The sequence below is a fragment of the Leopardus geoffroyi genome, chromosome B1, assembly GCF_018350155.1.
Source record: "Leopardus geoffroyi isolate Oge1 chromosome B1, O.geoffroyi_Oge1_pat1.0, whole genome shotgun sequence".
In the NCBI taxonomy this organism is placed as follows: domain Eukaryota; kingdom Metazoa; phylum Chordata; class Mammalia; order Carnivora; family Felidae; genus Leopardus; species Leopardus geoffroyi.
The window spans coordinates 198304751-198593108 of NC_059327.1; the positions used below are offsets into that span (position 1 = coordinate 198304751).

General features: G+C 45.2%; 2 protein-coding genes and 2 long non-coding RNA genes across 10 annotated transcripts; 2 read left to right on the forward strand and 2 right to left on the reverse strand.

Moving 5' to 3' along the window:
* Positions 1-12586: 12586 nt before the first annotated feature.
* Positions 12587-16695, reverse strand: LOC123583714. Of its 2 annotated transcripts, XR_006704989.1 has the most exons (4): positions 16403-16695; positions 16140-16302; positions 15868-16023; positions 12587-14734 (listed from the first exon to the last, which is right to left on the reverse strand). It is a non-coding gene; the product is annotated as an uncharacterized LOC123583714 (long non-coding RNA). The 2 variants fall into 2 exon arrangements; XR_006704988.1 differs by having other exon boundaries at positions 12587-16023.
* Positions 16696-31514: 14819 nt separating this feature from the next.
* Positions 31515-195673, forward strand: CLNK (cytokine dependent hematopoietic cell linker). Its single transcript, XM_045474547.1, has 19 exons — positions 31515-31706; positions 45848-45900; positions 110803-110874; positions 119627-119655; positions 128372-128406; positions 133481-133625; positions 134834-134940; positions 140921-140966; positions 156425-156450; positions 156664-156683; positions 157703-157813; positions 165382-165409; positions 168386-168404; positions 171002-171083; positions 172639-172679; positions 178926-179059; positions 183062-183139; positions 186983-187138; positions 195527-195673. Exons 2-19 carry the CDS (start codon positions 45890-45892, stop codon positions 195671-195673), a joined length of 1287 nt encoding a protein of 428 aa, XP_045330503.1. The 5' UTR covers positions 31515-31706; positions 45848-45889.
* Positions 195517-222128, reverse strand: LOC123596173. Of its 3 annotated transcripts, XR_006711579.1 has the most exons (4): positions 220875-222128; positions 219495-219560; positions 215775-215847; positions 195517-195779 (listed from the first exon to the last, which is right to left on the reverse strand). It is a non-coding gene; the product is annotated as an uncharacterized LOC123596173 (long non-coding RNA). The 3 variants fall into 3 exon arrangements; XR_006711578.1 differs by having other exon boundaries at positions 219495-222102; XR_006711577.1 differs by lacking the exons at positions 219495-219560; positions 220875-222128 and adding an exon at positions 217888-218346.
* Positions 221385-237991, forward strand: ZNF518B (zinc finger protein 518B). Of its 4 annotated transcripts, XM_045474546.1 has the most exons (3): positions 222075-222182; positions 231361-234457; positions 236848-237991. In XM_045474546.1, the coding sequence occupies exons 2-3, from the start codon at positions 231554-231556 to the stop codon at positions 236929-236931; spliced, it is 2988 nt and encodes a 995-aa protein (XP_045330502.1). In that variant the 5' UTR covers positions 222075-222182; positions 231361-231553; the 3' UTR covers positions 236932-237991. The 4 variants fall into 4 exon arrangements, with proteins under 4 accessions (XP_045330501.1, XP_045330502.1, XP_045330499.1 ...); XM_045474545.1 differs by lacking the exon at positions 222075-222182 and adding an exon at positions 221385-221477 and having other exon boundaries at positions 231361-237991; XM_045474543.1 differs by having other exon boundaries at positions 231361-237991.
* The last annotated feature ends 50367 nt before the right edge of the window (positions 237992-288358 follow it).

Here is a 288358-nt window from a genome sequence, read left to right on the forward strand (position 1 = left end):
CTTTCTGTTTAGAGAACTTGTTGAGCCATTTGTTAGCATAAGTATGCTAGTGACAAATTCTCTCCATTTTTCCTCAGCTAAGTATGTCTTAATTTCCCCTGCATTCCCAAAAGGTATGTTTACTATATATAGTATTCTGGCTGTATAGTTCTTTTTAATTTTTTTCAACATTTGAAAATGTTGTGCCATTTCCTTCTGGTCTCCATGATTTCTGATGATAAATCCACTCCCATTCAAATACCACCCCCCCCCCAAGAGGTCAAATACTATTTCTCTCTTGCTACTTCTAAGATATTTTGTCTTTAATTTTTAGAAATTTGACTATGATGTGTCTTGGTGTGGATTTCTTTGGACTTACCTTGTTTGGGTTCACTCAGCTTCTGGAACATGTAGGTTTATGTCTTCACAAAATTGGGAATTTGTGAGTAAGTATTCCTTTAGGTATTTTTTCAACTCTGCCCTCTTTCTCCTCTTCTTGTGGGAACACTCATGACAGCAGTATTAGACTTTTTGTTATAGTCCCACAGGCCTCTGTGGCTCCCTTTGTTTGCTTGTTCCAGCCCATTTTCTTCGTGCTGTTCAAATTGGATCATTTCTATTGTTGTCCTTCCAGTTCATTGATTCTTTCCTCCTCCCCTTTCCATCCTGCTTTTGAGCTCACCCATTCAGGTTCTCATTACAGCAATTGTATTTTCACTTCTAAAATTTCTATTTGGTTCTTCTTTATACCCTCTATTTCTCTGCTGAGAATTTGCATTTCTTTGCTAAGATTCTTATTTTTCATTTGTGTCAAGCATGTTCTTCATTGCCCACTGAAGCCTTTTTGTGATAACACTTTAAAATCCTTGTCAGATAACTCTGGTATCTCTGGCATCTCTGGCATCTCACTATTGGATCTATAGATTGCCTTTTTCTCATCAATCAGAACTTTCTGGTTCTTGGTATGATGAGTGATTTTAAATTCAAACTTTACAACCTGGGTATTATGTTACAGGACTCTGGATCTTATTTAAACCTTGTGTTTTCACTGGCATCCTCTGACACTACTCTGAAAAGGGAAAGGGAGGTGCTGCCTCAGTAGTCCCAGAAATAGTTTGAGCGTGGAAGTCCAGATTCCCCACAGTACCCATTGGAAGGTGCACCTTGTTACTGCTAAGTGGAGGTTGGAGTTCTCCTCCTGACTGGGCCTCACTCATACCCCCTTGTTTGGGGGTTGGGAGGTAGGAGAGCCTCATTACAACTCCCACAAGGCATCCTTTGGCACACTCAATGTGTGGAAGTGTGATGACCACCTCATTACTGCCCAGTGACATTAGAAATCAAGTAACTCTACATGGTCTTTATAGACACTATGATGGGGAAGGGGCTCATTACTGCCTGTCAGGAATGAAAGTTCCAGCTCCTTCCTCAGCCCCCTCTGACATTACTCCAGCAGGAGGTTGGGACCCCCTCCTTACAATCTGGGAGGATGAAAGTCTAGCTCCTCATTCAGTCTTTCTGGCTTGGGTGGGTCACAGGTTGTGTGTGTGTGTGTGTGTGTGTGTGTGTGTGTGTGTGTGTGGTTTTTGGCTCTAATAAAGTGGTTATTTTCTAGATGTTTTCTGTCTTACTAGGCTGCCCCTTTCCTGTTCCTCTGGGTAGTGAGGTTAGGCATTTGTTGAGGCTATTCTTGTCTGTGCCTGTTAGCATTTCTGAGTCGTTGGCTTCTTCAGCTTCAAGTCTGGGACATGAAGCAAAAAGAAAAGTCAGGACTCATCATCTTGTTCCTTTTGGTGGTCTAGAGGTCCTCAGCCAGTCTATCATCTCCTCACATTTCAGTTTCCCTATGCTTTTGTTAACATAACATCTCAAGTGCTTAGCTACACTTGGCAGAAGAACAGGTCGAAGTGCATTTCCACCAGCTTCCCAGAAGGAGGAGTCTCAAGACATTTTCCAAGGTTCCTATAGAAATATTAAATTGCTCACACATTTGGCCTCAACTGAGACATTTATGTGTTTCTAAACCCATTTACTTGATTTTGCCAGAATTTCAAATCTCAGAGCAAACAAAAAGTCAGCAGGAGGGGAGGGGACAAAGTCATGGAAGTTTTCCTGAGCCAGGAGAGTGTTAATGTTGCCGCTGATAAAAAAAAGAAACCACTTGAGAATTAATTCAGATAGAAACTGCTTATTTTTTGATTTAATATTGCTGAAACCTCGATTCTGTGGCATTCACTCAGAAATCCCAATTTTAAAAATAATCTTGCATGCTCAACTTTTGGTTAGATATCATTAAAAAACTTCCCTACCTTTTCAAACAGTAGAGACTCAGGAAAAGGAATTCACTTCTTGATGACTCAGATCCTAATTCTAAGCTGCTAGGGCAGTTTTGCTTTCTCTCTGCCAGGCAACTGCAAGCTCTCAGTACTCTTTTCCACAGATGCCGTTCCTACATCCCTAACCCGTGCTCATAATGTTCTGGGGAATTGGAAATGAGACGACCATACCTGGCAGAATTGCGGGCAGATCAAGAGACAAATGCTTGAGCTGAGGACACAGGGTCTCTCCTACCATGCGACAGGCAGGGAATTTGACTCATAGTGGGTTTGACAATAATTTTAGTGTCACTAAATAATTTAAACTTGATGCAATATTCTTAGTTATACTCTGGGTGGCTGAGATTGCCAAACAAGCAGAAGTGGAAGGAGGAGGAGGAAGAGGAGAAAAAAAAGAAAGTGAAATTAAGTGTTATTTTTACAATAGTGGGTATACTGCTATCCTGTTGGAAATATATTTGTACATGCTTGGTATGAACTGGATGATATACAAGATCCATTATGGATGCTATTATTTTGAATATGTCCTACTTTGTGGAGTCAAGGTAAAGAACATTATCCACATTTTTAACCTGAGAAAGCCAGGTTGAGGAAGCTAAGTGAATTGCCTGAGGTCACACCCTTTGCAAACAAAGTAGCCAAATTAAACCCAGTTCTGCATTTATCTTTCCCAAGATGATGGTGCGGGGTGGGGACCACAAAATCTAGTTAAGCTCACAGACAATATATCCCATGCTCCATGTAATATGGCTCTCTACAAGAGTGCTTTTCAAACTAATGGGTGTAGGGATTCTAGTGCAGTGGGTTTCAGACAGGTGCTTGTGGTGTATATTTGTGCCAAGGTCCTGGATTTTTCTGCTGCTGATGGTGCACCATCTACATTTAAATAGCAAGGATTTAAAAGATCCACTTTGATAACATGTAAAGGGCAGGAATATGGGTTTGATCTTTAATTGAAGGTATTTCAGGCAATTCATTGTTTTAGGGTGTTTTTTTTTTTTTTGCCTTTAAAAAATGCAACACAGTCATAAAAATTACATGGCTGCTTCATTACGGATACTGAAACTGAATAGGAATGTTGATATAAGGCAGAGAAAAAATCTTAGGGCATATAAATGAATTAAAAGGAAAATGTTTGAACATTAAAAAGAAAACTAGTCCCTTACCTATTACCAGTAGTTTTCAATATTCTTTAGCTGCATTGAGCATAATTACTAAATCAAAAGTCAGAATACATGATTTGATGACTTGACAAAAGATTAAAAAATGAAATTTTGGTAATTTGGGTGACTTTTCAATTGAGATCTGGAATATTTTACTGTTAAAGACATGGAATAAATATGAAAATAAGCCACACACACACACACACACACACACACCTCACTACAAATGTGTTATCTATAATATTTTAGATTAAAAGAGATCTAAGGGCCTAAGGATGTTTATATACCAACTGCTATCCTGATATTTGAATCTGCAATTTGTGTAAGTCAAAACAATAACCCTCTGTATATGGATATGAAAAAATATATTTAGCCCTTTGAACAAAGTATATCTAAGTACATTCTGGATGATTCTATTTTCCATGGCCCTGCCTCCAATTTCTCTTAAGTAACACAAAACATTCCAGTCTAACTTAAGTCTCAAGTACAATCTTGCTTTACTATTTAAAAAGTGTATTTCCAATTGAGAAAACAAAATTTCAACTTTGATTTAGAGTCTCAGCTCCTCCCCCGCCCCCGGTGGGGAGGCTGCAGTCAAGGAAGGGGCTCTGGGTGGCCTTTGCTCTTTCCCCTCCTTAGCATTTTCTCCTATCACTTCCCTCAGTGTCTGCCTGTCTAGGTTTAAAGCATGTGGAAAAAGAAGAAAAATAGAGGATGACAGGGAAGTTCTTGTTTGCCCGATAATGGTGTGAGCTCATAGTCTAGGTTTAGCCCATGAGGTATCCAAAAGAGGGTCAGTCTCAGAGACACCACTTACCCTTGTGACTGTTGTTGGCCGTCTCTCCCTATAGTTCTCTGATGTCGATGATGCCCTCATTTTCCTCTGGCTTTTCATCTACCTTCTGTACCTTCTTTTTGCAGAAGGCATTCGTCCCTCTGAACGCCATCTTGGTCATGAGCTAAAATGGCTCCACACCAACTATCTCTTACTCATGACACACCTTTGTCCAGGAAAATACTCATTGAACCATCTTTTTCACAGAGATATTCTTGAGGCTGGTTTCCGTAATGTAGTGGTTATCACGTTCTCCTGACACAGAGGTATTCTTGGAGTACAGGATATCTAGCACAGCCAACTCCCCTTTCCAGCACCTCCCCTTGCCCCCATTTCATCCATGTCCAGCTCATCAGCTTGTCTCTTACACTTCAGATTTGTCAAAGTGGACTAAAATTCCAGAATATTCTGACCTCTACAGGGGACTTACCCAAAATTCTCTGAGCGGTCCTGCCAAAGACCACCCTCCACCAGATGTGAGGTGACGAGCACCTGCCTCCTCCCTTTCCTCTTTGTGAGGTGTAAGGGTCTCACAGCTCAGCAATGTATTTTCCAAAATTACATATTCAAAATTTTTTTCTCACTCTCCGCTGCTACCCTTTTGATACCCTTATGTGGCATGACATCCAACTAGCTTTTGATCATCTACTTTGAACTTTCTGCATAGGATCTAGTACCTCCTTTGAAACGCAATATCCATTGTCTCCTGGTGCCTCGGCCAACATTCTGTTAAATATGCTAATGGACCTCCAGAATCCCCAAGAGTGTTTCTGAAACTTCTTCCAGCTTCAAATCTTTTCGTGGGGCAGATCACAGAACTGGTTTGGAGCACTTTGTGTAAATACTTCAGTAGGACGCTGGCATTGGAAAGGACTTTAGAAATATCTCACTTCAATTCCTTCCTTTAGTAACGATTATCTAGGGCTCAGAATATGTACTGATGAAGTGAAGTCACCCAGGTTCTGAGCAGGAGAGCTGGAACGAGGCCAGCTGCCCGACTGGCAGACTCCTCCATTGTGCAAGGGCCAGGAAAGGGACAGAGGTTTCAATGTTTGAAATTTTTTTAAATTGAAGGAGAATAAAAATAGCGTACCTTTTTAAAGTGGAATTAAACCAGCCTTTCAAAACAAAAAAGAGTTGGTGAGAAAAATATGAGCAGTATGTGTTTCTAAGACTCTCTGTTGCAGGATCTCTGAGACAAAATCTTGTTTAATTCATTAAAAAAATCTTCTTTTCTGGATTAATATATACTTTTTACGTTTCAAAGTTACCTGGCAGCCATTCTTTGGGAGAGATGTGACTCAGCAGTGTTAGCCTAGAAGATATTCTGTAAGATTAAGGACCAGAGTCAGAGAGCAATTTTTCCCCCTAAGAAAAACCAGTGGTTCTTGTGTTTGTGTTAGAAATCAGGTCCAGCACTGCATTTAAGAAGCTCAGTGCTCTCACTGCCCCTAAAGCCCACAACATCAGATCCACGAAGCAGTTAAGAGCGAGGATGCTTTAGGGTTTCAGACATAGGTTTGACCACCACTAGCTCATGGCTTTAGAGAGAGGAAAGTATGTTGCCCACAAATTCAGAATCTATTGCATTGGTCTTATAGAATTTCCTCTTTACTAAGGGGCTAAGATCTTTACATCTTGAGCTGGAAACCACCCATGAGGCCAAGCCAGACCCTTGGGCTATAAATACCACTCACCCTATACTAATGGTCAGAGACTTCAAGCCCAGAAGGAAACATCAGATGTCACATTCAAAGCAAATTGTCTCTCCTACCCAACTGTTCTATGATGCCCGCTCATCAACTCATTCACTGAGCTTTTATCCAGCAGGGAATATGTGAAAAGGACCATATAAAAGTTAATAAGACAGTCCAGGAGCTTGAAGAGATGACAAGTGTAAAGAGGGGCACCTACCCTAAGTGTCAGGGAGGCCCCGGATGGTTCAAGACCAAGACGAGCACCTTGACTACCTTGACTTTGGGGTTGAACACATCACAGCTCTGTTTCCAGGATGCAGTGACTTCACTTCCTCACTCAAGATCCTTTATCTCCAAAGCCACAGTGTCTTCGGCCATAAAATGGGGATGGGGCAGTGCCTGCCTCAAGGAGGTATTGGAAGGATGAACAATTGAGTTAATGCCTTCAAACCAGCTAGAACGGTGCTTGTCACACAATCAGTGCCCAACACGCATTATCTATTGTCATTGGAAGGACTAAGCTAGGGTGCATGTGCCAAATAAACACACAGGAAAATCTGGTGTTCTTTCACCTCTTGATGAGTATTTCTGTGGCTCACCATTTCCCCCTCTCCATTGTCATTCTGACCAGCTTCACTTTCATTCTCTTCCCGGGAAGCTGGACAGCCACCCAAGCATGAGCCAGTCTCTTATACCTGTCCATCCTGATCACTCATTGCCCTCAGACTGAGGAGCACAGAAAACCACCCATTTTTAAGGGTTCATGCCTCTGCTCAGAAATCCAAGGGGCAGCTACTACCCAGACCCTCAATCTCTGCACTTTCCTGACTTACAATCCTCAGAGAGAGGGAGACCTGGAGTTGCTCTCTTTTGCTTATTACCTTTCAGAAATCCTCCAGTCTAGATAATACACCAAATGGTCATCATATCAGTTTTCAGTAATACTACCTAACAAACTCCAAACCCAAGGGCTTAATAAACATTTGGTGAGCTTGTGAGTTGGAGGGTTGGCTGGGCAGTTCTGGCCTGGTCCAGGATGCACTGATATGACCCGGGTTCATGCCTGAATCAGTGACATCAGCAGGAAAGTATGATGATGACTTGTTGACATCGAATGGCCCTCACAAGTCTGCAGTGTCAGCTGGAGGGGGGGCACAGCTACCAAGCCATGTGTCTCCCATCTTCCACAATATAGGATGGTACTATTTACTTGAGTGCTTACAGCCTGAATGTCTATGTCCCTCCACCCCAATTCATATGCTGAAGCCCAAATCCCCCAGTGTGATGTTATTAGGAGGTGGGACTCCATGATTGAGACTAGTGTCCTTCTAAGAGGAGGAAGAGACACCAGACCCCTCTACCTTTGCCATGTCATGTGTCATCTGCAAGCCAGGAAGAGGGCCCTGACCAAGAACCACATTAGTCAGCACCTTTATCTCAGACTCCCCATCTCCAGAACTGTGAGAAATAAATGCCTGTTGTTTAACATCCTCCTGCCACCCTGCCTGCCCGCCCTTGGTATTTTTGGTTACAGCAACCTAAGCTGACTGAGCCCGTCGGCTACTTGACAGCATTCAGAGAGAGTTGAGGAATGTCTGCAAGTTTTCTTGAGACCTAGGCTTGAAACTGGCACAATGTCACTTCCAGTACGTTCTACTGGCAGAGTGAGTCTTGACGCAGCCCAGATTTGGGCGGCAAGGAAATAGATTTTGCTACTTGATGGGAAATTATGTTGCAAGGGACCTGCTAAAGAAAAGGGGATGAGAATTATGGCCTCTTTTGCTATCAGTTTACCCATGTCATCAAACTCAGAAGTAGGAGTTTTAGAGTCAGAAAGATTCCAGTGTGAAATTAGCTGTGAGGTCTTGGGAAAATGACTGAATCTCCTGAAGACTCCCATTTCGTCACCTATAAGGTAGGAATAGTAATCAGGCCAACTTCACATGACAGTTGTAATAGTTAAACAAGAAAAGAACCATGAGTGTGGTGTCTAGACATATTTATCTATTAGGTATTATAGTGGTACTCAATAAACATCAGCTACATAGATACTTTATGTAAACTATCTTCCAGTGAACAAAATCTTTGAGTCTCCCAAGTATTATCTATTTTACAAATGGGGATACAAAGTGATTATAAGACTTCAACTCAAAACTCCTGATTCCTATATGGTACCATATCACTATCCATGATTAATGGAATCTTATCAATATGAAGCTTACTTACTAAAACTGTTAATTGAACATCTTTGCTTAAGCAGAGTAGTTGAATGCTATTTTCTGTGTCAACAGACGTGTTAAGCCAGGATTTTCAATAGACCTGTTTGTTGCATAGAAAACTCTGGAAAGACAGCTTTATGACATAATCACAGAAGTGGTCTCCATGGCATTTTGGCAGTCCCAAGTAGAAGCTTGGTCTCTCTTCCTTTAAACTGTGACACTGTAACTTCTTTCTGTGACACTTTAAAGTCTAGGGATAAAGGTTCTTGACTCTCTTTCAAAAAACTGAAAATTTCCTTCAATGTCTTGCAAAGACAATGTTCTATCTTATCTCCTGTCGGCCATCCTATATGTGGCCACCAGAGTGATCATCTTAAAATGACTATCTGACAAGTCATGACCAACCTTCCTTGAGCTCTTAATGGCCTATAGGATAAAAGACAAGCAGAACCCTTCACGATCTGGCCTCTGCCCACCTCCTCTGCTCAACAACACCTCCTCTGCCTGCCATGCACTTACTGTATATTGGTGCTCTGTGTATATTTTCTATACACGTTGGTTAAAAGCATGGCTGGCTCTGCAATTCTGGTTCTTCTACTGAATCGCATGTAACCTTGGACACGTTACTTATTTTTCTCTGGTCCCTTATCTATAGAACAGGGAAAATTGTGGTGTATAAAACAAAAATTTGAGGGGGCGCCTGGGTGGCTCAGTTGGTTAAGCGTCTGACTTCGGCTCAGGTCATGATCTCGCGGTCCATGGGTTCGAGCCCCGCGTCAGGCTCTGTGCTGACAGCTCAGAGCCCGGAGCCTATTTCAGATTCTGTGTCTCCCTCCCTCTCTGACCCTCCCCTGTTCATGCTCTCTGGCTCAAAAATAAATAAATGTGAAAAAAAATAAAAATAAAAAAATAAAACAAAAATTTGAGAAGCTTCAAGAATTAATCGGTATAAACCACTTAGACTAGTGTCTGTAAATAACAAATATTAGGTTAGCTATTCTTACTATTATCCAACATAATCATAATGAAATGAGGCAGAATCATATTTCTACTTCCAGATGTGAAATTCTGGTGCACAGAAAGATTAAATGGCAGCAATAAATGACACAGATGGTATTTGGGCCCAGGCCTCTCTGACCTCAGCACTGGATGCTGTCCACTGTGCCAAGCTCCCTCCTGCCACCCCTCCTGTCTGAGGGAGCCACCTACTCTTCTCTGATGGTACCAAGGCATCTCTCTTCTCTGTTCCACTTGCCTGGAAACCTTGCATCCCATCTTGGTCCTCCCATGTTCAAGTCAAGTATCATTTCCTCCCTGGGAAACTGCTAACCCTCTCCACACGGGCTCAGGCAACTTCCTCGGGTCTAAACACACCCTGCACTTTCCTCCATGGGGACACATACTGCCCTGTGCTGCCATTACTTCCTTACCAATTTTCTATAAGATGCTTGAGGATAAAAACCAGGTCTAATTTATTCCCTTATTTCCTGAATGAATGGGTGAACCTTAGCTGTGTCCCAAGGAAGACACTAGAAATGATAGCTCAGAGACTTCTGTAGGTAAAGGAGATGTATGGTGCCTTGGTCTGATCAATGGCCAAAGGGGTAATGTAGGCTTCACTTGTTTATCTGTATGAAGGTAATAACAACACCCCTCCTGTATAATTTAATGACTTGGAGGAGGGATCAAATGAAGAAAATGAACAGGACAGCCCATGACGTCCATAGGAGATGTACACAAATGCCATGTACTCTTTTCTCCACCTCCAGTCCTCATAGCTGATCCCAGACTCTGAATATTTTCAGATGCTTCATAAAGGATTGAAATGGAGTCTGCCCCTTGCCTACCAAAGCCATAGTGTTTATGTTGGCATCCTGCTTATAAACCAGGGAGTCCTGGCATGTTGCCCTTGACTGGGAACTTCAGTGTGGAATCAGCTCAACACAGAAACAAATCCTGGGATGGTCTCTAAGTTTCCCCCAAGTAGGCCCCTTTAGCCTTGGATTTACAGTAATAGAAGCACAGCCCTCGGGAGGGCACTGGAGGTCCAGGAGTTCAGACTGTGCGTGACTTTGCTTTCTTTCTTTCTTTTTTTCCTTCTTTCTTTCTTTCTTTTTAATGTTTATTTATTTTTGAGAGAGCACAAGTGGGGCAGGGGCAGAGAGATGGGGAAAGAGGATCCAAAAGGGCCTGTGCACTGACAGCATCGACAGCAACTAGCCCAATGTAGGGCATGAACTAACCAACCACAAGATCATGACCTGAACCGAAGTCAGACATTCAAACGACTGAGCCACCCAGGTGCCCCTCTACATGACTTTTCTACAGAAGGGCCCAGATGAGAAGCAGAAAGGAGGTGACTTGCTTCAAGACACACTTGGGCTGGTACTCTTTGATCCTGAGGCAAGCAGGCATCCCACTATACCTGCTTCCCTCATTCTTCCCTCTTGGCAGGTAATGTCTGCAATTTCTTTATAAATGTGCAAATGCGTTAACCCATCTAGAGAATAGACCAAGACATTAACCCAGATCCACCCCATTCCTGCTGCCTCCTCTTCCTACACTTGCTCTGTCTCTGGACAGGGCTGCCGATCCACAGGTGATGAAACAGGGAACCATCCAACAAAATGGCTCGCTGCATCACACAGGTCATCAACAGTTATGCCAAAACCAGAGCCCATGGCTTCTGACACTAGTCCGGTCCCCCCTCACCCAACATAAACAGCACACATTTGATTTTGTGGCAGTGCCGAAGACATCCATGCCCTAATTCCCAGGGACTGTAAATGTGTTATTGTACGTGGCAAAGGGGAATTAATGTAGCAGATGGAATTGAGGTGGTTCATCAGCTGACCTTCAAATTGCGAGATTATCCAGGATTATCTGGGTGGGCCCAATGTAAGAACAGAGTCATTTAATGTGGAAGAGGGAGACGGGAGAGAGGGTCAGAGGGATGTGACCTGAGAAAACGCGACCACATGCTGCTGACTCTAAAGATGAAAGAGACGCCACCAGCCAATGAACAGAGTTGACCTCTAGGAGCTGACAAGGCAAGGACACAGATTCTCCCATAGAACCTCCAGAAGGGAACACAGCCCTGCCCTCGCCTGAATTTCAGCCCAGTGAAACCCATTCTGGACTTCCAACCTCCAGAACTATTAAATTTTTTTTTTTAAATGTGTTTAAGCCACTGAGTTTCTGGCAATTTGTTATAGCTGCAAATAAAAATGTAATACGGCGTCTAGGTGTAACCAGACATTTCCCAAGGCCATACCCACTGAGGAAGGACAAATGGGTCCTAACATGGAAGTGTGTGTTGGGTTCAATTCTTTCTCTACACTTACAACAGAAGGAGGCTCAGCCTCCAGACCCCATTCCCTCCACCCTATTATTATTGGTGGTTCTTTGCTTTATGAAGGTGCTTCCTTTGCACCTGCTTCCCACACTGGAGCCAAAGCATCCTGTTCTCTCTACACTTAGATGCCACACCGACCACCTTGGTCTCATTGAGACACCGGAGCCCTTGATGCACCAAGGAAAATGTTCCGTCGAGTCTTCCATTCACTAGAGTTTAGCCCCTCTTCCCAAAGACTCTCCTCCAGCCCCCCACGGACTCATATTGAAGAATAAATCTGCGTGGCAAATACCATCTGATTGAGGATGCTCTCAATTTCTGACCCCAGAAGCGTTTCCATTGATCAAGTATATAATACCTGGCGCCCGTGTCCATCCAGATAAGTTTATAGGGAGTTCCCTTCATTCTTCATGGGACTATGGAGTCTCAAATCCAGATGGATACATTTAGAGATGAATTTAAGACAGGTAAGAAAACCAGCAGGGACTAGGTCTGTTTTTGTTCATACACGCTGCAAACCAACTGTGTGCCAGATAGTTTACCTGGCACTATGCAATCATGTCATTTACGTTTTCCAGTTCAGGCTCTGAGCTTCAGAGAGTTAACTCTTCCCCAACCCCACAGCCAGGAAGTAGAGTGTCTGGAATGTCAGGAACAGGGAGCCTAGACTCCATGTGTACCGAGGCTCTGACTGCCTCTCAGCTGCCCTGAGCAGATATGTCCTCTCTGGAGTCAGGAGTGGCTGTGCTGTCCTGGCAGATCCTCCCTGCCCAACCTGGGAGATAAACACAGATCTCCTCCAGAATATGACTGATCAGGTGAGGGAGGGAACAGACCCGAAGGCAGCACCATCCCCAGGGGTTCAGGGTAGGCAGCTGACATCAGCCAGCAAGAAGAAAAAAAATCCATTTGTAAAACAGCAGAAGAAAAATTAAACTTGCAGTTCCATCATTTTATATAAAAACTCAAGAATGAAAATAAACATGGTTCCAAGTTATTTTATTCTGAATTTATTTTTAATGCCAATGACAACAAAATAGCTCTTTTATGAGTCATTTTACAAAACAGAACACATGATTTCCTGAAATGGCATTTTACAGAAGCTTAAAGGAAACCACTGTGTGAAATGAGACAGAGTGCAGCTAACTCTGTTCACTTGGGGATCTTCCCCCACCCCACTCCCTCAAAGGCCCTCCCCTCTTTTCTCTAGCTACCTCCCCCCCTTCTTCTTGCAACTCTCACTCTAGCTGTCATTTCCTCACGGAATTTTTCTCTGGTCTGAATACCCCCTCATTTAAATAAGATCCCCCCAGTTACCTACTCTCAAAGGACGTTGTACCATTTCTTCATTGCACTTCCTGAAATTGTGATCATTATTCCGTACGTGTTTATGTGCCAGGCTCTTAGACACGTGGATGTGCAGGCCCAGACAACCCTGCTATCTTGGAGCTTACAGTCTCCTTGGAGGAGCCATATAGTGTCATTGTCTCTCTCCATCAATTATACTAAGAAGTGCAGGATTGCAGAAAACAAATGGACTTCAGGCAAGAACCATGAGGGCACATAGCAGGGAGCACAGGCTACACATGTTTCGACATTAAACATACACATAAACATCTGTCTCTCCTGTAAGACATTGTCTGTTTTGTTTGGCAGGCATCAGGCACTCATTAAATGATTATTGAAACACCTCATGAAATGGAAAGTAGCCACTTAAGACATGTGGGCTAGTGGCTTAGTTGACGCCTGTGGCTCCTGGTTCCAAATTGAATGCAGCAGGTCTAAAAGATAAACATTGAGACTATTACCATTAATCCCACAAGGCACATGCCAACTTTCATCTCTGAGATGGATTCCAGACCTAATAAAACACTTGCCATCTTTCACTTAATCGTGCTGCTGCCTGGGTTCCGCCCTGTGGACACCACCTTCTTGAAGAAATGAGCCTGGTGTGACACGAGCTTTCGCTGATGTTCTGCTTAGTCTTTGGATGGCCCTTCTTGTAGTCTTCTTCAGCCTATTTCTAAGATGCTGGTCCTCCTCAGGCATCTCTATTTCCTGCCCAAAGCCCTATGTGTATCAAGCAAGAAGAAAGACCTCAAGCTGCTATCTAAGTGGGAGTTCCTTCACCTGTTTTGCTTAATAAGCACTTGCACAGCAGACTATGTGCAGTAATGACTACATTCCAGGCACTATTCTAGATGTTTTATTAAATAATAATTCAATTAGGGTTGATACCTTCCACAACTCAAGAGTAAAGGCATGGCTGGAAACAGAATTCCAGACTCAGATCCAAGAAATGGTGGTGGGAGTGGATAACACTGAGGACGTTGGCTGCCCCCAGAAGCTCCTACAGCACCTCCTTCCTTGAGAAGTAGCCAGCTGCCCATATCACTAAACACTGCTGTGAGAAGCCCCCAGTCACTTCTACCCACAGTGCTACTTGTCAGCCCCTCTCTCCAGGTGCTGATCCCCACCCTATTAATCCATAACGTGCATGCAGCATCCCAAGCATACATCCCAAGTACCTCGAGCCTTCAACATCCAAAACAGGGCTACCTTCCTTCTCCCTGCGCCATCTCATACATTCCTGTAGACACATCCAACCTGGCCACAGTCCTCGGCACCTTTCTCTTCACCTGTCCAGCCTATCAATTAAAAGCCTTCCGGTTCATCTTTCTCTCCCTCCGTACGTAGACAATCGTGAGAGGCTCCCCTCTGGTAGCTTTGCTTTGGGTCCCCTCTCCCTTCTCAAAATATATGCTTTCCTAGACACTAGATACTCCAGATACTCTACTAGATGTTCTAGATACTCTCCTTCACACTTCCCCCAGATGACCTCACAGAAAATGGGTATCAGGTCATGACGTGTCCATACCTAAGATGCTTCAACAGCTTCCTTGTGTCTCCAGAACAAAACAGGGAAGTCTTCACCTGGAAGGGGCAAGATGAATATGCTCATATGTCTAGCCTTACCTTTGGCATATGCGTCTTCATACCTGTGTGCCACAGGCATCCCAAGCTGCAGGCCTTCATCTCGGCCTCATCTTCCCAGTCTCCTATGCCTCTGAATAGGCAATTCCGTCTGCATCGAATGTGTTTCCCACATCCTCCGACTGGTTCACAGCTCCTCCTGCCCCTGACCACAGGCTGAGACAGTATAGGATAGCAGCTAAGTGGATGAGCCAATCTACCTGGATTCAACTCTCAGCTCACACACCTCTATGCTCCCTCACCTTTTCCATGCCTCAGTGTCCCCATCTATAAAATGAAGACTATAGTAATCTACTAGAGATAGGCTAACTCGCAGAGTTATTGTGAGGACCAAAAGAGCTAATATAGGCAAAGCCCTAATTATGGTGGCCCATGGCAAGCAAGGTGTGAGCTTTTATTATGATCAACTCCTGCATATTACCAGCTTTACCCCAACCCCTTGTGCGTATCTCTTGTTTGTTCATTCGCCAAACAATTTGTTTATTTTCGGTCTTTCACCTCACTGTAAGTTCCTTGAGAGGCAGGGATGGGTTTTGATTCATCCTGCTGACATCTAGCATAGAACATGGCAAGGGCAAGCAGCCTTTGGAAATTTACAGTACTAACAAGTAATGACAGTTTTTGTTTTTGTTTTTGTTTTTGTTTTTTTAAGTAATGACAGTTTTTATCTGTGCCCTTGCACACCCAACCTGGTACAGAGGGGCCAGGACACGTCATTTAATGTAGGACATTCAACCGCACTGGCAAAGAAAAGGCAAGTTTTAAGGAGAGGATTGAAGTTTATGTCTACTGACAATAGATGCCACCGAGCCTGAAACAGACAATGTCTGCTTGCAAAATCTGTAGCGTGATTTTAAGCATTTCCTGGTCAAAGTATTGACAAAAAGATAAAACAAATATATCTTATTCATGTCCAGAAAAGTTGGATGGTGATAGCCCCATGGTATCTTCATGTTACAAATGGAAGAATTAATCGAGGGCTTAGAGAAATGTGAACTAGGGAAAGGGGAGAGCTGCTAAGACCTCTTACATGTGCGAAAGATGATCACCATTTTCCACCAGGTTGAAATCATCTCAATCTGCTGAAGCGTTTTAGGCAGTAAAACAGTTGAATGATACGATTTCTAAATGCAAAGCCTCTGTGTAATTATAGATACACCATGCATACATTCTGCCATGACACTTGCATATTCCTGTTTGCATTGCTTACACAAAACCATGTTTCTTTTACTTTATGAAAGACAGAGATTTTTCAGGTAACTGTCCTCAATCCATGCTTGTTGTCTCACCAGCTCCAGTAAGAGTCTAAATTCCTTTTTGCACCCCTGGATATGGAGCAATATACATGACTTGGAGTCAGGAGGTCTGAGCTCCAGCATGGTCACGGCATTCAAGCTGCATGATTAACAGGTCTCTTCACTTCGCTGAGTCTCGAGGTTTCTTATCTGTAAAATTAAAAATAGCACCTACATCACAAGTCAGGTTCTGAGGTTTGAATGAGATAAAAAGTGTTAAATTTTGGGAGACTGTGAAGCACTGTGGATGTATAATAGGAACCCACCTATGTGTCTCAGGCAAAATAATGGATAATTCCAGGGTCTCTGTAAAATCACCATGAACATTTCTTTGGCTTTGGAGTTGGACAGGCTTGGATTCCTTTCCAGATTTCCTAGATATCTTTAACCACAGTGAGTTCTGTTTCCTGTAGAATGACCTGCAGTGTCCTGTAGCATAATCATATCAATCCCAAAGTTTTTACTGAGCATTTATGATGTTGGATGTGTTACATCAACTATCTCAGTTAATTGTCACTGCAATTCTCACCTTCTTTACCCACAAAGGCAACACCTTCACCTCCACCTCAGTCCTTTGTCAAATCTGTTGCTTCTCTAATTCCTATCGACATGCAAATATTTGATACATAAATGCATTAGTCGGGGTTCTCCAAAGATAGATAGATAGATAGATAGATGATAAGAAATTGGTTTGTGTGGTTACAGAGGCTAAGAAAACTCTCAAGAGACAGACCCAGAGGAGTCAAGGTGGAGTTCAAGACTGAATCTAAAGGCCTGAAGACCAGGAGAGCATATGGCTTAAGTTCCAGTTTGAAAGTTGGCAGGCTTGAGATGAAAGAACAGCCAATGTTTCAGTCCGTGTCCAAAGGCTGGAAAAGACCAATGTCCCAGATCAAACAGTCAAGCCAAAAGAGTTCCCTCTCACTCAGCCTTTCTGTTCTATTCAGGTCTTCAAGTGATTAGATGAGGCCCACCCACTTTGGGAAGAACAACCTGCTTTAGTCAGTCTACTGATTTCCACATTAATCTCATCCAGAAACACCCTCATAGATACACCCAAAATAATGTTTGGTCAAATATCTGGGCACTTCATGCCCCATTCAAATTGACATATAAAATTAACTATCTCATCACAACTTATGTTGAATAATGCTCCCTGACCTTTCCTTGCAGATTTTAGTTAGAAGGTGGAAATAACTGAGAAATAGGAGGATTTGAGAAGGTGCTCCATCAAGGGACAGGTGGGTCTAAGCATGGGAGGAAAAAGCAGGGAATACCAAGTACAAAATTAGCTTAACAGATTTTCAGAAATACAACCAAACCTGTCATATATATTGTCACGCTTTATTTTTCCATTAGTAATCTATTCATATATTTATATATTCACTTTTCAACTAACATTTACTGAGGGCATAATATAGTCTAGGTATTATACAGGTACAAGGGCCCAAACAATCAACTAAAGTATGAAGCTTTCCCTCAAAGCACCTCTGGAAGCTGAACCCATGTTTTCAAATTTCTTCAGAATGATATGTTCATGAAACTCTGGACCTGTTGGTTTAGAATTTGCCTTAAATCTTATGTAGTTCACCCACCACCACAAGTGACACCCCCATCTTCACCATGGAATTACAACTTCTAGTCCTATCTGCACAGTCTGGGGTCTCACAAGCCACCAACCAAGTCAATTTTCCTTTCTTTTTCTGCTCTGCTAAAGGTATTATTCTGAGTGGGGGGGGGGGAAATGCCTATTTCAGCTTTTATCCCCACAGTCCTATTGATATCACACAAATCAACACAAAACCATCAATAATTCCATAGATGCATATCCTGTTGCTGGCTTCTTGTCCCAGTTTAATCACCATGATGATGAGCTGACGATGACAACTTAATGACAATTTCTTAAATTCCTATCCTGTGCTATGCCCTTTTATAATTAGCCTCATGTTATTCTTGCAACCCACAAAGGCTAAAACAAAGTGTCCAGTGTCCAAATAAGTGGACCAAAACTTAGGCACAATGAATAGTTTGCTTAATGTTCCCAAGATAGTGAAGAGCCAAGTTGGGTTTGGAAGCCATTTCTGTATGACATCCTAGTCCATTCTTCACCTGCCACAGTAGGTAGTTTTGATGAAAAGGAAGCTAGAAAAGAGAAAATTGAAAGCAAATGTACCCTGTACATACCCAGTTGCCTTGCTTGCTACGTGAAGAATGTGTTCAAGTATGAAAAGCCACTCCTGTTGGACCCTTGAACTTTGAGGGTGAATTATTTGGGAGAAGTAGGTAATAATTATTTTCTCCCTCACAAGTTCATTCATGGCTGAAATTTTGTTTTCACGACCCTAACACTTGCAAAGACTATCAGTAGTTTCTTTTGCTCACAAAGAGAAATTTCCTGGCCACTCCCACACTAACTCTGTAGGGACTTTCTTAATTCAGTTGTGTGGACCTTTAGAAGATTGTCTTAGTTTTGCCCAAACCTCCACCTCCCCAGATTTTAGATGTTAAATAAATCATACTAAGACACAGCAATTCCTCATGGGTAACTTTGGGATGGAATCAGGCACAAGGCCAATCCAATGTCACTGAGATTACTGCCCTGAACCTATGTGGTAGCCTCTGGTGACTTCAGGTACGTACCTGACCTTTCTTGAATGGGCTTTAAGATTTCTTTTGCAGTCATGTGTGTCTGGAATTGTTCACCTGTGGCAGGAAATGTATCATAGTTTGGAAGATGAGAGGTGGGTTTGCAAGCCATAGCTGTACATTTCTTAGTTGTTCCAAGCAAATAAAATGTTGAGGGCACATACCCCATCCTTCTTCCTCATTTTACCCTAGACTGGAACACTGGAACATCACAGTTCTGAGACTGAGAATCACCAGTGGAACCTTTTTGGAATGCACAGCACTAGATCTAAAACCCAGAGATTTTAATCATAGATCTGGAATGGGTCCCTGGAATCTGTATTTTTAACAAGTGTCCCAGGTGATTCAGAGAAAATCCTATAAAACCAACCATAGGAGAAACTTGTCTTAACCTGGCTCCCCCAGAAAAACAGAGTTTAAAGCATTACTAGAAAATTTGATCTTAGGGAAACTGGGAGGAAGGCAAATGGGAACGTGAGGTTAGGAAGGAGACCCAATGTGATATGATGGCACTGAGCGGGCTCAGCATTTTGTACCATGCCCAAGTAAGTGTTCCATCCCACTATCACACGGTGCTATCTTCCTAAGGTCCTCAAAAACTATTGAGTCTTTGACAGTCCTCTGGAGGGGCATGAAAGGGAAAAGCTTATCTGCCAGCTTATATTTCCCAATATTCCCAATGGGATTTAACTCTCTTGTGCTTCCATTTGGGTTCTGCATAGGCTCAAGTGAGTACTGCAGTACTACATGCTTCAGAGGCAAGTGAGGTGCTCAGAATTGGAGGTGAGAGGCTCAAGGGGGTGAATATCAGGTTACGTGCTGGCAGACCATGAAGTAGATACAGAGTAAGTGCAGTAGAGGTGGCCGATGAAGCTCAGGTAGAATGTGACTGTAGCCAGAGTTGGGTCCTGACAGATGGCCTAAAGGACCTGTGGTGGCACATAAAAACCATCCAATACAGAGACCAGGGTCAACTTCCACCTTACTCCACCTACCTGGAGGACAAAGTCAATGAACCAGGACAAAATGGAGTCCTCAAAGATAACTAAGAGAACTGAGCTCCGTATGAGCTATTAAATGAAATGCTGAGCTGAAAACTCCCCTCTTCTCTCCTCACCACACTCATCTCCACTTTGGACAAGATGGACTGGAGAACCACATGCATGGAAAGTGGCCCTGGACCAGGCTTGGAAGAAGAAGGAAAAGAGCCTTGAGAGTGTGACTTGGGGAGAGGGCTTTATTGCCCCCTTTTATTTCCTACCTCTGTCACAATAAAATCCAGAAGGCCCCACAGAGCTGGTATGAGTACAAAGAGAGGTAGGCAGGGAACAGGACGTGTAGTTTAGTCTGGGAGGAAAAGCAGAGCAAGGAATGGTTTTGGGTTGGCCAGGTGTGAGTTAGGTCAAGCCTGGACCCATCTGCTTTCTGGTTTTGTAATACTGAAACTCTCAGAGATTCAATATCCTTCTTTTTAAAATGGGGATGATGGGGAGCCTGGGTGGCTCAGTCAGTTGAGTGTCTGACTTGGGCTCAGGTCGTGGTCTCGCAGTTTGTGAGTTCGAGCCCCACGTCGGGCTTGATGCTGTCAGCACAGAGCCCACTTCAGATCCTTTGTGCCCCTCTGTCTGCCCCTCCCCTCTTTGTGCTCTCTCTCTGTCTCTCTCTCTCAAAAATAAATAAATATTTTAAAAATTTTTAAATAATAACAATAAAAAAATAAAACAGGGGTGATGCCCACCTTGAGAAACAGTGCAAGTGCTTACCCAATTCAACATGAGTATAGTACCTGGGACTATACAGGTATCCAAACAGTGTGAGTGAATTTATTCCTTACCTTCTTCTCCAAGGTGCAGACCAGCAGTGTGAATGTAGGCTGAAGGCTCGCACTCGGTCCCACCTACTTGGATAAAAATCCAATGGACTCTGGCAATCTCGCACAGTCAGCAAAAGAAGGTTTATTGCACTGTGTTTATGTTGTCGGTGCTTGTGCTCCTCGAAAGGCTGATGTAGCAATTGTAGGGTCCTGGAAGATGACTCCTGGATGGTTTCCCCACATCCCCTGTAACCAAGAGCAAAGGCTGAAGGAGCTGGTACACCATGTCATGAAGACCGGGCAGTCTTTCTGTTGGAAGGCCTAGAAGAGTTGAATACATTATCTCAAAGGCTAACTAAAGAGAAATTATAGCTGCCGGTCATAAGATCGAGGACCACTAGCATTTAAAGCCATGGTTTATCTCTCTCTACAACACATGAAAATGGCCTATCATATTTGTATTCCTGAAAAACCTCAGATCATTTCTTTATTTACTTATGTATTATATAATTTGTTGTCAAATTGGTTTCCATACAACACCCAGTGCTCATCCCAACAAGTGCCCTCCTCCATGCCCATCACCCACTTTCTTCTCTCCCCCACCCCCCATCCACCCTCAGTTTGTTCTCAGTATTTAAGAGTCTCTTATGGTTTGCCTCCCTCCCTCTCTATAACATTTTCCCCCCTTCCCCTCCCCCTGGTCTTCTGTTAAGTTTCTCAGGATCCACATATGAGTGAAAACATATGGTAGCTGTCTTTCTCTGCCTGACTTATGTCACTTACCATAATATTCTCCAGTTCCATCAGATAATTTATTTAGAATCACATTATGGGGGCACCTGAGTGGCTCAGTCAATTAAGCGTTCAACTTCGGCTCAGGTCATGATCTCACGGTTCATGAGTTTGAGCCCTGCGTCAGGCTCTGTGCTAACAGCTCAGAACCTGAAGCCTGCTTTGGATTCTCTGTCTCCCTCGCTCTCTCTCTCTCTCTGCCTCTCCCTCACACATGCTCTGTCTCTTTCAAAAGTAAATAAACATTAAAAAGAAAGAAAGAAAGAAAGAAAGAAAGAAAGAAAGAAAGAAAGAAAGAAAATCATATTATGAAAACTTTGTTTCAACGAGGATAAAAAGGGGTTTGGAACTCGGTCTTACAGTAGGAAAATTGTTTTTCTATAGAAATTTCCAAAATAATGGTGTTTCAAAGTTATAAATGTTAAGTCTCTGTGTTAGTTTCTGAGGGCTGCTGTAACATGTGCCAAAAACTAGGTGGCTTAAAACCACAGAAACGTCTTCTCTTACGGTTCTGGAGGCCAGCTGTCCTCCATCAATGTGTCAGCAGGACTGTGTGCCCTCAAAGAAAAACAAAAACAAAAAAGAGGTTAGAGAGGGAGGGAGCCAAAACATAAAAGACTCTTAAAAACTGAGAACAAACTGAGGGTGGATGGGGGGTGAGGGAGAGGGGAAAGTGGGTGATGGGTATGGAGGAGGGCACCTGTTGGGATGAGCACTGGGTGTTGCATGGAAACCAATTTGACAATAAATTTCATATTAAAAAAAAAAAAAAAACCTATAGCACAGGATCCTTCCTTGCTTCTGCCAGCTTCTACCAGCCCAGGGATTCCTTGGCTCGTGGTCGCATCAGTCGGATCTCTGCTCTCATCTTCACGTGGCCATCTTCTCCCCGTGCATGGCTGTGTCTTCACAGGGTATTCTCTTTTCTGTGTGTCTCTCCTCTTGTTACAAGAACCCCCTTCACCTTGGCTTGGGCCACCCAAACCACCTCATCTTAAATTGGTTACATCTGCAAAGACCCCATTTCTTAAAAAAAACTTGCATCCTGATGTGCTTGGGTTATAATTTCAACACGTCTCTAGGGGGACACAGTTCAACCCAAAACAGGCTCTAAAATCAAAACATCGCTGAACAACTTCACTCTTTTTTTTTTTTCAACGTTTATTTATTTTTTGGGGGGACAGAGAGAGACAGAGCATGAATGGGGGAGGGGCAGAGAGAGAGGGAGACACAGAATCGGAAACAGGCTCCAGGCTCTGAGCCATCAGCCCAGAGCCTGACGCGGGGCTCGAACTCACGGACCGCGAGATCGTGACCTGGCTGAAGTCGGACGCTTAACCGACTGCGCCACCCAGGCGCCCCACAACTTCACTCTTTAATCACACCTCACTTTTACTCCTGAGCCTTGTCTCCCATCAACACCATCAGAATCACCATCACATTGCTTCTTACACATTCTCCTCCCTGTCACACCTGTTGCTATGAGAGACCAGGCTCAAAAAGAACCAAATAGAGTGGCCGTCTCACAAACTGTTCCAACAGCTTCCCTGACGCCCCAGAATGGGTTCTACTTCCCAGTTGAAATTCTATTACACATACACTCACAGGCCTATAATGAAAACCCTGTCTCCTCATTAATTTATTAGAATATATTCAATCCATATTGGGCAATTGTTCAGAACAGGGACCATGCCTTCATCTAAGACCTCGTACTGACCCTACGGAGGCTCAGTATTCAAGTTATTTGGCATCAATTGAAAAGCCTATTTAACCCTTTCTTTTCTCTTTTCCATCTGCTAATCTGCAAGGTTGAATACATCCTGTCCCAGGTGCCAGAACAGAGCATGAACAACAAAGATTAAAAGTCCAGGCCCCAACGAGGTGGTATCATTCCTTTGTTAATATTCATTGAGTACAACTCCGTGCCCAGGGATGCTCCACATGATAGATTCCAACAGGGACAAGCCTCACCCTCATGGAGCATGTATTTCAAAAAACTTTTCCTTGTTCTCTTTCACCTCTTTCATTTTTACACCCTTCTTCTTAGGATTGTAGTTGTTCTGGACTGAATGTTTACATCCCCTCAAAATTCATATGTTGAAATCCCACCCCTCAATGCAGTGGTGCAAGCAGGTTGCACCTTTGAGAGGTGACGATGATGAGATGAGGTCATGCAGGTGGGGAGCCCCAGGAATGCATTAGTGCTCTCTTACCGGTCACTAGACTAGTCACTTGCCCTCTCTCTCTGCTTTGAGGATACAACCGGAAGTTGGCAGCCTACAACCGGAAGAGGGCTCTCACCAGAACCTACCTGTGCTGACACCCTGAGCTAGGACTTCCAGCCTCTAAAACTATGAAGAACAAGTTTCCATTGTCAATAAGCTCCCCAGTCTATGGCACTTCGTTACAGCATCCCGAATTAACAGACACTAACCTTCCTCTGGCCGCTATAAATACCTTTAGGAGTTTTAATGTGTGATCATTAAGGAACCATGCTCCCACTGCCTCTTAGAAAACCCCAGAGCCATAGAAGTCTCCTGGCACAGGGATAGCATCATGGACTATATGAAGAGCGCCAGCCTTCAAATCCAAGCCACAGAACTGCCAGCTTCACAAGTGCTAACCGTGAACTCAGTTCTTACTTTTAACTTCACTGAGCCTCTGTTTCCTCCTTTAAAAAAAAAAAAAAAAAAAAAAAAAAAGGAAAGCTATTGGCTAGGGAAAGTTTCTCCTTGTCCAGTGGTTTCCCAGCTGCAGGATCCAGTCAAGACTTGTAACTTCACTGCTTTGAGTCCCAAAAATAAAAATTATGAGTGATAGATGCATTATAGACTGAAAGGCCAATGAAGAAAAGCAAAGTTCAAGGAAAGAGTCTGAAAAGTGTAGTTACTCTACTTATACCAGCTATGGTTTTTCCTATTTGCTTTAAAGACAGAAAAGCAATTTTACTTTCCTTCTCCTTCCTCCTAGAAAAGAAAATTTAAAAAAGGAAAAAGTCAGAGAGAGAGAGTGCATGCGTGCATGAGAGGTTAAAAGCCCTGTCTCCACTTAAAAGCCAAAGGTCCGACTCCATTTTTGGTGTTAGGCATGGCCTCCTTCCTCTCTTTTTGAGTCCCACCTTGTTCCACTGCTTCCCCTACTGATGGCTCATCCCACGTGTCAAGAGAAACCTATCAAGATTCCTCCGTGATGTTCATGCCATTTTCTTTTTTCTTAATCCAATTCTCACTTCAAGACCTAAATTCAGCCAATGTGAGGACAGATGGTGTGGGGCCCTTTGCCCTGCCAATTTAGCAACCCTGGCAATGGTTCAGCTCCTGCGTGGAGAGGGAGTGATTTTGCCTGCATGGTTTAAAAATACCACAGTGTTTTAACCTCCGGCAAAAGTGTTTGGCAAACAACCCATGGCAGATTTGGATGTGTGTGGATGATGTCACACTCCTCACCAGATTTGTCTAAACAAGTGTCTGCTCAAGATAAATGGCTGACTGTGGCTGCCATTTAAATGTAGCATTAGAGGCATAGCCTTGCCAGTCTTTAAAGAGATTTAGCTGAGAGGCTGAAATGGGTGCCATTGTCTTCATTCTTCCCCTGACTCGCCTTGGTGGTTGGTCAGGCTCCCTCCACTTTATCATTTGAAAATGAGAGGTGTAGTCTACAGCCAATTCCATTCACCCAACTGCTGGGTGATACTCATACACAGTGGGTTCTTGGTGTTGTCAAGGGTTCCAAGATGAAAAGCAACAATGGCCCCCTCAAGGAATTTGTGATTTAATAAGACATATGAAGCTCACCCCCAAAAGCTCATCATTTCCTTAACAACCTCTTATGGGATCACCTCCACTCAGAAATCCCTTCCCTCCAGAGCTGCATCTAACTGGGTCCTTTTCTTCACTCAGGCCTCAGCTCAAATGTCACTTCTGCAGAGACTCAACCTCACACTGCCTTATATGAAGAAACACCCTACCCCAGCCATCCCAGGCCACTCTCCGTCCTGCTAGCCTGTATCATCCCCTCAATGTGCTGCACTTTCTCTTACATATTCCTTTCTCACTGGCATTTCTCTAAGTAACGTAGCCTCTGCCATTTCTTGTTCCCATAGCCTTGGCAGGACAGACACACCAGCATTGTGGAGCCCTCATGATGCCAAAGCGGGGAGGGAATTTATGGAGACAGTGGGGACAAATAACTCTATCACCAGTGTGGTGAGAACTTGGTGGTGCTGAGACTCTGCTTTTTCACGTGGGTAACAGTAACAATGATGCCAACATGGAGGCGTTATTGTGATGATTAAATTATGCATTTATGCAAAGTGCCTAGAACAAGGAGGTCTTACTTAATGTTAGTCCCATGAGGCTCTTCTGGGAGAAAAGTAGTGTGAACTAAGCACTGAATTTATATTTAATGGATATTCATTAATTGATAAACCACCTAGCATTTCTATGAAGGCAGAGATTTAAGGCAAAAGCTCTTTCTGAATTTAGTTGTCACTTCCATGCTGTGAATGCAACAAAACTCGGCTAGAAAATAAATCCAAAAAGGTCAGAAACCTTGTTATGTTCACAATGGCCTTTCACCTCTGGCCCGTGATCTCTTACACTGAGCTCTGGGTCTACCTACATTGGGGTTTGCCTTGCTATAGGATGTTATTAGGAAGCCAGGGATTTCTGAAGGTCCTTTCTGGAGAGAATGGACCTTCTATGGGAACAAGCCCACCTGCTACAGTTCCCCAGACACCAGAGGAGCTTGAATATTCACTCTGTTTATATGTTGGGTTCTCCCTAGGGAGCTACTTCTCAGTAGTCATGAAAATTGCCAGGCTGAGGGCATAGACCCAGTTGATATGGAGCACATCTGAAACCCAGCACAGAACTCAACTCATGCTCACACCAAGATTCCCCTTTCCAGAGTGCTAGTGAGGCATGTGAGAGAGACCACAGCTAACTGAGAGGCTCATAATGTTCCTGGAGGAGATAGGATGTAGGATGTAAGGCAATTAGCATGAGGTGAGCCCCATTCAGGGGTCCTGGAATCAAACTGCCTGAGGCCCTGACATAAACAGGTGTGAAGCTATAAAAAAAAAAAAAAAAAAATGCTGGTGCCAATTAACCTAGGTTCTCACACAGGAGCTCTCACATAACTTATAAAAAGTACATGGATTTTGATCCGTTACAGGAGACAGTACCCTCAACTAGGAATTTATAAAACAAACACACCTACCATGATCGTGTTGAACAGTCCCTCTTGTGTTTGGGGGCTTGTATGTGTATGCAAGCTGTACATACAGCTTTCGGGGTTGACGTCAGGCCTTGACATGATCCTGAGACCAGGGGTGTGACAGGAGTCTGAACTTGGCAGTCACCACCCACAAAAGGAAAAAAACAAACACCAAACACCAGGATGTTTAGGATGCTTACCCAGGACCAGCAATTTTTTCTTAACCACCTGAAGTTATTTTTTTTTTTATTTTTTTATTTTTTAAAACTTACATCCAAATTAGTTAGCATATAGTGCAACGATGATTTCAGGAGTAGATTCCTTAGTTGTCCTTACCCATTTAGCCCATCCCCCCTCCCACTACCCTTCCCGTAACCTTCAGTTTGTTCTCCATATTTATGAGTCTTTTGTGTTTTGTCCCCCTCCCTGTTTTTATATTATTTTTGTTTCCCCTCCCTTACGTTCATCTGTTTTGTCTCTTAAAGTCCTCATATGATTGAAGTCATATGATTTTTGTCTTTCTCTGACTAATTTCACTTAGCATAATACCCTCCAGTTCCATCCACATAGTTGTGAAAGGCAAGATTTCATTCTTTTTGATTGCTGAGTAATACACCATTGTGTGTGTGTGTGTGTGTGTATATATATATATATATATATATATATACCACATCTTCTCTATCCATTCATCCATCAATGGACATTTGGGCTCTTTCCACACTTGGGCTATTGTCGATAGTGCTGCTATAAACATGGGTGTGCATGTGTCCCTTTGAAACAGCACACCTGTATCCCTTGGATAAATACCTAGTATTGCAATTGCTGGGTCGTAAGGTAGTTCTATTTTTAGCTTTTTGAGGAACCTCCATACTGTTTTCCAGAGTAGCTGCACCAGCTTGCATTCCCATGAAATTATTTTGTTCATAAAATTGCAAAAGAAAACCAACGAGAGAGCAAGAACAGCAGGAAAGTGGTGAGGCCAGGCTTTATGATTTTTTTGTTTTTGTTTTTGTTTTTGCCTCTCCAACACATCGTCTCCACTTTAGAGAAAAGCGAATTGAGAATTAAGCCTGTTTCGGTGTGGAATGTTTACTCACAAGAAGCCAGTTTCTCTGGGGAAAAGCGAGTAATGGGTACTCCATGGGATCTCTCTACATGATTTTGGCAATTGCTTGTGCGTCTATAATTGTTCCAAAATAACATTTTTTTTAAATCAGAAAATAATTTTTTAAAGTATAGATACAAATTTCCATTTCTCCTTATGTGCATTAAATTCATAGAAGTTGAAAAAATATCTAGTGAACTGTTTGAATGGGTTCCAGGTGGTTGACATGTGGTTACACCTTTCTTCTACCTATATTTATGTGATAAACTTATCATTTCATGCACGGAAAATGCCATGAGGTTACGCGTATCATGCTCCATTTTTTTGAGGGTGAGCAATGAGAGAAATCAGTTAAGTTACATAACTTGCTGAAAGTAATTCAATTAGTGGAGCCAGGAGGGATTTGAACAAAGCCAGAGTAACTCCAAAGCCTGACAGTCTTGCAGTCTGCCTCCCGGCAGGGCCTGCAAAAGCCAATAAAAGCTTTCTTTCCCTCCATCCCAGGAACCGTGGTCCTACTTGAGCATAATTAGGTCTTAAAAGTCTTGCTTTCTGGTTTTTTGTAGGGGGTTTTGGGGGGGGAGTTGGTTTTTCCTGTAATTCTTCCACACAATCTACCCAAGGTCTCCATACCCTGGGTGGACTGGCCAGAGAGTGAAATCTCAACAAACTCACTGTGTCAAGCATTGACAGAAATGTCCCATTTGGACCCACAGGCAACTCGGCACATAGCCTGCATCCTTTGTTCATAGGTGGGGTGGTTCACTTACCTATCCACCAGGTACTATTTCTGGTGGCCTCATATTATGCTGTAGTGGCACTGTACGAGGGCCCCAGGGAAAACCAAGGGACTGATACTAATTAGATGCCAGGCATAGTACAAGACACTTTGCAGGAGGTAATGTAATGCTCATAGTAAATATCATCATCCCCAATTTACATATGAGACAGAACGGCCAAGTCTTTTGCCCAAATCCAGGTAGACTCTCAGTGATAAATCTTATGACTTTTGATCTGGCCACTAAAACCCAAACTCCTCTAGGATTTCCCAATACCCCCTAGTATGACGCAGGGTCCATGGACCCCATAAACTATGCAGGTGGGGTATGGAATGTGGTGGGCAAGAGATAAGAACTCATGAAGCAACTAACACAGAATGAATTGTCACCCAAACCAAAGATGACTATCAGGGGGTCCTCCAGCCGAGGAATGTAGAATGGACAGCAAGAAAGAGGGAAGACATGAATGGGAGCCTGTGGGTGGCTGGCTCAGACTCAGAGAACGCAGCCAGTTTCTCAGGCTGTTTCTGTGCCACATTCGCCCTGTTGTTCTGCCTTTCAGTCATCTCTGCTTTTTTACATTCCACCAATGAGCTACAGATGCTGTCCCTTCCACCCAGGCATTTAGACAATCACTTTGGCCCTGAATGTTCTCCTTGACCTTTTGTTGCTCCCTCCTTCTCTCTTTCTTTCTGCTCCATTCCTTACTTCTTTCATTCTTCCTCCCTCCCTTCTTTTCTTTTTCTCCTTCTTTCTTTCCTTCCCTTGCTCTCCCTCCCCCCTTTCCCCTCTTTAGTTCTAGCAAATTCCAGCTCATCATTAAAGACCTTAATATCACCCCGTCCCAAAGGGAGTCTTCCCTGAGTCCCCAGAGTAGAATAAAAGCCACCTACACTATTAACAACTCTCTACTATACCAAACTGTCTTCAATTCTTCTTTGGTAAAAAGGAGGGACTTTTTTTTTTTTAATAATTTACATCCAAATTAGTTAGCATGTAGTACAACAATGATTTCAGGAGTAGATTCCTTAGTGCTCCTGACCCATTTGGCCCATCCCCCCTCCCACCACCCCTCCAGTAACCCTGTTTGCTCTCCATATTTATAAGTCTCTTATGCTTTGTCTCCCTCCCTGTTTTTATATTATTTTTGTTTCCCTTCCCTTACATTCATCTGTTTGTCTCTTAAAGTCCTCATATGATTGAAGTCATATGATATTTGTCTTTCTCTAATTTCACTTACCATAATACCCTTCAATTCCATCCACATCACAAATGGCAAGATTTCATTCTTTTTGATTGCCGAGTGATACTCCATTGTATGTATATATACCCCATCTTCTTTGTCCATTCATCCATCAATGGACATTTGGGCTCTTTCCATACTTTGGCTATTGTTGATAGTGCTGTTATAAACATGGGGGTGCATGTGTAAGGAGGGACTTTTCATATCATCAAGACTTACAATCCTGTTGTAGTCCAACTACTAACTAGATTCCAACATGAGCATTAGATTTTTTTTCCCAAAGGCGGCCACAGTAGCTCCCTGTATCTCCCCCTTGGGTGATGTTCTCCCACGTTCATTCTGGACTTGATCTTGTGATTTACTTTGGCCAAGGGGACCATGGCAAACAGGATGCAAGCAGAGACTTGGAAAAGACTTGAGCTTGAGACTTTTCCTTTCTGTTGCACTTGGAACCCTGAGGCTACCATATCAATGAGCCTGGGCTAGCCTGCTGGATGGTGAGAAGCCACTTGGAGGAGAACTGGGGCACCTGGCTAACTTCCTGCCAACCAACGGAAACATGAAGGTAAGGAGCCCACGTCCTCCAGCTGCATGCCAGCCAACAAGTAGAGACCAGATGATCAGGTCCTGCTGTGGGTTAAATTGTGCCCCCCACAGTCAAATTCATATGTTAAAATCCTATCCTCTAGTGCCTCAGAATGTGACCTGACTTGGAGACAGGGTCCTCAAAAAGTAGTCAAGTTAAAATGAGGTCATTAGGGTGGGCTGTACTCCTATGTGACTGGTATCCTTATAAGAAGGGGAAATGTGGACACAGGCATGGGAAGAACACAATGCGAAGATGAAAACCTCCATCTACAAGCCAAAAACAGAGGCCTGGAATAGGCCTTATTTCACAGCCTCAGAAGGAGCCAATCCTGCGGACACCTGGATTCAGACTTCCGGCCTCTAGAACTGAGAAGCAGACAATACGGTTGTGTTGCTTTAACCACCGATTTGGTAGAACTTTGCTACGGCAGCCCCAGGAAACCAACACAGGCCCAGAGCAAATGAGCTCTGGGCTCATTTGAGCCCAAGTGAGCCGCACAATAGTGAGCTAAATAAAATGGCTACTGTTTTAAGTCCCTGGTGCATCAAAAGCTAATTGATAAAGTGGGTAAACGTCTTGGATTTTCGTAGGCTTCAGTTCTCACAATTACAACTTGGGTTTAAGTGCCTTTTCCTCCCAAGATTATCAGTAAGATTTAGTAAGATAATGCCTGCAAATTGGTCAGCACAGTTCTTGGCACATAACCAACATTTAATGAGTGCCTACTTTAGTGTTACCTTGAGGGTATAAGTTAGGTCAACACCAGATTTATCTACCCAAGAAAAGATAAACTTCCACCTGTGAATTTATTTTCAATGATCTTGGGATTTATTGTGGAATTCAACATCGATGCATATAAAACCAGAGGGTCAAATGGTGAGAGCCAGATTACACCAGCCATTTGCAACGACTTACTGCCCGTTTAAATGAACCAGAAGCAAGGCAGAGAGAAATTAAATATGCTGAGCGCCAAATATGTTCCCCAAATCTCGCTACAGGTCTTTATTTGCATTATTTTGCTCATTTCTTGGGACAGCTCTAAAATATAAATATTATTGTCCCTCAATCACAGGAATGGAAGCTAGTTGAGAAACTGAAACTTGTCCGAAATCACACAGTTAAGAAGAAGCAGCTAGGCATTTCTCATGCCAGACCCGTGTTCTCACCATAGCACTTGACGGATCCGGTCCGCAGGTCTCGTGTGGCCTCAGGAAGCCACTGCAACATGAGGTCACAAGTTCATCAGTGTGCATGTGAAACAAGACTGGCAAGACCCACTTTTTATGGTCGAGTGTTGCTCAGCAATCCGTGTAGGTGTGTTCTGGTAATTGTGAAGGGACTCCGTGTATCTTTAAGGACATCCTTTTGGGTTGAGAGACCTTCACATACTGCACTTTGACCAAAGAGGAAGTCCTACCCACACACAGGTCCCACCACTCTAGTCTGTGGCTGCATTTCACAGGAAACACAACCTCAAACGGACCTAGCAGGGGCTTTCTGCTGAAGGACACTGCTTAGCATTGAGAACAGTTCACCCCACTGCCTTACGGATTACCAGCTGTCAGACGTCTCTGCAATGCCGCCTCGGGAACCCCTCGCAGGACACCAGCATCTCAGCACGGGACCTTGTGCACGGCCGCACTCTTCAGGTAAACTAAGTAGGCCAGCTCCCTCTGAATGGGCATCTCACTGGCATAAATGATCGTTAGGAAAGAGCTGAGACACCAAGCCAAAAAAAAAAATTTTTTTTATAACATTGAATGCTGGGCCTTCTATAAAGCATCGAGCGGCATAAAGAAAGCCAGCTCCCTTAACTCAGTTTCTAAAGATCTCTTCATTCTGCTGGAAGAAAGAATCAAGATACTTACCCATTAAAAATTAAAAGACTAGATGTTTTCAGTCTTCTCATCCCGGAGCTCGGACCCCCTGACTGTTTGCTCCTAAAATCCAAAGGCCAGGCTGGTTGCTGGCTTTCTTGGCTGACCTTCATTAGGACAGCCCCCTAGAAAGGCAGCCTCAATTCAAAGTAGGTCATTGAAAGTAGAAGTTAACTTAACTCCTGGAGCCCCTGTGGATACATATATATATATATATATATATATATATATATATATATTTAATGTTCTAAATTGAAATCGTTTCCTTTCCGGTTTGGTGTGACTTTGGAATCATGCCAACCATCCTTCCGCTCACAGGGATGAGGAGCCCAAGAATAAGAGTGAAGGTGGGTACAATCCTCACCCTCCAAGGTGCTGGGGAGGCATCTCTGCCGGGCTTTTCTTAGAAAGAAGAGACAAAACATAAATGTCACAGAAAAGGGAGTTAAGGGTCATCAACGTCTGTCCGCTTTACAAGCTACGGTCATGGAGGAAATTTATCAACACTGATGTTTTTCTTGTGTGCCAATGTTACTTATCCGAGCATACCCTTTGTGTCTCTTGTAGCATACCCCTCGGTGCTATCGCTCCCTTGGACTCCCAGGGGGCCCCTCAAACCACAGGGAATGGTTATTTCAAAACCTAGGAAGGCAGTGGTAGGACAGGCCAGTTGGAGGTCTGCCAGAGAAATGACAAAACTTCAGAAAGCCTCTGAGAAACTGAAGATAAAACATACCCCCAGAGAAACAGGAAAGGCGACTGGCATTTACAGCTCTATCTCTCGACGGCCAGTCTGTGTGCATTAACTCGCCTGATCCTCATACCCGACCTTGAGAGTTGGGTAGTATTTTCCCTGGTTTACAGGGGAACTCAAGGGGTCCAAGTAAATGTTCAAAGTTGTCCAGCCACTGATGTCCTAACAGAATTCGAAAGTACCCTGATTGCACCTGAGCTGACCGAGAGGAACAGTATTTCCTGGCAGCTTCCCAGAGTTCATCTTGCAGCCATTCCTGGAGCGGTGTTAGACACCGGCCCTCTATAGGCCATATTTCTCTTTCTTCTCTCCAAGGAGCCCTCGCAGATGACTCCACGAACAAGACCATTCTAAAACCAAAGATTATTCTTTTCTGTACCATCTGGCCAGCGCTGGCCTTCACATCAGGAGACCCTATTTCTAGCTCACTTTGCCTTGAGTCAGGTGCTGTCCTGGAAAGACTGTGGGGTTTCACATCTGACAAGTTGGTCGAGATCCAAACTCTGCCACTTGGACCAGACATGTTACTTTATCTCCTCCGATCCTCGATTCCCACATCTTTATGTTGGAGCGGCATCACGTAGCACTTGCACAGACAACTACTTAGCCTCGATAATATAATATTTACGTTAAATGAAACGTGGTACATATTTAACACTTGGTATGTACTCAATAAAGGTCGGCTCGCTCACCATTACTTTCTTCACCCCAGATCAGTGCTGGCCTCATTCCTAAAACATGCCATGAAATTTTGAATACAGATAAATTTATGAATGTTTTATTTTAATAATCTCATTAGAGAATAGTAATATACCACAGTTTCATGGCCTGTGCAAGCAGCCTCAACTAAGTAGAGAAGGCGACTTCAGGTCATTTAAAAGATGTTGCCGCAGAGGCTCAGGAGAGTTGATGAGGGCTTACAGCACGGTGCAAGAGAAAGAGAAGGAACTTTGAAGGCAGTCAAAGCTGTGTACGAATGTGAAGTGTGACTTCTGTGTCTTTGGGTAAGTGGCTTAGCTTCTCCGAGCTTCAGTTAGATGTTGTTGGCATCTTGTAATTTGAAAGTGGGTAAAATGATACACTTTGTGTGTTGCTGTGAAGATGAGAGCAGATGTACCTACAGCATCTGACACAGAGATGATATTCAGGGAATGGACAAGTGGTGGCTGGGCAGTGTCATTGCCAAGGTCACACAGTCAGTAGCAGAGCTAGATAGAAGGATCTTTTTTCTGAACACCACTACATAAAGCAGTTATGTTCATATGTCGACTATACTTCAATAATTTTTAAAAAGCAGTTATATGCACTAGTGCAGACAACTGCCGAGGTCCACCAAGACCTGAGTTCTGGAGAGTTCCTCCAGGCTATGTCTACCCATTCTAGCATGAGAAAGATGCAATGCTCAAAGGGGCTACATCTTTAAACAGAGATAACTATTCGAGTCTAAATTAGATTTATTTTTACAGATTGAAACAAAATCTCCAGTGATATCGTGAAGTGAATTATCAATAAGTTTGAGAAAGATCCAGTTAAATAAGTTCAATATCAGTAACTTAAGAAAGAAAAATTACCATGAAAAACAGAACAGTGAAAAAAAAAGTCATTATGGGAATATCCTTTGTGCGTTTTGTTTCATTTGTTACTTTTGTGGACAGAATACATTGGGAATCATCATCATGGTTCACTCTTTTTTTTTTTTTAGTGAGTATATTTATTCTTACTTGGTACGAGAGAATGCTGAGGTTCACAGCGATTCCCTACATTGTCCATTTTACACAGTGAATAAGAGGGGAAGTCAGAAATGGGACCCAGGTCTCCCTGAGTCCCAAGCTCCTGCTTTGTGCACGATGCTTCATCAGTGCTCTGATGGATGTATTCAGGGTTATGATCATAGCATCGCTTTCCTTCAAACTAACCAATAACATGTTAGGACTCCCAGATATACCACAAGCAATAGCAAAACAGGTGTATGAGTTTGGTTATTTTATTTCATTGGTGATGCTAATCGAGAGACTCCCAAAAACCCAAGCATTAGAAAGGGAAGTCCGTGGTGCACTGCTGTTGGCTATATAAACTGAGAGGATCCAAAAAATCTGGAAATTCAATATCCATGTGTTTCAAGGCACAGCCTTCCATGGTGGTGGGTTCTCTGTTGAATTTAGTGTGAGATAAATATAGGGGGTGGCTAATAGCCCAGGCCCAACCTCTAAGAGTCCCTGTGGACCCAAATTTAGTCATCAGCTTTGCAGATTCCATCCAAGGTATCCAAAGTTGATGAGACTCAGGGTGTTGTCTCTGGCATTCTGGCCCATACCTCTGTCTTTTGTGACTCTGCTTAAGTGTTAAAAGTGTACTTGGGTTATAAGTTCCTTTCCAGTAGGCAAATCTATGCAGGAAACCAAATTACTGCCAGGAGGCAGCCTCCTGAAAACAAAGTCAGAACTGGGTCATCATGGTCGTTCAATTCACTGAGCTATGGATGGTCTGATGTCTTGATAGAAACCTGAAGCTAGTCTGCCCCATGTCTACCTATGGATGGATGTTCATAGGTCAGTTTCCCCTTACTCCTGGGCATGGCTGGGGATCTCCTGACCAGCTCTACTTCTCTTGATATTCCCCGTAAGAACACTTCCCTACCCCAAACTCCTACTTCTCTTCTCAAACTCTACTCACTACACCACCCCACCCACTCTTTGAGAAATAAATAGCCTGTGTTTGGATTCAGACTGTCACTTCCTAGCAGAATGATTTTAGCATTATTTAACCTCTCAGGACCTCCAGTTATCCTTTATAAAATGGAATTGCAATACCCACCTTTCAGATTTGTGGGGAGAAAGGAGATGCAGTATATAAACATTATGTATTATGCTGCGTGGCAATTATTAAGTGCCAAGTAAAGGATAGTGGCTATAAAATCATTTTTAGCACAGTTATCTGAGTTTATTTGCTATTCAGGCAAACGTTGATTAGATTCTTTGGGCTTTTTTTCCTGCTTTTTAAGAGTCTTGACCTGGACGTCTGGGTGGCTCAGTCAGTCGAGCATCCCACTTTGGCTCAGGTCATGGTTTCGTGGTTCATGAGTTCGAGCCACGCAGTAGGTTCTGTGCTGACAGCTCAGAGCCTGGAGCCTACACTGGATTCTGCGTCTCCCTCTCCCTGACCCTCCACTGCTCGTACTCTCTCTTTCTCTCTCAAGAATAAATACACATTAAAAAAAAAAAAAAAAAAGAGTCTTGACCTAAAGTCCTATTTTAAGGTGATTTCTCCAGGAGGCTAATCTCATCATTTTCCTATTTATTTTAATCATTCATCTATCAGGGCCTTGGTAGTATCTTACAACTCCCCAAATGTACTGATCCTCTGAAAATATTAAGACTTAATGAAAAATGATAGAAATTCCTTTAGAACACTGTCCTTGCCAATTTCAAATCCTCAGTGTCCTTGAAAATGCTCAACAGTTGCCTGTTGAACTATACTGCATAACTGCTTATAGTTGACAAAATATTTTCACTTCCACCATCCCACTTGGTCTTCAAACCTATCCTATCAGTAAAGGGCAGGCAGTGTTTATATCCCCTTTTCGGGGGGCTGGAGAAACAGACTCAAGTCACATGGCACACCGTATAGTTCAGCACACCAGGGCTTAGGGATTTGCCAGGTGAGTGATCCTGAATAAAAGAAAGGGCAAAGAAAGAGTTAATTATACGGAGGAAGCTCAATTCAGGAGTTAAGTCCTAAATGCACTTGAAGTTACAAAGGAAGCAATGACCTCATCTGAATCCATACTGTGCATTTGTTCACTAGACAGATTTGGCTCAAGAGAAGTCTTGCTGAACAAAATGACAGGATTGCTCAATATTGAAAAATCTGGGTCATTTGGATTGTTGCTGTATGAGGGAATCTAAAGTAAACAGGGTGTCCTACATAGGGTTCTGGAATTCAGCAGATGGCATTACTATTATTGTTGCTGCCATCATTGTTGTTGTTATAGATTATATTACTCTCAGTCCAGTCTCTATTAGATTACCTGGCTTTTCATGCCCCATCTTTGGATTTAAAGATGCTCTCAAACTTCTTTGAGACCTACCTTACTGTGAAACAGCTCATCATAAAACAACCAGCATATAGCAGGTGCTTAATAAATGACTAGTTCAAGAATGACAGTGCTTTCACCAGCAGTCTTTAGATGTCCATGGGGGAGGTGGGTCACCAGGCCTATCTCCACCCCAAGGCCAGCCTATAAATTGTGGCAGATGATGACAGATAGATGGACAGATAAATAGATGGATGGATAGATAGATAGATAGATAGATAGATAGACAGACAGGGGTCTGGCAGTATTGGCCCCAATCAGTGAAATTCTGCCATGACTTATGAGAGCCAAATGAAAATGGGGTGAGGCAAACAGGCAAGCCTTTTTAAAAAATGATAAGGAAACATCTAATGAGGCTCTTGATCATCTACATTTTAGTTTTGCTACAGTCTAGTTTTATCTGAGCAGTAAAACAATTTCAATGATAAGAAAGCAAGAAGAAGGAATGATGGAGAGAAGGAGAAGAGGAATGGAGGAAAAGGAAGGAAGGGAGAACAGAAGGAAGAAAAGGGATATGATAAAACAACAGGAGTGAAAGAGAAAAAGGATAAAGGGAGAGACTATTTACTATAACATGGAAAAAAGGGGGGGAAGAGAAAAAGCTTACCATGGAAGGAAAGTAACCCTTTCTGCAAAAGAGAAAAGAATATGGCTCTTAAAAACAAAATGCACCAGGAGGAATAAGTTCCAAAGTCTAGAGTTTGCATCAGATCATTAAGGGTGTTTTCAAGATCATTTAAAATAAAAAATGGATTCACATGCACATTGCCTTGAGATACTTAAGGGAAGTTACTTGTTACCAAGACAGTTGCAAAATCTTTTTTAAAAATATGCCCATACTTAATAGCAGAAAAACTAGGAAAGCAGTTTCCCATATTCCTCCAAAAAAAATCTATACTAACAATCCATTTGACTCCAAAGGCTTCCATTTGTTGGAAATCCAATAAAATTAAATGTTATACTTAATTAAATGTAGCTGATTGCTCTGACCAGGGTACAGAAATAGAAATCCAATCAGCATACAGCTTCCTCTAAGTCTGAGCATCTCAAAGATGTCACTTTCTCATTTTTTATGTGAAAATAGAAGAAAATTGCATATAGTTGTGACCGAATTAATAAACATCTGAGTCTGAGAAATCAGATTTTCAACACACTTACTCAAAGCATGTGCAGGTGTGCCCACACACAGACACGTATGCACACACATGCACACACACACACACACACACACACACACACACACATTCCCTGGCCCTTTTCCCCAAACACACACCCAGTATCCCCTCCTTCCCTCCCTCGACTCCAAGTAACGTCCACCATTTTGGATCTGTTGGATATGACGGTATAGAGAATCAGATGTGTGTTGTATGACTTCTCCTGTTTTTGTGTTTTAATGAGAAAAAGAATCAAGCCTTCATTTTGACCCTCCCCTCCAGCCTTGACCCAGTCTTAGCCGCAGAGCTATGTCGTACCTTCTTGACTTTCTCTAATATTCTCCTCATGGTTTGCTTTCAGCCATTTCCTCTAGCTCTGCTCACGTGCACGGTCATTACGAGAATGCTGTTTCTTAAACTTTGAAATAAAGAGGCTAGCATTTTTATAAGCCTTATCTTCCAGGAATAAATGAGAAATATTTAAGAGCAAAAAAAACCCAAAAAAAACAAAAAAACAAAACAAAACAAAAGATTCCTCACTGTAAAAGCATTGTTTTTCCTTCATAAAATATTAATTTTGGATCAGGTGAAATGCAGCAGAAATATTTATGATAACATGGCTCTTTGCAAGCTTGGTTTGGTAGCACCAGCGAATTCCCAGTGGAGAACACGATTTCTCCAGGATAACAAGGAAACGTGATTTGTTGCTTTACATATTTCCAATTGTGTAAACTGCTTATGATACCATAAGGGTATTAATTATTTTTGGATTAAGATCCGCACCAAAATCCAATCCATTTATAAAACAAATCTTTTCTTCCTAACACATTCACTGAGACCCCAGGCGGGTTTCCAGCTCCGAAGCAGCCATACCGGTTTTAAGGCCCAGATCTAATGTATGTTCCTTGGAAATCTTATGCACCCTCCTATCTATAGGACCTTGCTTCCTTTTAGTTTTCTGAAATATTTATGTGTTTTAACCATCAAATCCATTACTTAAAAAGAAAAATTCTTTTCAGGGGTGCCTGGGAGGCTCAGTATGTTAAGTGTCTTACTCTTGATTTCAACTCAGGTCACGATCTCAGGATTCATGAGATCAAGCCCCGCTTCTGGCTCCATGCTTATAGAGTAGTGACTGCTTAGGGTTCTGTCTGTGTGTGTGTGTGTGTGTGTGTCCATCCCCTGCTCTGTGTCTGTGGGCCTCTCTCTTTCTCAAAATAAATAAATAAACATTTTTTTTTTAATTTTTTTTTTCAACGTTTATTTATTTTTGGGACAGAGAGAGACAGAGCATGAACGGGGGAGGGGCAGAGAGAAAGGGAGACACAGAATCGGAAACAGGCTCCAGGCTCTGAGCCATCAGCCCAGAGCCCGACGCGGGGTTCGAACTCACGGACCGCGAGATCGTGACCTGGCTGAAGTCGGACGCTTAACCGACTGCGCCACCCAGGCGCCCCAATAAACATTTTTAAAACAAACAAAAAGAATGCTTTTCAGTGCACAAAGTACTTAGTAAGATAACCAAATATAATAATTGGGACCATCCCCTCCAAAACTGTGGGGTTACTTGGTCAAAAAGGATGGTTAGGGCAGGGATTCCTCTACTCCCAGGACCCCAGCCACACTGTGCCCCTCTCTTTGGCAAGGCCCTCTTTATACCTTGAGAGCAGTGGATTACGTTTTAATGGGAGGCATCATAGGCTAGAGCAGTGTTTTTCAAACTGGGCTTCCTTCTGGACCCCAAAGATCTCCAGAGTCTTAGGTATCTGTAATTCCCATGAGAACTCTATCCCTGAAATGAAAGCACAGAATTCTAAGCCAAAATTAATTAAGAGTGTATTTTGTTTCTTTTGCCTAGGCTTTGAAAGCTGGTACATAGGCAATTATAGTGCCCAGGTTGGCATTTAGGATTAGATTTGCATTGGCATCCAATGCAGTTGATATCTCTCCTTGTTGAAGAAATAAACAGTCATCATGAAAAGAGGCGGTCTCTCCCTGTGACTCCCCAGGGCCCCAAGATCTCCTACCCCGTCCTTCCCTGACTGTGGGCCCTGCAGGCAGAGTGTGGTCTCTTCTGGAGACCCCCACTTGCTTCTGCCAGGATCCCCACCACCGACCCGGCTCTGGACATATTAGTGACATTTGCACTAGGTGCCCTGCTGTGACTGACTGATGGCACCAGAACATCACTTCTCTCTGATCACAGAAGCCACGCTTAGGCTTTGCTTCTGTGGCTAATGAGGAAGAGAAACTGAAATGAATGATTCCTATGAAAAGTAAGGGTACAAATACATGGTATTCTCTCCCTGGCTGGCCACAGCAGCCTCTCCATGTTGCTGAGTGAAGGCAAGAAAAGCAATCATCCATGATGCCCTTTTATCTTGGACAGTCCCTAGCCCCTGAAGCCCATCCTTCCATCATCAGGCACCAAGTAGAGGTCAGAGCTACCTGTAAGGAGCAGTAGAGGGTAAGGAAATCTGCTGACCTCCTAGGGAGCTGCGTGGACCCCTCTGGGCACACCTTCCCATGCGTTCCAACACCGGCTTACGTTCCTCTATTATTTACAGACACATATTTAATTTCACTCTGTACAGTTGCTTACAGCATCATGGAGAACACAGGCCAGGGTTATGAGGCAGGACCTTGCTCTGTGATCTCCAATTACTAGTATCTGGACGGTGCCCGGCGCGTAGCAGAACCTCAAAAAATGTTCGCAGGATACATGAACAAATTCCACCCGGAACAACAGCTGTGTGCGCCTGGATTTTGACTCAGTCATTGCTTATAAATAAGACCTGAGAGAGGAACGCTGCCTGGTGAGATTGGAAGCCTTCCCCGCTCGGATCTGTGGCATCCGTGTTTGGACGTGGTGGGTTTTCTCTACACGGTTCCCTGAAAATTAACTCAGAAACGACTCTAAGCAGATTAAATATTCTTTCTGAGCAGCGGTGTGCCTGCGTTTCCGTTTATGATGAGCCCGGGACAGCAAGGCAGATGGAAGTGTGGTACTTCGCCCGGGAACGGGAAGACACCAGTGAGCGGCACCGGGGGGCGGACAGAGCGGAGAAGGGGACAGAGTGGCTCTCATGTCCACTTCCTTCGCCTCCCTGCCCCTTAAAATCCCTGGGGCATTCTTAAAATATCAATACTTGGGCTCCACCCCAGAACAGCTGGATCAAACTTTCTGGAGCATTAGTATTTGTTAAAGCTCCCCAGGTAGTCCTGAAGGGCAGACAGATGTGAGAACCCGTCCTTACCCCCCTGGTCATCGTGAACGGCAGGGAAGAGCTTCTCATTCCTGGAAACTAAAACCTAAGTCATACAGGACATTTAGGGGCGCCTGAGTGGCTCGGTGGGTACAGCGTCCCGCTCTTGATTTCGGCTCAGGTCATGATCTCATGGCTTCATAGGTCCTACCCATGCATTGGGCTCTGCGTTGGCAGCGTGGAGCCTGCCTGGGATTCTCTCTGACCCCCCCCCACCTCTCTCTCCCTCTCTCTGTCTCTGCCCCTCCCCCACTCATGCTGTATCTGTCTCTCTCAAAATAAATAAGTAAACTTTAAAAATTTGGGGCACCTGGGTGGCTCAGTCGGTTGAGCGTCCGACTTCGGCTCGGGTCATGATCCCATAGCTCTTGATCTCAAGCCCCACATCAGACTCTGTGCTGACAGCTCAGAGCCTAGAACCTGCTTCGGATTCTGTGTCTCCCTCTCTCTCTGCCCCTCCCCCCGCTCGCACTCTGTCTCTCTCTCAAAAATAAACATTCAAAAAAAAACAAAAACAAAACAAAAATAAATAAATAAATAAAAGTCATACAGGACATTTCATCTTAAAGTTCAAGTTGACGGCAATCACTATCTTTCCACATCTTAGACGTCTTGTGCTCCCATGAGCCCTACCATAGCTGTTGTGTCACCCCCACTTTGTGGATAAGCAAACTGAGGCTCAGAGCAAGGAGATTATTGTCCCAACCGAAAACTAAAAGCATCGAGGGCAGTGGTTTGCAATACCCGCTTACTGTGCGTGCAATATAGGGCACGCTACTTACTGTCTGTGAATGTCCGTTTGGTTTCGTATAAAATAAGGCTGAGAATCCAGATCACACAGGGCTACTGTGGCAGGGCAGGGACACATATCAGGGCTTTCGATGTTCATTACATTCCTTCCGAAAACACGCCTGTCAGGAAGGGAAGGGCCTTGTCTTTCTTATAATATATTACCTTCCTAAAACCAATGGACATGAAATTCTTTGCATCTGACTCACCACACCTCATTCTCACCACATCCTTTATTAAGGGACCGAGATCAGTTAGAACCACAGCCTTCTCCGATGGGTCTTAGACACCCTGAAGAAAGCGAAGAGCTCTTTGCTTTGTGGAGCGCCATCTAATATGTCATGCTGATGCCACTGCCTGGTTGGCTCAGACTCTGCTGTGGCTCACTAAGACCCCAAAGTTTGCTTTTTAAATGCCAGAAAGTTTGGACTCCCTTCAGGACCATTTAAAATTCTTTTTGTACAACAGATTATTCACATCTCTCAAAAGCTGCTTTTCTGAACCCTTATTAAGTGTTATGCTAAGTGAAATAAGTCATACAGAGAAAGGCAGATACCATATGTTTTCACTGTTATGCGGATCCTGAGAAACTTAACAGAAGACCGTGGGGGAGGGAGAGGGAAAAAAAGAGAGAGGGAGGGAGGCAAACCATAAGAGACTCTTAAAAACTGAGAACAAACTGGGGGTTGATGGGGGGTGGGGGGGATGGGCATTGAGGAGGGCACCTGTGGGGGTGAGCACTGGGTGTTGTATGGAAACCACTTTGACAATAAATTTCATATATTAAAATAAATAAATAAATAAATAAATAAATAAATAAATGCCTTGTTCAAGGCCACATAGCGGATGGCAGGTGGAGCTGGAAAACAGCTTCCCTGGCCACCTCCCCAGACCTCTGATCCAAGGCGGTAAGCCTTGGAGGGGACTGTCCCGCACCCTGTGATTCCTTCACTGTGTCCCCGAGAGCTGGCCAACAGCCAGGCACAGAAGGAACCCCCTCATGGGAACTGTCTTCCTTTATCCCATCTCAACACTGCTAACCGATGCCTTCCAAGAAATGAAGTGACTGTGTAAGCAACACATTTTAACTGGTGGGTGGTCCCAAAGTGGGGAAGGCAGTGCAAATGTGTCCCACGTGACCATAATCACGTAATTTAATTCTTCTAAATATTAATACCCAATCATCGATGCCAATATAACCCCAAATATAACACAGCTGATGTCAAAGCAACCTGCAGACTTTACTTTGTTATACAAGCAATGTCCATGCTTCCATAACGTTTTACAGATGGACGTTTCAACTCATTTCATACTCACAATACAGTAAGAGAAAACTATGGGCATTAGTTAGCATCTATAAATCAGGAGACACCAAGTGCTCCTGAAAAGTCACACAATTAATGACAGTGCAGGGACAGAGCAGTGTTCTTTGACATCTAGAGTAGCACTCTTCCAGTATTTGATGGGGGGTTATTTGCGTTATACTGACGAAGGTTCAAGCCCTCTTCCCCACCTCCATGGAGGAGACAACTTTCAAAGAGACCAAGCACTAGATATGCCACACCACATCCAGAGAGGGCGGTCTGGGAACGAGAGCCTCGCAGCTGCCTCTGCTTTCCCTGCTGTCACTCACAGACTAGATGCAGCTGTGAAGTCACACACAGGGTGTCTGAGCAGCTGGAGCTTAGTCTGGCCCTTTGGTAACTTCCGTGCCGTTACTGGTCCCAGATCACACAGCTCCAGTCCAAAGCCCATCCGTTGTCATTCATGGTCCCTGACAACCAGAATCCAGTATCACCAACATCCAAGCTGCTGAGCCCTGTGGCCCCACCAAGCCGTGCCAAGCCTCTCTGGCCACCCTACGTATTCTAGCGCCTTCACCTCTCTGCACACGAGACTGAATTTTCCCAGCACACCTTTCCTAATTCTGCACCAGGAAGTTCTAGACGTGCTCTGCAAGACTCAGCTCCAGTATTATCTCCTTTTTTAAAAAATGCTTATTTACTTATCTTTGAGAGAGAGAGAGAGAGAGAGAGCACAGGGGAGGAGCAGAGAGAGAGGAAGACAGAGCATCCAGAGCAAGCTCTGTGCTGACAGCGGAGAGCCTGCGGCGGGCCTCAAACTCACAAACTGTGACATCAGGACCTGAGCTGAAACCAAGACTCAGACGCTTAACACTGAGCCACCCAGGCACCCCTCAAATATTACCTCCTTTATCAAGATTCCCCTGGGGAGCACCTGGGTGGTTCAGTCCGTTTGACTTTGGCTCAGGTCACGATCTCACGGTTCACAGGTTCAAGCTACATGTGGGGCTCTGTGCTGACAGCTCAGAGCCTGGAGCCTGCTTCAGATTCTGTGTTTCTCTCCCTCTCTGCCCCTCCCCGTCTCACTCTCTGTCTCTCTCACTCTTTGAAAAATAGACAGTTTTAAAAAATAAAAATAAATAAAGGTTCCCCTGGCCTCCAAAGCACAGAGGATTTGTTTTGTTTTGTTTTCTATGCATCTGGTTTTACAAAGCACTTTGATAACAGCCATCATGGAAAGATGCAGAATCCATATTATACTGAGTTTTAGGAGTGCCTTGAGAACAGAGACCGTGTCTTACTGGGCACAACATTTGCACAAAGTTCTCGGTAAATGGAAGATGGATAGATGGATGGTTAAACGATGAAAGACGGGTGGTAGAATGATCTAGAAGTGCATAACGCTCAGTGGGGTGTGATGTGGTGACGGGCCAGGAAATGGCATTTTTGAGTCCTGTGCACTTTTATGGCAGACGGATGATCGTGGGCACATAAGTTAACCTCCCTGAGCCTCATTCTTTTTAACACTGAAGTCCATTCCCAACCCTGCTCCACTCACAAGGATCCCTGGGAGGCTGGTGGATAGAGACCACATCCACGGCTCCTCACCCTTGGCTTCCTGTTGAGTTTGGCCAATGGGAAGCAGCAACATGAGACTGTGGCCAGAAGTGTGAGATGGGGATTTCTACTGCACCCCCCAAATCCCCCCTCTGGGTCCCTCGCACTGTGGGAGCCACAGTTCCCTTCCCACCAGCCCCATGTCTGGGTCCCAGTGACCCTTGGCTCCCCTGAACCCCCAAGCATGATAACAGCACCCCTACATCTCTCACTTTCCTTTGTGGATTCCCCACGCCCCGTCCACACCTTTTGAACTGTTTGTTAAACTGTTCTCAAGTTACCAATTTGAGGGTGCCATCTGTTTCTTGCTAGAACCCAACTGGTACCAGTATCCTTCATACCCCCCGGAGTCTTTGTGTAGATGAAATGTAATTATTGCCGTGAAGCCCCTACCGAATACTCCCAGGGTCTCTGCTGCTAATGTATTTGGGAAATGGAGTTAATAATCTCTCCTGTGTGGGTGAATACAAGCCACAAATAAAAAAAAAAAAAAAAAAAATGGTTGTGTCCTAGGTGACGCGGTAGAGAAATGTCGCTCCCAATAAATATTTCATGGCAGAGCCACACTTGGAAAGGAAGAGCACCCCTTCTCCTGCACGTGCAGGGGCGCCCTGCACAGAGCCAGCCGAGCAGGTGCCCAGGGGAAGTACACAATTGCACGCCAGGGAAAACCAGGCTCGGGGTGTGTGTGCTCAGCTCCCCAGGGCAGACGGGATGGATCCTGACAGAAAGAGGACAGCCTGTCAGGGCAACGGCCCCTCCCCCGCCCAGCTCCAGAAATAAACCAATTATCAACCCGGATTGATTCCCTTCCCGTCATTTCCTCTGAGCCGGCACCTGTACCCCATTCTAACAAGGAGCGACAGGCGCGTGTTCGCCGGAATTAAAACACGAAGTGTCGGGCTCGGTAACGGGTTTTACTTTTTGTTTCCACAGGCTGAATTCAAGATCCCACTTATTCGTGAGGCACCAAGAACTATGAACAGACAGTAAGTACCCGGGCGTCACTCTGAGTCCCAGTCTCCCCTCTCCCGCTGGGAACCGGAATGTAAGCCAAGGAAGGGCGTCAGCGTGCCCCCAGAAGGGCATTGCCAGCGTCAGGGCCGAGGCCCAGAGGCGGGGGCCGAGGATGTGCACGTCGGGGCTCAGCGAAGCATATTTCCCACCGGGACAGTGTTTTTGCGGGCTGGCTGCTTGTTCTCGCCCAGCATGGGTGTGTGGCCGGGACGGGGACGGGATACCCCAGCCCCAGAATGCCAGCTGAGCACCATGAAATACCATCCATCACTTCACACCCCGGTGTGCAAAGGCAGAACCGAAACAACAGTGGTTCCCACGCGTGCTGCCCCAGCAAAGACCCTGGAGTCCAATTCTGGGTTCGTGGAGCAGCCCGGGGAGGGGGGGGGGGTGATGCAGTCAGTTTAGGATATCCTAATGTGTGTCTGATTCAGCACAACATCATCCCTTTCTTGACGTCTAGGACTATGGTTAAAACAAAACAAAAAAAAAAAAAATGCAGGCCTCCAAGTCATAAGAAATATTTATAATGAGAAACAAGCAAACAAAACTTTTAAGTTGAGAGAATGTGGTGTATTCATGTTAACATCCGTCTACCTACCCATTTATTTGTTTTAGTTTGCCCATTGGAAAGGTAGCACACTTACCCTCCCCGTCACGGTGTACGTAAGAACATGAGCTTCAGACTCAGGCAGACCGGGTGTAAAAATCCCTTGTTTTTTGGTCCCATCATTTTATGGCTGTATGACACGTGGGGACTGACCTGACCTTCCCTCCAGAGAGCAGGATCCGGCCTCGAGAAGGAGGGCTGCCTGGTTTCTGGTGGATTCCTGGTCTTAGGGGGAGCCTGGGGGACAGTCCAGGGTAACCAAGTGATGCCTGAGTCTCACAGGCAGGTGCTGGAGGCAGGGCCGGTGTCCAGAGTGACAGGAGGCCGCAGTCCCAGCATCACCGTGGTCCCGGATGCCTACAGGCGTCACAGTGGCGTGATGTGACACACAGCCAGACCCAGGCCCATGGGACACAGGAGCTGGGGCTCCTGGCTTATCGAGCATCTCCTCCGTGTGAGATGCCAGGATGCCCTCCGCCTCTGACCCTGTAGCGAGTGGGGCCAGACAGCGGGCAGGCCCCGCTGACTTCTCTGGGCGTCGGCTTCCTCCTCTAAGTGACTCATCCGAGGCAGCACAGAAAGTGGGGAAGGAGTCGGAGCTCCAAATCAAGTCTGTCTGGCTCCAAATCCAGGGCTCCGTCTGTTTATCCCACCTCTGCAGGAAACTGAGGCAGGCAGTGAGCTGGGCAGGTGAGGCAGGAGGGGGGCAGAGAGCGGCCTGATCCAGGGTCGCGGGACAAAGGGGACGAATTCTCAGATTGCGGGTTACAACCAGGGATGAGTGTGGCAGACAGCAGCTCCATTGTCAGACCAGTAAATGCTCTGTGGCAGCGGAATGAATGGGAAGGCAGGTGCATCCGCTTCCCACCAGACTGGGTGGCTTAAAACAACCAAAAAAGTATTCTCTCGCACTTTGTGGGGCTAGAAGTCCAAAATCAAGGTGTGGGCAGGCCCCTGCTCACTTTGAAGCCGGGAGGGAGGATCCGCCCTTGCCACCACCGCCCGGTCTGGGCAGCAGCCCCAGGGGCTCCCTGGCTTGTGGCCGCATCACTCTGCTGTCTGCCTCCGCCCCCACTCACTTTCCGCTCTGGGCCTGTGCCTTCCTTCTTCTTCCTCAGATCTCCCTCACCTTTCTCTTATAAGGACATTTGTCCTTGGGCTTAGGGCTCCACCCCCTCTGGTTAATCCAGGATGCTTTCATCTCAAAATCCTTAATCACTTCTACAAAGACCCTTTTCCTTCATAAGGTCACATTCACAAGTGCCCAGGATTTGGACCTGGAAATATTTTAGGGCTGCCGTTCAACCCACTACAGCAGAGCTTGATTTTTCAGACCCACGCCCCTCCTCGCGGGTAATGTGGGCTTACTTTGACAATCTCAACAGAAATGTGCTCTGAGTCTCCACCTGGCTGTGCGGTGGAGAGCCCCTAGCCTGCAGCCCTGCTTCTGTTTGTCCCTGTGATTCCAGCCTGTGCCAAGGGTCTCCTCCATAAAGAAGACAGGTGTTGCCCCTTCAGGAGGACTTCGGGTTGCTTTCGTCTTTAGCCAGACAGTTGGCCTCTTGGCAATTACATTTCATCAAGCTTCCAAAGGGTGGCTTTAAGAGTTCAGCATTAGAGTCGTGTCAGATATAGAGCTCCCGGAGGACAGAACCGAATCACCATAACTCCATAAATGTTAGTTTTCTCCTCTCAGGGTGCCGGATCAGAATCTGTATTTCCGCAAGACCCCGGTTGATTTCTAGCCACGTTAAAGTATGAGATGCACCCGATTAGAACAGCGGCCCCGGAGCCGTCTCCCTCCTGGCACGCTCGAGAGGCAGCTATAATATTCGCCAACACAGGACTCGGAGAAGGCGGTCACATATGGGACACTGTGTGAGAATAGTTTGGAAATTTGTGGCCCTCCCTCTCCACACACACACACACACACACACACACACACACACAGGTTTTGTCCTGCGATGCCTTGGGGGAGCACTCCTTCCTCCGTGAAAATCACAAACCCACTTAATTCATGGAAATAGATTTTACACCTGACTGAAGAATAGGATCATCAAGGAGGCTCAAGATGAGAAGCAAGTTCACTGTCGTCCCCCAGACCAAAGAAATCAGAATCCCCAGACACGGACTTTACTTATAACGCTCATCTCAGTCCAGTCTGCAGCTAAGGTTGTGAGATGCTGGTCTAAAAGGACTTACAACTCTGGAACCTGAAATCCCTTGCTTTTTTATAACCCGGAATTCTAAATGGCCTTTGTAGCTATGGCTAATTCCTTGCATTAGCTGTAGGTTGGGCAGGTCATTTTAGTCTTACGCAGCAAGTGACAGCAAAGTGCCACCAATGTTTTTTCTTTTTTTTTATTCATCCAGATGTCGTAACAAACATCGTTATTATTGGTCTTTTGTTTAATTCAAATGCAACTGACTACCGTAAACGTTCTGCAGAATGGCACAAATTAAAGACCAAACGTGTACATATATATCAGAGACTTGAACTTGAAAAACCAAAGACTGCTCTAAGTACATTAGCGAGGATAAACAACTCTCCACAGTGGTTGTGAGAGAAGAAAACCAGGAAAGAAAGAACAAAGATGTTCCAAGACAGTAAGGACGGATGTCCCAGTTCTAAACTGCTTCTGAAATTAGCAGGCTACCTCACATTTATTCTCCCTGCAACAAAGCTTTCAGCTTCTCTAACAATCAATCCAACTGCTTAAATCCCTACTCCTTGAAGCACGTCCTCACTGTTAGGGGAGAGTAGACAGACCGGTTTACTCCATCAGGGCTGAATAAAAGGGTCTTGGGGTTTGTTTCCAGGATCTCTTCATCATTCTAGACAGAACTGATAAGAACTTGGTCTGCAGTTCTGAGCGTTTTGAAAGAGGCGGAGGTCACTAGAGTGATGGCTTCTAGCCCCTTCCAGTAAGCAAGCTCCCTGTGCTGACCAGGCTGCTTCCAGCACTCAAGAGGGAGACGCCCTCACACATCCCAGACTGGGGACTAATGGGAGGGGAAAAGTGTCCCTGCGGTGTCCCCACAGGCTGAAAAGTTGCTACGGCAAGCTGGCTTTGTCTGTCGTTAAAATTACTCATAGTCCTCTTGGAAATTTTAGAAAAGGTACAAAATTACAAAGAAGAAAACAAAAGTCACCATTTTTTCCTGGCGTCCAAAAATACCACTATCTTGCTGCGGGTTTCTGACGTCATTTTTCTGTATCTTTGTGTAATATTTTAAAATGTCAGGAAACCTACTTTCAGAGCGTCTACTGTTTTCATTCATTCCATAATACTGTTTTGTGTTCTGAGCCCACATTAGGGTCTTCTTCAAAATCACGGTGTTTGGGGGCTAGGGCTTAAATCAGGTTCATAATCCTTTATCCACAATTCCAAAGCCAAAGGCTTCAAACTACTGAAAACTGTTTGTAACCAATTTGGCAGCAAAACTTGACCTGCAGTGAAGTGATGTATGTTCTTCATTTTTCCCACTTACTGTGAATATATCTATATGTTTCACGATAGAAATAGGAGTATCTTTAATGACTGGCCATTGCTCCAAAACGTAGAGGGGAAATTACTAACATTTACTACATGTATAATATTACTTTCCTAAATTCCAAAATATTCTGAATCCCTAGCCCTAAGGAATTTGGATAAGGAATGGTGGCTGTGTATTTTATCCGGTGGTTTATTTTATCTTGACCTTGGTGTTGGACATTTCGGTTGTTACCCATAAAGTTTTATGAGGCAGTTTTATTGCCAAGATTAAACTTTATACTCTAGGAGTATTAGAGAAGGCTGTGTCACTATGGCCCCTAGCATGCAATGCTGTGTGTCCTGTCACATGGAAAACAAACTGTGACAGTCTATGATTAAACAGGGACACGGGTTCAATCAAATTATCTGACAATAACCTATTATCTCTTTTCTTGCTTCAGGAAACTTGTCTTTCATATTCATTTATTTCGGCAAGAGTTTTGGTGGTAGACAAAACAAAACAATAAAGTAGCTTGAGAGCTAGAAAGAGTCTCAGGGATATGGAATTCAGTTCTACCCGCGGCTGTAACCCCAGACTTGAGAGTCTTCTAGAATATTCTAGGATAAGGGCTCACTACCTTCTGAGACACTGAGCTTCAAAACTGGAAGAAAGATCCTCTTTATACTGACACCAACAAAGCCAACTTGAAGGCATGTTATTCATTGACCCTGTACATTCTGATAAGCAAGTAACAACGCTCCCCTGTCATATTTTTGCCACCTAAGTTCGGCATCTGGTTGTGAGAAAGGATAAAGAGAATAAAAGTTCTGCAGACCAGGAGTGCCTATGGCCAGCACACAGTCATTTGCACAAGGATCTGTGCCATGCTGTGCCTACCTACCACGAAACCCCATGCCCCCATCCCCACATAAGACCACCACCCTAGGTAACAGGTTTTCCCAATTCAGCGGCAGCTAGAGCCGCGCTTCTTGGATTCCAACATCCATGATCTTTGTGCCGAGTGGAACTGCTTCGCGATGATTAAGAATGTCATCATTACGTATTTCTCATCAGGGACACACCCCCAAACTGGATGACTGTTTTGCTTACGAGAGGCATATTGTCTCTTCGAGACCTCACATGATAAAAGCCAGTCTATCACTGGGTGGGGATACACATCAGCTCCACTTCAAAGAGCCAGCTCTGTGTCTGGTATGCAAGAGGTGCCTGATAAATGCCACCTCCCTCTGTACGTATGCCTGATAAAACTCCCTGTGTATGCCAGGTCATTATTTTCTTCCATGGTATATGCGAACAATGCCTGCCTTTGACCTCGGGGGACGACGTCGTTTTGATTTGCGGGAATTAATAAGTGTAAATCCCACTGAATCTTGGGGAAAGGAGAAGCAGCAATTTTAGCATCCTGAGATCACAGTCTTGTACCCAGCAGAGTAGTCAGTGTGGCTGGCTTCCTAGTTACCCAGGAGTAATTACGAATCCACTCTCGGGCCAACCAGGCCCATTCACTGGTGCTCTCAGAGTCACGTAGCTGGCATTCAGCATCGTGGTTGGCTGGTAATTAAAAAGCTGCACGCTGTGAGAGAACACAGCTGAGCCACAGGGCGAGCGTCGGCCACAGGTTGTAGACATGGCCAATGGATTCCGTGCAGGAACAGCAGGTGCGGTTGGCCCCAAGACTCATGGAGATGGCTGGGGATGGGGCGATGCAGGATTTCGAGATAGCCTTCCTTCCCTCTTAATGGCAAGATTGCCAGCTGGTGAAGGAACTCCCTGACTTAACTCACCTGCCATCACACGGGAGGTTTCCAGCTGAACAAACTGAAGTCTCCTGCTGACTCGCCACAAGTTTGGACCTTTCATGCCTGTGGCCTTTAAAAACATCACAAAGAATAGAGAAGGCTGTGACTTATTTTCATATCGGGCCTACCGTTATCACACAAGTCATGTATTGTCATTGTAGAAAAGTTTAAGATACAAAAACGTACAAAGAAAAAAGTACCATAATGGAACCACTGAAAAAGTGGTCAACATTATTGGGTATTTTTTAGGCTTTCGGGGTTGTTTTTCTTTTTTTTTTTTTTTTTTTTTTTAATTTTTTTTTTCAACGTTTATTTATTTTTGGGACAGAGAGAGACAGAGCATGAACGGGGGAGGGGCAGAGAGAGAGGGAGACACAGAATCGGAAACAGGCTCCAGGCTCTGAGCCATCAGCCCAGAGCCCGACGCGGGGTTCGAACTCACGGACCGCGAGATCGTGACCTGGCTGAAGTCGGACGCTTAACCGACTGCGCCACCCAGGTGCCCCTGTTTTTCTTTTTTTAATGTTTATTTTGAGGGAGAAAGACAGAGAGCACACACACACTCACATGAGCAGAGGAGAGGCAGAGAGAGAGGAAGAGAGAGAGAGAGAGAGAGAGAGAGAGTCCCAAGAAGGCTCCATGCTGTCTGCCCAGGGCTCAGTGTGGAGCTCGATCTCATGAACCGTGAGATCATGACCTGAGCCAATACTAAGAGTTGGACACTTAACCAACTGAGCCACTCAGACGTCCCTAAGACTTTCTTATAAAACTATGCATCCTATTTTGATTTTAATGTTAATGTATCACAACAATTGTCCAGCATTACTAAACTTATTTCCATAGCTATACAATCTTCCATCATTTAGGCAGGTCATATTTTATATTCTCCCACTGGTAGAAAACAATACATCTCATGAACTAATTTGACAAGGTCTATTAATACCTCCACGTCCTAAGACACCGTGTTTCACTACTTAGCAATAAGTAAAACCAGTGACCGTGGGGAGTCTCATGAGTCCGGCCAGTGTTTGGAGAACCTGACCCATAATGACAATTTATAATATTCACGTAGTGTTTGATTGTGTAAATGTGCAGAGAAATTGAAAGTAAGGTCCAGGATTTCTGGTTGGGGATTCCACGAAGGCCAAACCACCAGTCACCAGCTTATGTCCTACTTTCCATATATCCAACGTTCCCCCACCAATAAGATACAGGAAGAGAGCAAAGTTGACTTCGTGCAAACCTTTGGTCATGTCCAAATGCACCCGATACCAAAAAGCTGAAGAGCGTTTCAAAAGTTGTGGGTGGATATGATTTGGGGCCAAAATCAGGAAGTCCTAGAAAAAGGTACCCATTAGAAAGAGCAAAAGGAATTTCCCAGAGGCCAGGCTACCTGGAATTTCAGAATTCCTGGTGAAGAGAGGCCAAGTCACAAACAAGAGCTCAGGAGTTCTATCACAGACCAGACATCAAGTAGAAGAGTAGGAGGACCTATCGAATGGTTCTCTGTTCTCGCTCTCCATTCTTCTCTATTGTTTCTTTGGGGAGCACGGGAGATATTTTTTAAGGGGCCTATTTTAAGAGCTTAAAAATGAATCTGTTGGGTTAGTCAGAGAAAAGAAGTATTAATGTCAACTATTTATTCATCTTTCACAGTGAGGAAGCCAAATACTTCTGTGATGAAGAGAATGGATTCTGGGGGCACCTGGGTCATGCAATAGGTTAATAGGTTAAGTGCCCGACTGTTGATCTCAGCTCAGGTCACGATCTCACGATTCATGGGTTCGAGCCCCTCATCGGGCTCTGTGCTGATGATGTGGCACCTGCTTGGGATTCTGTCTCTCCTCTCTGCTGCCCCTCTTCCTACTTGTTCTCTCTCTCTCTCTCTCTCTCTCTCTCTCTCTCTCTCAAAACAAATAAACTTAAAAAGGTTGTAAAAGCCGGGGCGGGGGGGATCTGGAGTGATCTCACAGGAATATCAGCTCTACCATTTACTGGTTGTGACATTTAAAGCAATTAATTAGCCTCTCTGAGCCTCATTTTCTTTATCTATTAAATGGAAACAGTAGCTATCTCAAAGCATCGTTGAGAAGGTTAAGTGACTTCATATGTGCAGGATGTTTAGCGCTATGTCTGACGCAGAGGGCGTATTCCATAGATGTTGTAGCAGATTGTACTCCCGGATCGTGGCCACCTGCTCTGGTGCAGTGTGACCTGGGTGCTTCCCATTCAGAAGTGAATCTTTTTCTTCGCCTTCAACAACTTGTGTGGGCCTGTGACCGCACAGACCAGTGGAATATGACAGCAGGGACACTGTGCCAAGTCTGGGTAGAGGCTTCCTGCCCACTTCCTGCCTTTGGGAGCTGGTGTCCGCCAGTCACATGCTATGGCCGCCATGCTGTGAGAAGTAGAAGCCATGTGGAGAAGCTATGGAGAAGCATAAGCCAGGCAGGGGAAGCCCTCGTGGAGAGACAGGGAGGCCAGGGAACCAGGCACCAGACGTAAGAGTCAGGAAACCATCACGGGCATTCAGCCTGGTCCAGCTTTGAGACAACCATCTGAATGCAACAGCATGACAGAACCTCAGAGGAACTCACCCAGCTGAGAACCAGGAGAGATAAAAAGAAATCCCGGTTTCTAAGCCCCTGCTTTGGAGTGATGAGTTATGCAACAGCAGATGACTAGAAGAGATACTGCCTACTATTTTTATGATCACCACAATTATTACTTCATGCAAGACCCTTTGCTGTTGAACATCCAGAATATAATTTAGAGATTCTTATGATTTGATATCCCACCTTAAAGAACATCCGTTCTAGACGAGAATGACACTAAATAACTAATAGTAGGCAAGCAGAATGCTAATCAGGGGTTCTTTGCTCCAAGCGTGTGCAAAGTGCTAAGGGTTACTCTGGGAGCAAATCTTGGAAAAGGGGCACACTGGGGGTAGAGAAGACAACCTCACAGAGAAGCAATCAGTGGAGCTGAGCTTGGGAGACGATGGGATGTAACTGAGAATGGGGAGGGAGCGGGGATAGACTTCAAGTAACTACCACAGCTGGAAAAACTACAAGGATTTAATATGAGAGGTAACGTTAACTTGATAATTTGAATTTTGTTCCTTAAAAACTGATTCTAAGTCATTGGGCAGAGAATTTCTTGATGGAGGGTGGAATCCTGTTTCCTACACCTCTTTATTGGAGGGAGAAAGAAGGAGCCACAGTCTATCATCAGAAGGAGGATAAAGGCCTGGGTTTGAGTTGCAACGTTGAAAAACCCCGTATTGAAGGGATGGATTTTGCTGTTCCGCCATGTTGCTTTTTGGACAGGCTGTGATCATAGGCATTCACGCCGTTCTTCGTTGTCATTGTGGTTTGTCTGAACAGAAATTCTTTAAATAATGAAAATTCTACATCCAGATCCACTTCTGTGGATTTTTCTAAGGATTCATCCAAGATGCAAGAAATGTTATGAGGAAAAAATACGAGAACTTCCTCTGCCATCTTCGGCAAGGTCTTATTTTTTCCTTTAGTTTTTTTCAATCACTTTAAATATTGATTAGAAACAATACAATAGTCATAAACTATGCATAAGGTATAAGGAACAAGAAAACAATTCATATATGGGTGCTTATTCCGTTTTTAAAAATGACCACTGCTTTTGAAGTTTTCATCCGCTTCTCCGTGATCACAAACCCTCACTCCCCACAGGGAGCAACTGTCCTGAATTCTGGGTTCATCCTTCACTTGCTTTTATTTTTCATTTTGCCACATGGGTTTGTATCATTAAAAATAATTTGTTTGCTTTTGCTTGTTTTTGAACTTTAGGCTCCCCACAAATCATACCACACAGTATATTTTGTGCCCAGACTACCTGGGTTTTGACACCTGGTTCCACCAGTCATGAGTTGTGAGATCTTGAGCAAGTTAGTAAATATCACTGTGCCTGTTTTCTCAACTGCAAAATGGAAATAATATGAGGGCCTACTTCTCACGAAGAGAAACTCATTTGTGTACGACCTTGAAAATAGTGCCTGGAACACACAGTGTGGGCTCCATAAGTGCTAGCCATTATTCCACAATCTGTTTTACGACTGGCCCAGTTTACATTCCGAAGATAATCCGTGCTATTGTGGATAGCCATAAATCCTTTGATTTCATGGCTGTATAATATTTCCTTATGTGCATAAAATACTATTTAATTATCCACTGTCTACTCAGTAGACATCGGGCTGTTTTCCAGATTTTGCTCACCCCGGTGCTGCTAAGAACATTCTAGTTCATTGGAGCATATCTTCTAGTCTGGGGGCACATATTCAAGAGTTATCTGTACATAGGGCTCCATTCTCAGGATTAAAATCGCTGAGGCACAGAGTAGGTACACCTCCAACTTTACTAGACAATGTCACAGTTTCCAAACTCGCCAGGCCATTTTATATTCCCACAAATGTGTGTATGTGACTCATTCGCTTTACAGCCTCATCAACCCTCCATACTGGCAGCTTTCATTTTTACCCAACCGGTGGCTAATTTTAATTTACCTTTGTTGATGACAGATGCAGTTAAGCTCTTTTCAAATATTTATTGGCAATTGCTTTTTCTCGAATACACAGAGTGCTTGCTTCAATCTTTTGCCCACCTTTCTGTCAGGCATTTTGTCTTTTCCGCATTGATTTGTAGGAGTTATTTATTTATTCGGAACATTTTTCCCGGTTTGATATTTGAGTTTTCGTTCTCCTCGGATGTTTTCTTTTGGTGCAGTTGAGCAGAACAAACTTTTCTTTATGATTTCTTGAGTTTGTGTATTGTTTACAGAAACTTTCTTTCATTAAGTTAGTCTCCTATATTAAATTCCAAACATCATAAAATTCATCTTTCTTTTTTGGGCTTTTCATCAGCCTGGAGTTGGTTCATTTGTACATAATATGAAGTAAGGGGGATGAGTTGTTTGTTTGTTTGTTTGTTTGTTTGTTTGTTTATTTCTCACACAGCTGCACAGTCTTCTCAGTATCATATATTAGAAAGTCTATCCCTTCTACACTAGTCTACAATGCCAGCTCTGTCATAATTACCTGTGATACATGGGCTTTCTCTTCTTGGGCCAATATTAAAATATCTGTCCCATGTCAATTACACAAGTTGTAATTAACATAACTTTATAGTAATCAATGGTATCTGGAAATTTATGTTCCCCACATGAACTTTGTCAATGAATTGGCTCTTAAATGTTTACTTTTTAACCTAAACATTAGGATCAGCTTGTCAGTAAACATACACACCCACACACACACACACACACACACACACACACACACTTTTTGGGATTTAGATTGGAATTATGTTGATTCTATAGGTAACTTTAAAGAGAAACAGCATCTTTAAGACACTGAATTTCCAGCTCTTTAATATATTATATATCTTCCAAGAGAGGCAGAGATGGAGGGAAAACTTCTTCAACACTAACTATTCAATAATGTTTTATAATCTTCTCCCTAAAAGACTGGACCTTACCATCTTTTGAGAGATTCGGGGAAGAGGGGAGCAATTTACATATTTTAAAGGTATTGTAAATGTTGAAATAACAAAATTCCATGTTTTCATGTTTGTCATTAACAATACATTTCTAGAGATGATGTATGGTATAGCAGGCTTGCTCGTGTTTTATCAATTCTAGTATCGGTCCATTTATTCTTTAGGGTTTGCTATGTAGGTGACAATATAATCTGAAAATTGAATTTTATTTCTTCCTTTTTGTTTCTTATACTTTTTTTCTTTTCTTGCCAGACAGCACTGGCCAAGACTTCCAGAACAAGGCTAAATTAAAGTACAGATAGGGAGCACCCTTGTTCTTCATCTTAAAGGGAATGTTTTTAATGTTTCAGCATGAGACTTGTTTCCAGATTTCGGTAGGCTTCAAATACTAGAGTAAAGACTCTTGATTGCCAGGAGTCTTTTTATTCTTATAAGTATTAAATTTAATCAGTTTTTTCTGTTGCGATGGTTATGTATATGTTCCCTTCCCCTTCCATTAGTGCAATGATTTATACCAATAGATTTTCTAATGCTCAACAAAACCAGAATTTCTGGGATAAACACAAGTCGGTCATGATGTATTATTATTTTTAAGCATGGTGGTCCAATGAGTCATTAATGAGCACTAGTGAGAATGGCCTATAATTTTCTTTTCTCTTACTCTCCTTGCTGGATATTGGCATTGGGTTTGTACTAGCTTCATCAAATGAGTTAGAGTATTTACCAATTTCTATTCTCGACAAGAAATTGTGTAGTAGAGAATAATTTATTCCTTTAGCAATGAAACAGTCTTGGACTGGTATTTCCTTGGGGTAAGATTTTTCAACTATTGATTCAGTGTCATTGTCAGTTATCATTGTTGGTAAATAGTCCTTCATGGGTAATTTTTGTTCTTATATGTATGTTATATGTATGTATATATTATATGTTTCTAAATATATGCTCGTCACTGATATTCTTTTAGCATTTTAATGTCTGTTATACCCATAGATATGTCTCTTTTTTCACTTCCCATTTTTTTCTGGGGTGTCTTCCCTTTTATTTCTGATCAAACTTGCTACATGGTGTAGGTTTTATTAGTTCTCTCTGTTGTAATTCCTTACTCGATTTTGGTAACTTCTGTTCTTCACTACTTCTGCGTTCTTGGCATCATGCTTTTATTGTACCACAGATCTGCTAAGTTAGCGCTTCAGTAATTAAATTTTAGCTTTTCTCCTTTTCTAATATAAATAGTTCAGTTCTGTATTTCTATATTATTGCTCTGTTTTAAATCTTTTTATTCCCATTATCATTTATTCTTTGACTCATGACTTCCTAATTTCTGAATAAATTTGGATTTGTTCAATTGTCTTTTTTGTCACTGATTTCAAACCTCATTGTATGGTGGTCATAGGAAATAGTCCCCATGATATTATTTTGTGAATCTTTGTGAGAATTTGCATTACATCCAATTATAGGGCAACTTTTTGCATGTTCCATGTGTGCTTGAAAAGATGGTACATACCACCATAATTTGGTGCCATATTTTTGAAATATCCATAAAAAATTTGTTAATTGTGTTGTTTAAATCACTATTTTTTTCTAATAGTTATTAAAAACATATGTTTTAAGGAGAAAAATCTTTCAAAGTATTATACTTCCTGGTGAACTAATTCCTTTGTCATTATATAGTGACCCTCTTAAGAAATATGCTTTTTCCTAAAAAGCTTTAATTTTTTGAGGAACCTCCACACTTTTCCAGAGTGGCTGCACCAGTTTGCACAAACAGTGCAAGAGGGTTCCCGTTTCTCCACATCCTCGCCAACATCGATAGTCTCCTGATTTGTTCATTTTAGCCACTCTGACCGGCATGACGTGGTATCTCAGTGTGGTTTTGATTTGTATTTCCCTGATGAGGAGCGACGTTGAGCATCTCTTCATGTGCCTGTTGGCCATCTGGGTGTCTTCTTTAGAGAAGTATCTATTCATGTTTTCTGCCCATTTCTTCACTGGATTATTTGTTTTTTGGGTGTGGAGTTTGGTGAGTTCCTTATAGATTTTGGATATTAGCCCTTGGTCTGATATGTCATTTGCAAATATCTTTTCCCATTCTGTCGGTTGCCTTTTAGTTTTTGATTGTTTCCTTTGCAGTGCAGAAGCTTTTTATCTTCATGAGGTCCCAATAGTTCATTTTTGCTTTTAATTCCCTTGCCTTTGGGGATGTGTCAAGTAAGAAATTGCTGCGGCTGAGGTCAGAGAGGTTTTTCCCTGCTTTCTCCTCTAGGGTTTTGATGGTTTCCTGTCTCGCATTCAGGTCCTTTATCCATTTTGAGTTTATTTTTGTGAATGATGTTAGAAAATGGTCTACCTTCATTCTTCTGCATGTTGCTGTCTAGTTCTCCCAGCATCATTTGTTAAAGAGACTGTCTTTTTTTCGATTGGATATTCTTCCCTGCTTTGTCAAAGATTAGTTGGCCATACATTTGTGGGCCCAATTCTGAAGTCTCTATTCTATTCCACTGGTCTACCCTATGACCCAGCAATAGCACTGCTGGGAATTTACCCAACGGATACATGAGTGCTGATGCATAGGGGCACTTGTACCCCAATGTTTATAGCAGCACTTTCAACAATAGCCAAACTATGGAAAGAGCCTAAATGTCCATCAACTGATGAATGGATAAAGAAATTGTGGTTTATATACACAATGGAATACTACTTGGCAATGAGAAAGAATGAAATATGGCCTTTTGTAGCAATGTGGATGGAACTGGAGAGTGTTATGCTATGTGAAATAAAGCATACAGAGAAAGACAGCTACCATATGTTTTCACTCTTATGTGGATCCTGAGAAACTTAACAGAAGACCATGGGGGAGGGGAAGGAAAAAAAAGTTAGGGAGGCAAACCATAAGAGACTCTTAAAAACTGAGAATAAACTGAGGGTTGATGGGGAGTGGGAGGGAGGGGGAAAGTGGGTGATGGGCATTGAGGAGGGCACCTGTTGGGATGACCACTGGGTGTTGTACGGAAACCAATTTGACAACAAATTTCATATTAAAAAAAAAAATCTTGGGGCGCCTGGGTGGCTCAGTCGGTTAAGTGGCCGACTTCGGCTCAGGTCATGATCTCGCGGTCCATGAGTTCGAGCCCCGTGTCAGGCTCTGTGCTGACAGCTCAGAGCCTGGAGCCTGTTTCAGATCCTGTGTGTCCCTCTCCCTGACCCTCCCCCATTCATGCTTTGTCTCTCTCTGTCTCAAAAATAAACGTTAAAAAAAATTTTTTTTTAATTAAAAAAGAAAAAAAGAAAAGCTTTAGTTAGTATTTTAATGGTATATCTTTTACATAATTTTATATTAAAACTTTCCTATCCATACATTTTAGGTATGTCTTTGGTAAAAAAGTGTATACCCAGATTACAAATTGTTCAATCCAGGAAAATTGTCTTTTAACTTAAGAATTGCTTCCATGTACAATTATTGTAATTACTAAAATACTTAAATTTACAGTTCATTTGATGCCGTCTATTTGCTCATCCTTTACTTTGTTCTTTTTTGGCCTCCTGTTTTCCTTCTTTTGTTTGATGTGCATGTGTGTGCATGTATTTTTTCTTACCCCATTATACCTCTGCTAGTTTATTAGTTGTACCTTCTAATTCTATTTTTGTGATTCTTTTGATATTTTTAGAAGATAATTACCAACATGTAACGTTATTTACCTTCCTTTGGAGTGATATGTGGATCTTTTAATAATTTATTTCTGACCACTCATAATTTCAATGCTACTATACTCAAACATTTTAACTCTATCTTACTTGTTAACTCCTTAAGACTTCATTATTATTGTTTTAAACAGTCAGTCCTTTTAAATATTTACCCAGATATTCAAATCTTTAATATAATCTTGGTCAACTTTTCTTTTATCATCTCAGGTCTATGGAAGATCACTTCCTTTCAGTATGAAAAACACAATTTGGAATTTTTTTTTTAACGTCAAGGCTTATTGTAAGAAAATGCTTTTTTGGTGCCAAAAAAGGTCTTTATTTTGCCCTCATTCTTAAAATGATATCTTCATTGGACATATAATTCCAGGTTGACAGCTAGTTTCTCTTCAAACCAAGTTATTTTTCTACACTCTTTTGCCAACCACTGCTGTTATTGATATTGACTGTCGTTAAAAAATCAATTACCAATGTAATTGCCATTCTTTTGAAGGCAATATTTCTCTTCCTACTGGATGCCTTTAGGGCCTTCTCTTTAGCTTTGGTTTTTTACAGTTTCACTATGCTGTATCTAGGCATGAATTTCTTCTTATTTATCCTGCTTGGATACATTGGAATCCTGATTCTATATTTTGATGTTTTTCACCATTTCTTTTTTGTTGTTGTTATTGTTCTGCCTTTGCTTTGGAATCGGAAACCTAATTTTCATACCAACTCCAGATTTTGTGTTTCTAGTCGACAGATGAAAACTGTCCGGGCGCCTGGGTGGCGCAGTCGGTTGAGCGACCGACTTCAGCCAGGTCACGATCTCGCGGTCCGTGAGTTCGAGCCCCGCGTCAGGCTCTGGGCTGATGGCTCAGAGCCTGGAGCCTGTTTCCGATTCTGTGTCTCCCTCTCTCTCTGCCCCTCCCCCGTTCATGCTCTGTCTCTCTCTGTCCCAAAAATAAATAAACGTCGAAAAAAAAAATTAAAAAAAAAAAAAGAAAACTGTCAAGGCATTGTTTTGTTTGGAAGACTGGTTAAGGTCAACTTTTTTTTTTTAAATGCTTTTAATGTTTATTTTATTTTTGAGAGAGAGTGACAGAGCGTGACTGGGGGAGCGGGGGAGTGGGGACAGAGAGAGAGGAAGACACTAAGTCTGAAGCAGGTTCCAGGCTCCATGCTGTCAGCACAGAGCCGGACGCGAGGCTCGAATCCACAAACAGTGAGATCATGACCTGAGCTGAAATCAAGAGTCGGACACTTAACCAACTGAGTCACCCAGGCACCCCAAAGTCAACTTAAAAAAAAATTATATTTGAAACAGAGAGCACAGGGGAGGGGCAGAGAGATAATGAAGGAGTGAGAGAATCCGACGTGGGCTCTGCTCTGACAGCAGAGAGCCTGATGCAGGGCTCAAACTCACCACCCATGAGATCATGACCTGATCCTAAGTCAGATGCTTCACCAACTGAGCCAGGTGCCCCATTTTTCACCATTTCTGAGAGATATTTCTTATACTAAAGGCTCTTCTTTTTCATTTAAATATGATGTACACACTTAGTTTATGTTCTTTGATAACTTTAACCTCTAAAGACTAAGCAGCTGGTTCTGTCGTCTAGTGTTTCTTCCATCTTACTTTGGTGCTTTGTTATTTTAAGATTTTTCTTATTTTGTCTGTGTGCTCACTTTTCTTAGAAATTGATCTGTGGGAATTCTTTGAGGCGTGGATTGAAGGTGAGCTCCTCCGGAAAGGATTTGTGTTTGCTTCTGTCGAGTGCTTGAAGGAACTGCAAAATCAGAACTTATCTGCTCTGCATTCTCAAGTTGTGGGGTTTTAGACATTCTAGGCTAAAAACCCATGTGTACTGATAAATTCTCAGGGGGAGAAACTGTCCTCTTTACTATGCACCAATCTTTGAGAGTGAGAAAGGTGGGCTTCTCTGTAGTTCATTCTTTCCTTTAAAAAAAAAGTTTATGTACTTATTTTGAGAGAGAGAAAGAGAGAGTGAGCAGGGGAGAGGCAGAGAGAGAGGGAAAGAGAGAGGATCCCAAGCAGGCTCCGCACTGTCAGTGCAGAGCCTGATGTGGGGCTTGAACTCATGAACTGTGAGATCATGACCTGAACCAAAAACAAGAGTTGAACGCTTAACCGACTGAGCTACCCAGGCACTCCTTTTCCTAATTCATTCTTAAACTGAGGCTCTAAACCTTTAGAATCCAGTTTATATTGGGATGGGGTCTCATACTAGACTCTCCAGAGTGTAGACTGTCTGAGTCTTATTGAAAGTCCACTGCCTTTTGAGAAGCCATGAAAATCAAAGACCATTTTTCCCTGTAGTAGCAACGCCAGCAAGGAGAGAGCTGGCTTCTGTACTCTGCTTCTATCTCTGGGTTCTCACCTTCATTTAAGTCTTGGGCTCTCTCTGGAAAGTCCTTACTTTTGCCAGCAATTGATTACAAAATAAGTGGCTTTCTGTAAACCGTTTCCTGTGGAAGATTCAGTCAGGTATCTAGTTCATCACACTGCAAAAAAATCAAAGACATTCTCCCTATGGAATTCAATTTTTTTTATTTTATTTTGGCAAAAATTTAATTAAAAATAGAATAAAAGAGAATTTCCACGTTTCCAGTGTTATCAATGGTGTTCTATTTTTATGTAAAGAGAAGTAACACATCCCTGGGATTGGGGTGTTTCTTTCCTTAATGTGATTCATCAAAGTTTTGCAAATGCTCATTCAATGATCATGAATTAAGCTCTTACTACACGCCAGACTTTGTGCTATTCATATTTGAATACATCATCTCATTAGATTTAGTCTTCAGAAACAAAGAACTCAAGGGCTCCTCTATCCATTAAAATGGGAAAACAGTATCATACAGTCTTTGCAAAGCTATTATTGCCTGTCCCGTGCCCAGCAATATTAATAGGTTCATGTGTGTATGACAGATCAATCTTTGTATGCATAAGTGAGCAAACAAATAAATAAACCCCTCAATAAATAAATCTAAAATACATAAACAGCCCTGTCTGCTGTTATGGAGTGATTATGGAGTTTGGCTATTATATGGGCTGTACCAGTCCTTAAGACGAGAAGACTGGATTACTAACATCATCTCTCTGTGCTACAGTTTCCTGGATCCATGGGAGGTAATAATACTCCACCTCATGGAATAAAAATAAGGATCAAATAGGTAATGTATACCAAAAAAAAAAAAAAAAAAAAAAAAAAAAAAACACCAATGTGAGACACCCCCTCCCTCTTAATCAGTCAGATTATGTTTGATGACTTATCAGCTGTGTGACTTAAAATGAATTATTGCACCTATGTGTATCCCACTTTCTTCATCAATACGGTGTAGATAATAATAATACTAATCTCATTAAGTTGTCCTGGTTGCTCAGTAATGACTTCACATATGTCATGTTTAAAATACTTAGAACATTATCTTGAAGGTAGTAATCCTTTATAGATGCTTAGCCATTCTCAGCAGTTATTATTATCTCAACTTAAGAGAAATCCCAAAAGGTGCTAGGCTTTTTAATAGAAGAGATAAGATTTTTAAAGAAACTTTGTTTTCTCTGATTACAAAATAGGAGCGCATTCACGTAAAACACAAAGATGAGTCACAGAGGCACAGAAAAAAGGTCAAAGCAGCCAAAAATTGGCCCTCGTGTCGAAGACCATGTATCATTCTAGGTACAGAAAATTCTAAAAGGGACCACACTTAAATGTTAGCAGTGATCTCTGCATGTAGGATCAGGGCGATTTTTCTATGGGTAGATAATGTTGATGTTGATAAATATAGATGTGAATATGGGTATATTCAAGCTATATGTGCATTTGTAGAGATAGCCAGCTATCTGTTTCTTTATAATTCAGTCATTGAGGGGTGCCTGAGTGGGAGGTTCAGTTGGCTAAGTGTCCAACTTTGGCTCAGGTCATAGTCTCATGGCTCATGAGTTTGAGCCCCGCATCAGACTCTGTGCTGACAGCTCAGAGCCTGGAGCCTGCTTCATATTCTGTGTCTCTCTCTCTCTTTTCCCCTCCCCTGCTCACACACTGTCTCTCTCTCTCTCAAATATAAATAAGCATTTAAAAATTTTTTTAATTTATAATTTATTCATTGAAATAGGCTCAGTGAGCAGTGTCTAAATTAAGTGTCTAAATAAAATCCCTCATTATCTTCTTTATTTATCCATATGTTAATCCAATCCAGTGTCTATCCCTTTGTGCATCCACTGATCCATTTATTTCCTATGTACAAAGCCCCATGCTGGCTGCTAGGGGCCAATAGATGGAGACATCCCAGTTCCAAATTTAACAATCCAGTGGAGCCAAGACAGCAATGACCCAGTAAGCAAAGAGTTTCTAAGAGATGATATGTACCAAGTGCCAGGAGAAAGTGAAGGATAATGCAGGAGCACAGAACTAAGGGCACCTACCTCTACTCAGGTAGGAAGGACAGGTGGGAAGTATTATATTGAAGACAAGTACGAGTTTGCCAGGCATATATATGGAAGGAAATTTCTTTTTTAGCACAAGAATACTTAGTGAGACGTGAAAAAAAACACTTCCTTCTGTGCCAGTGAAGACCCCTGGTTCTATCCTTCCTGGAAAACCAGACCTCCCTTCTTTCAGGGATGAAAAATAAAAGTATTAGCTGGGTGTTTGGAGGGTTATTAGCAAATAAGTCGAGCTAATTTGTTTTCTCAAGCTGTGGACACTAAGGTCTAGGAGTCTAGAACAATAGAGCAGCCAATGGCTGGGAACCAGAGCCTGAGCCCTTATTCTTTCTCTGTCATTCACAAGTTTTCTGAACCCATATAAGATCTTTATGAGTCTTGGAATCCCTTATCTGAAAAAGGAATTTAATAGGACCAATTTTCTCCACCATCTTTCATATGTCAGATACTTGAAATGGCAGCATGTTTGATCCTGAAGATAGAGAACCAAGCTCTCTGTGAACAGAGATTATGTGAAAAGAAATTAAGCCTTGAAATCAACCAAAGCACAGCCCCAATCTTTCCTCCATCACTTTCTTGATAAGGTTTACATGATAGAAGGTACATAAAGTATATAAGAAATGCCTAGTATCAGGTGCCTCTTAATTGTTAGTTCTTCAAACTTGGAGTCACAGATGGTAGCTGTTCCAAAATTTGGTGGCATTTGAGACTCAGATAAATTGTCCGGTTGCCTCACTTTTAAAGCAGAGATGTCTCAAGATGGCGGTCCCCAGTTGTCATTTGAGATAATACGTGGGGAAAGTCTTAATTAGTTCAGTGGAACCCAAATGATGTGACATGTCATTACATGATAATTGGTACAAATAGATGCATTGCTGAGAAGATCAGTAACAAGGTGACGAGCCTGTCCTGTAACACCAGGGTGCACGTGAAACACAAAACATAATGACGGATTCTTCCAGTTTCTGACCTACACAGAAGGTGAACCTGCCAGGAGCTAGTGTCCAGAGAGAGGTCACAGCAGAACGAGTGAATCTCGCACAACTGGATGTAGTGAAATGAGCAGTGACTTAGCATAGAAAAGCCCAGCTTCCCACTCAGCATCTGACCCATGCTGGCCTTTTGAGGATCAGAGCAAAAATGTGTATGGGCTTTAGGGCAGCTAACATGTTTGCATTCTTTATTTTTGTATCGTTGTTACCTAGAATAGTGTCCCATATGAGTCAGCTGAATGCATAAAATGAAACATTTTTTAAGTTAACTCCCTGCTCTGTGAAATGGTGATTATAATACCTCTTAGAATAACAGGGGCAGACAAAAAAAAGTCTCACCTAGGACATAGTAGGAGCTTGAGGTTTTCTCCCTGCCCTGCTGATGACGGGCTCACCTCTGTATTGTGGATGGATTTAATATGGCCTTTTCCCATGAGTCTGACCAGAGATCTCAGTGGTATGTCCATAAACTAAGTGTTCTTCCAATGTTCAAAAGGCTCTGTCTTAAATTGGCACCTGCTTTATTGGAGTGAATGATAACAAACAGTTTCTGCTAATAATACTCAAGATTCGAAGGAGACAGATGCCTAGCTATTTCCCAGACCTAAAAAAAATTCATATTCATTATCCACCAGCTCAAATGCCTCACATAAAATACAGTTGATTCTTGGACAACATGGGTTTGAACTGTGCGGTTTCACTTATACGTGGATTTTTTTTATAGATACAGTACAGTACTATAAATGTATTTTCTCTCCCTTATTTCTTAATAACATTTTCTTTTCTCTAGCTTACTTTATTGGAAGGATACAGTATATAATACACATAACATATGAAATATGTTAATTGACTTTTTATGTTATCAGTAAGACTTCTGGTCAACAGTTAAGTAGTCAACTTAAGCAGTTAAGTTATGGGGGATTCAAAAGTCATGCATGGATTTTTGACCATGTAGGGGCTTGGCACCTACATAGTTCAAGGTTCAACTGTAATCATATAGGAGAAAGGAGTGGAAGATCTTGAAGGTTCCCTAACAAGCCTGATACTATACCTGCACTTGCCAAGTTCCCACTTTTCACTAGAGTCACAGAAGGAAACAGTTGACAGAAGGAATAATGCCTTCATGGACAGCAAGTTCTTGGTGGTAAATTCAGGGCTGGCATAGGATGAGCCATGTCTCCTGTGTACCACAGAACCTGGACCCACCCATTAAGTGCTGACAAGTAAGATCCAGCCCCTGCCCTTGGGGAGCAGACAGTCTAGAGCAAGCCTGAGAGGTATATAAATGAAGATCCACATGGACAACACTGGGATTGAAATGCATACAATGTTCAGTGATGGCAACACAAGAGTGTGGAAAAATCTGCCTGAGGGTTGGGAGGAAGGTCCAGGAAGGCTGCCTTGGAAATATTTTCTTCAGTGAACTTTTGATAAGAGAATCTTAGTTCAGCAATTTCTTCATGTTGCCAAATCCATGACTTTGAAAATAATGCTGGGATCAACCCAGTTTTTGTAGAAACATCTGCATAAACTCTATCCCAGTGGGCCATCAATAGTTACAAATAATGGTTTGAATGCTGGCTGCTTAATCTCCTATGAGCCAAAGAGAGTTTCATTTGCCCCTGAAAACACTCAAAGCTTTACTTACAAGATACAAGAAGAGACAGTCTTCCTCCATCACACCAGCATAGCCTGGAAGAGATAGGCCTTCCCAGCCTTAACCACAGCAGTATGGCTAGAAAGTCATGCTCCCTGCCAAATTCACCAACAGTCAGGAATTTCTTCTTGACAAAACAGATTTGCTTGGGCACATCTACTCCAAAGCTGACAGCATGTCTTGAAAACCCAGTATTGGGCCATTTCACTGGATACCACAAAGCTTAGGTTTATTTCCCCACTGACGTGTAAGTGACATAGACAGTCTCTTCTTCCAAAGCTCTCTGGGTTTGAAAATAAACCTTAACCTGGCACAGTTCAGCCTCTAAACCACTTTTGCTTATGTTTTATTTAAATGAAGCATTAAAGTTAACAAATGGAACTAGAATATGAAAATTTCCCAACAGATATCCCCACATAAAACTGTAATATGTGGGGGCATCTGGGTGGCTCAGTCAGTTAAGCGTTCAACTTCAGCTCAGGTCATGATCTTGTAGTTCGCGAGTTTGAGCCCCGCATCAGGGCTATCAGCACAGAACCCACTTTGGATCCTCTGTCCCCCTTTCCTTCTGCCTCTCCCCCACTTGTGCTCTCTCCCTCTTTCTCAAAAATAAATAAACATTTAGAAAAAAACCGTAACATGTGTGTATGTGCACATGTGAGCCACTTAAAAAGTAACCAACATGTACCTGTATACATGTGTGTCTATGATGTCATAGGATCATCCTAAAGATTAAATGCAGATTAAAGGTATTCTTGTCTCCAGAGTTACACAGTTAAGTATGTAAACTCAAGCGTATCTGATTTAAGGACTTATGTCACTTCTACTTAACTCTGCTGATTTGGAAGGTTCTTACCATCGGAAAGAGGAGGGATTGCTATTTCAAGAGGCACGCAGAATCTTAGAACAACAGGGCAAGCTAAAAGTCCTCCCAAGCACATTTACTCGCTTTGCAGGCATGTAGCAAGCTCTGTTTCAGGCTAGGCACTGACGGGACAGTGGGACAGTGACATGAACACATTGTCAATCGTCTCAGCTGTGCCTTCCCACCACATCACAGGTTGTGAGGGGCAACAAAGGGCTGGGTGCCCAGCTGCCCACTGCCTTGGGCTGGAGTTCAGACAGGAGGGGACCAGAGAAGGCCTTTTGAAGGAAGTTTGCATCTTTCATTGTACTCCTGCTTACGGCCCAAGGTCTCAGAGCACTGTTCGCAATGACTAGATGCAGAAACAACCTAGATATCCATCCATGGATGGGTAGACGGATAAAGAAGGTGTGGTTGATACATACAACAGAACATTATTCGGCCCTAAAAAAGAAATTCTGCCAGATGGCAGCAACATGGATGAGCCTTGAGACATTATGCTCAGTGAGATAAGCCAGTCACAGAAAGACATCCCTCATGATTCCACATGCACGCAGTGTCTATAACACTCGAACTCATAGAATCAACGAGTGGAACAGTGAAGGGCCGGGGGGAGGAGAGGATGGGAAGTTACTAATCAACAGGTACAGTTTCAGTCAAGCGAGCTGAAAAAGTTCTAGAGGTCTGCGTACCTACAGCAAACAACACTGTATTGTGCACTTACAAATCTCTTAAGACTAGTGTAGATCTCATGTTCTTTTTTTTAATGTTTATTTATTTTGAGAGAGCCAAAGAGCAGGGGAGGAGCAGAGAGAGGGGGAGAGAAAGAATCCCAAGCAGGATCCACGACGTCAGCACACAGCCTGACGTGGGACTCGACCCCATGAACCGTGAGATCATGACCTGAGCCAAGATCAAGAATCAGACACTGGACTGACTTAAACCACGAAGCTCCTTGACATGTCCTTACCACAGTCAAATGAACTTTTCTTAAGGGAAGACTCAGTTTGAGCACCACAGCCAGAACAAACAGTAGGTATAAATGCCATGAGACATGGGCTGTTCACCTGCCATTACCTGGGAGATCTAACCTCAGAGATCTAGCAGAGATTGTCAGCAACACCCTTTTCAAGCTTCATAGAAGTTTAAGGCCTTACCTTAGAATGTTGTGCATCCCAGCGTAAGTACCTTCTTGGAGGTATCTCTGCCTCAGTGTGGAGGATAAGAACGGAGAAGCAACAGGAAAATCAGGAAAATCTGACTCCTCTTAGGATCACACTGAGCTACACTACAGCCGGCGGGAGGGTGGGGGGGGGGATGGGAATCAGTAATACTCACATGGTCCTTATTTTAAATTTTGATTTTTTTTTTTCCGTAATGGATGTTTTGCGTTAATTTTTATTTATTTTTTTAATATTGCTTTCAAACTGTATTCAGCTTGGTCACTACTGAGTTTTTTGGCACCCCCTTAAATTTCGTTCCCAAGGTGAATGCCTTGGGAGACCTGCTTCACCCTGGTCTCCCTCCTGAGTCTCCACCACGGTCTAGGCTGCAGGGTATATATATCGCCTGTCTGAGCCGAAACCTGGGCTCCGTCTTCTATTTCCAATCATTAAACCTCACGGTGCCTCAGTTTCCTCGTCTATAAAATGGAGATAACAGCACAAAAACCGTTGTGAGAGTATAAGTGAGTCAGTGCCTGGGCTGTGATGACAGAGGACGTGACACCTAGTAAACACAATATTAAGTTATTCTCAGGGCACATAAGTGATCGGGAGCAATCAGCACCCTGAGACTGCCAGCCATTCGTTCATCGTCGCTTCTCACTGTAGCAACAGCCGGGATAAGCCCGGTCCCTGAAGCCAAGCCTGGAGATTTAGGAGAGAAGGACCATGGGAACTTCTCTCAGACTCGCCACCACCCGCAACAGCACTTGCAGTTCACAGACAGCCATCCCTTGGAGCCACATTCCTCTGCAGCTCTACCCCCACCACGGTGCACAGCTTCCCAACACGCCCGGCTCCTCCCTCTGTCCCCCCAGCCCCCCCTCATAGGAACCCCTCTCACCCCCGCTGCTCCTGTGTCACCCAAATTCCGCTCTATGTTATGCAGAACACTTTGACCTTCTCCAGTCCCTTCTTCTAAACTGTGTGGGAAATCCTGAGGCTGGTGTGCTGAATTAAGAATATGTAGATTAGGACCTGATGACCCGAGGAGGCACAAGCCACTGTGCGGTTGGCAGATAGCTCCCCCTGCAGGAAGTGAAGAACCCGGGGCCATTCTGATTGGAGGTGCAGTTTCAATAGACTCACTCAAAGGAGATAAGGTCACCAGATTTCTTAGGCATAGATCCCAGAATAGGGGCTCAATGGACCCGAGGTGGGAGCAGTCCTCTGTCCCAGGTCACCAGCGCAGGAGAGAAAGAGCACTGCCACTTATAAGACGGTTGGGGAAGAGGTCACTAACTCTAAGCGGTTGTTTGAAAAGGTGCCCGGGCAAAAGCAAAGCAGGAATGGGTGGCAGGCATCCTAAATTCAAGTGCTTATCTCAACGTCCAGACTCTGGGTGTGCGCACATTGTCATACTGTAAAATGCCTGGGCAGAAACTCAGGACGGCCCTATTCCTCATCACACAAACCCAGCATCAGGCCCACTGCCCATAGCCAAGGTCACTGGGGTTGACAGCAGAAAAAGGGATTTCCATACACCACGATCTAGGGACCTATGGTTGTAAACAACACAGGGGATCAAAAACGGAGGAACCTGACGATATTTTTGTTCTGGTTGACGTCAAGGGATGTCACGGTGGGATTTCTCTCTGGGACGTTTAGACATCCGTTTGGGACACCGAGAGTTTATGATTGCGTTGTTACTGTGGAGCGTCATGACCTAATTTTGAATGCCGGTTGAGGGTATGTCAGAAAGGGGAGGAAGTTTGAGGTTGTGGAGATGCTGGTATACACCTCCACCCTGTGACCAATCTGTTGCCATACACCTGCCTGGGGCAGCGTATCTTTTCCTGGTGTGTTGTTTTTTGTCACCGTGGCACCTATCCTGGGGTCGGCAGGAAATTCCAAGATGGCAGTGATCGGTAAGAGAAAGGAAATCAGTCAATGTAGACAATCATGATGGGCTATTTTCTTGCTGCTGGAAGGCAGGCACCGTAGGGCAAAGACTAAGTCTCTCTGGTCTCCATTGTGTCACCAGTTCATAGAACAGAACCTAGCACAAAGTCAGTGGTCATTAGGCATTTGTTGATGGGATTATTGTGAGAGCAACTGATTGAAAGGTGAAGGGAGGGGCGCCTGGATGGCTCAGCCAGTTAAGCGTTGGGCTTTGGTCAGGTCATGATCTCATAGTCCATGCGTTTAAGCCCTGTGTTAAGCTCTGTGCTGACAGCTCAGAGACTGGAGCCTGCTTCAGATTCTGTGTGTGTGCCTCTCTCTCTCTCTCTGTGCCTCCCTCGTTCTCTCTCTCTCTCTCTCAAAAATAAACATTTTTAAAATTTTTAATAAATAAATAAACATTTAAAAAAAAAAAAAGAAAGGTGAAGGGAAACTAAAGATGGAATCTTATGACTGTGAAGTTATAGGAGTTCCTCCCTCTGCAACCATCCCAAGGAGGAAGAAACTACAAACAGGTATCTGTCCCTGTCAGGAGTATCCATTCTTCTCCAGGTGGCCTAGTTAGCAATACCATTGGCAAAAAAAAAAAAAAAAAGAAGAAGAAGAAGAACCACAGGCCAGGATCATGTAATTGCCAGGATCCAGGACATTCACATCCTATGGCTGTTGGACCAGCCACTTTCAAGCATCGTGTCTGTGTGTCTGCCTACAGGTGCGCACATATCCCCGGGTTTTGCATTGCATAGATCCGTCAGCCATTCGTCAGCATAGACTTAGCAGATCCCCGCCGAAATAACAAGCTTTAAATTGTGACTTACAGCTTTGTAACACTTACCGTTTTAAGCGACCTTCAGTGTCCACTGTCTCACTGAGCCTTCCCGGTGGCTCTGTGAGAATATCAGGGCAAACTAATAGATTCCCATTTTGGAGTTGAGGGAACTGAGAATTACAGGTGATGGTCCCAGGGCCACCCAGATATTAAATGACAGTGCAGCCCCAGTGAGATGGGCTGGGTCATTGTGTTTTGCGTTGTTCTAATGTCTTTTTCCCCTTTCTGTTAATTAGATGGGGAAAGTGGAAGTCAAAGACTCCACGCTCACCCGAGTCCATACAAGTCTCATGGGGGACAGTGCCAGGACTAACTCTAGCAGAGTCAGATGACCTGGGATTTCTTTCTGAAACCCACCTCCCTCTGCTTCTGACCTGCTGCCTAGCAGCCTGCTGTGCCTGGGGTGGCCTCTCTCCCCAGCAGGTGCACCTCCGGGAGGTAAATCAGTGACTCTCCTGCAAAAGTGTGTCCCTCTTTCTTCCAGGCTTCCCTGGATGTCCCTTCTCTACCCACTCACTCTCACTTTCAGCGTGTTTGCTTTGCCCCTGTGTCTCAGTCAGCAGCCCCCTTGGGACAAGTGCAAGGTCGTGTTCGCTTTGCCCCTGCATCTCAGTCAGCAGCCCCCTTGGGACAAGTGCAAGGTCGTGTTCGCTTTGCCCCTGTGTCTCAGTCAGCAGCCCCCTTGGGACAAGTGCAAGGTCTTGGCCATTTGCATAAGGCAGAGCAGCTCCGGGCCTGTGTCAGGTATCTGGCAGGGGCACTGGGTGTGAATCAGAATGCATACGGCAGGGGGAGCTGAAAATGTAAAGGGCTGGACATATGTCAGATTGGCTTACTTGTGTTTACCCTCTTACCTTCCTTTCCAGAATTGACTTTAATATATTTATTTCCATGGATTAGTCACTATAGCTGCATGCTTGAGAAGGCCAAACTAACAGACAACGCATTTGAAGAATGCACTTTTGTCCTTCCCTCCTTCATTCACCTCTCTGGTCAGAGGAAGAGGTCTGACAGTTGTCTCCAAGCAGCGTGCCCAGACGCTGGGGGAATACATCTCTCAGACCCCCAGGGGATGAGGCATATTGGAGTATCCCCTACAGAGAGTCTTGGCATGGCTTGCACTCTATCCCAAGGGCAACAGGGGATCCATTGAAGGGAGAATGGCGTCCGCAGTGCAAGTTCCATTCCATGTAAACTCTTGTTTCTGCTGAGGTCATGCTGGGCCCTTAGTGCGGACCCAGATTTATTCAAGACTCAGGCTTTTGGAGCCACCTGGTTGCCCCCGCCTCCCCCTGAGTCTTGTGCTGCAAGCAGCATAACTTTTGCAATGCACTGCAACTAGCCGGGCCCTCAATGCCAGTCTTCTATCCCAGGGGGCCGGTGAAACCCCACTCAGAACCCTGCACACACCCCCAGCAAAGCTGCCAGATTCCCCCCCACCTGACCCCCGAGGGGCCAATTCTGCTCTATTCAGGGGTCCAAATCAGACTCGAAAGCACACTCTCACTCCCCTGCAGCCTTAAGGCACCGAAGGCGAACATCATACAATCTGACCTAATACTTGATTATCATTTCACATGAAAGATGGCCCCGGCGTGCTCAGAGGTTAGAGGGGTGGGCAGGCTTCCAGAGGCAGCTGCCATGAGCCCCTCTTAACTGTGGCTTCACCCCCAGCTGGAGCAAAGTTCTGCCTCTGAAGTTTGAAGCACAGGCTCCCAGGCGAGCACTTCCCGCTGGCTTCAAGCATCTGCTTTTCATCGGCCTGTAAATAGGTTTCACGTTGCTGTTTATAGTTGTCGCTGCGAGGACAGTTCTTGGGCAGCGAAGCAGAAGCCTGCAGCACTTGGGAGAGGCAGGCGCGTGTTGATGGAAGAATGAGGACCATAGTAGCAGCCCGTGCCTCCCCCGTCACCACACAGGCAATAGGATCCCTACTTTACAAGACAGCAGAAGTGAAGGGTTTTTATGCTGCTAGTGTTTTTAATTTTTTTTAATGTTTATTATTTATCAGAGTATGGGGTGGGGGGAGGCAGAGAGAGGGAGACACAGAATCCGAAGCAGGCTCCAGGCTGTGAGCTGTCAGCACAGAGCCCGATGCGGGGCTTGAACTCATGAACCGTGAGATCATGACCTTAGCCAAAGTCTGACGTTCAACCAACTGAGCCACCCAGGAGCCCCTTCTGCACTAGTTTAAGGTCGCTCAGTAGTTAGCAATAGAGGGGGAATTATAGTACAGGAGATGTGTGTGTGTGTGTGTGTGTGCACATGACAGAGAGACACAGAGAAAAAATTTTAGTCCAGCATCCTGCCCAGGGCAGCAATCTTGGCAGAGGTTAACCACATTGGCAGAAGCTCCAGGGCCAGAAGCTTCCTCACTGCCTTGCAAGTTAGAGTCCAGTGCTCTTGATTCTTAGGACTGAAGAAAACTAGCCTGTTCAGCTTTAGGTAGGAGATAGTGTGAAGTAATGAAACAGAACCCAGGCTTTAGAAACTGGCCGGTTCTGGAGTTGGGTCTCCGTCGTTCCACCCTAGAATGCAACGTGGAGGAAGAACATAGGTGGTGATGATTTCCTTCAGGAGAGATCCGGAAGGATCTCTGGTACCTGGAGCGGTGCCATCCAGTAGGACTTTCTGTAATGGTAGAAATGTTCCAAATCAGGACTAGCCAATATGGTGGCCATTCCCCATACACGGATGTCGAGAGCTTAAAATATGACCAGCGCAACGGAGGAACTGAATTTTTATGTTTTCATTTGCAATTAAGTAGAAATTAAGTAGCCGCATGAGCATGTGGTTGCTATATTGGGCAGTGCAGAAATAGAAGCCACAAATTTATGGCCTCATGTGTTCTCCATGACAACTTTGTGAGTTACATGATGCAGAAAGTCTGTTCTCATTTTATTGACAAGGAAATTGAGTCTCAAAGGAGATCCCACTAAGATCTCACGTGGGCATCTCTCCTGCCATCAGCTGGCTCCTGAGTTAGGGAGTTACAGGCAGCCCCCTCCCACTCAGCCCAGCAGGGCACATGTGAGCCCTGAGGCCACTCAGCCACTGCCTGAGCAGAGAAAGTGCTGTGCACAATGAGCCAAAGCCACTGACAAAATATTATTCATTGTGTCAGTGCTAAGGCATTCTGTCTAAACCATTTCCCATCACCAACGGGAGAGGGCCGGCTGGGCAAGACGCTCAGAGTCGTTCAATCAATCTCACGGAGCCTCGCTCAGCAGTGCCGGAGAGGGCTTTGCACTGGCCAGAAGGGTCTCCAACACACCAGATCAAGAGTATTTTTGAAATTCTTTCAATACAATGGGTTTTGGCCTTGAACTACACCAGTATTTCTGGGGATGGGGAAGGCATCTATTGTGGGCTGAATTGTGTCCCCTCCCACCCTACCTCACCAAAATCGTATGTTGAAGTCATAACCCCCAGCACCGTCGAAAGTCACTGGATTTAGAGGAAAGGTCTTTAAAGAAGTAATTAAGGTAAAATGAGGTCATTAAGGTAAAATGAGGTGGATCCTGGTCCAAGGTGGCTGGTGTCCTCACAAAAAGGGGAAATGCGGACAAAGAAGTACAGAAGGAAAACCATGCGAAGATTCAGGGAAAGGAAGATGGCCACCCACCAGCTAGGGAGGGAGGCCTCAGGAGAAAGAATCCTGCCCACACCCAGGCTGCAGAATTCTAGCCTCTAAAACTGTGAGGCGATACATTTCTGTTGTTTAAGCCACTCAATCTGCAATTCCCTGTTCCAGCCGTCCAAGCAAATGAATACATTTATTTATTTTTATTTGATAAATCTTCCCCGATGAGTCTAGCAAAACAACACAGGTAAAGAATCCCGGCTAAAAAAATGACGGTCATTAACAACACCAATGTCAACAGCAAGGACGATGAGAATCATTACAGCGTTATAGCTTTTCACAGAGAATATGCCACCTTCACATACATTTTCACCGAGTGGTTGTGACGATTAGTTATTCTTCCCACTCTACAGATGCTCACCTGGAGCCTCGGGAAGAAGAGCTTGTTCAAGTTCACAGAGTTCCTAATTAATAAAGCCATGTCACATACCTTTGGTCCTGGCCTCCTCAATCAGATTAGCTGTTTTTCACCAAAGCCACCTCTGAGCAAGGTGGCCGGTGCGTCCTGATTTGCCCAAGACAGTCTAACCCACACTGTTTCCCCAGAGCAATTAAGAATGGCGCCCCCCTTTCTCTCTCAAAAGCATCTGGACTTTTGCAATTTATAACACGGTCACCTTCCAGATAAGCCACATTGATAGTAAAAGGTTCCCTGGGGGGTTCCAAGTCCTCACAAGAGTGTGGCAGCTGTCTGTATGGTAAGGGAATGTCCTTGTGCAATCGGTGGTCCCACGGGCACAGTGAGCGGTGTGGACACAGGCTGGATGACGGGCTGTGGTGTGGAGAACCGGGTGCACTTGAACGCTCAGTGCGAGATGCCAACCAGTGCTTTGCCTTGACCTGCCGCTGGCTTGCGGTGGAAGCTTAAGTCAGACGAGAGACAGATCTAGACACCCCTAAGCTCCTTCAGATTTCATTCTCTGATCAATTGGCTAAGTGCTCAGTATGTTTAAGGGGCTGTGGGCAGGAGTGGGCAGTAAAAGAGGAATGACACGCGTGGTCTGGGGTCTTTTGCGGGGGAGGAGGGGGGCTGGGACATGTGTCTCATTCTGATATGCTGCCTCCAAACATCTGGAACATGTATTCGCGAGTTTGTCGCAGTAATAAGCAAGCCCCAAAAAGAACCGTGGCTTGTGGCATGAAGGTTAATTGTTGTGTTCAGTTTGCTGTTAGCTGGGCAGTTCCCCGGGGCCGCTCCCTTCGCGCAGTGGTGCAGGGACACAAGCTGGCATCTGAGCTTCACCACCTGGAGCAGGTGTCCGAGGCTCGGGGAGAGACAGCTACGGGGGTGATGACACGCTCCCCTTTTGCTCACACCCTGCCATCCAGAACAGGTGCGTGGCCCCACCTGGCTGCAAGGTTACCTGCCCACCCCTCCAAGTACAGTCCCAATCCCACACTTCAGCCTCACCACCTGCAACTTCCTGCCCGCATCCAGACTCTCGCCCAGTGCGAGATAGGGAAGCTGCCTGCGCACCCTGGCATGCTGTTGCCCCCTGCCGCCACGCCTCGTCCCTCTGCCCCGCACTGCTCAGGCCCCAAGGTCCATGGGGGTGGTCCCTGTGTGCATCAGTTTGGATGGTTTAAGGAAGCAGAAAGGTATTGTCTTGTGGTTCTGGAGGACAGACGTCTGGAAGCAGGGCTCCTGGAAGGGACGTGCTCTCTCTCCTCACCTCCGGTGCTGGCTCGCGGTGGACACGCCTCGGCTTGCGGCCGCCACACCCCGTTCTCTGCCTCCATCATCACAGGGCTTTCTTCCCTCTGTGTGTCTGTGTCTTCACGTGGTCTTCTGTCTGTGTGTGTCCGTCTCCCTGTCTCTGGGTCTCTTCTCATCCTGATCAAGACACCGGCCATATTGGATTTAGGGCCCACCCTACTCCAGGAGGACCTCAGCCCCAAGCTTCGTCACAACTGCAACGACCCCGTTTCCAGAGAAGGGCAGATTCACGGCTACCAGGATCAGGGCTTCGCGTTTCTGGAGGATACGGTGCAACTCACGTGACCGCTGGGAGGTCTCCCCAGCTGCCCCTGAGCACAGTCACTGCCTCCCACCTCCCTGTCTTCGTGGATCACAGGCCACGTGCGTGAGTATGGCATCGGTGCCAGCGTGGAAGCTCGTGCTTTGCACCCCTCTCTGTCCCACTTCGTGGGCAGGGACGATGCCCTCTGTGCACTTTGTATCTCCCCGGCAGCAACTAGGCCGCCTGACACTGTCCGGGGCAGCCCGGTCTGGAACGACCCAGGCTTTCTAGAGAGGTATTGATTTCAACACCGACCCTGCCATCTCCTAGCCACGTGATTTGGGGCCAGGTATTTAGCCAATGAGATTTTCAGTTTCTTCATCCTCAAGACGGGAATAATATCCCAACCAAAGCAGCCTGGGACACAAAATGAATTTATCCTTCCCTGAAGAATACCCAGCCCGACAGCGCATTTTACCAAAATTCCTTCCAGGCGTGACGTTCTCGGATCCCTCTTCGCCTCTAATGACTTTCACTAATCTGAATGAACCTGAAGGGAAAAGTCAAATTGCTCTCCTGAGCTCTGCACCAGAAGGAAGCAAAAAATCTTCAGAAGGCTGAACAAGTGACAGGTATTTCAAAAAAAAACCCAAGTTTGATTGGGAAAGCTGGGAACGCAGAGGGGCCTCCGAGAAGCAGTAGGGCGACCGAAGTCCTTAAATTAATTAGCACTAAAAATGCACAGGCTTTCAGAGAGCAGTGTGAGCCCAGTAGGCAGAATCCAAGGTGCAGCGATATTTTCTCTTCCGTTAGATCAAACGTGGGGAGGCGGAAGGCGTGAAGCTTGAGGAAATGACAGGCAAATGCAGTAAATAGAACTAATTAACTCCAGCTTCATTCCCAGGGTTACAAAGGGCGGAGCACACACAGCAAGCTGGCTGGGAAGTGGTGGGGTCTCTGGGCCAGCCTGTGACAGTCAAGATGCCTCCCAAAGTGACAGCTCAGGTGTTCCTTTTGTCTGAAGCTTCCTGGGGCTACTCTCACAGGGAAATATTCAGTCTTCCTCTCTCCTTGTCTCCTCGGTGTCCCTTCTTTGCTCAGAGCTGTTCCCTGAAGACCCCAGTGACCTCAGTCCTCCTTCTCTGAGCTCGGGCACCTTCCAGAAGCGCATGCCGACCAGGGTCAGGGAGCACCATGCACCGATTAAGGGCAGGGCGCCAGGCGCAACCGTCAGTCTGCACCCAGCTAAGCCGTGTGATCTTGGAGGGGTACTTCGCCCCCTGTGACTCATTTTTCTTGTCTGTATAATGGGAGTCCTAATGCCAACCCCACTGGTTGTCCTAAGGATGGGCAGGAATACATAAACCCCACCCAGAGCTGTCATCTTCGTGTGACAGGCACCCGACGTTGTTTACCCTGTCCCATGACTGCCAACTTGGAGGAGCCAACACAGGGAGCCAGTGAAATCGTGTATACGAACGCGCATAGCAAGACCTGCTGCCTCTCATGCCGCACAGGTTCATCCTGTGGGTACTACGTGTGTAGGTTCTGTCTGCTTGTTGCATTTGCACCCGTCAGCCCAGCTACACGGTTGCTGTCGGGAAGGGTGTGGAGAGACAGAGCATGGCATGGAAAGATGGCGGCATTCTTTGGTCTTCAGGGAACTTGCAGGCTTCCAAGAGGGCATCGGGGGCCAGAAGAGAGCGCTCTAGTCGTAGAAGCAGATGCTCACCACTGGGTTTGCCACCTCCGACAAGTCGCTCCTCCGCTGCCGCTCCCCTGCAAGCTTCGATCCCATGGGCAGTAAGAATTAGATAAGAGGGGGTGAGTAACGCATGAACGTATCGCCAGGCCCATCTTATGGACTCGGTAAACCCTGGCTTCTGTCAGATCCTGAGGAAGCCCCAGCCCCGTGAGGTACCCACAGTGAGCATCCCGAAGACAGCACTCTCGACCCAAAGGCGAGCGGGCCGCACCTTAACGGCATTCAGCGTGGCTTCGATTCTGGAAATGAAGCTGCAGATTTCTGTCAGGAGTGGCCTGGCCACATGTGCTTTCTTGGGCCTGAGTTTGAGGTATTTTAAAAGCATTATTCAGCTCACAATACGGAATGAGTACGCAAGTGGCGAGAAAGTCGAGAGAGGCAGCAACAAAAGCGGAGAATTTTCACGTGAAAAGTGAATAAAAAGGACACCTGGCACACCGTTGACACGGCATGACTTTTAATACTAGGAACGTTCCGGAAGTCTGTTGTGTCTGAAGCGGGTGGCCAGGGCGCAGCAACGGCGCTTAGGAAGAGACCGGGAAAGCGATTGCGGGACACACAGGGAGCCACTCCTCACCGTGTGACAACAGGGCAGGGGACGCAGATATCCTACAAATAGTCACTGAGAGAGCAGGTGTCCTGGATGAACGTCGTATGTTGCCAGGTGTGCGAAATGGGGTGCAGATCACCAGATCGAAATCAGGGGTACCCGCCGTCTTCTTTCGTGTTCCTTCACGCGGAGGCCCCGCGAGGGCTAGACGTGTCGTCTGCACCCTTCAGGGACACCCCTGGGCAAAGGCGAAGGTGAGTGTGGTGGAGGCCAGCTGGAGGGCAGTGAACAGACTCAAGAGGTGCTTCGAAGGGAAAATCTCCAAGATCGGTGGTGGCTTAGAGCACGACCCCTGGACTCCTCACTGTGCAACAGGGTGAGAGAAGGTGTCATTTACAGAACCAAAGAAACCTGCAGAGATGGACATTTAAAAGGCGTGCCTTAAGGGGTGCCTGGGTGACCCAGTCGGTTGAGCGTCCGACTTCGGTTCAGGTCACGATCTCACGGCTCGTGAGCTCGAGCCCCACGTCAGGCTCTGTGCTGACAGCTCGGAGCCTGGAGCCCGCTTCGGATTCCTCGTCTCCCTCTCTCTCTGCCCCTCCCCTGCTCATGCTCTCTCTCTCTTTCTCTCTCAAAAATAAATAAACATTTAAAAAAAATTGAAAGGTATGACTTACATTTTGGATATTTTAATTGTCAGATGCTTGCCAGGCATCCAATAGGAGGTAACAGGTGGCCACCCTACTCGAGGACTATTCATGCCTTCAAGCACGTCCAATACCGCAACTCAGTCTGCAAATCAGGCAGCGGACATGCTGAGCCCTCTGTTCGGTGAAGGAGGCTAGGGGTTCAAACAAAAAGCCCTCAGACGTAGGGGCGCCTGGGTGGCTCAGTCAGTTGCGCGTCCAACTTTGGCTCAGGTCATGATCTTGCTGTTCATTAGTTCGAGCCCCATGTTAGGCTCCATGCTGACAGCTCAGCGCCTGGAGCCTGCTTCTGATTCTGTGTCTCCCTCGCTCTCTGCCCCTCCCCCACTCATGCTCTGTCTGTCTCTCTCTTTCTCTTTCTATCTCTCTCTCAAAAAAAAATAAACAAAAATATTTTTAAAATTTTTTTTTAAAAAGGCCTCAGAGGCAGACACATTTGAATCCCTCCTCCATTGTCTGTCAACTATGTGACATCTGAAAGACAACTGTGGAAACTCCTGGCTATTTGAGCTTCACTAAAGAGTAGAAAAAATGTCTCTATTACAGAGCAGCTTCGAGAATGGTAGGACATCAAAAACTTTCTAGTTGCCGGATGCTGTCATTAAACTAATTCCCCTTTCACCTCACTGCCCTCTTCCTCCTCTGTCACCGTTACTTGGTGATAAGGCTGAGGTGAATTAATAGATGTGTAAAGATCATTGAAATAATTATATAATGTTGAAGGGTGGCTTTTTTTTTTTTTTTTTTTGCTTTACTCCAAGTTCCTGACTATTTCATACAGATAGACCAAGTGATAAATAGAAGCACATAAGACACAGAGAGAGAGATGATAGATGATAGATAGATAGCAATAGATACATCTATATAGATGTCTGTCTATACAGATCTATCTATCCAGATACAGATACATAAACGACACAGACATAGACCAAACGTTCTCCTCTTATTTTCATAAAGTTTTTTTCTTAACTTATTTTTGAGAGAAAGAAAGAGTGTGAGTTGGGGAGGGACACAGAAAGAGAGAGAGAGAGAGAGAGAGAGAGAATCCCAAGTGGGCTCCACACTGTCAGCCCAGAGCCCAACATAAGGCTCAATCTCACAAACTGTGAGATCACGACCCGAGTTGAAATTAAGAGTCGGAAGCTCAACTGACTGAGCCACCCAGGCGCCCCCTCATCTTGTTTTCAGATGACCTGGTGATCTGAAAAGTTTCTATCTCCCTGTAATGGTGATCATTCCTCTCTGGCCACGTCATTTCCTATTCCTTCGTCTGACACCTGCGGCAGCGGCCATGTCTGTCTCCCCTCCCACCTGCCTCTGGTTCCCAGCCTCCGCCTTACCCACCACTGCCCATCCTACCCCATAACACAATTAAATGAATCCCCACGGAAGGCAGCTGGAGGGCTCAGCCTTCATGAGAGAGGATGCGTACCTTAGGCAGCTTGAAAATCCACGTGCTCCAGACAGGGATCACTCAGACTCTACTTCTATCCTGAGGGATTCCTCAGGAGCTGACCTCATCGTGTTGACCCAAAGACAAGCAGATACCGGGAAGAGCCGGAGGGAAATGGAAGTCCAGGAGAGAAGGCTTTCATCATGGGATGATGGGAAGTGACAGCGGATCAGGAAATGCTGATTCCCTAGAGTGGTGCTGGCATTTGATGTGATATGGTAGAGGGTAGAGGGCATCTTCTTTCGTGCGTCTCCTCTATTCCTCCTGTAATCCCTTCATTACAATCCTTATTCACTTGCCCTGCCATTTATTTATGTATTCATTCAGCAAACGTGTGTGGAGATAGACGTACATGGAGATAAACCTCACCCTCGATTCTGTGACCTATTTTAAGAGACTGCCTGCAGTGGCATACATAGGACAATAGGGCTTCCTGGCTCGCAGTAGGCACCCCTTAAATAAAGAGCAATTGGTATTAATTGAGAAAGAAATGTAAGAATTTACGATTGAGTAAAAGAATGGACAGATGAATGAATGGGGTGAATGAATGAATGAATGAATGAGAGGATGCTCAGCCCAGCCTATGGGATTCTGTGCATAGGACATGGGAAAGAGGTGTGCCGGCAGAAGGACGATAAACCTTCCCACTCCCGCTGTGTCGCTATAATTAGTTTTATAATCTCCTCCCTTCCTCGAGTTCACAGTCTATTTGGAGACAGAGTAGCTCCATAATTTCTGACTCTACAACCCACCGTGCAGGGATGAGCGTAGAGTGAAGAGAAAGGAAGCACATCACTGGTGAAGCAGGTGCAGGATGGGATCCCAGCTCCCCCACCACTACCTGCGAGAGCTCGAACCTCCTGGAGTCCTGGGGTCTCCATTGTGTCCTCCATAAATGAGGGTCATGAGGGCTTCTCTCTGCTTAGCTCTCAGAGTGGTCACAGAGTCCAGACGGACAAACGTGTGTCGTGCTAAGTTGTCAACCACCAAGCAAACTTGTTTGAAAGAAGTTTGTTGCTTGTTCGGTCGGCAGACAGAAGGAACATGAATATGAGAAAAGACAAGTTCAACTTGGATGCACAACGTTTAATCGGCATCCACAAGGCGGATTTTCACAGGAAATAACCCGACTCCAGAAGTGGGAGCATGGTGAGACTATTCTCAGCGTGTCCCTTAATTGCTGCCAATCTTTTATACTTGGCGACCCCCGGCCCTTGGAGGTCTTCTGGCTCAGTGGCTGTCAGACAACGGACTTGGGCTGGGGTTGCCTGCAGCATCAGAAGCACCGGGGAGGGCTTTTCTATCTTCAAATGTTTTATGAAATATTTCTAAAGAGTTGAAAACCTGAGTTCCTGAGTCTCCCTCGTGGAGGCTGTGACTCTGGAGTCTTGAGATAGACTGCGATTGTCTCTTTATATAAGACCTTCCCAAGGGGCAGCCAGGGGTGGGGACCGCTGACCCACTTACCTCCAGGTTCCTTATCCCTTTGGGCTCTACAGTTTAGAAGATGTTACCCCAAAGCCTGCTTGGGCTGGTGAGACTCCAACTTGGGGTGGGGGGGTCCCCTCATGGATAAAGGGGAAAACTCCCTGAGGTTGGTTGAGGCTCTGAACCCTGAGCTGAGGCTCTCTAGGCCTGAGTGGCCCTTCTCACGCCCTTGAGAGAGGTCAGCACCTCATCCCTCTTGCCGTGTCTGTGCCCACTTCCGGTTCCTGGGACCTCTGAAACATCAGGGGGCCTCCCGAGTCAACACTCTGTTGCCTTGGATCTCAGACTGGCAGTATGTCCTGGGAAGATGAGCCCACCCCGTCCCTCTTGCTTCGAGCCCAGGCCAGCTTAGCTCCAGCGATAACCACTAGTTCTCAAGCAAGGCCCTTCTCGCAAGCCTGGGAGGGAGGCAGGTATGCAGTGTTGTCCTCGCTGAAGAGTGAGTCAGCCGCCAACACCACACAGCTGTCCCAAAGAGCTAGGAGTGTGAGTCCATTTCTACCTGCTTCCAAGACCCGTCAGCCCTCAGGGCCTCACCCTCTGTTCTACTCTGCAATGTCCCGGGTATCTTTCTATACGGGTCGCCCTAGCCTGTGAGCAATTGAGACACAGACCGGTCGCCCGATCCTGTGAGCAATTGAGACACAGACCGGTCGCCCGATCCTGTGAACAATTGAGACACAGACCCTGCCTTTCAGCAACTTAACATTAATTCAGAGAGAGGGGAAAAAAAAGTGAATAATCTCACAAATCAGTATTTGCTGATTCGCGTAAATGAGAAATTAGGCATCACGAGAGCTAGCCCTCTGGAAGAGACATCACACAAAGCTCTCCCTATGGTGCAGGCAAGGAAACTGAGGCACAGAGGTCAAGCAGATTGCTCAAGAAACCCATGAGCAGTCAGTGACAGCCCCAAGATTCACGCCCAGACATGTCATTAAAGTGTAAATCTGTAACCACGAATTTAGGAAATTGTTACAATGCAGTATAAGAGCCGTATTATGAAACGTTATGCAGTCGTCCAATATGATTTCACGGATGTATATTATGCACATACTTTTTGCCCCCAAAAATGATAAATGACATTTATTTGTGTGTGCGCTACAAGCCAGAATATGTCAAGATCCGTGTTGCATGATGTTTATTCTCTAGTTTTCCCTCGTATTTATTTTCTCAACGTTCTTCAGTGTCCATGCATTATCTTCGTAATTAAAATGTTATAGAAAGAAAAACGTGACAACCAAATTGCGGGGAAACAAAGGAAAGGAAAGGGGGCAGGCGGAGGGGCTGACTCTCCAGCTGCCGGAGAAAGAAAGCACTTTGTGTAAATAAACTAAAGGCTGCTCAAGAGAGTCAGAGGCAATGAAGATGAACTGATGCAGGTCAGTGAAGCAGAGAGAAGAGCAAGAAGGAGAGAGTGAGAAACAGAAAGGAGGAGGCGGGAACTGGCTCTCCAAACTCTATGATTCTTAGAGATGAAATCATCACCGTCACCATCAGACCATTGCCCTTGGAGAAATCTTCACATCATGGGTGTCGAAATTGAGATCTGAGGCTCTGACGCAATTGCCCCGTGACTTGGAAGGGAACGCGGCAGAGCTGGCCCCCCAGGACCCGTGGCCGCACAGTGGCAGACAGGAGCCCCAGGCGGAAAGACCGGGACGTGAGGCTGGAACAGCCACCTGCTACCTGAAACGGACGGACAAACCAAGGATGAGAACGACCATTCCAATGCCCAAGTACCCCCACCACGGTTAAACGAGCAGCTGAAATGAATGTGCCTGGTACAGAGCAGGCCCCATGCGTTGGCCTCCTTTCCTAATCTAGATGACCCCTTCTCCCCTCCAGACGGGAAACCACCCCCTGCCACGTTAGCCCTCAGCTATGTCAGTGCGCATGTGACTGGTCACACTGGGCGTAGAACCAATGAAAGAAGGCTTGGCTTTGATGCTTTGCTCTCTGTCTCTCTCTGTCCATCTGTCTGTCTGTCTCTCTCTTTCTGTCACACACACACACACACACACACACATCTCTGCCTGTCTCTCTGTCTCTGACCCTCTCTCTATTACGCAGACACATACCCACAGACACACACACCCTCGGTACAGTCAATGCTTGGCATTCTTCATTTCCAAAGTTCATAAACAATCTCACTGGCTCTAAAGGGAACAAACCATGTCTGGGGCACCTGGGTGGCTCAGTCAGTTAAGCATCCAGCTTCGGCGCAAGTCACGATCCCTCCATCCGTGAGCTCGAGCCCTGCGTCGGGCTCTGTGCTGACGGCTCGGAGCCTGGAGCCCGCTTCGGATTCTGTGTCTCCCTCTCTCTCTGCCCCTCCCCTGCTCACACACTGCCTCTTTCTCAAAAATAAATAAACACATTAAAAAATATATTTAAAAAAAATAATAAAGGGAACGATCAATTGGGAAGAGAATACGAGCCCAGAAGAGCCAAGGTCAGCATCGAAGCAGCAAGAAAAGCAAACACAAATTGTTCAAATAAGCTCATGGTGATGTCAGCCTGGTGTGTTTGCCTCCACTCTCCCCCATTAAACACGGAGCACCCCTCCAGGGTGGAGGACAGCCGGGCTTCCAAGTACGTTGGTTAATGTTTCCTTGTAACAGCAAAGCCTCAAATCCTGTCACACATCCCCAGGGCTCGGTTGACTGGTCTGTTAAAAGTCTTGGGTGGTTTTACGGCTCCGTACACAGGAGATCTTCATGTCAAAGGCATCTCGGAGCTCAGTGCCTGGGGCTTCGGGGATGAAACCTCGTTCACATTCAAGATATTATGATGGTTATTACTCTCCTGCCCAGTGAAACTATTGCAATTCATCCTTCTCGGAAACCGCCAAGAAAGACATTGCTGCTTCCTCACCCTGTAATCAGCGACGTTGCACCGAGGAAGGTTGGAGGCCAGCCCGGGCTTGCCACCAGCCCGGTTGGACATGTGGGGCCGGTCACTCCCCCTCTGCAGGGCAGTTTCCTCAGCCCGCAAAGGAGTTTGGACGGAGTCACCGCTTCCCAAAGTGCACTCCTCTGAGCACCAGTCACCGGGATTCCTCAGAAGAAAAAAACGGGCGGTTCCTTAGCCAGATAATATGGGAAGCGGGACAAACCCTCTCTCGCGCTTACTAGCACATTAAAGTTACTGAGAAGTCCTGCAGAAATCATGCTGTGTCTACTAGCCACTGGGTGAAAACCAAACCACTCGATGCTAGGTTGCTTCTCCTCGTGCGATGTCTATTATTTAACGTGTCTTGAGATGAGGGTCCAGCACTGCACGTTAGTGTTTCCCTGTCCCAGCCCCGACTGATGTCCCTCCAACTCTAATGCTCTGAATCGTTTGGATGATACAAGCCTAAACTAGGCGAGCTATTTACGTTTCCACCTACAGATAAGGAGGAAAGCAAGCAATCCAAAATGCTGGGACACGCACCTCTCCGTGTTTCAGATAAAACACACGTCTTGCTCAGTGTGATATTTAACCTATTTCCTCCCCCTCTTCACTGTCTACATTGTCGCCCTGGAAGTCTGGGCCTCTCCATCCTGAGCTCGAATTGCCTGTTCTTTTGCCCATTTCCTCCACTAAACTCAGAGTCACTAGAGGGCATTGCACAAAGTCTGTACGTATTGTATCACTGCGTGCCTGACACTTAGAAATGATATCCAAAATCCATTGAGTGCTTACAATACGTGAGGCACTGTCTTCTTTGGTCCTTTCAAGTGTCTGGTGACGTAGGGGCTGGTGCCACAACTGATGTACAGACAAGGAACCCAGGGCTCTCAGAAACGTGCACTGACCTTTCCTAAGTCCACACAAGTACAAGTTTAGGGGCTGAAATTGGACCCCAGGCAGTCGGACCCCAGTACTCTTGCTCTCATCACTGTATTACGTGGCCCAGAGGTGCTGATGAGCTAGATCTTCGACAAATGTGTTGGTAGGAAAAAAGAGCAAAACTTTATTAAAGGGATTTCCTGTAAGAGGGGGCTCCTCTGATTTTGCACCTTCTGGATCTTGCAGCCAAGGGTCATTAACCCTCTCCAACCCAGGACTTAATGAACCCATAGAGGGTTCATAGAACCCTCTATGAACCCACAGAACCCATAGAGGGACTCGTTATCCCTTGTTAAGTCAACACATTAAACCAACCAGTGAGTTGAGTTCAGGAGGATCCAGTCTGGATTCTCTGGAATGAGAATTGCCTATGCTATATATCTGTTCAATAATCTATATATCTTTATATAGTATGTATCTTTTAGATCATGTTTTAATAGCGCTGCTAAGGTGAAACTTACAGAATAAACACCATTGAATTGTACGCTTAAAATAGATGAATTTCATGGTAGGGATTTTTTATGTCCTGAGGCTCCCTCCACCAAACCACAACGAGGGGGTTTGATACCAAAGTCATGCTCTTCCTCAATAAAAAGCCAGCGGTGTGGTGGAGACATCTTTGCTATGGTGTGAAGGTCCTTTTCTGCCCCACAGCATTTTGACCAAGGGTGATACAAAGACCCTCTTCGTGGAGACTTCGCCCTCCTGCCTGTTACACTTAGCCATGAGCTGTTGTGACCAGTCACATCTAGTGAATTGTGAGCTCCCCGAAGAGGATGAGAGGAACCCTAGAACGAACAAAATAGCATACATGCCTGGAGAAGACGCGGGGCTTGAAATCAGGTTTGCTTTCCAGCATCACTCCTTTTAAGCTGCGTGACCATGAGCTTCAACTTCCCCAACTGTAAAGAGGAAATAATACCTATTAGCAGCCTGGGTTCCAGGCCGACTCTACCCCCTTAACAGTCTGTACGGCATTTTCTACATAAAGGGGTAGAGCCCACAGGCATTTAAGTATTTTCTACTCTTTGAAATTTTTCAATGCCTAATGTGCAAGGACTCAAATTTCCAAGCCAAAAACTTTTTTTTTTTGTCTAGCCTCTAAGTAGCTATTGTTCCCAAACCACTTGCTTTTATGATCTAGACAGCAAACACCAAGTCCTGTTTTGCCAGACGAAAGGGTGATTTGAGAACCATTTAACAGTGTGCATTTTCTCAGCATCTCACTCACAGAAACACCTGGGATAAATGGCTCAGTGCTGATCCGCTGTGAAAACCTGTGAAGTGTTCAATTACCCTTACAATTGTTCATCCCTTTGCCTGTGGAGCCCCAGAGTCTAGTCACGGGACCATGGGCCGCCGTTGGGAAATTTGGGGGCTGCACACAAAAGGAGCTCGTGGAGAAGCCACGGGCCCCAGGCCCCACCTGGAAAGTGAGCTGTCCTTTGCTTTTTAAGACACGCATCACCTTTCTCTTGACGCTTTGTTCTTAATATCTTCCTGGAGAGGACAGAATAATAACCATGGATCTGACGTTGGCTTATGGAATCTGAGGACAGAATGAATTCAAGGGCTAGAGATTCCAGTGGCTGACACTTGTGGGTCCCAACCTGGCGTGGCTCACTTCAGGCACGTTTCTGATAGCAATTCGCCCTCTCAAAGATTATGCCCTCAGCTCCACGGACCCTAAACTGGAAAGGCCCCAACGGCCCTCAGCTTTCTCCTTTTTAGTTATGGACTTATCCTTCCATTCCTTATTCCACAAACGGTTCATAAATATCAATTATCTCTCTCCCAGGGACTGTGCTTGGGGCTAGGAATGAGCAGCCGAACCAGACAGGCCCCTGTCCTCAGCGTCTCCCCATCTGGAGATGTGTCGCTCCCGTTGTGATCTCTGTGCGATGTTTCTACCCTGTCTCAAGGGACAGACAGGCAAGCCAGCCGGGGGTTACGGGGCAATATGGTGAGCACTGTAAGAAAAGTCAGAGCAGAGCACCAAGAGAGCCAGGCGACGGGCCATCTAACAGGCCAGGCAGACAAGACACACTCAGGGAGGCCGATGAGGCTCTCGGTTTTGAAAAGCAGATGAGTTACTCGCTGAGGAAGTTGGGGGGGGGGGGGGGGGGGGACCAGGAGAAATTCCGTAGGTTTGATTTGCTATACGCCAGGGGTAGAGCAGATGGTGCCTTTATGGGAAAATGAAAGGGGACAAACATCAAAGTCAGAGAGGGCCCAGCCCAGTAGCTCCACATGTAACCAATGACAATTCTTTGACAGTTAAGTCAGCGCCCGAGTGAGGAGACTTGATGAGCGGTGTTAACATAGACAAGCTGGGTACCAAAAACTCACTGAAAAGGAGCAAGCAATTGCCCCCTTCCCCCCAAAAGGCACAGACTCCTAATAAAGGGGTGCCTCTCGGGAACAGAGGTACCTCTGGCTATTGCCTGGCTGCAGGGCTGGGCCACCGGCTCTGTGTTTCTGGTCTTCAAGGCTCTCTTTTCACATGAGGTCGTGTGAGCTACGATGGGAGCATGCCCAGTTCTCTTCCTGTACCCCGATACATGGAATCTCCCACTTGGGCGTGAAGACCAAGGGGAAGGAGTATCCGGGCTACAGATCTCTCACCTTCTCCCGTAACAAGAAAATTGGGGCTAGTGGTTTAGGCTCCTTCTTCTGTGACTATGAGGACAGGGTGTCGTAGAAAGAATCCTGGGCTTTGACTCAAGCAGGATTAAGCTTGATTGTCAGTTCCCACTTACGGGACAGGGCATTTTGGCCCCCTTGGCCTCAGTTTCCTTATCTGCAAAATGGGCCTAAATACACCAGTAGTCTGAGAGGATTCCCTGAGACGATGTGAAGCACATACCACACATGCATGGCTGCGTTAAACACGTTTCTATCTGTTTGTGTTTCCATGTCTGTTTTTTGAGGGTCATAGAAATGTATACCTTTTTTTAAAAATTTTTTTAATGTTTATTTATTTTTGAGAGAGAGAGAGAGAGAGAGAGCATGAGTGGGGGAGGGGCAGAGCGCGAGAGGGAGACACAGAATCCGAAGTAGGCTTCAGGCTCTGAGCTGTCAGCACAGAGCCCCAGGCAGGGCTCAAACCCACAGACCATGAGATCACGACCTGAGCCAACGTCGGACGCTTAACCAATCGAGCCACCCAGGCGCTGCGTAGAAATCTATTCCAACCTATTCATCCTCTGTCCTTTCATTTTTATTTCCTTTTCTTTCTTTTCTGTTCTGGTCACATTCCACACCCCAAGCTCCCCCTACACACACACACACACACACACACACACACACACACGCATGCGTTCTGGCCTCTGTTTCCTACAGAAGTAAAGCTAATTCTAACCAATTAGTGAGGTCATTGTCACATGCAGAGCAGCCAAGGTGCTCTGAGAAGGATGGCAGCTCATAACATTTAACTTTATTTCCAACCAGGTATTGACCATATTGTTATTACCCAAACACAGTCTCGAAGACTCCATCTGTCTCCTACTAATGTCTATCCCCCGTTTGCGGGCAGCAGCTCAGGAGTCTGGCCAGTTAAAAACACAAAGTTCCCAAAACCAGAGTGAGTTGAATTTTCCTAACAGGCGATTAGCGTGCTTGATTCTAATTTAGCGCAAAAAGGCTCGGGCAATTACCTTCAGGGAGAGCTGGGTGTTGTTAGAATGAATTGCAGGGCTTAGTCCATGGGTGCCCGGCCACCTGCACGGACAGCCCCAGGAGGACTAATCCCTTCCTCCCAGAGGCTCAGCCCAGGTGAGTGGCTGCACAGAGCACAGAGACTCACTGTCACTTTTCTGTGGGCGAGGATGCAGCCTGGCACCTTCACTGATGACTGATCAAAGCTGAGGGACACTGCCAATAGGTGATTTTCTCCTGAACCCTCTTCTTTTTAAGTTTATTTATTTATTTTGAGAGAAAGAGCGCATGGGAGAGGCAGAGAGAGAGAGAGAGAGAGAGAGAGAATCCGAAGCAGGCTCTGCACTGCCAGTGCGGGGCTCGAACCCATGAACCGTGAAATCAAGACCTGAGCTGAAATTAAGAGTCGGACGCTCAACCGACAGAGCCACCCGGGCGCCCCTCCTGAACCCTCTCTTAAATAAACTTTTCTAGCCATACATTACGTGTTGTGTAATTCACTCGTTTCGAATATACAATTCAATTTTCTTTTATCGTAAATTTAGCAAGTTGCTAACTATCACCATGCATCAGTTATAGAACATTTCCGTCACCTCAATTACATCTCTCATCCTCTCTTACTGCTCTTCCCAGGGCCCAGCTCCCACCCTCTGCCCCAGGCAACCACTAATCTTCTCTATGTAGAGTCGTTTCTTCTGGACTTGTCGATAGATCAATAGATCATATACTATGGGGTCTCCTGTGCCTGCTTCTTGCACACGGCCATGTTTTTAAAGTTTGCCCAAGTTGTGACATCTGTAATAGCTCCTTCCTTTTGATTGCTAAATATATCCCATTGCGTGAACAAATTTGCATTTTATTGCAATGAATAAATCCCATTGCATGAATATACCCCACGCCGTCTATCCATCCACCAGTCAGTGGACATCAAGCTTGTTTTCCGTTCATGGACTCTTAGGGGTAACACTTGTAGAATCACTCCTGGGCAAGTCTTTCTGTGGCTCTGTCTTCACTTCTCTGGGGTAGATGCCTAAGTGTGGAATCGCAAGGTCACATGGTAAATCCGCATGTAAGTATTTAAGAAAACGTCTTCAGAATCTTGATTCTTTTGTGTCTGCTCATTTGCTCTTTCCTTCACAACTAAAAGGCCAGTGATTCTAACCCGAGGACCGTACTCCCCTCACACTTTCTCCCTGCTCACAGTGTCCTCAGGGCCCAGGAATACAAACAAAAACAAACAAAACCAAAAACAGAACCTGTTCTTTCTCTCCTGGGTTGCACACAGAATGGAAGAGATGTGAAGCATTCAGACCACAAAGGGAACTGGCCTGAAGAGTAAGAAAGTCCTTTTTTCTCTCCCGTTCTTTTTCCTGGCTGTACGGTAAGGGGAAGACAGAGGTTACCGGGAAATCAAGCCTTACGTTTCAGACGGTCGTCTTGGCTCATAAATCACTTAAGGCTTTATCTTTGACGCTCTGAGCAAACGTTAACTATTATCGAATTAGTTTAACTTACTGGAGAGTTTGGGTACCTACTAAGCGCCTGGCACAGAAAAGGAGTAGGAAAGTAATTTCGAACGAGGATCACCCTCTGTCTTCCGGCAGTTTGCAGTGATATTGATGAGAAGCCCACACCTCAGCATCACATTGTATCATTACTCATCACGTTGTAGTTCAGGAGGGGGTTGGGGGTCTGTTCTTCTCTTTCCCTGGCATCAGTTTTGTTGACAAAGATTCTTTTCCCGGAGGGGAGAGAGAAAAGGATATTTGAACTTGGAACCGCCCTGGGCTCACAGCTCCTCCAGCTATAAACCACAGAGGCCAGAGGTGATGAGAACAGTTAAACAGGCAGTGAGGTCATTAGCATATTGGGGAGGGGCCAGGAGGGGACAGGGAGGGGAGGAAGGCAGCACCTTTCTAGGGGATTTTTGTTCTTTCTGTGCTCCTATACTTGAGAGGAGAAAAGAATTAACTTTTTTACTGGGCACCCAGCCTCACATCACATCTACAGAGACATTATTATTGTTGCCACTTTAGAGATAAGAAGCATGTGGCTTAGAGCAGTCTAATCATTGCCCCTGGCCGGAAATCCAGGGTCTAATCACAGGTGTGCGAGACACTAGCTATTCCTGGCACCGAGGCTGGGTTCATTCTGTCATAGGACACCGTAAACAGTTATCGTCTGGTAAACTTCAGTAAACGTTTAACAAACAGCTCCCGAGCCTGGGATGGGAGGGGAGTGCATATAAAGGCACACAGTTTGCTGCACATTTTACTGGTACACAGGATGTGTGGTATACAATGGGTGAATACTAATGGAAGGGGCATCTGGGCGGCTCAGTCGGTTGCAGGTCCGACTTCGGCTCAGGTCGTGATCTCAGGGTTCATGGGTTCGAGCCCCACGTCGCGCTCTGTGCTGACAGCTCAGAGCCTGGAGCCTGCTTCGGATTCTGTGTGTGTCTCTCTCTCTCTCTCTTTCTATGTCTCTCTCTGCCCCTCCCCTGCTCACTCTCTGTCTCTCAAAAATAAAAACATCAAAAAAATTTTTAAACACTAATGAAATACACGGTACTCCTTATTGTAAATTTCCATAGAGCCTATTGATTCTTTTTTTTTTTTAATTTTTTTTTAACATTTATTTATTTTTGAGACAGAGAGAGACAGAGCATGAACGGGGGAGGGTCAGAGAGAGAGGGAGACACAGAATCTGAAACATAGAGCCTATTGATTCTTACAGAATGATTTCACTGATGTTGGTTGAACTCTTACATCCCTAAGCAACTTCTGGTTGCAGTTGACAAATGAGTACAGTTCTAACGTCCGTATTGACTGAAATTTTCCTTTACATGCATGAGGAAAACCGAAGGGAAACCACGAAGTCTGCCAGAACTTCGTTTGTTTTGTCAGTGCTGTGAGCGACTTCTTGGCTGGATGGGAAAACCGTTTTTGAATACCGGGAAAACAACTCCTCCGTTTCGGTGCTGTTTACAATGTTGCAGCTACAGACATGACCCGCTTTTACATTAAATCTGCTTTACTGACATCCCCCCATCACTTTCTTTAGCGCGTCTATCAGCAAAGCAGTGAACAAACCCCGACTTGTAGCGCGTGCCAAGTTCAGTGGTGCAAATGCTCCCACGGAGGCCAAAGTCAAAACCCACGTGATGGTGCCAGACGCAGAGGTGGGAAGAATGTACCTGTTTCCCCCACACGGATACAATAGACGTAAAGACCATCAAATCATAGGCGACAGCAAAGGTAGCAAAATTAGGAAGGGATGTGGCCCGAGTGTTACCTTTGTTTTTACCATGATTTATTCCATTGCGGCTTTATATAATTTAATTTTTCACAAGTCATTTAACAACTGGCTCTCGGATTCCTGCCACGGTTAACCGCCAGCTCCAGTGTGCAGCGTGAATGTGCCCTCGCACATCACCGAGGGTCCCCGGTAGCCCCCCTCACCTCCTGCCTCCCCACGTGGGCCCTATATCGAAGGACTCCTTCATTCTTGACATCTTTATAGCTGGAGAAATTAAGGTCTGGAGAAAGCAAGCACACCGCCAGGCGGAGACTGAGGGAGAGCCACTAGCCTCTCCCTCTCATTTTCCAGCCAGCGTGGGGGTTATCGCTGAGAGTGCCCCCCACCCCGCTTCCCCTGGAATCCTACGCACAACTTGCTCCGTGCTCCAGAGCAGAGGGACAGAGTATCTCCACCAGGCCATCAAAGATGAAGCCAAGTAGTTAGAACAGCAATGCAAAATGGAATAGGGAAAAACATGAAATGCTGGGAAAGCTTCCTTTTTGAATGGTTTCCAGGGGAACCAGCATTAAGGAGAGAGTAACTCTGTGGATGGGGTGGGGAGAGGTGACAGGGGAGAATGCCACAGAGTCTCGGCCGTTCCTCCGAGGGTAATGACACCTCCCTGGTCCCCCACTGCCCTGTAGTCCCCATGGCCCCAGATCTCAGCCAGTATCAGTTGCTGTCCGGGTTACTGGCAATAGCTTCCCCAGAAGTCTCCTTGCTTCTGCGTAATCTACCCTCTGATGCGGGTTGAAGTGTTGCAGTTCGGAGCCAACGGCCGGGAAATAATTCTTGAAATAACTTTGGTGCAAAAAAGGTGGTTTTATTAAGACACAGGGGACAGGACCCGTGGGCAGAAAGAGCTGCACTAGGGTTGTGAGGAATTACTGGTTATATAAGGTTTTCCATCCTATGGAGGGGAGGGTGGTGGGAGGGCTCCGGGGAATTGAGTCCAGAAGTTTCTCGAGATGGCCTTTTTTTTTTTTCTCGTAAATCCTTACTAAGACAGGTGCAAACTGATGGAGACTCGTGTCCTGCACGACTGTGATTTCTATCAGCTAACCATTTGTTTTTCCCTTTCCTTTGTTCTTGGGCAGCCGGGAGAGCCTGGGGGATGTCACACACCTCCCATCTGGGGGGAGGGTGGGTGTTAGCTTGCCCTCAGCTTGCCCGTTGCTCCCTCATCACCTCTGCTCTCCACCCAGCAGTCAGAGAAATCCTTGGAAACACACTTGGCATCACTGTGTTCTTCTGCCCGAGACCCTGCCATGACTTCACTTTTCTTGGAGCTTAAGCCTGAGATCTCTAGGCGACTAGGACCTCACCCATCTGCCCTCACTCCTCCGGGGGAGGACGCTCTTGGGTGGTCTTCCCCAGCCATCCCGCACTAACTCCTGTTCAGCCATGCTGGCCTCACCTTAACCCAATTACTTGGCCACATTGCCGCCTCCAGGCTCTCACCCCTGCTGCCCCTGGGCCTAGATGCTCTTCCTCAAGATACCCAGCTGACCCCCCAGTGCCTTCTCCCGGCCCGCACCTTCCCAGCAAGGCCCACCTTGGCCACCCCATAACCTGCCCACGCATCTTCCTACCTGTTGTGATTGCTTTACCTTCTCTGTCCCCAGGAGGGAGATCCTCTCGTGCTCTGTGCTAGGAGAGGCAGGAATCTTAGTTGAGTCCCATCCCCCCCACTGAGCACAACTCTCAGCCCATGTGCACTAAGAGTATTGTTGAATTAATTCTGGCAAAGATTTCCAGCTCGAGTGTTTATTGAGGGGGCGCCTGGGTGGCTCAGTCAGTTGAGCGTCCAACTCCTGATTCTGGCTCAGGTCACCATCTCACAGTCTGTGAGTTCGAACCCCGTGTCAGGCTCTCAACAGCCTGCTTGGGATTCTCTCTCTCTCCCCCTCGCTCTCTGCCCCTCCTCCGCACTCACAGGCACACACATACTTGCACTTTCTCTCTCTCTCTCTCTCTCTCTCTCTCGCTCAGAATAAATAAACAAAAAAAGAAAACATCAAATGCTTATTGAGGATGTATTATATTTCAAGTCCTGTTGTAAGTATTTTGCAGGCATTATCTCCTTTACTTCTCCCAATGTGCTCAAACCAGCCCCGGGCAGGGGCAGGCCAATTGTTCCTAAAGGTGACCGTTAGGGTGCAAAGCGAGAGCTGCAGAGACAGAGCTGTGGAAAGTGTCAGGGAGACCACGGAAGGCTCGTGTGCCGTGTTCAGGACCCCGCAGAGGTGTGACAGAGTAAAATCATTGCTGCGAAGGGCGCTACAGGTTGTCACAGAAGGGAGGGTGGAGATGAGCCCAAGAGCTGGCATCTTCTAGAATCTTCTCCTTTCCCTTCTTTCTTCACTCCCCTGTCTTGATTTCCCTTCCTTTCTTCAGACCTTCGGGAGTCAGAACGTGTTGGTTAGGCCAGGAGATGGAGGAAGAGGACATTGTCCTGAGGGGTCTCATTCTGTAGAAGCCCCGCTGCCCTGTTAGCAGGAGACCCCTCCCTGGCACCCCTGCAGACCCAGAAGGTCAGTTATGTCCCCTTTTACTCTTGACTTTTCATTGGGTGCATACTGAGCAGGCACAAACCAAGCATTTGTTTTGAGACATTTTTTAAAAGTACACATATTGCTTTTCACATGTCGTTTTCTATCCACATCCAGAATCTTTCAGGCATGCCCATCTATAAATTAAATTCCATTATGAACACATAGTTGGCTGTACAAAAAGGGTAATTCACTGTTGTTATTGTATTTGCTCATTACATACCCTGATGGTCTGTTAGAAGCTCAGTCCCCTGACAGTCAAGACAAAAAAAAAAAAAAAAAAAAAGAGAGAGAGAGAGAGAAAGCATTTGAAAAGATGATTTGTAAGACTCCTATTTTTCTTGGTTCGTTTGTTTCCTTTTGCTGAATCAAAATTTAAACAAACAAACAAAAAGGCAAGATGGGAAAAAGGTTTTGTGGGGTTTCTTGAAAAGTGGACATAAAGGATTCTGGATTACTTTCTTATGAGCTAAATTAGATTATCTTTCTTTGTCTCTCTCGCCTCAAGAAGATTAAAAAGAAAATGAGGAGAAATTATTTACAAGGCACACAAAGAGGTCTAATTAGAAGACAAGCACTGGGGAAGCCAAGGCCAAATGAAAAAGACCTTCGGTACCACAGGGGGAGCCGGGAGCTGTGCTGGAACCTTCTCCGCCAGCGTCTGGTTAACTCGGGCAGGTCATACCACTTCTCTGGGGCCACGTTTCCTCATCTGTAAGCTTAACAGGTTTGAGGAGAGGATATCTATCTTCCCACTGACCCTCACGCTCAGTGGAACCATTGAGGCTAAAACTCTGGAAAAGGAAGATGCTAAATGCAGACCCCACCCTCCACTCTGCATCTGCAACCCATAGGCAGAGCCGGTCTCTTCCAGAATATTCTGCTTCCTTTTTCTGCCTTACTAAACGAGAATTAGTAATTCCCTCAAGAGAGTCCGTCCTCCATCTAGGGATCTTCTCGTGCACAAATATTTCCTCTGCTGCCATTCTGTGTGAGGGGATGACAGGAAGTCAGAGTTTGGGTGGGAGATGTTCACGCCAGTGATGACCATGAAGGGGGCAATCCTGGATCCATGTCAACAGAGAACCCAGAGCCTCTCTCTGAGTCAGGGGAACCAGAGTGCGGAGTGCCTCCCGAGTGGATCCCAGGAGCCTGAAGAAGGTTCAGAAAGGGGCTACCTCCTGGCGAGGTGTAAATTCAACATGCAGCAAAGTTGTGAACAAAAAGGAAAAGCAGGTCAGAGCCAGGTAGATGGTCTTGGAACTGCGTAGCCTTTCAGATTAGGAGTCAACAAAGATAGGAAGGGGCGCCCGGGTGGCTCATTTGGTTACGATTCCGACTTCGCCTCAGCTCACGATCTCAGGGTTCATGAGTTCGAACCCCGCGTCCCGCTCTGTGCTGACAGCTCAGGGCCTGGAGCCTGCTTCGGATTCTGTGTCTCCCTCTCTCTCTGCCCCTCCCCGACTCGTGCTCTGTCTCTCTCTCAAAAATAAGCATTAAAAAAAGAAAAAACTGAAGCTGCTTCAGAACATGAGTCTGTCCTATGTGCAGACCACTCCCCTCTCTTTCTGCTATACGTGTGGTGTCAGGCAAGGCAGGAACAGCCCCCAGAGTCCTTGGATTGTGATCTCCTGGTGTGCAGAGACTCAGGGAGTACCTTGCTGTATGCCTGGCTCTGAGCAGGGCTGAAGTCAGGCCTCGTCAGCAGTGTGTGCCTTCCAACAAAGGTCGCTTCCTATGGGGTCTCTAGGCGTGGGTTCACTGGGCCAATTCGGATGGGTGATCAGGCCACGTCCCATAGACAAGGGCTCCTGTTGTGTCTTCGTTGGCAGCTCAAAGTCCAGTATGACTCGGGCACCAAGGGAGAGAGAACTTCCCACAGCAGGGGCCACGCCATCCTGACGGGATCTTCTCCCAGGGCCCTACCCCCTGGGTCTCCTCCCCAGAAACCAGCTGGGAGCCTTGCTGCACCCTACGGGGATCCTTCCTCTACCCCGTTCATCAGACACTCGCTGTGGCATACAGTGGAGTCCATTACATGCAGAGTCCGTTCTGTGAAGGAACAGGTTTTACACCGAGATCTGTCCAACTCTGGAGCCTGGTTGACTGGAGCCCCGAGCCTTCATTTTGTCATCTGTAAGATGAGAACATGAGTTGCCTTCATCTGATTTGGAGGTCTGTTGTGAGGATTAAATTAGATCACCCAGTATGATACCTGGCACATGGCAGGCGCTTACTACCTGTTAATTACGTTTCCTTCCTTCCCTCTCTGTTTTGAGGCAGTTCCCGACTCTGTGCTTGAGAAGTATAATAGGGTCATCCAGGGAATAGAACCAAAAGAATACATGCACGCCTGCCTGCAGAGAGAGATGTATTCTGAGAACTTGGCCCACACGATTGTGGGAGGTGGCAAGTCCAAAATCTACAGGGCAGGCCAGCAGCCTGGAGACTCATAGAAGAGTTGTATTGCAATCGGTGAATCCAAATTCTGCAGGACAGAGGCTGGACACTCAGGCAGGGTTTCCACGTTGAAGTCTTGAGGCAGAATTCCTTCTTCTTCCAGAAACCTCCATCTCAGGTTTTGAGGCCTCAACTGATGGGGTGAGGCCCACCCACATTATGAGGAGTCGTCTGCCTTACTCAGAGTCCACTGATTTATTTTTTTTTTTTTAATTTTTTTTTTCAACGTTTTTTTTTTTTATTTATTTTTGGGACAGAGAGAGACAGAGCATGAACGGGGGAGGGGCAGAGAGAGAGGGAGACACAGAATCGGAAACAGTCTCCAGGCTCTGAGCCATCAGCCCAGAGCCTGACACGGGGCTCGAACTCACGGACCGCGAGATCATGACCTGGCTGAAGTCGGACACTCAACCGACTGCGCCACCCAGGCGCCCCCAGAGTCCACTGATTTAAATGTTTGTCGCATCTAAGAAATACCTTCTTAACAGCATCTAGGCTGGTGTTTGACCAGACCACTGAGCATCATAGTCTAGCCAAGGTGACACATCAAATTAAGCATTATTAAGGTGTGACTAGATGAGGGATAGCAATTAAAACATTTCTTTGTAGTCTACTCATTATTGAACGGACTGTCCTCTCAAATTCCTCTGGAAAGGGTCACCAGCTCAAATCTTCAGGGGCCATTCAGTGTATAGAAAAGTGTAAGATATCCGGGATGAAGGGTGGGCTTCATGACCCCAAGAGTATAGGTCCTACATAAATATATTCGAATTCAAACTTTAAAGGAAAAAAAAAAAAAAAAAAACGTGTGTGGCAAAAAATCTGTACACTGGGTTCAGCAGTGAAGCACATAAATGATATCCAGCATCTAGTCTTTGGCACATCAAGTCCCCAAGAAATGGGACTTCCAGACGCTCAGGGAGACATTTCCCAGGTTTAGAAGGAACCGTGCGCAGGAATCTGCCATGTGAAGCAAGTTTGCACACCCCACCCACACAGCTTAGGGCCCCAGCGGAAGAAACAAAATGGGCATCAGTCATTTGGAAAAGTTGTTTGTGACAACTGATGTGGGGACTACTTTAAGGGACTCAGAAGTACCGCATCCTGCTGCAAAAGCCATTGCAATGGCCTCTGGTGCGCAAAAGAGCTGGAGAGCCAGTTCGTTCTGGTCTCGGCTGGAGCTTCCTGTAATTCGCTGAAAAACTTCCAGAAATTGGCCTGACATTTGCAGAGGTCACAGAAAGTGATAAAACAGGCTGCAGAAAGATTCGGGCTGATCTGGTCTGTAGGTTTGCAAAAACTCTTCTCGATGTTCCTAAAGTGTCATCTCACTCACGCTTCCACCTTGAACGGGCGTTACGTGTGGCAGACAGACACTACAATGCCCCCCCCCAAGTTGTCTGTCTCCTGGTACTCACCTCCGTCGCTGTATAAGTCCCACCCCTGGAGTGGGAGGAAGGCCCGTGGCTGTTTGGAAACAGTAGGAAATGGGTGGTCATTTCTGTGGCTATGTTACCGCACATTGCGACTTCCTCTTGTCCTCTTGGTTGGCATGCTTTGATGAAGCAAGTGGCATGTTAGGGAGGCCCACATGGCAAGGAACTGAGGTCAGCCTCCAGCCAACAGACACCAAGGAACTGAGGCCCTCGGCCCAACAGGCCGTAAGAAATTGACTCTTGCCAGCTATCAATTGAGCCATTGAGCTTTCCAACCCTGGCTGACCCCTTGACTGAGGCCTCAAAAAAAGACCCTAAAACGAAGAACCCAGCAAGGCCATACCTATTTCTGATCCACTAAAACTGTGAGATAATAAGCATGTGTTGATTGACCTGCTAAGTTTGTGATCGTATTGATGCACAGTCATAAATAACTAATAGATAAAAAAAAATATATATGGCACATTTTTTAGAAGAATTGATAAATTCTTTAGGAGAGAAAACAATCCTGTGGATTTATAAGGAAGAAAAAAAAATCCTACGGACTTTCTCAGGGAGTAGACAGCCTCACGGATTGTATACAAGAGAAGGAAATCTCACGGACACACAAATTAAAGTTCACGGTGGTGCTGGTACAAAGTAAGGGTGACGCATAGCACGGTGAAGGTCATGGCTCTTAAAGGACTGTGCAGATGAATATGAGGTCGTGTTGGTTGGGCTGGACTCAAACTAGAATCCTAGGAGACTATAAAACAGCTACTCTTTCTAGATTGACTTCTGTTGTTGAAGACCCATGCCATTGTATGGCGTTCATCTCTCAGAGGCTGAGAACAAAACGACAGTGCTATTTATACAGAACTACTCCAAGGCTCTACAGTCAACTTGATGTTGATATAGGGAAAGCAGTAGATTATGGTTGGTCAATATTTTCAAAATGCTCATGAGGAACAAACATCTTATAGCTGGAGGCAGAGTGGCAGAAATTGACTTGGCCAAGGAGATCATATCACACAGACAGACATGACGTGTTCTTACACTATATACTCTGCAGAACCTCACTGAAGCATTCAAAGCCATTCCCCAGACGCAGGAAGAAAATTCTAGAGTTAAGTCCCATGACATAATCTCTAATGCCTACGAGGTATTGGATTAGGTGATGGAGTTGAATTTCCTGCTAACAAAACGACGTGTGGGAATCCAATATTCTATTTACCTGGGAAAATATTGGGCAATTAACTCGCAGCCAAGGAAGCAGTCGCTGCATTTAGATTGGATCCTATCCTAACGGATGACCACCCGGTGCACCCAAGCACCCAAAACAAATGGCTGGGAAAAAGACCAAAATGATTGAATAGCTTAATTTTACTCTGTGTAAAGTCCCCATCAACAGTAGTTTCTCTGGTTTTTCTAGCTGATGCTTCTCAATCTCCTGAAGATACCACTCTATGTTGGTATCCTCAGCTATTACGAATAATCACAGGCTGGTTGTTCTCAAAAAAAAAAAAAAAATCAGAAAATCAAAAAAAGAAACAACCCGTGTCAAACAAATGAGGTAACATTTAATTCCAGGACCATAGATTTGCATCTCTCTAATCAAGCAACTTTGGATATTTTTTTTTTTTTGTCTTTGGTGAAATATTTTGTCGCGGGTGAAATATTTTAATTGCCAACTGTCCTTCCTGAGGCTACTGGTATTCTTTAGTCATTCTGAGTAAGAATCAGGTCCTAGATGAGGAAAATGACCACTCACATGCAGTCCATACGTGAGGGAGGTACTATACCTCTGCCCTTCCTTGTGCATAGAATAGGGATAATGAGATAAATTATGACTTAGTTGGTTAGCAGAACCAGATTCAAAGCCCAATCAAATACAAGTGTGTGCTATTGACTCTGTGTCCACCCCACATTACTTCTGTGGAGATTAGCGCCTCTCTGACCTGATAGTCTCCTTCCCTGGGGACAACTGGCTTCAGAATCATTCTGCTTTGTCCCTATCCTTCCTGTAAATTTCTCCTCTCTCCTACTGAGAAATATAGCCAAGGCCCATTTTGAGCCTGAGGCCTCAGACTTACTAAAAAGTCAGAAGCCAGTGTAATTTTGTACTAGACTATGTGAGTCTATTCCTAGGTCCCCCCTCAACCTTCTTTGGGAATTTCTTTGGTTGAATTTGCCTTACCCGAGACAACCCGCATCCACTGACTATCCACCCAGGGGCACAAAAGCCCCGACCTCCCACCACAGCTCAGGACAGTGGTGAAGGTCCACGAGGCCAGCCTCAGAGCACAGCCTACCATCTCCTTCTGCCAATGTTATTCTGTTTCTTTCCTTCACTGGGGACTGATTCCAGGAGCTCAATGCCTACATGATTACATTTTAGTCTATCTCCTCAGGAACCCGACATGCATCAATTCCTGAGGAGATAGAGCATGAGCTGAACACGAGTTGAAGAAAGCCAACAGAGTAAGAACATTCTCACAGGATGTTGTGAGGATGTGTGAAATGACAAATGATAGCCAGTAAATCTTACGTAAGTTTTGAGCTGTCATTATTATCCTTATAATTCTAGGGTATTCATTATTACCATTCGTGATCTTGGAGTCAACAATCCAGCTGCACAAGTCATTGAAGGACAATTATGGCTTAAAAGCAATTTGAGTGATTTCTTAGAAGCCTGCAAGTTCACCGTGGGTGCATAGAATGAGAGCCTTCTGCAAAAACTGAACTTGATCTGACAGTTCATGAACAGAAGTGTAGTATCACTGGGGCACCCGGGTGGCTCAGTCGGTTAAGTGTCCGACTTTGGCCCAGGTCGTGATCTCATGGTTCGTGGGTTTGAGCCCCATGTCAGGCCCTGTGCTGACAGCTCGGAGCCTGGAGCCTGCTTCGGATTCTGTGTGTGTCTCTCTCTCTGCCCCTCCCCTGCTTGTTCTCTCTCTCTCTCTCTCTCTCTCTCTCTCTCTCTCTCTCACTGTCTCTCAAAAATAAATAAACATTTAAAGAAGAAGAAGAACTGTAGTCTCACCCCAGAATAAATGGAATTGCTCTTTCTGTGCCGGTCAGAATATCCTTGCCATATTGGGTACAGCTGGGAGTACAGGAAGGAAAAGATGAGAAATTTGAGGGGAATGACCAGGAAAACTCGAAGCAGGTGTTTAGCTCTCAAAATAAGTTGCCCCCACCTCCCTCGCCACGTCCTAGCTCACCGTGTCATCAGTCTGGCAAATACCCGTTCATCCTCACTCACCACTTTGGGGAAGCTACCTCCTCACTGCAAGACTTAACCAGTTTTGTCCATCTTTTTCCTTCTAGAACATATGTTTTGTCATTGTTGTGTTTGTTCATTTGTTTTTATCACAGCACCGATTGCTTTGCCTTGATTTGGATTTGGTCCCAATTTATTTCCCATTCCTTGAGACAGGTTAGATGTGCTTGTGTTAGTTTCCCGGGGATGCCATCACAAATTACCATGAATGTGTGGCTTAAAACAACATGGATGTATCCTCCCACAGTTCTAGAGCGCAGAAGTCTAAAACCAAGGCGTCAGCAGGCCTGTGCTCCCTCTGAAGACTCTAGAGGAGATCCTTCCTCACCTCCTCCACCTCCGGGTGGCTTCAGGAGTTCCCTAACTTGTGGCCGCATCACGCCCAACTCTGCCTTCACTCTGCCATGTGAAGACATGGGTCTTCACACAGCATCCTAACATATTCTCTTCTCCTCTCTTCTCAAAAAGGCCCATCGTTGGATTTAGGGCCCACCCTAATCCCGGAGGGTCTCATCTCTCAAGATCCTTAGCATGATTACATTTTCAAAGAACTTTTGTCCAACCTAAGTCAAATCCACACGTGCCAGATATACATACCTCTTGGTAGACACCCTTCAACCCTCTGTAGCAGGTAGATATTGATTCCACCAGAGAACTGGTCTACCAGTTCTAAACCATCAAGTGGGTTAGGTCTACCCAGAAAGCAATGGGAATCTGGAGAAGGCAGGTTCTGAGGGTATATTTAAAAAGGAGGGAGCACGAAAACATGTGAAGGGGGACCAGATGGGTTTTGTTAACTGATCGTGCAGGAGGGAGGTACAGAAGAGGAGAAGGAAATCAGAGACAGCTAGAAAGCGTTGAGCCTCAAGTGCTAGGAGAATATTCAAGAAGAGAGGCTGGGTCCTGTGGGGTGATGTGCTCTTACTCTTTTTTTTGGCAGGATGTGAGACGCTTGGAAGAACAATTAATTGGCTCGTCCACTGGCTGTCTGTGCCTCAGTTTCCCCACAAGCCAGCGGCACTTCTCACTTTTGCAGGATGTGCCTGTGCAGTGAATTAACTGTGCTTCCCTGGTGGGCACTTGACTAGGATCAATGACAAGCAATAGAGCAGCAGTTTAAAAATGTTGATGTGACTCATGTCACGACGTGGGTGGGACAGGCTGAGTGGCCCACAGGAAAGACAGCTGGTCCCAAATGTTTGAGGCCTTGTAAAATGATGCGTACCTACTTCCACTATGGTCGTGAACAGAACTATCTTCCCCAGGCTCACAGATGCAATGGCCAACTTGGGAATGCTGAACCTTGCAAGGTCAGATCTCAACTGAATGCAAAGCAAGTAATCTTGACCTACGGCGATTAACATTCTTAATAACATTTTCTATAGCAGACTGAGGCTTTATGATTCTCTCAATGGTGTGCACTTAAAAACATGTGTCTCTAAAAACTGGAACCCTAAAGAATGATTTAAACCAGAGAAACCGGGTAGGGAGGAAACCTGTGGGGCTGGGCATTTTAGTTTTCCCGGAGGTTCGGGAACAAAATTCAACTAGGGAGGGAGCAGGGAACAGGGAGGGAACCTCTCCATTTTCTAACCTCTGCTCTTTGCTTGCAGTTGAAAAACAAATAGGCTTTAACTACTTCTTATCCAGGTGAACGGCTCTTTATTTGCCAACTTTGTTAACATTGCCCTTAATGCACTGTGGGCAGTGGAACACCCGCCCCCACTCATTCTGTCTCCATTCCTCAGTTGTCTTCAGAGGCGCCTGGCCCTGGGCTTCTGGCAGTCGCTGGTTCTGGCTTCCCCTGCTGTGCATTTGGCATGGACCTGGCAGGGGATCAGAGAGACCTGACCTCTAGCGCTGGCTTGGCCACCAACCCACTTGGTCACTCTAACCAGACCCTTTCTGCTCTCTCGGGGTCCCTGTTTCCACATCTGTACTTGGAGCTGAGAAGGATGCCTGCCATTCACTGCCAAGGGTTGCTGTAAATAGAAAATAGACAAAGACTTTAAGTTCAACTCTTTTTTTTTATTTCAGAGACAGAGAGAGAGAGTGGGGGGGGAGAGGAGCAAAGAAAGAGAGAGAGAAGGAGAGAGAGAGAGAGAGAGAGAGAGAGAGAGAATCTTAAGCAGGCTCCACACTCAGCACAGAGTCTGATGAGGGGCTCGAGCCAAAGACCCTGGGATCACGACCTGAGCTAAAAGCAAGAGTTAGACGCTCAACCGACTGAGCCACCCAGGAGCCCTTCAACTCTCTTCTTAAACTTAAAAAGATGAAAGCAAATTACCTGGAAAAGTAATGGTAGCTTTCAGGATGTTGGATTCTTAATGTGCCTCTCGCAAGAGGTGGAGGAAATTCCCAGAATCTTTCCCATGCTCTTAATATTGGACTAGTGGAAGCCATGTAGGCTAATGTCACATGGGCTGCAGGAGCACAGAAATGCTCTGACATGATATAGTGAAACCAAGGGCCTCCTTCTCAGTGCAGGGACAGGTCAGAATTTCCCTGGTGGCAGAGGGACCCACAGGATTCTGCACACTAAGTGCACAGCTCACTGCTGTGGATGAGCCCAGATGGGCAGGTCGTTTGTCTACTCTTTACCGATGCATCTCTTGGTATCTTACACACCGATTCCTGAGGTCAGTTACCCAGTGTGCTAGGAGAGAAAAGATTCCCAGGATATGACTCCACCCTCAAGCCCCTACGCCAGGGGAACACGAACGCATGAACAGGCAGATACAAGGCCCCATGATAAAATAAGGTTGCTTGTTTACTTGTTTCTGGCCTGTCTCCCCAACAACGGCAAGATTCATGAGGCAGACTCCATCCATCTTCTTTAACAACTGCATCCCACTGCCTAGCATACAGCCTGGTACAGAATAGATCTGATACCTGTTTGCGGAGCTAATGAATCAACAGATTCGTGAACAAATGAACGAATGGTAAAACAGAGACATGCCAAAAGTACTAAAAAGGAAGCAGCACAGAACTCAGGGGAAACTAGCGTTCGAACTAGACCCTGAAGAATGGAAATTATTTTTGCCAGATAGAGAGGAGGCTCCCCCACCCAAAATAATCTAATCAGTGATGTGGGGGCTTGCAAAAGTACAGCTGGAGAGAGGGCAGTGTGGGGCCCGGACAGGGGGACAGGGCAGGAGGGAGGGAGGGAAGGCTTTGGGGCAGGGATCTTGGCTCTTGTGGGGATGAGTGTGGATTTTGTGGAGAAGTGGTAAAGATTTTCAAGCAGGGAGGTGAGTTGATAATAATCTGCTGAGAAAGCTCACCCCTGCTGCTTTACAGTAGGGGGATTGGAGCCTGAGAGGCCAAGAAGGCAGTTAAGGGGTTGATACTAGGGGCCAGACCAGAGATAAGGAGAGAAGAAAGAAAGAAAAAGAAAGAAAGAAAGAAAGAAAGAAAGAAAGAAAGAAAGAAAAGAAAGAAAACAGGGAAGAAAGAAAAGAAAGAAAGAAAACAGGGAAGAAAGAAAGAAGGAAAGAAAGAAAGAAGAGAGAGGAAAAAAAGAAAAAAGAAAGAAAGAAAAAGAAAGAAAGAAAGAAGACAGAGGGAAGAAGGGAGGAAGGGAAGAAAGAAAGAAAGAAAGAAAGAAAAGAAAAGAAAGGAAAGAAAGAAAGAAGAGGGAAGAAAGAAAGAAAGAAAAGAACAGGGAAGAAAGAAAAAAGAAAGAAGAAAGAAAAGAAAGAAAGAAAACAGGGAAGAAAGAAAGAAAGAAAGAAACAAACAAACAAACAAACAAACAAACAGACAGACATGGGGTGCCTGGGTGGCTCAGTGGGTTAAGTATCCAACTTCGGCCCAGGTCATGACCTCTCAGTCTGTGGGTTTGAGTCCTGCCTCAGGCTCTATGCTGACAGCTCAGAGCCTGGAGCTTGCTTCGGATTCTGTGTCTCCCTCTCTCTCTGCCCCTCCTGCTTGTTCTCTCTCTGTCTCTCTCTCAAAAATAAATAAGCATGAAAAATACATATAAAGAACCAAAGACAGAATAGAGCCCCTCGGGGTGAGGAAGAAGAGGCAGCCTAGCAAGCATCAGGGGATCGACTCGGGATCTGGAACCAAAGCATGGAGGTGGCGTGATGGGGGCAAGAAAGAGAAGACTCAAGTTTAGTGCCCAGGCTGCTGGTTTGCAAACTATGTGAGCAAAGAGGCTGCTCACGGGGGAAAGTCTGCTGGAGGATAACCTCACAGGAAGGTCCGGAAAATAGATGCCCGTGTCTAGAGCTTAGAAGTCAGAGTACCGATGCAGACATGAATCAAGCTTCCCCCAGAGAAATAGAAAGCGATGAAATAGATCAAATAACACAATAATTCATTTTTGCGATCACGAAATAATGAAAAAAAAGTAAAATGTGAAATACGGAACTAACACCATCACCTTGCTTTGTGGGGATGTACCCCGTGACGAACTACATGCAAACATTAAATTTTTTATTTATCACTTCGCAGCCCGTAGGCTGCACACAAAATCCTAGATGGAAGGTCTCCAGGCACCGGGAAGCATTTCCCAGAGTCCTTCACTCCCACACACACACGTCCCCCGAGGGGCCTCCGAGGGTCAGGTGCTGACCACAGCCCCCCTTCCCCCCTTCCCCCACTCCCCACCCCGTGCATCTCTACCCTGGGGCGGCGGGGGGTGGGGGGGGGGGGTGGGCACGGTGCATGAGCTGGCTTATGGGACACGAACACAGCTACAAGTTAAGACAAAAGGAAAATTACAACTGGGACAAGTCGGTGAAGGAGCTTGTCTCAGAGGTCAGGGAAGGTTCCCCTGGGGGGCGGGCGCCTACACTGAGCTCAGAAGCAGGAGGAGAAGGCAGGCAATAACCAGCATCTGGAAGAGAAAGGGGGTTAGGAGTAGAGAAAGTCCAAGGACCGAGGAGAAGGAAGTGTGCCCCACGTGGGGGGAACCAGGACGAGGGGGTCAGCGGAGCTCACGAGAGGAGCATTAGCAGAGGAAACTCACCAGGAAACACCTGCTAAAGCTCACAAAATACCTGCAAAAGAAATGCAAGGATATTAAGCGCGGCTAATTAAAGAAAGAAAGGATGCATCACAGTGATGGTTTATGATAGCGAATGCCTTCCTGAATTTGACCAAATCAACTCAATTTAAAATAATTTTTTTCACAGAAGACTCCACGGCAAAGTATCTAAATCATACAGAATTTCAATAAATATTACTCGAATCTGAATTGCTCTTGCTAAGTAATCCGCCTGCCTTCACTGGATGCTGTTCTGTCTGCTAGCTGGGGGTCAAATTCAACTCGCGAAGGAGGCATCTAGAACGTTCCTGGGCCCCCCCGGAGCGCTGTCCTTGTTTGTCCTTGCCTCCCCTCGACCACGTGACGAAGGTGTGATTCTCTTCCTTTCACAGAGCAATGTCACGAGACTCACACAGCTTGAGGAGGGGGCCACACTGAGCCTGCTGACGTGGGGGAGAAGCCCACGTTTTCATCCTGACTGGGACACTTCTTCCGCACCCCCCCCACTCCCACTCCTTGTGAAATAAAGCTCTTACACTAAAAATACATATACATTTTTAAGTAATTACATTACTTTAAACGCAGATTTTTTTAAAACCCCAATGGAAATGCAAAGAGAGATTTGGAATCGCGTGTGAGATGTTCATTACTTAAATCTGACTGGGTGGCTGTTTCCATGAATGAATGCACTTAATTAATTTTTTCCCCTCACCTCTTGCTATTTCCTGACTGCCATCTATTTGCTTTCATCCCAGGGGCAAGAGAAGGACAACAAAAGAAGCTTCCAGTCATTTGAAACTCCAGGACTTCGGTCTGCCAAAAAATAGGTCAGAATGTTTACTTGTTTATTAATGGGGGAGTGAAAAGTTTGATTCTGTGGCAACAAGCTGACCAACACACACACACACACACACACACACACACACACACACACAATGTTAATGTGATAGAATGTTATTGCTGCCAGTGGTATCTTAGAGGTCAACGGTCACATGGAGACCGAGGTCCCGAAGGAAAAGAAATTCATGTGAGTTGAATTGCCAGCCGGTGTGAGATGCAGGTAAAGGTTGAGAAGCCCCGAGGCATCCGCAGCATTTCAGACCAGGGCTGTTGGCACCACCCACCAGGTCTCTACACAGCCTGAGAGATAGCCACCAAGAGGGAAGTTTCCATTCTCGGCTGGCGAACAATCTAATGATGAATCTTTGATGAATCGGGCCAAGAGACCACCGCAAGGAGGATCGAGGAAGCCAGGTGCCCACATGGACGCTTCTCTTTGTCCTTCAGCTGAGCAAACATTTACTGAGCAGTTGTGGCATTGGGACTTGCACAGGCTAGGGAATATGCAGAGAAGAGAGACAAAGCCCCACCTCCAAGGGGCTCATCGCCACGTCTGAAGGCTCAGCGTAGGGGCTCGCTTGTTGAAATGGCAAGATTCCCATCCTGATGCCCAATCCACCTCCGCCATTGACCAGGAGCCAGACCCTGGACAATACCCTGATGCCCAGAGGGGCTGCCGGTCCCCCCCAGAGCTCCCTCGCCCAAGCCCTGACGGAGCAGTGTCTCTGCCCAGAGTCACGCGAGGGTCTCAGCGAGGTATACCACACTCCTTGCACTCAAATGCGCTTGCACTCGGGTGCAACCGAGTGTTGGGTCAACCGCCCAACGCTCATCCGGTCCCTACTATGTGCCTGGCACGGGGACCTTCTTAGCGTCGTCAGATTGACTTGAGGAACTGTTCTCCCTAAAAAGAGTAAATGGATGCCTATAAAACAGCATATTTGAAACATTGTCAAAACCACATGAAGCAAAGCAAAATTTGTGGCTGTTCTCAGGCTTCTTCAATGTTTACATTAAATACATTTGAATAATGCATTTGAAGTCAGTTTTTCTTATTTCTTGACAATAGCAGGAGATGGGAGATGGAAGGGTTAGAAGCCTTCCTTCAAATGGAGATGGTTGCAGCAATTACGTGCATCAAAGTAATATTTACAGCTACATTTGAAAAAAAGAGAGAGAGAGAGAGAGAGAGCAGGGCTTTTTTCCGCAGCAAATTATTTCAGGATGTGTCATAGCATGCTCAAGATATATTAAAAAGAGCAACAGACAATGTTTCTGCAACCTGTTCCAAACCATTTATAAACCCAAATTAAAAAAAAAAAAGTCCCATATGCATACAAATCTCTGTACCACTGCATATTTTATAATGAAAGTATTATATGCGTATAAATTAGTATTTGAGATATATAAAATCGAAATGTCTGAAAACTACATATTTGGGTCTACTATCTTACTTTAATAACTATCGCACTGATTAATTCATTCTTCGGACAAATTACCATTACCAGCATTTGCATGCGGCGGGAAGGAAGGTGCTGGGGGCAGGCCGCTGGGGCACAGAAGCGGCCTGAGGGCACTGGGTTTCAAGGTCACCTGACCTGCTCACTCACCCAGCGACCTCCTGCTCACAAGCCCATTTCCATCTCAGCGCCTCATAGATTTCAGAAATGGAATCTGAAACTGAATGAGCGGGCTGCCTGGTCCCCCACTGACCCCTCTATTAAAGTAGTTCCTGTGTAGCCTGCCTGGAACATAGCAGGTTCTCAATAAATTACAAGGGCGAACGCTCACTGAGTGAGGGCTCACCGTGGGCGAGGCACTATTTTAAGTGTGTAACAGGTAGCGTCTGCCTGGATCCCCATATTCACAGTCTTATTAGTCTCCCTTTTTGTAAATGTTTTTTATTGGTTTCGAGAGAGAGATTCCGTGCAAGCAAGGGAAGGGGCAGAGTGAGAGAATCCCAAGCAGGCTCCACTCTGGGAGCGCAGAGCCCCACGTGAACCCATAAACCGGGTGGTCCTGACCGAGCCAAAATCGATCCAAGAAAAACACAGGATTGCATCCATATCCACCACCCAAGGCCTGTCTACACTGCTGGTATGAATGTGTCCTAGAACACGCCATGGAATTCATCAGGCTGAACCTCCAATCTCCACTTCTGTTCCGCGTTGTGTCCCCACATGTGTAGAAAACAGAAACCTACTGACGCGTGTTTTCCAATCGGGTCCAAACTCAAATCCATAGTTAAATGCCGGACATGTACCAGCCCCCGCGGAAGGAATTTTGGCATCTACTCCTCACAATAATGCTCTGAAGTAGCTATTATTAGTCCCATTTTATAGACGAGAAAAGAGAGTCTGAGAAAGGTTACCGTTTCGGTCAGTCACAGACCTCGTAACTGGGACCAGCTGGATTGCGATTCAGGGTCTAACCTCAAATCGAGTGCCATTTCTGAGTTCTCGGCGATCACAACTTTCTGCTTCGTGGGCATGTACGTGTGGATTGCGGTTTCTGTTCCCATGAGTCTCCAATCTGCTCGCGCCAAACTCTCTGCTGCGAAGAAGGGGCGTGAGCATTACGCTCCCGAGAAGAACGTCCACATCCTTGACACAGCCTCTTAGCCACACCACCTGGGAGCTTCGTAGAAATGCAGAGTCTCAGGCCCTGGCCCACTGAATCAGACACTCAGCTGTTGGAGCCCAGGCACCTGTGTTTAAACACTCCTCCCGGTGACTCCGGTGCCCACTCACGTTTGACGGCCTCCCTTTTAGCATCGTTACTGACAGGTGCAAAGCCTCGGAGCTGGAGAGGCGGCCTCTGCACCCAGCACTCACCCTGCCCCTACCCACCGCCTCCGGGGAACAGGAAGGAGGGAAGAAGACGCAAGGTAGGGGCGCAGGGGTAGGAGGAAGGTGGGAGACGTCAGTGCGCTGGGGACAGGGAAAGCCAGAGAGGAAGACGCAGCCCCTGCCATTCAGATGTTCAATCTGTGGTGGGGGGCAGAACGTAATCGCTTCTATTACAGACCCCGAGACACTGTGCCACGTGCCGTGACAGAGCCTGGGGGGCACCAAGGGTCCGGGAGGCTAAGGGCTGGCCCACGAGGTCCCCAGCTTTGCCTTCACACTCCGAGCGCGAGTCTCTTTCCCCATTCTTGACCACGGCACTGCGGTGGATACTGTGGCTCCCGTGTCCCACGCTCACCTCGGTCACTATCCATTTGTTCCCTTTGGCCACCAACAAAGGTAGAATAGTTCGTTCCCCAGGGACGAGGTGCAGGTGGCTGTAACTCCTCGGGGGTCAGGAGGGCCAGCGGTCATCTTCCTTGATCCCACACTGGGAAACCCCCTGCGGGCCTCCCACCAGGCAGCCCTCTGCCCAGGAGACAGATGGGGCAAAGGCCCCTGCTGTTGTTACTCTTGACCTCTCTGGTCTCCCCTGCCTGCCCCCAGCTGCCCTGGGCGTCCATGGCGCCGACAGACCCATAAGAATATTGCTCCTTCTGGTCCGCCTCGCTGTGCAGAAAGGGGAGTATCTTTCTGCAAGATGTGGCCGGCAGAGAGCGTTACAGAGGGCCCGAGTGCTTTCACAGAGGGTGCGTGGACCGTGGTGTGGTGCCGCATCCCCCTCCTGGGCTCGCCCGCGAGGAGCTCCCCTTAGTAGATGCTCAGTGAACACTGCTGAAGGGACAGGAGGAAGAAGGGCAGGAGGGACCCACGGGAGGCCATTGGCTTGTACGATGCCCCGTGCCTGGCACAGGCTGGATACTTAAATAGGTGACAGAAGGAACGTCTACCGGAAGGCAAGCAGGAGGGAAGCAGAGAGAAGAGAGTAAGTTGGGGAGGCCAGGGGAGAGGGTGGAGGCCGGGGACTCGGGAGTCGTCCGCCCGAGCTAAGCTGGACACCCAGGTCACCCCACGCTGCCTCTCCGCTCCTCTGTGACGTAACCCCGATATTGTTGTTTTCATTTCTCGGTATTTGTCAGGGACGTGGATGGCTCCTATGAGAGTGATCACAGCTCACAACACATGCTTTCTGTCCCCAGACCACTTAAAACCTAGTTGAGGAAAGGAAAAAACACAGGAAGGCTTAACAATGAGATTTAAGTAAGAAATGCCTAACTCCACGCTGCCTTTCGACTCTCCTCTTGTGTTGGGAGAGCAGAGAAATGCCGGCGTGTTCAGAGGCAGGGAGATTCACCGGTCCTGGGGGGTGGGGAGTAAGGGGGAGCCCCTGAGCAGGTAGAGAGGGGCAGGGCTCCCCCAGGCCAAAGGGTCCTGGGAGGTGAGAACGTTCACACTTCCAGAGTTTTCCCCAGGATCCCTCAGGGAGCTGCGTACCCCCAAATGTGGCTTGTGTGTGTGTGTAAAAGTAAAATTGGTAAGAGGAAGATTTGTGCAAATAATCAAAGATTCCTTTAACAGAGAAGGAGCCCATTCGTTCACTAGTTAAATATGAGTGTTGACTTATTCGTGCAAATAATCAAAGATTCCTTTAACAGAGAAGGAGCCCATTCGTTCACTAGTTAAATACGAGCGTGGACTTGATTCCACCTTGAATGGGTGCCAGTGGAGCAGAGGAGGGCTCTGGTGGCCACGTGGGAAGCTAGGGGAACACCCACTGTCAAGGTCGGCCTTGCCTCTTGCTGAGACTGTTATGCCCGAGTCCTTCCCTTGCCAGTAGATCCCACGTGCCCCCGCATGGCCTCCCTGCGATGCATCTTGGAGCGTTATCCGGCAGCCTACCAAGCCCCACGTGCCTCCAGGACCACACAGGCCTTCTAGTCCGCCCCTGCGGGCTCCCCACTCTCTAAGCACACCGCTTTCCGGACCTCAGCCTCTAAAGCTCCCTGACGCCAATCTGCACTTCCCTCCAGTGCTGGAGAGGAAGGAGGGCGAGCCCTGCCTGCAGACGGGCTGTGCTATAAACGTGCAACCACCAGCTCCCCCGGGGGCTTAACCTGGGCTTGGGTCAACCCAGCGACAAAATGAAAGGGCCAGTTCATGGTCCCATTTGCACTAACATTCCGTAATTAGCCCTAACGTCAGGATACAGATTCTTGTCCAACAAGAGTTGCCAAGACATTTGGTGAAACGATTTATGTAAGGCGCAACAGTCAACCAGCACAGCTCAGACAGCCACACAGAGGGAAGAAGGCAATGACTTTAGGACTTCCGAGTCACTTTCATTTCTCTCTAGATTATGTTAAAAATCGGGTTAGCAACCCGTATCAACGGTCTTCCAAAAATTAGAATTTTAGCCTACTGCTGTCTCTGAATGTCAGAGGCAGTGCTTAAGGTGAGAAATGTCACCGAGCCGGTTAATCTTGGAGGTTTGGGACAGGGAGTGGACTGGCAGGTGAAATCACCCTGACCCCCTCCCCAGGGGATCTGATGCGCAATTCTGCTCCAGCACTGGGTGCCTGGGGAGACCCAGAGGGGACCATACACATCACACCCGAGGGGTGGATCAGGAATTAAACTCCATGCCAGGAGCTTGACCCTGGAGACAGGAACAAATCCCATCTCTACGGGACCAGAAAAACACACCATCCAAACTTTGTTCCCATGGATGAGTAAGGCGTAAGTGCACCCCGCCTACCCAATCAGATCCCGTTCCGATTGGCAGCAACTTGGGGTGGGGGGAGGGAAGATGAGCACAATTTTTGAAACATAATTCAGAAATCAAAAATCTTTATTTGCAACGCACCTTAAATATAGAAAACCACAAACGTTGGAGGTCAGCTTTGTGCATCTCATATACGGGGAACCCCCCACCACAATGTGGACACCTGCCTGCACAGGCCCGAGGTGCAGAGGAAGGCCTGCGGCCCTCAGGCCCAGAGGTGGAAGGAGGAAGGGGTGGGGACCAAGCTATCCCGCCATCCAGCCGCGGCCCATCCGCATGTGGCCGTGTTACGGATGCTGTTGACAGAAGGAAGCAGAGAGCGTCCTTGTAAGCACCTGGCGAGAGGCAGCTTGCTAACCAACACGTGGGCCTCGCTTGAGCATAAAGAGGACACATCGGACCTCCGTGAAGTCGCTCTTTCCCTGTCACCCTGGGCCGTCAGGCTGCAAAGAGTGTTGAGCCCAGGAGCCTTTTCAGGGAGCTTCTCGGCTGCAGGAGTCCAGGAAGCCTCCGGGGCCCCCTCCTTCCCAGGTTCCAGCCTTCCTCTTCTCCCTCTCCCCTTTGGGGGCTCAGCTGGAATAACAACGCGGCTCCCCGCCCTGCTGATGCTTCCTCTGCTAATTCATTTGGCTTGCACTGACGCACAGAGAGCTCTGGGGTGCAGAATCCCCGGGGGACTATGACATATGAATGAGCTCCATCGCTCTGGGACCCCGCCGAGAGGCAGAGCGGATCAGATAAGCCACTTTCAGACAACCTGGTCAATCGGGAGGAAGCTCCCAGGGGCTGAGAGCTGGGCGGTCTACGTTGCTGCTATGGGCTTGGAAATAATAAGGGTGCAGAGTGGGGAAAGCCCACCCGCCAGAGCAGAGCCTCGCTCAATGCCCGGCAGGCGGTGTTCCCTTCCGCTCTTTATGGGGGTCAGAAGACCCCACTTCTGCCTCCCAAGGGTCTAAAACTTGGAACAACAAACTGGACAGCATGGTCTCCGATGGGCTTTGCAGCATTAACGGTCTTTAATTCTAAAAACCAGGGGAAGCCAAGGTGAGAGGGAGGACAGAATGCTACCTTCCAAGCTCAAGTTCTTTCTAGAACCCCGAGGAGAGTGTAGCTCCCCTTCATCACCCCTGGGCTGGGGCCTGCACCCTGCCTGCCCTGGGTGTGCTGTCTCCCAGCAGTGGCCTGGCTTGCCACACCCACATCAAGCTCCCTGTACGCAGTCACAAAAACGTGTCATTTACATGTCACATGTCATGAACTGCAGGTCTGGGGAGCCTTCCGAGGCCTTAATCAAAGACCAAGATGTCAGGGAAGAGGCCGTGTGTTGAAAGTGGAGAGAGAGAGAGAGAGAACTCTCAGGCCCCAGGTCTGCTCCTTACTGGCTGATTTACTGTTAATTTCTGCAAAATCTCAGGCAGCTGGAAAGGATGCCAAGAGCCAACCACAAGGACTCTGAGACGCAGCTGTAAATGCCTCCAGGATTGGCCACCGCCTGTGGGTGAGGGCCAGGGAGGCAGCGAGGATGTGGGGATCGGACAGGCTGGTGTTAGATCCCTTGCTCTCTGTGGGTCTGAGCCCTCTGAATCTCCCATCTCCTCGTCTGTAAATTTGGGACAATGAGAGCCACCCCACAGGGTCCCTCGCGGTGTTAAAATGGTAAACAGAGGACAAAGGGTAAGGAGGGAGCTAGACTCCTGGAAGGTGGTCTCCTAGTTACTAACATCTCCCAGTTTAACTCTTCTGTGCCCAGTGTCCCAGCCACCAGCCAGGCCTCATAAATATTTACACCCAGCCTGTGTTGCGATGCTCAATTAATTGCTCCGGTGACGCACTTTGAGGGCCTCGGAGGATAGGTGCTGTGCAAGGCCCCGAGATCGTTAAAGGCACAAACAAGTCGGCTCACACAAGCGGCATCCTCCAGAGCCTTCTGTGGCCCCAGAGCTTTTTCAGATCATTGCCCGAAATCCAGGCAAGATGTGCTTCCGAAAGCACCCTGTCCAAAGGGGAACGTGGTGGCCAGGCAAAGCCCTCATTAGAAAATGGAGAGCGACCTATGCAGATAACTCACGACAGGAAAAAAATCCAAGGGGCCTAAAACCACTTGAAAAAGAAGAAGAATTCAGTCTCACTGGTCATCAGGGAAGTGAAACAGGCACCGTAAGGGATCAACAAACAGGCAGCATTGTTTTAAAGGATGGGATTTAATAGTGTTGGGATACGGTGAGATGGTCACTTCCCGCTCTGTGGATTAGCGTCTAAACGGACCCAACCCACATGGAAGGAAACTGCACGATCCACAGCGAGGGGCTTGGAAGATCCATGTTGCCTGACCCTTTCGCTGTGCCTGGCGGAGTCTCTCCACGGAAATATCCAGTGATTAGATTAAAATGCGCCCTGCAACATTATTCACCATAATGGAAACTAGCGAGAACCTGAATGTCCCCTCTAAAAATCACACAGGCAATAAATACCATGCGTTTGAATAACCACTGAAGATCTAGAATGTATCTTTAGCATCAATAGCCCATAGTTGGTTCTTCTAGTTTTGCTACTTATGTGTTTCAATGTACTCACACATCCTCAGAAGCACATACACACATGTAGAGGGGATTTGCCAAAATATTACCTGGGGTGTCGATTGTTATTTTCTTCTACGTTTTTCTGTTTTCCGTATTCTCTATAATGAGATGTGATTTTAGATCTAGAACAATGCAAACATCAAGAAATCGTTCCGGGGGCTCCTCCTGGGTGGCTCAGTTGGTTAAGCGTCCGACTTCAGCTCGGGTCATGATCTCACAGTCTGTGAGTTCGAGCCCCGTGTCGGGCTCTGTGCTGACAGCTCAGAGACTGGAGCCTGCTTCAGATTCTGTGTCTCCCTCTCTCTCTGCCCCTCCCCCATTCATGCTCTGTCTCTCTCTGTCCCAAAAATAAATAAAACGTTAAAAAAAATTTTTTTAAATAAATAAATAAACATTAAGAAAAGAAGAAGAAAAAGGAAATCATTTTATAGGTTGATCTGGGGAAAACGCCTGTAACAGCAGCCCATCCCGCTGGGGAAGGTATGTAACCGAATGCGGCTGACACTTACCTTGGTTCTCTTTTCTGCCCTAGGTCATGGCCTCGAATCAACAGTGCCACCGGTGAGTCAGGGGCCTTCAGTCACCTAAGCGGTGGGAATGCCACCATGGGTCTGCTACTCTTCTTTCCGTTTTCTGCTTTTCCTTCGATAAAACTATTGGCCTGTTCGAAATGGCATCAGCCACTTAGGGTTTCTCCCCCTGGTCGCTCCCGGGTGCAGCCCGGTCTGTGACTTCCACAGGCTTTGGGAAGCTGGCACGTGGAGGGGAAAACCCTGGCTCTCCTCCACTTATTAGCTGTGTAGCCTGGGATGAAGCACAGATCCCTCTGGGTCCGAGTCCCTTCATCTGTAAAATGGGTAAAAGTCAGCCTAAATGTCAGTGTTGTGACCACTCAGTAGGGCTCATTCAACGAAACTCTGTGTGATGGGTTCCCCCCAAATTATGTGTTGAGCGGATGGAGCGATCAGAAACCACATTTTATGGCTTCTTTTGCGTCTGTTTTCAGAGCCTAGTTCTAGGTATCAGGCGCCGAATAGAATCCCATTAAAATTTGCATAAAAGTATGTACTCTTCATTTCAGAGCATTATTATTTCAGGGGGAGTCCGGTAGAACTTCCCTAGAGAGCTAGTGGCTAGAAATGACTGCAGTGAGACAGAAAAAAAAAAAAAAAAGGTGAGAAATAAACCAGAAGTGTGCAAAGAAGGGATAGAATCATAGGGAGTGATGTAATCCTCAAATGAACTCAAAGATTCATAATGGTGCATGTTGGAGCATGTAACCAGCACTCAGCATGTCCCAAATAGCAGTGAGGAGAAGTAGAGAAAAGCAAAATCAAAAGTACAAGTATGAATATAAATAAGAAACAAGCACCCAGCTCTAATCCCTCTTACAGAAAATGCTTTCATTAAGCTTCCTAGTCATTTGCTAAGAAAGATTGTGTTCTCTTGAGGTAGATGCTTCCAAAATCTCCTGGCGTCTTTGATCTCAAATATACCTCCCTCCACCTGCTTGCTACCTCTCATCCCTTCCCACCATCCGCTTAGACTCCTGGGGGTACTCCAGATACTTCTGGATACTTCTGGGAGATTGCCTGGAAACCAAGTTGCCAATCTGAGGCAGTGGCTGATGAGTTATAAACCATGTGACCCATACCCCTCTCTCGTCACCCCCCTCTCCACATTCATCAAGGTAGAGAAAAACTTACAGATGGGTATTGCATTTCATTAACAACATTCTAGACACATAACCATGGGGTGGGGGGGGTGGGGAACAAAAACAAATCAAAACCCCAAGAGAGCTGATTGAGATAAAGCTGCCCAGGCCTGCCCGTGCACACTGGAATCTATATCCTGCCAAAAATATTAGCAGCAAATCATACCACCCCAGCCTATGCATGCTTATGAACCACAGCCAAGTATCTATTAAAATATAACACCACTGACATAATCAAGGATTTACATGATTCACAGAACAGTCACTCATCACAGGGATATTTATAACATTTCTAGATATTTTTAAGTTGTTTGCATTTTTTTGCCATGAGATCCATACGAGGGACATCCATAGGAGAGAATACCACATAGCCATTAAAAAGATGCCATTGAAGCATATTTACCGACATGTTATGTTTATAGCATTCTGTTGTATGATGGAGAAGACAAGAAAACAGTGTGCCCATATCTACATAGACTATATTGTGTGTGCATGTGTGTGTGAGAGGGATTTAGCTATACTCAAATGTTTACAGTAGTTGTCTTGGTATGGGGACATTAGAGTAATTTTTATTCCCTTCTTTTTTGCTTATCCGTATCTTATTATTTTTCTCCAGTAGCATATATTGTTGTACGCTAAAAATACTCTATTTAAAAAAAAAATACACCAGACCTGGAAAAGACAGACGCATAACCCAACTTGGACAATCTGTTAACACCAATACCTTCTGTCAAGCTGACACATAGAGAAGAGGGCCATGGTTTTCCATAAAATAAAGTCAGGAGTTTCTCTCCTTCCACCGATTAAAGAATGAAATTAAAGGTAGCCCTATTTGAAAAGTGGTTCTTCTCTCTTAAGGCACCATACACGTTAAAACCCTGGTAAAGACACGGATTGGCTGTGTCCATTAAATGGACGAGAGATTTCGTTTTGTCCAGGAGCACTTGTTTTGGTTTTGTGGGCTTTTTTTGTTTGTTTCCTAAGGAAAGCAGTCTTGAAAGTTGGTTTTTCCCACTTTTAAAAGAAAAATTAATAAGGATTTTAGAAGCAGGCGGAGGGAAGGCAGGTATGGTATATGTGAGCATCCACTGCCCCCTGCTGGCCGCATCTAGACATTGCGATATTGGTATTAATTTAGCAGAGGCTGGTTGTCCCCCCAAGAGGCTGGGAAAATGGGTGGACAGAACCAATGTGAAAAGTTGACAGTTGAACTGCTGGGAAAAGGTGTTCCCCTAGTTCTCTAAGCACAAGCCAGGATTTCAAGTCATCCACGATTGCTAAACCCAAGGGATCACAGTTGTCTTTAAAATGTATCGTGTGTCAGAATCACAGTAGTCAAAAATGCATATTCTCAAGCCCACTCCCAGGTGTACGTTTTGGCAGGACTATAGTGAGACTGAGGAGTCCCTACCCTTCACAAGATAACTTCAACTCATGTAGTGCTAGGATGGTCTTTTGAGAATCACTGATTGAAGAGAAAGAAAGAAAGAAAGAAAAAGAAAGAAAGAAAGAAAGAAAAAGAAAGAAAGAAAGAAAGAAAGAAAGAAAGAAAGAAAGAGAAAGAAAGAAAAGAAAGAAAGAAAAAGAAAGGAAGAAAGAAAGAAAGAACGAAAGAAAGAAAGAAAAGAAAAGAAAAGAAAAAGGAAAGGAAAAGGAAATGATTAAGACTGACCCCACCAAGAAGCTGCTTTCGATTCTCTGGACAACAGCTGTCTCAGAATATTTTATTTGAATTTCTGGAGATCACCTGAGAAATGGGATGGGCGACAGCTGCCTTACCTATCACCATCCATCCATCCAACCAATTTATGGTTGTCCCTACTGTAACCATTACAATAACCAGCTTTGGGCACAGTTGTTTTTTTTTTAAAGAAAATGAAAATGAAAGGTCCTGGGGACTCAGCTTATCTCAGATACTAATACTGTGCTCTACAGATGGGGAAATCAAGAATTAGAGAAAGGAAGTGAACTTCCAAGGGCCATCTATGGAGAACAATAAGCCTATTCTCCAAACTCTCAATAAATGCTTCCATGTAGCTATTTCTGTGAGTTTGGGCCATTTGTGACCGAGAATACTCTTCAGATCAGGCGACTGTCATTCTAAAATGTCCAGAAGAGCTACGTGACTGAGCTGGTAGATACGTGGGAGACAGATATGACATAAGTTATATGTACATGGGTGCATATAATCTATATCCGTCTCTGTTTCTGTCTGTCTCTTTCTCTCTTCCCCTTCCTATGTCCTTCCTTTCCTACCTCCTCCTTCTCTTCTTCCCAAGCCTAAGTCATGTAGCCAAAGCTCATTGGACATCCTAATCCTTTCCTCAGAGACAGTGAGAAAAAGGCAAGGAATCTCATCCCTACCTCTCCCTACAGCTGTGGATCGATGCTGAACTGAAGATGTTCTCAAGTTTGGAACTAGCCAGGGGAAAGTGTGTCCTATTCCCCACTATACTGAGATGAAGGTTGATGGATGCCCTCTGTCCCCAGAAACCTTGTGGTTCCTAAAAGATAAACACTGAGGAAGGCAGCACAGGTAGAGGAAAGAACCCTGAGCCAGAAGTCTGGAGCCCAGAATTTGAATACTGGTTCTCTGACATCCATGAGATGTCAGAGGGTTATTTTGTTAAGCTTCTCAACAGCTCTTTGGGGCAGACACTACTATTCTCATTCTACAAGCTGATATTAGTTAACTGAGGCTTGCAGGCTTGCCCGAGGTCATGTGGCCAGAAACAGGCACGGCCAGGGTTTGAACCCAGAATTTCTTCCATGAATTATGTGTTCATGCCTTTGATCAGAAGCTCTGCTACATTTTTGGTGAATTCCAAAGCTGACCTCCACAAGGAGATAAAACAGTAAAGGCAGAAAGACACATTAGGAAGAAATCACGGGGGCTTAAACGTGACATGATTGTCTAATTCTTACATAAGTCAAGTGCAGAGGTAAGCAGTCCAAGGCTGTTTAGCCTCAGAGGTGCTGCTCCCTCCCTTGTATTGGCCTCAATCCCAATGCCTAAAATAGTGACAGCTATGCTCCAGGCAGCAGGAGAGAGGAAGGGAAGAAAAAGAAAAAAATAAAGAGTTGACAACAATTTCTGTTCGGAAAGTTTCCTGGAAATTGTGAGTTTATTTTCCAGCTTCTCCGTTTACCAAAACTTGGACTCATAGGCACGCGTAACCGCGGGGAAGGTCAGGGTGTATGGCAAGAACTTGCTCTAGGTGCCCATGTACCCACCTGACCACCGGGACTCCCAGGACGGACAGGGAAAAGCGGACGTGGGGAGACACAGCCGGGTTGTTGAGGAGTTCCTAGCGACGGGTCGTTGGGACCCACTGGCCTGTCCCTTTGCCCCACGTACTTATGAGCAAGCCCAGCTGGCAGCCCCTAGGGTCAGAGCCAACACTGACCCTCACCATAACTCTCCCTGCTCCTCCCCCCCGCCCTCTGAAATCTTGTGACTGAAATGAAAACAGAAGCTGACTCTGCTTGAGGGAACCGCCTGGTTTGGGGCTGCCGCCATCTGAAAAACCTGCTGACTTCACTTCCCAGAGAAACAGAAAGTTGCTAAGCACTGAAAGCTCCCTACTTTTACTTCTCTTCTCCCACCAGACAAGCAGATTCTCTTTATGGGACCTGCTGGGAATTGTTTCAGGTGGTTTCCTTCTAATGCGACCCTCCCATAGAGCCCGCCCTTGGGGACACAGCCACCTCCCTTCCCAGTAGAGGCACTAAATTGTACAAGCCTGGGGCCCCCAGCGGCTTCCGTTCAAGGAAGCGTTTACGCGTGCAAATGGTCCAAGCTTCTCTCTAAGTATATCTGACCCACGTGGCCCATCTCCTATCAGAAGGCAGTCGGAGCTTCTAACAGCGGGTCGCAGACCTCGGTGTTTGTAGATGCCATCATAGACACTGGAGCAGAAAGTAACTGGTGTGCACTGAGGCTCAGGTTTTGCTTTCTTTCCTTTTTTTTTTTCTTTAAAGCACCCAAAAGGCAAGTGGTCAGGGGACCTTAACCTGATGGCCACCGGCCATACACTTGTATCATACCTCTGTAGTCACGAGAAGAGGTGTCCACGCTGATAGCCCAAGGCTGGCGTAACTGCCTCCGTGAGTCGGGAGAGCCCCTGAGCCTTACACCTTCACGTCCCTTCTAAAAATAACTCGAAGGGAGCATTGTCTTTTGTAAAAAGATGCTGTTTCCTTGAGAGGAACGCAGAAGTCAGTCGTTCTCCGGAGCTGTTTTGTGTCAGTGGGTGATGAACGGCCCTCCACGGACACTTGAGTATAGTTCTTCCGGGATGATGATGGGGAAAGCTGCTGGGCAAACTTCCTTCATCTTCTAAGAAAATGGCTCTCTCTGAGGAACCAGCCTCTCCTTCAGCTCCAGGAAGACTCAAAGACCTGGAAGGGTTTGGGGTGCCTCTGTGTTGGGGGTCCAGGGCCAGCAGGAGGGAGTGTCCAACTCAAGCTCACTCAGCCAGGGAGGAGGTCAGGTTCTATTTGCAGTTTCCCACGGGTTCTCCGTTCTGGAGGGTGTCCACCTTACCACACGCTGTGTTTCACAGCCGACTATGCAGTCTCTGTGCCCTTGCCATATCCTGGGTTCCAGGAGTGATCAAGGGCCTGAAATCTCCGCGCTGCCTTGGGGGAGGCAGGCACCCACCGTCTGTAACTATCTAACATATTTATTGGCTTGCTTTGTTCCTACATGCTATGCAGAAACCAAAAAAGAGTGTATGAATCAGGAGGGGCTAACATCTATAATGCATCAACTACAAATGTTAGTAGTGTAATAAAATGAAGGTTTATGTCCTGTTCACATCACAATCCAATGTGGATTGAAGGAAGCCTTTTCCCCAAACGCTCATTCGGGATTTGCTCTCCTTTAACCCTTTAACCAGTGGCTTCCATTATCCCTGAAGGCCTTGGGGTCTTCTGTCTCTAGCAGGCCCCGGGGCAAGAACAAGACATCAGGAGGGTCAAGAGAAGGAGAGGGTCGAGTGCGTCATCCTGGAGTGAAGTGCATGCCCCCACCTGTTCCAGTGGCCACAGCACCATGCCACAGCCACCCAGTGCAAGGGACAGTGGGAAGTGTGTGCCAGCCGAGGGCCCACAGGAAGAGGAAGCATCCTCACAGCCATGCAAGGACGGCGTTTGAGGTAGTGAGGACCCGGGCTGGAGAGATGCTCCTTAACTTTCATCTCAGATAGGTGGTCAGGGCGTGTCCCCCCAGGAAGATGACATTTAAGATCTGATCTGATGGATGGAAAGGACCCAGACACAGGCAGAGCCAAAGAAAGAATGTTCTGGACTGAGGCACAGTGCATGCTGACCTCTGAGGTTAAAAGAAGCTTGGCATACTGGAGAAACTTGGAAAGAAGGTGACGTGGCCCATTTCAGAGGTGAGGGAGAAACTGGAAAGAGATACAGTTAGAGACAGGGGCAAGAACTGGGCTACGCTGGGGGCTGGGGGCCACGGCAGGGAATCTGGACCGCGTCTCGTGGGCCATGAGTGACGTGAACTGATTTACAGTTTTAAGACTATGCTTTTTAATAATTGCATTTCCAAAACTGCATCGTTAGCAACACAGGTAGGTAGGTACTGCAGCAGATAAAAACGATTCCTTCCCTAAGAAGGGCCGAGGACATCACAACAAAGAAGTGATCAAATGCTGCCTACTTTTATCTAAGTGTCACGGCGAGGAACACAGGAAATAAGGGCTCTGACAATTCAGCGATATTAAAGTAGCCCCGCGTGGCCCGAGAGGCGAGCCCCAGGAGGATCTCAAAGCGCACTGAGCATTATGGAAGGCGGGGGCAGAGGAGGTGGGGACCCCAGCTGGAATCGACACCAGCAAAGACTCAGAAGTGGCATGAAACATATTTGGGGGATCCAGGAGAGTCTGGGGCTGCAGGCTCGCAAAAGGAGAGACCGATCCTACGGCTCTCTGTGGGGATGTCGCTATAATGGTCGTGTTCCATGAGGCCAATTTCCTATAAGGAAGTGACATCGAGCTCTGAATCAGACAGTAGAATCAGACTAGATCACATGGGCCGGCGGAGATCCCCCAAATTTTGGTGCTCACTTGCTCCTTCCAGGCCAACTGGCTTCTATGGATGACCTTATTAATTTAACTCAATTCATGAGAGAGTACAGATCGCTCTGTGGGGCTGGAAATGCTGTGCGTTTCTTCACCAGCGCTGTCAGTGTGGGTATGATTGTGCTGGGAGAGGAAGGCATCATCCGTGCCTTAGGACAGTGGTAGCTGTGAGCCATACCACCAGGCTGGGCTGGGGCTGGTGGCAGGTGCAGTCAGATCCCTGCGCCTCCTTCCTCATTATCTCAAGGAGATTAGCTCTGGCTGGTTACCACCTCCCCGATGCACCGGTCCCGAGCAAATTCCAGAGAGCTGTGTTTTCACTGAGCCAAACTTTCCTTAATTTACACATTCCGCTCTACACAAGGCCTGGGCATGCTGACACAAATTCCCAGCTATCAATTGCATTATTTTGGTATGGAAAGAGAATTCAGGGTGAAAGGGCAAAAGGCTAAGAGCACGACGAAGGCCAGGCCAAGATGCAGAAACACACATCAGACCGTGGTCCTCGACGTGCCTTGGACCCGGGCCAGACATTTGCCCTGAGATTAACAGGAGGAAGGGATGTATGACCTCTTATGGAATTGGTGTTTTCCATTGAATCACAGCGAACCAGTTGCTGAGAAGCACGCAGCTCCTGGGACCCACTAGAAACTTCTCACGTGTGGGCTAATAAAGAGGATGTGATAAGAACATTTTCTGCTTACCGTGTTCCTCGGTGCAGACCAGCAGCGGGACGCTATAATGCAATTTAGGAAAATTAAGTCTAGAGGAAGCAAAAAAGTCCCGCAGATCGTGTGAGCTGCTCTTCGTGGCTCTGTAGCATCTGAGCGCAGAGTTTAAAGCAGAGTATGGATTGTGCGCTACATGACTTTCAGGCAGGCCTTGCATAAAACAACCCCAGAGAGGGGCGTGAGCGTTGAGAAATCTCACATGAACAATCCTCATTCAGCAAATGTCTGTCAAGAACTCATCTGTTCAGTGTTGGGCTCTGTGCCTGGAGCTGGGGACAGACGAGGGAGTAGACCTGTCCCCTGCCCTCGAAATATCTCCGGTCTGTTCAAGGAGATGGACGGATGGCAGGTTACAGCAAAGGCAGTGTGCGTGCCAAAGGGTGTAGAGGGGGGAGTAAGCATCTTCATTGGCCCAGATGCTGCAGAGACGTGACCTGGCGTATCTGACGGGGGGGGCGGGGGTGGAGGGGTGGGGAGTCCTTCTAACCTAATGCTGACCTGTGGTAGAAGAAGCGAGACTTCCCAGTTTGGATTTGATTGTCTAGCCTCCTTTCTCATCGCCCCTGCTTTGCAAGAACAGCAGATGGAATGAGAAGTACATAATTCACATTGCGTTTTAGGCAAGCGCCATCAAAAGGAATTAACGGGAACGAGCCCAAGATTTCTGGAGAAACACAAGGGCCGCTCTTTTCTGTGTTTTGCAGTAATGTTCGGTCTACTTTTGTTGGCAGGCCAGTACCTGAATACTGAGGAGCCTCCTCCCTGTGTAAGTAGCCACCTCCCCTACCTACTTGTTGGTCTTTGAAATTTACAAAGCGAGTGGCTTTTTTTCAACCAAGGGACTTGGTGAATTTAAAAACAACAACATGGGGCACCTGGGTGGTTCAGTCGGTTGAGCTTCTGACCTGAGCTCAGGTCGTGGTCTCGCAGTTCCTGGGTTCAAGCCCCATGTCGGGCTCTGTGCTGACAGCTCAGAGCCTGGAGCCTGCTTCAGATTCTGTGTCTCCCTCTCTCTCTGCCCTTCTCCTGCTCTCTCTCTCTCTCTCTCAGAAATAAATAAACATAAAAAATAATTTTAATGGAAACCCTGGAATCGTTCTAAATATTCAATAGGAAAAACAACATTGAATATATTATGACATATTCATATTATGAAGCCATTAAGAATATTTACAAAGCAGTTTCATAATGGAATAAAATTTAAAATTTATAACATGAACTCAGCTATCTAATGTTATAAATAATTTTATTGTTAAATTGTATATAATTAATTTTTTAATTTTTTTTAATGTTTATTTTTGAGAAACAGAGAGAGACAGAGAGTGAGTGGGGGAGGGGCAGAGAGAGAGGGAGACACAGAATCCAAAGCAGGCTCCAGGCTCTGAGCTGTCCGCACAGAGCCCAATGCAGGGCTTGAATTCACAAACCGTGAGATCATGACCTGTGCCAAAGTGGGACGCTCAACTGACTGAGCCACCCAGGCACCCCAAATTGTATATAATTTAAATAGTTCTAACTAACATATCTAGAGATAGATATGTTAGATCTGTAGATAGGATATATGGACTAGGTAGAGATAGATGAGAGACAGAAAGAGAGAGAGAATTTGCCTGTAAAATCTTTGGTTCTTTATTGTTTGAAATACTTTTTTTAAGAATCAAATTGAAGCTATGGATGGTCACCCCAGGACACACACACACACACACCATATCAATCAATCAATCACAAAATATTTTATAAAGTAGGAGGTTTATGGACGGAAAACAGGAGTTTTTAGTAAAGATCCCTTGCCATTGGCAGTAGATAGATAGTAGACAGATTAATGGATAAATAGATGTAACTCATTATATTTAAAATAAAATTCTAAGGCGCCTCATGGCTCAGTCAGTCAAGCATCTAACTCTTGATTTAGACTCAGGTCATGATCCCATGGCCAGGGGGATCAAGCCCCGAGTCAGGCTCCCCACTAAGCATGGAGCCTACTTGGGATTCTCTCTCCCCCTCTCTCTCTCTGCCCCTGTCCTGCTTGCACACATGCTCTCTCTCTCTCAAAATAAAATAAACATTTAAAAATAAATAAAATAAAATTAAAACAAAATAAAATAATAAAATTAAATTAAATTAAATTAAATTAAATTAAATTAAATTAAAATTCTGCCTCTTTCTCATTCCGGAAAGAGATAAACCAAAATATTTATATTTGGTTCTGGGAGCAAGATTCTCCGGGCCTGGCATGGATGGTTCCTGTCCCTCCTGGTGTCCCTCTGTGCCCTGCCCCACAAAGTCTAGCAAGGCAACTAGATTAAAGATGGACCCCGTCTCAGATTCTTCCAGCAGGTCCAAGATTTCCCAAAGAGACTGTGCTCTGAGAGGTCTTGGTGGTTGCCATAACAGTATGTAAACGGCAACAATGTCCAGCGGTCAAATCCCTAAAGAGGTTGCTTCAGTTCAGAACTCACCTCTGTATTCACTTCCTGGGGAGAACATCTCAGCCACCTCCCCACTCCCCCACCCCCACCCCTACTTAGCCAGGTCACTTGTGACATGCCCTTGGGTTCCCCTCCTCTCAGCTTTGCTTTGCCCTGGGTGTTCCGCTCTACTGAAACGCATTACATCATCTAGAGGAAAGGGATCCACCACGTCCTGAGCTCCTGTCATGGGCAGGTGTCAAAGTAGAATCTTTATATACTTTTTACCCAATTAATCTCTGACTACAATCAAATAAAGTAGGTTTAGCCTACTCGTAAATCTCCAATTTACAGATTGAGCATGCGAGTCAGGGGGGTTAAGTAACCTCCCCCCGTCATAAAGTGAGCCCACAGTTTAGATCTGGAAGTGGGTGGCTCCATGCTGGGTCCATGCTGTCCCCGGGCAGACCAGTCCTCCCTGGTTTCCCCATCCAAGAATTCCCAGTCTAAGCCCTGCTTGCCTCCAGAGACCAGACCAAGGAGGCAGGGTTTCATAGCTGTAATGCCCGTTTGCTAGGGGCACAGTATCAATACAACCGTGCAAACGGCCCCACTCGAACTAAGCTCAGTGACTTCACCTCTTTCCTTTGGGTCACCAAGCTCTCCACTTCTATCCTGTTCCTGCTCCCAGGTCACTGTGCTGGTCCCTGGTCTCTTGCACCTGAGCTCCTTGAATGTTATAACTTCATAACTTGCCCGAGTCCTCAGTTCTTGCAGGGCTCAAGCCTCACTTTCCTTCTAGGAGCACGTGGGTGGGAATCAAGGGCAGCACGCTGGGTCTTCGGGGAGCTCACCTCCTTCTTTACTCCGTCCTGGGGAGAACACGGACTTACTAAATTGCATTCTGCACCCTCGCATCAAATAAGCAGTTTCAAAGTAGAGCCCCAAAAGCCTTCCAGACAAGGGCCTGGTGAGTCCCCACGGCACTGCTGCTTGGCCGAAAATCGGGCCCATCGTGGACATTGTCTTTACTTTTACCAAACTGCTTTGATACAGCAATGACGGCAGAAGTCATACACTTGGAGGCTTGGGGCTGGTAAGCAACCAGAGAACTGGAATAATAAGAGATGGAATTCAAAACGCAAGCCTCTAGGGGCGCCTGAGTGGCTCAGTCTGTTGGCCATCGACTTCAGCTCAGGTCATGATCTTGAGGTTGTGAGTTCAAGCCCCGCTTCAGGCCCTGTGCTGACAGCTCAGAGCCTGGAGCCTGCTTCGGATTCTGTGTCTCCTTCTCTCTCCACTCCTTCCCTGTTTGCTCGCTCTCTCTCTCTCTCTCAAAAATAAGTAAACATTTAAAAAAATCTTAAAAATATGTATAAATAAATAAAAAGCAAGCTTCTAATTCCATGTCCATCCACTATAATAAAACCACCCCCTGGATTGTTGTACTTATATAACAAAACAAAGTACATAAAGTGCCTAGCACATATACAGCCCTCAACAAATGTTAGAGAGGCTTTAAGAGGAGAACTGGTGGCCTTGCTTTATCTCTGAATTTCTTCTATTGCCATTATTATATGGCAGTCACAGAAATATTTATAACTACTATTTATTTTTCTTAATTTTTAATGTTTATTTTTGAGAGAGAGACAGAGCATGAGAAGGGGAGGATAGAGAGAGAGAGAGAGAGACATAGAATCTGAAGCAGGCTCTAGGCTCTGAGCTGTCAGCACAGAGCCTGACGCGGGGCTCAAACCCACGAGCAGTGAGATCACAACCTGAGCCGAAGTCGACTGAGCCACCCAGGTGCCCCTATAGCTACTATTTACTGAGTGAGTGCTGACCACCCAGCATTTTGCTCAAAATTTTACCTGCTTTGTCTCATTTAACTTCTAGTTGCCAAAGTCACTCTATAACTATGGGTACTTGTATTCGTGGATGTGTAGAGATCATCTCATTCAAACATAAATTTGAAGTGGCCTCTGACAAAGATACCTCAGTCACTGGAGAAATTACAGTATAAATGAAAAATTTTAAATCATACTCAAGAAATAATTACACCTTAAATCTAGGTAAAATCTGTTATTTTATGTACCTGCTTAGTTAATAAGCCTATATGAAGAACCTACTATGTGCAAAAGAAAGAAAAAAAGAAAGGAAGGAAGGAAAGAAGGAAGGAAGGAAGGAAGAAAGAAAGAAAGAAAAGGAAAGAAAGGAAAAGAAAAGAAAAGAAAAAAAAAGAAAAGAAAAGAAAAGAAAGCCAGATATAGCTAAACTATAAAGCAGGAACTTTAAGTCTTTAATCTTTGACTACAAAGTAATTGGGAGTCCAGAGAAAGTTAGTGTGCTGCCCAAGTCACATAGTGTGGCAGAGATTGGCTGGGAAGAAAGGCTGTCTCCAGGGTAACAAAGGAACTTAAACTCAGGATCTGAGCCCAGGCTCGCATGGTTCGCCATGGCGCTAACTGGTTCAAAGGTAGAATCACGGGGGTGGCAACACGAGGAATGCCCCAGATTCTTCACCCTTCATCTCGGGCTCAGAATGATTTGAATACCTGGTGCCGGGTTCCGGTGTGGATGTGCTCAAAGATCTAGCACCGCCTAGCGATGGCACCGAGGACCTGCGTGTGGCTTTCAGAAGCCACCATTCCCAGTTTCTATATATGTAAAAGAAAGATATAGGCTCTCACTTTTGAGGGCTGCGCTGGGGGCTGTGCATGAAAATCTCTCGTAACGGGACCTGTTATTCATAGTCATAGCCATTTGGAGTCTGAGTGGAACAAGGGATCTTACTGTATGAAAGATCACGGAGATTAGTGTCAGTGCTGAATTCAGGTCCCAACACACAGGTGCAGATTCCAGAATTTCTTTGAGGACAATTACATCTCTTGCCAAGGGGTACCCCATCCTGCCATCCCCAGTGTTCAGACTTGGAGCTCATTACTACTGTGTAGAAATACAACTGAAACTTGTGTATTGATCATGTATCCTGACACCTTGCTGAATTGCTTATTGGCTCTAATAATTTTTTAGTGGGTTCCTTAGAATTTTCTACATACAAGATCATATCACTTGCAAGTAGATCCCTTTTCTGCTTGGAGGGGCTCATGTGATTACCATCGGGCCACTCAGGTGCTTCATGATAATCTTCCTATTTTAAAGACAGCTGGTTAGACATCTTAATTGCACCCTCAGTGTCCCTTCACAGCAGCCCCCAGATTATTTGATTGAATAACCAAGGATAGGAATATGTGAGGGCATCTTCAGGATTCTGCCTACCACGAGACTTTAACTGCCCCAGACCCCAGCCTCTGAAATGTTTCACCCCCAGCTCAGAAAATCTGTACCACTCCCCTCACTAGCACCACAGCCTGCAACCTTTGTCACGACCATACCTTCCCTTGACTTACTCAAATGTTCCCTCCTGCGTAGGAAAGAAAGTCTGCTGCAACGGGCCTGGAGGGAGCAAAAGACCTCAGAGATGGCGACTATGAAGACCCAGAACTTCGTATGGTAGAGGCATGGCGAACGATAAAAATTTTACCAGCCAGGCCTATAAAGGAATCTGAATATGCAGGTAACATCTGGGGCCTAACGTCCGAGAATGCACGTCCGTGATGCGACGCGGCACAGTAATTAGAGCCGATTCTGAATGAAACAACTCTATGAAAATCCTGCCTCCGTGGCTTCCTAACTGTGGGACCTCGAGCGAGCCTATAGAAACCATTCTCTCTACCTGAAAGTAGTGTTCGTGGTAACAGAACTTACCCTCCAAGGGTTCTTTCGAGTTCTCACCAGGGGCACAGAGTCAGAGCTCTATAGCTATCGGTTGTTATTATCAAGATGCTCTTTTTGAGTCCTGGGAACAATGGATGAGCACAGCAGAGAGAGGGTGGACAGGCAGGGCCCTGGGTGGCATGGGAAGTGTTAACACAGAGCTTGCGTAATGAGCAGCAGCGCGAAAGGGAAGGATTTTGAACTTGGTTGACTCGTTTTGCAGGTAGCCAGTGTAGACGTAGCACCAGGACCTAGCAGCAGAGCTCAGCTTTTTAAGAGTAAGGAAGACATAATTTCCCATCCACCCTTGAGCCTTTCTAACTGGGCACCCCGGGCGGCCTTTGCAAGCTCTCTGAATCGTGGATATAGCACAGGGCTGTAAGGGAAAAGAGGAAGCACTTGTGATTTCTGAGGGCCCGGCCCACGGAAAAGAGTCTACAGAAGCTCCTCTGGAAAGAACCACCTTGGAAATAGCGATGAAACGCCTTTTTTTCATCCACTCAACAAGCGATTACCGAGTGCATATCTGCAGGGTGCAGTTACCGTGTTAGGAAGGATCACGCGACACAAAGACAAAGCATGATCCACACTCTCAGGAAGGTCACAGCCTAGAGGCAGATGCAGAAAGACCAACAGATAAATATGAAAGGGTGAGGTGTATAATATAGAAAGGAGAAACGAGGGGTGGGCGTTGGTGGGTGGGATCCGGGAAGATTTGCAAAGGTCATGACACACCACAGAGCTCGAAGGGAGAGCAGGAGTTTCCAGGCGTTGAGAGAGTGAAGGGTGTTCAAGTCCTGGACAGAGTCTTGAGTTCAAGACTCTGGACTTTGGACCACATCCTCCTCCTCCTCAGGCTTCGGTCTCCTAATCTACCCAGTGGAAGAACTTCTTTCCTCATGCCTAGGTCATAGGCATTCAACACATTTGTCGATGCGCACGTATTTTGTACATTGCGATGTGCTAAATCTACGTAGGGTATAACTTTGAATTTTTCTCTTTTCACAGATACGCGCTCTTTCAAGGATATGATGGACACTCCCTTTTCCTTGGACGCCCAGCCCTCCGTCCCCACGGAGGGCCAACACTGGCACACACGGATGGGGCTGGAAGAAGTGAGTAAAGGCTTGACTGTGTGAACCAAGCGTGGGCAGGGCAATTCCTGGCAGCCAGGGGCATCCCCGTCGCTCATTCCCAAGGCATCTTGCGAGGTGATGAGCAAAGCGAGCTCAGTGAGGTGCAGGGGAACCGGCTCGGACGCCTGCTGAGATCATGGTCCTGGGGAATGAGCACCAAGAAGGGAGGAGAACTTGCACCTGGGAAGGTTTTCTGTGAGGCGTCAGGGTGAGGAATTTTCACAGGCATCGCTCGTCCCCTGATGCTGGTCCCCTTTTCCAGAAGCAGAGTTTGAAATCAGATCTTGTTAATAATAATACATCATTTTGCCCAGATTGCAGGCCTGATTTGCCTGCTGATAAGTGAGTGGTAAGAAGTAAGTCAAATGTCTCTGAGCCCCTTTGTGACCTCGTGCATTAAACAGGAATAAAAACCCCTACTGTGCTTTACTTCAAAAGTCTGTCTGCAAACCACAAACAAGAAATCCATGAAAAAAAAATCCTGTAAATACAAATGCTCTACACACATATATAGAATTTCACTTTTATTATTTTTTTATTAAAATTTTTTTAATGTTTATTTCTGAGACAGAGAGACAGAACATGAGTGGGGGAGGGGCAAAGAGAGAGGGAGACACAGAATCCAAAGCGGGCTCCAGGCTCCGAGCTGTCAGCACCGAGCCAGATGTGGAGCTCGAACTCACAAACCGTGAGGTCATGACCTGAGCTGAAGTCAGTCGCTCAACCGATTGAGCCACCCAGGCGCCCCTAGAATTTCATTTTTAATAATGCTTTTGCTAATGCTTCTTTCCTTAATGCAGAAATGCATCAAATACGAATGAATCACCCATGGAGTTGCAGGGCAACCAGTCATGGCACTGTGCTAGATTTCATGTCCGTATTCTCTGGGCAGATATATTCCATGCAAGAGAGTCCCTGCATAGAATATCTGCCTTTTTTCCTTTTCCTATCAAGTTCTGGTTATAAAATAATTTCCCATGTGATAATCAAGTATTAACAGCATAATCTTTAGAGATATAGCATACCCCATTATGGGATTTTTAATTATTGTACTTAACCATTGAGTGAAAACATTTTAAAGGCTTTGGTACACGTGATGAAATTTCTTTCCTGAAAAATGGTTTCAACTGACCCTCCCAAAAGCCCGATATGAGAATGTGCACCTCACAGGACTCCCACCAAAACTGGCTATTACTTCACTAATCATATTTTAAAGGGACTTCAGTGTTCTGTTCTTTTTTCATTTGTACCACGTTTATTAGTGAATGCAAGCATGCTTTTAAATATTTATGGCGCATTCTTCCTTGTGCATTATTTGTTCACACTGTCTATCTATTTAACTTGAGGGCTTCTGTTAATATTGATAAGCAAAGGAAAGTACAAATATTACCACGCCATGCCATTTACCCAGAGCACATCCAGTAGACTTTGGGAGAGCAAGAGGAGGGATGAAATATTGAACACTTCTGCCTTACACAGGCACAAAGCTGAATTTTAATCATTCATTCAACAAATTCATTCAAGAAATATGTGTTGTGTGTCTGCCACGGACCAGACACAGTGATAACCTCTGGTATGCACTGGTAAATAACCAAAGCCCTGCGCTCATGAAACTTACATACTGGTGGGGGGAGACTGGTAATAAACAAATAAACAAATAATAGGCAATATGTTAAGTAATAGTGCTTTGAAAAAAAAAAAAAACGATTAAAGCAGGGTAAGGGTAGTCAAGGAAGGTGTTCCCGAACAGAGACAAGAATGAATGAATGACACTTAATCCTTAATGCAAGGTGAGCATTCTAAGCCCCATTCTATCAGCTCCAACTTTTATGAGCTCTTTGCGCCACTTACCCTCTGGGAGCATTTATTATCTTAGCTATAAAATTTCATCACTATTACGATAGTCCATACAGAACAGCACAGTGTCTAGCATGAAGCTGTCAGTCACTAGATACCAGCTCCTTGAGGTACAGGAAACATTTTGGCCCCAGCATCTGGCACAGTACCCTTTTGTAAGAGGATCCCAAGAGATATTGGTTACATGGGAGGAAAATGAATGCACAAATGGATCCTCAATCTTTTGAAGGGAATCTTGAAATATGAGTAGCCGTTTCATAAACAAAGAGACCCAGGCTGGACCTCTGTGCACATGGAACCCCTTTTTCAGCCTGGTCTTCAAAGTTCTCAGGTGAATATTTGCTGCTATCAGCGAGATCTGCCACTGGGGCAGCCGCAAAGGGGCAGTTTGACAGGGAGGAAGACGTTTCAGGCACAAAGCACATTCAGAGAACAGTAAGAATTTTAGAGCAACTGGACCAAGGGCTGACGACACAGATTCTGGTCTGGTTATGAAAGAATGGAGAATGTTCACATAAAAAGCTGAGCTTCCCTTTCCCCCAAAAAATCACTGATACATTCCCCTTTATATGTAAGTATACCTTGATGGGAAGAAAAAAATTGTAAGATAATTCTCGTGGGAGTTTTTAAACCCACTATGCCAGAATTTGAGGTTCCTTTCTTATTACCGCGTACTTCCTTCATAATATCTTGGTAGCTTTCTGTTACAATACAGATTTCTTCCTTTAGCTACATCACTTCGCAAGTGGAACTATCATCTCCACATATCGAGTCAAGCAAAAGCATGTGAGGAAAAGGATACGGGAGATCAGCACACTTGACCGGGGCGGGGGGCGGGGGGGGTTGTCTTATAAATTAATTCAGGACTTGGCCTCAATTCAGATAAGGAGGGAATTTTACTTCTATAATCAATGCTTGAGTAATCACGTTTTTATGAGAAGCAGATTACATTTTTCATTATAGCCTCATTCTCAAGAATTAATTCTTACTAGTTCTGCACATTTATGTTAAGATTAAACTATCTGTGAAAGGGATCTTCAATAATCCTGACAGAGGCCAGTTCCTAGCTACAACTGTCTTAAACCACTAAGCCGCTGCTCATGCTTCCATTTATTGAGCATTTGCTGTATACCAAGCACTGTGTTCAACAATGGGGATGCATGAACCAGTGCTCACCATCTAATGGGGGAGGCAGTGGCCCAAACTGGCAGTTCCAACATTCCCAACGTAATGTCAAATGCTAAGACAGAGGTGAGTGTGGTTCAAAGAATCCACAACACTTAGTCCAGCTAGAGGCTTTTGAGAAGCCTTCTGGAGGAAGCAACGCACAGCAGTATTTGACACATTGCATGGTCATCAGTGGTTCTCATCAGGGACCATTTTGCCCCCTAGGGAACACCAGGCAGTGTCCAGGGACAGGTAGGTTGTCCAGACGGGAAGAATGCTACTGACATCTAATGGTAGAGAACAGGGATCTGCTAAGCATCCTACATTACATAGGAATTACCCACAGCAAGGAATTATCCAGCGCCAACTCTCAATGGTGCTAAAGTTGGGAAATCCGTGTTATAATTAAACCTGTGATATAATACGTTATAATATGTTGTGAACTCAGACCTATGTGCATGGATAAGTCCTTTAGAACCTTTATTCCTCTTTTTCCCTCATATTCTAGCATCGATGCAGGTTTATAGTAGGCATTAATACATATTTATCTGATAGGAAAATGGGAGTAGCCCCTAGGGAGGGGCAGAAAATATTCCTGGCCCTGGAATCCTATACTAATTCCATCAGAGGGCACTCACTGCTGGGGGAGATGCAAGGCAAAGAAACCGTCTCATGCAAAGTGGATCGAAATGTCCAAAGACACAAAATTAATTTGGCCACCAAAGGGAGAAAGTGCAGGAATACTAAGGAAGCCCCATCCCTAAGACCAGAAGCACGCAGGGCCACCTAAGACAGAGACAACAGAGAACCTCTCCCATACCCATGACCTGGCTAGCAATGGCAAGTGGGCAAAAGTATTGAGAGACCCCCTCTGTAAGGCAGGCACTCAGGGGAGATTGAAAGCTGAGGGTGCAACGCTGAAAAACCCACTCAGCACCTGAGCCGCCACAGGGTGACCCTGAAGGAATAGGAAGCTTATGGATGATGGAGTGAAAGACGCCATATCAGTAGCAAAATCCAAATGACACTCAGCTTTTACTACACTAGCCAGCAGAACCACACACTTTCCAGGCATATACTGTGGTTCAGCGTTGCACGGAGGAAAAGTAGACATTGAATATCAGAGGGTAAGAAGTAACAGGGGATTCAATGAGCCTTCCCCCACCCCATCCACCTTGGCTACCTCAACTTGATGCCAAAAGAAAGTAACACTAAGACCCTGTATTAGTCAGGTTCCTCTAGAAACATAGGACATAGTAGACAGATGATGATGATGATTGATAGATAGATAGATAATAGAGATGATAGATGGATGGATAGATAGATAGATAGATAGATAGATAATAGAGATGATAGATGGATAGACAGATAGATAATAGATAGATGATAGAAAGATAGAGACAGATATAGATAGATGATAGATGATAGAAAGGTAGCAATAGATATAGATACATGATAGATAGATGGATAGATAGATAGACAGATAGATAGATGATAAATAGATGATAGAAAGATAGAGACAGATATAGATAGATGATAGATGATAGAAAGATAGCAATAGATATAGATACATGATAGATAGATAGATAGATGGATAGATAGATAGATAGATAGATGATAAATAGATGATAGAAAGATAGAGATAGATATAGATAGATGATAGATAGATAATAGAGATGATAGATGATAGATGAATAGATAGATAGATAATAGATGATAGGTAGAGATAGATATAGATAGATGATAGATAGATAATAGATGATAGAAAGGTAGAGATAGGTAGATATAGATAGATAGATAGATAGATAGATAGATAATAGACAAAGACTAGACATAAAGTAGTGATTATGGAGGCTCAGTCCCATTATCTGCCTTCTGAAAGCTAGAGCTCCAGAAAAGCCAGTGGTATAAATTCTAGTCTGAGTTCAAGGCCTGAGAACCAAGAGAACCAATAATGTAAATATCAGTCTAGGGCAGAAGACCAATATCTCAGCTCAACACTCAGGTACAAAGACAAAATTCTCCTTCTTTCTGCCTTTTTATTCTATCCAGGCCCCAACTGATTAACTGATGCGCACCCACATTGGGCAGGGCGATCTGCTTTAGTCTACTGACTCAAATGGTAATCTTATCTGGAAACACCTTCACAGACACACCCGGAAATACTGTTTAACCAGTTATCTGGGCACCCTGTGGCCCTGTCAAGTTGCCACATATTATTAACCATCATAGACCCCACTACTGACCTGGGCTTCAAGGCTTTCAAAACACTGGGCATAACTATATTTTCATTTTTCCCTTCCTCACCCTCATGTCTAGCAGTTGTAGAGCCCTTAATGGTTCACCAAAGCCTTTAAAATTTTTAATAATGAAAGCTAACAACTATTTAAATATCTTTGAAAAGCTAACAATTATTAAGCTTTTATTGGTGCCATCTTCTGTTCTGGGCACATTGCATGGCGTGTCTCACATAATCGTCCCATCCTCGTCAGGTATCAGTACTTTTGTTACCTCAATTTCACAGATGAGGAAACTGAGGCTCAGGAGGTCAAGTGACTTGCCACGTCCTCACAGCCAGCATATGATGAAGGTGAAATCCCAGTACGGACATCCACACAAAGCCACGCTCGCATCTGCTTGCTTGATCCCTTGCATAATATGGCTAATGCCTTTCCACAGCTTCACGGCAACAAGAGGCAGGATTGGATCTCAAACCCAAGTATTTTTAGGCCAGATACCACCTGAGGCCACTACACTGGTCACGGGCACAGCGGCACACATATTTACACGTATTTACATGTATTACCCTATACATATGGTGATCTCTAAGAATGGTGAATCCAGGAACTTATGCCTTGACCCTATGGGAATCTACACATCTGGCAATATCTTAGCCACAACTGAAGAGATAATGGTGCCATGTTGCCTTCTACAGGTGAACAAACAAATTTCCAAGGATTCCAGAAGCCAACACGTTAAAGGTAAGGTCAAGTCACGAAGTTTGAAACACAAGCATATTTCTTCGCTCCCAAGTTCCTCTTGCGTTTTGCTGGTGGTCACAGGTTAGCTTCAACCACGTGATCTATCGGACCATCCTTCATGAAATAACTAATTTCAGAAAGACCCTCACCCACCTGACGCCTTTTTACCGCCATACCTGATTGATGAAGAAATTGATTGTGAAAATTCATATTCCGTGGTTGTGCGGTCTCAGGAAGGAATTGCCTTGAAACATATGGGTTGCATTAAATATATAACTAAGTTATTTCTCCAAGCATATCCCCAGTAAAATCACAAGCTAGAAATCTAATTTTAAAACGTTGATTAATTCATATGAAAACAGATTTTAAAGCTTGAGGCAAAGCAACTCAATTTGGAGATGAAGATACAGGTAGGAAGCTGAAAGGAAATAATCAATTTCAGCAGTGCCGGAAGCACACGTGGAGGACGGCCAAAGAAATTTAATTGGATCATACACATTATAGCTTCTCTCATCATTTTCCCTATGCCTCTACCTTCTCTCACAATGTCCAACTGGGAACGAAGACAATTCCATGATTTACACTTCCCAGTACTTGAGAGGTACCAAACTCATCTTTTGTGTGTCTAATGCTCTATTCTCTAACATATTATTAACATCACAGTTTCTTTCATGGGAAGGTGTAACAGTTAGGGTCCCAACAGGAAACAGATGGCACACCCAAATGAGGATAATTGAAGTAAGTTTATTTACAAAGGAACTATTTACTGAGCTGCGTGGGGTATAGGGATGATGTGGGAACTGGGGCTAATCGCAGGGGCATTGTCACCATCCCTGGGCCCAGAGGGATGAGAGGACAGTTACAGAAAAACAGAAGAAGAATGCCACCTTGAGAGGAGCAGTGACCATCAGCTGAGGGACACCACCGGCCCAACCGAGCCTCGTGGGAGGGAATTTAAAGGAACACATGCTCAACCTCCCTCTCCCTGAATTCCTGTGGGGACTTCCCAATGGCTGAACCCAACCAGAAAGAGAGGGCAGGGCAGCCGACATGTGATCAATGCTGGTTGGTCCCCAAGGATGGAGGTGAAGTGGGCAGGATAGAGAAGGGAGAGGGTGGATGGGCACAGAGAAAATACCCACAACAGGAAGCGTGGGGAAAGGAGCAACTGAAGTAGCAAAAACACAGGCTCTGCCACTCCCTTGCTGTGTGGCCTTAAGTAAGTCATCTAACCTTTCTGGATCTTACTACCCTCCTCTTTAAAATGTGAAGTGGGCAGAAGTTTCATGACCATCCAATTCAGTAGCATTAACGGAGGCGGGAAACAATAGCTGTTCCCTAGTCCTTCTCTCCTCTCCATCCTGCACAGCCTGACAGACCCCTTTCAGTCCTACACTCCCACAACATAGGAGATTCCACATCAGTGCCTCTTTAGTCCTTAAAAACGTCAGGACCTTCAACGTGCACAGCACTTGATTCAGAGCTCTTCTCCTTGAACTGATGTATTTCTGTCCCTAGAGACAGCAGGCGAATTGTGTGGACCAAGTATTTTCACACCTCTTGACAGAGAAAGGGACCAGAGCACACAGGGCTCCCGGATCAGACCATAATCATTTGCTATACAAACATTCCACATCGCACTAGACCCTTCATAGTCGTTACTGAGAAATGAGTCCTGGGGAGAGAGCAAAGAAATGGACCTCAAAATTCCTTTCTTGGTTACAGTTCACTAGAGACATCCAACTTCACTTCTGTGATGGCAGAACCTTCTTTGGCCATTATTCCAAACATCAACAGGTCTGTTTGCCTATGAACACGCTTTGAATCTCCATTGCGTCAAGTGGGTTGCGGGGAGCATTTGTCCCCATGCCACCAAGCAGTTCTCAGGCACCAGCGGGGTCTCTGACTCAACCCAAGAGGCACCACCACCCAGAGGCAGCATCAGATTCCACAAGTTAGGGGCTCGGGCCTGCGAGACCACCCCGACTTCAGATGCCAGTCACAAGCCCAGGTTGTCACCTATGCTCCTCACGGACCAGCAACAGACTGGAGGTTCCGATGACCGCCCCCCCTTCTTAAGTTGCATTAATTTGCTAGAGAGGCTCATGGAACTCAGAGCAACATTTTACTCAGTAGATTACAGTCTGTAATAAAGGGACATGAGTCAGTGACAGCCAGATAAAAGACTTGCACAGGATACGACATGTGGGGGGGCATGTGGTGCTGCCATGGGTTTATCTCCAACCCAAAAGTTCTCCGAACCCCATCCTTTTCGGTGTTTTATGGGGGCTTCATGACATTCGCATGACTGACCAATCACTAGGCATTGGTGAGTGAACTCAGACTCAATCTCCTCCCCGCTTCCTGCGGTGGGCGTGGGAGGTGCTGAAAGTTCCAGCCCTCAAGTCACATGGTGGGCTACCTTCTGGAACCATCTTCGGGGGCAGTCCAAGAGTCACCTCCTTAACATAAGGAAAGAAACCTAACTGGAGTTCTCAGAACTTAGGAAATTCCAAGGGATTTATGCGCTCTGTGCCAGAATCCTGGGGACAAGGACCAAATACATATTTCTAATGATAATATCATAATACTTCAGGGTGCATGGTGGCTCAGTTGGTTAAGGGTCTGACTCTTGATTTTGGTTCAGGTTGATTTTGGCTCAGGTTGATTTTGGCTCAGGTCGTGATCTCATAGTTTGTGACATGGAGTCCCGCATTGGACTCCACCCGACGGTTTTGAGCCTGCTTGGGATTCTCTCTCTCTCCCTCTCTCTCTGCCCCTCCCCAGAGCTTGTGCATGCACTCTCTTTCTCTCTCTTAAACAAACGTTTTTATTTTTTTCTTTTTTAACATTTATTTATTTTTGAGAGACCGACAGAGACAGAGCGTGAGCAGGGGAGGGGCAGAGAGAGAGGGAGACACAGAATCGGAAGCAGGCTCCAGGCTCTGAGCTGTCAGCACAGAGCCCGATGCGGGGCTCGAACCCACGAACCATGAGATCTTGACCTGAGCTGAAGTCGGACGCTTAACCGACTGAGCCACCCAGGCGCCCCTCAAACAAACGTTTTTTTTTTTTTTTTTTAAATCACACTATTGCAACCACCCATGCATATATTTATCTATACTTGGCCTGAGCTCACAAAGATATTGGGGGGTAGTTAACAAAAACTTACATAGTAAAAAAGAATTTAATAAAAATAAAATCCTAGGGAAAAATCTAGGTAGTCTGTAACGCGAAGATAAAGATAAAATCCAGGAGGCACCTGGGTGGCCCAACTGGTTGAGCGTCCATCTTTGGCTCAGGTCATGATCTCCCGGTTCGTGGGTTCAAGCCCCACATCAGGCTCTCTGTCGTCAGCACACAGCTGGCTTCAGATCCTCTGTCCCCTTCTCTCTCTCTCTGCGCCTCCCCCCTCGAGCACTCTCTCTCTCTCTCTTTCTCTCTCAAAAATTGAAAAAAAAAGATAAAATTCAGTATCCTCAGGTACACATCACAGCATTCTATTAAAATTAAACCACCGGCTTGCCTCTCAGCTTTCTGGGAGTCTAAGCAAAAAAGGGGATCATGCTTCTTTATGTGATATTAATTGCCCACAATAGAAAAAGCAAACTAATTTCTAAGAAAACACAATAAGGACATCACTTTCAGAGTTATGTCAGTGCTGTCAATTTTATAGGGAAAGTAGGCTGACTTATGGGGATCGTGGCTGCAAAAATAGGACAAATTTTGGAAAGGAGACCCCCGCGTAGACTGCATACAGGATGTCAGGGAAAGCAGAGCTCCCAGACTTGAGGCGTATAGGGACAAGGGGGGAGATTCCGTGGAAAACTTCTCCAGGTAGAGTTATTCCCTTCACATCCTCTTTTCCTTCACATCCCTAATGGATGGCTCTCCACTACCACACCGAGCTCTACGGAACCATACCCAAAAATGCCCAGAGGGATGAAATTAATGTGAATGCCCCCCAGTTTTAGGATCAGACACCTTGCTGGAGAATGCTTGAATGATTTATGTGTTTGTTACAAAATTCTGTATCTTTGATGCAAACACACTCTCAGATAATTTATTCATTCTCACAAAATGTCACAGAAAAAACATATCGGGTGGTTCAGCAATGACAGAATTTTATGGTGATATTTTTCATCAAGTTGAGCAGTTATAGATTTATGTTAATGTACATCTCATGTCATTTTTCTTGCAATCGTATTCTGACATTATCTGGAAACTGTCAGATTTCAAGACCTTATCTTCCCTGAAGCTTGGATTTTTTTTTCATTCCTAAAAATGGGTAAAAGTTTATTTGGGGGCAAGTTTTTTATAGTATATAGTAGGATAGCTTGTTTCTGGAGAACCATTAGCACTTGCCACGAATCCAGGAGAAAACATCTTCTTTTCTGAGTAGGATGGCTATAATGTTCGAATACAGTGTGGTTTAGCTTCTTAATGCCGAGAATAAAGGACATTAAAGTGAATTTCTCTTTGCCGCAAATGTGAGCCAAGCACAGACTGTAAACCAATTTTCTTTGAGGTGACAAGCATACCATATGCAAGAATGAATTTGAAACGAAATACAATAAGCTATCCAAGAAAAGAAAGAGAATTATTCACAGGTGACTTCACTTGTATATCCATAAACACGAGCTTGGTCGCAAAGAAGCAAAATGGAATTCCACATAATGCCATCAGAAGACCTTTCTTCTCGTTTGCTCTTAGAGGAATTTAGAGGCCAACGAAATTAGAATCAGAGATGAGTTTAGAGTTAATCTGGTTCAACTCCCTCTTTTTTTTTTTATTTTTCAAAAAAAAAAATTTTAATGTTTATTTATTTTTGAGAGAGAGACAGAGTGTGAGCAGGGGAGGGGCAGAGAGAGAGGGAGACACGGAATCCGAAGCAGGCTCCAGGCTCCCAGCTGTCAGCACAGAGCCCGACGCGGGGTTCAAACTCACAGGTCACGAGTCGGACGCTCAACCGACTGAGCCACTCAAGCAATCCTCAACACCCTAATTTTAGACAAGGAAGTCTAGCAAGAGAGGTGGCTTGGTCAAGGTCAGAGAGGTCAGAGTCCAGACCAGAACCCAGGGTTTTGTCAACTATGGCAATGTTTTCAGGACTTTGCTGTATTTGCTAGTATCCAAACCCCATTCTGCAAACACCCCCTCCTGTTCGGTTTTATCCCACTCATCCAAACTAGGCAAGGTTTAGTGCTGGACACGAATTGATGGGCGATACTGCCCCCTAGTGGCAGAACACGGCAACACAAACCATGGCCAAAATGATGGAATTTGGCATCCTGTAGATCGTATTTTTCACAAAAATAACAAGCCGTAGGCCAGAGAGAGGATCAGAAATAAATTTAAGATTATTCTCCTATCGTTTTAGATTTAAATTTATTTCAGACACAACCCATGGATCAAAAGCAACAGAAGCATTGATTGATTCGATGCTCAGTTCACGGTTGATATTATAAATTTGTTACAAATGTTATAAATCTTATAAAAATCCCTCAGTAATGGGACTACAGGAAAGCGTTTTATCTCCCCATCACACACAGAAAATAATAAGGTTCGGAGGAAAGGAAGGGCAGCTGATAAGTGTTTGTTTTAACAAATACAGTTTTCTGAGAGAGAAATATAAGGTAGCCACAAATAAAGGAATTGAAAACAAGGGAGTCACAACACTGTGTGTAAACTGCCACAGTAGAAAGTCACTTGGTTTAAAATTACTTGTTCCAGGGCACTGAAAAGCATAAGACCTCAGACCATGAGGAGCCCAACAGTGTGGCGCAGCCAACACTAAGTCTTCTGGGAACTCAACAGAGTGCATACTTAATTCTGCCCCGGGGGGAAGAATCGTGTCTCCAGGGAGCAAGGGACACTGGACTGAGGAGGGAGACAGAGACCTCAGGGCAAATTAAACATGATTTTTGATGCTCAGAAGTAGCTGAAACGTGGTTGCCTAAATGTGGGTCCTGGGGACACAGAGCCCTGGATTCACATCCTAATCGTTTTCCAAATAAGAAAACTCCAAGGAACTTAACCTCTCCACGTTCTTCCCCATTTCTATAAAACGGAGGAAATGCCAGCTACATCATAAGACATCTGTCTGTTTGAAAGGTGAGAACCAGGGAAAAACCTAGAGCACAGGCATTGACCCGCGGTGGACCCTCCACAAAGGGCTACTGCACCGAACAGATTCGCAGGGTTCTGGGCTCCCTCTGACTCCGCCTTTCTCCCTGGGTGTCTTCCTGACCCTAAGCTAAAACCATTTCATGTTGCATCCAGGCTCGTGTTTAGCCTACAAAATAAATATCGTAGATGAATACAAAAACAGGCTAGTCTCCTCAATCACAGAGATCCAAGTTTATTAAATCACACACATAGCACCGTGCTGGGCACACAGTGGATGGATAGTCAGTATTTATTAAGTTAAGTCTAAAATTTAGCCCATTTTTATAGGGCATTAAATCAGCATTGCCAGGTGTCACTGGACCACAGAGCTGTCAGCACAGAAAGCAGCCTGTGACCCTCAGTTGCACGCTCCCACCAGGTGGGGGCTTATGGAGAGGTGAGTCGAGAGTCCTGGCTTGCTTGCTTCTGGCCCCATCTCTCTCTCTGCTTCTAAATTTTTTTTAATGTTTATTTATTTTTGAGAGAGAGAGAGAGACAAAGCATGAGTGTGGGGGTAGGGACAGAGAGAGAGGGAGACACAGAATCGGAAGCAGGCTCCAGGCTCTGAGCTGTCAGCACAGACCCAACGCGGGGCTCGAACTCACGGACCGCGAGACCGTGACCTGGCTGAAGTCAGACGCCCAACCGACTGAGCCACCCAGGTGCCCCTCTCTCTGTTTCTAAATCTCAGCAAATGACAGTCCCTCCCTGGGCCTCAATATCCCATTGGTAGAGTTAGCAGAACACAATGGTCTCTAGCATTTTGTGAATCTATGGGTGTTGTTAATACATATAAACCCACCCACCCCCGCTGCCCGCCTCATCCCCTGAAGACTTAATCCCCCACATGCCCTGTCTGACATCCCTCCCTCCATTCCCTGAGACCCCCAGGTCAACAGAGAAGACCTCTCTCCAGGCCTGTTTTGGCAAGATGCTTCTATCCCACATCCACCACCAACCCCAACATGCAATTGTCAAAACCCACGTTCAAGGGCCTGTAGATGTACATGCTCTTAAAAATTGTCCTTTCTGGTCTCATTTGAGCAGTTGTTAAAGAAGTTACATCCCTCTTGTATCGGCGGTTTTGCCGACCTTAACGTCTCCCTGCCCAGCCCAGAGAATGGTGTCAGCAATTTGCTATTAGAACTAATTTCTGAACGTTTTCAACGAACTTGGAGAGGTGTCTCAAACAGGCCTTGTCAAATATGCATTAGCCACTTGGATCACAAGGTGCTTCCTCAGGCTCTTCCATAATTAATCACCAGGACTTGCAATCCTAATGGTTCACGCTCATGTATCATAAGACTCCTAGACATAATAACTACTGTGACTGAGGCCAGTTTCATCCAGTTTTGCCCAGAGCCTATTTCTCTAATGACAGAACGTTACACTCCTGGTCTATTTCTGAAGCGTTGATCTTCATGATCATATTTCATAGAGAAAGGGGATAAATGGTATCTATTTGACACAAGTCGAATGGCAGCTAAGTGAAAAACAATAAAAGAATGGTTAATTTTATTATTAACGGGTAATTCTGACCACATCCAAGGAACTCTGCTTCATGAGCTGCGTTCTACAGACATGGAACCCGAGGCCCACAGCATTTGAATAATTTGCCCAAGGTCACTCAGTAAGTGGCAAAGGAGGGATTAGATCCCAACCCGAATGATTTCAAAGATACCGTTTGTTGCCACGCTGTTGTGTCATTGTCCCTTCCATCAAGAAACACATTCTTGGGGGGGCGCCTGGGTGGCTCAGTAGGTTAAGCATACGACTTCGGCTCAGGTCATGATCTCGGGATCCGGGAGTTCGAGCCCCACATCAGGCTCTGTGCTGACAGCTCAGAGCCTGGAGCCTGTTTCAGATTCTGTGTCTCCCTCTCTCTCTGACCCTCCCCCGTTCATGTTCTGTCTCTCCCTGTCTCAAAAATAAATAAACATTAAAAAAAAATTTTTTTTTTAAAAAAAGAAACACATTCTTGGGGGACACCTGGGTGGCTCAGTCGGTTGGGAGTCCGACTTCAGCTCGGGTCATGATCTCACAGTTCGTGGGTTTGATCCCCGCATCAGGCTCTGTGCTGACAGCTCAGAGCCTGGAGCCTGCTTTGGATTCTGTGTCTCCTTCTCTCTGCCCCTCTCCTGCTTACGCTCTGTCTCTCTCTCTCAAAAATAAAAAATAAACATTAAAAAGAAAATTTAAAGAAACACATTCTTGGATCTTACATATCTTTGTCTCCCCCCCCCCCCCACGTTTAAGTCACAGATGAGGATACCAAAGCCCAGAGAGGCCAAACAATTTGTATTAAGTCACTCAGCTAATTAATAGCAGTGCCACGAGCAGTGGTAAATGTCTAACAACCAGATCTCTGATAAAAAAAAAAAAAATGTGGGGCGGCTGGGTGGCCCAGTCGGTTAAGCGTCCGACTTCAGCCAGGTCACGATCTCACGGTCCGTGAGTTCGAGCCCCGCGTCAGGCTCTGGGCTGATGGCTCGGAGCCTGGAGCCTGTTTCCGATTCTGTGTCTCCCTCTCTCTCTGCCCCTCCCCCGTTCATGCTCTGTCTCTCTCTGTCCCAAAAATAAATAAACGTTGAAAAAAAAATTTAAAAAAAAAAACGTATGGGAAAAATTCTTGGAGGGCTGACACTATCCTACTTCCGGACGTACTATAAGGCTCCAGGAATCAGGACAGTGCAGCATTAGTGAAAGAATAGACAAACGGATCAGTGGAACAGAATGGGGAGCCCAGAAACTGGCCCACATATCGTCAGCTCATCTCTGACAATCCGATGAAGCAAAGATTGTCTTTCCAACAAACACCTGGACATCCTCGGGCAAAATCACCATCATCTAGACACAGACCTTAAACCCTTTACAAAAATTAACTCAAAAAAGGATCAGAGACCTAAATTAAAAATCAAAACTATAGGGGTGCCTGGGTGGCTCAGTCGGTTGAGCGTCCAACTTCAGCTCAGGCCAGGATCTCACGGTCCATGAGTTCGAGCCCCGTTTCAGGCTCCCTGCTGTCAGCACGGAGCCTGTTTTGGATCGTCCGTCTCCCTCTCGCTCTCTGCACTTCCCCCACTCCTGTGCTCACTCTCTCTCTCTCCCTCTCAAAAATAAGTAAACATGGGGCGCCTGGGTGGCGCAGTCGGTTAAGCGTCCGACTTCAGCCAGGTCACGATCTCGCGGTCTGTGAGTTCGAGCCCCGCGTCGGGCTCTGGGCTGATGGCTCAGAGCCTGGAGCCTGTTTCCGATTCTGTGTCTCCCTCTCTCTCTGCCCCTCCCCCGTTCATGCTCTGTCTCTCTCTGTCCCAAAAATAAATAAACGTTGAAAAAAAAAAGTAAACAGAAAAATCAAAACCATAAACCTCTCCTAGAAGGTAACACAGGAGAAAACCTGTATAGTGATGCCTTTCTAGGTACAACACCAAAGGCGTGACGCATGAAAGAAATCACTGACGAGCCAGACATCTTGAAAATTACAAACTTCTGCTCTAGAAAAGACAGTACCCAGAGAAGAAGGAGAGGAGTCACAGACTGAGAGAAGATATCTGCAAAAGACCCACCTGGTAAGGGGCTGTTGTCCAAAATACACAAAGAGCTCGGACAACTCAACAAGAAGAAAACCAACAGTCCGATTAAAAAAAAAAGGGGGGGGGGGGCCACAGACCTCAACATCACGTCACCAAAGAAGATACACAGACGGCCAAAAAGCGTATGGAAAGATGTTGCACATCAGACCTCGTCGGGGGAATACAAATGAAAACAGCAAGGATGCCCACTATGCACTCTACGGTAAGCGTGGCCCAAACCCAGAACACGGACAACACCAAATGCTGACGGGGACGTGGAACCAAACGAGCTCTCAAATATTGCTGGTGAACAGGCAAAATGGCACGGCCACTTGGAAGACAGTTTGGCAGCCTCTGATACAACTGAAGCGTACCTTAAATAATTCATTTTGTAATAATGGCGGTGTGTAACAACTGCATTGCAAAATTCCCGAAAACGTAGCAACGAGCCCTGTGAGCTGGTACAACTGCTCTAGGCACCCCAGGCAGGTCTTGTGATTCTTCCCCAGGATGCCTCGCTCTGATTTCACAGAACCCTGCAACGTTGACCGTTTCTCCACGATTGCACCCTAATAGATGACGGAGGTAGCAAAGCCGGTCCATCAGATTCCGCAGCCGTGCCGTGCTCCCCTCACCACGTCACCTCCGAAGCAACAGTAAGTTTTGCAGCGGAAGTGAAATCTATCTCGTTGCAGACCTAAGAGCAAATGAGGACACTCTCCGGGCAGATGCTGCTAGTTACCCATATGGCCACCAGATGGCGAGCACGGCAACCTCCTCCCAGCGAAACCCACTGTATTGAATTTCAAGAAGGGAAGGACCTTGGAGAGAACAACCGAGTCTTCTTGGGAGACAGGGAGCTTTTCCTGGCATTGGAGAATATTTCCTAGCATTGGAGAAGATCTGTGTACTTCATAAGGAGAACGAACTGCTCTTTCCCCTCTAATTTTCCATCGCACAATAATGCTTGTAACTGGGTTTGCATTAAAAGCCACGGGCTTGAAGCGCATTACCCCATTCATTCCACACACGAATCCCAGGGAAGTGGGAGGAGCCATCTCTCGCTTTTCCAGATGAGGAGGCGCAGCCGCTCCTCGGTCCATTGGCTCGTTGCATAAATATTTATCGAGCACCTGCCGCGATGCTGCCCAGAGTAAGCAGCAGGATCAAGATTCAAACTCCAGAAACCCAGCTCCCACATCTCACCTTCTTCCCTTGTCCCAAATGCTTGAGTTGTTATCACTTTATTAAATAACCCTCCCCCCCCCCCAAACAAAGCTGGTTGGATTTTGTGAATTATCAGGAAAGCCGCATGACCATGTGACGTAGCACTTTGCTGATTTGATGCAGGTTTCTTGCTTGTAGAATCCCTGAAATTCACTCTCACCCGCTGGTTTGCAGGGATCCAGTTATCTAAGCAACAAACAAGTGAAGCTTGACTGTGTAGACGATTACTAACCAATAGGCGTATTTGATATGGTCGAGATCTCCACTGCTGTTACCGTTGATACCATATACAAAAGTTTTGAAGTGAGGGGGGGAAACTAAGGGATGCCGGAGAAAATGTGATATGATAAGAAGACACAGGACACATGAACAGTGCATACAAAAGGGGTGCTGTGTTTAAGACAAAGCTCTTACCACAGCCTACATGATGGCAGGTGATCTGGGCACTCGCCTACCTCTGCAGTCACCACTCACACTCTACCTCCCTCTTGTGTTCATCTCACCACAGGGCCTTTGCACTTGCTGTTTCCTATGTCGGGAAACTCTTGCCTGCATAGTCATGTGATGTGCTTCCTTACTTTCCTCGGGCCTCTGTTTCCTCATCACCTAACCAGAGAGGCTTTCTGGGATCTGTTTTTAAAAAGCTCACCCCATACCCTATCTCTTTTGCGTGACACATGGGGAGTCCTTCATGCTCCTGCTGTCTCCATGCCCTTGCTTTTCCCCCTCACTCTGTCACGTTTCTTTGAAGCACTTTGTCATCACCTGTCATTGTCACCACGTACTTTTGCTTATTTGTTTTCTATCTTCTGCCACCGAAGTGTAAGTTACATGGGAGTAACAACTTTTATTCTGGCATTCTATTCCCCAACACCTGCATCAATAAATATATCAAAAATGAATCCATGCTGGACAAATACTATGTGCTCAATAACAAGCAAAGAGTAAGAGGAGGATAGATGTCCTTTACAAAGCCCATGGACACTGAAGCAAATGGGACAGATACCTCTGAAACGATAAATGGACAGTTTCTACTGAATCCCAGATACTCTGTCTCTTTAGTGAATTTTTTTTCCAGTAAATTGAATTGATCCCCCCAAAGATATAGTGATAGCTGTGAAGAAAGGCATCTTAGGAAGCCAACATCCAGCTTATAGGCAAAGGCAATAAGAACAGCGAGATGGTCCACCAGTGAGCTCCAAAAGCAAAGCCAATGCGCCATAAAGCGAGGGGAAGTTAATCTTACATTTTTTGACTTGGCGCCTTAAGAGGGCATCATGTGGTCCAAGCTTTTGGGGAACATCGTTGAAATAGCCAAAGATCGAACATTAACCAGATTGCTGCTGTTGTTGAAATCCGTCCTGGATCCTATTTTGTTTTTATGATGCCAAGAACATCGATGACTCCTGTTTGCCATCCGTGTTTGAATTTGTGCAGAGAAATTGAGTCTATCTCTTTAAAAAGTTTATTCCCAACACAAAAATAAGATACAAAGACTAATAATTAGGCCCAATGGAGTAATTCTTTTAGACCTGGAGGAGCCCTATGAAATCATCCAGACAAGCATGTGTTGTGTTGTGTTGTGTTGTGTTGTGTTCTTCTGGGCCAGCTGGACCTTTCCCCAAAAGAAATCTGGAAGGAGATCAAAATGGAGCCCCCTGTGACGTGGGACATGGGAGGAGGAGCCAGAAACCAGTCCCCCAGCCCTCCTAACTCCCCAGGAGGAGCTGAGGGTGCCCTTCCGAGCCTGGTTAAAAACCACTCATCCAGTCCGGCTTCACTGTCTCACGCACAAGGAAACAAAGCTCAGTGAGAACAGTAATCCACCGAGGTTGAAGTCACCTATGACAGGAGCCACACTTTCTCGTCAGTTCCTCCCACTGCCATATAAACAACATCTCTGACGTCACCCCCATTTTTACAGATCAGTAAACGTTGCTTTCTCAAGGAGGCTTTTTCTGACATGCCAGACTTAAGTCTCCCATGTTTCCCTTTAATACCATGACCTCTCTGAGATTCTCATCCCATTTTCAATACTGTTTTCTTTTTAAGTTTATGTATTTATTTTGAGAGACGGAGAAAGAGCGCGAGTAGGGGGAGGGAAAGAGAGAGAAAATCCCAAGCAGGCTCCATGCTGTCAGCCTGGAACCCGACACGGGGCTCGATCTCAAGAACCATGAGATCACGACCTCAGCCAAAATCGAGAGTTGGTCGCTTGGGGCACCTGGGTGGCTCTGTAGGCTAAGCATCAAACTCTCGATCGTGGCTCAGGTCATGATCTCACAGTTTGTGAGATCGAGCCCAGCATCACCCTCCTGCTGACAATGTGGAGCCTGCTTGGGATTCTCTCTCTCCCTTTTTCTTTCCCCCTCCCCCACCAAAAATAAATAAACTTCAAAAAAAAAAAAGAGTCCTTTAACCAACTGGGCCACCAGGTGTCCCCAATAGTGTTTTCAATCCACATCTACCCTCTTAAGTATAAACTCTATGGTGACAGGGACAGGGTCTCACCCTCCTCGTTATATCCCCAGAGCCTAGAACTTGGTCTGTGAGCCAGACAAGCATAAGCACCTTCAAGGGAAGGGCTGTGCTGTCTTCTTAGCCCCAGTGCCTGGTTCTACGCTGAGAAGATCTGAGAAGAGCTGAGAAGATCGAGGTAGCAGCATCTCAGTGATTCTCTTGGACTTGAACTGCATTGTGGAACTAAAACTACCTGGAAGTCTGGAAAAGCGTTCCCAGGCTTCATTCCGACTTTCCTAGGTTGGGGGTGGTCTTGAGCAACTGTCCTTACTTTTGTCTACAATAAAAGCTGGATTTTGGAGCCTGAGGAAACCCTGCCATCTGGAAGATTCTATGATGCTATTTTCCTCTGCTCAGAAATGTCCAGTGAAGGTGTTAGGCAGGCATTTGAAATAATAAAATAACTATATAGTTATATAAGAATGTTAATTCTTTTTTTTTTTAATGTTTATTGTTGAGAGAGAGTGCTCTAGCAGGGGAAGGGCAGAGAGAGAGGGGGAGACACAGAATCCGAAGCAGGTTCCAGGTTCTGAGCTATCCACACAGAGCCTCATGTGGGGCTTGAACCCACGAACGGTGAGATCACGACCTGAGCCAAAGTCGGACGCTTAACCGACTGAACCACCCAAGTGCCCCTATGAATGTTAATTCTAATCAAGAATTAGTGGTTAAGGGGCACCGGGGTGGCTCAGTCAGTTAAGCATCCAACTCTTGATTTCTGCTCAGGTCATGATCTCAAGGTTTGTGAGTTCCAGCCCTGCCTCACGCTCTGCTCTGGTAGCCTGCTTGGGATTCTCTCCCCCTCTCTCTCTCTGCCTCTCTCTCTCTCTCTTTCTCTCAAAAAAGAAAAAAAGAATTCGTGGTTAAGAGGGGATCTTGTGAGTCATGCCACATACAATGAACTCTTTACCATTTACAGGATGACTGAAGGGTAACTTCCCAGGCCCTGTCTTTTCAATTCTAGAACAAAGGCAGGGATTGAATGAGATCACAAAGATATTTAGCCTGGTGCTGGTACCTAATAAGACCTCAACAGACCTGAATTGACATTATCATCGACATTATTCGTTTATTTATTTTTTTTACGATGCTTATATATTTTTTTATTTTTAATTTAGGGAAGTTTTTTTTTAATTTTTTATATTAAATATAATTTATTGTCAAATTGATTTCCATACGACACCCAGTGCTCATCCCAACAGGTGCCCTCCTCCCTGCCCATCACCCCCCTTACCCCTCTCCCCCACCCTCCAACCCTCAGTTTGTTCTCAGTCCTTAAGAGTCTCTTATGGTTTGGCTCCCGCCCTCTCTGTTTGTAACTGTTTTTCCCCCTCCCCCTCCCCCTCCCGCATGGTCTTCTATTAAGTTTCTCAAGACCCACATATGAGTGGAAACATATGGTATCTGTCTTTCTCTGTATGGCTTATTTCACTTAACATAATACCCTCCAGTTCCATCCACGTTGCTGCAAATGGCCAGATTTCATTCTTTTTCGTTCCACAATTTCTTTATCCATTCATCACCTGATGGACATTTAGGCTCTTTCCATAATTTGGCTATTGTTGAAAGTGCTGCTATAAACACTGGGGTACAAGTGCCCCTATGCATCAGCACTCCTGTATCCCTTGGGTAAATTCCTAGCGGTGCTATTGCTGGGTCATAGGGTAGATCTACTTTTAATTTTTTGAGGAACCTCCACACTGTTTTCCACAGCAGTTGCACCAGTTTGCATTCCCACCAACAGTGCATGAGGGTTCCCATTTCTCCACATCCTCTCCAGCATCTATAGTCTCCTGATTTGTTCATTTGGGTCACTCTGACCGGGCGTGAGGTGGTATCTCAGTGCGGCTTTGATTTGTATTTCCCTGATGAGGAGTGACGATTCCAATGGGAATGATTTCCACTTAAACATTCGTAAAACAAGCTTGACGGCATTTCCATAAACTCACTGCTCTTCCTTTTCTGTTTTAGGAGACAGACCCGCAAAGGAAAGCAAGGTAAGAGACATCGTTAAAGCATGTTTGTCACCCACTCTGTATTTTAGAAGCACAGGAAGGTGGACAACGTAAAGGCTTAGCTATCACTTGAAAAATATAACCCAGAAGTTTGGTTGGGATTTTTAACTTCTGTTTGTAAACCCCCCGAATCGTTAACCATTAGTTCTGCTCAACGAACAATAAATTTAATTTCTGATTCTCTTTCCTTTGCAGACTCCTTTCCCACCTCCTCGGTAAGACACTTGACATAGAAATTTTATTTTGCTAGACACTTAAGTGATTAGTTCCAGAATTTGAAAAGCTCTAGACTTTTAAAAACAAAAAGAAAAGAAAGAAAGAAAAGAAAAGAAAAGAAAAGCACTACAAACAAGTTGGCTTGGAAAAATGAATATGAGCTGGTCTGAATGAGCCTTCACACATCCGTTTAACCGTCCGCTCACTCCCAGCCCTCTGTTCCGTATCCGGGCACACATCAGTTCTTGGTGAACCCACTGCTCTACGCTCTCCCGCTTCTCCCCTCCTTTCAGCACAGAAATCCCCCAGATGGTACTTACACTAGGAAGTGCATTCCCGGAACTTACAAGGTGTGGTACATATTTGGGCACGTACGTGCAGTTTTCTATATCGTATATACAGAAATACAGCTATCATTTTATTACACATACCCATGAAGGCGAGAACAACAGCCTCGACTTCTCAGACTCCGGGTGAGTCGGCCGCTCTGCTGTCCCCCGTGGGCCCCAGGAGGACACAGAGCGTACCACCCCTTGCTGGTCACCTCTCGTGGCTTCTCTCTCTGCCACACTAGCGGGACGTGACTTGAGCCAAGGATTGGGTCTCTGCTGTCTGTATTTCCAGCCTCTGCCAAGAGCGCCCGGTACGCTTTATAAGTGAGTGAGTGAGCCGTTCACTGACCTTCAGACATGTTCCTGTTTCTTTGGGGAGTTTCCAGAGCTCACGTCTTCCAGCCTCCCTAGAACTCGGCGTATTGAGACACCTATGACACCCTGCAGAAGGTTCCATCCCACCCTTTGGGAAACAGAACCAGACGGACGAGCACACAGCAGGGAGGGGGCTCTAGGCTCATTAGGAGAATGACTACAGTTTTCTGACAACCGGGGCTCCCCGAAATGGATCGGGGCACCCCACAACTGACCTCTGGGCCAAAGCTGGGGACACAGAGGGCAGGGCTGTCTGGAGAGCCACCTATGCAACAAACCTGATCACATTCTCACCGTGACTCTTCCCTCAGGCCACCTGGCATTCTTCCGAAGAAGTACCAGCCCCTGCCGCCCCAGCCGGAGAGCAGCTGGTCACCCCTCCCTCAGAGGCTCGCCTTTCCCGACGTCCAGAGAGAACCCAGGTGACAGGTTTGAGGTTTTTGCTGGTGAAATGCCCAGGGAGGCTGGGGGGCAGGGGAGGGCGACAAGGACAACCAGCCACCCCTGCCAACAGGCTCCCTGCTCCTGTGCCTCGAGTTGCCAAAGATGCCTTGAGGGAAAAGAGTCTTAGAAGGCTGCAGTCCGATTCTATAACAGAAAACACATCTTCTTTGTAAGAAAATGAGTTATTGCCCCAAAGGCTCACTTGAGACCCGAACTAGTCGTTAAAGAAAGTGTTAAGTGCCAGAACAGAATCAGGACTTTTTATGTAAAATCCAAAAAGGGGTTCAGACTCTCTGCAGACCAATACCGGCCCCCAGCTTCTCACCACCGAGGCGGAAGGAATATAACCCACTTGTCAAAAACATTATTGCCGTTAGGACAAATAATTAAAAAGCCAACTCTCTGGTACTATCAGCTGACGACAGAGCCCCCCTCCCAAATGTGCGGGACCTTTGACAGCCAGCGACAATCACGAAATGCTAGCAACTGTGAATGGACTTCTTTCGCCCCCCCCACCCAAGAGACTTGGAATTTCCAAAACTGCCTTGTTTTAGAAGACAGAACAGAGATTAGCATTTTTCTCTTGTTCCTACATGGAATGAACGATGCTTCCTTACTGCAAGCTTAAATCAGCAGGTTGGGGCCTGCGGCTTCAGTCAGTTGAATCTTCGTAGATACAGAAATTCAAAATACCAGGCACATTTTGAGCTTCTCTGGAAAACCCAGTCGTCACTGGTTCTGATGGGGAACATTCAAGAATCTAAAATGCCCATTTCCGCCTCAGTTTTCTGGTGAACGTCTCTTCATCTGTTCATCCTTTACAGCCTCCAGAGACCATCCGTTCTCCATTCCCTTCCTCCTCCCCCGTGCAAGTTCCCCCCTCTGTGGGCTTCTCTACCTGCCGAGCAGCATGGGCAGGGCCACAAGCTCTCAGGAGTCCATTCCAACTGCCTCGGTAGAAATTCAGGCTCTCCTTCTTCTGCTCTGGCAGATTTGGGGCAATGGTTCTCAACCGGAGGTGACTTTGCCCCCAGGGGAACCAACAATGTCCAGAGACGTTATTTTGTTGTGACGAGTTGGGCAGTGGGGATGCTCCTGGAATCTGGTAGGTAGAGGCCAGGGAGGCCACTAAACACCCCACGGTGTACAGGACAGCCCCCACCCCCAACAAAGAATAATAACCCCTGAAAAGTCAAGAGTGCAAAGGTCGGGAAACTGCTTTAAGGCACACACTAACCTTCGCCCAGCCCCAGCGGATCTCGGCGGTCAAGTGAGAGTAACAGTAGCCCCGACCACCCACATTGTGGGCCAACATGAGAATTACACATGATTCATGCCAAGCGCTCAACTGTGCCCGCCCAGGACATATTTGTGACCAACATCTACTGCGCTCTTATTACCTTGAGCCATGTCCTATGGTGCCCTCGCCACACCATATAATTATTTGGATACAAGTCTGTTCCACCCCCAAAAGGTTGGGGGGGGGGTAACGCACCCCCGAAAGGTTGGGGTGTGTAGTTTCTAGCACAGGGCTGGGCACATAGTACGTGTCTGGTAAACATGTATTTCCTTCTGCAGTTTCCAGAGGGTCCTATCCAGGCTGGGAGTCCCCCATTTGCTCTGTTTTGATATCTATTTTCAAAGCACGAGAGACAGGAAGGCAACATGCTATCAACCCCAGGAAGTGGCATCATCAGACTGGGGAACGTAAAATGTACCATCCCTGAAACTCCTGAGCAAATAGGCTAATGGGTCTAGGAACTGGTCAAAACGCAGAGAAGTAAAGAGATAGAAAATAGGATGAATGAAATAGCAGAGGCGATGAGGTTGTTCGGTGTGGAGAAAAAGAGGATTTGATCTTTCTTCTGTGTCTTCACGCAGAAAGAACGAGGTTTGGGTCCCAGCTGAGCCACTTCTGGCTGTATAGCCGCCGAAAGCTCTTAAATAGTTCTGAGTTCCCCTCTTTGTGCAAGCAACATGAGCGTCCCCATGTGACAGAGTGGAGGGGAGGAGGTATGAGATTTCTCTCGAGCGCCTAGGATAATATGTGTCACAGCACAGGAAGGAAAGAAAAACGCCTAAACATCGTGTCCCATCTGTACCCAACAGAATTAGGCACCCACAACCCTATTTTTCTCTTGAAATACAGGCTATACATTCTAGCGCAATGTTTCTCATCCTGGCTTTACATGAAAATAATTAGGAAAGCTTTTTAAAAAGTATTCTTCCCCAGCATCAGCTTTAATTGCTCTGAGAGGTGAGACACAGGCACAGCCTGTGGCTAAGGACCCAGGGGGAACCCGGTTCTAGGAATATATCTGCCACTAAAGCTTTGCAGGCCCTTAGGCCTTACCTACACACGCCCAGGCTCCTAGTGCCTAAAATGGCGCCTCCCTTGATCCACAGAGGAGTCCCTCATCACTCCAGCCACCTCAGTGCCTCTGAAATCTTTACAAGTTTGCTTTTTGTGTCTCTGGGGTTTCCGCAGTTACGGTTAAATTTGTTTAATCATTTTTGCAAGTGACGGGAACCTGGCTGGGTGTCTTCACCGTAAACCCCTCCAGAGAATCGTTACATTCCGTATGACATCTCACCGGATCCTTCCAGCAGCCCTATAAAGTATGGATTTTCTAAGGCTCGGTGGCTGGTTCATGGCAGGTGACGGGTAAAACCCACTTCCCTACCCACTGGGCACGTAAGGTCACTAAGATACACAGAAGTTAGGTCACTCGGTCAACGTGATAGGGTTGGTGTAGGACAGTTGAGGGGTCAACACCATGCAGGGCCTGTGCCACACATTGAGAATGCCACCAGGAATAAGAAAGAGTTGTGCCATAGAAGCAGAGCTTCCAAATTCATTTTGAGTCGGGCCCCCTTTTGGGAGTCAGACGACCATTACTAAGGACCCAGACGTTGCCTGTAAACAACCACATGAGGCTGTTGCTAGCTTCCCCTTCTCTGAAAACAGAAGGGACATTAGAGAGCTGAGCTGCTTCAGCCAAGGAAAAATAGTGTCTGCTCCCTTCCCATCAGCTGCCCTGTAGGCTTGGGAGGTAGACGGCCCTCTGTGAAGGGAGGCTGTGACGTACGTGTGACAGTCCACTGCAGCCCCTTAATGCAGCTGACACCTGCAGCCTGTCGCCATCGGCCCCTCTCTCCCAATGGTGAACGTGGGTCCAGCTGTTGCTACAACAGCCAGTTGTCTCTACCGGCTCAGCCATTCTCTGTCTTAAAGCTAAGTCTTGGGTTCACAAAAACGATCATTGAATCAAAGCACTCCAGTTCAGGAGAATGCCATTTAAATCCTTCATTGATGGGGGCGCCCAGGTGGCTCAGTCGGTTAAGCGTCCGGACTTTGGCTCAGGTCATGATCTCCTGGTCCGTGGGTTTGAGCCCCGCGTCGGGCTCTGTGCTGACAGCTCGGAGCCTGGAACCTGCTTCAGATTCCCTGTCTCCCTCTGCCCCTCCCCCACTCATGCTCTGTCTCTCCCTCTCTCTGTCAAAAATAAACATTAAAAAATTTTTTTCAAAAGGGAAACATCATTACCATAAGTAACTGCACCGCAGTTTCAGACCCGCGGAATTTTCTCTCTCCTAAAAGGGAAGAGAACTAAAATGCAAAGCAATATTTGGATAAAAATAACCGCTGCTACGTTGAGACTCCCTCTCTGACACAATAAGAAAGAGATTAGTAAGGGAATAACTTTCCAATGATGTATCCATTGTAATGTTAATACCATGACGCGGGCACCAAGTAAAAGCCTCCTGAGTCATCGGAACAGGAAGACATTTGCTGAGCTCCTGTTACACTCTGGAGTCTTTCAGATGCTTTACCTCATTTAGTCCCACAGCCACACTGAGCAGAAAGCAATATCCCAACCCCCGGTTTACTGATGAGGACACAGAAGGGCAGAGAGGTCACGAACCGCAACGTCTCCCTGCATCTAGCAAACTCCAACCCCACGGTGCAGGGTTCAGCCAAAATGTACTTTAAATAAGGTACCTGCTATTTAACCAACCGAACACCTGTCTGCCTAACTACCGTTTTCCCTTTGCAGCCGGCAAAGCTGGTGCCACATCAGTTCAAGCAGTCTCGGGGGCGCAGATATACCTGCTGATGAGTTGGGAAGTGAAAGGGAAAAAAAAAAATCTGTAGCGATACAGAGAAAACATAGTCCTGTAAGAGAGAGGAAGCACGGATTGCAAGGATACACAAATTTGCATGGGAGCAGGGACTTCTGGGTGGGAACTATTGATTTCAGAGTGCGGATGTAAATTATTATCATATTCCGCAAGATGTTGCCATTGGGGGAAATGGGGTGAAGTGCATACGGGATCTCTCTGTAGCATTTCCTACACGTGCATGAGACCTACCATTATCTCCGAGGGAGAGTTCAATTTCAAAGAAAGTGGCTGTTAAAGGTGTCCCGCAGATCGAGGGTGTTATTTTCTTCCAAATAGCTTTCACAGGTATTATTTCATGAGAACCTTAATCAACCCACCCGATTTCTGTCGGGGGTTACCCATTTTACAGGTGGGAAAACCAAGCTTCAGAGAAGGGGCTTCACTTGCTGAGGGTAACAGAGCTCATAGATGGCAGAATGAGGATTCAAATCCGGTTTATTTAAAACTAAGCGAAATCTAAGGGAGGCTCATGAAGGGCTATTTTTATAAATTTTTTATGTTTTACTTATTTTTGAGAGACAGAGCGCAGATGGGGGAGAGACAGAGAGAGGGGGGACAGAGAATCTGAAGCGGGCTCCACACTGACAGCAGAGAGCCCGATGCAGAGCTCGAACTCATGAACTGTGAGATCATGACCTGAGCTGAAGTGGGATGCTTCACTGACTGAGCGACCCAGGTGCCCCAGAGCTATTTTTTTTTTTTTTAATTTTTTTTTTTTCAACGTTTATTTATTTTTGGGACAGAGAGAGACAGAGCATGAACGGGGGACGGGCAGAGAGAGAGGGAGACACAGAATCGGAAACAGGCTCCAGGCTCTGAGCCATCAGCCCAGAGCCTGACGCGGGGCTCGAACTCACGGACCGCGAGATCGTGACCTGGCTGAAGTCGGACGCTCAACCGACTGCGCCACCCAGGCGCCCCCCCAGAGCTATTTTTAAAGTAAAATTCATTATCTTCAAATGCACACTGAGCACCTGTTGTGCACAGGAAAGGATGTGGGGATGCTTATTCATGCCATGCAGTTGGTGGCCACGTTTTGTTGGCTGTCTCCAAAACAGAACATAGCAGAACTTACAGGAGCCGAAAGATGCCTCGGAGAGGCAGGGTGGTGCGTGGGGAGGGGACCAAGTCCACACCCTGCTCTTCCATTTTGTGACTGTGTAGATCTCTGTCTTCGTAAGTCTCATTTAGGAGACCCCCACTGCCATCACCCAAAGCCCAATGCTTTCATTTTACGGGTAAAGGGGACAAATAACTTGGGGAATCTTCTCAACGTAGACATTTCTATGCCCAAAGACTTTGCTGTACACTGAAAAGACGCCTAAAATTACCTGGGTTCTTCACTTAAAAACCATTTTGGGGCGGGGGGCACCTTGGTGGCTCAGGCAGTTAAGCGCCCAAGTTCAGCTCAGATCATGAACTCACAGTTCTTGAGTTCGGGCCCCGCCTCGGGCTCTGTGCTGACAGCTCGGAGCCTGGAGCCTGCTTCGGATTCTGTGTCTCCCTCTCTCTCTGCCCCTCTCCTGCTCACACTCTGTCTCTCTCTCTCTCTCTCTCTCTCTCAAAAATCCATTTTTTAGTATTACCAATTCCAAAACCTAGCTTTCCTAAAGCCTCAAATTTCCATCTATAGAGTATATTGTTATATTTATAAACTGAGCAATTTTATCTAAACTGAAGGACACACTCAATAGGTTAAGGAATCTTAGACAATAAGACTTATCTACAAACTCAGTTAAATTTCCTTAAATATTTGAAATACCTTTATCCATCTAACTTTAAACCCTAACGAGCGACACTTTCTTTAACAGCTTTTATAAATCTAATAAGGTAAATCTATAAATCTAGAAAAATTCAAGGGCTCTTCAACAGTTAAAACTCTTTATAAATGGAGTCAAACACAGCTTGGCTCTTGTAACTTAAAATCACAAGTCTAAAATAAATTGCACATTTCAAAGCCACATGGCCAGTAGGTCAGTATTGCTAAAATGACAGTCTCTTAAACATCAAAGTCAGAAATTAGTCTCAATTTAACCCAAATAATTAATACTATGGGTGTCTGTTCTACTTTATTACTTCTGATCGTATCTCTTTAGCTTCCCACTTGCCCCATTAAAAGAGGTAGGTAGGGGGCACCTGGGAGGCTCAGGGAGTTAAGCACCAGACTCTTGATCTCAGCTCAGGTCATGATTTCATAGTTCATGAGATTAAGGCTCATGTTGGGCTCTGCTAACAGCACGGAGCCTGCTTGTCTGTCTCCCTCTCTGCCCCTCCCCTGCTCATGCTCGTTCGCTCTCTCTCTGAAAATAAATAAATAATTTAAAAAAGGGGGGGGGGCGAGGTAGCATGTAGATGTATCACCCCCAAGGGGCTGATGAAACAGGTTACAAAATGTGGCCCTCGGTCCACTTGCTTGCTGCTTGGCGGTCTGAGAGCAGGATGCAGATCTGAGTGCTATGTGCTCCTGGGCTCATCGCTATCACTCTAGATCAACAGGGTCCATCTGGGGCTGGTGTTGCCGCCCCAACCTCCTGGCATTACTTCAGGACCAGTCTCTTGCCTGCAGATGTGGCAGACAGAATATGCCTGTCAACCCATGTCCTTCATCGCCCCCCTCCATGTGACTTTGACCACATCCGAACAGCTCAGTGCCCAGTGAGCACCTCACATTGTCATCCTTGTCACTAGCAATCCTTACAATAACCCTCTAAGATGAATGCTTTTGTGGCCATTTCACAGATGAGAAAAACGAGGCTCAGGGGGGCGAACTGACGTAGTCGTCAGCATCCATGAAAGGCTTGCTGGTTCTTCTGAAGGAAGAATGGCCCACGTTAGCACACTGCGTGTGGAGTTCTTGCCCCATCATTCATTCCATGGTTTTCCTTTCTCGGTCTCCTCTCCCAGAAGCATCCGTTCTCTGACACGTGGCTTCCTGGGATCCCTCTGTACCCTAACTTCATACGTAAGACTCTTGATGCTTCCTCAAAGCAAAACGCTAAGAGCTTTGCAATCAAGGTAATAATAGCAGGTCTGACTGTGCTAATGAAACTCGACACGAAAAACCAAATGTCAGGAGAAATGGGGACGTTATTTAAATTCTTCGAAAATAAGAAGCTTGTTTGTTGGTGTCCTTTCTGTCACCACCTTTCATATTGCCTCGTAACTTCTTTTGTTGCTTAGAAAATTATGAGAAAAATAACCTGGCGGTTGCTTTACAGAACAGTGATGAATATCGCATTGGACCATGGGCTGTTAATTTGGCAATGAAAGTGCAGTCAAAGGTTTTTAAGGGCTCAGAATGATTTTATCTGGACCATTACGAACTGTATTTTATGTAACACCGTATTTCTCTTCCTTGCAGACAGATAAGCTTAAAGGACTTACATGAGGTAAGTCCTGAGACTCAAAACAGGGGATTTCTGTGCTTTAACGTCTGTGACGGACAAGATACTATTTGATTCGGAGACTTTATCACTTCATTTTCATAATAGCTATGCTCAAGATGTATTATGATCCCTACGTTGAAGGTGAGAAAACTAAAACAAAACAAGTTAAGATCCAGATCTGAGACCAAGGTCCTATTATGCTACCTGAATAGACCAGTGTTCACTGCACTGGTACCATGAAGACAAGAGCATCCCAGTTTCCATGGAAGACATAAAGCCTCCATCAAAGGCTTCCAGTCTCCAGCTTTATAGAAATAAATGTTGGAAATTGTACTATACGTCACCATTTGCTCTTCACAGGAAAGACAGGATGGCCTGGTACAAAACAAAAGAAAACAAAACAAAAAAAAACAAAACAAACAAACAAACAAACAAACAAAAAAATATATATATATATATATATATATATATATATATATATATATGTATATATGAGATACAGACCCACACAGACCTGGGTTTGAATACGGCTGTGCCACATACCACTTTTGTGGCCTTGGGCAAGTCCCCCTACACACACAACCCCACCCCTCTTTCTGTTTTCTTAGCCACAAAATAGAGATGGTTACCCTTCTTGGCAAAGTTGTTGCCAAAAAGCTAAAGCAGGTCAAAGCAAGGGCATAAATGACCAGGTGAACAGTAGAGGCTCCATAAATGTCATGAAAGTCAGGTAACATGGAGCTGCCTTTGAGCCCCTCCACACTCACTTCCCTAACCCCCAACAAGGAAGTTCCCTAACAAGGGATGGGCCCGCCATGACTGATGGGAAGTCTCTGTCCAGCAATCACAGTGGTCTCACCTCATTCTCACTGGCTTCCTGAGGAACATGGTCCTTGTCTTAGTGTTTGACCTATGCTCTTATATCTAGACCGCAGAGGTTAATTTATTTTCTTTCTTTGGTTCTGTCTGTCCGTCTGTCTTTTCTTATTTAGCTTTATGAGAATGCTAGAATCAAAAGTCACACTTCTCACTTGTCACTCACCAAGACACTTACCGCCTCTCATCCGTAAGATAATCCTGGCAAGGAAGACAGCACATAACTGCTGAAAGAAAAGGACAGCCCTAGTTCCAATCAGGACTCCATCCGGCTCCCCCTGTTCTGGGAGTTGTTGGATTTTCCCAGGTGGTATGGCACTCTGCCCCTGGGCACTCTCCGACTCCACCCCTTTCTTCCTGTGGGTCCACTTCATGCATCACAAGTAGCAGATGGCTGCCACCCAAAATGACCTAGAGTCCATAACTCATTGGTCAGCCTGCGAGGACAATAAGCCTTCCAATCACTAACAAGCCAGGAGGAAGTGGAGAGGTCAGCTTTAGACAGCAGGGGTCATGGAGGATAGTTTGATTTTCTTTGCAACTTTGGTTGGCATTCTGCTAGAAGTGAATATCATCTAAAGAACAACAAGGCCTAATGGAAAAACACATTCTTCCCCTTATCTTTTGCCAAGACACTTCCCCATTGTCTGGGCTGAGGGTCAAGACCATTTCTCCACCACAAAAGCCACCCCACAGCAGGCAGAAGACGGGACCAGCCCCTGAAAGTCCAGATCTAATCCCCACACTATGACTCTCTGCCTTAGGAAATGCAGACATACCTCCTAGCTAAAGTAGTTAAAAAAAAAAAAAAAAAAAAGGAGGAGGAGGAGGAAGGAAAGAAAGAAGGAAAGGCAGGTGAAGGGAGGGAAATAAGGAGGTATCACTTTTTAAGTTAATATGCTTATTTCCTAACAACAAAAGTTAAAGTACAGAAACTAGAGATTTTACCCCACTTTTCTAATTACATCCGATTGTAACTCCAGAGCCCTCAAGCAAAAAGTTGGCTGGATCTCAATTTTAAAAGTCACCTGCTGCCGCAGATGGATGGCTTCTGAGCCGTGTTTACAGCTCTGCTCCCTCAGCAACTTTGACAGGCCTGAGAACAGCCTCTGAGCACTTTGAGCTGCCAGGTCCAAAGTCCTGGGGAAGACTCAGTGGGAGACTTTCAAACCACTCGTTAGAATGGATTCACTACCCTTTTCACTTAGCCTAGAGATTTGCCTTGATTTGCTGCCCATGGTGAAAGTGTGTCCTCTTTCCAGAACCCAAGGGGACCCCGAGGTCTTCGAAGCAAAAGAGTGTGTCTGTTGCCTAGTCTCAGACAAGACATTCGGGGCCTCTCTAAGCTAGTTGCTGCTAAAGGCTTCTTGTCTATGAAGCCAATGTGAGTCAGAAGACCTGGAATCCAAGGTCAGCTCACACACACACACACACACACACACACACACACCTGTATGTAGATACATCATAAGCCCAGTTTCTAGCCTGAACTTTCCATGTAACGTGGAGATATACTTACAGTATAATCCTATTTCATAGTTTACATAAATACTTGCAATGCGTATATATATATATCGCAATATATATAAATATATAATATATATAAAATGCATATATGATAAGTGAGTATTCACCAAACTTTACTTAACGGTTCTCACTTTGGTGGGCGTGTAGATTGTTTCCAGGGTTTTGACACTGTAAGTAACGGTTCACTGGACATCTTTGTGCACGGAACTTGGCCCAGATTTCAGGTGTCTTCTTAGGAGCAAAGTGTCATCCGTGGAATTGTTGGGATGAGAGTGAGAGCATTCCTAAGGTTCTTGACAGCAATGGTTCAATTGCTTTCATTAGAGTCAAAGCAATTTACGTTCTCATCAGCAGATTGCATATTTATTTGCCTCTTGTATCACACAGAGAGCATAACATTTTGATTTTTGTTTAGTCTTTTGGAGAATTATTTAGAGGCTTTAAAAAAATCTATCCTTATAACAAAAATGTTGCCCAAATTCTACTAAGCAATTGCTGCAAAACACATAGTTTAATGTAAAATTCTCCATCACCAAGAGTCACTCAACACTATTATTTTCTTTTTATTCAATCCAGGTCCTCGGAACAGAGAGAGGTGAGCTGTTTACATTTGTTTTCATACCCTGATATCATTAGGTTAAGTTCCATTTCCAGATTTATAGCATTAGTCAGTTTTAAAAAGGCTTGTTTCCGAGCCTGGGATGGATGAACCCCAGCATGTGTGCGTGATGGTGTGATCCAATTGTGCTAAGGATCTCCTACCTACCCAAGAGCCCTCTGGTTGAAACAAGGTGATTTAAATTGGGGGAGGGGGCGAGCTAAAGGTCCTTCTTCTGCCACAGGCAACTGACAATAAGGAGGCACCCTGTCAGCCCCTGCCACTTTATTATTATTTTTTTAATGTTTATGTATTTATTTTTGAGAGAAAGAGATAGTGAGCAGTGGAGGGGCAGGGAGAGAGGGAGACAGAATCCCAAGCAGGCTCCACGCTGCCAGCTCAGAGACACAGGACTCGAACCCACGAACCACGAGATCATGACCTCAGCAGGAACCAAGAGTCAGACACTTAACCGACTGAGCCACCCAGGCGCCCCAGCCCCTGCCACTTTAGAAAGACGTGGCCGGCCCACTCACTGCTCCACAGAAGCTCTTAGTCTCCGCAGCTTTGATGTCACCCTTGCACACACACGCATGCCCTCATTGGAACGCACGTGCACATACACGTGTGCACATCGTTGGTGCCATTGTGCAACACAATCTAACACTCACTCGGTAGCTGGCAAGATACTAAGCAGTAGTAAGTTCATGCTCACCTTTTATTTTTTTTAAATTTTTAATGTTTATTTATTTTTGAGAGAGAGAGAGAGAGAGAGACAAAGTGTGAGCAGGGAAGGGGCACAGAGAGAGGGAGACACAGAACCTGAAGCAGGCTCCAGCAATGCGGGGCTCGAATCCATGAACCATGAGGTCATGACGTGAGCCAAAGTTGGATGCTTAACCGACTGAGCCATCCAGGTACCCCAAGGATAGTGTTATTTCTTTCTTTCTTTCTTTTTTTAATTTTTTTTAATGATTTTATTTATTTTTGAGACAGAGACAGAGCATGAACGGGGTTGGAGCAGAGAGAGGGGGAGACAGAATCTGAAGCAGGCTCCAGACTCTGAGCTGTCAGCACAGAGCCGGACGCGGGGCTTGAACTCACAGAGTGTGAGATCATGACCTGAGCTGAAGTCAGACGCTCAACCAGCTGAGCCACCCAGGTGCCCCTCATGCTCACCTTTTAAATACCATTCACCATTCACTTTGAATGATGAACTATGTCCAAAGTCGAAGGGCCTGAGCCATGGCCAAAGACTGAGGACAGGCAGCATAGTTCCACAAAGCAACACTGGGTTAGGATTTCAGAGGCTACCACCAACTCACTGTGTGGTTTGGGCCACGTTGTGTTGCCTCTGTGGGTCTCAAGGATGCTGTTCTTTATGCCAAAGGAGTTAGTTTCGAGCAAGGCCTAACTAGGGTCTGTAGATTCCCAAGGGTCCCTGACGGAGGAATGGGGGTTGGTGATTCTAAATAATGTTAAGAACTACAGGAAACTGTGCCACTTTCCACACTAAAGCTCAACACCCTCACATTAAAATGTTCGATATTGTTGCCTTGGACTTCCATGATTATCAGTGCAGTGAGGTCACGTCATTCAGCTCGTGGGGAGCAATGATGTCACGTTGTTCAGCTCATGAGGGGCATGTGCTCTGGAGGGCTGCTGATGACATTGCCATGAAAGGATTTTATGGGATGGGTGACTAGTAGACCAGTCATCGACCCCCATAACGTTGCAAGTAATCACAGACCTTCAACCAGAGGTGTCCAGTCTGTGACCGACCTTGGACTAAACACAGAGCAACGACCAGAATTAAGACACGTCAGTGTTGATATGCTTCCTTAACTTTATTGCTCAGGACAGCCCCTGGGAGAGTGTTTTATGGCCTTTCACCTCCTAGTATTATTACATGCCCTCAGTGATTCTGGATGGCTGGTTAAAATCTATTCATGATGAAAAGGAAATAAATAGTGGGAACACCCACGGCATATGTAATTCCTAAATAACTCCAGTTCCTTATGGCTGGCAGAACTTCTCAAAACGGAAAGATCAAAGGGGAAAAATTACAAAAACATATTCCTGCTGGTTGCCGGGTAGGTACTGGTCTACTTCAGAATTCTGGGAGCTCTCCTGCCTTTTCACACAAGAGGTGAGGGGATTCAGGAGCGCTCAGGCCAGCACTGGGCCACCCCATAGCCTACATTGCTCAGGACAGTTCTTAGGTTTAACTTCGTGATTTCCCATGTAAGTTTTCATTTGAATGCAGAATTCAACTTCAGTTCACTTCTACGTCAAGCCCTTCCAATACCAAATACCTCCCGATGTAATATTCTGTGTTTTGGGAAGCTCAGTGATGAATTCCAAATTCAGTAATCTTGATATTTGAATATTCACTAAGTTTTTATAGCTTCAGGGAGAAGCCACTCCCAGGAGCCAGGGGTGTTACAGAATATGTTAAGTTATAGTTTCCACTGACCACTGACAGCCCACTCCTACAAATCAGAGATCACTCAGATAAAATTATAGAAGTTCCAGTAGGTCCCCAATCATTTTCCTTTTACAACCTGACTACATCATGTGACTTCTTTATGTAGTCCCTCATTGCCAGATGAAGCCTGAATCGATTCACCTGTCACAAAATCAAAGCACTCAAGAGACTCCTCTTGCCATCACCAGGTAAGGAGCCAGGAATTCCTTGTTGGGCTTCAGCGTGGCGGTCAGGCCAGGTGTTGTCCTGGGTAATGACTCACCAAGGTGTCCTGAGACAATGGAGATTCTTTAGTCTTTGCTAATGAAGCCCAGCGATGGCCCCAAGGGAAACCTGCGAGTCACAGCCATTATGGAAGCAAATGGCACTATGCTTCCTGCAATTTGTAAGTGATTCATTGTTAGAGAAGTTTGGGAGATTTGAAGGCTTGGATATTAACTAGACAGGATTAACTGAACGGATGCAAAACAATCTGGGGAAAAAAGTTGGCCATTTCTAATTATACCCAGTTGATGACCACACATAAACTTACAGCTACTTTTGAACAAACCTTTATAGATGGTTGGGCGTTGAAAATGCCATTATCTGATTTAACACTTGCCTGATCAGGTTATTGTGACAATTGCTGTCCCAACTGAAGCAAAGGCTCAGGCCAGTGATTCACTGCCCAAGGTCACTGTAACGGTAAATTAGTGGTGGCTTCAGTAAAACAAACTCCAGAGCCTCCAAAATGACTGCTTCTAAGTTCCCCCATGATCCCAGACTGGCCGGGTGGCCCCAGCCTCAGTTCATGCCAGCCTCCCACCATCTCAATCCTTGTTGTCACTTAATGCAGGACATTTGCACGTGCTATTCCCCTACCACTTCTTCCCTCTTTCCACCCTCTCGCTACTTGGAAAACCCCTCTTCATCCAGCAGATCCCAGTTTGAAGCCACACTGAATTTAGGAGATAGTTCTGACCCACTCCCCAGAGGCAATAAATGAGACCCAGAGAGGTGGAGTTCCTTACCACTAAAGTCAAGTCCAGCTTCAAAACCCGAACACTTTCCAGTAGTCCATGCTTCCTATAATGGCTTGATTCTGAAAATGCGGTCCATGAATGCTGACTTTTCCCAGACCTGTTGCAAGTGCCCAACGAATGTCAGCTCTCATTGCCATTGCCAGGCCTGCATATCAGGGGCATGATCTCCATCCCCCATTACCCCCCTTCCTTCTCTTGCATATTGTTGTTTTAATCATCTTTTATTATATTTTTATAACCTTTTTCTCTTACAGATTTCCTTATAATAATCCACAGTTTTCTCACTTAGCTCACATTTCAAAAAGGAACAAAATAATTTCTATTCTCTTCTTGCTTGCTATGGCTCACTCTTCTTCAACTGGTAAACAATTTCTGTAGACTATTAGCTCCAACCTATCATTTTCTAGAGTGACCGTAGTTACAAGGAAAGTCTGAATTCACAGCTCCCAAAAGCAAAGAATCATGATATGTGCTCGTTGAAATACAATGGAAAGAACTTGTATGGATCAATTTGTTCCATATCTGTTGCCTGTCTTGAGAAAAGAGAGAAAGAACCAGCCTCCTATTACCTTACAAAACAGAAACTCTCGTAGCACAGCCGGTGAAATATAAAGTGCTTTGTAAACGTGACTTAGTCCATTGTGACTGGCCTTGCCTTTGCGTGGAATTTTACCCACCATGGGAAACACTAACATGCTGTCAATTCTAACATTTCCTTTAGCTCACCACTCGTGATGAAAAACCAAAGTGCACAAAACAGAGGTAAGAGCGCCTTATGCGAGAATTATGAAACAAACAGGTAAGCCATCACACTACGATGTTCCTGCGCTGTGACTTTGCTTTTGTGAGCCTCACCATCATTGAGCTGATGTCTGTAGGTGTAATTAGCTCATTTTCACCGATAGATAGTATTCCGTTAGGTCAATATAACGATTTTTGTCCATAATTAAATCCATAAAATTCTAGATGCATTTTCCAAAGTAGACATTGGCGTCACCAACAGCTTATGAGTCCTCCTCATTCCCCAACATCTCCAACAGTTGTTTTTGACAAACTTTTAGTTTTTGCCAATTCTTTGGGTGAAACACAATAGATCTATCTTAAGTCTGTCAAATTAAGGACATCAAACTGACTTCTCTTACTGGTTGTAAACATAAAACTCAACAGGATGCCTGTCTGCAGAGATGTCTACAGCAACATATGAATATAGTGTTGTATTCCTACTGGTGGTGGGTTTTGATATCGTTAGTATTATTTTGTTCAAACAAATCTAGTGTGTTTTTTTGCATTTCTTTCTTCACCCATATGCTATGGAGATTCTGTGTTCAGGTCTAATTTTGCACTCTCTTTCTGTTGAGCCACAAGAGGGCTTAGAGCTGGAGAAAGCAGATTCTCGTGGGATAGAGTAGAATGACAGAGGGTTCCAATGACCTCAGTCCCCATTCTGCCTCTCTCCCTGCAATAACGTCATCTTGAGTAAGTTCATTCTTAGATCCTCCCCCTCCCCCATCCATAACAATAATATTAACTCACAGGGTTATCCACACATACACAGTCATGTGACACATAGTAGGCAAGTGACGCACCTTAATATCCTTCCTTCTCCAGGGATGCCCTACCCAACTGACCCATTAGACCTAGGAGTTTCCTCCCTCACCTCTATCATGTCCTTACTCATCTTCTGCCTTATACTGTCTGGGCCTTAGATTGGAAAACCAGTCTGGAAAGCTTATTTCCCCTGATGTGCCCCTTGCTAACACAAGTCTCCCAAGGGAAGAGGCTTCCCTTTTCTTTTTCTCTTAACATAATTTATTGTCAAGCTAGGTAACATACAGTGTATACAGTGTGCTCTTAGTTTTGAGGGTAGATTCCCATGATTCACTGCTTACATGCCACACCCAGTGCTCATTCCAACAAGTGCCCTCCTTCCTTTTTTAAAGGAAGGCAGTCCAAAATAGCTGCGATTAATGGGACAGGCTCAATCCCCAAGAATGAGGGGACAAAATGACAAAAACAGTAGTCCTGGAGGCCAGAGCTAGATGTATGAAGATAGAAAGACTTAGAGTTTTCAGGTAGAAGGTCCAGGGGCTGAGTGGGCCCAGAAGGGCCATTATTTATCAGGATTGTGAAGATATGCTGCAGGGATGGGAAGCAGAATCAAGCTTAGAGAGAATTCCAGTCTTCATTTGAAAGACAAAATCATGCACAGATGGAAAATGAAGAGTAATATAAGAGTGGAGTAGCAGTGTTAGTGATGTGGATGTGGATGGCCTTCACATACATGGGTCCAGTCAAGCATCCCGGGACTGGGTGTATTTCATCTATACTGGGATCTTGCAAACTGTCCTCCACTCATGTTAGACAAACAGTTGCTTAAGGAAGCAGCCCAGAATGGACGGGGAGAATGTTGGGGCCTCCAAAGCCTTAAAACACCATCAATTCCTCCTTCAGTCATCAAACATCCATGAAGCACATGGTTTATACACAAAATTGGGCTGGTCCCTATGAGTACAGAACAGAGACAGCTCTGCCCTTCAGCTAACCACTACTTTTGCACCTGCGATGCTCCTGCATCAGTTTACTGGGCAGGTGTTCATTCTACTGAGTGAAAAGTCATTTCTGGATCACCAGGGCTCAGGAGAAATTAGCTGCATGCAGAACCACACAATCCTGGCACTCATGTTTTCAGTCTAGAGGGTTCTATGAAGCTTACTGGTCTTAACTTGAATGCCTCAGCCAAGGGACGTAGCACTCTTCATGTAGAATAAGCAAAATCTAGACCTCCATCACTGTAGACATTATCTTCCTTATTTTATGAGAAAGGAATTTGGGAAATACTTATTCTTAATAGTTCAGCTACTCCTTGATAAACAGACTTGGCTCAATTCTCTGATAAATGATTTCAAGCTAAGCTATTCGGAGTCTGATAATTCTGCACCCAACAATTCCAAAATGGGGGGGTTCCACACCACCAGACGATTCCTGACACCAGTTGGGTGACCTACCGTTCAACTCCCTTCTGACACTACATGGAGTCCATAGATTCCACATGTTAAGGGTTCAATCCCGCGAGATTGCACCCCTCCCCCCCACAAGCCTGTGTCAGCCAATCACATGGCCATTCTGACCAACCGGCTATAGAGCCAAGATTCCAACAAACCCTTCCCTAGGTTCAATTAATTTGCTAGAGTGGTTCACAGAACTCTCAGCAACATTGTACTTGCTGGATGACCAGTTTATTATAAAAGAATACAAATAGGCCACAGCCAGATAGAAGACTTTCATAGGGCATTGTCCTGAACAAAGGAGCTTCTGCCCTCATGGAGTTTGGGGCACTGTATGACGGCACATGGAACTGTTCTGGATCACCAACCCAGAAGCTCTCTGAACTGCATCCTTTGGGGCTTTGTAGAGGTTTCATTACATAGGCACAATTGATGAAATCATCAGCCACTGGTGACTGATTCAATAAGCAGTAGCTTGTGTTATTTATTTTGAGTGACCAGTACAGGTCAGACACTGTGCTAACAGTTTTATATACAGAAGAATTTTGAAATATTAGTATTATTGGTAACAGTGTGATTCTACAACCCATGCTTATTAGGCTACACTGCCTCAAATTTTATTGGCCACCTACATAGTGTCCTCCCCAAAGTTCTATTTACTCTGTGTCAATCTGTTCATTAATGTGACCCTCTGTTCTCCAAATAGGCGAGCCCTATTTTGTGGGGCTATAAAACTCAAATGCAGTTTTATGTGAAAATATATAATGTATGTATATGTATGTACATATGTATATGTATGTGTGTGTACATATATACATATATATTTGTGTATGTGTGTATATATAATATATTAATATGTTATTATTATTAATAGGTATATTATAATAATATAATATAATATGTATAATATATGTATATTATATATGTATTAATGTGTATATTATATATGTGTATATAATATGTAGTATATTATATATAATATATAATAATATATAATAATATATAATGGTATATAATAATACATGTATAATATATATAATATCCAAAGATTAGCTGCCATTATTTTAGAACAAAATCAGTGAAATCGTTGCCCTGGATTCTACACTCAGAATTTCATTCACTCATTAAACAAAGATCCAAAGGGCCTTCAGGGGAAAACGGCAAAGGCAAAGTTGTTGTGTTTGTTGTTTTGTTTTATTTAGCTCATTCTCTGCATAGACTACAAATGCATATAGCTATTTGCAAACACTCTTTTTCAAGTAGGACTCTTTAAATATTCAAGCAAGGCACTCAGAGTTGAAATATAATAAATCCGTTGCCACAGTATAATGAAAAATTTATAATCACTCAACACTATTATGTAAACTACACACACCAAGCGATAGAAAATGCTGAGAATGGTTATTTTCTTTTCTCAAGTATGTTCTTACTATTTTGATCCATGTTGGAAAGACAGTTACGGCCATTTCAGTAATAAGTCTCTATTGCTTCACTATAGTTTAAAATAAAGTTTTAAAAGCACTTTTTAAACATTACAATAGCACTTTTAGCTTTCTCTTGGTTAGGATTTGCCTGGCATACAGTTTCCATCTCATTTGTGACTGCTGTCATATATAACTGTACATTACCGGAATTTTTAAACAATTCTGCATCTAATTTATAAATGCTTTGTTTACACTTTTGATATTTATTGTGATTACTAATCTTTTAGATCGGTTTTTATATTATTTTGTGCCTTCTATTTGCCCTACTCTTTTTGACTGTTTCTTTTCTTGCCAGAGAGTGGGTTCATCTCTTAATTCCCCTCCCTTTTTCTCCTTTGGAAGTCACACATTCCAGTTCTACTCTTCCAAGGTGACCTTTAACATTTTAAATAAAAGAATGTTAGGATTTTCAAAATCTGAAGTTCATATCCTTTTCCCAAGCAATACAAGAAACTCAGAATGCCCTAATTCTAATGGTATGGATTCTGCACTATTTGGAAGTTCAAATTCGTTACTTACAAAATTTGAAAATCAGAGATGTTTGTAGCATGATTCCTATTTTTAAGGTCATAAATTGGTGGGTGAAATTAACTTACTATGATGAATATAATTTAAATATTAAGTGATCAAACATTTTTCAACAAACATTTTTGTACACCTAATTCCCTATAGCAAACATTCTTGGTCTTAACATTAAAAGCCACAATCCTTGGAACCATTAAAATAGGACATAAAATGCTCCAGAAGTACTCTGTTCTTCTTCATAAACTTAGAGAAAAATTCAGCTTTTTGATGACAAGAAGCAGAATAAATACACATATAACCTAAATGTTACAGTAACTGTCATGTAAATATTTGCTGACATTATATCTAGTATTTTGTTTCAAAAATGTACTGTCAAAAGTATCCCACTTTTTAAAAGTTCTTGTTCAGCTACTAACCAGAACTATAACTTTAGTTATATTTTGTAGACTGAATTAAGACTATACAGCTTATAATTCTGCTTCACACCAATCACCTTTCTTCCATGTTATATTATTGCTGTCCACTATTCCATTTCATATTGTTTGCATATTCTCAAGGCTTTATGATTTTTATACAGTTAATCCTTGCTTAAAGTTACTAACGTATTTACAAATACCTTTGCTTAGTGTTTCTCCTAATGCTTAACTCCTTCCTTGTGGCTCTGATTTCATCTTTTATTAGTGTTTATGGGAATGCCATGCAGTGAAAATATATTATTTTCATTGAAGCATAAGGAGGAAATACCACATCAAACCTTGACAAGTGGTAGTATCTTAAAACTTAGGTACCGCATGAAATCTAAACCCTTTCAGTGAACTTTTTGTATGGTTACTTTAAAATCCATTGGTCTACCTTGCTCTTTTAAAGAATCTTCTATCCAGGCATGATTTTGTAGCATTGTGCATTGGTCACTTGGAAAATGATTCCCAGACCTGAGCAGATCTTTCCAATGTTAACACATTTTATTACATAATAGTTTATTAAATCACATTTGCAAGTATCACCACCAGTCTCATCAGACAGGTCTAACTGTTGTGTATGGTGTTATACAACAGTGGTAGATACAAGTGTTTCCAAATTCCAGTTTTCACTAGGAAAGTCTAATTTTATAATTGGCAGCAAATACTGCCAGTTGTTTTCCACAAAGTGACAGCCTCCCTTGGTTCATTTTCTAATAAAATACCTACTAAATGCCTAAGTCTGAATAACATATTTTATCTGTTAGTCATTCTTTTAGGTTAAAAAAGTGATACTCCAATAAAAGAAAAAAGTTATTCCTTCAAGTTTTAAAAAAATACCGTTTTCCAAGTTGAGAACAAGCTTGGCTTGTTTCAGAAACTGAACAGAATTCGTTATGACCAGAACAGAGTAGACAATGTGGGATGGATGGGGGGGGGGGGGGGGGATGGATGGATGGGTAGATAAGATTATTCAGGCCTTATTGAAAGAAGTAAAACATTTGGAATTTATTTCAGGTGTAAAGGAAAGCATGTAAGCATTTTTGCCTGGAGTAGCAAAGTCAGAATTACATTTTTTTTTTAAGATTACTCCAAATGTGGAGCACCTGGGTGGCTCAGTCAGTTAAGCATCCAACTCTTGATTTCGGCTCAGGTCATGATCTCATGGTACATGGGTTGGAGCCCCTCATCGGGCTCTGTGCTGACAGTGTGGATCTTGCTTGGAATTCTCTCTCAGTCTCTTTCTCTGCCCTCCCCTGCTCACTTCCTCTCTCTCTCAAAATAATAATAATAATAAAGAAACTAATAAAATTTTTTTAAAAAAGATTGTTCCAGATGCCCTAGAGAGAAAGGGGCAAGAGAACTGAAGCAAGAGAACAGTCCAGAGGAGATCACCCTCCGGAGTGAGAGGACAGTGGCGTAGACCAACAAGGTGGCCCCAGGCACAGGAAGGAGTGATGAGTTCCAGCTCCTGGTTGGAAGGAGGCGGCGTGAGACGATAACAAAATCATATTTGTGTGTGAATTTCCTTTTCAGATCATAAACACAGCACCCAGATCCATCCTCCCCAGAGATGTCAGTCTCCAGCCCGCTATGGCCCTCAGGAAACTTTGCCGCACTGTAAAAACACAGGCTGGAGAAAACCTTTCCCCACAAGTTCTGATGAAAAGGTAAAACAGATACTTCTCTGCAGTGTCTTTCTAGATAAACCTAAGCATCTAAAGAGAGCTTTAGTGAACAATACCTAGAAGGAGATCATCATGACCAGCTTTAATTTGTTTCCCCTTCTGGCTACATATTACTGGCTTTTAATATTTTCTATGGGCTAATAATATTTCATATTGCTCTTTTACCAGTCTTTAATTTGCACACTCTCTGATTCTCAAAGTGGCTTCTTTTTTTATTACTCAAAAATAAGAGACATCTAGGACTGTGTTTTATACTTACTAGCTGTTCAATAATCTTTCAGGACCAGCAGGGATTTATACGCTACAACCCTTCTCTTTTTTTTTTTTTTTTAATGTTTATTTATTTTGAGAGAGAGAGTGTGTGTGTGACAGGGGAGAGACAGAAAGAAAGGGAGACAGAGAATCCCAAGCAGGCTCTGTATTTGTCAGCACAGATCCTGATGTGGGGCTTGAACTCACGAACTGTAAGATCATGACCTCAGCTGAAATCAAGAGTAGGATGCCTAACCGATGGAGCCACCCAGGCACCCCTGCAATTCTTTTTCCAATAAAAGACCCACATGTCATATACTCATTTCATTTGAACAGTCCAACAACTATTGTTTGAGCACTGATCATATGCCACACAATATGCTAGAGGATATGGTCCGTGCCCAGAGGAGACGCAGAGCAGGGAAATATGATGCTAAGAGATAATAGATGTACTCTCATTAGTCCTTCATCTATTTCCTGGTCTCTTTCTAAAATATTCCCCATCCCTATGATCTTCTTGGACCACGCTGCACTTAACATTTACTACATGGAAAGCGGGGCGTCAAAACGTTCTTTGTAGCTTCCATGCCCTTCCCTCAATTACCTGGTAACACTACTTACTAAAGGCTTTCACTTACGGGGCACAGAAGGATATGCTTCTTCTGGGTCTCCATCCCGCATCTCCATGTGCTTGGGATCCTGCTATGGAGCTTGCAAAAGGTTTGAAGCAGAAGCAGAGCATCCAAGATACCTCTGGTCCATTCCTATAATCCCCACGGTATCCTACCGGTCTTTTGTGGTCCTTGTATTAATTTCTACCTTAGTTTCTACAAAAGGTCCCCACACCCTTAAGTTAGACTTTGGGAAACTTTTGCACAGACTACCGTTACTTCCCCTTTTTATGTATCTGGCTTCCTTTCCCTCTTTCATCTGCTTCAGGAGCACAGGAATCCCTGAGTTCTCTCCAAAATCACGCCCCTCCTAGAGCCTGGGCTTCCACACGCATGGGGGAGGCTTGCAGTGCATCAGGACTTCCGTGATGGCCAACAATTTCAATCCACCTTTACAATTTGTGACCTACCCGTGTATGACCAATAATAATGTTCCCTTATTAGTATTCTTTATATAGTTGACTCTTTTTCCACTTTGTATCACTGCTCTAAATAGAAAACCAGTGTCACATACCATGGAGAGGAAGTGACCTTAAAACTAATTGCAACATTCCACTTCTGAGTATATATGCCCCAAAGAGCTGAAGGCGGGGAATCGGACAGATATTTGTACACCCATGTTCATAGAGGCATTTTTCATAAAAAAGCCAAGAGGTGAAAACAATCCAAATGACCACCATATATATATATATATATATATATATATATATATATAGTTATAGTTATATATATATATATAATAGTTATATATATATATATATGAGAGAGAGAGAGAGAGAACGGTTCTAAAAAGAATGAAATTCCCATACATGCTACAACATAGATGAACCTTCAAAACATCATGCTAAGTGAAAGAAGCCAGACACAAAAGAATAAATCCATGAAATCCACTGCTATGAGGGCAGAATAGGCCAATTCATAGAGATGAGGTAGAATGGCAGTGGCCAGGGGCTGGGAGGTGGGGGGGCGGGGGGGGAGACGGGGAGCTGTTTAATCTGTCTAGAACTTCAATTCGGGATGATGACAAAGTTTTGCAGGGAGACAATGGTGATGGTTGCAAAGCAATGAGAATGTACTCAGTGTCACTGCATTATATACTTAAAATGGTTTAAATAGTGAATCTGATGCTATGTATATTTTGCCACATTTTTAAAGTCCTTTTAACTCAAACAGAACAAAGCCATTAAATTATAGCAAGATCTCTTCACTCGCTAGTAGCTGTCAGCATAAGGATGGTTCTTCCGTTACTGGGGAGGTTAGAAATGCCAGAGAGATATTAAGGACATACTAGAACAAGAATGAAACATCCCTCTTGAATTATCCAAAGGTCTAAAAAGACAACTGAAGGGGCTGCTTCTCCCCCAGGCATTCCTGAGTTATTTAAGGCTGTGTTTGAGTCCCACCTAAACTCACCGGCCAGCACTCGTGACCACACCTGGACAAATAAGACCATAAAATCTCTAAGCGCTTCCAGTTTGAAAAAGTAAATAAAATCAGAATAGATGAAATGCACTGAGCCCTGCTAAGCCCCTGAACTGGCTAACAAGCCTTCCAGAAGCAGCAGACCACTCTGTACGCTGGGAGCTCACACTTCTGAGGCAGACGGGGCTCTCAGGCTCCTTTCTTTCTGGATGGAGCCTGTCACATGGCTTGGCAGGAGGGGAGCAGAGATGGTCCTGCCTCTGGGCCTTCCCAGTACCCACTCCCCACTGGGGGTAGGCACTCCATAAGGGAACTTATTCCAAAAGGGGTCTCAAATAAGAGGTGACTTTGATCCCCAACTTGATAGAAGAGAATGGCAGGGCTGGGTGAGAGGAAAGGGGAAGGAGGGGGAGGGGGAGGGACATACCCTGGAGGGTATGTCCAGGGAGCAGCAAACACATCTGGCTGGCCTGACCATGTCCTCATACTGGAGGGTGGTAACCAGTGAGGTTGCACAGTTGGGCTAGAGTTAGCTCACGCCTCTCCCACCACGCACGCTTGGTGTACCCATTGTTGTATGTGCTGGGAGGACCAGAGGCGCTGAGACAACAAAGACCTGGCCCTTGCCGACCACATGACAGGTGCCGACTTCCTGAGCCTGCTCCGTCCAGACATGCCTACGACACAGGATTGTGGCAGGGACAGGATTGGGATAATGAATGAAGAATGGCCTTGGAGATGCTAGACTCATGCAGGGGATTGTTTGATGTTATTATCCTTGGATCCCAGTACAGGAATTGCAGATCTATGGCACAGCTCTCTGACCTCCCTTCCTTCTGTTGTGGTGCATTTTATAATCAGAATAACTCAATTGGCACAATAATGTATCATGGTACAGGGAGAAAGCCGGACAGACTCAGGTCTACCACTTGTGACTTGAAGCGAGTGCTATAAAGATGCTCTCAGTCTGCACCTTTCCTTTCCTTCCCCTGCTTTTTTAAGCTTTTTTTTGTTTGTTGTTGAGAGAGAGAGAGATGGAGAGAGGGAGGGAGAGAATGAGTGGGGCAGGGGCCTAGAGAGAGGGGGAGAGGATTCCAAGGAGGCTCCGAGCGGCCAGCACGGGACCCAACGCAGGGCTCCATCCTACAGACCGTGAGACCATGACCTGAGCGGAGATCGAGAGGCAGATGCTTAACTGACTCAGCCAGCCAGACGCCCCTCCCCTGCTGTTTCTACAAGGACGAGGCCCACACTGGCTTCACCAATGATACGCATCCAACCTTAATCAGCTTCCGCAGGTGCAGACTCACAACACAGTGGTAGACAGAGATTTCTTATCCATGTTGAGCGTGGTGCCCAAGGGCCTTCCTCAACACCTGGGGTGAAATTTCTGGCTCCTTTTGATGGCAGACGGACTCTGTGTTGCCAGTTTCATAATTCCTAAGCCGTAATTCCTAAGGAATTGCCTTTCCTGTGTCCGTCTCCAGATCCAGGGATGGAATTTTTGTAGTGCGTGTTTACTATAAATCAAACTGTGATTTGGCACGGGTGGAATGAAAGTACACTTTAGGTAATTGATTGCTTAAAATCAATACTTCCTTTTGACCCTAAACTATTCGTCATTTCACCTGCACCGCAGGATGTCCCGCAAAACAACTGGTACGTTGGAGAGCACAGTCGCCAGGCAGCGGAAGAGGCATTAAGGAGGGAGAACAAGGTAACGCCTGCTGGAAAGCCCACCTCACTCTGTCTGCTGCCCTTGTACGGTCTTCTGACACTGCTCTGATGCACCGGCCTGTATCTCTCAGTGCTCAGGAGGTTGTCATTAAAAGGGGGACTCGGCTGTGTCACTGATTAGTCGTGACTGCCTCTCATTCCAAAATGTCTTTCGGTCCAGTTTTTATTATTATTATTGTTAAGTGAGAACAGTAAAAGCAGCCCTTGATTTGGGAGATCAAATGTGGAAGCTGGGGTGTAAATGGAGGTCACCATGGAAGGTGCCTTCCTTCTGCTTTCTTCCAAGTTCATCTCGTTACCAAAGGTCTGCCCAAGGTACGGGTGAATCTTTATGTCTCCTGTCTTCAGGAAAGGTGCAAGGATCATGAATGCTGTGATAGGATACAATAGGTGATGCTGTACTAACCACCCAAGATCTCAGTCACTTAGCACAGCAAAATAATTCTTGCTCACGTTCCTGGGCTAGAAAGGTTGGTGGGTTTGACCCAGGCTGGTGAAGACCACAACTCGGTGTGTGCTCCCACCAGTCACATGCTGGCTCTTACCACAGCCTCTCAAAAGGAACATTTATCTCTGCTCATGCTTCCTTGGCCAAAGCAATTCATACAGCCAGGTCTACCTTCCAAGAGGATGGGGAAGGACAACCCCTTTTGACCAAAAGGAGAGGGGCACTGAAACACTTATGAGCAGATCAAATGACCACCACAACCATCATCACAAATAGCAAATAGTTACTAAGCAACTATTCTACTATGGGCAGAGAGCCCTACTTGATTGTGAGACTATCTCAAAAGTGATAGACAGGGTCTCAAGAGTGATGCCACGTTGAAATCTCTCCTCTGCTAACCAGTACAATGCTTGGTGTTGAATGAGGAAATACAAAAATGAACACATTCATTCATTAGTAAATGGGTCAGTAAATGATAGGTCCCCAATAAATTTTAATAAAATGTAGCTCTCAGGATTGATACTGTAAAATTAAACAAGATAAATTATATATAAGTTTCTCAGGTAAATAGAATAATGCCCCCCGACAAGAGGCCCACATCCTAATCCCCAGAACCTGTGAATACATCACCTTACATAGAAAAAGGAATTCACAGAAGTGATTAAATTAGGAATCTTGAGATGGGGACACTATCTTGTATTATCTGAGTGGATTCAATGTAATCACAAGAATCCTATAAGACGAGGTAGGAATGTCAAAGTCAGACGTGGAGGCCGTGAGTCAAGGACCCCTGGCAGCCTCTGGAAGCCGGAAAAGGCAAGGAAATGGATTCTTCCTGAGAACCTCTAGAAGGAACTCAGCCCTGTGACCCCTAGATTTTAGCCTGGAAAAACCCATGTCAGAATTCAACCTCCAGAACTGGAGGAGAATCCATTGTTTTAGTCCGCAAAGGTCATGGTCATTTGTTACAGCAGCAGTAGGAAATTAAATGGTTGCTAACATAGTCTCCTGAACCTATTAGAAATAATTGGAACTATCTGATTGTCTAGGTGAGGAAACTGAGGCTAAACCAAGGTGTTGGTTGTAAAGGAAAAAGCGGCAGAACCTGTATTCAAGATCAGCGCTCTCTTCACAAAATCACAACTGCCTCTAGGAGCCATTTATAGTTCTTTACATTCAAATGGGGAGCCATAGGTGATGCCTTGGCTACAGGGTCCTCCCTTCCCTGTCCCTGGGGAATCCCACCATGGCTGACAGCTGCTGGGTACATGTGGGAACAGGCTGCCAACTCCGACCTTGCCTCTTCTTCTTGGCTATCAGTACCCAATGAGCCACAGTGCTCTCTGAGCCTGTCTCCCACCAGAAAAATTACTCTTAAAGACCTGCTTCCAGGAGCCGCTGCGTGGATGGTTCTAGAAGAGCAATGTATACATCACATAACGTCCTTCCAGAAATATCTGGGCACTCCAGCAAAGCTCCTTTTGCTTCCCTTCTGCCTCCTCCCACAAAAGCACTGAGAAAAGAGAATCTCAGTTGGATAACTGCATATTTTCCTGTTCTGTTGGTCTCCGTGTTGTCAAAACGTGTTTCCAATTAATGACAGATAATTTCATGTAAGTTGCAAGATTGCCCAGATTCACTGTGACAAACTCATTGCAGAAGTTAAGATGATAAATCCAAAAATCAGTGACGTGTCTTGGCCTCCCCTCCCTTTCTGATCTTGGGCAGTGTTCTGTGCTCGAATCTTAAGGCTTCAATTACGGCTGAATGTTTGAGGCCAAACAAGTTCCAGAAAATTCCTCAATCCCACTTCACGTACTCAGAGGCTGATTCATTTAAAGAGCAAAGATTTGGGCTTAGCTTTTAGGTACTCTACTAATTAGCCGCGATGCATTTGTGGATTCACTTAAGCAATTAGACTCTATTTCCCTTACCTGTAAAATAGGAAGTCAGTAACTTCTCACGCTTTATGCAAACACCGTGTGAAATAATGTGTGTAACATGCTTAGCATCTTGAGAGCGAGTCTCGATAAACCTTAGCTACCAGCATTATCACGTCACTAGTTTTTTTAGTATTATTTATAAATTTAATATACTAATAGTATTATTACATAATATTACAAGCATTGTTATCAAGATCTATAATACTATATTAGTTATCTGTAATATAGTTATAGATCTATAGATATAAAACATAGTCTGCATAGAGATAACTATATGTAACAGTCATAGGCATAAATTATTATATAGATCTATCTCTATAAAAAATAGTGCTGCACCCATCTAATCAGATGTAGCCTAATAGGTCATTTGTACTCATCTACGTAAGAATCTGTGCAGTTACAGCTAGAGACTTTTCAGTATTTGTCATCGTATAAAAAAGACAGCATGTAACCACAAAACCAAGTCTTGTCGGTGTGTTTCTGTTCGGGAGAATCGCTCCATTTCCTACCCATTTATGTCCAGACAGACGTTCATCCTGAGCATTTCCCCAGGATATACCTGGTCCCTGCAGTCTGCCTCTTCGCAGCCCTCAAGCCGTTTCACACTAATGGACCTTTTTTTGGAAATTCTCCGTCTCCTCCCTTGGCTTCTGTCATACAGAAGCTTCTGGGTTTCCTCCTATCTCCCAGATATCTTCTTAATCCTTTTTTGCGTCCCCTCTTTCTTCCCCTGCACCTGCCTTCCCTTCACCTGAGGCTATATTATCCCCTCCCTCACATATCTACCTGTGCTATCAATGACTGACGCCCCACCTCTCTTTTGGGGACTCTTGCCCTATATTGACATCTCCTGACCAGAGGCCCCACTTATTATGCTAAAAGCCCCTCCTGCTAAAGCCTGCAGTGGCTCCCACTGTCTCTAGAATAACACCTGAGCATCAGGCAGAAGAGGAAAGACGCAGACATGGGCAGGAGAAGGAAGCCCCTCTGGGAGGGGAGGTGGAGGGCTACTCCCTGCAGATGGGGTGGCCTGGGAGAATGCTGAGTTCCCAAAAGCAAGACAGTGCCCTTGAGAAACAGTGGCTTGGCTGAAGCCGAGATTCAGGAAACAAAATCCCTAAGACAGGTCGGTGCATCTATCCATTGAACATCATACTAAGGTTGTAGGCATGGCATAGAGGACAGTCGGGGACGGTGGGAGATTTGGAAGAAGGGGATGTCATAATCTGACGGGTATAGTTTTCAGAAAACAAGACCCCTTGAACATATTGACATTCGATAAATACTCATTGAATTAAACTGAACCAAAGAACTGGTTTGCCAGAAAGAAAGCCATTTGGGAACTTCATACGCACAAGTGTCACTCTTGCCACCACTGTTGGGGTGGGGTTCTGGCCTGCCTGACAAGAGGCCATTCTTCTTTCTGCTTCAGGATGGCACTTTCTTGGTCCGAGACTGTTCCACGAAATCCAGGGCAGAACCCTACGTTTTGGTGGTGTTTTATGGGAACAGAGTCTACAACGTGAAAATCCGTTTCCTGGAGAAGAATCAGCAGTTTGCCCTGGGGACAGGACTCAGGGGAGACGAGGTGGGTATAACCTGACAGCTTCCCTTTTCCAGACCAACGACAGCAAGGGGGTAAGTTGGGGGATGCTGGCCAAGTCATCAGTCGGTCGCATCCCCACGCCTGCTGGGATAGGAGAAAAGATCGCCGCCCTGGAGGTGGAGACTGTAATTCCCTTCCAGCCCCTTCTACAAGCGTCCCCCCCCCCCCCCCCCCACCTTACGCTTCAGCCCTCGGGGCCCCAGCCAATCCTGACCATTCCTGCACCCTCTCAAGGCTCTGGCCCATTAAAGAAAACTCACTTTGCAGGACACATCTCAGTTCTGCCTCCCGGGAGGCCTCCTCTGAAGCCTGTGTCGGTGTTAAGGCCACATTCCTTCCCCGCCCCAGGGCCAAATTCCCAGCGCAGACATCCTGACAACATCCGCCTGCATTAGGAACCCTTAGGTTTGTGTCTCCAAATTGAATGTGAGTTCCATCACTGTATTCAGGGCCATGTTGAGCATGCCCCACATCAGTACGGATCTGCTGGTAGGCGGCTGGGTGAGACAGTCAATGAGGGCATTCATGACAACTGTATAAATACAGAGAAGAAAGGAGATTGATTTGGGCTGAATGTGTTTATGGTAGTCCTGGTCTATCTGAATCACCTCGCATTAACCCATAACATCTCCTTGACATAACAGTTGCTCTGACCTTCGAGGTAGGGAAACTGAGGCTCAGACAATTCCGTAAATGGCTAGAGACAAACGAAGAGTAAGTGAGAGGGCAGCTCTTCTTGGAAGGAAGGCGGGCAGGGAAGGGGATGGCAGAAAAGGGTAAGGTTCAAGTTCTGAGTCGCCATTGACTAAGAATGTGAGCTCAGGCCAGTGACGTAACTTCTCTGAGATTTGGTTTCTTCAAATGTAATGTTCTTTTCTTGTCTGGACTTCTCTAATTCGGTGATTCTCATTTAGATCTCTAGACCTCAGTTGTATCTGTTGGTACATATTACAGGCTGAATTTTGTCCCCCAGCTCTTCCAAATTCATATGTTGAAGACCTAACAGGTAGTACCTCAGAATATAACTGTATTGGGGTATTTTTTTTTTTTTTAGTTTATTTATTTATTTTGAGAGAGAGAGAGAGAAAGCAGGGGAGGGACAGAGAGAGAGGGAGAGACAGAATCCCAAGCAGCGATATGGGGCTCAAACTCACAGACTGTGAGATCACGCCCCGAGCCGAAACCAAGCGTCAGACGCAACAGACTGGAACCACCCAGGCACCCCTGTAATTGGGTATTTAGAGCTAAGGTCTTTAAAGAGGAGATTATGGTAAAATGAGGTCATATGGGCGGGCCCAGATCCAATATGACTGGTGTCTCCACAAGAGGAGATAAGGACACAGACATGCACGGCTGTGAAGTCACAGCGAGGAGATGGCCATCTACACACCAAGCAGAGAGAAGGAACCGATGTGCCCACACCTCGATCTTGGACTCTCGGCGTCCAGATCTGTGAGACGGTACATCTCTGTTCAGGCGCCCCCACGCCTCTCTATCTGTGGTACTTTGTTACGGAGGACTGAGAAAACAAATACAGCGTGAAAACAAAACTTTCGCACAACTGCCCATTATTCTTCACTAGAAATCAAAACGAGGAACATTGCTGGGGCTGCCAAAACGCATCAGGCAGGCAGGTATGTGGGAATCCTGTCGGCAGCTGCGTGAGGACTCCGGCTTATGGGCGCCGGGGTGGCTCAGTCAGTTAAGTGTCCGACTTCGGCTCAGGTCACGATCTCATGGTTTGTGGGTTCGAGCCCCACGTGGGGCTGTCTATTAGTGCAGAGCCCGCTTGGGGTCCTGGCTCCCTCTCTCTCTGCCCCTCCTTCACTCGCACTCTGTCTCTCTCTCTCTCTCTCAAAAATAAGTAAACATTAAAAAAATAAATAAAAGACTCCAGCTTAAACCCAGCGTCTGACCCACAGCCCTTTTTTAGGAATCACATGTGGCTGGAGAGTTGCGGTCAACACGGGCCTTTGCTGGAACCTGGGAAAGTTTTGACAGAAAGGAGAGCATGAGTGGACAGATAGATTAATACATAAATCTTCTAAATACAGCCATAATAAGAGAGTATTATGGCAAAGCTAGAGAGAAGTAGCCAATCTTCCCTTTGGGATTAAGGATTAGTGACTTAACTGAACGTTAACACCCTCCGAGCCGGCCAGGGGTTTAGCAAGCCCACGGTAAGGGTTAGTTATTATATTTTTCACTATTAATCCCGAGTCACTGTAATAACTGGGGTACAGCCCCCCTTAACTAGATGCCTGTGGTTAGTGAATATCCCGCTCAGTTTCCCTCTGCCCTCTGTCTTCTTCCAGTTCATAGAACTGCTCACATTATTTTAAAAAGCTGTCTACGACTTTTATTTTATTTTATTATTTTTTTTTAAGTTTATTTATTTTTGGGACAGAGAGAGACAGAGCATGAACGGGGGAGGGGCAGAGAGAGAGGGAGACACAGAATCGGAACCAGGCTCCAGGCTCTGAGCCGTCAGCCCAGAGCCCGACGCGGGGCTCGAACTCACGGACCGCGAGATCGTGACCTGGCTGAAGTCGGACGCTTAACCGACTGCGCCACCCAGGCGCCACCCAGGGACTGCGCCCCATGTCTACGACTTTTAAATGCTCGGGACACCGCCCTGACGCGTGGGGAAATCACTCGCCCTGACGCGTGGGGCCCCTACCAGATGCTGTGTCCTTTGCTGTCTCACCTGGACCTCCAAAAACCTCTGGGAAGGACGCGTTCGTGAGCCCCTTTTACCAGACCTAAAGAGGTCACCGCTTCTTCCCCAGCATGCCACACTGGTCTGCCCGTAAAAGAGGAAACAGTGACCCGGGGATGGCATCCGAATAGCGTTTAATCAGATTGTCAGCCAGTTCACTGCCCCAGCAGGGAAGCAGTTACCATCTGTGACAGCCCAGATTAGACCGCCAGCTTCCAGGTGAGCTGTTCCAATTACGGTCACCAAGGACCCCTCAAGGATCCAAATGCCTATTTTAAGAAAACCCTTTTTGGGTTATTCTGGAATTTTCTCCTCCCATGCATTTCCCCCAAGCAAAAGCCTCCTTTTTCCTGTATTTATGTAACACTTACATATGTTTGCTGTGCACAGAAAGCAGCCAATGCCGTTAACAATTACAAGTGGATCGATTTCATCCTCATGGCGACCCTGGGACTTAGGTGCTGCCAATATTTCCATTTAACAGACGGTGACACGAAGACAGAAATGTTAAGTAACCACCCCCCTCCCCCGCCCCCGTCACAGCAGGTACACGGCAAGGCTGGGGTTCATTTCTCATCCTGCATAACTATTCATATGGTCTCAGATAACATCGTGACCAAACGCAAACAGTCCCCAGCCTCCTTGAAAACAGCTCAGAACGTGGGTGGAAGAATAGTTAACACTTTTCTGGAAGCTTCCTGTGTGCCAGGCACTGGGTGAGAAGTGAGACTTTACACTGGTTCTTCCTGCCCGTCCTCCCAGCGAACGGGCACTGGCACAAGGCTGGGACGGTCTAGCTTGCCCTCAGCTCCCTCCTGCACCCCTCCATGCGTGGGCACCCCCGCCTGGCTGGGGGAGACTCTCCCAGCTTTACAAAAGGAAGAAAGAATTTGGACACAGTAAGGCTGTGCTGAATGTAGGCTAGTCACTAGCTACTTCACCTGGGGCTCGAATGAAGAATGAGGGTCTTAGTCCGACTCTGGAGGAGAAAGGTAATGAGATACAGGGACTTCAGGGACAATTTTGGTTTTGCGTGGCTGTGGGGCTGTCTTGCAAACCTTAGAATTGAACCACACATCCAATGCAGCGACGCCTGTCTCCAGGGAGTTATTACATGTAAGATGAGATGATGTAAACAGAGTGCCGAACTCATAAAGGGCAGGTGCTTCGTCAGTATGGGTTTGCATCGTAAATGATTCCCCAAAGCCCCTGCATCAGGCCTGTGCGCCCAGGCAGAGGTGAGGTGCAGCTCTCCCCGGGGCGTGGGGGGCTGCAGGGGATGCCTGGACGAGGCCCCAGAAAGCGAGCACAGAAGGCGAGCAAACCCACACGCGTCTGCCAAGAATAAGCCTGGGAAGGTCCATTTTACTGCAGATTAGGTATGTGCATCGTCCTGTTAGCCACGTGGCTAGAAACTCATGTCTGAATTCAGATTTCGGAAAGACCCATCGCCCACTCTCTGGGGCCTGTAACCAAGTACTGCAAACTTGGTGGCTTAAAACAACAGAAATGTGGAGCACCTGGGTGGCTCGGGGGGTTGAGCATCCGACTTCAGCTCAGGTCATGATCTCACTGCTCGTGGGTTCGAGCCCCGCATCAGGCTCTGTGCTGCCAACTCGGAGCCTGGAGCCTGTTTCGGATTCTGTGTCTCCCTCTCTCTCTGCCCCCTCCCCTGCTGACGCTCTGTCTCTCAAAAGTAAATAAACCTCTTTAAAAAATGTACTCTCCTGCGATTCTGGTGGCCAGACACCTGAAATCAAAGTATCAGCGGGGCTTCTGGACACTGAGGGAGGGATCCTTCCTCACCCCTGTCAGCTTCCGGTGGCTCTGGGCGATCCTTGGCTCCTTGGCTTGTGGGCCACATGGCTCTGATCTCTGCCTCCGTGGTCACGCTGTCTCTTCCTCTTCTCTGAATGAATCCCCATTCTGGGGACACAGAGTCCCTGCCGGCCAGGGAGACCCTGCTAATCTGTGCCCATCTATGCATGTACCTGAGCAGGGGTGAGGCTGGAAATATTTAGCAACTGGTAGAACCCCAGCCCTGGCCAGAGAGGCACCTGCCATTAATTACCTGAGGAACTTCATCTGCTGCCAGACATGAACCCTGCATCTAAGTTTAGAAATCACGTTTGTCAACATCTCCGTGAAAGCTCATAGAAGGGAGCAATTTCCATCACCAGACCATTCCCTGAAGTTTGCTTATTTATTTAGAAGGGCGAGGGGCAGAGAGAGGGAAAGAGAATCCCAAGCAGGCTCTGCACTGTTAGCACTGAACCCGACGCAGGGCTCGAGCTCACAAACCATGAGATCATGAGTGGAAATTGAGAGTCAGCAGACGCTTAACTGACTAAGCCACCCAGGTTCCCCAACCTGATAAACGTCAAAAACTAGTAGAGACAAACAATGAGCCCATGAGCTGACGGCTTCTCGTTTCTTCTGTCTGCTGCTCTGCTCTCTTTTCTTCTCTCACTCCTATGCGTGCACCCAAACAGATTTGCTTACCTTTCTGGCAGTCAACCATTGCCTACAGCTGGTATATAGACCAAACACAAGAGGTGTAAACAAATTTTTTTTTATTTGATTTAATGTTTATTTATTTGAGAGGAGAGATAGAGACAGAGCATGAGCAGGGGAGGGTCAGAGATAGGGAGACACTGAATCCGAAGCAGGCTCCAGGCTCTGAGCTGTCAGCCCAGAGCCTGATGCGTAAACAAATTTTTTAGGACCTAATATTAGGATGACATTTGCTCCCCTCCTGGAAAAAAAAATCATTTAATATAAAATTAAGAGCTTAATTATAATATTTTTTAAAAGTCTCTTTAATGTGTCAGTTGTGGGCCTATCACAAGGAGGAAACAATAAGAAATGATGCCTTGCTTGCTTCCTATCACTTATTAAAATTATGATTTCATATACATTGGCATCCAGGCAGTAGGTTATTAAAATAATTAATATTGACTCATGATTTCAAGACCATCCTAAAGATAGCAGGAATGAGAATATTCTGGAAGCAAGCATTTTCCCTCTGAAGATGAGCATCAGGGAAGAGAAATTTCCTTTGTGCCACGTGGGGTTAACCCATGTCACAGAAGACTTCCACGTGACAAGCTTGTCTTCATTACTTTTGGTTCTGCCAAACGTGGAAAAAGAGAAAACTGTTCTTAGTTTATAACTGGAAGTGAAACACCATAAAAAAGCCTTCCTGATGGCGTAGAAAGCATACAGTGATGGTCTATAAACCTCTCCAGTGATTTCATTGGTCTTTGTTCGTGTTCTTGGCAAACCTAGAAAGGATGAGGTCATAGGAATGACTGACTTTATTGAGCACTCACTGTATACACTAAGTTCTCTTCTAAACGCTATGTACGTGTCAACTCAATTAATCCTCACAATGGCCCTCAGAGGTACGTCCTGCCGTTACCATCACTGTCCGTAGGTAAAGAAACTGAAACAGAGAGTGTAAGAAACTTGCCTGAGGTCACACAGCTAGTGAGTGGGAGAGCCCAGTTTGGAACTCAGGCACTCGGTCCCCACAGGCCCTTCACCTACGACCTCTGTAACACAACACTTGCTTTCCCCGTGTGACCCCCGGCAAAACCACCTTACCTCGGCATCAGGTAGGAACTGGTAGCTATTGAATACCTGTTAGGGGTGGACAGGTGGGTCATCTCACTGAAACCAGATACAGTAACAGGCACAGAGGGGCCAGTCACTTACAGATTTCATCAGGACTGTTTTCAGTGTGAAAAGACAGAACACAAAGTCGGATGAGCCTGGGTGGGAACACCGGAGAACCCTGGGAACTCCATCATCAGGACAGGCAGGAACGGAGTGGATCCAGGGACTGGCCCATGTCAGGAAATTCGTCATCGCCTGACTCTTTCCCCCATTGTGACACCTCTTTACTCTTCACACCCTCCACAAGTAGCGGGAAGGATGGGACCACCATGGCAGTTACAGGTCTCTTGTATTTCAACTCAGAACTCCCCTGAGGAAACAGCAGTTCCCTCCCAGCCACCACATGCAGCCCCAAGGGCAGGTCCCTCTTGAGTTCCAAGCTATTTTCAGAGCACATTATCCCTAAATGAAATTACCTACTTGCACAGGAAACTATTTTCCGTCTGCCCCCACTAGAATGTAATCCCCATGAGGACCAGCACCAAGGCCATCTCATTCCTGCTGGATGTCCCGAAGGTCCACAAACATTTCCGTGCTGGGGCGCACGGGGCAGAGGGAGGAGTGTGTATGGCTCTAGAGCAGCATCAGAATCATCCCCACCATGGCTCCCTCCCTTCGGGCTGTGTCGTCTCTATCCTGGTCTGTTGGCATCCGGGCTCACACGCCGCTGGCAAGGTGCAGAAGGGAAAGGGCAGACTCATGTCCAGAAAAACCAGGTTCCATTCCTGGTCCTGGCCCCCTGGCTGTGTGACCTCCAAGTAGGTCAGGCCATGTCTCTGAGCTGTAGTTTCCTTAGCTCTTGCATGAAGGCCGTTTCTCCTGCCCTGCTCATCTTACAGGGTTGTGGCCAAGGAGGATCGAGGGCACGCATCGTCTTAAGGTGTGCAAGGCAGACTGAGCAAGCTCTTCCCACTCGTCCTCCAGTATTCCCTTTGAGAACACACCCAAACTCAGTTCAGCATCATCACTGTCCGTGCGTCCTTGTCCTCAACATCTGTCTTCGTTCATGCTTCTTCCTCTGCTTTTAGAATCCTTAAACCTCTTGCCCCTTTATGTAGAATCACCCAGAAGGTATAGCCCGTTTCAAGTCTACATCTTCAGCAAAGCACATCCTGATTCCCTAAGCTTGAAATAATCTTGGGCCACCTAGATGGCTCAGTGGGTTCAGAGTCGGACTCTTGATCCTGGCTCAGGTCATGATCTCGTGGTTCGTGAGTTGGAGCCCCACATTGGGCTCTGTGCTGATAGCTCTGAGTCTGCCTCAGATCCTCTGTCCCCCTCTCTCTCTGCCCCTCCTCCACTCATGCTTGCTCTCTCCCTCTCTGAAATACATAAACTTTTAAAAAAAGAAAAAGGAAAAAGAAATAATCTCACTGTCCACAGCCCTTTACCCGTGTACCTCCAGAAACATCAACATGTGAAGGTCTGCTATCACCTCGGTGTTTCACAAGAAGCCCTGGGAAGGAAGGGACATTGGCTAACAGCTACCAGCACCCTGAGGCCAGCTCTATTCCTTCTGATTACCCCAGGACTCCTTGGAACGGAGGGGTTTCCAGGAGGGAAGCTCACTGAGGCCTTCTGACCAATTTACGAAGTGAAGGTCGAGCCCTGACCCGCTCACTTTTGGTCTCCCCAAGCACCCTGCTCTCCCTTGTTAGTTTATCATTTTTATCTCTCATCCTTCCAGAGCTGGCTTTACCCATTCTTTAAAAAAACAAACAAACAAACAAAAAAACACTTTATGACACATCTTCACAATTCAGAATATATATATATATAATATATCTTATATATTATATATATTAATATATTTTATATATCTCTATATTATATATAGATATATAATATAATATATATATATATAAATTGAATTAACTTCTTCTCTAACTAAAATGAAGCATCTAATTCTGTGCTTTAACCCACAGACACAAAAGATATTTACATTTTCATTAACTTTCTTTTCTGTGTTTCAGAAATTTAATTCGGTGGAAGACATGATCGAACACTACAAGTATTTTCCCATCGTATTAATTGACGGGAAAGATAAAACTGGAATCCGCAGGGTGCAATGCTACCTAACACAGCCGCTCTCCTTCAGCAGATGCTTCTCGCCGTGGTAGCCTGGGCTCTGTGTTCTCTCCGGTTCAGGGGATCCGTTGCCTCCACCCATTTTCCAATGATTTCAAAAGATGACGTTCTGTGGCTTCGAGGGATCACTTCCTTGACCTCGGAGAAAAAGAAAAACCTTTTACCATGGAAACTGGAAACTCAATCTCGGTTTCGAAAGTTCAAGCCACAGAAGAAATATCTATAAGAAGCAAAAAAATAAAAACTGGCTTTTAAAAGCGTATCATCTAAAGAGAAAACTGTAAATGTGGTCCTCGTGCCTATGTCACAGATGAGAAATAAAGGTGACAAGAAGGTTTGCTGAAATATTTGCAATTTTCACAGGACAGATCTATGTGAGACTCCCAAGTTTATGCTCTTTATAGGACCTGCCCGTGCCTTTATTTCTGGAGTGGTAGGACTTGTGACTTTAGATTTTTGAGATTCCTCAGGCTAAAGATATTGGTGAACGTAAGCTCTATTGTATTTGTGATCCTGGAAATTCAAGTGTCCGGACGACTGTAGTAGAAAAGGAGACTGCTTGTGAACATCACCTGGAGGAAATCAGAAATGCTCTTTCTGGAGGAAAGCAGAAATGCTCTGGTGTGAAATGGCCATGGCCCAGGCTCCAGGACTCTGTGTCGAGTGGCTTGGAGACAAATGGAATTCGCAGATTCGTAGTCAGGGAGTAAGCTGAAGTCTGAGTGAAAGTTCAAAAACATTTCTTTTTAATTCCCATGGTGGACTTCCCTTCAAAGGAAGAGAACCGTCCTCAGATAAGTGTGACCCTGAAGGAAGATTGCACGCCTCCTGATATTGTCACCTCCTAAGGCTAAGAGGATCTTATTTGATTCCCATTTTACAATACAGATGAGGAAAAGAGGCTCAGAAAGGTTACTGATCTCACTCCGTGTAGGAAGAGAGCCCACAGTTTTATCCATTTCGCCTGGCTCCTTCCAAGCACACCTTCCCAGGTACATTCCCTGTAGAATTGAACCATCAAGTTGAAAAGCTAAATTAAGGAGAGAGAAACAATCTGAAAATACAGATTTACCCACATGAAAATGTATAAATAACTAAACTCTTTAGTGAAGTAAGTTAAAAGAGAGAGCTCTGGGTGAAATGAATACACATAATGACTTCAAATGTTTTCAAAGCCTGTACGTGAAATTTATGGAATATTTATGCAGTGGTAGCTCTAACGCAGAAGTCAAGTCAAAAATAGAATTAGAAGGGGAGAGATAACAATGGAAACAACACAAAATCATGCTCCGGATCATCTCATCTGAAATAGCAGCCAAGGAGTACCCTTAAAGGGGCCCCGACCACCCACCTACCAACTGGACAAGAAAGCACAGGCTCTCTGCTCTCCCAAGGTCAATGGGAAGTAATGCCTCTGAGTCAGGGCAGGAGCATTTGATGAAGAAGCTCCTTGTCAGTTAGGGCTCTTGATACTCAACTGAGCCTACCTTCGAGTGCGCCCGCACAGGATAGCACGTGAACCAAGAAGCAAGACTGTCTAACCCAGGGCTTGGCTACTTCAGGAGCAGACTGCTCAGAACTGAAGGCAGTGTGGTTATTGTTCGCGCTCAGCTGGACCTCCAGGCTGGCGTGGAAACAGGATGTGCAGAGGCCACAGCTCTTGTGCAGGAAGAATCAGACCCTCCTTCTATAAAGCTATGGGGAGACGGTGGAGAACTCTGATTTATATCTCAGAGCCTGGAGCCTGCTTCGGATTCTGTGTCTCCCTCTCTCTCTGCCCCTCCCCTGCTCATGCTCTGTCTCTCTCTCTGTCCCTCTCAAAAATAGATAAACATTTTTAAAAAAGAAAAAGAAATTAGCCATCTTAAAATAAAAATCCCACAATGCTTATACATAGGGAAATCTCTGGAAAGAAAAACACAAAATATTGGCAGGGTTGCTTTTAAGATGATTAGGGTTTGATGTTAGTTGGGTCTTCTGGAACTCAGATGCCAAGACAGGAGTTAGACGTGCAAATATTTATCGGAGGTAATGCCTGAGAAAGATAAAGGGGAGAAAGAACAGGACGAGGCAGGGAGAGCCTTCGGGCTGTGATGTGGTCTGATCTCTATGAGAAGGGAGAGGGAAGGAGGGAGACATGAGTAGGAAAGCCATCCAGCTGAAACGCAGCCCTGGCAGAGTGCTGGCCAGTCCACTGGTACGATCCAGAGCAAGTAGTGCCCATAGTGGAGACAGTCCCATGTGGGGCAGAAATGGCTAGGTCCTAGTGCAACACCATGTAAGTCATTGCCAGAGGCTGCCCAGGAAAAACACAACCTTCAGCTACCATGGGAGATCCAGAAGGCGCTGCAGCAGGAGGCTCTTGGACAACTCACTGATCAGCAAGTTCTTGTTTCAAGAGCGAGCCAAGTGGCTCGCCACCATGCCTGCCACAGTGACTCTGGTTCTCGGCGTTAACGGTGATAAGGACGTATTGCTTGTCATAGATTACTGAATAGTAAGGATATATAAATTTTAATTGTATTTTGTTCTTACAGCAGTTTTGTAAAGAAGGCAGGACAGGTATTCTTAACCCATCGTATAATTGAGGACTCTGTATCTCCTTGGCCCAAATCTTACAGTGACATAGTTATGGCTGAAGCAACGTCTTCATACACAGTGCTATTCGGTGTCTAAGCTGCCTATTGGATCTGTATTCAAAGTTCAATGATTTGGGTATGGCTGGCCCAAATTCCCAAGGGGGTTCATCTCTCTTCAACTAGTATGTCATTTGCAATTGAAAAGTGTCACTTGATTCCTAGGCTCAATAGAGGAGGGAAATCTTAGCTTTATCTGATTATAGCATCTATGCATTCAAGACATTTCTTTGACTGAATAACTATCATTCTGGATGAATTTCTATCTCGCTCATCTTTAATAATACCTCGCTGTAAGCACTTGTTTCTATAGTGCATATGCATTCATTGCTAAGCACTCTTGAGACCGTTGCGATTCTAGTGGTGAATTAAAGGGCAGAAACAGACAAGTAAGAACCCAATAAATAAGATAATCTACTTTACTGTATTTCCATTTTAATACTTATCACTGAGTGTTTGTCAGTGAGGCCAACGTTAGATATGTTGATGAAGCTTACTTGAGATGGTTTTTAAAAGTTTTGAACCAGAAGATTTTAAATTTTTCCAATATTACTCAATGGAAAATTCCCCCACATGGGTATATGCCTGTGGGAGAGGATGTGGGGGTGTGGCTTGTGAGTGTGTTTGAGTAACTACATCAGAGCCGAAATCGGTTAAGTCTTCTGTGCTGATGACACAGAAGAATCACATTTTACCCCATGGTGAAGTTTAGCCCATCGTCATGTGTACACACATAAACACATTTTTATAAGATGGTCTGTATTGTATCTGATTAGCATTATATTTGCGCATCCATTTTTGTATCCTAATATTTGTCCTAGCTAAGCACATTTACTTTCTTTTGAACATTCATGATTTATAGCTGCTCTAAAATAAATGAAAGCAAACACGTAATTAAATGTCATAGTATATCTGTAACTGAGGGTTAGAGAAAAGATTCAAAATATAGTTTAATTTTGTTCATTGCATGCCATGCCCTAGCAGCCTTAAAGCCCTTTTGAAGTCATAGTTAGGATAAACCTATGCCAAAATTTCTAAAACAATTTTTGACATATGAGCATTAGCCCACACTAAATCTGGGGACTAAAGATGAAAAATACCTAATCCCTGTGGGCTAAGGGTCTGGCAAGCAAGACACACACGTCATTAAAATCATGCAACAGAGAATAATAGATTTGCTAATTCTCTCCCCTGTGCCACCACTGTATTGGTAGACACATTGCACTGGACGCATGGGGTGGGCGCAGGGAGACCTACCGAGGGGAGACGTTCAAGCAAAGAGTTGAAGGATAGCCCTAGAACCCAAGCTTTAGAGGTACAAATACTTTGTCTATTTCTGAACACTCCTCTCTTTAGGGCTCTATTCTAGGCCATGCTTTTTTTTTTTAATGTTTATTTATTTTTGAGAGAGAGAAACACACACACACACACACACACACACACACACACACACACAGTGTGAGTGGGGGAGGGGCAGAGAGAGAGCAAGACACAGAATCTGAAGCAGCCTCTGGGTCTGAGCTGTCAGCACAGAGCCCAACACGGGGCTCAAACTCACAAGCGATGAGATCATGACCTGAGCCAAAGTCAGACGCTTAACCGACTGAGCCACCCAGGCACCCCTATTCCAGGCCATTCTTGGCAACTGTTAAACAATGACTACCTAGCTAATGGGTACAAGAACACAACAGAATCAGCATCCCGGTGGGGAAAGGACAAATGATCTATTAAGTGGTTCTGGGGAAATGTGTTCACCATACAGGAAAAAAAAAAAAATACAACTATGTACCTACTTCAAGTAATATACAAAAATAAAATCTCCATGGATCAATGGCTAAAAGTGAAAAGAAAACTTTAAATCAAGTATTATATTTTCTTCCAGTAAAATTTTATGATTTGGGGATAGGAAAAGAGTTCCTAAACCACATGGGAACATGAGGCATAAAGGGAAAGATTGATAGATTCATTACACCAAAGCTTAAAAGGTTTGCAAAAAGTCAGACAGAGTCACAAGGCATTTAAACAACTCAACCGAAGTATGAGCAAAGAATATAAACAAACCATGCACACACAAAATGAAAACTCTTAGGCCTGGAAGACGCCCAGACCTGCCATCCTAACTGGACAGTGATGGAAGTGACACAGATCTCGAGAGACGCCGTCATGGAATGGAGCTATCTTTAAGGATAAATGATGTGAAACCTAATGGAGCAGAGCTGGTGATGGAAACCTGGCTCCCCTGGTCCCCAACTGCATAGCTGGATGGTGACCCACACGAGGGAGATCTTAGCCAGAATGCTTAAAGAGAGGCCAGAGGCTTAAAGAGTGGGCAACCTCCATGAGAATGGCCAGTGGGCTTCCTGTCTGCACACGGACAGAGCAAAATAGGCAAATGAAAGCTAGACCATTCCTCTGTGCTCACTGAGGGGCTTGTTGAAGCCAAGGGCAGTTACGCAGGAGCCTCCCCGGGCACGCCCAGGCTTCATGGCCATCCGACAGCTACTTCCAAAACAGGAGCTGGAGAAACATTAGTTAAGATCACAATTACAGGGACGCCTGGGTGGCTCAGTCAGTTGAGCATCAGGCTCTTGATTTTGGCTCAGGTCACGATCTCACCGTTCGTGGGACCGAGCCCTGCATCAGGCTCTGTGCTGACAGCGTGGGGCCTGCTGGGGATTCTCTGTCTCTCTGTCTCTGTCTCTGTCTCTCTCTCTCTCTGACTCTCCCCCGCTTGTACTCTCTCTCTCTCTCTCTCAAAATTAATAAACATTTTAATAAATAAATATAAATAATTATATAGCCCTCTCCACCCATCAGATTGGTCAAAATTAAAGACTTCACATAATATCAAAAGCTGGTGACACTCTAAAGTAAAATTTCTCAACTACCGGTTGGAACATGAATCAGTACAGTGCCATGGAAAGCAATTTAAAAATAGTAAAATATAAAAGGTATGACCCACTGCAGTAAGAATTCCAATTAAAAACGTGACTAAATGTGAACTTAACCTTTCTCTCTGGAAACCCCATTATAATGACAATAGAGAAAATGAAAAGTCGAGAACATGGGATAAAGGGAATGGAGGAAACTATGGCAGAAGAGGGACATCAACAAAATTGGGGGTGAGGGAAACTATAAGGACAAATAGTAACTGAGTTAACAAAATAGAAAAAGCTAAAATGTAAGCCTGCTAGGAGGAAATTCCACAGGAAAAAAAAAAAATCAAGCAGGTCCCCATTATAAAAATCTGGAAAGACTTAGAAATTGGAGTCACTAGTTACCCTTAAATGCTGGTAAAGGGTCTGGGGTGCAAAGGGGATTCACTGATGGCCATTAGGCGAATCCGTTATGACCAACACCCCTCCCCTGGGAAATCAGCAGCTTCCTCAGCCAGACCCTCTCACCCTGGTGGCCATCCAATCCAGAGCATACCTCCAGAAAATATTTAGAAGGAGGCACAGAGGATCCTGCTGAAAATGGGAGGCATGTGCTCTCCTGAAACACAGGGTCTAAGTTAAAGTTTAATTTCCAATGTTTATAACTACAACCCTTTTAAGCCCTTGGTTCCCAGGAGAAGCAGACAGAATGACAGCCCTAGACCAAGGGAGCAGAGTAATTCGCTATAAATACGAGCAGGTGCTGGTCCCCAGCAAAGAGGAGATCCCCACCCCACCATGCTACAGTGCACACCCAGGCGCAAACAAGTTCCAGCTAGCATTTTGTGCCTCGCTCTTAAATACAGTCAAGACCTTGGAGGACACCTTCTAATGTGAAAGACATTAAACAAAACCTACAAACCAGAAAAAGGGTCGGGGCGGGGGGAGAACCCAAGGGAAAAATACACTGTGGGATGCTGAAGAAAACTACAAAGAGAATAGTGAATATGACCGGAGAGATAAAACACTGAATCCATGAAATATGAACAGAACGCTGTTGAGATAAATATTCAGAAGCCAAAACCGAGAACACTAAAAGGAAAAAAAAAATCAGCAAAACCACAATGATAGTTGGAAATTTTAACACACATCTCTCAGAAACTGATTAAGTGAGCAAAAATTACTAAAGCTACATGGGGCGTCTGGGTGGCTCAGTCGGTTGAGCGTCCAGCTTCAGCTCAGACATTGTTTGAAAAAATCAAACATAATTGATTCAGGAGCTGAAGCTCCTATTTCTGGGTGACAATGTAATGTGGAAAACCAGAGACTCTTGCTTGGGAGGAGGTGGTCAGAAGCAGACTGCTAAGGCTGCTGTTGCAGGGTCTTCGCAGGAACTCAGAGGTGACTGGACCTACTGAAGTATCTTGAACAATTTTCCAATTACTATACATGTGGTTGTGCTACTAACACCCTTGTTCTTCAAGCTGCCATACATATCCTTAAAATAAAGTTTTATTAACAAAATAAAAAACACTCAACAAAGAAAAGCCCAGGACTAGATGTCTTCACTGGAGAATTTTACCAAACATTTCAAGAATAATTAACCCTAATCTTCCTCAAACTCCTCCAAAGAACTGAAGAGCTGGGCACATTTCCACACTTCTCTCTGAGGCCAGAATTACTCTTATATCAAAGCCAGACAAAGGCACAAAAATAAAAGAAAACTAAAGACCGATATGCATGATGAATATTGATGCAAAAATCCTAAACAAAATACTAACAAACTTCACAAAACAGCACATTAAGAGATTATATACCATAAGGAAGTGGGATTTCTACTTGGAACGCAAGCACTGTTCAACATACGGAAATCGGTAAATGTAACACACCACATTAACAGAACAAAAGGCAAAACCCACGTGATCTTCTCAACAGATGCAGAAAAAGCTCTTGATGAAATTCAACACTCTTTCATAATAAAAAGAATTTTTTAAAAAGCACAACACACTGGATATAGGAGGAAAACTGCCTTAACAGATGACAAGCCCACAGCAGACATCACACTCAATTGTAAGAGACTGAAAGCTTTTCCTCTAAGAGGAGAAACAAGGTAAGGATGCCAACTCTGGCCACTACTGTTCGACAGAGTACTGGAAGTCCTAGGCAGAGCATCACCCAAACTAGAAAGGAAGTATATTATCTCTGCTCTCTGATGACATGATCTAATATGAAAAAAAAAAAAAAAAAAACCCTAAAGATTTCACACGCAAGGAAAAAACCTATTAAAACTCATTTAGCAAAAGCTGAAAGGTACAAAATCAACATTCAAAGGTCAGTTATATATATTTCTATATACTAACAATGAAACATTTGAAAAGGAAACTTAAAAACAATCCCATTCATGATAGTAGCAAAAAGAATAAAATACTTACAAAAAAACCTAACCAGGGAGGTGACAGGCTTGTACGTCAAAAATGACAAAATATTGGGGCACCTGGGTGGCTCAGTTGTTTGAGGGTTTAATTCTTGATTTCAGCTCAGGTCATGATCTCACAGTTTGTGAGTCCGAGCCCCTCACTGGGCTCTGTGCTAACAGTGCGGAGCCTCCTTGGAATTCTCTCTCTCTCACTCTCTCTCTGCCCCTCCCCAGTTCATGCACACACACACATTCTCTCTCTCTCTCTTTCTCCCTCTCTCTCTCTCTCTCAAAATAAATAAACATTTAAAAAAAACAAGATATTGCAAAAAGAAATCAAAGGAGATACAAATAAATGGAAAGATAACCCTGTGTTCGTGGATTCGAAGACTTGATATTGTTCAAATGTCCATACGACCCAAAGCCATCTACAGATTCAATGTAATCCCTATCCAATGCCATTTTTTGCAGAAATAAAAGAAAACCCATCCTAAAATTCATATGGAATCTCAAGGGATCCAGAACAGTCGAAGAAATCTTGAAAAAGAAAAAGTTGGAAGCTTCACACTTCATGCTTTCAAAACATGCTACAGAGCAACAGTAATTAAGATGGTGTAAGCACCGCCACAAAGACATATCTATACACCAGCAGAACAGATAGAGAGCCCAAAATAAAGCCTTGAATATATGGCCAAATGATCTTCAACAAGAGTGCCCAAACTGCACATTGGGCAAAGGACGCTTTGTTCAACAAATGGTGTTTGGAAAACCAGATATCCGTGTGCAAAAGGATGAAGTTGGGTCCTACCTTAGACCATGTACAAAAAATGAACTCAAAATGGATTACAGACCTAAACAAAAGATCTAAAATGATGCACCTCCCGTAAGAAAATGTAGGAGAAAGCCTTCAGGACATTGCACTTGACAATGATTTCTTGGAGTTGACACCAAAAGCACAGGCAACAAAAACAAAAATTAACAAATGCGACTACATCAAACTCAAAAAGTGCAGCCAAGGAAGAATCAACAGAACAAATAGGCAACCGATGGAAGGGGAAAAATATTTGCAAACAACATATATCTGAGAAGGCATAAGTATCCAGATTATACAAAGGACTCCTACAACTCAAAACAACAACAAACAAATAATCTGATTAAAAAATGAGTAGGGGCTCCCTGGTGGCTCAGTCAGTTAAGTGTCTGAGCTCAGCTTGGGACATGATCTTATGGTTAGTGGGTTCAAGCCCCACATCAAGCTCTGCTGACAGCTCGGAGCCTGGAGCCTGCTTCAGATCTGTGTCTCTCTCTCTCTCTGCACCTCCCCTGCTCACACCCTGTCTCTCTCTCTCTCTCTCTCTCTCTCTCTCTCTCTCTCTCTCTCCTCTCTCTCTCCTCTCTCTCTCTCTCTCAAAAATAAACATTAAAAAAGAATTTTTTAAGTGGGTAAAGGGCTCGAACCGATGTTTCTCCAAAGATATACATTCTCCATTCTCCAAATAGATATACATGGAAAGATGCTCAATATCACTAATCATTAGAGGGATTCAAATTAAAACCTCACACTTGTCAGTATGCTTATTAAAAAAAAAATACAAAAATAAACAAACAACAGAAAATGACAAGTGCTAGAGAGGTTATGGAGAAATTGGAACCCTGTGCCCTTCTGTTTGTGGGAACATAAAATGGTTCCGCCGCTGTGAAAAACAGTGTAGAGTTTCCCCCAGAATATTAAAAACATAATTACCATATGATCAGCAATCCCACTTCTTGGTGTATATCCAGAAGAACTGAAAAACAGTATCTCAGAGACATATGCACACACACTCACTGCAGTGTTATTCAAAATAGTTAAGAGGGGGAAGCAACCTAAATGTCCATCAACAGATGAATGAATAAAGACAATGTGGTATATCCATACAATGGAATATTACTGAGCTTTCAAAAGGAAGAAAATCATGTCGTATTGTACAACATGGATGAAACTCAAGGAAATTAAGTTAAACAAACCAGGCATAAAAAACACAAATACCGCACAAGATTCCACTTGTATGAGATACCTGAAGTAGTCAAACTCATAGAAACAGAAAGTAGAATGTGGTTACCAAGGGCTGAGGGGGAGGAGGAAATGGAGAGTTGATGTTTAATGAGTATAGAGTTTCAGTCTTGCAAAATGAAAAAGTTCTAGAGATCTGTTGCACAAAGATGTAGAAATAGTTAACACTAGCGCTCTGTATACTTGAAACTGGTTAAGACTAAATTTTACGTGATATGCTTTTACCACAATTTTTTAAATTGTATTTATTTACTTTGAGAGGGAAAGAGCCAGCACAAGCAGGGGAGGGGCAGAGAGAACGGGGGTGGGGGAGAGAGAATCCCAAGCAGGCTCCATGCTGCCAGTGCAGAGCCTGATGTGGGGTTCAAACTTAAAAAACTGTGAGATCACGACCTGAGCCGAAACCAAGAGTCAGACCCTTAACTGATTGAGCCACCCAGGGGCCCAACTTTTACCACAAATTGTTCTTAAATGTAAAAAAGCAATTGACAAAATGTGTGCGTCTGTGTGTGTATATCTGGCAATACATATAATAAAGTAGGACTTATCCTAGGAACGCCATGTTGGTTTAACATTTGAAAATCAACGTAATTTTCCACATTAACAAAGTGAGGAAAATGATTTGATCATCCCAGTAAATGTAGAGAAAGCATTAGAAAATAACTTACTACTGGGGCGCTTGGGTGGCTCAGTTGGTTAAGTGTCCAACTCTTGATCTCAGCTCAGGTCATGATCTCACTGTTCATGAGATCAAGCTTAATGTCGGCAGAGTCTGCTTGGGATTCTCTTTCTCCCTCTCTCTCTGTCCCTACCCCACTGTGTTCTCTCTCTCTCTCAAAATAAATAAATAAACTTAAAATTTTTTTATTAACTTATAATAAAACTTGTAGCAAACTAGGCATAGAAGAAAATTTACTCAGTCTGATTTAAGGGAATCTACAAAAACCTTCAGCTAACATGACACTTAATGGTGAAAAATTGAATATTGAAAAGGAAAAGATGAAATAGCATCTTTAATTCATTCTTACATCCTTGGTATCTGGGAGAAGCCCGTGGAAAAGATAGAAGACAGGTGATCTGATTCAATTTCCTTATAAACATGAAATGATAAACCTCTGGGCAAAGAAGCTAATGGTATTTGCTGGAAGGAGAATCCCTACCTGTGGACAGGCTTGCTTATAATAAACAAACCTGGAGCCTATGCATTTATGCAGCATTGTTCCCTGGAAAATGTTAGGTACTGTTGGAGTATAAAACAGAGATGGTTTCCAGACTTAAATGGTTCACTTGTGTGTAAATTATGTGACCTGCACTCAGCATTTAAAAAGGCACAAGGGCATATCAGATGTCACAAGAAAGGACTTGAAGAGCTCTGCTGTGTCAGCGGTTCTGAACCAGTTCCTGCCTCATCCGTGTCACTGGACTGCTCTAACATCTCTGAATTGTGTGAGTCTGCTTTGATAATCTGATCCCCGTTTTATCTCAAAAATGTTCACCCTAAAATCAGGAATAGGCAAAGATGTTTGCTCTCACCACTTCGACTCATCATTATGCTAGAGATTCTAGCTAGCGCAATAAGGCAAGAAAAATAACAAACAGAAGGCATACATACAAGAAAAGAGGAGGTAAGACTGTCTTTATTCAAAGATGACATGATTGTGTATGTAAAAAAAATCCTAAGAAACCTACGAAATAAACTACGAGCATAGTAAGTTTAGTAAAGTCAAAGGATAGAAAGTTAATATACAAGAAATAATATTTCTGTCTCTTAGAAACCACCAATTGGAAAATAATTTTTAATTCCATTTTGAATATCATGAATATAGTTAGGAATACACTAGATGAAAAATGTACAGTATCTTTCAACCAAAAGCTAAAATCATTGCTGAGAAAAGTTGAGGTCTTAATAAATGGAGAGAGGTTCCAAATTCATGATCTGAATGAAAGACTCTATATGGTTAACATGTCACTTCTCTCCATATTTATCTAAAAATCCGGGGCGCCTGGGTGGCTCAGTCAGTTGGGCGTCCGACTTCAGCTCAGGTCATGATCTCACAGTCTGTGAGTTCGAGCCCCACGTCAGGCTCTGTGCTGACAGCTCAGAGCCTGGAGCCTGCTTCGGAGTCTGTGTCTCCCTCTCTCTGCCCCTCCCCTGCTCATGCTCTGTCTCTCTCTGTCTCAAAAATAAATAAAAACATTTATAAAAAATAAAAAATAAAAAAAAATAAAAATCCTAGCAGAATTGTGTAGAAATTGAAGAGGTGATTATAAAATTTACATGGAATTGCAAAGGAGGTAAGTCTGGCCAGAATAATCTTGAAAAGTGAAGACCAAAGTTTGTATTAACATGAAGACGAAAAAATACATCAATGAACTGAGTCCAGAATCCATAGTGTTACACAGGTATCGTCAATTGATTTTTGGCAAAAACATCAAAGTTATTCCATGGAGAAAGGATAGTGTTTTCCATAAATGGTGCTGGAAAAACTAGATATCCATGTGTACAAAAAAAAAAAAAAAAAAAAAAAAAAAAATGAACTCAATTTCACACCAAATAAAACAAAACAAAAATTCAGAAATAGGTCTTAGATATAAATGCAAATTCTAACACTGTAAAACTGCTAGAAGTAAACAAGAGTACACTTTCCACCTTGGGTGGACAATTTGTATGCCACCAAAAGCAAACAACCATCAAGGAAAAACTTAAGAAATTGGATTGCATCAAAATTTAAACTTTCTGTTCTTCAAGAGACATTTAAGAAGGTAAGAGGCAAGCCCCAGGTTGACAGAAAACATTGTATGTACATTTGATAATATAGTTCAGATCTAGAAAACATAAAGAACCACAGATCAATTACAAAAGACTTGAAGAAACATTTCACAAAATAATATATATAAGTGTAAAAAAAAGTGGATTTGAGGGGCGCCTGGGTGGCGCAGTCGGTTAAGCGTCCGACTTCAGCCAGGTCACGATCTCGCGGTCCGTGAGTTCGAGCCCCGCGTCGGGCTCTGGGCTGATGGCTCAGAGCCTGGAGCCTGTTTCCGGTTCTGTGTCTCCCTCTCTCTCTGCCCCTCCCCCGTTCATGCTCTGTCTCTCTCTGTCCCAAAAATAAATAAATAAACGTTGAAAAAAAAAATTAAAAAAAAAAAAAAAGTGGATTTGATGGTATTTTTTTTTTAATTTTTAATGTTTATTTATTTTTGAGAGAGAGAGAGAGAAGAGACAGAGTGTGAGCAGGGGAGGGGCAGAGAGACAGGGAGACATAGAATCCAAAGCAGGCGCCAGGCTCTGAGCCGTCAGTACAGAGCCCGACGCAGGGCTCGAACTCACGGACCGTGAGATCGCGGCCTGAGCCGAAGTCGGACGCTTAACCGACTGAGCCACCCAGGTGCCCCCTATGGTACTTTTAACGCTCATTTGCGTTAAGGTTTGCCCAGGATATCAATTTTCTCTTTTCTGAGAAGTGAAAAATTGTTCATCTGAAGCATTTTAAGGAGAAAATTAAAAGGAATCGATAGGTTCAGCGTTAAGGTTGATTTTCCTTATTTCATCTTTTGGTTGGGAGCTTCAATGATGTGAAAGAAAAAGAAGGGAACATATCTAACAAAATGAAAATAATGTTTCCCCTTCAAAGTTTTATTTACAACAAAGGGAAAGGGAAGATGAATGATGTAAAATTCAGGCGCTTTGCAATTGTGATTTTTGTTAATTTCTCACCCCGGCAAGTTTTAGGTGACCATTTACAGATATTGAACTTTACAAGAAATACGACAATCAGGTTGCCATATATGACTGTGCCCTTTGGCCAGTGTTTGTGAGTCCCTGAATTTCTTAAAGGGGAAATGGCTTTGAATCAGGAAACTTGAAAAAACCGTTCACTCTTCTGCTTCTTCAGAGGGATGTTGATTCTTTTTGAAAGTTGAAACCATCTTTGCAGTGGAGTATCAAGTATTCAGTTTTATCTCAAAGTCCTGGTAAAGGCACCAAATGAAACCTTCTAAGGGCTCCAACTGTGTATCACTTTCTCTCCCAGGTGCACACGGCGACAACAGTGGGCCAGCAGATACCCTGACTTCATACAGAACCCAGAACTCTGGGCCTCCCTCTCCTTGCCTGCAGGGGAAAGGGAACCCTGTGCTTCCTTTTTCTTAGAGCTGGGGGCTGAGCTAGTGTCTGGAAAATGGAAACCGCTTAAGTTGGTGATCTGCCCCCCCTTAAAGAGTTATCAGGATTGCAGCTTAAGTCCGTGCCTTTGCCAGAAGTCGGCAAACTCACGTGGGGCCTGTGAAAGTGTGGTCAGCAGGCTTTCCCCTGTCCGGGCTATGGGCACCGGCCGGTGTTGGAGCTAACCAATCTTTGTCCCTGAAACGATGGCATAGGACACTGTTTCAGAGTCAGCAGTGCAAAGACAACTTTCCGTGTCTTTCAGGCCAGATGAGTTTGGAGTTAAAATGTCATTCCATTAATCCAAAAGTTAACACATTAATAAATATAGTAATTAAATTTTTAAAAAGATACATAAGTGGCCAATAAGCATATGAAAAGATGCTCTACATCATCAGTCATCAGAGAGATAAAAACAGTTGAATATGGTGGCCTCTGGAGAGCCAAAATAGAGAAAGGAGATGAGAAAGAAGGAAAGTGATTCCTGCTCTCCATCATAAACTTTTTAGTGCTATTTGACTTTACAAAACTAGAGAGGGAGGGTGTGTGCGTTAAAGTAAAAATTAGATTTTAAAGCACGTCCCACGAAGCCAATGTGTCCATGTGGTGGCCGTACAAAGTAATTTATCCCAAATGTTCGAATGAAGGACACTTTCTGAGGTGAGTCCTTAGGCAGCAACAGGCAAGGTGAAGGAAACAATGGATGGTGAGGTACCCAGAAACCTGCAACGGTGGGAACCCGTCAACCTTGTTTAGGCCTCTTTGGACCAGGAGAGACAACAGAGGTGCTGGGGCTCCGGCACAGCCGGAACAGGGGAGGAGGAGATGCCCAGAGGGAAGGACAGACCTACGGCCAGACATGAAGCACGGGGACAAAGAAAGAGGTCGTGAAAAAGTACCCGGACCCTTCCTTTCTGCCCTCTAATCTCCTGCCAGAGCCTCCGCTGGCCAGACCCAATGGGAAGGCAGTGGATGGGGCCATCTCCAGGGAACAGCATCCCCGGACAGAGCAGCCAAGGAAGGATGGAGAATGGATGGGAGAGGGCAAATGGAGAACAGTAGGCAAAACCAGCATTTCCACTTTTTGGATGCCTCCTTGAGAAACTCTTGCACATTTGGGATGAGATGTGCACAAAAAGACCTACACAAAAGACCCTTTAATACTGTCTATATTGGTGAGACGCTAAGTTCCCTTGGCAGAAACCTACATAGCCATTAAGAGGAAAGAACTAGATTATATATTGCAACATAAATGAGTCTCAAAAACCAATGCCTAATACTGTCGCAGCCAATGTTGGGGGGAGGGGGTGGGGAGGACTTGATCTTACTTATTTATTTTTTATGTAAATCCAAGTTAGTTAACATACGGTGAAAGAATGGTTTCAGGAGAATTTCGTGATTCATCACTCACACGTAACACCCGGTGCTCATCCCTACAAGCGCCCTCCTTAATGCCCATCACCCATCCAGCCCACTCTCCCACCCACCTCCCCTCCAGCAACCCTCAGTTTGTTCTCTGTATTTAAGAGTCTCTTACGGTTTGCCTCCCTCTCTGTTTTTATCTTATTTTTGCTTCCCTTTCCTTATGTTTCATCTGTTTTGTTTCATAAAATCCCACCTATATGTGACATCATAGGATAGTTATCTTTCTCTGACTTATTTCCCTTAGCATAATACATTCTAGTTCCGTCCATGTTGTTGCAAATAGCAAGATTTCATTCTTTTTGATTGCCAAGTAATATTCCATTGTATATACATACCACATCTTCTTTATCCATTTCTCAGTCAGTGGACATGGGGGCTCTTTCCATAATTGGCTATTGTTGACAGTGCTGTTACAGTAAATTTTGAAAGCACATAAAACAATACCATGCAGTGTTCACAGGTACTATAAGAGATAAAAAGTATGAATCCTGAACTGTCTGTGCACACGGTACGTGCACGATGTGGATATAAGGGGCTGGGAAGCAAAAACAACAGTAATAAACTACATTTTGAGAACTCTAAGATGTGCCCAGTACTGTTTTAAGCACTTTTAGATGTACTGGATGTTTTTTTAAAGATTTTATTTTTGGGGCGCCTGGGTGGTGGCTCAGTCGGTTGGGTGTCTGACTTTGGCTCAGGTCATGATGTCGCGATCTGTGGGTTCGAGCCCCGCATCGGGCTCTGTGCCGGCAGCCTAGAGCCTGGAGCCTGCTTTGGATTCTGTGTCTCCCTCTCTCTCTTCCCCTCCCCCACCCATGCTCTGTCTCTCTCTCTCTCTCTCTCTCTCTGTCTCTCTCTCTCAAAAATAAATAAACATTAAAAAAATGTTTTTAAAAAGATTTTAAGTAATCTCTACACCCAATGTGGGGCTCAAACTCACAGCCCCAAGATCCAAGAATCGCATGCCCCACCGACTGAGGCAGCCTGGGACCCCTAGAGGTACTGTTTCATTAAACCTTTTTTTTAACTTTTTTTTTTAACATTTATTCATTTTTGAGAGTGAGAGAGACAGAGCATGAGTGGGGGAGGGGCAGAGAGAGGGAGACACAGAATCTGAAGCAGGCTCCAGGCTCCGAGCTGTCAGCACAGAGCCCGACGTGGGGCTTGAACCCACGAATCGTGAGATCATGACCTGAGCTGAAGTCAGACGCTTAACCAACTGAGTCACCCAGGCACCCCTCATTAAACCTTTTTAACAAGCCTGTCAGTTAGTGACCATTACACTCCTTAATTTTTAGAAAATGGAAAGGAAGCACAAAAAGGTCAATAACCTTCTCAAGGTTCTTCCTTTTCATGCATCCTTTCCTTTATCCAGAAAATATTTCCAGAGTCCCATTCTGTGCCAGGCACTGTTCAAGGCACTCGCATGACAGGGAATAAGCCATCCATCTCACCCTATTTGGGTAATGGTGGGGGAAATACAACAGACATAAATTAAATGTCTAGATATTACAAAATATAAAGTCTATCAGAGGAAATTAAGAGTCATGGAGAAGTGAATAGCTGGGGGGAGATATTAAGTGCCGGACAGTTAGAGATTGTAGATAGGGCAGTCAGGGAAGGCCTTGCTAGTAGGTGACGTGTGAAGAGAAACATGAAGCAGGTGAAAACATAAGACATGTGGATTTCTGGGCAAGGGCAGTCCAGGCAGAGGGACAGCCAGTGTTCAGGCCTGAGCCCACCACATGGTAGCAAGTTCATGGAACAGCCAAGAGACTAGTCCTTCCTCTCTCTCACACGCATGTTTGTCCACTGAAGTGTCCCAAGTGTCTGTAACAGTGCCTGGCACATATAGATATAAGTAGGCACTCGACAGATATTTGATGAATAAATGAACAACTAACTAGTTGAGAGGCAGAGCAAAAGGAGTGAGGTCAGAGAGGTGACAGGAGCTGATCAGAAGGAACCTTGTTGCCCTTGAGGAGATGGACTTTGACTCTGGATCGGGTGCAAGGGCTCCGGTGAGATTCAGATACAACCCAACGCTTCAGTTTAAAAGGATCGCTCTAGAGGCACCTGGGTGGCTCAGTCAGTTGAGAATTCTACTCTTGATTTTGGCTCAGGTCATGATCTCGTGGTTCGTGAGATTGAGCCCATGCTCAGCATGGAGCTTGCTTAACATCCTCTCTTGCCCTCCTTCTACTTTTCCCCCACCCCCTCAAAATAAATAAATCAACTTTAAGAAACAGTAAACTTTCAGGGTTTTTCCCAGTTTTCAAGGGTGGCAGTTAGTAAATCAGAAAGATGTGTGATTGGGACACCTGGGTGGCTCCGTCAGTTAAGCGTCCGACTCTTGGTTTCGGTTCACATCATGGTCTTGTGGTTCATGAGATCGAGCCCCATGTCAGGCTCTGCGCTGAGGCTGGAGCCTGCTTGGGACTCTCTTTGTCTCCCTCTCTCAGGCACGAATGAATGAATGAACGGCTTCCTCTGGCTGCTGAGCTAAGAACCAACCGCAGATGCGTGAAGGCAGAAGCAAGGAAAGCAGTTAGGAGGCCACCGTGACAACTCAAGCAAGTGACAGTGTGTCCGAGGCTGAGATGCAGCCCAGAATGGAGCAGTGGTCACCTATGGCGAAAGTGAGGAGATCCAGTTCACCAGGAGCTCAGGAAGTCGGAGCTGGGATTCGATCCAGGGAGTGAGCCCACAGGCTGCCGGAAGCTGAAGCCAAGCCATTCCCTGAGGGCTAAAAGAGCAGCAGACCGACTCCGGCTGATGCAGCTTCAACTAGGGTGGACCCACCATTCTCAGGCAGTTCTGGCCCGGGGCTGCCGCTGCTAAGATGGGGCTTTTGTGTGAATTAGGAGGCACCCTCCAGAGTAAAATGTACCCTTTGACCTCAGCGGCATGGCACCCTGCACCCTCCCCCTGCTCCAGCAGTGCCCTTTGCCTGGAACCCTGCAACAAACACGTCCCAACAGTCACTTTCTGGGAGTGCTGGGAAAGGCCAGCCACCATGAACATGCGGGGTTTGATGCTCCTGTCATTGAACAGGATGCTTGATCAAATCGGTCCAATTCGGTACCCCTTAGGACCGGCATAAAAGGTACAAAAAAAAGAAAACAAAAGACAAAAAACAGAACAACAACAAACGACAACCATCAAAAATCCCTTGCATTTCATGTAGAGGATAAATGTCAAAAAATACCTAAGAACCTTCTATTGAAAAATAATACCTAATGGGGAAGGGGTGAGGAGGCAATGTTGTCTTGTCAGATTTTTTTTTTTTAACATAGAGCCACTGTAACTGAAACATACTAGAAATTCACAAATAGGAAACTTAAGGTGCAGCAAAGGTGCCACGACAAGTCAGTGGAGAAAGGGAGGTTTATTTAAACACAGATTGTTCCATCCAAAGCTGCCTGTCAAACAGGGAGGAAAAGGTAGATACATAAAAAATAATACATACATACATAAAGAAATAATTCCATGAAAATTAAATCTTTAAAAAGCATTGAACAATAACTACTTAGAAGAAAATCTATGACAATATGTGTATGCTCTTGGCATTTGTGACAGTGGTGTGTGTGTTTGGGGGATGTCTTAAGCAAGCCGGGACAATCAAAAAACAACAACAACAACAACAACAAAAGGAAATGAAACATTTGACTATGTAAATATTTAAACCATGACAAGAAAACACAATAAGCAACATCAGAAAGCACAGATTACGAAAAATCTTTGAAGCACATATGTCGGATAAAAGATTCCTAGACATGGTACTTCAATGAACTCCTGTAAGTTGATAATATAAGAACAAATAGTCCAATTGAAAAATAGTCAAAGAATAAAAATAGCCGTTTTATAGAAGGGGAAATCCTGATGTTCATGGACAAATGAAAAAAAGAGCTCAACTTCACAATTATTAGGGAAGTAGCAATTAAAGTAACAATGAGTGAACATGTTTTTCACCCGACAGGTGGCAAAAAGTTGAGAAGAATGTTACACTCAGTCCTAGTAGGGGGGCCAGAAGACAGAAAGCCAAGCTGGAGGTCCTATAAATTGTTAATAACAATGGGCACTGGAATGACTTCAGCACTTACGAAATTAACTTGGCAAACTCTGTTAACATATCTTTCTGCTCCGCAATTCTAATTCTAGAATTCCATCCTATAGGAGTTAATATTCAGTATATTCTAAAAACCAGGTATTGTGTTTGGGTTTGAAAATCAAATCTGTTCAAAATAAAGATCACAATGCAAAGTGCCTTCTGCAGCACCAGCAATAACAGTTTTCATGACTGGCTGTCTATAATTTTCACATTTTTATTTATAAATGATAGAAAAAAAAAGATTTTCTAGACAGTACTTGCAAGCACTTCCCTGCAAATAACACATTCCCAGTGTACGTCGTCTTTATTTCCAATAAGTGTAAAGCCAAATTGGATAATATTATAATATTGGACACAATTTTTCCTTTGTGTCATTTTTAATTACTTGAGGAATCTTGATACTGACCGCCATCCTGCTGGGGAGAAATGTTCAGGGGAGTGAATGACATACCAGCTGAGTACCTGATTCGGAAGGAGTTCCTCTGACCTTCAGGAACCACGATCTGCACACAGAGCTCTCAAAGCTGTAAAGAAAGAAAAGAAGATACATCACCCTTGACCCTGACATTACAATAAAAATAGTGGAAGCCTCCCACTGATAGTAGGAGATGCACTGGCCTTCACTTTATATCTGAAGATGTTTGAAGCGATTGGGTTGGAAAGAGAAATGTTACTTCTATTTCCTCCGCAGGCTTCTCACTCGCCGTTGTTGCTTCTGCTGATTTAAACTGGCAGATCATCCAACACCTACTGTTCCGTTGCCATACCATGTTGGCTCATGCTTGGCCCATTCCCATCCTTTCCTGTCCCAAACCATGGATTGGTTCACAGAAGCTTTTTCTGTGGCCGTTAATCCAAAATAGCAGTTTACTTCCCTTTTGAAATTCAGCCGGGGGCGAAGCAACAGATGGCAGGTATGGTGGCTCTGTGATAATCGGGGGCCCACCTTCATTCTTCTACCTTGTTACTTACTCCTCAGTAAGTTATATTCACTACATGATTCACAGGGGCTGTGCCAGCTCCAGCATTGTTTCTTCATCCTTTTATTCAGACCAGCAGAATGAAGAAGGGACAAAGAATTGCATGCCCTTTCTTTAAGAACCTTTCTGGGGGCGCCTGGGTGGCTCAGTCAGTTAAGCATCCGACTCTTGATTTCGGTTCAGGTCATGATCGCACGGTTTGTGAGTTTGAGTCCCGCATCGGGCTCTGTGCTGGCAGGATGGAGCCTGCTTGGAATTCTCTCTCTCTCTCTCTCTCTCTCTCTCTGCCGCTCCCCTGCTCACACTCTGTCTCGCTTAAAGATAAATTTTTTAAAAAAAAAAAAGAACACTGATGGATGTTACACATATTCTAGCTCTATTTACTTTTCCCATTGACTAGAGCCCAGTGACATGATCACACCTAGCTACAAGCAAGACATGAAACTTGAGTCTTTCCTTCTGAGAGCTTCTCGCTGGACATTTAAGAGTACTCTATTAAGCCAAACTCTCCTTTTTGCCTGGGCAATTGGCAAAGCATCGGTTGGTGGCTGCTGTTGTCAGCCTGGGCTTCTGAACTAAAGACATCAAGGAGCCAAGTTCTTGGCAATCCATGGTGGACATAAAGTGTAAAGTGAAAAATAAACCGATGGCTTTTTAAGCCAACGAGATTTGGGGGTTGTATATTGCTTCGGCGTAACTTAGCCCATCCTGACTGATGCAGTAGCTAAATCACCCAGAGCTCTCCATCTGAGAATCTCCCTGCCTCTTCCACAAAGTCTGTTCATCTCATTTTCAGATACTATTATTATCCTCATCATTTCCCAGATGAGAACATTTAGACATGAAAGCGTACACAAAGAGTTAAGTGCCAATATGCGCAGCTGGGGATTCCAAGTCTGCTTTCCTGCTGTGGTGACTCAAAGCAAGAAAGAAACTCAACGGGCATGGGTGTCTATTGAGGGCCAGGCCCTCTCCTCCAGCACTGGGAATATAAATGCGAACAAGACAAGCCAATAACTTCTTTTGTCCTGTGGGAGAATGAGAAGACCCAAGTATGATTTCAGTTTGTTACAAAGAACAAAAGACCATGGGAGATAAAAGGGTTAGAAAGGCCCCTAAGAAGGTGGTTTTTGAATTGAGAGGAGAAAGATGAGCGATGTCCCCAACAGAGGGAACATGTGCAAGGGTCCTGGGACAAGAGAAACGCGGTGCCTCAGCGCTGCAGAGGTCGCCAGTGTGGCAGAACACAGGAGTGAGGATGGGCGAGGAAGAGACGCTGCAGGAGGTCAAGTCAGACAGCACTGGAGGGTCCTGCGAGGACCCTTCTGCTGGGGAGTGGCTCCGTCCCACTTGCTTTGTGGAAGGAGCACTCTGGCTGCCTCAGCCTGGATGAGAGTGCAAGCAGGGAGGTGAGACAGAAGGCTATCCCAGCAGCCTAGAACTATCTGCGGTGAAGGACCAGGTCTTCCCCCGCGCCCCGCCCCCATCCTTCCGGAACACCCAGGCGTCCACTGCAAGCGGCCAGAACGCAGCCCGAGCCATGAGCGACTTGAATTAGAGTACACCCCACCCACATTCCCCTACCTTGTTCCAAGGATCCCCAGCTGGGATGCCGAAGCTGTGTCCAATTGCTATGAACGTTGCTAGCGCTCCTCTCCCTTTTTGTCCTCCCTTTTATACCTCCCTGGGGAACTTTTTTGGGGACGTGCTGTCCCCATCAGGCTTCGGCTACCCCTGGTCTAGGCAAGGGACGCTGAGCAGTCCTGCAAGCCGGGCCTGTCCCAGACTGGTGCGTCAGTGATGAACAAAAGAGCCATGTCACGAACACATGCCCTGGTGGGACTCACAGCCCAGAGGCGGCGGCTCCCATTTACTTGCAAGTCTAAGAAAATGCGAAGAGTGGGAGGCTGTCAATCATCAGGGACTCCTTCGGCCCCACCCTCGGGATCCCCAGGCAGGCATCTGGCCTTTGGGTAAATGGCAACTTTGCAAACGCCGGTCGCGAGAGCGCACGCCACTAGGCTCGGAGTCCCCCGTTATCTCGCCAGCTCGGCGAGTCCAGGCCCCGCCCCTCCCCCAAAGGAGCGGGATCGCCCCCCCACCCCCACCGAGCTGGGACGCCCTGGTTACCAGGCCAACCGCCGGGTGAGCACAGAGCCGCCTGCGCCGGGTAGAGTTCTACAGGCGCCGGACCCCCAGGGCCGGCCGCGCAGCGACGCCACCGGCCCCGGCGGTACTACAGCTCCGGCCCTCGCTGGCGGGGCCGGGGCGGCGTCGAGGCTGCCTCGAGGGGCTCTACCGGCCGCGCATGCCCGGTGCGCGGCTCGCGGCTCCCGAACCGCGCGCTCCTGCGAGGGGGGGCTCCCGTGGCGGGAGAGTGCGGCCCGTGGCGCCTGGAAAGCACGCAGCGCCGCCAGGGGGCACTAGGTGGCTGGAAGCTGAGCCTGGCGTCGGGTGCTCCCCCGCCCCCTTTTGAGTTGATACAACGCGTCTCAGAGACGCTAGTAACTTGCCCAAGGTCACACAGCCCTTGCAGAAAAATAATGGAATTGGGATTCGGACCCTGCAGTCTCCACTCCCTGTGCCCCAGGTATGGGAGGAGCACCGAATTTGAGTATCTTAGCAGTCCTGTAAGACCTTGGAGACTCTGAGCAGAGGTCTTTCTCCCGCTTTCACAAGAGAGCATACAAAGGCTCAAAGAAGTCACTAGATCGTTCTGAAATATGTTAAACAACAGAAAAGTCACTTCCTTGGGGCTCCCGTTTATGCAGAGTCATGAAATGCCTGAGAGATTTTCATGTCTTTGCCTGCCGCCCCCCCCTTCCCTCCCCCCCCCCCCCGCAACTAGACCTGAGTTCCAAAACTGGTTGTTAGAGACCTGGCCTTTTTCTGAGGCACACAGGTCAAGTACCTTCCTCTCAGCCACAGGGTCCTCAATGGCAGAATCCTGGTAAATGACTTCCTAAGATCACAGTTTGTAAGTGCCCAGGATAATCTAGATCGGCACTGTTCTTCCTTCTCTCCTTCAAACATGCACACCTCTGCCCCTCGCAGGGTCTACCACCACCCCCCACCCCGACGAAACGAATGCTCCCCGAAGGAGCCTGATGGAAGTAAATGTTGGTTGAATGGTAAGTAAATGAATGAGCATCCGCCCCCAACCCTTACACTCAATGATTGGTTTTGTTTACCTGTCTTGCCTCCTCCTGTATGTTAGGTAATCCTATCTGGGAGCTGGAATTCGTTTCTTAGGGCTGCTGTAACCAACAGAAATTCATTGTCTCAGTTCTGGGAGCTAGAGGTGTAAAATCAAGGTGTCCTCGGGGCCCTATTCCCTCGGAATGCTATAGGGAAAGCTCCTTTCTTGCCTTTTCCGGTTTCTGACAGCTCCGGGTGTCCCTTGCCTTGTGGGAACAGAACTCCCATGTGGCTTTGTCTTCACATGGCCCTTTCTCCCCGTGCTTCTCTATGTCTCCACAGGGCATTCGCCTCTCTGAATTTCTTCTTCTTTAAGGACACCAATCATATTAGATAAGGGCCCACCTAATGACTTCATTTTAACTATGTCTGCAAAGACCCTGTTTCCAAATAAGGTCACATCCACTGGGGTGAACTTGCATTTGCATTCACTGGGGATTAGGGCTTTAACAACTCTTTTTTTTTTTTTGCCGAGACGTGATTCAGCCTATAACAGAGGTGATCTATGGAACACTGAAAACGGACTAGGCAAACTAAACAGGATGGGGGAGAACGTCCCTGGTTGAACGGCCAGAAGTAACATTTCCAGATGAACTCTCCTTCCTTTAAAGAGGGGACAGTATGTCAACTTTAAGGGGGTCTATGGGAGTGGTCTCTATTCCAGCTGGGCCCTTTTCCAGGCTGTAAATACCCCCATTTCCAGACAGTCCACAAAGCATTTTATGTGACTGAATGTGGGCTTCTGAGAAATGTAAATCTGTCAGGGACTATGCTAAGCCTTGACCTGCTTTCTCTTGTTTAATGTTGACAACTGCCCTGTGAGCTAGGTCCTATTGTTCCCTGAATTTTACATGAGAAGCTGAGTTTCACACAGGTTAGGGAGCAGACTCACAGCTGCTTCTTGCCTGAGCTGGGATTTATAACCAGCTCTAACTCCAGAAACCTTTCCGGGAAAGCCAGTGGTACTGTCCATCGACTGCGGGTGACTCCAGAGGCTAGAACTGCAATGCAGGAGTGGAAGTTAAAAGGGGAGGCGACAATTCGGCTACATTTTAGGGAAAATCCTCGAATGCCTAGCCTTCTGTTTCTCCAACACCTAGAATTAACGGTTTTTTTCCCGCATTTAGCGCCTTTTGCCACCAGCGATGTCTAGGCAGTGGCCAAGCTAGATTTTCGGTGCCCTTCCCAAGGCCATCCCACTCTGGAGGGAGCTGGAACTCTCTGCCCTATGGATATGAACTCTTTGTACATAAATGCGTTTTTGTGAGGAAAGGCCCGCTAGCTTTTCTGAGCCACAGAAGATAGAGAACCAGGAAGCTCCCTTATCAGGAACGAAGGTCTGGCATTGCAGCAAAGAGCAGTGGGGGAAGAACCTGCCGTCGGTGATCCCTCTCTGGGTAGGCATGCTCTCTGCTCAGCTCTTGTTATTTCAGTTGGGGGGGGGGCATTTTTGCCTAGCTGCCGGTCCTGTGGCTGACACGGGTCTTCCCGAACTCCACTTCGTGTGGAAGAATCGCCCCGGCCCTGCATCTTCGCCCTGCTTCTGGCCAACGTCCACGCACCCTGACCTCTGGCCTCCAACAGGAAGGTGTTGGAATCCCGCCTTGCTCCTTCCGGAGCTTTGAAATAAACTGTTGACGGTTATTCCTGGAGAAATTGCTGCTCCCTGCCACAGTCTGCCCTTCCTAGGAAGCACTTTTATTTTGTAGGAAGCAACGTCTGAGTCACTTTTTATTGGGACTGGCCCCCTTCTTTCCTCAGAGACGGATCTATTTTAGGCACACTTTCTTTCCGAAAGGTCAAAAGTGCGCGTGTGTCGGGGGTGGAAGGAGGTTCCCAGCAAATGGTATCGGAGTCCAAGCAGCAGGACAAAACACGCATTAAATGAGCTCACACCGTCTCCAGACTTTCCCGCCATCGTTGCCTCGTCTGGCCCCGACAACCATGTACGTGATAGAGGAGACTCTGGGCTTCAGGTATGACCTCTTCCACCTTTAGTAATGGAAACTGCGAGCCTCAGAGAGGTCAGGGGATCAGGGGATCTCTTCGCCCAAGGTCCCGAAGGCAGGATGGAAAGGAGTCGGGATTCGAACCCAACTCAAGGCTAGGTCATTCACGGCTGCTTTTTCACAAGAGGAGGAATTTGGAGGCTGAAGAGCTGGGCTCCTTGTCTCTCTCGCCTTCACTCGCTCGCTGCTGGACTTCAAGCTCCACGAGGGCGGGGAGCTACCGCGCCCTGGGCTTGGACCCAGCGCCGGCACCCAGCGGGCGCTCACGAACGGTCCGCCGGGCCGCTGATGGAAGTAGATCGGTTCTCCTTCTGCAGTGAGGCTCCTGAGCCTGCGGGCACTGCATGCAGGCTGAGCACGACCGCTGCATGCAGTGGGTGTGGACGCGCTGGGTCGAGCCCTGAGCCCAACACCCGAGCACTGCTCCGTCTCGGGCGCCCGGCGGCACGGAGACCCAGCGCGGACCGGCGCAGCCTTAGGGACCTCGGACACCAGCCGCGCCGCAGCCGAGCCTCCGCGCCGCAGTGCGCACGCGCGGCGCCGGCCCGGCTCCGCCCCCCCCTCCCGAGTAGGGACCTACAGCGGGCGCGGCGGCGGCGGCGGCGGCGGCGGCGGCGGCCTGCGGCCGGCGGTGCAGACACCCCTTCCCGGGAGCCGGGACCCGCCGGCCGGGTGAGTGACCGAGCCGGAGGGCGAGGGCCCCGGGTTCGCGCGCGGGGCAGGCGGGCCGGGGCGCGGAGAGGGCCGCGGGCGCTGCGCGGGGCGGGGGCCTGACGAGGCCGCGCCGGGGCGGGACGGGGCGGGCAGCCGGGGCCGGGTCGTGCGGGCCGCAGCCCCGCGTGCCGAGCGGCCGGCCGGCGGCGCGGCGCGGAGTCCCCGGGGCGGGAAGGGGGCGGGACGGAGCGGGGGGGCGGCTCGGGGGCCCGGGGCCGCCCAGACCCCGGGGCCGGGGCGGCGGCGGGGTGCGGGCCCTTTGTGCCGCCGCGACCCCGCAGGCTCGCCTCCCCCCCCCCCCCCCCCGCGCGCCGGTCGCGATCCGCGGCGGCGGCGTGCGGGCTGCGGTGCCGCGGGTGTGGAGTCGCCGCGCCGGCCTCCTCCGCCCGCCCCCAGCGTTTTAAATGATGCATCGCCTGCGAGGATTTCTACCGGTCGACTCGGAGCAGGAAGTGTCGTCAGGAGGCCATTTTTAAAGCCTCCTGCGGGCCTCGGAGGTAAGCGTTGACGTGGTGTGACTCCCGGTGGTTAGCGGAGACCCCGCGGCCCCGCCACGGGCCGGCCCCGGGAGACCACGCCGTAAGCCCCTGCTCCCGCGCCCTCTCCCCTCCCCCTTCCTAGCACCACGCTGTTAGACGTGGACTCGCCTCGGATAACGTGTACCATCGGTGTGAGTGTGCCAACAATAAACTTGAAAACCGGACTGGCATTGTCTTTCCTTGGGAGTTTCGCGGCGTGTGTCCAGGGACGGACTTGTCCGTGGAGGACCTTTGCATCGTTTGCCGGAGTAGGGGGCTGGGGGGGTTCGGGGGAGGGGAGATGGTGAAGGTTTGACTCGTTCAGATGCTGATGGGAGCCTTTGTGGGACCTCCCCAGCCCAGCTGCCCTTTTTCTCTTGTTGCCTTGGCTTGTTGGGCAGTTTCAGGCCGGTTGCAAAAGAATGAATATTTCTTCCCCGGAAAGGGAAAGCCAAAGGAGACAATGAAGGAGAACACTTCAGTCCCTCTATGTAAACGTACCCCGTTACGACAACCCCGACTTTTAAAAGTGCGATGACGAACAATATATCAGCCTAACATTAATGAAAAAGTGAAATAGCACTTTGTCCTGTTTCAGAAAGCCTACCCGGCTAACCTGTAATGTTGTGTTAGAACCTTTAAAGATTCTCTCAAGTTTAGATTGGAAGTCACCAAGATTAAGTAAGACCAGACACGGGTCCCCAGAAGCTTTGCAGCACGTTCCTAGAGGAAGGGAGAGAGAATAGGAATGTGGCTCTTGAGCTTTCTCCGAGTCACATAGACGAAGTTCAGCCCAGCCTGTGTGATGTGTGTATACAACAGGAGATTCTGGCCAAGGGTTCTAGAAGCCCAGCAAATGGAGGCTAGAAACCAATACCGTATAGTCTCTTCAGGAGGCAAGTAGAACGTTTGGCTGTTTTAATTGTCTAATATCCATGTTCCTTTCACCTGGGATGATTTTTTTTAATGATTTTTTTTTTTTTATCCAGGATGTAATATAGCCTTGAAAAAGAACACTTTTGTGTGTACCCAGTTTTGTTCTGCTGATAACAAATGCATTTGTTCATTACAAATGCAGTTTGAAAACAGCACACAAAGGAGGGCAGTATTTTATTGAGCTTCCCCCTTGATGTTTACGTCAAACTAGTGTGGACTATTAAAAATTCATTAATACCAATTTTAAAAAACACCTCCATCTCCCATAGTGTATTTGCTTTAAGTAAGGGGATCTGGGCCAGTTTTCAGGCAAGAGGAAGAACAGAGAACATTTTTGTGATCGTTGCCATGAAGGCTGACCTTTCTTTCATTCATTCCCTCGTTTATTCGTTCCTTCCTTCAATATGTATGGCATGTCTCCTTTGCCAAGCCCTCTGCTGTTGGCTGTGACAAACAAGGTCCTCACAGTGCGGCTTCCCCGTCTCGGTTGTTCTCAAGCGGCCTGGGGTAGACTTCATTTTCTTTGTTCACATATGCAGCCCAGCCAATTGCAGTTTCCAGATTCCATCCTGGGACTGAAGGGACCCAGACTCTAATCAGATGTTCTCATCATGGAGTGGGGTGGTGAGGCAGCAGAATCACTTGGCAAGAATTGTAAAGTGCCTGCCTCAGATCATCTCAGGGAAAAGGCCGGCTGATTCATTCGGTCACCTCAGTCCTAGGAAACCTTTTTTTTCTTTTTTTTCCTTTTTATTTTAAGCTCCTGTATTACTTTGCCACACATCCCTGCTTGAGAAGCATTTTCGGGGTTCCTTCTTATTTTCTAGGAGAAAATTCTCAGAGAAACCAAGGCTGCACAAGACCCAGGACTTACATCCAAGTGCCTGGCTTCCGCAGGGCATTTTGTGCAGTGTCTGGGAGCCTCAGGGGGTTCTGAGTGCGGAAGCCTGTGCCAAGGCCCGAAGTGAGGCCGGATGGGGCCGGGGCGCCGGAGAAGACAAGGCCCGAAGGAAGGAAGAGCCCTGGAACTTGCCATGCTTTTGACGCCTCTGCAGCTCAGCGGCCCCAGGCAGGAAGTAAGAACACTACCCAAGTGGCAGCAGCTGCTGTCTGTGAGTTCAGTTCCCAGCCCCACAGAGCCCGCTAGCAGAAAAGCAAAGAATTTAGATTAGATACCGGCTGACCAACTCCACGACCTTGGAAAAGACACACGGCTTCTCCAGATCTGTTGTCTTAGAAGAAGCAAATGATGGAAGGCGTACTTTGAGGAATGTGGAGGTGACCTGTGCGTGTGCCTCTGCAGGCACCCAGCACCCCTTCCACCTGACGTGGGTCAAGATGCACCAGGATCGCCAAACACAGCCAGCTGCCGACAGATCCGCATTTACCACTTCACTGAGGCCACCCATTTAACGACTGCCCTGCAGCTCCCCTGACACCCCTTCAGGACCTCAGCCTGTGTCAGGTGTGGGGGTGAAACAGTCCTGGTTTATGTTCTTTGTGCCCGCATCCCGCCAGGAACATTGACGTGTAAGAACCTGTAAAGCGGTTACTGTTGTTACACGCTTAACAGCGAGTATCAGTGATGACATTTCCAAGGTCACATGGCTCAGCAAGGGTTGCACCCAGTCTGCTTGCCCCAGCCACCCACTCCCGTCCAAGGCAGTGTCCTTGCCCCATCTCCGGCACCCTTGGCTAAGACGGGTGTATAAAAGATTGCACAAGGACGGTCAGAAGATTCTTGCCATTCCCACACACTCTTCTGCGCCTGTAATGGCAGGTGGTGGTTCTTAACCTTGGCTGTACATTTGATTCACCTAGGAAGCTTTTAAAACTCTCAGAGCCTCGCACACTCACAATGGGGCCCAGGCATTATTTTTTTAAAGCTCTCCAAGTGATCCTGGTGTGCAGTAGAGTGACCATCCCAGGGACTGCCTTCAAAAATAAGTTTAACATCCCGGGCATATGATGACAAATTCGTCACCCTAATGCAGCCAAGGTTAATGATCACTGGTGTAGTGATAGGTCTGTGTTTGATTATACTTTTCATTAAACCCTGAATCCATTTCATCCACAAAATTCGGTTAAGGCAAAAAAAAGGGGAGGAGGGGCTCAAAAATATATGTGTCCTTAATTTTATCACCTTTAGAGACCTCAAGTCCCTTGGTGTGTTTAGTCCCACACAGTTGTGTAATGTTACTTGTAATACTACTTTGTTTTTCCCTTGTATTTTTTTAACGCTAACGAGCAGAATTTCCCCTTAACATTCTTCTTTCCACATAGAGAGCTATAAGTTTTATACTTCAAAAACTCTCTCATTGGTTATACACACACACACACACACACACACACACACACACACATATATATATATATATATATATATATATATATATATATATATATATACACATACACACACACACATACACACATCTTCTTAAAGGTCTTCTCTTAAACTGTTAAGGAAAACCTCTATCGTAACTTTGTTTTCTGATGTAGTTAGTCTCAGTTGAAGAGCTCAATCCCCAAATAACTCCTTTGTAAATGGGGTTGGGGAGAAGATCCTGGCCTCCAGCCCCCCTGGGAACCTCCTGCTGCCAGAGACCTTTATCTCATCAGGCTGATTTGTTAAACTAAGACTTGCTGCTTCTCAGGAGTTTACAGACTCTTCTATTTTCAAAGGAATCTTACAAAAGTATGTTGACTTATTTCTTAACGGTACATGTACTCTTTGCGGAGCATAAAATTACCTGCTGTCTGCATATACCTCTTCCCCACATCAGCATGTAAATGAGGCATTATTATTCCCACTTTACAAGTGAAAAAACACTCAGGCTCCAGAGGGGTTAACAAATCCAGAATCACCCAGCTGTTAAGTCAAAAACCTAGGTTTTGAACCTTGTTCTGGATATCACAAGGCCATTGTCCTTTCTACTGTATTATACTTTTCACCTGGAAAGCAGAGGGGTCAGATCAGGGGCTTCCTTGTCCAACCTTCTTGCCCCATTCTGCCACCCAGGTGATACATTAGCCTTCAGAAGGAAATCCAGAATCCCAAAGGTTGTATTTTTGCCAGCAACATTTGGAAGTTTTTTGTTGTTGTTGTTGTTGTTGTTGTTGTTGTTTTGTCATTCAGGGGCCATCAATTTGCAATTCAGTCATTTTGAAGTGCCAAGTAGTGTGGCAAAAAGAAAATAATACTTGGTTGGTGTTTTTCCTTCTTTAGAACTATTTACCCATTCAGTTCAGTTCTGATTCTTTGTCAGGGTCTGAAGAAGTCCTTGCTGAGTGAGGTCGCAGTTTCTTCCTAAACCCTGTTTTACCTGGGCAGTATTAGCTGTTTACATGCCTAATGTTGCTTTTTTTTTTTTTTTTTTCCCTTTCTTTCTGATCAGGTGTTACTTGTCTACATGCTCCTGGGCCCTTTGAGGTAGAATGCTTTAAAATTTTGCTTGCTGGGAAACAAAATTTGTTAACCCGGTGTTTGTTATGACTAAATAAAGTAGGCAAGAGGGACAAGAAATTTTTGAGCACATGTGCTACGGGCAAGTGCTTTGCGTACATTAATCGTGTTTCCCTCTCCTGATCACCCTTTAAGTCCGAAGATAGTAAAACCTGTTTTCTTGCCTGACCGTGAACAGAGAGCAGTCACTTGCCTCAGGGCCCAGCCAAGAGGGACAGAACCAGAGTCTGAACTGCAGACTGTCCATCTCCATTCCCGTTGATCTTGGCGGGTACAGCAGCCGCATGCCTGCCCTTGCAATGGACGTGGCAGAAGCCTCAGTGGGAGGATTTCTGGAGAGAGCTCCCTAAATCTGCCTCTCCGTCCAAACATGAGGCAGGCAGGCAGCTAATCCTGAGTTTGGCGGGCACCTCTCAGGAGCAGAAGCGTCTGTGATGACCCGTGTCGCACGCACGTGATGTGAATGGGTAGCCTGTCTTCACATGAACATCTGGCCTATAAACGTGCATTCGCTGCAGGGCTGTTTCAGGAGTTAACTGGGCTCAGAGAGGAACAAAAACGGGTAGTCCGGTAAGTAGCTTATACGTACATCTGAGCTGTAGTGAGGACTCTGTGTGTAGTTCACGCATCCTCTCGTGCCAGCCACTTTGCCACTAAGGCTGGGTGATGGTCTTGCCCCAGAGGTGAATTGTGTTTTCAGCTACACAACCCAGTAACTGTAATTAAAGTCATGCAATGAGATTCAGCGAGTATTCTGGAAACAGCAGTCGTAAGGCAGTGAAGAAAGAGGGAGATATATATTAGCTCCTTTGACAATTTATGAGATTGGCATGGTTTCTTCTATTTTCCTCATTTTAAAAGGGAGAAATCAGCAGTTACGATGTGTGATGACTTAACCTCAGCACCGTATGTCATATTATTTCGTGTAATCCTTGTGACCAGCAGTGAAATAGGTACTGTTTACTGTGTAACAGAGGATTCAGATTACCCCAGGTCACACGCCTACAAAGGGATGGCACTGGGATTTAAGTCCCTGTACGGTGATTCCAGAATCTGTAGCTTTAAGTAGCGTTACTATTTCTTTCTCTTCTAATTCTGTTGAGCGTTTGGTGTTTCTAGTATTTGGAAGTCAGATGCTTCCATTTTAAGGAGAACTCGGACAACCTTTATGGTTTTTATAGGCCTCCGCGTCACTGAGCTGGTGTCTTGACAAACTGAGTCTTTGTCTCTGTGTGTCCCCGTGATAAATCTGTAAGAAACCAGGACAAGTGAGCTCAAAGTCAGAAGGGAAGGCCACCAGCAGCGAATGCCGCCCTGAGGCCTTTCTGCAGGAAGAGGCAAGACTGAGTCTCGAGGAAACACGTTTGTGACACACTGTGCCTATTCTCTATGCTGTGCGCCCATCGCCTTTGGCTGATGCTGCAGATAATTATGCATTAAAAAGCTCACTTAATGCTGTTAAAAAAAGTTTTTGAGAACCCTCCTAAGTTATTAAAAAGAAAAATAAGTATGTTTCTTGTCCTAGGAGGTCAAATGCAGAGGTTTTGTAATCAAGGCATTATGAGTATGAAAGGGAGGTCAACACCAAAGCTGATGCTGACTGTTCACCCAGTGTCCTCTCAGGGTCAGGTGCATGCATGGCGTTTTGTCACTCCACGTAAGCCTTGGTCATCAGCCCCTGGGGCAGTGATTTGCTAAGAGGACCCAGCTTCCCAGGTGCTTGTGCCTTGTGTGAACCAGACAGAGCGAGCTGCACAAGAGGGAGTGAGCGTGGGAACCTGTCACTCGGGTGTGCCCACGTGCGGTGCCAGCAGCAAAGCCATCTTCTCGGCCTGCCACTCCTTTCCGAAATTCACCTCTGTCTCGGCGCGCACGGACATCTTTTACCCCTGTGATTAGCCACACGAGTGTCAAAGGCCAAAGAGACTGTACTTGTTTGGAAGAAGCCTGCCATCACCCGGACGGAGGGAATTGCCAGTGTAGAAACATCACGTAATTTTGAGAAAGGTTTAGAGGCCTGGAAGATCCTTGCAACCGGGACAGGCCTAGACGTTGCACCTCCCGTTAAACCGTAGTTGCTAAGCACAGCCTCGCGCTTCCCGTTGGCACTTGCTCCTGCGGATTCTCAATGCCGAATAACTGCCGAGATGGTTTTGTGGAAACACCTCCAAGAGGCCTGCGCTCCGTAGCCACTGCGGCTGGCTTGGTTAATTCCCAGGGACTTTCCTCCATCAGGATGTTCTCTGCTTCTTGCTAAGCATGTGATCCTACGGTCCGGTCTGAGATTTCAAGTCTTCAGTGTCAGGAGGAACGACACGTCTGAGTTTTCAGAGGACTTGGAAAGAAAATGACAAAACTGTACTCATGTAGATGAAGGCACGTGAATAAGCTGATGCGAATGGGTGGCTCACCTGAGGTCATTTGAGTAGTGGCAAATAGCAGTGTCACTGGGGTCTCTTTTCACCAAAGCCAGTTTACATCGTTATCAGGCAGCCGTGGGGGAGAAGTAGGATAAGTGTCCTTCATTCTAGTTGCCCGATGAAAAAACAGGCTCAGAAGGCTGAACTGGTGTCTATAAGGTCATAAAAGAAAGGCTATTAGCTGATCCCCAGCTAGAGTGTTTTTTTATTTGGCTCCTAGTTCTGTATATTCTGAAGAAAGAACGTGCACTTGAAGGTGATTAAGTGTTTTTATAGAATAACGCGTCATGTCACACAGATCGTGGTACTCGCTGTAGGGACATTTGCGCGTCTCCCTCCGCAGCCCAGGCTGCCACCGCCTCTCACCTCAGTCCCCTGCTGCTGTCATTCCACCTTGCCGGACCCTGGCCCATACAGCCGCTAGGGGCTCTGTTGGGATATAAATGCGATTGGGCCACATCGCTGCTCCAGTCTCCCCTGCTTATTTGGTTCATGTAGAGGAAAAGCCACATCCTTAGGGTACTGCGTGCTAGATTGTTCTTTGGCCAGTGCCCACCCCCCCGCCTCTGACCATATTCACCGTTCTGTCCTCTTCCTCCCCTCCTGCTCTTTACGTTCCATCCTCAGCCTCCTCGCCATTCCTCTGGTGCTCCAGGCCCTCATCCCACAACACTTGGCTTCCTCTCTGCCTGAAACTCCCTTCTCCCAGACAGCCACAGTGCTCGCTCCCTCGCTGCCCCAAGGTCGGTGCTCACATGTCAGCTTAACGGGACGCTTTCCTGACTGCCCACCCCTCCACATGCTAGCCCTCAACTTCATCACATACTTAGTCCCTCTGGCCTTCGTTTATGGTATATTTTTCTCAGTTACTTACCACCACTTAAGAAATACATGTATCTCCTGTTTCCCCTCTTATACCCTCATGATACTTGGTTTTGCTGACTACCCTACAGCACTTAGAACAGTGCCTGGCACCTGACAGATGCTCAGTGAGATGTTGAAGGACTCAGTTTGTGTACACCTAATATTGCCAGTGTATTATTGACTTCTTACCATTTGTGAACACAAATGGAGCATGTGAAAGAGAGCTGAGAATCCAAGCTGACGATTAGCTGTCATGTAGAAACAAACGGACACCTGAGCCGAAGCCCTGGCTCTCTCCACCACTTGATAACCTGTGTGTTTAAAAACTGAAATTGGGGCGCCTGAGTGGCTCAGTTGGTTAAGCGTCCAACTCTTGGTTTCATCTCAGGTCGTGATCCCACCGTCTGTGGGTCCCAGCCCTGTGTCAGGCTCTGCGCTGACAGTGCAGAGCCTGCTTGGGATTCTCTCTCCCTCTCTCCCTCCCTGCCCCTTCTCTACTCTCTCTCTCAAAATAAACATACTTAAAAAAAAAAACTTTTTTCAAAACTGAAATAGCATCCTCCTATACAAGGTTTTATTTAGGCAAATATGAAATTATGCCTGTGAAATTGCTGGGATGCTCTCCATGATACCTAAAAATAATATGTCCACATATCAAGGGCTGTTCTGAATGACAACTGTGATTTCCTTGCTCCTGGCCTGTTTATGGTTGGTTTAAAGTGATGAGTTTCAGGGGGGCTGAATTTAAAAATGTTTCCAGTTTAGGCTTGTGATTTGCCAGTTCTGTTGGATGACGTTTTACTGTCAACGTGTGTGTAAGAAAGAATGTCAAGATTTAACATAAAATTGCCAAGAATAAGTGTGAAAGAGCTTAACTAAGCCTTAAGTTCATGTATTAATCATGCTTTGTGGTTTCCTTTTTTTCCCTTTAGTGTTGCCCAGAATATCAGAGCATTGGAAGCAACCATTTTTTGGGATCCTACACCTACTGTGGTGGTGGATTAAAAAGGAGGACGCGGTATGCGCCCAAGAAGTAACTGTTTCTCTGCCGATCACAAAGTGAAATGAAGGATGGCCCCTAAGGATTTTATCATGTGAAGTCTCTCTGGATTTCTCTTTTCAGAAATGCAGATAAAGAAGATGAAGGATGTCGGACAGCAGTTATATACCACACAAGTGAACGACGCACAGAATTCCTTGACCATGTCACCCAAACAGCCTAATGCTAATAGAGCGACTCGACCAGACAGACAAGAAGCGCAGGCTCTGTTATGTCAAGGCTCAGAGGCGGAGGCTGCCGTGATGACGGTTGCTACGTGTGTAAAGTGCAAAAGTGTCCACAGAATCCCGCTTCGAGATCCGAAGAAGGGTACTGGGCAAAGCCAAAAGGACGACAAGTATGTTTGCTTCACATGCAACCTTGGCGTGGCTTCTTCTCATTTTCATTTTGTGAACAGTAATCCCAGTGCAGCTCATGTAGGAAATAAAGCTGAGACCATCTCAGGTTCCGTCAGTAACAAATTTAAGGTAAGGAACTTTAAGCCCGGCAAATACTATTGTGATAAATGTCGATTTTCCACAAAGGACCCTCTGCAGTACAAAAAGCACACGCTTCAACATGAAGAGATTAAATTCATCTGTTCTCACTGCAGCTACATTTCCTACACAAAAGGGGAGTTTCAGAGGCACTTGGTGAAACACACGGGCATATTCCCTTACCAGTGTGAGTACTGTGACTATGGCGCTATCAGAAACGACTACATCGTCAAACACAGGAGGAGAGTGCACGAGAGGGCCGGTGGAAAGCGGCCGCCCAAAACCGTGGCCAAGCTGGAGCCGAAAAGAGCCGGCGCATCCAAACAAAACGCAGAGCTTTTAAAAGCTCCCAGTCCGAGGACTGCGTTTCAAAATCGGTTGTCGGATCAACTCTCAAGGTTCTCCCTCCATACAAATAAGGACAAAATGCACAATATCATGTTGCTGCCTGAATCCAAGGAACACCAGAAAGATGTAGTGTGTGTTCCGAATAAAGTGACCTTGTCGGAGCCAAACGAGGTCAGTCTGTTTGAGAACAAAAGCGTGGAGGTGGAAGTGCTGTCCCCTGCAAAAGAGCCCGTGCAGCCGGGAATGCCCTTAACAGTCGTGGCACCGGCGGAATTAGTTGTCCCTGCAAACTGTCTAGCCCAGTTGATGGATGTGAAGGTTGTCAATGGAACCCAGCAGCTCGTCCTGAAACTGTTTCCTCTGGAAGAAGGTAACCGCCCTGAAGCCAGCGGGGCTGAGGGAGGGAGTTCTGAGCGTATGACCAGCGAAAAGGGTTCAACCGAACGGGAAAAAATGGCTTCTGCAGGACATACAAAGCCACCGCCGATTGAAGGGAATGTCGGAAAACTCGCAGGCTTTGATAATCTCCATTCTGCGGTTCAGAAACAACTTAAAAATATGAAGTGGGTGAGGTCTTACGACTTTTTCCTGTCAGATTCTCGTGTGCACAACCGTGGGGAATCCCTCCTCAACCCAGATACAGTGGAGGATTTCCAGAAAAAAAGTAGCACGTATCCACATAGACCGGCCCTTCCGTCTCTCTCCTTCAAAGGTCATTCTCCATCGGCTATAGTAAAACACAGTGTTTTACATGGTCTCAGAACCGCATCAAGCCCGTTTCCACATAAAGCTGCCTTTTCTTTTACTGAGGATAGAAGACATTTACACAGCGACTCACACTCGTTCTTCCCTCTTGCTGCACCACCTGCAGCTGTGCCCTCCGGAGACCAGGGCTTGTTGCCTGTGAGCACAAATCACTTGGAATCTAGAAATGAGATCAGTGTTCCTGCAAAAATGGCTCCCTCCCACAGGAAGCTGAAGGACAAGCAGACAGAGGAACACAAGGCAGGTTCAAATACAGGCCAGATTGCCTCTCAACGCAAGAGGGAGTATTTACACCTAAGTATACCTGGAGAAGATAGCATCGGGGCTCTGCCGCCTGGGGAGGAACCCCTGGAACTAAAGAATCCAGAAAGGACTAAAGACTCTTTCGATGGCCCGGTCATCTCGTCAGTATTTTCTCTGAGCTCTGGGTCCGAAAATGTCCCTGAAGGTGTTAAATGGAATAGTTCCACGTCCAAAATAAAGTCAATTGAACTCTTGCGCAGAAAGATAGCTCAGTTAATTGAATCCTGTGGCAAGCCTTCATCTTTGTCTGCAAATAATGCACATCGCCGTTCTGTAGGGCAGGCCTCGAAGGGAACCTCGAAAGCTGCTCCTGAAGGTATTCACGAAATTAACGTGTCGTTTACTGGCACCGGCTATTCCACAGGCACGCTCCCCAAACCTCAGGATGACGGCGCTATTAATGGACAGCTTACTCATCAGCAAATGTATCCACAGTTTATGGAAGACAGCAATGGAAAAACTGAAAGCAGAGTGACCAGGAAGGCCCATGTTGCTACTCCAGTATTGATCCCCAAAGGGGCTGTGTTGAGGGTTCTTAATTCCTCTGAGGATGCCCACATTATAGAGGCTACGTGTGAAGCACCCGTCAGTATACCTTGCAGTGAGACACAGTTAATAAAACCCATTCCGCTCTGCCCAGTGAGACAGACAGACTCAGACTTACAGTCTTTGACAAGTAAAAGTGGGCCAGTAGATGTGTCCCCAAATCTTGATATACCTCTTCGGCCAAAACCAAGGAAAGAGAGTGCTACTTGTAGCACCATGCCTAAAAAAACTGGCCCCCTACACAGTCACCAAGGAAGCAGTGAACCAAGTAAGCAAGGGAAACTGCTCCCCAGAAGTCTTCCTATAAGTAAAAATAAAACCAAACAAGTGAACTCATCCAAGAAGAAAACCAAAATCCAGGCTGACCCCAGCCGCTATCTCAAGGATCCTTCAATTTTTCAGGTCACAAGACAACTTCGACTGATAGCAGCTAAACCAGACCAGTTGATTAAATGCCCCCGTCGGAACCAGCCTGTCATTGTGTTAAACCATCCTGACGTTGACTCACCAGAAGTGACCAATGTGATGAAGGTAATAAACAAGTACAAAGGCAACGTCCTCAAAGTCGTCTTATCAGAGAGGACTAGGTGTCAGCTAGGCATCAGACGGCATCACGTCCGCCTGACCTACCAGAATGTGGAGGAAGCCAATCAAATAAAAAGGCAAATGATGTTGAAAATGAAACTTAAAAAAGTTCATAAAAACAACTACCAGGTGGTGGATTCCTTGCCTGATGACTCATCCCAGTGTATATTTAAGTGCTGGTTTTGTGGGCGGCTGTATGAAGACCAGGAAGAGTGGATGAGTCATGGCCAACGGCATTTGATAGAAGCTACTAGAGATTGGGATGTTCTTTCCTCCAAAGGCAAATAAGTAAAAAGTGGTCTTTGAAGCAAATTGTTTTTCTTACTTTTAGTTTATTCTAGTTTGTTTGTTTGTTTTTTTCTCCTCCCTGACTCAGTAGGAGAAATAGAGATTGTAGGGATGAGAGAGTCATCAGTTCTAAAGAACTCTTGTAGGAATGTTGAGAGCCAGGAGTCTTAACCCGAGATAAGTGACTGGAACTTGGAATGTGTTTGAGGCCCCCGAAATTACGCACAAATCCACGTACAGGCGTTTTCCTGGAGAGAAGTGAAACTTGCAGATTTCCACTGGGATCTGAGACTGCTTTGTGTAGCACCCCTTTTACCGAGTAGATACAAATTTGTTGTAATCTATTCAAAAGGGTGAGTTTAGAGTGTTTTACACATGCTACTGAGGGATTAAGCCCAGATGGTGGTGTGCACAGCCATCCCGTCGTTAAGTCATGTGCTATTTGGTGCGTAATGGAAATTAAACTTTCTACTTTGTTACCTTAAATTCGGTTATAGAAAAATGGCTATTCTTTTAAATTCTTCACCCCCTCTGTAGTACTTGTGTCGTTTACAGCCCAGAGCACTGTGCTGCTGTTGGCCATTTTAAAGGATGATTCCAAGGTTTGCCTGAATCTACTACAGTAGACGTTAGGGGAGGAAGGGAACATTTCCAAACCTTTGCTTTCTTTTTCTCTTTAAACATCCTGGTTTGCGACAGTTGAGGAGGGAATGTGCCTTTTTCAAAAAAAAAAAAAAAAAGTCACAGAAAAGATCTAGAACGAAGGCTGCTGTTTGCCCTTAACCACCCTCACAAACATAAGCCGATTTAAAATGTGAATGAACAGGCGTCTTGTGACATAGGTGACACTGGGGAAGACCATGCAAGGTAGGGTGGTGCAGGTAGTTATGACTTTAACGTGACTGTCAGTTTTCATCTGAGAACTCACGGGCGAAACCACGGGCGAAGCCTGCACACACTTCCTCCACAGACACTACCCCCCTCCCCAGCTCATAAACTGCTCTCCCTTTGCCAACTTCCTGAACAGACCCTCCTACGGAGTAGGATGCTTCCCTGCTCACCTCCTGTCCCCTTCCTTTTGTGCCTTTGAGGCCCCTTAAGGCTTTCCCTCGTGAAAATGCTAAAAACAAGCAAGAATCAGCAAAAGGGAAGCATCTCACCATCTTTGTTGAGGTTATAGGAAAAGTATGCCTGGTTTTCAACGGTCATGGCGACGTTGTCCCTCTCACCCACCTTTCCGAGGTAGTAATTCTCAAGAACATCCACCGCTGTCTCCACCGACAAAGGCCAGGACCACGGCTGGTCCACACAGCACCTCCGTGTTCGTTAGGAAGAGTTCCTCCCAGATAGATGGCCTGGCAGATGGAGCTCGGACTGGATTTATTCCTCACTTGCCCGCTCAGGCACCAACCATCACACAGAACCCTAAAGGGACGACCACAAGGCAGCCCCACCTCCGTGTTTTTCTTCCTTTTAAGCCTGCTCTTTCCTTAGGGAATTGGTTAGTGCAGTAAATGATATGGGGGGCCGCTTTGTCTGCAAAAGACTTGAGTGAGATTTCCATTGTGTTGGTTAGTCAGAACTTTACGATTTTTTTTTTTACATGTGTGAAAGATTATCTTCTGATCGATGTGGGATGGTAATTCTTTGTAGTTCTCAAGTGAAATGTAGCTCAACATTTCTTATGTATAATTGAATACATAATCATTAAGTTGACTAATTGGTTAATTTTTATTGAAATTTAAAACTTGGGTTTTTTTTATATGTGTATATATGCTTGTGTGTACACATATAAATATTTTTTACCGTATAAAAACTGCAGTAGCTGATTTTCTGTTTTCCTACTTTATAACACAATTATGTGGGCTGGAGAAATAGAAGACGTTTTATATTCTAGAAATTATTTTGGAAGCACATTTTTATAATGGTGTGGTCTCATTTTTAGCAAATGAAAGCACAAGTGACGAGTCTGATTTATATGAACAAATAGGAGTAGAAACCGCTGAGGATCATTTCATGACAGTATTTCCTCCCCCGTGCATTTCCAGTTGGTGCTTTCTGGGAAATGGACCCTGTGTACCGCTCACTTTACCACCCAGAGGAGAGGATTCTGCAGTGTCAGCCATGTGTAGATGTGTACCCTGCCAGGAGCTAGAAGGCTCCTAAGATGTCGAGAGAAGAAAAGGCTGTGATTTTTTTTTTTTTTTTTCCTCCTTCTATACCTCACTGCTTAGTAGCATCTTTCTTGAGAGGCTAGACCGTGACCTTTCAGGAAAGATGACCATGAATCAGGTCAGAGTGTTAAGTGTCAACATGAAATATTTATACTTTGCAGCACCAACTGTTTTTCAAGTATTACCTAAAACTCAGCTCATGTACTTGTATGGAGCTAAATTTTATGAGTAGACTGTGTAGCTAAGCTTTTGGGGGGATTTCCAGAACTACAGTACTTTTTAAGGAATTGAGAGGGCTCCTGAAAGTCATAAAAAATGAGAAAGCAAAACATGTCTGTCCTCCCGATATAAAGAACTTTATTTAGCAGATAGCTTGTTAACATGTAGGTAAATGTCATGAAATAAATACTTCTAACAAAATTGGACAAGGTAGGGGTAGAACTGTGCTGAGTATTTATGGACTCCTACCTTGATTTTGAAGGACGTGTACTCATGAAGTTTTGTTAATAGTGTTTACCAATAAAATCATTTTAAACACCTCTTAAGGTAGAGTTTCTTAACTTTTGGGGGTCAGAAATGAGATGATCTTATTATAGTTATGATATGACAAAGTGAAAATTTCTCAAAAATGACCTCACAGTCTCGTAGGTCATATTTTACCCCAATTTTTATCCCCAGCCCCAAACATTTCGTGACCCTACTATGGGCCAAGTGCTATTTGTTAAACTAAGCTGAACACAGTATATTAACCCTAAAAAGCTCCATCCCATTTCTTCACGACCTACTAAATAAACCATCCCAGAAAATGAGGATGTGATGTGGCTCGGCCTTTGGAATCGTTTTTGAATGTGTAAATGTCAGTATGAGCAGAAAACAAAATATTGCATAACACGTTTTAAGCATTATTGTAAGTCCCGCGTTAACAGTTCTGTGTCTGCTGCTCTAGTTTTGAAACACATTTGTATATAGATAGAGACGTTGGCGTCACTTTTGTTAAATAAAACAACTGTAAAACGTTCTCTGCCCTTTCATTTCACTGTTCGGGGGGGGGGGGGAGGGCCGTGTATTACATCACCTCGTGTGATTTGTTTCTGAAACATGGAAAGGCATCATCCTATACGGCTCAGGTGCCTTGAGTCCCACCGGGGTGTGTTCTGAATTAGATAACACCACTGGTTCACCCGGCACACCCTGAGATGAACACCCCAGGCTGCTTTTTTGGTTTGCACTGCCTTAAATTCATGCTGCTTTGGGCAGCAGTAACAGTTTTCATCCCGTGGTCCGTGGCCTCTTCGGAGGTGGTCTGTGGCCACCGAACCTGCCCTGTGTGTCTAGCCTCTGCTGGGAGGGGTTGGGGCGGGGGGAGCTCCCCAGCATTTGATGAGCCTGCTGGACCACGTGGGCACGGCACTGTTGACACCATCCATAAACACCCTTGCGTCTGATTGCACGCGTACCTGGGCGGAGAAGGGATGAGGCTATTTGGAGGGGAACTTGATTCCCGCATCTCATTCCACGGAGTCAACAAGGGAAAAGAAATGGGACCTGAGACCGTAAAGAGACGTGGGTTGCTTCAATTCAAGAATTTGCCGATTTCACCTGTTAGCAGAGATGAGTCGTCATCCTCCCATCCTACAGATCTGGTCTAATAAGGGGTCACCTTTGGTTATCTAGGGGGAAGTGGAAATCAAATAAGGCAGTGGAAGCCTCTGGGGGGATTTGTATGGGGTGCGGACTGCCAGGGGTGGCTGCGGTGTGACGGGAGTAGGGGGCTGGGCGGGAGCTGACATCAAGGCCAGAAAGTTAGGGAGTGGCAGTCACCAAGCCACATTTTATTGGGAAGAGAATTTCAGCTCAAGAAAGATGAATGTGTACGTGAAGGTGAGGGAAGTAACGTGCAAGATGGTGGTGTGGCAGGAAGCACCCTGGCGTCCTATCAAGCTCTTTTGCTTTGCACACGTAGAGCTCTTTGCTGCCACAGGTTACATCCAGTATAAATTGACTTCTTAAGGCTCTAGCACGTATCAGACACGTCGGTTGCATTGAACTACCGTTCTGAGGAAGGTGGTCTTAGTCTAGAGCAGTGCTGTCCAACAGGAACATAATGTGAGCCAAAACGTAATCTGAACTTTCTAGTAGCCACATTTGGGAGAGAAAAAAGAGCGGGTGAAGTTCAGTGTTTTATTTCACCCAATACACCTAAAATACTGAAACATTTCCCGGGCGCCTGGGTGGCTCAGTCGGTGAGGCATCCTACTTCAGCTCAGGTCATGATCTCTCTCGAGCCCCACATCGGGCTGTGTGCTGACAGCTCAGAGCCTGGAGCCTGCTTCTGATTCCGCGTCTCCCTCTCCCTGCCCCTCCCCTGCTTGTTCTCTGTCTCTGTCTCTCAAAAATAAATAAATGTTAAAAAACTTTTTTTTAATACGGAAACATTTTCAATAAAATTTATTGAGATATTTTGTGTGTATAAACACACGCACGCATATACGAAGCGTGTATTTATATACACTTTTGAAAACAAAGTCTTTAGAAACCTGGTACATATTTTAAACTTACAGCAGGTTTGAATGTTAATGCTACCTTTTCATTTATAAGGGGATGTAGTCTTACCAAAACACTGAAGCTGTGTTTAGTGACAAGATTTTAACTGTTTCAGTGTTTCCATTTAAATTAGAAATCCAGTGCTTCCGTCCCACTGGCCACATTTCAAACGTCCATTTCTCATATGTGGCTAGTGGTTACCACACCGAACAGCCCGTGACAAGGTAGGACATGATGTGTTGTAAATATTAGCTTACTTGTCTGAGCTCCTTGATGAGAAGAACGGGATTTCACTTATCTACGGAGCTCTAAAACTAGGGTAGACCAGGCTGGGCTGTACTAACTCACATTTAGGAAATACCAGTTCTGTGCCAGATGCTGCGTTAATGGCAGATCTATCTCTAGGCGGATATCTTAGAAAAATTGTTGCACATGTGACTTTTTGAAGTTATATATATACATATTTTTTTAATGTTTATTTTTGAGACAGAGCACGAGTGGGGGAGGGGCAGAGAGAGAGGGAGACACAGAATCCGAAACAGGCTCCGGGCTCTGAGCTGTCAGCACAGAGCCCGACGCGGGGCTCAAACCCACGAACGGTGAGATTATGACCTGAGCCAAAGTCGGACGCTCAACCCACTGAGCCGCCCAGGCGCCCCTTGAGGTTATATTTAACATTTATTTTGCAACCCTGGTTGGTCAGCCAAACAAATGTTTATTTCTCATTCACATTGCATCCACAGTGTGAGGGACCTGTCTGATGGAGGGCCCCAGCCCGTGGCTGCACCATCAGAACCCCGTGAGTTTCCTCATCAGTGTGACAGTGAGGGGGGGACGCTGCACACAACACACTGAACTTGTACTCACGACCCACTGCCCCAAAAGTGGTCACACCACCTCCAAAGGGGCCAAGCGGTCCCCCCGCCTTTGTGCACAGCACAGCGCACTGACCAGCATGGACCGCAGACCACGGGCCGAGTGCTGGAGGAGCGAGCATGGCAATCGCCCCATGTGAAAAGCAACTTGTCCACCTGACGGTTGTGAAATGCTAACAGTCCGCTAAGAGGTGGTGAAGGTCTGGAGAAACAGGGACTTCACAATGTGGTATTTGGCAATATCTAAACTTGAAGAAGCAATGTATTCTTTTCATCTGCGTGGCCCTGATTCCTGGTGAGATAGTATATTTCACAAGTGTTTCTTGGACATGACAGTTTTTCCGTGTATGGCCTGCTGGTTTTCCTCATCCGTTTTACTACTGAATTATTTATTTTAAATTTTTAAGAGCAAATGTAGCCGCGATTAAAAATCTCCACAAAGAAAAATTTTTTCCCTTCGGGTGTGGTGTTTTGGGGCTTTGTTTTCGAAGTCCTTCCCTACCTTGAAGTCACAAAAGGGTTTTTTACGTGAAATTTAATGTGAAAAATAAACCTCGACACAACAGTGAACACTATGACAAAATGCAAACTGTCAGATACAGGCTTCGTAAAACTCTTTTCCGAAAGGACCTGGGTCCAACTCTTTTGATATGTCAGTACCAGGTGAATTACTCACTCAGGTATCCTAACACCCATTATCAGAGAGTCAATGCTTTGATCCCTGTGTGGAACTCTGCCTCTAAATATCCAGGTTCCATATTTGTGTGGCTCTACGGCTGGGCCTCTGTGTTGCCGCATTATACGGTTTATTGCAATTCTTCTCCCAAAAATTCTAATAAGACAGCTTACCATTGACAGAGGTACATATACAGTGAGGAGACTTTCCTTGTTAGATATTATAAAGCTATATAATGGTTTTGGCTATTCTTGGCTCTTTGCTCTTCCAAATGCACTTGAATATCAGCCCCGGGGCGCCTGGGTGGCTCACTCAGTTAAGCGTCTGACTTCAGCTCAGGTCATGATCTCACGGTTTGGGAGTTCGAGTCCTGCGTTGGACTCTGTGCTGACAGCTCAGAGCCTGGAGCCTGCTTTGGATTCTGTGTCTCCCTCTCACTCTGCTCCTCCCCTTGCTCATGCTGTTTCTCTCTCTCTCAAAAATAAATAAACAGGGGCGCCTGGGTGGCGCAGTCGGTTAAGCGTCCGACTTCAGCCAGGTCACGATCTCGCGGTCCGTGAGTTCGAGCCCCGTGTCAGGCTCTGGGCTGATGGCTCGGAGCCTGGAGCCTGCTTCCGATTCTGTGTCTCCCTCTCTCTCTGACCCTCCCCCGTTCATGCTCTGTCTCTCTCTGTCTCAAAAATAAAATAAAAACGGTAAAAAAAATAAATAAATAAAAATAAATAAATAAATAAACATTACAAAAATTTTTTTTTTAAAAAAAGAAAATCCCTGTTGTGATTTTGATTGGAAAAGCACTGAATTTACAGATGCATTTGAAGAAACTTTGCATCAGTGGCAACATGTTGTTACCATTCAGCCTGGTAATTGATTTGAAAATGTAATAGAAATAAAGTTGTGCTGGACCAATAATGTTTTATAATTTTTTTTCCCTTTATTCAGGGGAAAAGGCTTCATTCACGGCAACAATAAAAACTATAGGCTGCATAATCAATTAAAACAATGAAGCAGGAAGAAAGAGAATTTTAGAGCATCATATCACTTGCAATAAGATAGCAAAATTGCCAAGTGCAAATTCAATATTTAAATGTTTTTCTTAATGTTTCTTTATTTTTGAGACAGAGAGAGAGAGAGACAGAGAGTAAGCAGGGGAGGGGCAGAGAGAGAGGGAGACGCACAATCCGAAGCAGGCTCCAGGCTCTGAGCTGTCAGCACAGAGCCCGACGCGGGGCTCGAACCCACAAACCGCGAGATCCTGACCTGAGCCAAAGTTGGACACCTAACTGAGCCACCAGGCACCCCATCATAGTCAATATTTTAAAAATCAGTGCAGGGGCACCTGGATGGCTCAGCTCTTGACTTTTGATCTCAGCTCAGGTCTTGATCTCAGGTTCATGAGTTCAAGTCCCAAGTTGGACCCCACACTGGGCATGAAGCCTGCCTAAAAAATAAAAATAAAAAATAAAACTCTGTGGATTTCCTACATATCAGCAGGGGAAATAACTCTTGTAGGGATGCTCCCATCACTTCTACTCTACAGTTTAGAAAAGTCCGAACCAGTGTAATGGGAAATCATAAATTAAAATGGGCTTCTTTGTATTTTCTATGTAAGCAAAAGATTAGAGCTTGAAAGAAAGAATACTGGAAGAGACCCAAGTTTCCATAGAGTTTCGTCATAATTTTCGAGTTTCAGCATCATTTTTTCCATAGGTTTTTGGAAGATATACTTTAACCACTTAAGGCAATTCCCTTCCATCCATAAGTTGCCTTTCCACCCCCCACCAACTACAATTGTTAAATTTATATAACGTAGTTGAGTACTTTTTCTTTCTTAAAATTGTAACGTAGTATATTACTTGAATACATTTTTCTCCTGTTTCATCTTCTTTATGTTCCATAAGGTCGTGGAATTTATTTATGGTCATCTTGTCATGATCTATTTATGTGTATATACTGCTGAGTTTATAGATCTAATGTTGGAATCTGTGTAAATGGTACTGGTCCTGTAATTTCCTCTTTTAGTACTGTCCCTATACTATTCTATTATCAAGATATATATGGGTGGGTCACTTTCTTCACTTCTCCATTTGATGCAAATTGTTTCAGAGAATAGAGATCAGCTGGTCCTCAGAGGGTGAATCCTCCAGCAAACACATCCTGAAGGAGCATCCTTAGGAGAAAAGGAGAAACATGGATGGGGGGAGGGGAAGCTTGGAAAGTCTCAAATACTGATGGGATTTCTACACCGATTATATATTTTTTCAGGTTATCTACCTTTTATTAAGTCACTTGTGACTTATGCCATTCAATTCCATATACTTAGAACAATATAAACAATAGCCATGTCTTTTTGGGGTTTACACGCATGTAGGATGATGCGCCTTCTATTATTTCGCGGGACACACGAGTCCATACGCCTTCGTGTGGAAAAACCACATCCCCCCCCATCTGAGTCAATGCAGGTCATAAAGTCAACCACTTGAAAAGGTGTATATTAATAACGTTCCAAAAATGAGTTTTCGTTCAGCTCATGAATGCGGCCCCCAAAACCCCCCAAAGCAAGGTCTGCTTCATGCCAAGCATGCTCGGAGACGTGCCTCCACGTGGATAAAGAACAGCTAGAAAACTGGGGCGCCTGGGTGGCGCAGTCGGTTAAGCGTCCAACTTCAGCCAGGTCACGATCTCGCGGTCCGTGAGTTCAAGCCCCGAGTCAGGCTCTGGGCTGATGGCTCAGAGCCTGGAGCCTGTTTCCGATTCTGTGTCTCCCTCTCTCTCTGCCCCTCCCCCGTTCATGCTCTGTCTCTCTCTGTCCCAAAAATAAATAAACGTTGAAAAAAAAAAAAAATTAAAAAAAAAAAAAAAAAAAAAGAACAGCTAGAAAGCAAACGGTGCCCGTCCGAGAACGAACCTTCACCGAGTTGAGAACAGTCCCTGTGCTGCTGTTGCTAAAGCTCTCACGCCTTCAGACGTTTTCCAGGGCGCCGATCATTCATTTTCCACAGTCCCAGTGCCTAGCATCTGGGCTTTGTTGGCAGGACTGCGGCAGGCCTACTCCAGACTGTTTTGGGGGTATGCTCACCTTCAGAGGACGTAGGGTACCAGAGCGAAGAGCCTCTTAGGCGAAGAGTTGTGTGATGGCAGCACTGAGCCCACGCTAGTTGGAAAAATATAGCAAAACTCAAATTTGTAGCGGTTCAGATTCAGCTAAGATCTACGTATCCTTGGGTGACGTCCGCCGCAGGGTGGGGCAACATTCCTGCTAACTTACGTTGGGGGCCATATATTTCAGACGGCGGAGTACAAAATAGACAGGAGAGGGGTGGAGGAGGAAAGAGGGCTGGCTCACTGTCACCTCAGCCAGGTGGCACTTACCATGTCCCCACAGTCCACGGGCTAGAATTGGTTCAACAGCTTCAAGGGAGATTAGGAAATGCAGAGGAGCAACATGGAATATTTGGGGAGGAGCAACTTAGACAATCACTGTGTGTCTTTGAGCCCGTAACTCAACCTCTCTGTGCCTCAGCGCATGTAGTACGAGCCCTGATTTTACAACCAAAGCGAACATATTTTATATCTTGCAGATCACGAGAATTCAAGCACCCAGGTGGTACCTCAGATATTAAGTGTTTATTTACCAATCTGTGGAACGAACACCTTTTCCGCGGAGACACATGATCGCGACATGGCAGTGAACAGAACAGCGAGATCCTTGCCTTCACGTTGCCTGGAACTTTCTACTCAGAGTGTGGTCTGTGGACCAGTAGCATTGGAGTCACCTGTTACCTCGTGAAAATGACCACGTCTCCAGTGCCATCCCCGGACCTCCCGCAGCAGCATCCACAGATCTCTGGGGGACTTGTGTGCGCATGACCGTTTGAGAAGCGCTGGCCTAGAATACTGATCATGTCTGCCTTCATCTGGCGGATTCTTTGTTTCCTTTCTCAAGAACACCTGCTCTGATTCTCTCCACCCCACCCCCATCTCGGGGTTAGGGATTAGACGTTGCCATGGCACTGCTAGTGATCTTGGAAAATGAGAGGGGAGCGGGTGCTCACGGTCCGGTGGGGAAGCCGGCACACTTTGTGTTATCAGAGCAAGCGGCCAAACCAGAGCTGTAGGCTGTAATTAATGGTAATATGAGCCAGGGGTGAAGGTGGGGGGGGGGGGGTGGCAGCAAGCAGGGACTGAGACGGTTAGGAAATGAAGGTCAGTGTCCTGGGGCTGGACAAGCTGGGCCCGGAGTCACAGAGAAACCCAGGGGGTTGAAAGAAGTGAACCAAGATGCTGTAGCAGCCAAGTGGTTAAGAGTTTGCTGGGGCCTCATCTCTCTCTGTCTCTCTTTTTTTTTTTATATTTTTTAAGGTTTATTTATTTTTGAGAGAGAGAGAGAGACAGAGCATGAGCGGGGGAGGGGTAGAGAGAGGAGGAGACACAGAATCCAAAGCAGGCTCCGGGCTCTGAGCTCCGTCAGCACAGAGCCCGACACGGGGCTGGAACCCATGAACCGTGAGATCGTGACCTGAGATGAAGTCAGGCGCTTAACCGACTGAGCCACCCAGGCGCCCCGAGCCTTATCTCCTAAACTCACCTCTTACAAGCCTACCTCCTGCTTCCTCTGCATCTGTCATTTTATGGTGGGGTCACAGGGGAGCTGGGACTGAGGGCAAGACCTCTCAGGACCTCGTGGGTAGTAAGCTTGTGAGTTCAACTCTGAAGTTTGAGAAGCACGGCTTTATCGTGCACACCAGTCCCAGAAGATCCCCTTAAGGTACAGCTCCCAGCTCCACCTGTCCGAGGATGACGGTGCTGCTGGTCTAGGGACCATGCACTGAAATCTTCACGTTTTCTTTTATAAACACCGAACCAACCACAGCTGTTGGCTCAAACAGTTCAGAGCCCGATTCAAACCTTCTTACTTCTAAGAACTGATGCACAAAGTACCTGCATTCTTTACGGTTTACCTTTGTGAGCCCAGTACGTGCAGCCATAAAGTCTCCAATCTTCTCCCAAAGCTCAAGGGCAGTTAGTGAGCCAGACTGTGGAATAAACAGCCAGCTCTCCGACATCTCTGCAGCTCCAACAAGGCGGATCCTGAGACATCTGTCCCTCGCTCCAAATCCCTGCCCCTTCAATGTCAAACCTCAAGAGTCTAATCCTGCAGCTTCCTAATAAGGGAATCTGAAGCCTGGGTGTGTGTGTTTCTCCCAGGCATTTTGAAGAATGGTTTATAATGAACTCCTAGAACCATCCTTTGCATGGGTGGGCCTCTGGAGATCCTGGCGCCGGTCTCATGGCTTTAAAAATCACTGGAGAGGGGTGACTGGGTGCTCAGTTTGTTAAGCGTCTGACTTCAGCTCAGGTCATGATCTTGTGGTTCATGAGTTCGAGCCCCGCGTCAAGCTCGCCACTCTCAGTCCACAGCCTGCTTGGGATACTCTGTCTCCCTCTCTCTCAGCCCCTCCCCCGTGCTCTTGCTCTCTCTCAAAAATAAATAAACATTAAAAAAAATAGAATGGAAACCAATTTGACAATAAACTTCATATATTGGGGAAAAAAATAGAATAAATAAAAATCACTGGAGAATCTGGGCAGGTGCTTCCAGACCAAGCAGGTGGCATGGGAGTCACCTGCCACCAGCCAGAACCTGTCCTCCTTAGTAGCGATTAAGTCGCTATTGTTGTCGCACTTAATCTGTCTCCAAACTTTTCCGAGGAACAGAAGCAACTTGACCCTTAGAAAACTAAGCATTTACCCTGGGTTTTACAAATCATCAACCTGGCAAGTCACTTCATTTCTCCCAGCCTCAACTCTATGCAAACCCCTGTCTTTTAAAGGGCTGGGTAGTCTAGAGGGAAAAGGGTGTTCCTCATTCTAGTCTTTTTTCATTTTGGCAGAGATTTCACTATGAAGTCCGTACGAGAAAACCACGATTTAGAACCCAGAGGTTCCTCAGATAGAATGAAAGAAAGATCACTGTTGGCAGTTATCTTTGTAACTCACATAAATATCCTCTAAAACCTGGGAGTTTTCTGCGTGTTCAAGTGCGGCTAGAATTGAGATCCCGGGGAAAGCTAAAAATAATAAACGCTTAGCCATAAAACATATTTTAATGGAACATTTATTTTGAGGGCAAAATACATTCTCACCTGTAAAAGGTGGGGGCTGGGCTAGACCGTAATCACCATGCTATTTATTGTTATACTACGATTGCTATCATCAGGCAGAGCTGGAAGGGACTTTATTCCAGTACAGGGAAACGGCTTTCTCAAAAGAGCTTTCTGATGCTCATGCGCTCCCCCCCACCCCCACGAGTATTCTCGGGAGGGGGTGGGGGGGCCCACGGTAGAAGAGCACACTGTCTCTGCCCTCTGGGGGCCGGCAGGTAGCAATGCAAGGGAACACAGGAGGTACAGATGCCTCTGTGCCTTTAATTGCGAAAGTCATTCTTTTTCCAGTGGGGGGAGGGGCGAGTGGGGGCGGGCGCAGGTGGAGCCGGGTCCCTGAGTGCCCTTCTGTGCAAGGCCTTTCCTGGCAACGTGAGGGTTCCCATCAACGTGCTGGAAATGCTCCCTTTACCCCATTGCGGCCCCCCTTGTTCCCTTTGTCCCCCAGAAAGGCCGAGCTCTAGGGACTAAAATAATCGGGCTACCCTGCCCTCTGGCTTCAGTTTGGGCCGCAGGATGAAGATGTCAGCTCTCTCATTGCCAGATTGTGTTAGGAGCCCCTGTGTTTCTCTGCCTAACGCCCCAGCCAGGGGCAAGGCTAGTTGTGCGGGGCGGAAGACTTGGGGTCCTCCTTTGGGAAAAGAATACAAAAGTATAACCGTAAATGTAGGCGTAAAATGAGTATGTATGCAGAATGAGAAGCGAAATCACAACTTTCAAAATTAAAAACAAAAAACTTAATACCACAGGCTTCAAAAAACCTTCCCGTACCTCAATGATACGTTTTCCGTACCTTTTCATCTGTCTTCTCTTTATGACCGTGAAGTTTTCATCAATTCGGTCGTATGTTCAACAGAGAAAACAGGAAACTTTGACCTTTATTTGTCGCTGCTTGAATGCTACATCACTGCGTTATTAACGTGCCAGATAAAATTTTGTTAATGGGAATAGAGTGAAATAGAATTTCTCTCTGACAGGAGAATGTTTCTGTTGACCAAGGGGGTCAATGCAAACTGAACTCTCTGCTTAGAATTTTGCACGTCTGTTGGCTGGAAGGATTTCCCACAGACTAGCTTCTGGCTTCGTATACTTCAGGTTCCTTCTTTTCCGTCTACTACTCACATACTTCTGGGGGCAAGGGTCCAAAGCACACATCTGAGTGGCAGGATAGCCCATGGTCTTGCAGCTTGATGTCACAGAAGACCCCAAGGTTCTGGAGGCCATTCCTACGTGGCAGTTTTTACAGTAATTGTCCACAGGAGGGACTGGGTGTGGTGACACTTTTGTGTGCAATTTACAAATTAAAGATTTCCTAAACCCAATGCCTCCCTAACTAGATTTAAAATACTCCAGGGGCGGGGCGCCTGGGTGGCTCAGTCGGTTAGGCGGCTGACTTTGGCTCAGGTCATGATCTCACAGTTCGTGAGTTCGAGCCCCGCGTCGGGCTCTGTGCTGAAAGCTCAGAGCCTGGAGCCTGCTTCAGATTCTGTGTCTCCTCCTTTCACTGCCCCTCCCCCACTCACTCTCTCTCAAAAAGAAGCCAACATTGAAGAGAAATTTTTAAATACTCCAAAGCCACCCAAGCAGGAGGGGGAATGTGATGAAGGAAAAGTCTGAGTGGAAAGAAAGATCGTATGCAACTGTGGGTTAAATATCTCACTTTTGAACAGTTTACAGAAGCACATGACCACGAGAACACATTGCTAGCTACGTTGTCCAGGCCCTCCAGCTTCGGTTGTTGGAGGGTCCTTCCTGCTACAGCACCTGTCCCTGAGTCCTGTGGTCACCTCCTCTCCTTGCTCCTTTATTCAGGTGTCCTTGACCATACCCTTAAATAGGCCAACTCTTCCCTGTCACAACCTTTAGATGCACAACCCCAGTCCTGCCAGCTATGATCATAATAGAGCCAACATTTATCAGCTCGCCAGTGTCCCAGTTACTGTGCAGAGAACTTGGCATGTATTGACCCATTTATCTTTACGCCAACCCAAGTGCTACAAGTACCATCGTGACTTGAGTCCCAGCCTGTCACTTAGTAGCTCTGTGACTTGGAGGCCTAGACAGTTCGAATGGCTTGACCAAGTTCCTTGCAGGCAAATTCAGGACAATCTAAGTTTGCACGATATCTGATGGGGGAAAGTCTGGAAAGCACTGCTAGTGGTTATCGGAGGTCGGAAGGGAAACAGATCCAGTGAAGAAGGTTCAGGAACAGCAACTGATGTAGTGAACGGCATCCCGGGACAGAAACAGCCCCATGGACAACGAGATAGGAGCAAGAGTGGGGGGTACCTCCAAGAGACCATGGTGGAAGTCTCGACAGATTTCAAATTTCATCCATCCATTTATCCATCCATCCATCCATCCATCCAGGACTACTTATTGAGCACCTACATCCCAAGCATCGGTAAGCACTGAGGATCCATGGTGAAGGAGATGGGAACAGTCCGTACCCTCATGGAGCCTAACTCCCTATTGGTGAAGATTGGCAATTAATGCACTTGTTTGTTTACTTAATTTGTCCTTCTAGCAGATCTCGTTCTGCGATGAGAACAGGGTAATGTTTGCAGAGTGACCTGGGAGAAGGGAGTGAATTATTTTACATGTGGTGTTCAGGGAGAGCCTCTCTGAGGAAGTGACACGTGAGCAGAGATCTCAAAAAAAACAAAAAAGAGGGGGGAAATGAGGTTCCCAAACACCAGAGTGAGACTGTTCCCAAAACAGGGAATGGCACGGGCAGGAATTGAGTGCTGGTTCCTTTGTCTCTTGTTGGCTCCCCCCCATAATGGATTTGTGGGGAGGGTCATCCCTAACCCCCTTTGTCCTTCTGCCCACAACTATTTTTTTTTTAATTTTTAATGTTTATTTATTTTTGAGAGGGGGGGGAGAGAGAACGAACAGGGGAGGGGCAGAGAGAGAGGGAGACACAGAATCCGAAGCAGGCTCCAGGCTCTGAGCTGTCAGCACAGAGCCCGCCGCGGGGCTCGAACCCATGAATCGTGAGATCATGACCTGAGCTGAAGTCAGACGCTTAACCGACTGAGCCACCCAGGCACCCCCCACAACTATTCTTTGATGTACTGTTCATCAATCATATTTTTTTCATTGCTACGTACCTTCTAGAAGACAGAGAACCGCACAGGAGCCAAAAAACCTAGGCATGGTCCTGACCCTATACAGGGTCAGGTAAGCTACACAGAAGAGAATTACCTTCTGGCCATTCACTTGATCATGTCCTGGGTACTTAGCAAAACTCAATGAGCCACTGTTTCACGGGGATACTACATGGTGCAGAGAGATCAGTGAAAGGCAAACTGAATGACCTGGGTGAGTGGCTTAGCTGAAACATAAGGATGGCCCCCTGTCTCCTTTCTGGTACCCCATCACTTCTCTCCAAGATCCCCAGTCTTCCTCTTCCTCCTCCTCCTCTGGGTTCCAGGGAAGGATACCAGAAATCTGCCTTCTGGGTTTTGCCTCTTGGCAAGAAGAAAACATTTCACCTTGGAGGTAAGCCTTACTCGGGACAGAGTTCTGCCCTATCACCCTCGGTGGAGTTCTCTCCAACCAACGCGGTTCAGGTGAGCTAACAATGGATCCAGGACCACAAAATGATTCCCCTAGGAGCTTTTGTTCCACACCTCTGTGCTGTGTTACTGGACAGGTCCCTGCCAATACATGGGCTTGGTGGCGAGACTGATTTTGTGCCCACGAGAACTAGGTTTGAGGCAATGATGTCCTCCCCTTACTTCGCCCCTGGGATGGGTTTCCCACCAGCCCTCTTACTAACAGCTGCAAGCCTTTCATAAGCTCCTTCCCCAGCCCTGCTCTCCACAAGCCCATCTGTACTGGGAGGGGCTGGGTAAGTTGGTCTCCAAGGTCCTTGACACAGCCTAATCCCCCTCCTAGCCTGTATCTCCAGTCGCTCACTTCATTCGCTTGTATTTTCCAAATGCGGTTCCCTGGTGTGATGTGGGCCCACCTGTCAATTCTCCTGGTGCCATGTTGTTATGGTTTCAATCTACAGTCAACAGTGAACTTGGAGGCACCTAAGCGGTTTGTAATTCTTACTCTCAGAGCCTTTCAGAGCAATGTTAATTTGCGCTAATTCCTCCAACAGCTCAGAAGGTATTTCCAACTCATTACGTGGATGTGTGTTGTTACTCTTGCTTTTTCTTCGTTAAGCAGGCCTTGGCTTATCCTGGGAATCCACAGCCACGTGGGGCCAGTGGCTCAGCACCTGGTACAGGCATGCAGGTTATTCGCCGAAGGCCTCTGCGAGGGCAGGGGCTCCTGCAAAACCATGAGGGAGAGAGTTGGTGGTTCATTTATTCATTCAACAGACATCATTTATCAATTGCGTCCCCAATGGAGACGTTTTGGTCATTTTTTTTTTAAATATTCATTTAGTTTTGAGAGATAGAGACAGAGCATGAGCAGGAGAGGGGCAGAGAGAGAGGGACACACAGAATCCGAAGCAGGCTCCAGGCTCCGAGCTGTCAGCACAGAGCCTGACGCGGGGCTCAAACCCACAAACCACGAGATCATGACCTGAGCCCAAGTCGGAAGCTCAACCGACAGAGCCACCCAGGTGCCCCTGAAATTGTTTTGTTTTTGCTGTTCAATGGCTTGCTTTATTTTTTCTACTTTTTGATTTTTTCAGTTTTTATTTAAACTCCAGTGAGTTAACATACAGTGTAATATTATTTTCAGGTGTACAATATAGTGATTCCACAGTTCCACAAAACACCCAGTGCTCATCACAAGTGCCCTCCTTAAGCCCCATCACCTATTGCCACCCTCCTCCCCTCTGGTGACCATCAATTTCTTCTCTGTAGTTAAGTATCTGATTCTAGGTTAGGGCTGCAATGAATGTTCTTACTCTTTTAATCAAGAGTGGAGTTTGTCGGGGCCTGGGTGGCTCAGTCCGTTGAGCGTCTGACTTTGGCTTGGGTCACGATCTCAAGGCTCGTGAGTTCGAGCCCCACGTCAGGCTCTGTGCTGACGGCTCGGAGCCTGGAGCCTGCTTCGGATTCTGTGTCTCCCTCTCTCTCTCTCTCTGCCCCTCCCCAGCTTGCATTCTGTCTCTGTCTCTGTCTGTCTCTCAAAAATAAATAGAACACTAAAAAGGTAGAGTTTGTGGAGAACATTCTAGATTCAAGAAACAGCGTGAAAAGTGCCCAGTGGTGGCAAAGTGATTCCATGTTTGGAAAACAGTCTTACACTTCGATGCTCTAAGGCAAATTTATTCCTTGAAGGAAGGTTTCCTGGGGACGAACATTATCTCAAAGAGAAGCCTCCTCCCTTCACCTCTAGCCCATAAAACCCTTCTCCTGGCCTGTTCTTCATGAACCCGGGGCCAGAGAATTAGGGAGAATCAGCTCAAAAGCAAAGCAAAGCCATTCAGCTCTTGGGGGAAGCTGCTAGGTGGGGGAGCTCACTCAGGGTGGTCTGACCTCTCAGAGCGATCTCAGCCTCACTTCTCTGGTGCCCCACAAGCCACGAACTCCAGACAGCCGTGAGCATGGGGAGGAAGAGCCGGGAGAGCGTGGGCCACGAGCGAGAACGCCGTTAACTTACTTTGTTCTCTTCTGTTCGGGAGCCCACGGCCAGACCTGGAGCCCTGGTTTCCTAGTCTCCCGCTCTGAGCTGTGTGCAGCCTTGGGCCAGGCAGAAGATGGAAGGGTTGAGACCTGCACGTTGAGACCTGCGCAACAAGAATCGGAATGTCCCGTAAGTCTGTCTGACTCCATCTTCTATCTACCCCAGTCCCCATCTTGTAAAGACAGGGAGGCCAGGGGAACTCATCTGTGTGCGGGGCAGGGTGGGCTCGAGCGAGGATGCACGCCGGAGCCTGGGGGTGCGAACTGTGGAGACACGGTCAACTGAGGCAAGGCTAGAGGAAGACGGGGGGCGGGGGGCAGGGCTTAATGGAAGGAAGGGGAGACTATCTGAGGACAGAACAAATTATGGGGAGAAAGAATACAAAGACTGGGGCGCCTGGGTGGCACAGTCAGTTGGGCAACTGACTCTTGATTTTGGCTCAGGTCACGATCTCACGGTTGGTAGGATTGAGCCCCAGGTAGGGCTCTGCACTGACAGGTAGAGCCTGCTTGGGACTGATTCTCTCTCAAAATAAACAAACACTAAAAAAAAATAATACAAAGACTGAAAGGAGGGTTGGCGTGACATTTGTCACATTTCTGAGGACGTAGACCTCTTCCCTCCTGACCACAAAAAGATCCAGTGAACTATCGGTTCTTGCTCACACAGTCTGGAGTTGAGATGGTCCCTGTGGGGCATCGAAGTACTGAGTCTTGTTTTAAACTAGACGTATGGCCAAGAGGTGCTGCCTGCCATAAGGGCAAAGAATTATTTTTTACTTTCCTGAATGGATTTCATTACCAGCTGGTCTCGGTTGGGGTAAAAACCATCTTGTTTCCTTAACTAAAGAGATCTCAAACCCAGGCACAAGACGCCTGGGTTGCGTGTGGCTCCATAGAAGCATGAATTCAGATGGAACGACCCTCCACCCATGACTGTGAACAACACCGAAGATAACCTCTTTCTCCATCCTCTTCCTTACGACCCTGGGTGGGGACCTCAGCTCTCTCATCTGGGTGACTGACTGCAAGCAGCCTCCTCCGCCCACCTGGGTCCTCTCTGGCACCACCTGCAGAACCAGGCAAGAGGAGGGCCCCTTCGCCAGGTCCCGCACTGTGGATAGACTCACATATCACAAACACGTATGAATGTGTTTAAAGAACGCACGAGAACCTCAGTCACTGAGATCAGAGCTGGCAGAGTATAACCCGCTACTCTGAACATCCATTCTGGTATGACCGAAGCGCCATTCTCTAGATCTCCTGCTTTGGTGTTCTAAGAACAAAAGACAATGGTGTCTGAATGCCAGGTTTGTGGACTGTGCTGCTTCCCGGACAACTTACGGTGTGGACAATTCGAGCGGTGGACCTTACTTACGCAGGAGAAAGAACAAGCTGTCAAACTCTTCTGTTCAGAAAGCACAAATGCAATAAATTCTTTTTATAACAAACAACCCGTTGCTAGTATTGTAGAACATTCATTTTATTGCTTTTCATTATGCATGAAGTCCCAGAGGTCCTTGCAAATTACCACGGTATTTACAATTGCGCATGGTGTCTGGGAACCATTTGTCAACATTAAACAACTCATTTTGCTCCCATATTTTCATGTTTGCAGATCTAGACGTAATATATGGAAAGCATGGCACCAATTCTGTGCTTTGGGGACTGAATGGATGGTAGATATTAAATTTGCAATTAGTTTCATTTTTATAAAAAAAATTAATGTTCTTTTACACTTTTATTTTTCTGCACTTAAACCATTTAAAATTTTATATTCTCAATATTTTTCATTTTCAATGTAATTTTTATAACATTTTTAACTTCACTTAAAAGTGCATGAACTTTGTATTTTTCACACTTACTTTAATACGTTCAAGTCATTTCTGTCAACAGAACACATGCTGTGAAAACCACGACTATAAAAACATGACTAATGACGTAGCAGAGTTGAAAGCCAAATAAATAGTATGGAATGCTATTTAATCATTTGCAAGTCATGTGTGTTTATTTTACTACACATCTAAATTCTGCCAGCCCATCAGCAGAAACACACATGCAGAATTCGATTGGTCACCTTTGACCTTTTGGTTACAGGAAGCCATAAGTTTGCACGTATCTTTTCTATTTTTCTTGTTGTTAGAGTACACTTGCCAAAGTTGGAGAATAGAACATATCAAGCCAGCTAACAAACTGTGAGGTCCTTTCAAATACTCGGGCCTGTGTATCTGAGCCTCCATCTGGCTTTCTTGCAGGGACTTGCAAAGGGTTGGGGCAGGTCCCTTCCCTCAGTGAGACCTGGAGCCTCCTTGGACTGCAATGGACTCAATGCAGATGGGGATCACTCAGTGCTCAAGTTCTTTGCCTAAGGATTTGTCTGTTTGAACTATCGTCCCTGTTTGAGTGTTTCTGCTTCTATTTGATCTACTGCCCTTTCGTAGTTGGCAAAACAAAAGGAAGGTAATCAGGCATTTTGAAAATTAAAGATAAAGTTCCTATCGGGTACTTCAGACAATGACTGTGTGTATGTGTATTTTAACTGGATCACATCCACAGAGACCTAATTTCCAAATAAGGTCTCATCAGGCTCCTGAGCTTAGGACTTGAACCCAACTCTTCTGGGGACACAATTCAATCCATGACAAGGCACATGGGTGTGGTTTCTCCAGTATCTAGTTTTTAAACTTCTCGCCTACAATCTGGCCTTTTAAATAAACAGAATGGCATGGATCCCCGTGCCTCAGTTTGGCAGTGCTCCTGGCCTAGCCTTCTGGGTAAGTTGCCTTATTTAGCTTTTGGTAAACAACTTTTAGAGTTCCTATTTAATCTCAGTATCGCTCAGCCTTACTTGGAAACTGACCCTCGCCGTGGGCTTCCTTTCCCTAGCCTCTCAAGTCGGTTTTTGCCTCATTTTCCTTTAATCTGTCCAAATCCTTTTTCAAGTCTCCACGTCAGGGAATCGAGGGCCGCTCCCAGGGGCGGTGATTTGCCAGATGAATTTGCTGGACTCAGTGCAGCCGTAATCACCGCTACGGTTACCGCGTAGAGGTAACCAGACAGAAAAGGCAAAAGGCAAAGGCACACGGGGCCAAGTTCAGGGAGCATTGGGGACCAGCTCCTGAGAGCCTGCTACAGTGGAGTCATGCAAGGAGCGCTTAATTCCTGCAGCAGGAAGTAGTGACCACACACGTGAAGCTCCGCCCACCGGGGCAGCTCCCTGCAGACTGGGCTGTGCCCGTTTCTGGGGGCTAGCTGTGTCCACACCCACCACCCCTCCTGTACCGGAGTTCCCCACCCTGCTGGGCATGCACAACCTCGTTTGCCCCAACAGTGGAGGCTGCGACCCACCCTGTCACGGGGAAGAAACCCCAGATCGGCGCAGGAAACCGTTCAGCAGCCCAGGACCAACCTCCTGCACAGACCTTTCTGAGGATCAGTCTCTGGCTTGCTGCGTAGATGCTCCACCCACCACTTCCCTTCTCTCTGCGCTCTTCCTAAGCGTTTGTCCCTCCGGGTGAATCAAGTGGGAAAAAAAAATTTTTAACTTAAATCCAAGTTAGGTAACATATAGTATAATAACGATTTCAGGAAGAGAATTTAGTGATTCATCACTTACACGTAACACCCAGGGCTCACGCCAACAAGTGCCCTCCTTAATGCCCATCATCCACTTAGCCCATCCCTCCACCGGCCTCCCTCAAGCAACCCTTAGTTTGTTCTCTGTATTTAAGAGTCTCTTATGGTCTGCCTCCCTCTGTTTTTATATTATTTTTCCTTCCCTTCCCCCATGTTCATCTATTGTTTCTTAAATTCCACGTATGAGTGAAATCAAATGATATTTGTCTTTCTCTGACTGACTTATTTCACTTAGCATAATACCTTCCAGTTCCATCCACGTAGTTGCAAATGGCAGGATGTCATTCTTTTTGATTGCCGAGTAATACTCCATTGTGTGTGTGTGTGTGTGTGTGTGTACCACATCTTCTTTATCCATTCATCCATCGATGGACTTTGGGCTCTTTCCATACTTTGGCTATTGTTGATAGTGCTGCTATAAACATTGGGGTGCATGTGCCCCTTCGAATCCGCACACCTGTATCCCTTGGATAAATGCCTAGTAGTGCAGTTGCTGGGTTGTAGGGTAGTTTTATTTTTCATTTTTTGAGGAACCTCCAGACTGTTTTCCAGAGTGGCTGCACCAGTTTACATTTCCACCAGCAGTGCAAAAGAGATGCTGTCTCTCCGCATTCTCGCCAACATCTGTTATTGCCAGAGTTGTAAATTTTAGCCATTTTGACAGGTGTGAGGTGGTTTTGATTTGTATTTCCCTGATGATGAGTGATGTTGAGCTTAAATGCTTTAGTTAAGTAACATTTCAACTAAACTTTTTTGGGATGGTAGTATAACTTGAGATTATCATTTATTTACGGTCTAATTCATGGACAGTCACTTCCACCTTCAACATGCGGAGAGAAAGGACAGAGGACAAATAGGTAGGACATCTTGTCCTTGGATCAGAAGGCTCAATATTGTGACATTTTGTTCATGTAGGTCCTATTAAATATTTTTCAAGTGTCTTTTCCACACTAAGATGACCTTATGTTTTTCCTCCTTGGGACTATTAATAAAGTGAATCATTGAGCCATCCTGAGCCCTATTTACTTGCTCATTAATATTATTATTACATCTACCAAAATACAGTCTATATGTGTAGTCATAGTAGGCGTCCCAATATTTCACATTGATTTAGAGACCCTTAAAATTAATAGCAAACATGTCATTCCTACATAGTTCTGTAGGCATCTCATTAAAAAGTGGGCATCTTCTTACATAAGTCAAAATATTATTATGACACCTAACTAAATTATAAAGAACTCCTTGGTATTGTCCAATACCCAGTCTACATCCACATATCCCCAATGGTCTGAAAACGTATTGCTCAAATGAAGATCTGAACAAAGTCCTTACGTTACATTTGACTGTTATTTCTTTAGCCAGCTGAATGCTTCCCATCTGTGGCTCTGAAACAAACCTGAAGAGACTCTTCATGATAGAAAACAAATTGAGGGTTGATGGAGGGAGGCGGATGGGGGATGGGCTAGATAGGTGATGGGCATTAAGGAGGGCACTTGTTATGATGAGCACTGGGTGTTGTATGTAAGTGATAAATCACTAAATTCTACTCCTGAAACTAATGTTGCATTTATGTTAACTAACTAGAATTTAAATAAAAATTTGAAAAGAAAAAAAATGGGTGTAATTCTAAACAACACAAATAGGAACTGAATTTGGGGCAGCTCATCTAGGGTTAACTTCGTATGACCTACGTGAAGCCTACAGGAATGCATTCAGCCCCACATGAAATATAGCTGTCTTTTTAGATTAAAGCTTCTGGCCTGCAGATTTGGCTAAGAAACAGTAAAAACAAGGACATCCATCAAGGTCCAGTCAGCCATGCGGGAAAGATTTGCCTATTTGGAAGGGAGCCTTAAATAAAGCTTAGGAACGGTTTTCCCATAATTTTTGCCTCAGCCACACATTGCCAAGGGAATGGCTGCACATACCCAGGCCAGGTTGGGATCGGCCGTAGGGCATCATAGAACTGCTCTTTACTAAGTCCTGATCTGCCTGATCAAATAAAAACAGCTGCTAACTTGTGAGCAATGCAGAAATGAGCTCTGTCCCAACCGCTATTGTCTTAAAATTTAAGGTTTCACACCCTGGCTAAGCCCAAAGCCTTGCTCTTCCTCCTTATTAATTTTACTCCCAGACACCACAATTTGTGTCTCAAAGTCCCTGGCCAGTGAATCAAGATGTTAGCATTAGTAATTAGTCTTCCTAAAACCCTTTTATCCACTCCCAAATTTGGAATCAACAGAGAGACGGCACAGAAGTCAGACAGGTGCAGTTAAACACGTCAGCTCCGCTGCTGACACAGTAGATGGGAGGGTGGGTGTGGCTTGTATGTGTGGTCACCATTGCCTCCTCATGGCTCACGCTGATGTAGAGACCTGAAACCCAGTCCCTAACCGCACTGGATGAACACAATCTTCCCTATGGGACCTGTCTGTCCCTGTAAGTCCCCCAAGAGGAAGCAGGAGAGTGGGTGCATCCTGTAGGCAGGGCGAATCAGAAAAAGATGAGCATTCAGGGTGGCCAGCGAGGCATGCTCATTTCATGCCCCTGGACATAAGAGGCCTGACTGCCTCTCTTGCTCTGGGCAAGAGTGAAAGTCATGAGAAAGAGAGCTGGAAGTGTTCCTAATATACTTCTGGGGAGTGGAGCTGAAAATGCCTTCTACCCGTGAAAATGTGAGAAATGGGAACAGGAGAGTGCTAGGACACCCATCTCAGAGGTCACACTGAAAATCGGGAAAGGGAAGGAGGGCACCATTTTAGGACCAGCCTTTTTATTACCAGGCATGCAAAAAGGTGTCAGGTGCTCTCAGCGCCCCACTCTGCTAGGTGTTATATACATCTTATGTAATTTTCTCCTCCCAATAGCCCTTACTGGAAATAAACGCTACCACTTAACTGGCTCGATGATCCTGGGAAGGTTATTTAACCTGCCAACAGTCCTGGTTTCTTCATCTACAAAAGAGACATTCAAAATCATTTCCAAACCCACTGCTTTTCTCACTACAAAAACCAAGCAGCTTTTAGAGCTCTGATTCATGAAACAAACTAGAGTCACAAGTCTTTTCCCCTGGATATTCTGGTTCCGACTCAGTAATTCCTAGACGTTGTAATTACCTAGGAACCGAGTGCGGACCATCCATTCACTGAGGGTTGCGGGGAGGCAGGTACAAGGCAGAAAGGCTGGCAGGAGCCGGTCTTTTACATTCCCCTAGACTCACTTTCTTGCAGAAAGCTCTAGACTCCATCATAAGAAAAGATGTTGATTCGATTTTCCCAATCCATCATTCCAAGGCCGATGAACAACAGGCAAAGGGCTGCCTTTGTGGGAAGGGAAAGAGAGTGTCTCAAGTTGTTTCTATTCGTTCGTATTCACAAGCCCTGTCTTTTCCAAATGTCACCTGCCAAGCCTAACAGGATGGAAGCAGACAGGTATAATGGCTCTAAATTATGTGTACTGGGAAAAACACATGAAAAAGAACAAGCAAGAGGATCCAAGGAAAGGAGGCTGGCTGTTTAGTTCTCATGCTCCCGTCATAGGCTTAGGAAGCTAACATTTTTATTCAACTCAATCCAAAAGTTGTTGAGAACTGGAGATTGCAAGATACCACCGTGGGGTATTCAGTTGGTTAAGCACCCAACTCTTGATTGCAGCTCAGGTCACCATCTCTCGTTTCATGTGTTCAAGCCCCATGTTGGGCTGTGGGCTGACAGTACAGGGCCTGCTTAGGATTCTCTCTCTCCCTCTCTCTCTTTGCCCCTCCTGTGATCATGCACACACACTCTCTCTCCCTCTCTCTGCCTGCCCCTCCTCCACTGTCTTTCAAAATAAATAAACATTAAAAAAAAGGAAGGAGGAGGAGGAGGAAGAGAAGAAGGAGAAGAGGGAGGAGGAGAAGAAGAGAGAGAAGAAGAAGAGGGAGGAGAAGAAGGAGGAGGAGGAGGAGGAGAAACCACCTTAGCCCTCAAGGAGCCCAGATGAGCAGGGGAGTCTGAGGACACAGCAAGGCAAGAGAGATGACAGACATGGCCCCAGGTAACCCAAACAGCCTCCATCTACCCCCAAGGGTCTTGGAAGACCCACTGAAAGAGAGGATATGGGAGTTGAGTCAAAGTTTGAGCAGGAATGAGCCAAGCAAGAGGAGTAGTGGGACAAACTCAGCAAGGAGAAAATTCTAGACAGAGGAAGTAGTGTCCAACACCAAATCTAATTGCCTTCTGGTGCTGTGCCACGTGATTTTCACAAAATCTCTTTGAACTTTAACATGAAATACGTATTTGGTCTTCATCCGCTTTTCTGGCACAGAGCTCATAAAACTCTTGGAATTTCCTAAGTGTTGGGAATGTCTTTTGTTATGTTGATGAGGGGAATTTGGGACTTTGCCTAAGGATGAGGGCTAGTTGTCAGTGGAACCAACACTTTGATAAGAGGATTAGAAACTTCAGTCCCAACCCTGACCCCTGTCTGGAAGAGATAGGAGCTGGAGATTGAGTCATCTGCCAATCAGTCATGACTAGGTAATGAAGCCTCCATAAGAAGGGGATTCCTCAGAAGGATGGGGTTCAGAGAGCTTCTGGGTTGGTGACCACAGGAAGGTGTTGGGAGAGTGATGTGCCTGAGAGGGCAGGGGAGTTCTGCACCCTTCCCCAACATTCCTTGCCCTCCTCTTCTCTTCCATCTGGTTGTTCCTTTTATAACAAACCAGTAATCCAGTAAAATGCTTTTCAGAATTTTGTGTTCTGCTCTAGCAAATTCATCAAACCCAAGGACGGGGACAGGGTCATTGGAACCTCCAATCTATGGTCAATTGGTCAGAAGCACAGGTGACAACCTGTGGACTTGTGACTGAAGTAGAAGGGAGGAAGTGGGGAAAAGTCTTGTAGGATTGAACCTGATGGTCTCTCTGGGTAGATAGTGCCAGAATTGAATTGAATTGTAGGACACCCACTTGGTGTCTCAACAATTGTTGTTAGCAAAACCCACCCCTCCCCACCACCATCAGAAACACACACACAACCATTGAAATTGGATCTGGAACCTTTAAACATGAGCATATTGCCTTATGAAACAGCTACTATAAGCATCCCTATTTCCCAAATGAGACAACTGAAGCTAGAGAAAGTAAGTGGCTTGCCCAAGTAGAAGTTGGTACACACTGGAACAAAATTTCAAACACAGGTCAGTATCATTCCAAAGCCTAACTTTTATTTATTTATTTATTTATTTATTTATTTATTTATTTATTTATTTATTTTAATATATGAAATTTATTGTCAGATTGGTTTCCATACAACACCCAGTGCTCATCCCAAAAGATGCCCTCTTCAATACTCATCACCTACCCTACCCTCCCTCTCACCCCCCATCAACCCTCAGTTTGTTCTCAGTTTTTAAGAGTCTCTTATGCTTTGGCTCTCTCCCACTCTAACTTCTTTTTTTTTCCTTCCCCTCCCCCATGGGTTTCTATTAAGTTTCTCAGGATCCACATAAGAGTGAAAACATATGGTATCTGTCTTTCTCTGTATGGCTTATTTCACTTAGCATCACACTCTCCAGTTCCATCCACGTTGCTACAAAGGGCCAGATTTCATTCTTTCTCATTGCCACATAGTACTCCGTTGTGTATATAAACCACAATTTCTTTATCCATTCATCAGTTGGTGGACATTTAGGCTCTTTCCACAATTTGGCTATTGTTGAGAGTGCTGCTATAAACATTGGGGTACAAGTGCCCCTATGCATCAGTACTCCTGTATCCCTTGGGTAAATTCCTAGCAGTGCTACTGCTGGGTCATAGGGTAGGTCTATTTTTAATTTTTTGAGGAACCTCCACACTGTTTTCCAGAGTCCAAAGCCTAACTTTTAATAGAGACAGGCCATGCAGCCTTCACAATGTGATGAGCAAATGCACAGAGGTGGGTTCCAGCACATTGTCCATGGGTAGCTACAAAAAATGCTGTTTCTGGATGGTGATGTGGAAAGCAGACCATAGCTAAATATTATATGGAAGATTTTATGTAGCATGTGAAGAGGTTGGATGTTATCCTGGGGTAACAGGACACCTGAGGGTTTTAAGCAGGAAAATGCCATGGTCAGAGATGTTTTATGTCAATCTACTTTCTTTGGTTTCACCACAGTAGCATGAAATAAGACCAGAGCCAAAAAGACTAGTTAGGAAACTCTAATGATAATCAAGAGAGAAGGTGGTGGGTGTCAAAACTAGGTGGAGAGAGTGGAGATGGAGAAAGTTGGGGCAATTGGAGAAATAACAGAGAGAAAACAGCAGGACTGGTGGATCCAATGGGTATAAAGAGGATGCAGCAGGGGTAGTTAAGGAAGACTCTGGGTCACTGGTTGGAATGACTGGGTGATTGTTGGGATCTCCAATGGAAATAAGAATTCAAGGAGAATTGAGAGAATGAATCAACACATTGGGTGTCCATGACTTGAGACTACAAGTCTAATCTAATGCAATGGATTCCTAGTTATATTAGCTATCTCCTATTTTTATACAAGCTAGTTTGGATTGGTTTTGAAATGCTTCATGGTTATACCTACCACAGGGAGATTCAGAAACTCAACCAAAGTCATCAATAATCTCTTTCAGTTTCTCAGCTCAAATTTCCTTTGTTACCTCATTCTTGGGGTCCTTTCTCCACGGTGGTGGTAATGGCTTTCAACTCCAGATGGTACTCTCCACCCATCACCACAGCTGAAGAGCCCCCTCAGTTTTTTGGGTTTTTTTAACCACCATGCCAACTCCTAAAATGGTGTTCTAAACAGCTTTCTCTGGGGTGACATGTATGCCCCTGGAAAATCCCACTGAGTGGAGGGAAGAGATACTTTGACAGTGATTGTGGATTATGCACCCTTGTCTCTGGTGGGAGGAATAGGGTCAGGGAAACCCCTGAGAGGAAAAGAAGTCCCAATACCAAAGAGGAGTTCTGTTTTATAGACAGGCCAACAAAAAGAAATTCACTCCAAGGGAAAATATCCATCTGGGTGGATGATATGACTGGAATATGGAGGGAGAGATCAAGGTTGGAGGTAACCACTTGGAAGTTATCAGCATGCAGTAGAACTCAAGGAGAGTAGAAATGTTAAGATGATTACTAGGGTCAAGGATGAAACTCCTCAGGGAACATCACCCTCTAAGAAAAGGAAGAGGAACATGTAAACTAGAAATGAAACAGAGGAGGAGGAAAATCCTGTGCCAAGGAATGGATGAACATTGTCTGATTTTGTTTAATTTTTACTACAACGCTGTAAGGAAGGTAGAGGGTCTTTGCCATTTTAACAGAGAAAGAATTTAAATCTGAACTGTCTTACCAGTGGCCAAACCACAAACCTGACAGGTAGTGAGGCTCTGAACTCTGTTCTACCACAGGGAGTACAGAGGTCCCCCTGGAGGGCAAAAGGGCTAAGGATGTGTGCAGTTACCAAGTGTTTTCTCCTCCCACCTGGGAGGACCTCACTTTTAAACACCCACTTGCTTCTTGGCAGTCAATGCCTTTGTTCCACTAAAAAAAACCAAAAAACAAAAAACAAAAATAAATTAAAAACAGTTCTGATCACTCCTGCTTCCGAAGGGTTTATACTTACTCAAACATTTGCCATCTGTCATTGATTAGGTTTGTATAGACTTGAGAAAACCTAGAAGTAGGAGAATAAGATCATTGGAAATCATCCTGTAAGGGATCCAGCGATAGATTCCAAGAAGATCCAGAAACCCGGAATTGAATATAAAATTGCATTTGTGGGGAAAGGGCTTCTCTTTAGGAAACAGGATTCATAGTTTTCTTTGGATTCTCAAAGGAAGGTACAAGCCCAAGTCCCCTAACTTTGCAGGTGCAGAAATTAGCCAAGTCACCTATACCTCATGGGCCTCAAAGTCACACCATGAGGCCTCAAGAGAATCAGGTCTAGACCTCAGGTCTCTCGATTCCCAAACCATGACACCTTCACGAAACTCCTGCTTCTAAGAATCCTGGATCTGAAAGGAAGGCTTTTGGCCCTGTGATCACTTACAGATCTTATGGCCAGCAAGGATTCTTCTTGTAAAGTCATTCCTTGAAAGATAAAACATTTTCTATTAAACTGTCATGTACAAGCACAGGGAATGTGAAGACTGGGCTATTTCAGCAAGGGGAACTGCATAGAAAGGCAGGAAGAGGGGAAGAAGGAGGGGGAGAGGAGGGGGAAAGGAGAGAGGCATAGGGAGGAGGAGGAGGAGGAGGAAGGAGGGGAGAGAGGAAAAGGGGGAAGGAGGGAGGGCAGGAGGAAAGGGAAGAAGGGAGAGGGAGGAGAGAGGATGAGGGAAGCAGGAGGGAGAGAGGAGGAAGGGGAGGGACCTTAGACAAGGGAATCCACATCAGCAGAGGCACAAAAAGGAGAGTAAGTGTAGGAAATATCTTGGTTTACGCTATGGTCTGAATATTTGGGTCCCCTTAAATTCACGGGTTGAAATCCTAATCCCTAAGGTGATGCTATGAGGAGGTAAAGCCTTTGGAAGCGTCGTGTCCTCATAATTTGGATTAGTGTCTCATAAAAGTGACCCCACAGAGCTCCCCAGCCCTCTTCTTTGAAGTGAGGACAAAACGAGAAATCTGCAGCCCGGAAAAGGGCCCTCAACCGGCCACACGGACATCCTGACCTCAGACTTCCAGCCTCCAGGAGCGTGAGAAATACATTTCTGTTGTTTATAAGCCACTCAGTCTACAGTATTTCATTACAGCAGTCCAAAAGGGACTAAGACAGCTCAGGCCCTCCAGAAACAGACCCTGCCGTGAGGATTTGCATGTAAGTCGTTTGGGAAAGACAGGCTCCCAAAAGCAACTGAAAAAGGAGTTGAGGAAGCAGGATGGGGAAGGAAGAAAGAGACGGTGGGGCTGGCCTGATAACGCAGGGGAACTGGAGAGCAGGCGAAGTCTCAGAGTTTGCCCCCACTTGAGACCTGGAATCAGAATCATTTAGCGGGCTGGGGACGGGGCGGGGGTGGGGAGGAGGAGTCTAAACTCAGCTCTTTGTGTTCTTTATGGGGTGGGCAAATCAGGCAGCTCCAGCAGCCTAAGGGCAGTTCTGGGAAGAAAAGAGCCGAGTAGGAGTCATTGAAAGACATTGCACACCAAGACTGGGGCAGATGCACAGAGAACAGTAAAAGGCATCCAAGGGCACTGGGGCAGAGCACTGACAGCGTCCAACAAAGGAAGGGAGGTGAACATTTTTTTTTAATATGTATTTATTTTTGAGAGAGACAGAGACAGAATGTGAGTGGGTTAGGGGCAGAGAAAGAGGGAGACACAGACTCGGAAGCAGACTCCAGGCTCTGCGCTGTCAGCACAGAGCCCGATGCGGGGCTTGAACTCGCGGATGGCAAGATCATGACCTGAGCCGAAGTCTGTCGCTCAACCGACTGAGCCACCCAGGCGCCCCTTTTGTTTTGTTTGTACTTTTTTCTTTTCCCGTGTGTGTGTGTGTGTGTGTGTGTGTGTGTGTTTCTCTCACTTAACATTTGATCCAAGACAGAAATAACTCACTGCAGCAGCACAGATAGTTTGGGACTCCATCTGCCATTTGTGTAGTTAAACCTGAGCTTCTGAGCCCCAGTTGAGGAGTGCTGAGTCTTAGTCATTTTCAAGGAATGAAATCAATCCCCAGTGTTATGAAATATCTTAATTCTAGTGCTGATAATAGCAAACACTGTGCACTTACGTGTTTCAGGGACAAATCGATGATGAATTTACTTATTGTTTTTCCCTATCAACCCTCTGAAGTAAGTGCCAATAATGTACCTACTTTATAGGTGAGGAAACGGAAGCAGAGAGGGGGTAAGCATAGCACATAAATACAAGAGCACATAAATAGTAAGAGATGATGCCGGGTCCCCAGATGCAGACGGCCTGTCCCTGGAGCCCACGGGTGCTATTAACCTCGGCACTGTGTGCTCGAGTGTTAAAGATCCTGACTTGTGATCTAAGACCAGCTGTTCTTTTACTGTAGGACTTTGAGGCAGCAACTTGTGAGCAAATTGGAAATACTAGTAAGTTATCTCTTTTGAGAATGAGAGTATTCAAGTATCCGGGTACAGACCTGTCTTTCCCGTATAAAGACAAGGCCACTGGGATACCAGCAGAACGAGCCGTGAGTTACTTTTCTCCCAATATTCACGATCCCTTCCCGAAAAAGCATGCCCAGTGCATTAAGGTCAACCACCAGGCTGTTTTGAGGACAAACCTCTCTTGGGGAAAATGTAAGTTTCTGGAATAATGGCTTTTAGGGATGCTTCTACGTTCCTGGGACTTGCATTCATTTAAAGTTACTTCCACAAGGGGTGTCTGGGTGGCTCAAGTTGGTTAAGCATCCAACTCTTGATTTTGGCTCAGGTCATGATCTCACAGGAGATTGAGCCCTGTGGAGCATAGCGTTTGCTTGGGGTTCTGTCCCTCCTCTCCCCCTGCCTCTCCCTTACTTGCATGTGTGTGAGCTTTCAAAAATATAAAATTAAAGTTATTTCCATAAATCTTATGTCTTAGAAGTTTACCACCTGACATTGAATAAGCTACCTCACTCTAATGGATGTTGATAGAGGAGGAAGGATTAGTCAAGGAGAGCTTGGTGTGTATTTCTCACTTCAGCCCTTCAGTAGAAGGACACTATAGGATCCACGTTAAGGGGTGCTTGTGTTTGCTTGGGTTTGAGTTCAAAACTTGTTCCCTGGTTCCAGTCTTCCTCTGCCTCTACTGTGTGGCCAAAGTCACCTCTCTAAAGTCCCCCTTTCCACAACCCACCACCAAATCCCACTGGGTCAAGTCCTGGCTCCTGAATATGACCCCCAGGCCACGGTGTTGTAGCCTCACAAAGCCTCCTCTTTCTTTTTGCAATCTTTTCACTTTTGATGTAATTTCAAAACCGTGAAAATGTTGCAAGAATAGTATAAAGGATTCTGTATAGCTTTTACCCACAGTCACCAAGTGGTTATACTTCCTGTTTCTCTGCAAGTACATATATTTACACGTGCACGTGTGTAAACGTACATGGACACAGGCATACACATTTTTTTCTAAACTATTGGAGAGTAAGTTGAAGACCTCAAAGTCCTTTATCCTGAAGTGTGCCCAAGTGTATTTCCTAAGAACAGGAACATTCTCTTACACAAGAACAGAATAAGTATCAAACTCAGGAAATTTAACATGAATATATTTTTTTTTAATTTTTTTTTCAACGTTTATTTATTTTTGGGACAGAGAGAGACAGAGCATGAACGGGGGAGAGAGAGAGGGAGACACAGAATCGGAAACAGGCTCCAGGCTCTGAGCCATCAGCCCAGAGCCCGACACGGGGCTCGAACCCACGGACCGCGAGATCGTGACCTGGCTGAAGTCGGACGCCCAACCGACTGCGCCACCCAGGCGCCCCAACATGAATATTTTCTAATTTGTAGTCCATACTCAATTTTTTATCACTTGCTTTAATGTCTTTTGCAGTCCCCCACCCCCCTTTGCCACCCCAGTGCAGGATCCCATATAAAGTTACATGTGGTCATCAGGTTTTTTTTTTTTTTTAATGTTTGTTTATTATTGATAGAGACAGAGAGAGCACAAACAGGGGAGGGGCAGAGAGAGGGGGAGACACAGAATCCGAAGCAGGCTCCAGGCTCTGAGCTGTCAGCACAGAGCCCAACCCAAGGCTCGAACCCACAAATCATGAGATCATGACCTGAGCGGAAGTTGGTCGCTCAACCGACTGAGCCACCCAGGTGCCCCATCATGTCTTTCAACTGGGACGCTCCTCATTCTTCCTTTTATTATTTTTGAAAAGTCTTTTTTTTCCCCTTTAGTAAAAAAAAAAAAAAAAAAAAAAAAAAGTGTCAAAGAAGATCATTTAGGTCCATCTGAGGTTTTTTCCTGATTCCATCCAGGCTGTGCACAGCAGGAATAATACCACACAAGTGATGCTGTGTCCTCCTCAGTGGGTCTTGTCAGAAGGCACCAGATCCTGGTTTGCTCCCACATCAAGGATGTTAAGTCCGACCAATTGGTTAAGAGGTGACTGCTAGATTTCTCAACTTTAAACTTGATATTTTCCCCTTTGTAATTAACAGGCAATTTATGGGGAGACACTTTGAACTCTGAAAATGTCTACTCATCAAACTTCTATCTACTAATTCTAGTATCCGTTGCTAATTCTTGAACTCGGTTGTTTTCTTACATATGTATTAGTTGTTAGTTATAAAGAGACTTCCCTATTTATATCTTTGTTCATTTATAGGCATAAAGATTTGTGGATTCTTTTTTTTTTTGAAGGATGTAATTCATTACTGTTATTTTGCCGTTCAGGTTTTCCCAGAGTTGGCCCAGAGAGACCTTCTTCAAGCTGGCCTAGGCGTTCTTTTGTTGTCTCCCTCTCACTCTTTGAGCACGTTATTAGTTTCTGGCACAACACGATACTCTAAGCTCATTGTGCATTTTCCCTGTCATCGTCCTGAAATTAGCCTTTTCTCCAAGAAGTCTTGGGTCCTTTTAGTTGACAGTGGTAGAAACCAAGATGGGGCACCGGGTGTGCTCATTGGGACTGATGGGCCATTACTTGGAGGCCCTCAGAGCGGATACACACAGGTACACACACAGAGAACAGAAGCAGAAAACTTCTTAAAGGGACAGCGCTCTGCCTTCACAGCACAAAAGCAATCACGGACAATATGTAAATCAATGATCACAACTATGTTCCAATAAAACTTTATAAACACAGGCAGCTGGCCCATAGGCCATGGTTCGCTGAGCCCTGCCCTAGAACCAGAATATCTTGCAGTCGTGTGGCCTGCCGCTTCCAGTCATGTAATCTGCGACTGCTTCCTGGTTCTTGGTCCCATGGAAGGTTGGCGGCCTTCGGTCAGCCCAAGAGTGGGTTGGAGCAGTGGTTCCAAGCGTGGTGGATGGTCTTTCAAAATCCAAAGACCTACCTCGTACTGGCCCTTTTGATTCATGGTAGAAAAGATGGCCCAGGTGCAGTAACCACCGTACCTGTAAAAACTTCAACATGGTAGACTGCCGAAACTTTGTGGGGATTTCTCCCACTCACGGGTGCACGTAAGCCTCATTGGGCTTTCCACGGTTCTGTTTTCTCCTTCCCAGGTCAGATTATCACGTCATCATGCTCTAATCTTCATTGGTTCCTTCCTTCTGCTAACTTTGGGCTCAGTCCTTCTTCTAGCTCCTTAAGGTGTAAAGTGGGGTTGAGATCTGTCATTTTCCTTAATGTAGACATTTATCACTTAGAACTGCTTTGGCCACATCCCATGAGTTTTAGTATGTTGTGTTTGTCTCAAGGTACTCTTTTAAACTTGACTCATCGGTTATTCAGGAGTGTGTTGCTCAATTTCCACATATTTGAAAATTTTCCTATTTTCCTTCTGCGAATGATTCCTAGTTTCATACCATTGTGGTCAGAAGAGAGACCTAGTATGGTTTCAACTTTCTTAAATTTGATGACTTTTGTGGCCCGAAATGATTTATACTGGGGATTGTTCCATCTGTACTTGGGAATATGTATTCTGCTGCTGCTGGAATATTCTGTACGCTCAATGAATTTGGTCTAGAGTGTCATTCAAGTTTTCTGTTTCCTTATTGATTTTCTCTCTGTGTGGTCCATCCATTGTTGAAAGTAGGTTACTGAAATCCCCTAGTATTATTATATTCCTTTTTCTCCTTTAATATTTGCTTAATATTACTCATGTACTCTACCACTGGGTGCATACATACTATTACATCTTCTTGATGATTTGACCCCTTTAATGTTATATAAGGACCTTCTTTATCTCTTGTACGATGCATGTGCAGCACCCCCACTCACTTGTGCTTACCATTTGTGTGGAATCTTTTTCTATCCTCTTTCAGGCTATATGTCTCTAAAGCTAATCTCTCATAGGCAGCACATTGTTGGATTCTGTTTTTTAATCCTTTCAGCCACTGTGTGTTTTGATTAAAGAATTTAATCAATGTACATTGACAATAATTATTGATAGGTAAGGAATTACTATTGCCATTCTGTTATTTTCTTACTGTTTTGTAGTTCCTTTGTTTCTTTGTTCCTCTTAGGTCTTCTTTTGTGATTTTTTTTTTTCTTTTTGCAATGGCATGTTTTGTTTCATTCCTTTCTCTTGTTTATCTACAAGAGGTTTTCATTTCATCTTTACAGTAACTCCATGAGGCAAGAACTACTTGTATTCCCATTTCATATATGAGAAAATAGACACAGAGAGGCTAATTATATTCAAGGTACATGGTTAATGACTGACAGAATTAGGATATAAATCTATGGGATCTTGCCCCAGATTTCAAGCGATACATGAACTACTGAAAACTAAACCTACCTGCTGGGGAGAGGTGATCAATTGCTATGATTACTGGATTTCTCTCCACGTTAAAACCTATACAAATGTGGAATAAATATAGAAACACGCAGTGACTTGATGTCTTTGCCTTCTTTGCCTCCAAACTGTGTGCCCATGAATGTACTCCTTAGGATTTCTAGGTTTAGCAAATAGAAATACAGATGCCTAGTTCATTTTAGAGTTCATATAAACAGTGAATTTTTTTTGTTATAAAATATACCATACACTGTTTAGAACATACGTCACAAAAGAGTTTTTTGGGGCACCTGGGTGGCTTTGCTCGTTTAAGCATCTGGCTCTTGGTTTCGGCTTAGGTCCTATCTCACAGTTCGTGAGTTCGAGGCCCATGTCAGGCTCCATGCTGACAATGTGGAGCCTGCTTGGGATTCTCTCTCTTCCTGTCTCTCTTCCCCTCCCCTGCTCATGCTCTCTCAAACTAAAAATAAAAGTGTTTTTTTTAATCTGAAATTCAAATTTAACTAGACATCCTGTATTTTATTTAGCAGCCTCACCTTAGCTACACCCAGTACATCAAGGTTACTCAATGCTTTTCTTGCTGAACATAGCCGTCTGAAAAGAGATCAATAACCGAAATATATAAGAAACTCCTACGACTCAAGAGCAAAAATAATAATCTGATTAAAAATGGGCAAAGGAAATGAATAGACATTTTCCCAAAGAAGATATCCAGATGGCCAACAGACACATGGAAAAATGCTCAACATTGCTAATCAGAGAAATGCAAATCAAAACCGCAATGAGATGTTACCTCATACCTGTTAGGATAGCTATCATCAAAATCAGGAGACAGGTGTTGGTGAGGATGTGGAGGAAAAGAAACCATTGTGCACTGGTGGTGGGAGTGTAAGTTGGTACAGCCACTATGGAAAACAGTATGGAGTTTCCTCAAAAAGTTAATAGAACTACCTTATGATGCAGCCATCCCACTTCTGGGTATATATCCAAAGAAGTCGAATCAGTAACTCAAAGAGATATCTGCATTCCCATGTTAAGTGCAGCATTATTTACAATAGCCAAATTATGGAAACAACCTAAGGGTCCATCAATGGATGAATGTGGTATGTATACATAATGGAATATTACTCAGCCATGAAAAAGGAAATCCTGTTTGCAACACATGGATGAATCTGAAGAACATTATGTTCAGTGAAATAAGAATATTGCAAACAGCATAATACTGTGTAACTGAAATTTGCTTAAAAAGTACGTCTTCAGCTCCTAACCACTATCCTGCCTTCCCAGGGCTCCAGTGGTTGTCCTTGTATGTCACCCATCACTTTTGCCTTGACCCGTACTCAAATCCTACCTGACCTCTAAAGTTTAGTTCAACCCTTGCAAATAAGTCTTAGTGAATTACGCAGGGCAATTTTGAATTCTTCTTTGATATCCTGAGTTTTCATTTAGAACATGAGGTTAAGGAGACAAGAAACCGAGGAAGTCTAAGGAAATATATCTAGAAAAATGTAGCAACATTTTCCAGGCAAGGGAAACAAGAGCAAAATTAAACTGTTGGGGCTCCACCAAAATCAAAAGCTTTTGCACAGCAAAGGAGACCATCCACAAAACACAAAGGCAATCTACTGAAATGAAGAAGATACTTGCAAAGGATATACTGATAAAGGGTTAATATCGAAAATGTATATGAAGAACTTACATAACATCCAAAAATAATGAGAATAAAAGAGGGCAGAGGATCCGAATAGACATTTTTCCAAAGAAGACATTACAAATGAACAGACATATAAAGATGCCCAATGTCACTCCTCATCAGGGAAATGCAAATCAAAACCACAGTGAAATACCACCTTACACCTGTCACGACGGCTGGTACCAAGAAAGAAATAACAAGTGTTGGGAGGATGTGGAGAAAAAGGAACTCTCATGCACTGTTGGTAGGAATGTAAATTTGTGCAGCCTCTGTGGAAAGCTGGGATTCTCTCTCTCCTTCTGGCCCTCCCCACCCTCTCTGTCAAAATAAAGAAACTTAAAAAAAAAAATCATTTATTTTCTTTTCTGGGGGATAGGCATTTTTTTTCATTTTAGTGAAGTTCCTCAAAAACTAAATAATGAAAATAGCATATGATGCAGTGATTCCACTTCTGGGTATTTACCCAAAGAAAACAAAAACACTGATTCAAAAATATACAGGCACCCCTGCTTATTGCAAAATTATTTACAATAGTCAAGATATGGAAGGAGTCCAAATGTCCATCGATAGATGAATGGATAAAGAAGTGGTATGTCTGGGGCCCCTGGGTGGCTCAGTTGGTTAAGTGTCCAACTTCAACTCGGGTCATGAACTCACAGTTCATGGGTTTGAGCCCCGCGTCGGGCTCTGTGCTGACAGTCATAACCTGGAGCCTGCTTCAGATTCTGTGTCTTTCTCTCTCTCTCTGCCCCTCCCCTACTCATGCTCTGTTTCTCTGTCTCAAAAATAAACATAAAAAAATTAAAAAAAGAAGAAATGGTAGGTATTTATCTATTTATGGAATATTACTCAGCCATAAAAAATGAGATCTTGTCATTTGTAACAACATGGGTGGAGCTAGAGTGTATTATGCTAAGTGAAATAAGCCAAAGAAAAATACCATGTAATTTCACATATAGGTGGGATCTAAAAATCCAATGAACAAAAACAGACCCTTAAATTCAAAGATCAGGTGGTTGCAGGAGGGGAGGTATGTAAGGGAGTGGGTGAAACCAATAAATGGTATTGAGAGGTGCAAACTTCCAGTTGTAAAATAAATAAGTCCCGGAGATGAAAAATACAGCATAGAGAATATAGTAAAAAATATTGTAATAACATTGTCTGATGATGATGGTGACTACTCTTATCATGGTGAGCACCAAGTAAGGTATAGGATTGTTGACTCAGCATTGTACCGAAAACTCACAGATCACTGCATGTTAATTATACCTCACTAAAATGAAAACACAAAACAAAACAAAATGCCTACGTCCCCCAAAAGAAGATAAATCATTTTTTTAAGTTTATTTGAGAGAGGGGGTGAAGAGAGAGAGAATCCCCCAAGCAGGGCCCAACATGGGGCTCAAACTCATGAACCATGAAATCATGGCCTGAGCCCGAAATCAAGTCAGATGTTTAACCAACTGAGCTACCCAGGTGCCCCAAAGCAAATGATTTTTAAGGACTCTTCTAGGAATTGAATCCTTGATATTTCCTACACTTACACACCAGATGGCAGTGTTCAATTCAAAACAAAAATTCTGGGCTACAGACTTGCTGTAGAGGCTAAAGGCATTTAACTAGCTGTAAATTGTTCTCAGACTCCTCAGAGGTACTTTGGAAACTATGAACAGTCATACATGGTACTACTATATATTCTGACAGTCATCTTGAGACTAGGAGACATGTGGACCAACTCCGCATTAGTGGTGGGGAAACTCACCCAGGGCAAGCAACAAGGGGAAGTCAAAAGGGTGTCTGAGTGGCTGGCCCGGGACTAGGGCCCAGGTCTCCTGGCTTATAATGTAGTGTCCACAGCATTATACCTACATGAACTAAGGAATAGTAAAGATTTTTGTTCTTCCAATCTTCTTCTCAGAGAAGAAACCTTTCTTGTTCATGGGCCCACACTCTGGCCCAGGCTTTCCTTCACTGTGTGGTCTGTGTGCTATAGTATCTCAACATACTGTCTCAAAGCAGTGTAATGACAACGGATGGATGAAGTAGAAGGAAGAAACCAATGGAAGCCAGAGAGAAGTCCTGTGACAGTAGTTATTTTCAAGAGTTACTTTTGAGAGTGTGATGGCTCCCTTTAGGAAATGGATTCGATTTTTCTGTTGGCTTTTAGCTATTTTGTTTACGTTTGTAAATTGTTGCTCTGGGAGTCACAACACCTGTCCTTGACTTGTCACACTCAGTATTGTACCAGTTCACAAAGTATATAAAAATCTTGTATGTATCCATCACCATCCTAGGTTTATCATATATATTACCTTAACATATATTATAAACCTCATAAGACAATGCCCTAATTTTTGCTGTAAACAGGCCTGTTTTAAAGAAACTCAGAGAAAGAATGGGCATTAATATTAAATATTAACCATTTCCAGCAGTGCTCTTTACTCCTTCCTGAAGATTTAAGTCTCCTCTGGTATTATTGCTTTCCAACCTGAAGAATTTCACATTTTTACACTGTGGTAGTACAGGGACGCGGACAACAAATTCTCTTTTATCTGAAGACGTCTTTAACTTTCATCCTTGAAGGAAACAATTTTTCTCAATATGGAACTCTAGGTTGACGGTTGTTTCTTACAGTACCTTTAGATGTTGTTCACTGGTCTTCTGGTCTCTACTGTTTCTGAGAAGTCAGTGATAATGTAAATCTTTGTTCCCCATGTATATATTTTTCTCCACATGCTTACAAAATTCTTTTTATCTTTGGGGTTCGGTAAAGATATGCCTAGTCATGGTTTTCATGTGTTTATCCTACCTAGGGTTTGCTGAGCTTCTTAGATCTGTAAATTTATGTCCTTCCCTACATGTGGGGGGGGGGGGGGGGAGAACCTGACCATCATTTCTAAATATTTTTCTGCCCAGTTCTTTCTCCTTTGCCCCTAGGATTACAATTAACCCTACAATATCCAATTGTTCCACAAGTCCTTAAGGCCCTCCATTTTTTTTCCATTGTTTTTGAATTGTATAATTTGAAAACTATATTGTTTTTTAAGTTGTAAAATCTGAAAATATTAAGCTGTATATATTCTATTGCTCTTTCTTAGAATCTAAGTTATCAATGCCTTCTGACAAATATACTTAAAGCAAAAAGCACTAACAAATTCTCCGTCATGAATTTCTTTTTCATTATGGATTTATCATATTTAGGAGGAAATCTGCCTATGAACAGGACTCCTCGGCCCTGCATATGGATGGAGCTTGAAGGTCTTTACTGTAACATACCCCTATTGGATACTCTGCCCTCACCTAAATCTTCTTGTAGTCCCTGCCAAAAAGAATTTTTGGAGCCTTCTGTTAAATGCACAACACCGAATAAAGCCACGGAAGTGCCAGAAATAGAAGACATTTGTAACTCTAGCAAGATCATCACCAGCACAAGAGAACATCTTACCTTTCTAAGAGGACTGTGCTCAAACCTCAAGAAACCTGTCTTGGCTCAGGTCACTCTGGATGGAAAAAAAGTCCTTTTACTTAGCTCCACTGAGGAGAGGGTTGGCCCCAACTCTCCAGATCCAGGAGAAAGGAGGAGAAAGAAAAGAAACAGGAGACGGGAGGAAGGTGGAAAAGGAGAGGTGGAGAGTGGGCAGATACCCAGTCCAGGGCACTTTCTAGGCTTACGGGAGGTAAGGAGGGGTCTGGGGGACATGAGACATAAGGGAATGGCCAGGGGTTGGGTTGCCAGAATACTTGGTTCCGGCAGTCCTCTGTTTGGTAGGAGTAACAGGCCTGGCTCTTCAAGTCTCAAGGACAGGACACTATGGCTTCTGAAGAGTTCTTAGAGTGTAGGTGAACAGGAAGAAATGGCCCTGGGAGACGGAGAGCCACAGCTGCTCTGATTACCTGCAGGAAGTGTGGCTGTATTCACCCTGAAGGCACCAGAGATGGTCCTTCTCCAGAGTGTGCTCATATGTGCTCACCTGCCATAACTAGGGTCTGACACCTCTAGAAATAGAAGGCTGCACCACATTAGCATGGAAGGCCAAGACGGGGGCTGCATTTACAATTCTGTAGGGGAGAAAAGAGGTGTTTCTTGAAGGGGGACAGAGATACCATGGGCACCTGAGGGGCTGATGCTGGCCATTTCCTTTTTCGGGGACGACTTCCAGAGGCTATGGGAAAAACATGCTGCTTATTAATAGGGGCAGGGAGGGAAACACTCATTAAATTATTTAAATTGCTGTTTCAAAACTGGACTATTGTTGGTATTTTGCTATCTTTAAAATTTTATAAGTACGTAAGTGATAAGTCACTGACTTCTCCTGAAATCAATATTGCACTGTATGTTAACTAAAATTTAAATTAAAAAAAATATGAAAGGAACACGTAGATAAAATTTTGTAAGACGTACAAGATATTGGTGAGATAATCAACCACCTTCTCTCACCTGTCTGCCCCACCACAGCCAGATTAAAACACAATCTTGGAGTTATTTTACATATAAAATTTATGTGATCTATGTTCCATTTAATAAGTTTCAAGCTTCTCACATCCCTTGTTTCCCTCGTGGTGCAAGTTAATGGGATGGCTTTGAAACTCCCTAACCACCTCTCTTTCTAAAGTTTCTGCATGAGAAAAGGGAAGATCCATTTTGGGCTTAAACCCTTTGGCATCATCCCTGCTGAGCTACTGAATAAGAAAGATATGCAAATGATCATTAGACCCGGTATTAGTGATCCTAAAAGCTTCCAAGGAACTCTTTAACCCAAGATTTAGGATTGTGAGGTAAAAGGAAGCAAAATAATTACATTTTAATTCAAGTTCACATAACACCACCAGCCACGATTAAATCACTTGATAATTGAAAATTTTCAGTGACTTTGGCGTTTAAAAGACAATCAGGGGAGAAAACATAACTATCAGTGTGTAGTGAAAATGCAAACACAGCATTTTAGTTTTATTTCATGGGCGACTTTTGATTTAAAAACAAAAACAAAAACAAGGACACTACATTAAACGGAATGCCCTTAATTCTTAATACTTGCCTAATGGTTAGATAACTCCTATTACATTAACCTTTAAGATTTAAAAATGTAAATTGATGTCCAATTAAGTAACAAAAGTAGTATCTTTATAAAATGAAAAACTCTTGAAAAACTCCTATACTGCAAATTATGTAGCTGTAAGAATTATTCCATTTACCTTAAACAAATTCTTAACGACAGAGGTTATACTGTCCTTGAGCATTTTCTAAAATGCCTGATGGGCTTTGTTAACTCCGACTACTACAATACCAGATTATTTAAATTTGCTTTCTGGGGATTTCTATTTTAGAAAAAGCAATTTCTTCATTCTTTTCCTAAATTATGTTCAGTCGTTACACTGTTTGCAGGTCTATTTTGGTTTATTCTTGTCCACATATATCTGTTCTTCAGAACACTCAAGATTATAAAAATCATCCTATTATAAACACTGACTTAGGACTACATGTGTGCATATGTGTGTATTTACATCTATGCGGCTATGGGAAAAACATGCTGCTTATTAATTGGGGCAGGGGGGAACACTCATTAAATTATTTAAATTGCTGTTTCAAAACGGGACTAATGTTGATATTTTGCTACCTTTAAAATTTTATATCAACATTAACATTTAAGAAAAAAATAGTGGTCTCCAATGGAAAGAGAGGACTGGTGACCGGTAAGTCAGAGAAAAGAAATTAGGCTTGATAAATATGCTCCACTTAGGGGGTACGATTTGTTTGAAAAGTGACGCTTCGGGCTGGTTTTTGTCCTCTCAGACTCCTGAATTTTTCTTTTGGGGATGTTGGGGAGGAAAAACTGTCTTCAAATTTAATTTCATAAGTCCTGGGGATCCACATAAACATGAGATTCCAAGGCAGGACAAAATTGAGGTATACAGGTCATTCCCAACGTGGAGAGGGTGGGTAGGACTTCAAAGGGAAGAAAGACAATTCACAGGAAGATGAGGAGTAAATGCTTGGTAAACAAAGTTCCCTGGGCCATCCAGAAACAATGGGACACGGAGGGGAATTTTAACAGATTTTGCTAGTTTCCTCTCCGTGCACCACCCCTAGCTGCTAGTATAACATCTATGGCGATAGCTCCCTTCCTGAAGCAGGTCCTCTACGGAACTTCTTTGAGGCAGTTAGTGGGAAGGTCAAAGTTTCTTCCTGAGTCTTTTGGCCTCTGATTGTATTCAGCTTCAAGATAATATCCATGCCAGAGAGGTGACTCCTCTGAGCCCCTACAGGGCCTAATTTACAGAACTAAGAAATCAAAGGAGTAACAAAAGGAAAGGCGGCCCAGAGATTCAGCAAGCAGTGCCTGACTTTGGTGCACCAGAGAAGGGAATGTAATTAAGCTGGTAACACACTCAAGTGAGCCATTCCAAAAAGGAACAGAGGAGGTGGGGGAGAACCTCTAGGCCCACATATCACCTCAAGGAGAAAGCTGTGCCGCAAGCAGATGCTACCCAAGGCCTGATAAGGTCAGAGGCAGAATGAATACACACAACTGTGTGACAAGAATACTGAAGGGCCTGGTAGCACTGTGGGGAGGGAGAGTTAGAGGCCATAGAATCCCAGATTAAAAATGGGGGTAGGGTAGAAACTTGCCTGATCTACCACTAAAGGAACACATAGCAAGTGCCGCAAATATCATTTTCAGAACCTACATAAAATCTACTCTAGGATGCTGGTATGGGAAAAAAAAAAAAGTTTTAAAGAAGATTACTCAAAGACTGGGGTGGAAGCAATGTCATGCTGCTCCTGAGCTGCGTGTGCGACACAGCACTGTGATCCTGCCATTGGCCAGGACGGGAGAATTTACACCATGAAATATGGCAAACACTAGAAACCGGAACCTTTTTCCCTGGAGAGCTGCATTTACAGCACGCTATTGGATGAAAAGTCTTGGAATGTTCATGTTTCTGATAAAAGCCAAACTTTTCTTCTTAGAAAGTACCTTTCGATTTGATTACTTCACAATTTTTTTTTAAAGGTGAACATGATCATGAAAATAGGATGAAATTTATCGTTGGGGGCGGGGATGCCAAAATTTGGGAACAAATGATTTTTAAAGAACAATCCAGTAAACGAACGATCAACGCTATTAATGTAATCATTTCCTGTAGTTACATTTGGCAACGTAACATCACATATATTGATTATAGGATTAAGACTTTCTATAGTCCCAATGTTAGGACTGGAATCCTTTCATTAGTAGTATCTTCATATCAGCAACTCTAAAATGACTTCTGTGGAAGGCTCATTTACTGGAATGATGTCACTGTATTTGAACATAAATCAACCCTAGAAGACTGGCTGGGAAGATGGCAGCAGAGTAGGAGGACCCCAGGCTCACTCGACCCACAAATACAACTAGATAATCATCAAATCATCCTAAATACCCCAGAAATCAATCTGAAGGCTGACAGAACGAACCCCACAACTAAAGGTAGAGAAGGAGGCCACATGGAGGAAGGTAGGAAACGTGGAAACACGGCTTAGGAGAGAGAGCATGGCTGCTAGGGTGGGGAAGGAGCCGCAGTTGTAGAGGAGGGTGAGAGACAGACAAGCCAGGCGGGAGCTCAAGGGGAAAAACAAATCTCCATAGCAATTGGCGTGGAAAGTGAGAAGGCCTGAATTTTTGCAACCATCGGGGCTTAAAGCTCTCGGATTGCTCAGAGGACATTGGGGTTGCTCTTGGAGAAAAGGCAAACAGCCTGCAAACATACAGCACAGAAACAGTGACCTGAAAAGCACCTGGAGCACAAGTGGGGAGGTTAGTTGCTCAGCTTGGAGCGTGTCCCAGAGAGGCAGCGTCGTCGTCGTGAGAGACCCCTCTGGGAACAAAGGAACTAGGAGGTGCCATTTCCTTCCCCCAACCCTCAACAGAAGCACAGGGACAGCTCCAGGAAACAGTGCAGCACCAACACTCACTGCCTACCTTGTTTACACTAAGGCCCTCCACCCCTTCCCCACCCAAACCCTCCCCAGCACTCTGGAAGAACTGCCCTTCCCAGTCATGTTTGTCTTAGTCCCACTGTGGTGAGCCTCCTTCCCCAGATGACTGATCCAACCCCCTGCCAACACCACATCTCCTAAACTGAAGTTTTGTGAGGCCTCGGTTTTGTTGGTGGCCAAAAGTTTCATTTCACAAGCAGATCAGAGCACACCTAGTTAAAACATGCCACATTCAGGCCAGGGATCAACACTCCCCACACAGGCAGAGAGAGCCCCTGCAGAGGACTGGCCTGAAGGATAACGTGACTAGGACACAATAGCACAGCACAGGCAGCACAACCTGAAGACACTCCCAGAAGCACCAGGCTCTGGGGAACAGGGAACACTACACTGCAGGGCACTACAGGACCTCTTCCTCATAAGGCCATTAACCTCAAGAACAGGAGATTGGGGAAAGTTGGCCACGAGTGTTAGATAAAATGAGAAGACCAAGGAATTTGTCCTAAATGAAAGAACAGAACAAGACCACGGCCAGAGAGCTAAAATGTAAGTAACAGATGTAAGTAACATGCCTGATGGAGAATTTAAAGCAATTGTTGTAAGGATACTCACTGGACTTGAGAAAATAGTGGAGGACATCAATGAGAGACCATTACCAGAGATAAGGAATAATATAACAGAGATGAAAGTCTCAATAAACAAAATAAGAAACACTTCGTGGAGTGAACAGCAGGCTGGAAGAAGAAGAACAAATTAATGATCTAAAGACAGTAAGGGAAAGTAATCAAGCTGAGCAAAAGAAAGAAAAAAGAATTATGCAAAATGAGAACAGACTTAGGGAACTCAGTCACTACATCAAATGTAATAACATTATTATAGGAGTCCAGGAAGAAGAGACAAAAGAGAACAGAGAATTTCAAGAACTAATAGCTGAAAACTTCCCTAATCTGGGGAAGGAAACAGATATCCAGATCCAGGAGGCACAGACCCTCAACAAAATCAATAAAATCAGATCCACACCAGACATACTATAATCGAAATGGCAAAAGATAGTGATAAAGAAAAAATGTTAAAAGCAGCAAGACAAAAGAAGGCAGTTACATCCAAAGGAAACTCCATAAGGCTATCATTTTTCGGCAGAAACTTTCCAAGCCTAAAAGGAGTAGCAGGATATATTCAAAGTGCTGAATGGGGAAAATCTACAACCAAGAATACTCTATCCAGCAAGGGTATCGTTCAGAAAACAAGGAGAGATAACAAGTTTCCCAGGCAAACAAAAACTAAAGGAGTTCATGACCACTAAACCAGCCCTGCAAGAAATATTAAAGAGGACACTTTGAGTGGAAAGGAAAGGCCCAAAATGACAGTATGAAAGTAGGAAACACAAAAGCAGTAAAAATGAATATTTCTGTAAAAAAAAAAAAAAATCAGTCAAGGAACTCAAAATAAAAGGATGTAAAATGTGACACCATATACCTAAAACATGGGGAGGAGAGGAGTAGAGAATGGGTTCAAACTTAAATGACCAATAATTTAATGCAGGCTTCTATGTGCAAATCTAGTGGTAACCACATATCAAAAACCACTAATAAATACTCACAAATAAAGAAAAAGAAATCCAAATAGATCACTAAAGAAAATTAGCAAACCATGAAAGAAAGACAAAGGATCAGAGAAAATCTTCAATAACCACCACAAGTAATACAATGGCAACACTTATCTATCAATAATTACTTTGAATGTAAATGGACTAAACGCTTCAATCAAAAGACACAGTGACAGAATGGATAAAAAAAATAAGACCCATCTATATGCTGCCTATCAGAGACTCATTTTAGACATAAAGACACCTGCAGATTGAAACTGAAGGGGTGGAAAAACATCTATCATGCAAATGGATGTCAAAAGAAAGCTGGAGTAGCAGTACTTTATATGGGACAAAATAGACTTTAAAACAAAGTATCTGTAACCAGAGACAAAATAGTGTGCTATATAACAAGGGGAAAATCCAACAAGAAAATATAATAATTGCATATATTTATACACCCAACACGATAACACCAAAATACATAAAAGTTATTAACAAACACAAGGAATTAATTAACAATAACACAATAATAGTAGGGAAATTTAACACCCCACTACATCAATGGAGAGATCATCTAAACAGAAAAACCAGGAAAGAATGGCTTTAAATGACACCCTGGACCAGATGGATTTTAAGTTTTTACATTTATTTATTTTTGAGAGACAGAGAAAGAAAACAACAGCAGGGGAGGGGCAGAGAGAGAGGGAGACATAGAATCCAAAACGGGCTCCATCCTCTGAGCTGTCAGCACACAGCCTGACACAGGACTCCAAGCCACAACCACGAGATTATGACCTGAGCCAAAGTCGGAAGCTTAACAGACTGAGCCACCCACATGTCCCCCAGAAGGATTTAAGGTATATTCAGAACAGTCCATCCTAAAACAGAATACACATTCTTTTCAAATACACAGGGAACATTCCTCAGGACAGATCATATATTAGGCCTCAAAACAAGCCTCAAACTCAAAAAGATCGAAGTCATCCATGCATCTTTTCTGACCACAACACTACGAAACTAGAAGTCAAACACAAAACATATGGAAAGATCACAAATACATGGAGGTTAAGTCACATGGTACTAAACAATGAATGGGCCAACTAGGAAATAGAAAAAGAAGTTAAAAAGTACATGCAAACAAATGAAAATAAGACCTCTGAAATGTAGTATAAGCAGTCATAAGAGGGACGTTCAAAGCAATAAAGGCCTATCTCAACAAGTAAGAAAATTCAAAACTAAAACAACCTTACACCTAAAGAAGCTAGAAAAAGAACAAAACCTAAAGCCAGCAGAATGAAGGAAATCATAAAGATTAGAGCAGAAATCATTGATATAGGGAAAAAAAAATAAGACACAAAAGGAAAACCAATAGAACAGACCAAGGGAACCCAGAGCTGGTTGTTTAAAAAGAAAAAAAAATCAATAAAATTGAGAAACCCCTAGTCAGATTTGTCAGGAAAACAAGAGAAAGGAAAAGGACCCAAATAAGTAAAATCACAAATGGGAGAGGAGACATAACATCACAGAAATACAATTATAAGAAAATATTATGAAAAACTACATGCCAACAAATTGGGCAACCTATAAGAAATGAATTCCTAGAAACCTATAACCTACCAAAACTGAAACAGGAAGAAATAGAAAGTTTGACCAGACTGATTACCAGCAAAGAGATTGAATCAATAATCAAAAAACCTGGAAGCAGCCCAAGTGTCCATCAACAGATGAACAGATAAAGAAAATGTGGTATATACACAATGGAATATTACTCACCCATAAAAAAGAATGAAATATTGCAATTTGCAATGATATGGATGGAGCTAGAGAGTATTATGCTAAGTAAGTCAGTCAGAGAAAAAAACAATACCATATGATTTCATGCATGTCTGGAACTCAAGAAACAAAAACGAGAAAAAGGGAAAAAAATAAGAGACAAAGCAAGAAACAGACTTAATTATAGAAAACAATTAGATGGCTACCAGAGAGGATGTGCCTAGGGGTATGGGTAAAATCGGTGACAAGTACAGGGTGATGTATGGAACTGTTGAATTACTACATTGTACACCTGAAACTAATAGAACACTGTCTGTTAACCAGAATTTAAATAGAAGCTTAAGGCAGCAAGAAAGAAAAGGGATTACAATGAAGAAAAATTGAATAGCATTAACATCTAGTATGGGAATAAAGTGTACCTAACCCATTTTCTACCCTGTGGTATCTATAGAAATAATGCATCTGACAACCAGGGGAGAAAAAAAATCAAAACACTGCCAATGAACAAAAGTTCAGGAACAAACGGCTTTGTGGGCAAATTCTACCAAATATTTAAAGAAAAGTTAATACCTATTCTTCTCAAACTATTCCAAAAAATAGAAGAGGAAGGAAAACCTGCAAATTCGTTCTATGAGGCCAGCATTACCCTGATACCAAAACCAGGTAAAGACACTACTTAAAAAGAGAACTACAGTCCAATATCTCCGGAGAACATGCAAAAGTCCTCCACATGGTATTAGTAAACCAAATCCAACAATACGGGAAAAGAATCATCTGCCACAATCAAGAGGGACCTGTTCCTGGGTGGCAAGAATGGTTCAATATTTGAAAATCAGTCAAGGTGATACACCACATCAATAAAAGAAAGGACAAGAATCAGATGATCATTCCAATAGACATAGAAAAAGCATTTGACAAAGTACAACATCTATTCATGATAAAAGCCCTCAAAAAAGCAGGTTTAGAGGGAACGTACCTCAACATAATAGAGGCCATATATACAAAAACCCACAAGCTAACATCATCCTGAATGGGGAAAAACTGAAAGCTTTTCCTCTGCTAAAGAAGACAAGGGTGACCACTCTCACCATTTTATTCAACACAGTACTGGAGGTCCTAGCCTCAGTAATCAGACAACAAAATGAAATAAAAGGCATTCAAATCTGTAAGAAAGTAGTAAAATTTTCACTATTCACAGATGACAGGATAGTCTATATAGAAAACCCGGAAGACTCCACCAAAAACGACTAGAATGATAGAAAATTTAGTAAAGTTGCAGGATACAAAATCAACATACAGAAATCTGTTGCCTTTCTATACATCAGTAATGAAGCAGAAAGAGAAATTAAGAAAACAATCCCATTTACAATTGCATCAAAAATAGGATACCTAGAAATAAACCTAACTGAAGAGGTGAAAGATCTGTACTTTGAAAACTATAAAACATTGATGAAAGAAATTGAAGATAACACATAGAAATGGAAAGAAATTCTATGCTCATGGATTAGAAGAGCAAATACTGTTAAATGTCTATACTATCCAAAGCAATCTACACATTCAGTGCCATCCCTATCAAAATATCTACAGCATTTATCACAGAACCAGAACAATCCCAAAATTTGTAGGAACCACAAAAAAAAAAGCAAACAAAAAACAAACAAAAACAAAAAAACAAAAAACCCAGAGAGTCAAAACAATCTTGAAAAAGAAAAGCAAAGCTGGAGGCATCACAATTCTGGACTCCAAGTTATGTTACAAACCTGTAGAAATCAAAACAGTAGGGTACTGGCACAAAAATGAACACAAAAGATCAACAGAACAGAATAGAAAACCCAGAAATGAACCCACAATTACATGGTTGATTAGTCTTTAAGAGAGCAGGAAAGAATTCCCAGTGGGTAAAAGTGTCTTCAACAAATGGTGTTCGGAAAACTGAACAGCAACTTACAAAAAAATGAAACTGGACCTTTTTCTTACACTACATACAAAAATAAATTCAAAATGGATTAAAGATCTAAATGTGAGACCTGAAACCATAGAAATCCTAGAAGACAGCACAGGCAGTAATTTCTCCGACATTGGTGGTAGCAACATTTTTCTGGGCATGTCCCGAGGCAAGGGAACCAAAAGCAAAAATAAACTGTTGGGAATACATCAAAATAAAAATCTTCTGCACAGCAAACAGTCAACAAAACTAGAAGGCAACCTATGGAACAGAAGATATTTGCAAATGACATATCTGAGGATAAAGGGTTAATATCCAAAATATATAAAGAACTTCTAAAAGTCAACACCCCCAAAAAACAAATAACCCAATTAAAAATGGGCAAAGGACATAAACACACATTTCTTCGAAGAAGACATCCATATGGCCAACACACACATGAAAAGATGCTCAACATCACTCATTATCAGGCAAATACACATCAAAACCACAAGGGGATACCACCTCACACCTGTCAGAATGGCTAAAATCAACAAAACAACAAACAACAAGTGTTGCGAGGATGTGGAGAAAAAGGAACCCTCATGCAAACTGGTGCAGCCACTGAGGAAAACAGTATGGAAGTTCTTCAGAAAGTTAAAGATAGAACTACCCTACAAGCCAGCAATTGCACTACTGAGTATTTACCCAAAAAATACAAAAACACTAATTCAAAGGGATACATGCACCCCAAGGTTTATTGCAGCATTATTGACAACAAACTATGGAAGCAGCCCAAGTGTCCATTGATAGATGTATGGATACAGAAGATGGGAGATTTTATACACACACACACACACACACACACACACACACACACACACACACACGGTGGAATATTATTCAGCCATAAAGAAGAATGAAGTCTTGCCATTTGCAATGACATCGAGGGAGCTAGAGTATTATGCTAAGCAAAATAAGTCAGAAAAGACAAATACCATAGGATTTCACACATATGTGGAATTTAAGAAACAAATGAGCAAAGGGAGAAGAAAATGAGACAAACCAAGAAACAGACTCTTAACTGTAGGGAACAAACTGATGGTTACCAGAGGGGAGAGGGATGGAGGGGTGGGTGGAACAGGTGGTAGACGATTAAGGAGTGTATTTGTCACAATGAGCACCATTAAGACAAAACTGCAAGGGCACCCAGGTGGCTCAGTAGGTTAAGCGTCCGACTTCAACACAGGTCATGATCTCACGGCTCGTGGGTTCAAGCCCTGCGTTGGGCTCTATGCTGACACCTTGGAGCCTGGAGCCTGCTTCGGATTCTGTGTCTCTTTCTACCCCTCCCCTGCTTATGCTCTGTCTTGCTCTCTCTCGAAAATAAATAAATGCTTAAGAAAAACTTCAAATAAAAATAAAAAAACACAGGTTTGTCTGACCTGCCAAAAAGTAAATTGCCCCTAGTCATGACCCACTGGGTTTCATGAAAAATTTTTGGAAGTTGCTGAAAAGTAACTATGCCTCAGCTCTTTCATGGCAACCTGTGGGATCGTGGACCCACAGCAGCCAAGGCCACAGCAGCAATGCCTCTCCATTCCCTCCTGCTCTAGATGACCCAGAGCAGAGTGACTGATGGGGTATTGGCAAAAAATACATTTTCCTCAGTGTGTAGGTTGAGAAGGCAATGTCCCTGAAGTCATCTTGTATTGCTGTTTTCTCACTAATGGTCAGTGAAACTGGCCATGCAATCTTGCAAAAGGTTACCAGTTTTTTGCAGAAATTAAGCTAGCCACTTAAAGACAAGCCCCAGCAGCAAATAACAGCCACAGCAAATAGCAATTACTAACTGGGTTCTTAGGTAACTCTTTTGTTCTCAAAAAGATTTTCTACTCAAAAACTACAACTGACCAGGAAATTTTGCTGAGTTTTTTTCCTATGACAAGGAGTGGACTCAAGAAAATCTTTTCATGGTAATGGCAGTGAATCTTTGTCAAAATGAAGGTCACCACTTAAGAGTACAAAAAAATTGGGGGGCACCTGGGTGGTTCAGCCGGTTAAGCGTCCGACTTCAGCGCAGATCATGATTTCACAGATCGCGAGTTGGAGCCCCGCTGTCAGGCTCTGTGCTGACAACTCAGAGCCTGGAGCCCGCCTCAGATTCTGTGTCTCCCTCTCTTCCTGCCCCTCTCCCGCTGGTGCTGTCTCTCAAAAATAAATGTTAAAAAGTTGAAGGCTTTTATTTATTTTGAGAGAGCTAGAGTGTGTGCACCCAAGCAAGGGAGAGGGAGAGAACCCCAAGCAGGCTTCATACTAAGCACGGAGCCTGATGCGGAGATCAATTTCACGAACCGTGAGATCTTGACTTGAGCTGAAACCAAGAGTTGGACACTTAACCAACTGAGCCACCTAGGCTCCCAACAGTTCTTTACTATTGTTAAAAAGAAAACCACAGGCCCAAGATGGTGTCACTTAGGCCAAGTCACCAAACCAAGGTTTAATGCCTCTTAACCTCCCCCAGAAATGCGGTTTTAACTGGCCAGTCAGGGATTTTCTGGTCAGCACCAAT

Coding starts and splice junctions, on each gene's coding strand:
- CLNK (XM_045474547.1), top strand. Junction 156,684..157,702: donor ACTCCTTTCCCACCTCCTCG/GTAAGACACTTG, acceptor CTCTTCCCTCAG/GCCACCTGGCATTCTTCCGA. Junction 183,140..186,982: donor CATTAAGGAGGGAGAACAAG/GTAACGCCTGCT, acceptor TTTCTGCTTCAG/GATGGCACTTTCTTGGTCCG.
- ZNF518B (XM_045474545.1), top strand. CDS start 231,554: ATGCAGATAAAGAAGATGAAGGATGTCGGACAGCAGTTATATACCACA.